The following is a 266,877-nucleotide window of genomic DNA, read 5'->3' as shown; positions in this document are numbered from 1 at the left end:
GAAACCTGGAAGTTTAGACTATTTGAACACACGCCAATGCATACTGCAGACCTACCGTGCGATGATTCGCTTTCATAATGTTCCGTAGGCACGATCGGTTATTACCATGGGTTTTGTTCGTGAATAACGCGTAGTAAATCATAGTTATGAGTGACTGACTGACCATCTTGTTACAGTGATCAACCCATCCTAGCTAGTAAGTGGACATTCTCAAGATCATGTTAGCGTCGATCAAAGGTCGTCCAAAAACTGTAGTTTCACCAATGTAGTTCCAATAGCGACAATCTTAATCTGTTTATACCAGCATTTTAATATCACAGTTAGTTCATCAAAAGTCATTCACTTTTATCGCCTATTGGTATATGTGCATCCTGTACGGATTGCTTCGATATTACTTCAAGTCACAAGCATTCTAAGCTTGGATGGATGATGGCTAGTGGTGGAATCCAGTTTGATGCACGTTTCTTCCTATTTGGGACAGATCAGCTGGATATACCTGCATCCGAGAGTTCACGTTCACTCCGGGACTGATCGATTTCAGTCTTGAACATCAATGGGAAGTTTCAAACAAATAATACAAAATAAATTTATACTTCATGCCATTGCAGAAACAAGTGGTAAATTAGGAGTACATTGTAGCGAAGCTTGAAATGAAACAAATTTAACTTGTTAAATTTATTACTTAACATACTCTCATCATGCTTTTATCTATCATCTTTTGTATCTATACTGAACTATCCCATGAGGGTTTGACGTGGTTGGCATTTACATTATGATTGCGCAACGTGATAAATGGACTCTTAGAATTAAAGCCATTTGCTTCATACTCATTGCCCTTTTCATCATATGGTTGATTAACATCTCACCAAGTTTACTTTATCATGGTATATACAATGAAAGTTACACATTCTTATCAGAGAACATGGAACTGATTGATGGGAATATATTTGCTTCAAACTCATCAGAGTTAAAGCTGGCTATGACACTGCACAGTAAGAATATAAACAAATCGAGGTCAAGGTAAATAGTTTATACGCGTGAAAAGAAGAAAACAACAATATCCACTTAATAATTTATTAACATTAAGAAATACATAAAGAATTGGTCAAGTAAAATAAACTAACGTATCAATTTCTAATTTATTTATATAACAAACATCATTATAAAAGGGAATCTTTCAATTTTATTCTCTGTTTGTATCATGATTATAGGTAAATTTTAAAATAAATTAATACTGATAATTATCATGTGCTCATTAGTGACTAGGTTCGTAAGGGAATTCTCGGAGTTTTAGTGAGAAGCCATGACCAGTGGAGCCAATCGTTGTTGGGTAGAGACAGGTATCTACTTCAGTGAAATGGATGATTGTCGCGAAATTTCGAGGATTGGTTGAGACTAGACATTAACACCATTGGATGCCGGCTCAGTGGTTCAGTAGGTTAAGCGTTCGCGCGTGAAACTGAAAGCCTTGGGTTCGAACCTCCCGAGCGGGATCGTGGATGCACATTGTTGAGGAGTTCCACAATAGAACGAAATGGCAGTTCAGTGCTTCCATGTTTTTAATGGTGGTCTAACATCATTCAGTTCATGATGTTAATCAAAAACTTAATAATCTCCACAAGCCCTATACTGAAAATTAATATAAGTAAAGTAAACTAGCTAGTTGGAATCAGACTAGGCAATATAGAGTTTTCTTATTTTATGTAGATCAATCATCCATCTATTACAAAACGTTAATTTCATACACATAACACCGTTGATTATCTTAAAGAGAGAGCAAGAATGAGGATTTGTGCAGAACAATATGAATTCAATAATTGAACTCATGAGTCAAATGAAGCTAGACAACCAAGGAAAACCTGAAAGCACTGGACAGCCGTTTTGTCCTATTGTGGGACTCCTCAGCAGTGCACATCCACGATCACGCCTAGGACCTATCGGTCTCGCGCGCAAACGCTTAACCTTTAGACTGCTGAGCTGGCTGCCATCCAACGGTGTTAATATCTAGCTTCAAACAATCCACGAAATCGAGCAACACATCGACCATTGTGTTCAGTGAGTTACTTTCTCACAACACACTCGGTTGAACTTCATTGGTCACTGCTTGTCAGTGGAATTCCAGAAAATACCTGTTGAAGCCAGTCACTAGTATATTATGATGTAGTGAAGATTTCAATAGAGTTAATGAGGTCATTAAAAAATTGTTTGTTTCAGATAAATAAACAAAGTTTGAGAGCGAAAGTTTCAAAACATTATAATAGAGATTATAATTCGCAGTTAACAAACATTAGATGATTATGTAATGAAGCAACTGAAAATAGACTAATGGAAATAAAGAAAGATATGAATTGAGGAAAAATGACAATCATGTAACCAAACTTGAGAAAGAGTTGAAATAATGAATGATGCAATAAAAAAGGATGAAATTTTACCAGGCCAAAGAAAGGTTTTTACTATTTCTTTTTGCATAGGTGGATCTAGTTTTAGACGTTTGATCGCTATCGTTGCGGTAAATTTCAGAAGATTGGAGTTTGGTCGTTTATTATTAATCACCTTGAATGACTTTAGTGTATCGACTTGATGTTCTCTATCAAGGAAACGTTTTGAGATGGCATCATTGAATGCTTTTAATCCATTTGACTTTGGACTTTTCGGATTATGTTCTTTGAATATGCAGTAGGCTCTTCTTCCTGTTCTACCAATGTACCCGCTTTGACAGATACATATAAATTTGTATACACAGTTGGTGGTAATATGAAAGGGATATCTATCGAACTTTGATTGTGTTAAAGAACATGTTACTTTGGACAAGACAATCAGTTTAGCTGTAGGATAAATTCTTGTCAATGAAGGTTTTAGTCTCAAACTGATTGACCCTGTGATATCATCACCTTTGTTTACTGTAGTTTCTTTGGGTTTTTATCTTCATGTTTAGCATATTTTTCAACAAGCTTCACTGGGTACCCGTTGTTGTTTAAACATCTACTCACATTCATTGGTTCCTTTTCTGATGTATCAGAATTACATAATAGTTTTTGGTCCTGTGAAATAATGTTTTAACAAGTGCTTTTTGTAACTGATTGGATCAAATGATCATTTATGATATTGTAGTTTACAACATATTGAATGATCTTAGTATAACTTTTGAATTATTTTATTTACAGGTTGATATATATGGTAAGTGTGGGACAAATGTATGTTCTAGGAATTTGATAAATGATCCTTTGTTACCTGATTGTTTTAAATTGATTTGTCAGAACTACAAATTTTATCTGAGTTTTGAAAATAGTTTATGCAGTTGGTATATCACTGAGAAACTTTATAAGAATGCATTGAAGTAAGTCAGTGATTAGATAAAGATGTGATAATTACAATAATAAAGTTTTATATAGTCTTCATATAATAAAATAATTAATTAAATAAAATAATGATACTCTTTCAGTACTGCTAATTCTTCGTGTATATTAAACTATCAATCAGGGTGTTATTACAGTGGATTATTATCAAGAAAAAGACAATATCCTTAAATAACTATGGTTGGATAATGAAGTATTGCTAATAATTAATTGTCAGATTAATTCGATGAGTAATTGTGTGTGTTGCTGGAACCAGGAACTATTAGACAGTTGATTGATGCTAATGTGAGACTTTTAAACAGTGTATATCCACGACCTCACTGCCATAGGTGATCGAACTCAGAACTATCATCTCGCTCCACGAGCGCTTAATCTTTAGAGTATTGTACTAGTATTTAACGGTCAACTTGTCTAATTTCAACCAACTCGTGATATTGCACAGTCATCTTTCATTATCTTCAGCAAGTAACCGGCTCAAACCAAATGTGGTTAAATTTCACTACAACTTAGGGAAATATCTCAATAGATTAGTCACTGATGAGTACGTAATAATGCAATATAACAATATCACTGTTTGAAATTATAAATAAACATAAACTTTTTACTGTTAGGACATTTTATCATGCATTTTCCTCTAGCTAACTTACAAGTGATACTTGATTTCAGTATAACGATTCAGTAAAGAGATAATTGATTTAATCACAGAATCCATTTCTCTTGTGAGTTCATTTCAATAATTTTTACAAGTATGAGCTTGTGAAGATTGTTGAGTTATTTATTGAGATCATGAATCGATCAATGTTAGAATGCCACTGTAATCCAGGCAGCACTAGACAGTCGTTTCGTCCTAGTACGGAACTTTCCACGATTCCGCACATGGGACTCGAACCCAGGAACTTCGGTCTCACGCGCGAACGTTTAACCTGCAAACCATTTAGCCGGTATCCAACTGTGTTGATGTCTAGCTTCAACCGATCCACGAAATTTATCATTAATAAACATGTTTCATTATAGAGCAGAACAAAGTAGAATCACTTTTGTAAATGAATGGATGAAATAATGGGTGAAAACTGAGAAAAATAAATAAACTATAAACTAAGTTTGTACCATAGAGAAGGATGTAACACATTGGTTTATACAAATAATTCAGGCTTCGAGTTATGACTACGTGAATCTCCTGTAATATGGAGTAGTTTTAATTGTAAAACTCCTGTCATCTCCAACTGGATGTTGTAAATGGTGTCAGAAGATGAAAATTCATGTCATATTTCTAATACACGTTACAAAATATACGATGTAATTGTTGCCTTTAGCTAACCTATAGTAATAGATACTTGGGTTCAACAAAGGACCTGATTATACGTTCGTACATTAAACAAATTATCCGCGACCTTCACTTCAATACGATATACAATATTACTTTGATCCATTTTTATCTGCTTCCTGACTATAGTTTGAAGTTCAGTATATCTAAAAGATCTGTGAAGAGAGACCCGAGGAGAATTTATTTTTAATGTCATCAAACGATATTCTTATGTATAAAATACTAACACAGGGTAAATGTGATGAAATATCATAGACGATTAGAGGAAATTATTTTTCAGTTCATCACTATTGAGCCGAAAGAACATTGTTGGCAGGCCTAATCGTATCTCCTTGTGTAAGATACTTATGTGACAACACTGATAAAATGTGATACTTTGAGTTTGTTTCATGAATCCTCAAATTTTATCGAATGTGATACCACTATTTCCTTCTGAAATTTCGACCACGTTACAAACATGAAGTGTAAGATAGTTCGCTTCAACTTCTACCTGCTCTTCAGGTTGAGCATTGGGTCTACGGTGTGATTGATAAAGCCATGTGTATCTGAAGTAATAATGTCCTATAACTGAAATCACCAATGGTTGTTACGAGATAATTTGATGTGCAGATAGTGAGAATTGATTTGGCATATATATCGTAAAGTGATTTGAAAGTCGTTTGACCAAAATTGAAGGTTCTGGTCTTGAAATTGAGGAAATTTTCTCGGAAATTCTGACTGAGTTCGAATTGGCAATGACTTCAATACTGTCCATAGAATTTGTTATGTATATATCGTTGACTTTGACCACACTACATTATTGCATGAGATTGTAGGGTGTGCTAAAATATTTGGGGATTGGTGATTGTTGTTCTTATTTTGTAAGTGTGTGCTCAAGTGATAATGAACAAACATTTTGTCACCTTTAATAATTTTCTAATTGGTCGTAAACTGTTCATCTTTGTAATCTGATTAGTTCAAATCGAAATAGCATCAAGTGTTTTGATCAGATGTGAGAATATGCATTTTTACATTTGAAATTTATTTTGAATGCATAGACATTAACACCATTGGATGCCGGCTCAGTGGTCCAGTAGGTTAATAGTTCGCGCGTGCGGCTGAATGCCTGGGTTCAAATCTCGCGAGCTGGATCATAGATGGGCACTGCTGAAGAGACCCGCAATAGGACGAAACGACCGCGTAGTGCTTTTCGCTTCATATGAGTTTGTCAGAATGCGTCTTAGTCTCATCAATGTGGCACGAACGCCTCGATTGAGGAAAAACATTCAACCAAACACTTCGATGACAGTAATAAAAAAATGATAATTTCAGTATATCTTGAACTAAAGACTGAAACAGTTGCATGCGTCCGTATCACATTTTCGTGTTGTGTTTATACAGATTGTTTAACCATCCGACACTTTTAATATATAAACTATTAGTGGGTGCAGTGAATATTTTGGTCTGTTTAAGTGATCACTTTCACCAGTAAAATGTGATTGTTACCACACACTGATACCGCAAAGTGTTTAATGAATGTACCCCATAATATAAACCTCCGAATCACGTCATCACTTACGAATCCCAATAATGTCTTCTGTGACAAATATTAATGACCAAAACGAGCTGATTGTAAATGGCTAAAATTCACCTGTGATAATGTAGTACTATTTATAAGTCGATCGATGTGAAATTTACCATTTTCAGTTTAAAAAATGGATTAATTAAACTTTGATGTCGTATGTATTGTAACGCATGATGGCGATAATTTTGAGTTTATCAATGTAAGGCCTGATGATGTAGTAGTCTTCCGAAGTAACAACAGAAGAAGGAAATCGTATATTAGGCAGAGAAAATACAACATTACTGAAAAATACTAAGAAAAGCACACACACACACACGCACCAAAGAAAACACAATTTGCAAATTAATTCAAGATTGTTAGTTTATTTTATTTCATTCGATTTTCCAAATTAAATGCGAGAACTTCACGTTGACAAGAACTTTTGGTCTCTAATACAAGTGCGAAACACAAAGTGTTTATATGTGTATACAGCTAATGATAATGTGAAACATATATAGTTCCATTTGTTTTGTATAATGAGACAGTATTGTTTACTTTGCAAATGAAAATCAATAATTCCCTGATTCACATAAAGAAGAAACATTGTGGGTTTGTTATCAAGATGGTCTACACAAGAATGCTTACTTTTATTATACATTATCATTATTGTACATTTCTGTTTAGCATTCACGAGTTTTTAATCCTGATCGGTAGCCCATGTTCTATGAGAGGTAACGGATGTATGTTGGTATGTGAGCTGTGTAGGTGATATTATGAATTGTTAGTCGATTAGTAATAGTGAAATGAACAAGTCAATTTTTGTGGATATGAAATGTTGCTATTCAAAAATGGGTTTCAACCTTGTATTTAAATTTTCAGCGTCAATATTGATGGATAGGTAGGATGGAAAGTTAATATAAAAAGATAATACTTTCCGTCTCTCAAATTTAATCTTCGTTATTTTCCTTACTAATACTTCTCTGTTATGAACATTTATATCTTTCTCATCACCATATTACCCCCAAACGCCCTGGTAGGGCCGGTCGTGGAGGGGCCCTTTCTCCCTCTCGAAATGCTGTCACACGGCCACGCGTATACAGCCTCTGCAAGGAAGTCCTACTCACTGCCTTCTCGTAGCAGGGGTGTTATTTACGAAAATGAGAGGACGAAAAGCGAATGTCCGGCGCTTTAACAGGATCCTAAACCAAATGGTGCACATGGGCTCCAGTATCCTGAGGGAACAAATGGAGTATGAACCAATCGTTGGTCACCGGCTACCATGGGACTCCATCTCCTCACGATGCTCCACTACCTTGTGGGTCAGACCTTTAGGTCAAAGGCTCGAGGTGTGGCCCCTGAGAAAACCACCTGCTTCGGTTTGGGCACCCGGCTAGTATCACAGCCCTCACAAAATTTGAATGATTTACGTGGCGCATATCTACTTGGTGCCTCCTTGTACCAATGCTTATGTGTTTAAATAAATAATCTACTTGGTGCCTCCATCACCATATTACAATCATTTGTGAATAGTGTACAGCATTATGTTGCTCCATAATCATTCCATATGAAATTGTGTTCATGAAAAATATCAGAATTGTTATTATGTGTAAAATATTGTCCATTTTCAAATGTAATTTGTTCTATGCCACAGAAAGCACTATGTACATTACAATTCAATACAATCTACAATAAAACAATGTTTCTGTTCTCAATATTCATGTTTCATGGATTCCAACGCAATTTCCGACCATTACATCCATCATTCCACCATCGTGTCACACGAGGAACCCAATATGGACCAAATGAATGAGATGTATGACCTAGCAGACACATTGCACATTGAGGTTGGGCATCGTAATCATGTATGATTCCATGACCATGCCATGCAAAATACTCATTATATGCAGTATCGTTCTTGTCCAAATACTTCAAATAGTCTGCCAGTTTACCTAGTGATTCGAATTGATCAACGTGAATGAACGAGTATGGAGGAGCGACTCTTTCATATACCTCTATCGATGCACCCATCACAATTGGAAGTATATCATTTCTTGAAATGAATAAAAAGTATGATAATCCGTCAGACATTGATCTAAACATCAATTTACAGTCTATTCAACAACAACAAATTTCATATTCAGTAGAAAATAGAATTCATGATATCAGCACTTTGGTAAAAATAATGTCACATAACAATCATGAAAAATATAACCTTTTCCTCAAAAGGTCTGGAGATTACGCAAACCAACAGGGTCACACTAGTCTGGTTGTCCGTTAAGTGTTGAATCCTATTGCTCAAACTAGCCGAAAAATAAGCTATTAAAACCTACCAGTTTAAATTGCAGATATCATTTGGTACACCTCCTATGAAACCACTCTTATAGGTGATATGATGACGGAAAATTCGGCCTGACAATACGATCGTTATTGGTTGAAGTTTCAGTGGTCCACGGCTTAAGCACATCAGTTCTTATTTTTAAGTATTCCGTCCTTCTGAATAGTGGTATTATCTTTGATATAAAGTCAACTAGTATTTTAGTGAGTAATAATGTGGCCTTTTCGGAAGCCATCGCATCGCTACATCGTTTCACTGCGGTCATCCGGGAATTTACTCACCGATCTCCACAACCAAAGATTCGCTCCTCAAATCATTGGAAACCTTTCCAATATCAGCAACATAGGGATCAAAATTGTCTGTCAAAATATCAATTCCTACAGATCAATGGAATTTATTATGCATGCAGTTATTGATGTTCTAGATAGAAAATATTGAAATACTTTTTAATGAATTAAAAATGTGGACACTACTCACGCGGTATTGAATCACAATGAAATACAGTACAGTGGGAATGATGAGTTATGGATGGAGACCAATGTTCATGCAATAATGTAGTGTGGTCAAAGTCAACGATATATACATAACAAAGTCTATGGAAAGTATTGAAGTCATTGCCAATTCGAACTCAGTCAGAATTTCCGAGAAAATTTCCTCAATTTCAAGACCAGAACCTTCAATTTTGGTCAAACGACTTTCAAATCACTTTACGATATATATGCCAAATCAATTCTCACTATCTGCACATCAAATTATCTCGTAACAACCATTGGTGATTTCAGTTATAGGACATTATTACTTCAGATACACATGGCTTTATCAATCACACCGTAGACCCAATGCTCAACCTAAAGAGAATTAAAGTGAATTCTTTCACATTAATCATTAATTGAATCTTGATTCTTCATCCAATAGGTGCTTAAAATTTACATAGTCAAAATGACTCAATCAGATCACAATAAAACAAAACAGTTCTAATTATTTAAACTTATATATTTTAAGTCAAATGTAAGAAAAGACTTTTGAAAAGCTAAAAGCAATTTTGCCTTAGTATGGGACTCCTCAGCAGTGCACATCCATGATCCAGCACAAGGAACTAGAACCCAAGAACTCCAGCCTCGTGAGCAAATGTCTAACTCTTTCAGAATACTGAGTCGGCATATTTTACATTACAGCTTTTCAGTGCAATCAGGTGTTCTGTCATAGATTATGTCTACTTTGTATGATCATTTACGTTTTATTGTAATAAACATTCTATTCTTAAATAATAATATTTAACACTAATCTGATGAACCGAAACATTGTTGAACAAGATTTGCAGAATACAATGAATTCATTCTATTTCAAACGTGATCATCATGTATGATGTTTAGCACACTTATTAATAAGGCATTAAGTTATTCGGTCGATAATATTAGGAATTGAAATTCGATCAGTTGCTTGGTGAACAATATATTGAGCGTTTGTAGAAAAAGTTACTGGATGAGTCCCGGTGTGATTACTAATGCCGTGAGGGAGGTATGTTCAGCTGGTATGATCTAGATAGGACAAAATCTGTATTCTGGATTGTTCTGTTAGTCACAATACTCATGTTCTCATAAGCAGTTATTGATCGTTTGTGTACATTACTTATAAATCTAGCTTGAAATTGTATGCGTTTGTTTTAATGTTATTCATAACTTTAAAATTATCGATGGATGTCACAAATTCAGAGTATGTGTTTTAATGAAAAGTAATTTCTTTTTATCTAACTAAATCCACCAGATTTCGCCTATGAATACTTAATTGTTTAGAGAATTAACAAAATAAACTCCATCAACTTTGTAATAAGCTAGACTACTCTACCGGTTACCATAGCAATATAGATCTGAACATATTTGTTGGAATGTTAACAATGAAAATAGTAATTCATAAGAATCTTTTATTGAATTCTGTAGAAACATGAACATATATAACGCTCTTATGTGACTTATTTTGTTTATGCATATAATTGATTAAAGCTAGATCACTATAGAAAATCTGGAAGTAATAGATGGCCGTTTCGTTCGAGTATGGGATTCCTCAACAGTAATCATTCACGACCCCGCCTCGTGAGATTTCAACCCAAAACGTATCAGATACACGCGCGAACACAACCTCTACACCACTGAGCCAGCATCCAACGGTATTAACGTCTAACTTTAATTAATCCACGAAGTTATACCATTGTCCACCATTATCATCAGTGATTTACTGTCTCACAATAGACCTGTTTGAAGTCCACTGGTCACAAGTCATAAATTCAACTATTTAATTTATTATAATATCTGCAAACATTCTCTTCACTTATTTATATGTTAAATAATGTTCTCTTGTTGTTTTGTTTCTTTTTTCGTAATATACAAATGACCTTGATATCATGATAACACAGTTTAATAATAAGCATTGAATACTTTAACATGCCTTGAACTTCTCTAATATAAAGTTTTAGTTAATCTAATTAAATGAAACTTCCGGAAATCTAATTATTGGCATCATTTTCACAGGGTAGATTATAATAGAAGAAATGATGATCATTAATTTGCAGTTTTAATTAAATTTTATAACAGTTTTGATTATTTAGCCAATTTTTTTAAAGTAATAAATGTATTACATATATCATTTAATTGGTTAATAAGTTAATGAAATCGATTGGGTCATTATTGATTATAGGTGAAAACTGTAAAATGAGAACGAGAAACTAAATAAAGGTAAGAACAATAAGATATTTTTGATTAAGATCATGAACCGATTGATGTTAGAACACCGTTGAGAACCTGAATGAACTGGACGTCCGTTTCGTCCAAATGTTGTGACAAGTGGAGCTAGTCCTTGTCGGGTAGAGACAGGTATCTACTTCAGTACAATAGATGATTGTCGCGAAATTTCATGGATTGGTCGAGTTTAGACATTTACACCATTGGATGCTGGCTCAGTGGTTCAGTAGGTTAAGCGTTCGCGCGCGAAACTGAAGACCTTGGTTTCGAATCCCGTGAGCGGGATCGTGGGTGCACAGTGCTGAGGAGTCCCATACTAGGACGAAACAGCCTTTTAGTGCTTCCACGTTTTCAATGTTAGTCTAACATTCATTTATTTATGATATCAATTTAAACTTTATATTATCATAACTATGGTTACACTACTATTCATCAGCATGTTTACAAAGGTTGTTGGATTATTCTCATCATTTCTAAAGTCTTAAACCATGTTTCTACTTAATAATCTTGATTATTAAATATAATATACAGTCTTTATTCTAATTTTTCGGTCAATTAGGCTGTTTGTTTATCTTAATGAGGATAGATTCCCGATACCTTGGATATTCGACCATTCTATAAAATAAATAGATAAGCAATTTTCTGATCACAACTTACCATAGTTATGTTCTGACAAATATTTATCTGTTGTTCACATTTTCAGAGTTGAAACTATCCTTCACTTGATCAAAATATAATTGTGGTGTACGCTACTTATATTGACAGATATAAATAGTATGTAACAGCGATCAGAAATGGAAGGACTGTTAAAAGAGCATTGAGAAGACTGAACTGAGAAAAACAGAAAGGACTAGAGTAATGAACGAATCATGAAGGATGTAAAGAACAATTGGTGGAAGATTTGAAAATAAAGTACTTAATGTATGCTTTTTATATTTTACTAAAGAACTCTGTAATTTTGCGTTAGACAATAAATTGGTTGTCCCTTAACTGAGTCTTCACTCAGTACTGTATGACTGTGAGCTACCTAACAAACAGCAAATATGTAGTTCAGTATGGAAATAGTAATATTAATGTTATCCCAGTGGTAGTTGTTTTATCACAAAGGATCATGTTTTTAGATGTATGACCAGAAATCTTCTTATTATAACGATAATAACAACAACAGTAATAATGGTTTTATTCATTACTACAAATCATATGAAAGTTATGAGTTCAAAGAAGTAACTTTGCTGCATTGTAATACATATATGTTAAGCATGTACTTCAAGCACCATCGCATTATCCATCCACTGCTAGCTACCATCCATCTCCTTACAATGCTTGTGAATTAAGGCAATATCGAGGCAATCTTCATGGGATGCACATATGCTAATAAGAGACTGATCAGCTCTTAAACATGAATTGGAATATTCAAACAAACAACACAAAATTCGAAAATAATTCTTATCACAAAACTGTCGATGAATGAAAACAACGAAGCAGTACAATAATATTCCTTGTTATATTTTTAGAACAAACAATCAACAATTCAAACAGAATCTTTGGATGTTGTGGTGAGTCTAAAATCAATCAACTCATGGATCGGAACTTGATGATAAGAATTTCTGACTTGAAGAAATTTGAAATATAGTAAACTTTCCTTCATTTCATTTTGCATTTCGTTGATTACAGAGGTCATGTATTTGCATTAACATCTGTTTCTAAAGAACTAATCAGTCAGCAGGTCAGCTTTTGATGTTTTGCATATCTGACATGATTTTCAACCTTTATAACACAAGTTAATTAGTCAGTGAAAATTAGAAATACTGAACAGACATTGTAATATCTCCTAGTGAATCAAATCTAATCTCCATTTTTTAACTGGTTTTCTATGGTTTAACAGGATGATATTAGTCACTGATATCATCTGTATTGAAATAGGAAATATTGAAACTTATACACTGATTGATAGTTGGGTAGTAAGGGATACAATGTTGGTTGAGTTTTCAATACTGTTTGAATTCTGTTTATGAACCCACACTATGGCTACCAGATTAGGAAACTCAACATCACACCCACTATCATTGGGAGCAGACAGAATGTCTTAGACCTATGTCTAATAATAGTTGCCATTCGTCAGGAAAGAGTCCATTCAGGATAGTCGATTTGTTCTATTCATAACAAGTACCAATTAATATGAAGCTTGAATTCAAGGCTATCTGTTCATTGACTTTATTTATCTAATATATACTCACTAAATAATTACCTGAAATAGAATTCTCGATAGAAAAATCTACAAATGTACATACATTTGTAATGATTCATAATGTTTTCCTTTTTGGCTTCATATTATATATCATTCATTTAGTTTTTACAACATATACACCTAGCAAGTTACACATGTCTATCTGCATAACACTGGTCATCTTGATAAGCGTTCTTATAAATATTCATTTACTTTATGTTAGGTAAAGTGGATAAGTCGGGAGTTATTAGATAACCTGTAGTTAATCATATATATATATATATATATATATATATATATATATATACATTGTTAAGTTTTTGATTGAGATCATGAATCGATCAATGTTAAACTACCATTAAAAACCTACAAGCACTGAATGGCGGTGTTTTTCTAACATGGGATTCCTCAGAACTGCGAATTCACAATCCCGTATATGGAACTCGAAACCAGAACCTTCGGTCTCGTACGTGAACGCTTAATTTCTAGACAACTGAATCGGTATCCGACAGTGTTAATGTCTAACTTCAACCAATCCACAAAAATATGCTAGTATCTGTCTCTACCCGACACGGATTAGCTCTACTGGTCACAACTTTTCACTAGAAATCCAAGGATTCCCTCACGAAGCTAGTCTCTAGTGAGCACATGGTAATTATCAGTATAGAGTTGTGGAGATCGTTAAGTTTTTGATTGAGATCACGAATCGATCAATGTTAGACCGAATACGTACTCGTGTATTTATGATAAAGAGAAGAATACACAAACATTATTTTGACCAAATTCTCGTGTAATCTTTTAACATTAACTTACTAATGAATTACACAAACATGGAAGATTATTAATCATTGATTTAATAAACATGGAAATAAGAACAAAACACTATAACTATCAATATGTATATATGTTTGTTCATTTTCCTGTTGACTACATCCAACCACCATCTTATCTCAACATAGTGCACGCAATGTCGAATCACTTAGACTAGTGGCCACATTGCAACTTAGTTGACAGGATTCGGTCTGCACTAAGATGGACTTGACACACATGACACTGATCCCCACACAGTGACCAATCAATTGTGATCACTTTCTATGTGTATTATTGTTTTCTTAGAGAAGATTTAAATCAAACGATAAACAAATGGTTTTTCACTGATTTTTGTTGTTGTTTTGTTTCATAAAAAGAAAGTAATGAACAAACAATAATTATGTGAACAAGTAAGAAAACGAAAAAGGTTTCTCATTTAACTATAACAAGACTAAAGAACAATTTACTAATGGAGAAAGAAGATAGGAGAATGTGCGAGAGTTCTTTTCTGTTCTGTTTTTTTTTTTCATTAAGGGATTGTCATAAATTTGAAGAGCATTGAATGATGATTTGTTTACAGTTTGAAAACAAATAAACAAACAAACAATTCAACAGGACATATTGTGGTTATTTTGTTTTCGATTAATGGTCAAGTATTACTTAGTTTAAGAATAGGAATACTTATTGTTATATCCTTAACTTATACTATTATCTCAATGGAATATGATTGCCAATTTAGATACGCTGATTTATACACAACGAAACGAATAATGCATACACCAGTACGAGCAGCTTACAGTTCCGATTTAGTTATTTTGTCCGCCTAACTCTACCTGTTAAATTCAGAATACCAATCTTAGACTTCACGAGAAGAATCGTGTATTTCAAATATACTTGGTTTATATACAAGCCAAACAGACCATATCATACCATAAATAGTTGGTAACATTTGCACAAGATCAAGCAAAAATGTGGCTTTGATTGTGGGAGACTGTAATTAATAAACTGGACATAACTTAAGAATGGTAAATCGTATAGCAATAGTCTGTAGTCTAATAGTTGTAATTCATGAGTCGATTGAAGCTAGATCACCATGGAAAACCTGGAAGCACTGGATGTCCGTTTCGCCCTAGTATGAGACTCCTCAGCCGTGCGCAGCCACGATATCCACAAATCCCTCTCCGATAATAGAGTGTAGGTTAAAATAAAGAATATAATAAGAGGAATATATAAATATATATATATATATGTATATATATATATATATAGTTTAGTCTCTTAACAGTTATGTAATAGCAATATATATATATATTATATTGGTCCATAAATAGTTCTCAGAAGTTCCCCATAATTTAATCTTCTCTAGGATTTAACATTTATGATCATAAGTGTTTTTGAGAATCTGAAAAATGTAATGGAACAACTGTTTGGTGCTCATTGATTTTTATCCATATTTTAACTGTGATGAAAATGTGTATATGTTGAAAGACTTATGTTCATTAGATGTAGAGCAACATCTTATTAATAATTACTCCTCGTGGAAAAGCATAGGCAGCCCACCAGCACTTTCCATCCAACCCTGTCCTTGGCAAACCTTTGTAGTTCATTCCAGTTGCTATTCATCCTTTTCATATCTGCTTCCATGTCCTGATGTAGTGTGTTCTTCGGCCTTCCTCTCCCCATTTCCCTTCAGGATTCCAAGTTAGAATTTGCCTCGCGATTCAAGATATAGTCTAGGTGAAAAAATAAACAATTATAATTTTTCCCTGTTCATGTCATAGACTGATTTGAAGTTTTCAATCATTAGAAATCAAAAAGAATACAGTAACTATCTGGTTATGGTATGATACTTCGCAGTAATGCCCATCCACAACTACAATATTCTGTGATCGAGCACAGAAGTAACTATTTTATTGCATTAAGTGAATAACTAAGAACTATGGAAATTCAACCATCTCCACATAACCTTTGTACTATTATGAATCGTTCTCTCACTATTAGGTGACGTAAAGATTCAAATTCAGGGGTTCTGGTGAGAAGCTGTAGCATTGAATCAAATTGGTCATGGAACAGTTATTCACTCCAAGGACTATATATATAAAACATTAGATATCGAATCAGTTGTCTAGAGGACAAGCTTTTACAATGATATGTAAATTTGGTGTCTAAGGAGATATTGTAAGTATAATAGATAATGTGCATTATATTTTTGTATATTTATTGGTGTTAATTTTGTATTACATTGTTGCTACTCGCTCCCTTTCTACTCTTTTGTATATTGTTTTATACTACTTATTTATATTCAGTAAGCAGTTGTATTCCCAACAATTTGCACACGCATGTTGTAACGCAAGTTGTAATGTAATATCCTGAAATGTTCATATATACTCATAACGTTTATTGTACTTATCATTGTATTTATCATTATAATTACTGTACCTTAATCACTGTAGCGGTTATACGCAGTTTTGTGCATTTATTTAAACGCAACAGTTTCCATATTGTTTTGCTCTTGGTTCGGGTTTCGGTTGTTCGCAAACAGTTATCAAATTTAGACACAGCTATTAGCTGTCTTTTGTACTATCGTATGTTATAATTATTCTTTATGTTACTGTTACAGGAAGCCTTTTTATTTTCATACTGGAAGGACGCGTTTACATACCCCAGACACCTCACAAGTTGAGGTTTGTAACTAAATTTTGTGTTTTGTTTAACAAAGAACCGGTATTGTAGACAAATCATAGTTTTGGAAACTTCGGTTTTGCGCGTATCTCAATCGGGTGACTTGGACGCTTCGATAGATCTAACAATCGGTTATGTTTGAACGAAGTGAATATACTACTGAGTAATCACCTGGGTGGTCACTAGAACGAAACGGTCATTCAGGGATTCCAGGTTTTTAATTGTGGTCTAGCTTAGATTGACTTGTGTATTCAACTTTGAAAATGAATAAAAGATACAGGCTTGATAAAAAATTAGTTTCAATGTGATGTTTTTAAGAACTCTGGTTGAACATTATGAGTCAGTCAGTCAGTCAGTCAGTCAGTCAGTCAGTCAGTCAGTCAGTCAGTCAGTCAGTCAACTACAATGTAGGACCAGGCACATATATGCATCGGTTCAAGTTGCCACAACTCATTAACACAACAAGTTAAACACCGAATTCCTAGAAGTAGTTAATTCAATGGTAGTAATATATAAAAGAAAGTTTGTGTATAAGGATATTGTACAAGTAGAAAGAATTAGTTGGTGAAAATATAGATATAAAGCAATTTTAATATCACAGTTTAAAGGAAGACACAGAGTGTATGCACCTACGCCATTGTGATCGATTTTGAGCCATGTCAACCAGAGTCTCTAACTATTGGTTACGATAGTCACGCGGACCCCAACCAAGTAATCTGCAATATGAGTTATACAACCAATCAAGCATGTGATGAAATACTATTACAGATAATCAAATAATGCCTATACAATTTTTGTTTAATAGTTGAATTCATTAGCCAATTGAAGCTAGATCACCATGGAAAACATAGAAGCGCTGGAAGGCCGTTTCGTCCTATTGTGGGACTCCTCAGCAGTGCGCATCCACGATCACGCCTAGGACCTATCGATCTTGCGCGCAAACGTTTAACCTCTGAGCCGGCATCGAACAGTGTTAATGTCTAACTTCAATCAATCTACGGAACTGCGCGACCGTCCACCATTGTCTTCAGTGAGTTACCATTTCACAACAGACAAGGTTGAAATACACTGGCTTTTCACTAGAACTCCGGGAAATACCTCTTGAAGCCGGTCACTACTAGCAAGCACATAATATTTATTATTAGATTGGGTGTTTTTGTGGAGCAGGATGGTTTCGTCATGGAGCTTTTATCGTTTTTCTGAACGATATCATCAGAATAAACTCAGCTCAGAGAACAAAACTCTATCAAAATCATATGTCCTTACGGATCTAATATTTAAAAAATTTCTTTTCAGATATGCATTCATAATTGTACAGTTTGATTATAAATTTGTTAAAGAGGGATCTCCTTGTTGACCTTTGTGTTGTAAATGTTTAAATAGGTATTATATGTCGATTGAAGAAATGCAATGATTCTATGATGATGAAGGAACTCAGTGAGATTTTTTCAATGTAACATAGTCAAACTTACCTTAGTGAAATGTGACATCAACTTTTCTTCGAAAGTTGTATCAAAAGTAATGAGTATTCTCAACGTTCCTGAAAGGCACTAAGGCGAAGTCATATTTATCTCAATGCTAAAACCATTAAACTTTATGCACTTGATTGTATGGTTGCTATTAAATCTCAAGAGAAAGCAACATACCTCTGAGACGTCACTAAGATAAAGGATTATATTTATTTATCACTAAAAACAATCACATATAGCTAAATTGAAATACTTGCAAACACTTAAACCAGTAGACGTTAATAAAAAGTCTCATGAAAACCCGATGTAAATATGTATTTTATAATTCTTCAATCACACTTTCATCAATCCAAATGCAAGCCTTATCATTAAGTCCCAAATCCTGTTGAAATCAATAGACTTCATACGCAAATATAATTTGAAAATTCAGTAAATGAAACTGATGATTTAAATCCAACATCACAAGAATTCTAGCATTTCATAACCATGGTACTTGATCGCTATCATGCATACATCACTACACAATTTAGTCATAATGACATCAATTGAAAAGTATGTAGATCAGCTAACTATCCTGACAAGAAATAAGGACTCAATCTTAAGTGAAACTGAGAATGGATCTATTGTGGTATTCCTTTGTAACCAGTTTTCTTCAAACCAGATACTGTTAATTCAAGAGGATGTTACCAATTTTACAAACCATAATGAGAAGATAAAACAGCACAAATTGAAAAAACATATCTCAGGTAACTAATGTTATTAAAAATCTGAAGAACAAAGGGATAATAAACCCAGACTTATGGCATAACATACGTCTAGTGAGCTCGATCCTTCGGCGTTTATTTGAATTATAGAAAGTATATAAACCTCGGTTACCGTGAAGAACTATTTTGGATAATTCTAGTTAGCCCTTCCACTGAATCACCAAAATATCTGGCTGAAAAATTGGAATCTGTTAGAGGACAAGTATCTAAATATTCTGTTCATGATAATTTTCAATTTCTTGATAGTATTAAGGATAATAGCACTTCCGGAAAGAACATAGACTGAAAACTACTATCCAAATCGTTTCATAGAGAATAACATGAAAAGAAGTCGGAACAAGGAATCCGGTAATTACCTTTCAAAAAATGAATCTGGAATTCAAAGGTGATCAAATTTCTGATCTATCTAAAGTCGGTTAACAATAATGTTTCCTTACATGAGGAAAGTCAGTCAATTCATTTGGTTTCGCACAAATTAAACAATCAACTAAGTAAACAATAATGACAATTCTGTGTATAGACTTCAATCTAATATATTTAACATTTAGGTAAAAGACTACTAATGAGTAGCTAAAATATCCTCACTAACGTCTGTGGGACTCAATTATCCAATCTAATGAAATGGTAGGAAGTGGGATTTTGAGAATCAACACACACTCAGCAAACTCATTATCTTAACCTAAACAATTGTACTTGATTAAATGTCAAATATAAATGTTCATCTAAAAAGAATGTTACATAATTATCGAACCATGATGTAAGAGACATAGCTTTCAATTCAAGAGATCATCACCAAAATCATAGTTATTCAACGTATTTTGTAAGCGTTTAGCTTCTTGACGGAGTTTTGTTCTCGAACGCTTCACTTCCATCTGGAGTTTGTACTGATGATGTCGTCCAGAAGAACGATCAAAGCTCCAACATCAAACCATTCAGCTCAGAGAACAAAACTCCATCAAAATCATCCACCTGAGCTACAAATCTTCTACGCCTTTAGCTTCAGAATCACTCACTTTGAAAATTCTCAAACTATTCACTGTTAAATAGTTAAAACAAAACTAGACGAAATAATGATCGATTACTCAAAGAGTTTATTTACAGGATCAACTATAAATGAAGGTTCATTCAGCAGGTATCAATTACAAAGGTTTGATTTGATAATTTACAATTATTTTATTTACACGTTGATTCAGTTCAAGATTACTAGCGAGTGTAAAACAGAACATGCAGCGAAGTCAATATGGAGAGGAAGCAAAAGATTTGGGTATGTTACACAGTCAAACAAAGTAGAAAGCAACTGCGTTAATATTGTCAATATTCACAATTCATAGATTCAAACGAAATTTCCGACCATTACATCCATCATTCCACCATCGTGCCACACGAGGAACCCAATATGGACCAAATGAATGAGATGTATGAGCTAGCAGACACATTGCACATTGAGGTTGGGCATCGTAATCATGTATGATTCCATGACCGTGCCATGCAAAATACTCATTATATGCAGTATCGTTCTTGTCCAAATACTTCAAATAGTCTGCCAGTTTACCTGGTGATTCGAATTGATCAACGTGAATGAACGAGTATGGAGGAGCGACTCTTTCATATTCCTCTATCGATGCACCCATCACAATTGGAAGTATATCATTTCTTGAAATGAATAAAAAGTATGATAATCCGTCAGACATTGATCTAAACATCAATTTACAGTCTATTCAACAACAACAAATTGCATATTCAGTAGAAAATAGAATTCATGATATCAGCACTTTGGTAAAAATAATGTCACATAACAATCATGAAAAATATAACCTTTTCCTCAAAAGGTCTGGAGATTACGCAAACCAACAGGGTCACACTAGTCTGGTTGTCCGTTAAGTGTTGAATCCTATTGCTCAAACTAGCCGAAAAATAAGCTATTAAAACCTACCAGTTTAAATTGCAGACATCATTTGGTACACCTCCTATGAAACCACTCTTATAGGTGATATGATGACGGAAAATTCGGCCTGACAATACGATCGTTATTGGTTGAAGTTTCAGTGGTCCACGGCTTAAGCACATCAGTTCTTATTTTTAAGTATTCCGTCCTTCTGAATAGTGGTATTATCTTTGATATAAAGTCAACTAGTATTTTAGTGAGTAATAATGTGGCCTTTTCAGAAGCCATCGCATCGCTACATCGTTTCACTGCGGTCATCCGGGAATTTACTCACCGATCTCCACAACCAAAGATTCGCTCCTCAAATCATTGGAAACCTTTCCAATATCAGCAACATAGGGATCAAAATTGTCTGTCAAAATATCAATTCCTACAGATCAATGGAATTTATTATGCATGCAGTTATTGATGTTCTAGATAGAAAATATTGAAATACTTTTTAATGAATTAAAAATGTGGACACTACTCACGCGGTATTGAATCACAATGAAATACAGTACAGTGGGAATGATGAGTTATGGATGGAGACCAATGTTCATGCAATAATGTAGTGGTCAAAGTCAATGATATATACATAACAAATTCTATGGACAGTATTGAAGTCATTGCCAATTCGAACTCAGTCAGAATTTCCGAGAAAATTTCTTCAATTTCAAGACCAGAACCTTCAATTTTGGTCAAACGACTTTCAAATCACTTTACGATATATATGCCGAATCAATTCTCACTATCTGCACATCAAATTATCTCGTAACAACCATTGGTGATTTCAGTTATAGGACATTATTACTTCAGATACACATGGCTTTATCAATCACACCGTAGACCCAATGCTCAACCTGAAGAGCAGGTAGAAGTTGAAGCGAACTATCTTACACTTCATGTTTGTAACGTGGTCGAAATTTCAGAAGGAAATAGTGGTATCACATTCGATAAAATTTGAGGATTCATGAAACAAACTCAAAGTATCACATTTTATCAGTGTTGTCACATAAGTATCTTACACAAGGAGATACGATTAGGCCTGCCAACAATGTTCTTTCGGCTCAATAGTGATGAACTGAAAAATAATTTCCTCTAATCGTCTATGATATTTCATCACATTTACCCTGTGTTAGTATTTTATACATAAGAATATCGTTTGATGACATTAAAAATAAATTCTCCTCGGGTCTCTCTTCACAGATCTTTTAGATATACTGAACTTCAAACTATAGTCAGGAAGCAGATAAAAATGGATCAAAGTAATATTGTATATCGTATTGAAGTGAAGGTCGCGGATAATTTGTTTAATGTACGAACGTATAATCAGGTCCTTTGTTGAACCCAAGTATCTATTACTATAGGTTAGCTAAAGGCAACAATTACATCGTATATTTTGTAACGTGTATTAGAAATATGACATGAATTTTCATCTTCTGACACCATTTACAACATCCAGTTGGAGATGACAGGAGTTTTACAATTAAAACTACTCCATATTACAGGAGATTCACGTAGTCATAACTCGAAGCCTGAATTATTTGTATAAACCAATGTGTTACATCCTTCTCTATGGTACAAACTTAGTTTATAGTTTATTTATTTTTTCTCAGTTTTCACCCATTATTTCATCCATTCATTTACAAAAGTGATTCTACTTTGTTCTGCTCTATAATGAAACATGTTTATTAATGATAAATTTCGTGGATCGGTTGAAGCTAGACATCAACACAGTTGGATACCGGCTAAATGGTTTGCAGGTTAAACGTTCGCGCGTGAGACCGAAGTTCCTGGGTTCGAGTCCCATGTGCGGAATCGTGGAAAGTTCCGTACTAGGACGAAACGACTGTCTAGTGCTGCCTGGATTACAGTGGCATTCTAACATTGATCGATTCATGATCTCAATAAATAACTCAACAATCTTCACAAGCTCATACTTGTAAAAATTATTGAAATGAACTCACAAGAGAAATGGATTCTGTGATTAAATCAATTATCTCTTTACTGAATCGTTATACTGAAATCAAGTATCACTTGTAAGTTAGCTAGAGGAAAATGCATGATAAAATGTCCTAACAGTAAAAAGTTTATGTTTATTTATAATTTCAAACAGTGATATTGTTATATTGCATTATTACGTACTCATCAGTGACTAATCTATTGAGATATTTCCCTAAGTTGTAGTGAAATTTAACCACATTTGGTTTGAGCCGGTTACTTGCTGAAGATAATGAAAGATGACTGTGCAATATCACGAGTTGGTTGAAATTAGACAAGTTGACCGTTAAATACTAGTACAATACTCTAAAGATTAAGCGCTCGTGGAGCGAGATGATAGTTCTGAGTTTGATCACCTATGGCAGTGAGGTCGTGGATATACACTGTTTAAAAGTCTCACATTAGCATCAATCAACTGTCTAATAGTTCCTGGTTCCAGCAACACACACAATTACTCATCGAATTAATCTGACAATTAATTATTAGCAATACTTCATTATCCAACCATAGTTATTTAAGGATATTGTCTTTTTCTTGATAATAATCCACTGTAATAACACCCTGATTGATAGTTTAATATACACGAAGAATTAGCAGTACTGAAAGAGTATCATTATTTTATTTAATTAATTATTTTATTATATGAAGACTATATAAAACTTTATTATTGTAATTATCACATCTTTATCTAATCACTGACTTACTTCAATGCATTCTTATAAAGTTTCTCAGTGATATACCAACTGCATAAACTATTTTCAAAACTCAGATAAAATTTGTAGTTCTGACAAATCAATTTAAAACAATCAGGTAACAAAGGATCATTTATCAAATTCCTAGAACATACATTTGTCCCACACTTACCATATATATCAACCTGTAAATAAAATAATTCAAAAGTTATACTAAGATCATTCAATATGTTGTAAACTACAATATCATAAATGATCATTTGATCCAATCAGTTACAAAAAGCACTTGTTAAAACATTATTTCACAGGACCAAAAACTATTATGTAATTCTGATACATCAGAAAAGGAACCAATGAATGTGAGTAGATGTTTAAACAACAACGGGTACCCAGTGAAGCTTGTTGAAAAATATGCTAAACATGAAGATAAAAACCCAAAGAAACTACAGTAAACAAAGGTGATGATATCACAGGGTCAATCAGTTTGAGACTAAAACCTTCATTGACAAGAATTTATCCTACAGCTAAACTGATTGTCTTGTCCAAAGTAACATGTTCTTTAACACAATCAAAGTTCGATAGATATCCCTTTCATATTACCACCAACTGTGTATACAAATTTATATGTATCTGTCAAAGCGGGTACATTGGTAGAACAGGAAGAAGAGCCTACTGCATATTCAAAGAACATAATCCGAAAAGTCCAAAGTCAAATGGATTAAAAGCATTCAATGATGCCATCTCAAAACGTTTCCTTGATAGAGAACATCAAGTCGATACACTAAAGTCATTCAAGGTGATTAATAATAAACGACCAAACTCCAATCTTCTGAAATTTACCGCAACGATAGCGATCAAACGTCTAAAACTAGATCCACCTATGCAAAAAGAAATAGTAAAAACCTTTCTTTGGCCTGGTAAAATTTCATCCTTTTTTATTGCATCATTCATTATTTCAACTCTTTCTCAAGTTTGGTTACATGATTGTCATTTTTCCTCAATTCATATCTTTCTTTATTTCCATTAGTCTATTTTCAGTTGCTTCATTACATAATCATCTAATGTTTGTTAACTGCGAATTATAATCTCTATTATAATGTTTTGAAACTTTCGCTCTCAAACTTTGTTTATTTATCTGAAACAAACAATTTTTTAATGACCTCATTAACTCTATTGAAATCTTCACTACATCATAATATACTAGTGACTGGCTTCAACAGGTATTTTCTGGAATTCCACTGACAAGCAGTGACCAATGAAGTTCAACCGAGTGTGTTGTGAGAAAGTAACTCACTGAACACAATGGTCGATGTGTTGCTCGATTTCGTGGATTGTTTGAAGCTAGATATTAACACCGTTGGATGGCAGCCAGCTCAGCAGTCTAAAGGTTAAGCGTTTGCGCGCGAGACCGATAGGTCCTAGGCGTGATCGTGGATGTGCACTGCTGAGGAGTCCCACAATAGGACAAAACGGCTGTCCAGTGCTTTCAGGTTTTCCTTGGTTGTCTAGCTTCATTTGACTCATGAGTTCAATTATTGAATTCATATTGTTCTGCACAAATCCTCATTCTTGCTCTCTCTTTAAGATAATCAACGGTGTTATGTGTATGAAATTAACGTTTTGTAATAGATGGATGATTGATCTACATAAAATAAGAAAACTCTATATTGCCTAGTCTGATTCCAACTAGCTAGTTTACTTTACTTATATTAATTTTCAGTATAGGGCTTGTGGAGATTATTAAGTTTTTGATTAACATCATGAACTGAATGATGTTAGACCACCATTAAAAACATGGAAGCACTGAACTGCCATTTCGTTCTATTGTGGAACTCCTCAACAATGTGCATCCACGATCCCGCTCGGGAGGTTCGAACCCAAGGCTTTCAGTTTCACGCGCGAACGCTTAACCTACTGAACCACTGAGCCGGCATCCAATGGTGTTAATGTCAAGTCTCAACCAATCCTCGAAATTTCGCGACAATCATCCATTTCACTGAAGTAAATACCTGTCTCTACCCAACAACGATTGGCTCCACTGGTCATGGCTTCTCACTAAAACTCCGAGAATTCCCTTGCGAACCTAGTCTCTAATGAGCACATGATAATTATCAGTACTAATTTATTTTAAAATTTACCTATAATCATGATACAAACAGAGAATAAAATTGAAAGATTCCCTTTTATAATGATGTTTGTTATATAAATAAATTAGAAATTGATACGTTAGTTTATTTTACTTGACCAATTCTTTATGTATTTCTTAATGTTAATAAATTATTAAGTGGATATTGTTGTTTTCTTCTTTTCACGCGTATAAACTATTTACCTTGACCTTGATTTGTTTATATTGTCAATCACCATGGTATTCAAATGTGCCCAGTTTGATTTCCTATATAATAGGTCGGAATAATCAATAATAAAAATATACACATTGAACATACATCCCAACTATACACCCCACTTGTATGGAACTCTTTATATATTATGACTTTAAATATTCATTCTTTCTTATTGAGTTTACCATTATTATTATTATTATTATTATTATTATTATTATTATTATTATTATTATTATTATTATTATTATTATTATTATTATTATACTGAATAAGTATAAATTCCTTTGATATTATTAGAACGGAGGTTTTATGGAGATTGTAGTAATTTCATCAGTTGAATTCATGAGTCAATCTAAGCTAGGTCATCATTGAATACCTGGAAGTAATAGGACTGGTGAGTAGTTCGCGTCCACGATCCCGCATGTGGGACTCGAACCCAAGACCTAAGGCCCCACGCATCAACGCTCAGCCTCTAGACCATTGAACCGGTATTCAAAGGCATTGATGTATAAGTTCTTTGATCTTAATAAATAGAGGGTCTATTCATGATAACTTTCATTAGCAGAAATGTTCGCTTAATATCTAAACTGTTCATATTTTTAAAAGTGGTTTGGTGGAGGTTTCAGAAATTTCACGAGTTGAAATCATCAGTCAATTGAAGCTAGACCACCATGGAAAACATAGAAGCACTGGACGGCCGTTTCTTCCTGGTAAGAGACTCCTCAGCAGTGCGCATCCACTATTCTAAGTCAATATTTAGTAACTAATATTCAAAAATTGACTAGCGCATTTTCATTTCGCATGTGTTTGAATGCACTGTGTCTATTCGTTATCCTTTTATCATTTTGAATTCACTTCTCAAAAATTCACTGTCTGTGTCAATAAATCATGATTGTTTACGAAACTAAATGGATCTACATCTTTCAATAAACAAACTAGAACGTTCGAGTTATTCCAAGCTAAATTTCAAAACACTTACCGGGATATATTTTGAAAGTTCCTCAGCATATTGTAGTCTAGGACTTTTAGCTGCACAGTTACTCACAAATCATGCTATTTTTTCGATTTGCCAGCAGCAAAATTTCGAGAAGGCAGCGGATATCTTGTTTTTGGTCCATGGTACTTTAAATACGGTTCATAGTAACCGTATGGTGAATAAATCGTTGAATCCAAACGAAAGGATATGGTAAAGTTAACCTGAATATCAGTAACAATGTTTAATGAAAGTGCCTAATGCCATACGTATTAAATAATAGTAATAATAATAATAATAATAATAATAATAATAATAATGTATTCTGAAAATTAGTACAGATTACACACCGATGTAAAAGAATGATCTGGCTGATACAATTCCCTAACACTTTCTAGAAGAAAATGAGGCAGATAGTAATTAATAGACAGGCCATAACTCAAGAATGATAAATCGTATAGTAATAGTCTATGGGTCAAATTAAAGCTTATAACAAGAAGAATATAAATAGACATAATCTAATTATTGAATAATTATATAATAAGAATATTTATGGAATGTTAGTCTATTAATAGTCCTCTGAAGTTACCCGTAATTTAATCCTCACTGGGATATAACATAAGTAGTGTTGATTAGAAATTATTTTGCTGATATTCTATATATTCGCCTGATACATTAATGATTATGACTGAAGTCAACATGAATTAGTGACTCTTTCAGTTATACTCTTAGTAATTGTCTAATTAAATTCAAGCAACAATCATATTAACATGTTGATATTCTTGGCTTGAAGACATTTCATTCAGTAATTGAAACTAATTGGATAACTCAAAGTTAAGAGTTAATTCATTTGAATTTGCTTAATGGTACTTAATCATGGCGCCTAATAAGGGATGGGATGCATTGGTATGAGTGAACGCCATTATATCTTGTTCACATTGATAACTTTCATAACAATATATGTAGTAGATCTTAATTTCCTGAATAGATCTGTTGTCAATTTCATATTTCTTTATCAGATTATTGAAACATTCATTGTAAATCAATGGAATAATATAAACCATCATAGAATGTATACAAGTCAATAGATAAATGTGTATACAAAAAGAATATTGGATGATCAATGAAAGAGTTTTCAATAGAGCTTTTCCTATTTCTATAAACAAATTAAACTAATACAAACTGCTGTTGACGTTTTCCACTATTAGTTTAATTTGTAATAATGAAGTGTTATTAAACTATTTTAAGAATCATTATCTATAAACTGAATCACTATATTATCATTATTACTTTTTAGTTATTCTATATTATAAGTTGTACAATATGTCTCACTTCATTTTCTAGTGTGTTTGCCAATGATATATGTTTAGAAGATTCATGTGTTAGACTAAACCATAATTGTCCATTTGGTCGAATTCCATTTGGTTGTTCATCTTTTGTTAAAATAAGTGCATCAGCTTCACGCCATCTTTCCATCCCAATGGTGTACATGGGCTCCAGTATCCTGAAGGAACAAATGGAGTATGAACCAATCGTTGGTCACCGGCTACCATGGGACTCCATCTCCTCACGATGCTCCACTACCTTGTGGGTCAGACCTTTAGGTCAAAGGCTCGAGGTGTGGCCCCTAAGAAAACCACCTGCTTCGGTTTGGGCATCCGGCCAGTATCACAGCCCTCACAAAATTTGAATGATTTACGTGGCGCATATCTACTTGGTGCCTCCTTGTACCAATGCTTATGTGTTTAAATAAATAATCTACTTGGTGCCTCCATCACCATATTACAATCATTTGTGAATAGTGTACAGCATTATGTTGCTCCATAATCATTCCATATGAAATTGTGTTCATGAAAAATATCAGAATTGTTATTATGTGTAAAATATTGTCCATTTTCAAATGTAATTTGATCCATACCACAGAAAGCTAGGTTGGTTCATCAAGATAAGCAAGCTCGACCACCATATCAAGGTAGCAGCAACGGTGTAGCTGACTGATAATTACGTATTTTTCCCCAAATTATGTTAAGATATCTTGAATTGTGACGTTGAACAATTGGAATAGAAATGGTAGCTTATTGATAATTCTAGATGGAGTGGTACAATCAAGAGATGAAACCGCTGTTAATCAACTTGAGGGTTTCAGTAGTTCGGTAGGTAGTCTCAGTTTGCATAGAAGAGAGAGATCGCTGTAAAATACTCCAAAATGGAGTTACATAGTAAACCTATAAAGACCATTATCATTTAATCTCATTGTTTTTTTAATAAACATTTTTATATATCAGTGTTAGATCCTTATTTCGCATTAGACAATATCTTTATTAGAAACAAATACATTGTGAGAACAAGCAACGTAAAATATGATATCATTAGATTCATTAGAAATTAATGAATCATTACGATCATCAGCATCCCATATAACATCATAAGAAATTTGACCAGAAATTGATTCATTTGAAACATTTGTGCCATAATGATTTTCGATTTCATTTGATGTGATTAGATACTTAGAATGTGTGGAACCTGATAAAAGAACATTTGAACATTGGGTGGAGTTTATCTTATTAAAGAATTTGTTGATCTCTTCTAACACAAAATGGTTTCTTATTGCTGTAGTAAATGTATCAGTTTTCTCGTTAAATAGATCTATAATTTTTGAGTTGGATTCCGGATTTAATTGTTTGAGCATGTATTCCTTCAGTATATTGATAAGCGTTAAACGGGATTTAATAACCACATCTTCATCAAATTGAAGCATTGATTTTATTTCTTACATTTTGTAACTGCAGCATTTATTGTAAACATGATTTAATAAAGAGCGAAAGTTTATTTATAACCAAAAACAAAATTTGAGGGCAAATAGAGTTGACTGAGTTATAACTGGAACTAGATAGTTCAATTGTTATGGCTGTTTGTTATCCGAAATCACCGTCACCACTTGTCATATCCGCATCAGTTATTACTTATACTCAAAAGAAGGAACCACTACAATTTCCACGACGAAAAAGTAAGAACACGGAAGGCTGATACAAGCAAAGATTTACTAACTCTAAAACACGACGACAACTCGAATAGAAAATGAACTCATTTATATATTGATTTGCACAGATATTTGAACATAAGTTAGTAAAAAAGTCACATATATGTAATTATAACAAAGTCGCACATTGCATGTCATGCTGAAAATAGGTTACGTCAATTTAATGCAAGAATATCGTATCTTGAATAAACATCATACTGAAGTCTATATTTTATTTATTCGAACATAAATATTGGTGCAATGGGGCGACGAATACATTTGCACCACACGAGTCACTTGATTTGTGTGTGGGTTATGATACTTCCCGGATGCCCAAACCGAGGCAGGTGTTTTGCTTAGGGAGCCACACTCGGTTTGTAATCAGGGTCTTCCAACTCTCTTATGTGGATCTTCCATATACACCAACCCGGTTAAAAGAAATCTTCTGAACTATGTCGAGATCATTTGCATTCGTCTCAGCAGAATGCATCCAAGACTTAGTGAAAATAAAAAGCAAAATAACGAATTCCATGACATATTCTCGGTTACAACAATGAACTTGAACAACTGTGGACACACATTCGACTGGAAAAACGTTGAGATATTGGAGAGAGAATTCTAAAAGTACCAGAGAGTTTTTAGAAGCTTGACACTCAGTTCAAGCAGCAATCAACAAACACATTGAAATCTATCAAAACTATCGACCAATTAGAATAATCATGGACAAATATAGGATCAAGAATCAAATTAATGGCAGATAAAACCAAATTAAAGAAGTAGGCAATGACAGGATAAGGGTCAATGACAATCAATCAACATCGAGTTCGACAGGATAAGCTGTGAGTCATATGTAGAGAAATTCGAACACTCCACTTATACCTGAAATTTGTACTGATGATATTGTTCAGAAGAACAATGAAAGCTCTGTAACCAAATCATCCAGCTCAGAGAACAAAACTCCACCCAAATCATTCACCTGAGCTACAAATCTTTTTCATCATCTCAAATACAACAGTATATTCAAAAAGCTGAATAAATAGAAATAGTACCTATCTATTTAGAGCCAAAATAAAGTTCTACTTTTTTATTTCAATGGTCAACTTACTGAATTATTTTTACTTAACGAGTCATATAATCTCTTCAGTCTGTTTTCTTCTACATCAAATCTCAGAGGGTGATTTTGAATGGAAGTTTCATTAATAGTAGAATACATTTTGTGCAATTTCATAGCCAGGTTGAACTCTGAAGAGTTTGAAGCAAATATATTCCCATCAATCAGTTCCATGTTCTCTGATAAGAATGTGTAACTTTCATTGTATATACCATGATAGAGTAAACTTAGTGAGATGTTGATCAACCATATGATGAAAAGGGCAATGAGTATGAAGCAAATGGCTTTAATTCTAAGAGTCCATTTATCACGTTGCGCAATCATAATGTAAATGCCAACCACGTCAAACCCTCATGGGATAGTTCAGTATAGATACAAAAGATGATAGATAAAAGCATGATGAGAGTATGTTAAGTAATAAATTTAACAAGTTAAATTTGTTTCATTTCAAGCTTCGCTACAATGTACTCCTAATTTACTATAGGCTTATTGGAACATTGTTTTAAGGTTTTTCATTCTACGCCAATAATATGACAGATAGCATTGATTAATTATTGTTTATTACCAAATGTCAATATTGAATGTTATAGTAACAAGTCAACTGGAACACTACTCGATCTACTCTCGATATCCTGATTTCAGATTAGTGTAAAAGGTACATGAATAAATAGGTGACTAACCCAACAACAACGTACAATAATTAGGAAAAATACAACTATGTCCAAAGCTGGGAATTAGAGTAGAAAATAGGGTGCAAAATATGTTTAAATTACTATTGCTTCGGAACAGATAAGGGTATGGCAATGAATCACACATCAAACGAAAGCTTATGTAACGTAGAATAGATTAGGGACAAAAATAAATGTTAGTGTTTTACAAGCTTTGCATAAAATGAAATAACGTCCCGAAAAATTGCTTTCGTAGTTTGTCAGGGCTTCTTGTTCCCCTGTACACACCAATTACTATTCTAAAGTTTGGACCATAATGTTAAAAATCCAAGACTCACTCCAACTAAGCTATTCGATGTTATCTAATATCAATAACCATAACATACACAAGGTTAGCTGAGCGCATGGATTGTTACCTGAATATTGAGTTGTAGTTGATATTATGTCTGTTATAAAACACTGAAATCGATGCGGTGAAACATAAAGAAGTCTTCTGACCTGTGTATACTATGTAATTAAATAACCGATAATAGGTGTTCTCCAAACTTTCCCATTACATTATACCACATAAAACCAATGCACTTATTATAATAATTGGTTCCATGTATATACAGTCCAATCAGGCGAGACTATAATTATTTATGGACGAACCAATCAGATACAAGGTAAAAAGGCTCGGATTTTGGCGTGAAATTCACTCATCCATTTGAATGAGTGGAGTTTTGGCATTTTAGCTTATGTTAGTTCGTGATGAAAACCGTAAATCTAACTCCTTGCCTTAACCATCAACTGTAAATCATAGTTCTAATTCATCACACTGGTTTACAACCCTCATTTGGTCCTAGTTATTAGGTGGACACTCTCAAGGTTACTCTACCGTCGCTCACAGGTTGTCCATAAATATAGTCTCATCTAAAATGTTTATGTGCAGGTTAAGAACATCAATTGAAATATGATAAAATTTTATAGGCATTGGAGGAAATTAACTTTTAGACTTAATCTTTGGGCATCTTAATAAAAGCTTCACATTTAAGTTTGTATAAATTAAAGATAAAAACGGTGGATGATGGCTAGCAGTTAGATCCAGTTTGATGTGTGTTTCGTCCTATTTGTCACTGGTTAGCTGGATGTACCTGCATCCGAAAGTTGATGTTGACTCAGGGATTCGAACTCAGCACCGTTCGCCATGTCGTTAACCAATTTGCTACTGATTCCTGATAACCACTTGTTTCTGCAATGGCATGAAGTATAAATTTATTTTGTATTATTTGTTTGAAACTTCCCATTGATGTTCAAGACTGAAATCGATCAGTCCCGGAGTGAACGTGAACTCTCGGATGCAGGTATATCCAGCTGATCTGTCCCAAATAGGAAGAAACGTGCATCAAACTGGATTCCACCACTAGCCATCATCCATCCAAGCTTAGAATGCTTGTGACTTGAAGTAATATCGAAGCAATCCGTACAGGATGCACATATACCAATAGGCGATAAAAGTGAATGACTTTTGATGAACTAACTGTGATATTAAAATGCTGGTATAAACAGATTAAGATTGTCGCTATTGGAACTACATTGGTGAAACTACAATTTTTGGACGACCTTTGATCGACGCTAACATGATCTTGAGAATGTCCACTTACTAGCTAGGATGGGTTGATCACTGTAACAAGATGGTCAGTCAGTCACTCATAACCATGATTTACTACGCGTTATTCACGAACAAAACCCATGGTAATAACCGATCGTGCCTACGGAACATTATGAAAGCGAATCATCGCACGGTAGGTCTGCAGTATGCATTGGCGTGTGTTCAAATAGTCTAAACTTCCATGTTTCTTCAATAGTTTTCATAATGTTGACTGAATGGGTAGTTTTGGTCACTTCGCAGTGTACAACATCAAGCTGGGAGACAAAGCACAGACTCTGTAATGCTTTTCCTTTTGTCAATACAATCAGAAGAAAATAACTTGCCGGTTTACAAACATCACAGGAATTGACGGTACTCATAAATCCTTTAAAGAAGGAATCTCAATCTACTAGTTGGTGGCATTGGATACAGTCACTGTGTTAGCATTTGCGTGCATAGTCCATGCAATATAATGACACTGTTAACTGAATAAGTCTCTATGAAATACGGTGGGCATCGTATCACTTTATCATTCTACTAAAGCTTGTTAAGATTTATGTAACATTTTATTTTATTCAGCTGTAATATATTCTTTTCAGTTGATAACATCTCTATTATAGTACCGATTCTTCAAACCAAATTAATTATCCGCGTGTCATGAATTGAATATATTCATTTAAAATATTCATAAAGTGTGAGGTAACCTTCCAAAAGCATTCTTACAATTCAGTGATTATTACATGTTATAAGCCCAAATTATGCTTACTATATATATTTAACGACAAAGGCTTATCCAGTATAAAAATTCACCTTGCGTGTGAAACATTCACACTAGATAGTATTCATATAATCATTAGTTCTAACTGAAAACTATTTCGTTTATTCATATAGATGTACGTATATATTTAAATATATCACCTGCTACAAAAGTAAATCATTAACTTATTATAAGCAAAGATGGATGGTGGCTAGCAGTGGAATCCAGGACGGGCGTTTCGTACTATTTCGGACTCGTCAGCTGGATGTACCTACATCTCGGAGTCGGTGTTTACTCCGGGCCTCGAACCCAGTACCATTCACTTCAAATGCCATCGCGTTATCCGCTTAGCTACTGAGCCCCGATAGCCACTTGCTTGTGCAATGGGGTGAAGTTTTATTCACTTTCTATTGTTTTACTTGAATCTTCCCATTGATGTTTACGACTGAAATTGATCAGTCTCTTATTGGCATATGTGCACACTGTGCGTATTTCCTCGATATTGCATTCATTTCCAAGCATTATAAGCAAAGATAGGACGAAACGCGCGTCCTGGATTCCGCTGCTAGCCACTATCCATCTTTGCATATAATGCTTGTAAATCAATGCAATATCGAGGCAATAAGCACAGTGTGCACATATGCCAACAAGACTGAACAATTTCAGTCGTAAACATCAATGGGAGGATTCAAGTAAAACAATACCAAGTGAATCACACTAGTTTCGATAAGTCGCATTGTAAAGTGTGCTACCTATATTGACATAAGTAGTATATTACGCGAGTCAGGAATAGAATGTCTGACAACAAAAGTTTAAGAAGATTGAGGAGGAAAGAACGGAAACAGAAAGCAATTGGTATGGCAATACAGGGACAATAAAGTCTGAGACAATTAATGAACATTATGTAAATTAATTATTAGATGGAAAGTCCATGGTTCAGCGAGACCTACTGTAGCCTCGGTAGAGAAAAAGCCTGTCTACATCACCTTACCATTCAGAGGTGATTCAAATAGCCTTTTACTGAAACAACGACTTAAAGCAGTCATCAATAAAACCTATTGCGCAGCAAAGGTCATCATCAAAGAAAGAACAAGGTGCATGCTTCATTCAAAACCTAAAGTACATGGAAACGATTGCGTCACATCCCACTGTGTTTACCAATTTAAATGTGTGTGTGGTCACACATACATAGGGAGGAGTAATCGTGATCTCAACATTAGGGTGAGTGAACATGTACCCAAATGGCTTCAGAAACAAATACAATCAAGTGAACCGATAAGAGCAGAGGATAAACATCCATCATCCTCTATTGCTAAACATATAATTGAAACAGGTCACAAGATTGATCTAAATTCAGCTTTTGTAGTGCTGTATAAAAGTGTAAAAGGGCGTATACTAAGGTTCATTGAAGCCTTAGCCATACGAAAATTCAAACCCCTTTATGTGTTCAAAAACAGTTTGTTCTTACCTTAAACCTACCCTGGTAATATTGACTTATTATCCAGAGTGATTAGGTTTCAAATTGTGTTCACATTATTATTATTATTACTCTTATCATTATCCTTATCTCCTCTTACCCCGTTTCCTGTCTAGTTGACCTTTTATTTTTATATATAAATGCTCTTAACAAGTATATGTGTGACCAGATTGTTCGAAATGTATTGCGCTAATATTTCACATAGTTCTGATAATCTTCGTCTTCTCATTGCATTATCGAAATTTATCAAAGGGACTAATTGTTTTAAATTTCTTAAAAGAAGACTCCCTGCACATACTATCAAAAGGTTAGATGAACTTGTCAACCTTAAATGTAAAATTGTATCGGAACGCGTGAAACTGAACTTCTACAAATCTTGTTTGACGAGTCACATATTCCCAAATCAACTATACAAGAATTTACGTTCAAGTAAATTACAACCAAATATTTCAAATCTTATTCGATTGTCGAAATCATATATAGATAAGTGCCAAGACAAACTGATCAATTTAATTGAATTACACACTCAAGCATTGCCTATATTAAATGAAATATCTATAGTCTGCCATATTAAATTCACCAACTTTTGCAGTAATGTCATTTCGAAAACAAAGGAAAGGATTAGTAATAAGCTCGAAAAATCTTGTATTATTACTAATCAAGTTAATTTATTCCCAGTAAATCCTGAAAAGTATGTCACTAATTTATCCTCCATTGTATTATCTGCTAATGAAAAGGAAGCCCTTTCTCTTGGTTTTAATTTCTCCGTCCCTATAACGCAAATGTCTGAATTGGAAATAAATGCCCAGTTTGAAAATCTATATGATCAACTGAGTACTCTAACCCCTACGTCTTCAAATAATCAAAGCTGGTGTAAAGCTAAACTAGTGGATATAGCACACCAATTTCATAGTGTTGGCCCGAAGCAGAGAAGCATATTAACTTCTCAGCACTTTAAATCATTAAAAGAACTACGATCAAACTCTGATATTGTCTTGTTAAAACCTGATAAAGGATCAGGCGTAGTTATCATGAATAAATGTGAATATAAAAGTAAGATGTTATCTATCCTTAGTGATGACAGTAAATTTATGCCTGATGTTGAATTTGGAGGTATCAGCAAACTAGAAAGAAGAGTAAATTCAAACCTAGAAAAATTGCTACTCATGAATATTATTAATAAAGAGGAATTTAACTTTCTAAAACCTATGGGTTCCGAGTACCCTCATTTATATGGACTGCCTAAAATTCACAAACCTGATGTTCCTTTACGTCCAATTCTATCAATGTGCAGATCACCTACACATAATCTGGCTAAATGGTTAGCAAAGTTGTTGGATCCTATTCGAAGACATCTATGTAAGTATTCTCTAAAGGATTCTTTTGAACTGGTTGATCATTTAGATGACATTAATATCAAGGAAAAGACAATGTGTTCATTTGATGTAAATTCCTTGTTTACAAATGTACCTTTAAGAAAACGATTGATATATTATGTGATTACATATCTGAAAACAATTTTCAATCACGTGTACCTGTAAAACTTCTTAAAGATTTACTATTACTATGTACTGACAAAGTTCAGTTCACTTTTGAAGGTGAATACTTTCGTCAGATTGATGGAGTTGCTATGGGTAGTCCGCTAGGACCATTACTAGCAGATGTGTTCATGGCACATGTTGAAAATCAGACTGATGAATTAATCGGGAACATGTCACTTTATAAGAGATATGTGGACGATATCTTAGTTGTTTGTGAGAAAAAGAGGATATGTACGGTTTATTAAATAAACTCAACACTCTCCAAAACCATATTAGTCTCTCATGTGAAGAAGAGAAAACGATCAGCTTCCCTTCCTAGATATACTCCTGAGTAGACGAGAAGATGGTTCAGTAAAGCGATCTATTTTTAGAAAACCAACGTGGACAGGTCAATATCTTAGTTATTATAGTTATTGCCCTGTGCAATACAAACGTGGTTTGATAAGGTGTCTTTTCAACAGACTCGACCGTATTTGTACCAATGACGCCATTGATGATGATGTAAAGTTGTTAAATAAAACGTTAATAGAAAATGGCTATCCTCTGAAATTCATAAATAGATGGAAAGTCCATGGTTCAGCGAGACCTACTGTAGCCTCGGTAGAGAAAAAGCCTGTCTACATCACCTTACCATTCAGAGGTGATTCAAATAGCCTTTTACTGAAACAACGACTTAAAGCAGTCATCAATAAAACCTATTGCGCAGCAAAGGTCATCATCAAAGAAAGAACAAGGTGCATGCTTCATTCAAAACCTAAAGTACATGGAAACGATTGCGTCACATCCCACTGTGTTTACCAATTTAAATGTGTGTGTGGTCACACATACATAGGGAGGAGTAATCGTGATCTCAACATTAGGGTGAGTGAACATGTACCCAAATGGCTTCAGAAACAAATACAATCAAGTGAACCGATAAGAGCAGAGGATAAACATCCATCATCCTCTATTGCTAAACATATAATTGAAACAGGTCACAAGATTGATCTAAATTCAGCTTTTGTAGTGCTGTATAAAAGTGTAAAAGGGCGTATACTAAGGTTCATTGAAGCCTTAGCCATACGAAAATTCAAACCCCCTTTATGTGTTCAAAAACAGTTTGTTCTTACCTTAAACCTACCCTGGTAATATTGACTTATTATCCAGAGTGATTAGGTTTCAAATTGTGTTCACATTATTATTATTATTACTCTTATCATTATCCTTATCTCCTCTTACCCCGTTTCCTGTCTAGTTGACCTTTTATTTTTATATATAAATGCTCTTAACAAGTATATGTGTGACCAGATTGTTCGAAATGTATTGCGCTAATATTTCACATAGTTCTGATAATCTTCGTCTTCTCATTGCATTATCGATATTAAAGTATGGTTTTTCTATTTCATCAAGTAACTCTGTATTCTCGTGCCAAGTATGATTCGTTTGTCCTTACCTGTATTCTCCTTCATTACAATATATTTAGTATATATGTAACATGTCATTAGACTAATTGTATGTACTTAAATTGTTAGTACCATGTTATGAGTAAACATTCTATTAGAAATTCATAAAATACGATTATTTACAACATTATGTTTATTAGTTTTATACTATTGTAGGTCAATTTTTTTAAGATTTCAAGTACCAAGATAAGGGTGACCTTATTAACAAAACAGTTTTCATGAGATAAGTATTGCACAATGAGTCAAATAAACTGAATTCTAAGGGGTAGGAATGTTCAAACTTTTGACACACATATAGCATACATGTGTCAGTCATTCAATCAATCAGTAACAACGTGGAACTTCATATGTACCTATATCAGTTCGAGTTGCCATACAGAGATGCAGTTGTCGATTCAAATCCCAAAGTGGTAGAGGTGGTAAAATTATAAACAGTCATCGGAAAGATTAGGGTTTGAAGATGCTATCCAAGGAGTATAATCCAGTGAAATAAATTTGGAAAGAGAAGAAACGAGACAAGGAGAATTCAGAAGATTAGAATTCGGGAGAACACAAAGAGTGGATGCACTTGAGCCATTGCAAACGATTTTCAGCCATGTCATTCAACGTCTCTAGCCATCGGTTGCTATCGTGTTGTGGATCCCAACCAGTTGGTCTACACTTACCAACACAACTCAGTCCACTTGTCAGTGACCTCATGAATTTGTACCATGTTTTGGTCGTTCTTCCAACCTACTACTACACCATAAAACATCGCACGTCGTGGCAATCGGTGGTTGGGAATACGTAACACGTGTCTCAGCCATCTCAACTGACCAAGTTTCACTGCTTCGTCAATTGATTTGCCATCCTTACCTAGTACCCGTTTCCTAACAAATGCGTTACTAACTCGATGGTCCCAGGATATACGAGCAATATTTCCAAGACACCTACGATCAAATACTAGTAACCTACGGATATCCTCTACTCTTACTGGCCATGTTCCACAGCCATAAAGTAGGACGGAACGAACTGCTGCGCAGTAAACCCGTCCTTTGGTTGATAGACTGATATCTCGCCTACGCCATAAACGACGAAATTTGGGAAAACCCAGGTGCTCCTTCTATATCCGTGCTGAGATTTTGTCACACACCAGACCACAAGGGCTGATAAGACGCTTGTGTACAGTTGTTCAGTTCAAAGAAAGATTAACAACTGAAGTTATGAATATCTTAGTGAATGTGTTCTAATGTTCTAATGTGCTCTAATATGCTGATTAAGGGTAGCGAATTACTGATCGGACCAAAGACGCACAAACGCGAAGAACGGCCTAGGGTTCCGATTGGTCTCGCCTTCCTGTCTAACCCAGCCAGTTGAGTCCAGAACACAAGTCTCAGCCTCGGATATATGAATCATTATATTTCAAACATACTTTGTTTATATACTAATCAAGCAGACCACATCGTGCCATAAAATAGAAAATAACATTGTACAATAATGACCAACAGGAAAATGACACGTTAAACAAATATTGACCAATAAGATGATAGCATTTCATGTCCAACGATAGCATTAGGCTTAACAGGATAATTTTTGGGATATTTTCCTGAATATCCCAACAGAATGGTAATAGTCTGGATCAAAGTTTTTGATGTGAACTGAATGATAACATGACAGTTATTGATTAATAAATGATTTAATCCACCCATAATGTCTATTCCTTTCCAAACCACATATAACATAGATGACAGCAATAAAGGATGTTGAATTAATTAGTCAAATATATTTGTACTAAAGGGCACCGGATACAAATGCACCACATGAATCACTTGATTTGTGTGTGGGTTATGATACTTCCCGGGTGCCCCGACTGAGGCAGGCCTAAAGGCCTGATTCACAAGTCAGTGGAGCAACTTCAGGAGATGCAGTCCCATGGTAGCCAATGGCCAACGACTGATTCGTACTCCATCTGTTCCCTTAGGATCATGGAGCTAATGTGCAATGTTGGTTTGGAATCAGGGTTTTCCAACTCCCTTAGGTGGACTCTCCGTGTCCACCAACCCGGCTAAAGCGCCGGACATTCGCTTATCGTCCTTTGAATTTTGCAAACAAAACCCGTGGTGCGAGAAGGTAGTGTGTAAGTCTTCTGTGTCAATGGCTGTATACGCGTGGTCATGTGAGAGCATTTCGAGAGAGGAGCCAACTCGGCCTACCTTCGGCCTTACTAGAGCATTTAGGGGCGCATTTTGGATAAATTTTAAATCTATTGACTCACGTTCCTGTCAGGCACAAAAATTAACATTTGAGCAAGATTGAGCGTATATTTAGAATAGATTTGTTTTGAGTAATAATTTATCTGTTTGACCATTTCCCTTAAAAATCTAAGATCAGAATCTCATAGAAGACGCTGTAATTATATTTAATTCGTTGAAAATGTTTTAAATCAAGTTTTACATATCATGTCTACGGATTGATTTCGCTAATATTTTGCTGACCATGCTGAGATAACCGGACTAAAGCTGAATATTCAAGTTATAGAAGCGTAGACAAAACTCTATTCTATTCAACCTGTTGATCTTCCTTATCTGTAACAAGATTAATACTTTTGTTAATTAAGGTTTTACAACTGAGACTTTTGTACAAAACGCATGAGGCGAACCATAATCTAAGTATCTGTCAGAGTCTGTTATTTTCCTGAAAACAATTATTTTCAACTTATTATTATGTCTTCGTACAACTAAACAATCGACAAACGCTAGTTTGTGGTCACTGGATTTTATTTCCTTTGTTAGCTTAATGCTCTCCGAAATGCTGTTTATATTTTCAAACATTCCGTTTAATGATAATAAAAATATCATCTAAATACCATTACCGAACTGTTGGCGGACACACACATCTTCTGATTGCATTGGTTTCTAGGGTATGCATGAAAAAATTTCCTACAATCGGAGAAACTGGTGAACGCATTGCTAAACCTTCTTTTTGCCTGTAAAGGTCTTCTCGAAGTGTGAATAAGGTGGATCGTAAACATAAGATTAGTATCAGTGAAAGTTAAGGATAGGTTCCCAGAGGAAGAACAACAGAATGTTGACTATGAGATCGACTGTTATGATTGTAATTCAACTTATATGGGAAAAGCTTCCAGACAATTGAATGTGAGGTTGAAGAAACACAAACAATGTTTGAAACATGTTCCCAAATCCTTGGTTGATCTGAAGAAACTTGAGAATAGATTGGCAATAGCGCAAAAGATTAATTTCTAAGGGACTAAAATACTTCAGTATAGTTTTAACACTCACAAAGTAAGAATAACAGCAGAAGCGCTGTGCATATGGACGAACAAGAAGTGAAAGGATATTATTCAACTAGCAAATATTCGTTAACATGTAACTGAACCCCTTCTCTTTCCAACCTGTTTATTTCACATATATTGTTATTCTGACTGAAATTAATGTAGATTATTTTGGCAACAAAATTATTTATTTGATTTTTGTTCTACATGCACTTCAATGATTCAGAAACTATTTTTTCAACTTTCAATTTGCATTTTTGTTTTATTGATTTATTCCTTCATATAAACACACATTAACACCGAATATCAATCATTAATAATTCGATCTTACACACACACGTACAATCCGTTCAGTCATTTATTTAGACATTGTGGACTTTTCACATGATTCTCATTTAACTTATTCGTGTCATTCTATTTACTAAGGTGAAGATGTAAATATGGTTGGATAGTGGATGTGTCGTTCGATTTCGTAGATTGGTTGAAGTTAGATATTAACACCGTTGGATGCTGGCACAGTGGTCTAGGGGTTAAGCGCTCGCGCGCGAGACTCATAGGTCCTGAGTTCGAATCTCATGAGGCGAGGTTGAGGAGTCCCACAATAGGATGAAACGGCCATACAGTGCCTCCAGGTTTTCCATGGTGGTCTAGCTTCAGTTGACTCATTATCTCAACCATTGAAATTACAATAATATTCACAAACACCCTCAAATATGATTTGATCAGCACAGGATTGTCAAACGGTGTTTATTTCTTTAATGATTTCGATTATTACTTGAAGAACTGCAGACAAGGTTGTTGGGTAGTGAATTTGGATAAGTGTTAAAGGACTAAAAAATTGTATTTATTAAAAATCGTTTAAGTGGAGACAACAAAAGGGGTATCGATTTATTGCGTTGGAGGGTGACCAGTGCAAGAAAACTGATTGTGGAGATTGTTGAATTTTTATTGAAATCATAAGTTAGTATGAATGAAATAACTAATAAAAAGTAGTAAGTACTGGATGGTTATTTATTCTAAATATCGAACTACTCGGTTGTGCATATCCATGGTTCTACCTCCTATGACCGAACCTAAGACGTTCAGCTTCGTTTGCCAACGCTTAACCTATGATCGCAATCTTAGTCAAATTTATTAGTCATTTCATCCCTTGAACTGACACATCATTTTCTCACTAGTGGCTAACTGTGATAAAAAATTTCCGGAATTCTAATAAGAAGCTACGTGGTTTACTGGTATAGAGTGTGAGGAAGGTATATATTAAAGAAAATAAATGATGGTCGTGAGATGTAGTGGATTGATTAAAACCCGAATTTTACAACAATACCTTCCATTTTTATAGTCTAGACGTTAAGCATTCTCATGAGACACCGAAGGTCCTAAATTCGACCACCTGTATCAAGACATTAGGTCCACACGACTGGAAAGTCACACACTCAGTGGAAACAGCTGTCCATTGCTTCTAACTTTTCAGTGATTATCTAATTTAGATCTGTTTTACAACCTCAAGAATATATAAATGTATTTAATTAGCTTAAATTCAAAACTGAAGGAATCGCTATGTATCAGTCAATTACAAAATAGATACCATAACATAAAGCCAATATGCTTTGTCATTGATACATATATATATATATAAAGAGATGTTAATTTTTACAATCACAACCATAGTGTTATTTGGAGTAGAGTAGAAGTATCAAAACTCTTTACAATTTCTTGACGTTTACAACCGCTTACACAACTCAACTCAAGTTAAGAATCCAGTTTTTTGAGAACTCAGAATAAATGTTCTATTTCAGTATAACCTATAAATCCGTATACTTATTTCCATTATAGTTATAATTTAAATTCTTTCTATATATTTCATCTAGTTCATGTTAATTCATAGAGTCGGAAGAGGCTTTGTGGAGATTTTCGAAATTTCAATAGTTGAAACCATGAGTCAATTGAAGCTAGACCACCATGGAAAACCTGGAAGCACTGGACGGTCGTGTCGTCCTGGTACGGACGTCCTCAGCAGTGCGCATCCACGATCCAGCCCCCCACGAGATTCGAACCCAGGACCTATCAGACTCGCGCGCGAGCGCCTAACCTTCAGACCACTGAGTCGACAGCGCGGGGACGGGATCGTGGATGCGCACTGCTGAGGAGTCCGACAATAGGACGGAACGGCCTTCCAGTGCCTCCAGGTTTCCCATGGTGGGCTAGTTTCAATTGACTCATGACTTCAACTAGTGAAATTCATAGTGTCAACATTTGAAATATAACATAATTCATATTCTAACCTGTGAATAACTTTCAAATGAATTCCAATTAATTCAGTTGTAAATTTAGCTATATACTATTGATAGGGATATAAATCACGTTAGTTACTTATTCCAAAATAACATATGTTTAGTTTTCTATTGAATTATAAATATACAACTGAATATAGTTGAGATATCAAATCCAATAATCCTGCTTGTAACAGTATGATTACTACACTGAATAAATTACTGGGGCACGTTAATGTTACGTCCTTGATCTGTCTACCCACTTTTGGTGTTAAGGCTTCTATCACCTGATTGGTTGACAAGCACGTGAATGATAGAAGACAAGACAACTGGAACACTACTCTATCTATTCCCGATATCCTGATTACAGATTAGTGTAAAAGGTACATGAATAATAAATAGATGACTAACCCGACCATGACGTACAATAATTAGGAAAATACAATCATGTCCAAAACTGGGGATTAGAGTAGAAAATAGGGTTCAAAATATTATGTTTAAATGACAATAGCTTTGGAACAAATAGTGCTATGGCAGTGAATCATACATCAAACGAAAGCTTATGTTCTGTAGAATAGACCAGAGAAAAAAATAATAAATGTTAGTGTTTTACAAGCTTTGCATAAAATGAAATAACGTTCCGAAAAGAATAGCTTCCATAGTTTGTCAAACCTTCTTGTTTCTCTGTTCACATCAGTTAAGTATAAGGATCGAAAAGGCAATGGAGCAACTTCAGGAGATGCAGTCCCATGGTAGCCAATGGCCAACGACTGATTCGTACTCCATCTGTTCCCTTAGGATCATGGAGCTAATGTGCAAAATTGGTTTGGAATCAGGGTTTTCCAGCTCCCTTAGGTGGACTTCTCGTGTCTACCGACCCGGTTAAAGCGCCGGACATTCGCTTCTCGTGGTGCGAGAAGGCAGTGCGCAAGACCTCTGTGTCAGTGGCTGTATACGCGTGGTAATGTGAGAGCATTTAGAGGGGAGGGCTAACTCTTTCCACCTTCGGCTATACCAGAGCATTTGGTTGTTCATAATTCTTTTACATCTAGTTATTACAGAGTTGAATACTAGATCTCTCATGATCATAACATACTTAACAGTAAACTCAACAACACCATCTACATGTTGATTCTGCATATTTTATATTACTGTCTTGATGAAGATATTCATGAAAGTTTTCAAAGAGAAAATTATTGACTCTATTCTTTATAAATATAATTAATAAAATCTTATGGTTGTTCCATAGACATAATGATGGAAGTAGTTAATGTTGAACAAATCTATTCTTATTCTACTAGTAAGAACTGTTTTTACTGTTAATTATGTACTATGCATGAACTGATAAATAACATTAGTACACAGTAGAACGAATATATATACATATTGTTAATTGAACGCTATACTCGAACCCTAAGCTGTTATCGTAACCCCCAAGCTAGTACTACACAGCGATCTGAACATGAGAGAAAAGGCGCAAAATATGCGAGAAGCATTCTGGAATGCTACTAAACATGGTAGCAGTATAGTAATCAGCCAATCAGAAACTCTACATGTGACTTTTCACTTTCTTGATGTTTCTGGCTAAGCTTCAAGTGAACGCTGATTGGATAAAATGCTTCTTAGTGTTTTCCCGACCATTACTTGTCTTTTGTGAGAAGTTTTCTGGATCACACCAACAGTATATTACATGGAAAGTGAATGAATACTAAAGTGTATTGGATAGTTTTTTACTTCGAATTGCGTATATTAATGGTTTCAATTGAAGATGGATAAAAGACTATTTTGGAAATTAAGGGACTGAGTCAAAATCCACATAGTGCGATATCACTGAGACAAAAGTTAATAGTTATGGTTCGATCGATCAAATATTGCTTACTTACGATAGTAATATCTATCAATGAAATCCATGTTATGTAATATCTAACACAGACAGTGTAAATCAAAGAGATTAGGTATGTGTATAATCCGAATAAATAAATATGGTCTGTTCAAGTCTAGTCGTTTTGGTTGACCTATAAGTTGTACTGAACAAATTATGTTGTCTATTATTCGCATAAAACATAGTATATTCAATTGTTATACAAAGTTAATAGAGCATATGTAATTACCTTAATACTTATCCAAGATATACACATAAATAACGAAAAGAATTTGAAGAGAGACAGATCAAATATTTGGACTCATTAGTACAGTGGTTAAATGAAGTTAGACTATTATAAATCAGAGACATTTTAACGAGTAATAAATCGATGAATCTACGATTTTTGTCCAGATGCTACCAATATCATATGCTGTACTTTATAGTAAGAACTATATCAGTATTTCATTTTGTCATAAATAAAATCAGATGATAAGCGATAGTTGATCATCGATCAGGTAACTAGGTATTTAGCGACTTGGTATATATGACTTCAGTTAGATCGGATGAATGATTGTTATTGAAATATACATATCGTCTATTCTCATATATAATTAAAGACTTAATCCGCACTAATGAATAACGGAATTAAATAAATCAAATAAGAGAATCTATTTGGAATATGTATATTCCATGTACTCATTGATTTGTAATAGGCAATCAAGGAGACGAAACAAAGACACAAGAGTGAAGCAAATTGGAGAGGGTGTATTGGCCAACTCGATTTATTCAAGTATTAATCGACATTTATAATGAAATAAAATTAAGTTACAGACATGTGATGGGTAAGATAGGAAATATACACAAATACACTTACATAGAATCAGTCAATTTTGATAAGTGAATAATTGAGAAGGTTAAAATGTGACTGAAGAATGGTGAATAAATTGGCTTGTCTGGAGGTCAGAATAAGCTATGTGTGCTTAACATAGCAACCGACACTACAGGTTCCGTGTTACATGTCAGTAATATATATCTGAAATCCTCAGGAGACGATTTTTTGATTACTTTCGATCTTTCTGAGCATACTCTATCAAAATGTACACAGCGAGCTCTTCCCAAACGCATAGCTGAACACAGTCCTTTGTGATTTTTAAAAGGCGAATGAAGAACAATCAATAGTTCAATACTGGAATATCTTGTGAACTTTGGTTACACTGACCCATCAGATATATCTTTCAATATCATCTATACAGTTGGATGATTTGATTTAAGAATAGTGCATACAATAACTTGTCCACTGTAGATGCTGAAGATGCCACAGGTATTCGTTGTTTGACAACGCTTGAACCAGTAACACTTTCTAATATGAATCGTACCCACCAAGTGGAATCAAAAGACAGAGGCTAAAGAGGTTTGAAGATATGTTTGATAGGCTATCAATATATCAAGCATTGTCTGATCTAATCTGGCTAGCGATTGTAGGGGTTGTTAAGCACGGCGATCCCACACGTAATCTGGTGCGGATGCATGACCGAGCGCCTTCAGCTAGGTGAGTCCATTAAAACCAATGTGGTCGGCATCCAATGTCGAAGACTTACAGAGTTATTTATTTTGAGGATTTATTTACCGCTACAAGGCGTTAGAAATTCATCAGGCTGTAGGACAAACTAATAGTTGCCAATCTAATGTATATAATTTTAAAAATGAGTAATATTTAATGCTCAATACTGAATGTAAGAGCACAAAAACAAACAAACGAACAAATAAATAAATAAACAATTTATTCGTGAAATAATACTGAAATGAAATGAATTCATTACTATTGTATTGTTGTTGTTGTTGTTGTCTTTGGATCAATTATACGAATACATGGTATATACTTGAATTCACCAATGATCATTTGAATAAGTAATAATGTATTAAAATTAATGAATGCAATGGCGTAATGTAATACTCTCTCTCTCTCTCTGTATATATATATTTCGACCGAAATGTACACCATTCATTTCAATTTCAACAGAATCATTCTATAGACCAAGGTATGGGTAATGTAAACTGAATATATTCAAAAAAACGATTGTTGATAATTTGTTACATCACTAATTTATATTGGATATTTTCATTGAGATATATGAATTGATCGTGAGTGAGCAGTAATTTTATTAAGACACGAGACTCAATGTACTGGCTTGGATTCCCAGTAGGTGACTGTCGTAGACGCACACTGCCAAATCGTCTCATTTAGCGACAAAACAGTCATCTGTCTCGTGTCCTACATTCGTTGGTTAGTGATCTCATCAAAGGTTTCAATTAGTGACTTCGATTCAAGCTTGTAATGCATAGTAGTCGATTAATTCACAAATCAAACACTGATGACATTAATGTACTTTCACACTACAATCTGGTGTGCATGCAACTGTTATGTCAATAAACAATTTGTCAATAAATAACAATTGTATATCTTACGTGAATATTTTCTCAACTAGATGACATGAATGCGTTAGAATGTGGCTTATGATATTTCACTAATGAAAGACTGTAATCAGGGATTGTTATCAGTGCTTTAATGACTGTTTTACAATTTTCAGATAATATCGCACATTTCTGATTATCAATCTTTCTAACTGACGTCCAATCACTTCTGTAATAAACATCATGCGTGAAAGTTTTGATATAGTTGTACGAAGTGATAAATATACATTGACAGTCAAATTGTTGTACAGTGTTTCAATTATTCTATTGATCATATGGTTGATGAACATTTTACCAAGTCTTTTCAATGGAGAATCAATCAAGTCGATCATGATGTAATACCTAAAACAATAGAATTTTCGTGCAATAATATATCTGTTCCAAACGGGTCAGAATCAGATCTTGCTAGTATATTACACAAAATATATTCCCTATCAGTAAAACATCCGTTCAAAAATACCCACTGAGATATAGTCTGGAAGAAAATAGACTTGAGAAATTATATGATTCATTGGGTGTGAATAAGACGGTAAGTTGACTATTAGAAATATTCTTTGATGTTGAATAGACTGACTGTCTTCTAATTAACTGATCCTTACTAATTATTCATTGATATTTCAAAATGATCGAGATTATGTGTGCAAAATATTTGTGTACATTGTTCAATTTCATAGTAGTTTACGTCACAGTGATCCACTCACCACCAGGTCTGTTGTTGGATCATCACAGAAACTTTGGTTGAGAGATGATGTTTGTAAGTGGAATGTGTATGGTGAGATATATGAGGAGTTGAAGACACGTTCTTCAGATGTTTCTGGATGACAAGTGTGAAATAACGTCAGTTTCAAACTCTCCATCAAATTGATACTCACATCTCGTGATCGTTTCACTCAAATGGCATCAATTGCATGAATGACATCAATAATAAACCTCGCCATCACTACTAACCATCAGGATAAATATCATTGATAGAAAGGTTGTGAATTATCCCATTGTTTATAATCTTGTCTGGATTTTGATGAATCTCCGAAGGAAAGAACCTCGAATCCTAGTTTCCATTGCTGCTCACAACTATATCCATTCCATAAAACATTTGGACATATACCGTTCACTTGGATATCAGATTGACGAAATCATATTTTGTGCGTTTGATTACTGAACTATGTATGAAATAGATGTTAGATATGATGCTCATTAAATTATGAAAATCAACACATGAATTTGTATCAACTCATGTTTCAGGTGAAGACGTTTCTCAACTATGGGCATCGTACAATTTTTAGACCAATGAACTTTTCAAAATGTCATGCTTCGAAATGTGCAGTTATCACTGACATGAACAGATGGCGAGAAGCTGATGCACTTATACTGACAGAAGATAAAGTGCCAAATGGAATTCGACCTCCAGAGCAATTATGGTTTAGTTTAATAGAAGAGTCGCCTGTACATATTGCTATGGCAGGTACACTGGAAAATGAAGTGAGTAATTCTGGCCATAGTAATATTACTAATCTTTATAATTTCATTACGGTTGTATGTAGCCGACGAGGACTCAGCGAATAATGTCACTATTCTTGATTTTGAACCATGAAATGGACTAATTGTGTGAAGTTTATGAATTCCCATGAAACACAAACCTATGAGTCGCTTAAACATCACTCGATGATAACATTCACCTCCAGGATCATCCACTAACCAATTAGCTTGTTTTCGATTAGCAAACATATAATATATTCGCCTTCACTTAGATCAGTAAATACCATTTGAGTGAAAATTTCTTCAGATATTTCATTTTAGTAAAGAACTCTTGAGCATTGTAAATACACCACCACACCAGAGGTCGTGATCAAAACACTCAGGTCTGTACCGTTAATCTATAATCCAAAACGACAAAACTAAACACTACCCACGAACCACTTTACTAAAACATTGTTCTAATATCAAAACTACTAACTTGCTCATTCATTTCAATATCCATGACATCGTTTTACTTGAATTTATCCCTCTGATATCAAGATTAATTACACTATCTCCTTCCGTCTGGATTCAACGATTTACTCACCATACGGTTCCTATGAGCCATACATGAAGCACCATGGTCCAGAAACACGATATCCTTTACCTTCTAGAAACTTCGCTACTGGGAAATCAAAAAAGTTGCATGGTTTGTGAGTAACTGTATACCGAAAAGTCCAAGAATGCAATACGCCAAAGAACTTTCACGATATATCCCGGTGAGTTTGACAAAGCTTAACATTGAGTTTCTACACGTTTTTCAATAGTTTTGAGTAAACGAATAATTGACGAAATACAAAATGTATACAGCACAAGTAAAATAATTGGAAGTATTTGAATTACTGTACGAACCGAGAATTCCCGAAATAGAGCAATCTAGGTTGAGAGAACTAGGTGAGCACTAACGAAAGTTTGGTGTTTGAAACTCGAAATCAGACAGACATTGGGCACAAAGGTATCATTAGTTCATACAAACACCACTATGAAACATGCAATACTTGTCACTTTTAATTGTAATCATTTCATATGAAATGATGACAAATGTGATTGGAAAGTTGATTGGATCCTGTAGGTTCAAATGAAGGAGAAACAAACTAATAATGATTGGAATATAATGAAACAAGGTCTACTGAAATTGTCTTGATTGATTCACAGCAATGCGTGAAGTATATGTCACAAGTGTATTATTCCCACATCTGCACGATTGTGTGTTCTATCATTGTGTTGACAACAGGTCTCCATCTCTGAAACTCCGACTTCTCGATCACGTATGCGTTCTCGATGGATTTCAAGCACTGATTCTTTAGCAATACCTACTTTCCAGTATGTAGCAAAATAGATAAGCACGTATAAGGCCCTCAAGCACTCAATTTTTAGAATTGCTCAACTTCACAGTCTTTTGAGAGAGGTTTCGTACGTACTGACTGGTCATATACTGTTGATGTTTAACGACCAGTGAAGGTGTTTCATTTTATAACGATGTGTGTTCATTACTGGAATTTATAATCAATATCACCAACTATGAATATTTGATTGTCTTTCACTTCATTGAGAATTTATCCTATAAATGTACAAGTTGGTTAGTCTATATATATAAACAAATGAGCATCTCAGAAATGTCAGGGATAGTGCTCAGATTGAAGATGATTTCATCGAATCGTCATTTTGTAGGGAACTGTATCACTGGATTAATATAACTACATGTGACTATTCCTTAAACTGATCTCACAAGATTGCCAATCCAGGTATTCTTACACCATACTCAGTGATCACTCACTTTTATGTCCAAGTGTTATATGCATGTACATGAGTGAGCTCACTGTGTTCATGATGGTTATTTAGAAATGCTGGATACAGAAGTGCTGCTGTTGATGTGTCCATAGTTAGGCCGAAATGGCTGTGCAGTGCTCTCACGTTTTCAATGATGTTCTAGTTTAGATCTGCTTATGAACTCAACTATTAAAATTTTAGGAGGAAACTGATCGTTTTATCAAACATACGCACAATGAATTCGATGCGGTTACCAGCTTCATCATTAAAACATGTAATTTATCTGTTCCATAGTTCACTGATTCATTTTCTATTTTCAGCTTGATATTTATGGTCAGTGTGGCACGTTATCCTGTCCAAAGTATAATCCGACTTTTACCTCATCAGATAGCTGCTTGAAAATGATTCGCGAAAATTACAAGTTTTATTTGAGCTTCGAAAATAGTTTGTGTAGTGAATACATAACAGAGAAGTTGTATAAAAATTCATTGAAGTAAGTGGTTTGGTATTAATCTTGCATTATAGTGTAATCAAAGTCATCAATTTATTTATGTGTGCATAATCATCGTCTCAAATTGTCATATTATTTCAGAAAAACGAAATGAAATTGGCAGAGTGAACTGGAATGAATTACATTGATGTTGGTTTTAGTGATAGGCGGCAACTCATAGTCATCCAGCACTTACTTATTTACTTACTTACTTACACACTTACGCCCGTTACCCTTCGTGGAGGAGCATATGCCAACCACCACCATTCTCCATCCAATTCTGTCGTGGACAATCCTTTCGAGTTCCCAATGTCTAAAGGCGAAGTCGTGCTGCTGACTGTACAGAGCTGTGACAGCAGTAAGGTGTTTCCTTCAGACAACCAGCATGACAGCAATGCTGCCTTCCCACAAGGAGGGGTGGGGTTAGAAAAGGTCGACTCTAAAAATGCACATCTCGCCTTATCCCACGGATATCCGTCTCCGGCGGTAAGGTCTCAACAAGTACGGAGCTAACACAAAAATTACCCATAAAAAGGTCGTGTGTGACCGACCTCATGCAGTTGTCCCTTTGGCACTGTGGTCACGCTCCTAGGTCACTAAGACCGCGTCTAATCCGATTTCCTTTTCAGGTACCTCCGGAACAACCCTTCCACGCTGTGGGCAACCGGGAAGTGATAACCGCCCTCATACCTCTAACAGCACTCAAGACCACTGTATTCATAATCAACCTCCGTCTTCACTTCCTATTATTTCTCCTACATCGACTTTCACCCTTAAACTTCCTTTTTCGGCTTCCCTCTCAAGTGTCACCATAGCCAACGATTCTAGTGCTCAAAACACTGTCCCAAGTCTGCTGAAACCTCGCTCCAAACTACACATTGGAGCCTTCGAAGTACGCACCCTATATCAAATCGGTCAACAGGCTTCCTTGGCTAGAACCCTAGAATCTTGTACCATTGATGTATGCTGTGTCTCTGAAACACGCATACAGGATCCCAGTGTGGTCATTCACTTGACCTCACCTCGGCAAAACGGAGAGCCAACGAGATACATACTCCGTGTATCTGGTGACCTGACGGCCAGCTCTCGCAGACTGGCAGGAGTAGGGATAGCACTAAGTATGAGGGCGGAGCAAGCACTGTTAGAGTGGATCCCCGTTTACAGTCGTTTATGTGCTGTTCGGCTACACGGCTCCGTAAGAACTCGGAAGGATAGGGACACACGTCGTTGCCTCTTTGTCGTTTCTGCCTACGCTCCCACCGACTGCAGCTCAGATGAAGTGAAAGATGAATTTTACAGAAAGCTATCTGAACTTCTTCAGAAAGCTAAACGTTCAGACATAGTACTCGTAGCAGGTGACTTTAATGCTCAGATAGGTAGTTTAAACGAAACAGACAGGCATTTAGGTGGGTATTTTAGTATACCGGCACAGCGAACAGATAATGGTGATCGTCTGCTGCAAACGCGCTCAGACAATCGTTTATTTTTAGCAAACACAAATTTTAAGCATAAAGAGAGACATCGTCTAACATGGCGACCCCTACACCAAACCAACGATGGACTCAAATAGACCATATTGCCATCAGTCATCGTTGGAGAGGGTCAGTAGAAGATTGTCGTTAATTCTGGAGTACCTGCTTGGACTCCGATCATGCGCTAATACGGGCACGCACCTGCTTGCGCCCCACTGGACGCAAAAGAGCCACAGTAAAAAGACCCATTAGAACTGAAATGAGTAGCGAGAAAATCAAAAGTAGGTTCCAGGAACAACTGAGGTCACAATTTGGTGGCTCTGAAAACGAGGTTGAACCAGATGTTGCTTGGAAAGCTATACAAACAGATGTGGAAACAGCAGTGACATCTATCAGTGATTTAAACCACAGGGTTACACAGAAGAAATGGAAATGGCGGCTCTACAGACTAATAAAAGAAACTGGAATTAATAAGTCAAGTGTAAGTCACACTATTTCGGAAAAAGACAACACCCTCATTTGTTCTCAATCCAGACGTTTAGAACGATGGGCGGAACATTCCAGAGAACAGTTCAGCTGGCCCTCAGCTACTCTACAACTACCATAAATTCCCAGACAGTGTGAATGGAACATTGAATTAGGTCCCCCAACTCTAGCAGAAGTTCAAAAGGCTATAGTTAATCTGAAACGAGGAAGGGCAGCTGGTCCAGATGGATTGGCTCCAGAGGTCTTAAATGATGGTGGTCCAATTTTAGCGATTAGGTTGACTACAATTTTAACTGAGATCTGGGAGTTAGACGTCATTCCATCTGACTGGTCACAATCACTTATCGTCCCAATATATAAGAGAGGGTTAAAATCATCCTGTGACAACCATAGAGGGATTAGTTTAACTAATATAGTATCTAAAATACTAGCCTCGATAATTATCAGACGCCTAACTAAGACTCGTGAACTGCAAACACGAGAGAATCAAGCTGGCTTTAGACCTGGTCGTGGCTGCATCGACCACATATTCGCCATTCGTCAGGTTCTAGAACACAGGCATACTTATCGGCGTCCGACAATGGTGGTCTTTCTTGACTTAAAAGCAGCATTTGACTCGGTAGACTGCGAGATTCTGTGGCAGTGTCTGTCATTGAAAGGCGTATCTCAGAAGTACACAAACCTTGTGAAGGCTCTTTACTCGAACACAACCAGTAGAGTCAGAGCTTATGGCGAACTGTCATCTACTTTTGCAACCTCAAGTGGTGTCCGTCAAGGCTGTCCACTATCTCCATTTTTGTTTAACTTCATCATAGACCTACTGATGGAAATAACATTCTTGTCGACTAAATTCTTGGGTATTGACCTCCTTCCAGGAGGTCCACTTATCGACTTTCAATACGCAGATGATATAGTCCTGTTTGGTGAAGACGCTGATAAAATGGAGAGTGTTTTGGTAGCACTAAGCAACAATGCCAGAATGTTTGGAATGCGCTTCTCTCCCTCTAAATGCAAGTTGTTGCTTCAGGACTGGTCTGCGTCAACACCTGAACTAAGGATAGGGAGTGAAGTAGTCGAACGCGTTGACAACTTCACTTATCCTGGAAGTCTGATCAGCCCTAATGGGTTAGTGTCTGACGAAATCTCAGCACGGATTCGAAAAGCTCGTTTGGCTTTTGTCAACTTACGTCACCTATGGCGAAGGCGAGATATCAGTCTATCAATAAAAAGACGAGTATACTGCGCGGCAGTCCGTTCTGTTTTAATTTACGGCAGCGAAACATGGCCTTAAGAGTAGAAGACACTCGTAAGCTACTAGTATTTGACCACAGATGCTTTAGAAATATTGCCGGCGTCTACTGGGATAACCGGGTAAGTGATAGTGAGGTTAGATGCAGAGTATTAGGGAGCAATGGTAAATCAGTTGATGAGATTGTGAATCTTCATCGACTGAGATGGTTGAGCCACGTGTTACGTATGCCCAAACAACGATTACCACGACGTGAATTGCTGACCAGTGTTCGGGATGGTTGGAAGAAAGTTAGGGGCGGCCAAACTAAAACGTGGCATCAGTGCTTGAAGTCACTAATTTCTAGTCTGAGCCATGTTGGTAGATGCAGACTACTTGGTTGGGGTCCGCGTGACTATCGTAACCAATGGTTGGTGACTCTTGGTGACATGGCTCAAAATCTATCACAATGGCGTCGGTCTATACACTCTCTGTCTTCCCTTAAACTAAAAGATTAAAATCGCTTCATATCTTTCTTTCAGCGAACTAATTCTTTCTTCCTGTACTATATCCTTATTGCAATCTTTTATATATTACCATCTGTGAATTAACTAATTTTATGAATCCGGTGTCCATCTTGTTGTGTTAATGAGCTATGGCAACTTGGACCGATGCATATATGTGCCCGGTCCTACGTCGTAGCTGACTGACTGAGATTTCAATGAGGTCTTCTGAAGATGTTTAACAGAATATTGCACATAATATAAAATGAGGGATCTAATGATCAATACTCTGAAGAAACTTCACATTAGAGAAGGGAGAAGATGAGAAGTCCATGACAGATCTTATTTGAGCACGTTGACAGGTATCCTCAAATAATAAACGTGATAGTGCTCGATCAATTTTTTGTATAACTAGTCGCACAAAAATGTTATGTTTTATGGCCTGTCAAGTACCAGGCAACTAAAACGCCAGTTAAAATACTTATTTCTATGACATTGTTTCTGTGCTAAACCAATGATGCTTCATGTAGCACTAGGAGCCCTGAGTCAAATATGAGTCCTTATTGGTCATCTTCATAACAAATTCTCACCGAGACCAGCTCGTCTAGTCCAGAACAAAGATAGCGGCCCCTACTGTGTGTTTAATTGTTGTTGCAATATTATTAGAGGCCAAGTGTTCTCATTAGGGTGAAGTCCTCACATTTAATTTGAAATCCTGAATGAAATGGAATAAACTAGAAATCTTGAATTAATTTGTGAATTATAATTTTTGGTGTGTGTGCGTTCTTTGCTTAGTATTTCTAATTAAGCTTGCACTTTTTCTGCCTAATATATATCAGACATACGTGGTTTATATACAAGCAGAACAAAACGCATCACACTGCAAAAAAGAAAAATAATAATTACACGGGATCAAGCAAAATGTGGCTGTGATTGTGGGATATTGTAACAAATAAATTGCGAATAAGTTAAGAATGGTTAAACGTATTTCAGTAGCCAATACGTCAAACGAAACCTTATGATCAAACTAACATAACAAAGCAAACAGTGGCAGTAGACAACAAGTCAAACGAAACCTTATGATAAAAGAAACCTGAATATACATACTATATATATGATCTAGTTACTTAATAATTATCTAATAAGAATATATGCAAAATTAAATGGATGGTGGTTAGCAGTGGAATCCACGATACGCGATTCGTCCTACTCGGTGATCCTCATCTGAATGTATCTGAATCACCCAGTTGAGGTTCACTCGTGGAATCGAACCCAGTACCGTGCGCCCCTAGATTCCACTACTAGCCTCCATCCATCCCTACTTATAATGCTTGTGACGTAAAGCAATATCGAGACAATCTTCACAGGATACACACATGTCAATTAGAGACTGATCAATGTCAGTCATAAACATCAATGGAACGATTCAAACAAACAATACCAAATTCAATATGTAGTAATAGTCCATAAATAATTCCTAGCAGTTACCATTGTGCATTAAGCAATCATAGTCCATATTTGTCTATATCTGTCACGTCAAAATAAAACGGTGAAACTGGCTAAAACTGAAATCTCATCTCCATCGTTCTGTAAGTTGAAATTTTGACATTTTCAATGTATATACATATTTTTGCTAATGTTCACGGTTCACTTGTATGATGAGATTTCGATAAGTGTTTAACAAATTGCAAACTTATTATTCATTCCAAGAAACGATCTACTTCCAATTGTGATGGGTGCATCGATAGAGGAATATGAAAGAGTCGCTCCTCCATACTCGTTCATTCACGTTGATCAATTCGAATCACCAGGTAAACTGGCAGACTATTTGAAGTATTTGGACAAGAACGATACTGCATATAATGAATATTTTGCATGGCACGGTCATGGAATCATACATGATTACGATGCCCAACCTCAATGTGCAATGTGTCTGCTAGGTCATACATCTCATTCATTTGGTCCATATTGGGTTCCTCGTGTGGCACGATGGTGGAATGATGGATGTAATGGTCGGAAATTGCGTTGGAATCCATGAAACATGAATATTGAGAACAGAAACATTGTTTTATTGTGGACTGTATTGAATTGTAATGTACATAGTGCTTTCTGTGGCATAGAACAAATTACATTTGAAAATGGACAATATTTTACACATAATAACAATTCTAATATTGATGAAAAATTCCCATTATATTAAAAACACAATTGTATGAACGAAGAATATTCTTTTCAATAATTTCTCATTAGGTTCTACAATTATAAATCCAGATTAATAATCCATATAATCGGCCAGATTTAAGGCAAAATACATCATCATTTGGAAACGGTAATATGTGAATCAGGAATTGTTTGTTATATAAAAATAAAATCGTTATTGTTGGGGCTGACTAATATGAAGTGTTAACTTGAAACGGTTTATAAGCGAAATGAAATTGTGAGATAAATTATCAGAATAAATATGGTCAACATGGGGTAAGAGAGAGAGAGAGAGAATATTGTGATTACAAATCGGAAATTGCGTAATATGTAAAATAATCAGGTCAAATATAGTAGGTTCAGGGGTGGATATTAAATAAATTCCTCAAAAAGGGTTTATCAAGTGTAAAGACAATTATAGTAATAATAATAATAATAATAATAATAATAATAATAATAATAAGTTTGTGACATAAAATGAACATTAATCAGATTATGTCACCACATTATAAGATTGATTATTAGCTAGTTGGCCAGGGTAAAAGGAGAGGCTGAACATACTTCTTTTGGATACAAAGCTCTGGCTTTTGATCCGAATAGCAATTGCTTCAGCCGTCTGTAGGATTCGCAGTCTGACGGAATTAGGTAGACTGCTGTTGACACGATAAACTATTGCAAAAGATTGCTCCATGTTGGCTGTATGTCCTGTTTGGACTAAATGGTCTAAGATGGAGCTGTTAACAGTTTTGACAACACCTTTGCTTAACCACACGGGTAGGTGCTCACGAGCCCGAATGTACAAATTCCTAGAACATCTGCCAATATAACTTGCTCCACAGGAGCAGTTGAATTGATAGATACAGAAGGAGGTGGCTAGTCTAGGTAATTTATCTTTCAACCTCGGAGTGATTATTGGTCGTGTGGAGAATACTAGTTGTAGTTTAGCTGCGTTGAAAGTCCTTTGAATTGATCTACCTAATTAAGTCTTAACATTTCACTCGGCGCGTCTCCTCTGAATTGTAAGCGTATATATAGAGGCTTTCTATTTACTGTTGGACATTCTCCACGCTGTCTTTTATTGGCTAAGTTTCTATTTATAAATTTCTCTGGATATCCATTTTCTTTCAGGGTTGTAAATAATCTCTTTGTTTCATCTTCAATCGTATCCATAGTGCATATAGTCTTGATTCTATGATGTAGTGTCTTGATAAGGTTCCTTTTTTGTTGTAGAGGAACGAAACTGAAAAAGTTAGTATATTGACCCGTCCAGGTCATTTTCCTGTTTATGTTTCTTTTTAGCGATCCATCTTTTCTCCTTGTAAGCAGAACATCTAGGAAGGCTATTTTACCCCCATTTTCTTTCTCACATGTGAATTTTATGGACGGGTGAGCTGTATTGAATTGCTCGAGTGTTCTTATCAAGTCCGTACGCTCGTTACAAAGGATAAATGTATCATCCATATATCGACAGTACAATGGAAACTTATCGATCTCTTGTGCCAGTGGGCCGTTTTCTAGTTTAGAAAGGAAAATGTCTGCCAATATGGGACCCAGGGGTGAACCCATCGCGACGCCATCTATTTGTCTGTAGATTTCCCCATTGAATTTGAAATGTACATTCATAGTGCATTTTAGTAATAATTCTTTGATGATCTCTACAGGGATTGTCGTTTCTAGTTCCTGTTCTCTAAGTTGTTCACAAATATATTCTACAGTTTCTCTGACTGGAACATATTCAACTTCTCAAAAGCCTTGAAAATCAACCGGAATTTATTTAATATCCACCCCTGAACCTACTATATTTGACCTGATTATTTTACATATTACGCAATTTCCGATTTGTAATCACAATATTCTCTCTCTCTCTTACCCCATGTTGACCATATTTATTCTGATAATTTATCTCACAATTTCATTTCGCTTATAAACCGTTTCAAGTTAACACTTCATATTAGTCAGCCCCAACAATAACGATTTTATTTTTATATAACAAACAATTCCTGATTCACATATTACCATTTCCAAATGATGATGTATTTTGCCTTAAATCTGGCCGATTATATGGATTATTAATCTGGATTTATAATTGTAGAACCTAATGAGAAATTATTGAAAAGAATATTCTTCGTTCATACAATTCTGATGTTTTTCATGAAAACAATTTCATATGGAATGATTATGGAGCAACATAATGCTGTTCACTATTCACAAATGATTGTAATATGATGATGATAAAGGTATAAATGTTCATAATAGAGAAGTATTGGTAAGGAAAATAACGAAAATTGGATTTGAGGGAGGGAAAGTATTATCTTTTCATATTAACTTTCCATCCTAAACTTCGACCAATTTTAATATCAATACCATGGGATTTAATAATTAACACCGTCTAAATTGTAGTTTCAACTGATTCACGTGAATATAAATGAGTTAATAATTGGACAAATGTAAATATTAGTCAGTTGGTTAATGGCAAAACACAGTCGTGTAAATGAATGGACAATAATATCAAAGGGTTTATTGATTAGACATGTATAGTTTCACAATTGATTGATCACTGTGTGGTGATCAATATCATGTGTGTCAGGTACTTCTTAGTGCAGATCGAATGATATCGACCAAATTACAATGTGGCCACCAGTCTAGGTGACTCAACATTGCGTGCACTATGTTGAGATAAGATGGTCAGATTGAAGAATCTGTGCGAACCTCTTATAGATGTAAATGTGATCATTTAAATGAATGATATAGAAACGGACGAGCCAATCAGAAGCGTTTGAGCAATTTCAAGGTCACGGAGCCAAGTTCAACACGCGATGCTAACATACAATCGGTTCACAGCGGATTTTAGAGAGGAGGTGATTAATGAGAGATTACTGCAGATGGGACGGCGAGACTCTAATTTAGCGACGAGCCAATCAGAAGCGTTTGAGCAATTTCAATTATTGGCCAATCAGAAGACAGTATAAAGTAAAAATATATTACAAGGAAGTAATGAATTACAGTGGATATTCCTCTTTATATGATTTGAAAACGTGTTAAGGTTTGATAAAGGTTCAGAGGTTGTGAATTCATAATGCATGTGGTATAGAAACTCGTCCATAGGGTTAGGAGTTAGGGTTAAGGTTTAGGGTTAGGGTGAGGGTTACGGTTAGGGTTGCAGCCTCTCAATAAACACCTCTTCTCTAAAATCCGTTGTAAACCGATCGTATGTTAGCATCCTAACCCTAACCCTAACCTTCACCCTAAACCCTAACCCTATGGACGAGTTTCTATACCACATGCATTATGAATTCACAACCTCTGAACCTTTATCAAACCTTAACAAGCCTTTAAATCATGCAAAAGAAGAATATCCACTGTAATTCATCACTTCCTTATAATATATTTTCACTTTATACTAACTGTCTTCTGATTGGCTAATAATTGTCAAGGACATTTAAGATTCGTTCAAAGGTCGTCCCTAAATTAGAGTCTTGCCGAAAATGTTTATCACTTGGAAATGACACAATCTGTGATACAAACGTTCTTCAAAACCTCTCCTCCATCTATTTACGAATTATTTTCGAAAATGTCTAATTGCTTGCCAACCCATTAAGTGCGTGTAGTGACATTTCATCTCCAACCTCACAACCCATCAATTGACGGTCATCAGTTACATGACGAGTTCATTTATGACTGATGATTTTATGGTCTCATCATAACTATCTTCGTGGAGTTTTGTTCTCTGAGCTGGATCGTTTGATCGTGGAGCTTTCATCGTTCTTCTGAACGACATCGTCAGCACAAACTTCAGATAGAAGTGAAGTGTTCGAATTTCTCCATATGTGTTTCACAGCTTGTTCTGTGCACCTTGATTTTGATTGGTTCTTATTGACCTTAAATTTATCATTGTTTACTTCTTTGTTTTGGTCGTGTCTGAGAGCGTACCATATGCAAACTTCCTAACATGTTATTCCTAACTCGAGAAACTATCTAATAAGAGTAGTTGTTTGTTAGTTCAACCAGTGCCTGTTAATCAGTAGTTGATGACAATATGACAAATTAAATTCTCAATAGGTTATCAAATAATTCTCCTTATACAAACATAGCCACTCATTTCTCTGGATGAACATTTGAGAAGTTACTATTAATGAGTCAACAATTGGTTAATCCCTGAGTAGTAGCCGACAGCGTATGCTGATCGAATTTCATCGATCGAGTTACAATATTACTACTAGTCTAAGTGACCAAGCATCAGAGTCATTGAAATTAATGTACTGGTTATACGCTACAATGGAAAATAAGTTGAAATACATGATGATCGATTGAATTATGTTTTACACCACGATGTTTGAAATAAGGTAAACTCGCTAACATCATTGAAATTTATTTAGAGTGAATTTATCAAAAGAGGTTTTGTGGAGATGTTAGTAATTTCAATAGTTGAATTCATGAGTCAATTGAAGCTAGATAACCATGAAAAACCTGGAAGCAGCACAGGACGGCCGTTTTGTCCTGATAGATCCTGGGCGAGAAATCGAGACGGACATGAGAAGAATAAACAACAACTGGATAGAACTAGAAAGGTAGGCCCACGACAGAGTGGAATGTAGAATGCTGGTCGGCGGCCAATGCTCCATTGGGAGTAACAGGTGTAAGTAAGCAAGCAAGCGCGCGCGCAAGCAAGCAAGTGCGCAAGCAAGCAAGGGCGGCAAGCAAGGCGCAAGCGCAAGGGCAAGCAAGCAAGCAAGCAAGCAAGCAAGCAAGCAAGCAAGCAAGGCAAGCAAGCAAGCGCAAGGCAAGCAAGCAAGCAAGCAAGCAAGCAAGCAAGCAAGCAAGGCAAGCAAGCAAGCAAGGCAAGCAAGCGCAAGCAAGCAAGGCGCAAGCAAGCAAGCAAGCAAGCAAGCAAGCAAGCAAGCAAGCAAGCAAGCAAGCAAGAGCAAGGCAAGCAAGGCAAAGGCAAGCAAGCAAGCAAGCAAGCAAGCAAGCAAGCAAGCAAGCAAGCAAGCAAGCAAGCAAGCGCAAGCAAGCAAGCAAGCAAGCGCAAGCAAGGCAAGCAAGCAAGCAAGGCAAGGCAAGCAAGCAAGCAAGGCAAGGCAAGGCAAGGCAAGGCAAGGCAAGCAAGCAAGCAAGGGCAAGCAAGCAAGCAAGGCAAGGGCAAGCGGGCAAGCAAGGCAAGCAAGCAAGGCAAGCAAGCAAGCAAGGCAAGCAAGGCAAGGCAAGTGCAAGCAAGCAAGCAAGCAAGCAAGTAAAGCAAGTAAGTAAGTAAGGCAATGCATCATTCAAATCCATGAATTCGCTGATCATTTTGTTGTAGCTTCATCTTCGTACTGCTAAACTCATTCTAGGAATTTTAATGACCTCATTTTCTCATTGTTTGTACGTAATATGAAAGATTGAGGCGTTCTCATTGACATGCACTAAATTGTTGGTTCGTTCGTGTGTTTGCATTAGGTTGTGCTTTATGTGAGAGTGCGAAATACGATTCTTGATGGAAAGCACATATTGGTATTTTGATGTAGCGGATTCATTTGTTGTTGTTATATTTCCATCTGGGTCTAAGATTGGCATATTACACTTAGAGTTGAATACATGCAAACACATGAACAAATGATGAGCACTGAAGAAGAAAGAGAATAAGGAGTACACAAAACTACATTTTGAATTCGAGACAGTTTTCTATTGAACTTTCATTGATAATATTATCCATATTATGACTAGATTATCATCAAACTTCGTGGATTTATTATCATTGTTCATAGTTCACCCATGGTTATCAACTTGAGAGGACGGAGTCCGAGCTTCAAATGGTCGTACAGTTCGAAATCTTATATAATTGGTTCGGTGTTAACTTCCCTAACCTAGTATACCACGACAGTTGAAATAATGTAACGATTGGTCTCCTAATAGATGAAATCCGCAAATATTGTCTGACATCAAAGGCAATGTTGTTTAGTTAAAACTCTAGAACAGAGAAATTCTGACAAATGTAGTAGATAATCTTAATCTTACGATGTAACTTCTTACCTGTACTCTTAGCATTGATAGATTGAATACTTACAGGTTACCTATTTAAACGGATGTCAAATTTGTTTGGAAATCTGTCTTGGGAAAATGACTGTGATATGGATAATAGGAATTTGTGGAGGTTACTGCGTCAATCAATATTCTATACAAAAGCTGAATAAACGGGTGGATTAAAAATGGAATAATTGATATGCGAAACTATGAACTTACATGTGGAACGAAAAATAAAGCTGAATGAAGTCACTCAACAATAGTAAAATGAGTTAAGTTTATTAGTCATGAATAGCATTTGAACAGACCAGTCAATGATATATTTACAAGATGTTATGGATGTTTCTAACCATATCGAAACATGTACAAATGGATGTTGTTGATAAGACAAGCAACTAGAATTTAACAGAGAATCGGTTTTTGATGACGGACGAATAGATAAATTTTACTATTCTTCTCTGAAGCTTGCTCTTAAACTGACAGTACAAATTCATTTTATTTTCAACCCGACGTACTCAATCAAGTATATGTTTTAACACATAAACTACTAGAGGCAGTTGCAGTGAAACCGTATTGTGTGCTCCTATTTAATATGAGGTGATGAAATTCTGAAAATAAAAATTAGTGAGGAAAATTTGAAGACGATTCAGAAAAGAAAGCTTGCTTTCCGACGGTGCCATTTACTTGAGCTGTGTAATCATATTTATAATCGTTTGACAAATTAAGCAATCTACTAAAAATAAGAAGGTGGACTGCATAGTTTAAAATGTTGAAAGACAGTTGAGTGACGATCGACTAGTGGTGGAAAAGCGATCAACTGAAGCTGAATATAAGAAAGATAATTGTCCAATAAATATGTATGAGAAGGACGGAGAATAAATAAGAAACATGTTGGTGATAATAACGAATATTTAAAAAGTTTAACAACAATAGAAGGACATAGTAGAAATCAATGTCAAGTAAAACAACGTAGATGTAGTTCATGAAAAACATAGAAATTTTGTAGAACCTAAAAACAAACTAAAACTACAATAATATACAAAAGTACTGTCACAACTACAATCAAATGATCAACAAAATATGCAGCTGAATGAATCAAGATGATTAAATTGCATAAGTGTATACATAAACAAATTTTGATTCACAATCACACAACACCACCCAGAAAGCAACTTATAGTAGACAGATTTGTAGTTCGAAATAAATAATGCAATGAAAATGATGATATTTACTGGAAACTGTATTCTCGCTTCGATTTACAGTCGAACAATACACATTATCATTATTATCATTATTATTATTATTATTATTATTATTATTATTATTATTATTATTATTTACTACGTCATTTACTCACTCTCTTTCATTCCCAATTTATGTATCCTTATTTCTCGACTTATACAGCAGCTCGCCTATGGTGAAAACTCGGTTCTATCTAAACGTTCTCGAGTCACTGCCTGCTTGAAAATTGTATGCTACCACCAAATACGAATACTGAAACAGTTTTTCTGAAACCACGTGCACCATTCAAACTGACTGCCTTCAGCGTTCGCACACTTATGCAGGTCGGACAACAGATAGGGCTGGCTATGTCTTTTGAAAGTCTTAATATCGACGTTTGTTGTCTATCCGAGACCCGTATTCAATACTCTGATGAAGTACTACAAATTCGCTCTCCATCTGTCGCTTCAAAAGCTTGTTTTACGCGCGTTTATTCAGGGATTTTGTGGTATCTTCGTCTGGTCTTGTTGGCGTTGGTGTCGCACTAAGCGCTTGAGGTGAGGCAGCACTAATCGATTGGATCCCCATTAACAGTCGGTTATGTGCTGTTAGATTAGAAAGTTTCATCAAATTGAGAAGAAATCGGCGTGAGAAACGATGTATTTTCGTCATCTTCGTTTATGCTCCAACAGATTGCAGCCCATATGCAATCAAGGATGCGTTCTACCACCAGTTAGCTGTTATTCTCCAGAAAGTGCGAGATGGCGTTTGAAGCGAATGATAAGGTGCTCGAGTCGATGAGTGAAAATCAACTCTGAGGTGCAGGTACATCTAGCTGACGAGTCCCAAATAGGCGGGAATCACATATCACATTGGATTCCACTACTAGCAATTAATAATTGTGGTGCTGCGGATCATATGTTCTATTTGTGACGAGACGAGAAAATCATCAGTCATAAATGAACTCGTCATGTAACTGATGACCGTCAATTGATGGGTTGTGAGGTTGGAGCTAAAATGTCATTACACGCACTTAATTGGTTGGCAAGCAATTAGACATTTTCGAAAATAATTCGTAAATAGATGGAGGAGAGGTTTTGAAGAACGTTTGTATCACAGATTGTGTCATTTCCAAGTGATAAACATTTTCGGCAAGACTCTAATTTAGGGACGACCTTTGAACGAATCTTAAATGTCCTTGACAATTATTAGCCAATCAGAAGACAGTTAGTATAAAGTGAAAATATATTATAAGGAAGTGATGAATTACAGTGGATATTCTTCTTTGCATGATTTAAAGGCTTGTTAAGGTTTGATAAAGGTTCAGAGGTTGTGAATTCATAATGCATGTGGTATAGAAACTCGTCCATAGGGTTAGGGTTTAGGGTGAAGGTTAGGGTTAGGGTTAGGATGCTAACATACGATCGGTTTACAACGGATTTTAGAGAAGAGGTGTTTATTGAGAGGCTGCAACCCTAACCGTAACCCTCACCCTAACCCTAAACCTTAACCCTAACTCCTAACCCTATGGACGAGTTTCTATACCACATGCATTATGAATTCACAACCTCTGAACCTTTATCAAACCTTAACACGTTTTCAAATCATATAAAAGAGGAATATCCACTGTAATTCATTACTTCCTTGTAATATATTTTTACTTTATACTGTCTTCTGATTGGCCAATAATTGAAATTGCTCAAACGCTTCTGATTGGCTCGTCGCTAAATTAGAGTCTCGCCGTCCCATCTGCAGTAATCTCTCATTAATCACCTCCTCTCTAAAATCCGCTGTGAACCGATTGTATGTTAGCATCGCGTGTTGAACTTGGCTCCGTGACCTTGAAATTGCTCAAACGCTTCTGATTGGCTCGTCCGTTTCTATATCATTCATTTAAATGATCACATTTACATCTATAAGAGGTTCGCACAGATTCTTCAATCTGACCATCTTATCTCAACATAGTGCACGCAATGTTGAGTCACCTAGACTGGTGGCCACATTGTAATTTGGTCGATATCATTCGATCTGCACTAAGAAGTACCTGACACACATGATATTGATCACCACACAGTGATCAATCAATTGTGAAACTATACATGTCTAATCAATAAACCCTTTGATATTATTGTCCATTCATTTACACGACTGTGTTTTGCCATTAACCAACTGACTAATATTTACATTTGTCCAATTATTAACTCATTTATATTCACGTGAATCAGTTGAAACTACAATTTAGACGGTGTTAATTATTAAATCCCATGGTATTGATATTAAAATTGGTCGAAGTTTAGGATGGAAAGTTAATATGAAAAGATAATACTTTCCCTCCCTCAAATCCAATTTTCGTTATTTTCCTTACCAATACTTCTCTATTATGAACATTTATACCTTTATCATCATCATATTACAATCATTTGTGAATAGTGAACAGCATTATGTTGCTCCATAATCATTCCATATGAAATTGTTTTCATGAAAAATACCAGAATTGTTATTATGTGTAAAATATTGTCCATTTTCAAATGTAATTTGTTCTATGCCACAGAAAGCACTATGTACATTACAATTCAATACAGTCCACAATAAAACAATGTTTCTGTTCTCAATATTCATGTTTCATGGATTCCAACGCAATTTCCGACCATTACATCCATCATTCCACCATCGTGCCACACGAGGAACCCAATATGGACCAAATGAATGAGATGTATGACCTAGCAGACACATTGCACATTGAGGTTGGGCATCGTAATCATGTATGATTCCATGACCGTGCCATGCAAAATATTCATTATATGCAGTATCGTTCTTGTCCAAATACTTCAAATAGTCTGCCAGTTTACCTGGTGATTCGAATTGATCAACGTGAATGAACGAGTATGGAGGAGCGACTCTTTCATATTCCTCTATCGATGCACCCATCACAATTGGAAGTAGATCGTTTCTTGGAATGAATAATAAGTTTGCAATTTGTTAAACACTTATCGAAATCTCATCATACAAGTGAACCGTGAACATTAGCAAAAATATGTATATACATTGAAAATGTCAAAATTTCAACTTACAGAACGATGGAGATGAGATTTCAGTTTTAGCCAGTTTCACCGTTTTATTTTGACGTGACAGATATAGACAAATATGGACTATGATTGCTTAATGCACAATGGTAACTGCTAGGAATTATTTATGGACTATTACTACATATTGAATTTGGTATTGTTTGTTTGAATCGTTCCATTGATGTTTATGACTGACATTGATCAGTCTCTAATTGACATGTGTGTATCCTGTGAAGATTGTCTCGATATTGCTTTACGTCACAAGCATTATAAGTAGGGATGGATGGAGGCTAGTAGTGGAATCTAGGGGCGCACGGTACTGGGTTCGATTCCACGAGTGAACCTCAACTGGGTGATTCAGATACATTCAGCTGAGGATCACCGAGTATGATGGAACGCGTATCGTGGATTCCACCGCTAACCACCATCCATTTAATATTGCATATATTCTTATTAGACAATTATTAAGTAGCCAGATTATATATATAGTATGTATATTCAGGTTTCTTTTATCATAAGGTTTCGTTTGACCTGTTGTCTACTGCCACTTTTTGCTTGGTTATGTTAGTTTGATCATAAGGTTTCGTTTGACGTATTGGCTACTGAAATACGTTTAATCATTCTTAACTTATTCGCAATTTATTTGTTACAATATCCCACAATCACAGCCACATTTTGCTTGATCCCGTGTAATTATTATTTTTCTTTTTTTGCAGTGTGATGCGTTTTGTTCTGCTTGTATATAAACCACGTATGTCTGATATATATTAGGCAGAAAAAGTGCAAGCTTAATTAGAAATACTAAGCAAAGAACGCACACACACCAAAAATTATAATTCACAAATTAATTCAAGATTTCTAGTTTATTCCATTTCATTCAGGATTTCAAATTAAATGTGAGGACTTCACCCTAATGAGAACACTTGGCCTCTAATAATATTGCAACAACAATTAAACACACAGTAGGGGCCGCTATCTTTGTTCTGGACTAGACGAGCTGGTCTCGGTGAGAATTTGTTATGAAGATGACCAATAAGGACTCATATTTGACTCAGGGCTCCTAGTGCTACATGAAGCATCATTGGTTTAGCACAGAAACAATGTCATAGAAATAAGTATTTTAACTGGCGTTTTAGTTGCCTGGTACTTGACAGGCCATAAAACATAACATTTTTGTGCGACTAGTTATACAAAAAATTGATCGAGCACTATCACGTTTATTATTTGAGGATACCTGTCAACGTGCTCAAATAAGATCTGTCATGGACTTCTCATCTTCTCCCTTCTCTAATGTGAAGTTTCTTCAGAGTATTGATCATTAGATCCCTCATTTTATATTATGTGCAATATTCTGTTAAACATCTTCAGGTCACCTCACTGAAATCTGTTTCACATTGAAGAATCCTTATTTGTCTGCAACTATGTGAAGATGAAGAACATATAGAACTGAAAACAACTGCCAGACAATATCAAAGTCAGAATCGTCAATACGAACGTCAAGACAGAAACTTCGAGAACTATCACAACCATCATCAAAAGCGTACAGGTATTTGTAAACAATTGTCCATGCAAAATACTCAATGTCCGTTGAGTGTATACAATGAGCAATAACCTACTGTGAGAGAGAACAAACCAGCTCCCATCTGAAGAGGATATTATGAAAAGACGATGAAGGTAGACAGGAAATAAATTGAGGAAATCACCGAACTGCATCACGATACAAGCACTAATTTGGAATCGTGAATGTGAACGCAAAGAAGGAAGACCGAAGAAGTCGCGTCGTATTGTCAATCGTAAGCAGATATGAAAAGGATGAATAGCAAGTGGAAGGAACTGGAAAGAATTGTCCAAGACAGAGTTGGATGGAGAATGGTGGTGGTTGGCATATGCTCCTCCACGAAGGGTAACGGGCGTAAGTGTGTAAGTAAGTAAGTAAATAAGTAAGTGCTGGATGACTATGAGTTGCCGCCTATCACTAAAACCAACATCAATGTAATTCATTCCAGTTCACTCTGCCAATTTCATTTCGTTTTTCTGAAATAATATGACAATTTGAGACGATGATTATGCACACATAAATAAATTGATGACTTTGATTACACTATAATGCAAGATTAATACCAAACCACTTACTTCAATGAATTTTTATACAACTTCTCTGTTATGTATTCACTACACAAACTATTTTCGAAGCTCAAATAAAACTTGTAATTTTCGCGAATCATTTTCAAGCAGCTATCTGATGAGGTAAAAGTCGGATTATACTTTGGACAGGATAACGTGCCACACTGACCATAAATATCAAGCTGAAAATAGAAAATGAATCAGTGAACTATGGAACAGATAAATTACATGTTTTAATGATGAAGCTGGTAACCGCATCGAATTCATTGTGCGTATGTTTGATAAAACGATCAGTTTCCTCCTAAAATTTTAATAGTTGAGTTCATAAGCAGATCTAAACTAGAACATCATTGAAAACGTGAGAGCACTGCACAGCCATTTCGGCCTAACTATGGACACATCAACAGCAGCACTTCTGTATCCAGCATTTCTAAATAACCATCATGAACACAGTGAGCTCACTCATGTACATGCATATAACACTTGGACATAAAAGTGAGTGATCACTGAGTATGGTGTAAGAATACCTGGATTGGCAATCTTGTGAGATCAGTTTAAGGAATAGTCACATGTAGTTATATTAATCCAGTGATACAGTTCCCTACAAAATGACGATTCGATGAAATCATCTTCAATCTGAGCACTATCCCTGACATTTCTGAGATGCTCATTTGTTTATATATATAGACTAACCAGCTTGTACATTTATAGGATAAGTTTTCAATGAAGTGAAAGACAATCAAATATTCATAGTTGATGATATTGATTATAAATTCCAGTAATGAACACACTTCGTTATAAAATGAAACACCTTCACTGGTCGTTAAACATCAACAGTATATGACCAGTCAGTAAGTACGAAACCTCTCACAAAAGACCGTGAAAGTGAGCAATTCTAAAAATTGAGTGCTTGAGGGCCTTATACGTGTTTATCTATTTTGCTACATACTGGAAAGTAGGTATTGCTAAAGAATCAGTGCTTGAAATCCATCGAGAACGCATACGTGATCGAGAAGTCGGAGTTTCAGAGATGGAGACCTGTTGTCAACACAATGATAGAACACACAATCGTGCAGATGTGGGAATAATACACTTGTGACATATACTTCACGCATTGCTGTGAATCAATCAAGACAATTTCAGTAGACCTTGTTTTATTATATTTCAATCATTATTAGTTCGTTTATCCTTCATTTGAACCTACAGGATCCAATCAACTTTCCAATCACTTTTATCATCATGTCATATGAAATGATTAATAACTTGAAGATCACTCTTATCAAGAATTAGTTCCGAGTGACAAAAGTTGCATGCTTCATGCTGTATGCATTTAGTCTTTCATCAATTGTTGGTTTCACTGAGATCATTGAAAAACGTTTAGAAACTCAATGTTAAGCTTTCTCAAACTCACCGGGATATATCGTGAAAGTTCTTTGGCGTATTGCATTCTTGGACTTTTCGGTATACAGTTACTCACAAACCATGCAACTTTTTTTGATTTCCCAGTAGCGAAGTTTCTAGAAGGTAAAGGATATCGTGTTTCTGGTCCATGGTGCTTCATGTATGGCTCATAGGAACCGTATGGTGAGTAAATCGTTGAATCCAGACGGAAGGAGATAGTGTAATTAATCTTGATATCAGAGGGATAAATTCAAGTAAAACGATGTCATGGATATTAAAATGAATGAGCAAGTTAGTAGTTTTGATATTAGAACAATGTTTTAGTAAAGTGGTTCGTGGGTAGTGTTTAGTTTTGTCGTTTTGGATTATAGATTAACGGTACAGACCTGAGTGTTTTGATCACGACCTCTGGTGTGGTGGTGTATTTACAATGCTCAAGAGTTCTTTACTAAGATGAAATATCTGTTCAGTGCTTCCTGTTTTTCAAAGGTAAGAGTTTGTGTATTGTATCCAAAATAAAGGAATATTTACAAGTAGATTAGTCTTGCTCGTGAATAAACATGACATATGTAATTAGTGACATCTATGATTCGTGTGGACAAACCGAAATCTCTAACAGTCTATTTATTATGCAAATCCATTTGTGTCAATTAGTTGCATAGATGCAAACGAAATGATAAAAAATCAACCCGATAATGGTGACATGAATGACACGTCGAAAGTATTTACGACAGGTTTTTACTGATTAGTTTAAGCGGATATTAGGCATATATATAACAATGAATAATGAACAAAGTATAGAGATCACTTGTTCAATGTATCTACGTCAACAGTGAAATCTACTGTTAACAAATAAATGTTAGTATAAGGATTCGAATGAAGTAAACTCCCGAAAATGTCTTGAACGCAACCAAAGAACGATGCTGTCTGAGTTTTTGGGTTTACAACCTGTACCTATTAAATCCTAACTACAGGTAATATGCCTTGTGGCATATTACATAGATATATCAGTATATCCTCTAATAGTGTGGTTAATAATATTTTGGAAACTGTCGGTTTTCTGTAGAATGAAAATATACTTCGAGTATGAATTGACTATCATTCCTTTATATCGATATTCTGAAGATATTGAAGAAATTTTCAATCAAATGTTATTTACTAATGTAAATGAAGTCGTACATATTATATGTTTGCTAATCGAAAACAATCTAATTGGTTAGTGGATGATCCTGGAGGTGAATGAATAATCGAATGATATTTAAGCGATCAACATTTTAGCTAGTGTCTATCATGTGATCTGGTTATCATCACGCTAGAAAGGAATATACGAATTATGGCTGTTCTAATAAGATTGTTTGTTAAGTAAGTTAACAAAAACGCTTAACCAAAATTAACCATAATCGAAATTGGTTGTAAGATAGTTGCGATAATAGTGTAAAGTGGTGAAATGAATTCTATGGAGTTCAGCCAAGAGGTGAACATTATTTTCATTTGAATAATTGAATCTTCAGTTGGAAACTATATAAAATTTCATGAACTAATCAATGAATATGCATTAAATTAATGAATGTCTTAACCTGAATTCGAAGCTAAAATTGCACACGAATTTATTTATTTATCTTCTTGCAAAACGTTTCTTATAAAATCAATCACAGTGTAACATGTGTGCTAAAGCAAACCAGGTATAAACATTTTCGCTGGAACACTTCTACTGTTGTGTGACGCATAGGTATGTGTTTTATGGGAACTCATAAACTTCACACAATTAGTCCATTTCATGGTTCAAAATCAAGAATAGTGACATTATTCGCTGAGTAACACGAATCTATTCACACTTTGTAGTCCTCGTCAGCTACATACAACCGTAATGAAATGATAAAGATTAGTAATATTACTATGGCCAGAATTACTCACTTCATTTTCCAGTGTACCTGCCATAGCAATATGTACAGGCGACTCTTCTATTAAACTAAACCATAATTGCTCTGGAGGTCGAATTCCATTCGGCACTTTATCTTCTGTCAGTATAAGTGCATCAGCTTCTCGCCATCTGTTCATGTCAGTGATAACTGCACATTTCGAAGTGTGACATTTTGAAAAGACCATTGGTCTAAAAATTGTACGATGCCCATATTTGAGAAACGTCCTCACCTGAAACATGAGTTGATACAAATTCATGTGTTGATTTTCATAATTTAATGAGCATCATATCTAACATCTATTTCATACATAGTTCAGTAATCAAACGCACAAAATATGATTTCGTCAATCTGATATCCAAGTGAACGGTATATGTCCAAATGTTTTATGGAATGGATATAGTTGTGAGCAGCAATGGAAACTAGGATTCGAGGTTCTTTCCTTCGGAGATTCATCAAAATCCAGACAAGATTATAAACAATGGGATAATTCACAACCTTTCTATCAATGATATTTATCCTGATGGTTAGTAGTGATGGCGAGGTTTATTATTGATGTCATTCATGCAATTGATGCCATTTGAGTGAAACGATCACGAGATGTGAGTATCAATTTGATGGAGAGTTTGAAACTGACGTTATTTCACACTTGTCATCCAGAAACATCTGAAGAACGTGTCTTCAACTCCTCATATATCTCACCATACACATTCCACTTACAAACATCATCTCTCAACCAAAGTTTCTGTGATGATTCAACAACAGACCTGGTGGTGAGTGGATCACTGTGACGTAAACTACTATGAAATTGAACAATGTACACAAATATTTTGCACACATAATCTCGATCATTTTGAAATATCAATGAATAATTAGTAAGGATCAGTTAATTAAAAGACAGTCAGTCTATTCAACATCAAAGAATATTTCTAATAGTCAACTTACCGTCTTATTCACACCCAATGAATCATATAATTTCTCAAGTCTATTTTCTTCCAGACTATATCTCAGTGGGTATTTTTGAACGGATGTTTTACTGATAGGGAATATATTTTGTGTAATATACTAGCAAGATCTGATTCTGACGCGTTTGGAACAGATATATTATTGCACGAAAATTCTATTGTTTTAGGTATTACATCATGATCGACTTGATTTATTCTCCATTGAAAAAGACTTGGTAAAATGTTCATCAACCATATGATCAATAGAATAATTGAAACACTGTACAACAATTTGACTGTCAATGTATATTTATCACTTCGTACAACTATATCAAAACTTTCACGCATGATGTTCATTACAGAAGTGATTGGACGTCAGTTAGAAAGATTGATAATCAGAAATGTGCGATATTATCTGAAAATTGTAAAACAGTCATTAAAGCACTGATAACAATCCCTGATTACAGTCTTTCATTAGTGAAATATCATAAGCCACATTCTAACGCATTCATGTCATCTAGTTGAGAAAATATTCACGTAACATATACAATTGTTATTCATTGACAAATTGTTTATTGCCATAACAGTTGCATGCATACCAGATTGTAGTGTGAAAGTACATTAATGTCATCAGTGTTTGATTTGTGAATTAATCGACTACTACGCATTACAAGCTTGAATCGAAGTCACTAATTGAAACCTTTGATGAGATCACTAACCAACGAATGTAGGACACGAGACAGATGACTGTTTTGTCGCTAAATGAGACGATTTGGCAGTGTGCGTCTACGACAGTCACCTACTGGGAATCCAAGCCAGTACATTGAGTCTCGTGTCTTAATAAAATTACTGCTCACTCACGATCAATTCATATATCTCAATGAAAATATCCAATATAAATTAGTGATGTAACAAATTATCAACAATCGTTTTTTTGAATATATTCAGTTTACATTACCCATACCTTGGTCTATAGAATGATTCTGTTGAAATTGAAATGAATGGTGTACATTTCGGTCGAAATATATATATATATACACACACACAGAGAGTATTACATTACGCCATTGCATTCATTAATTTTAATACATTATTACTTATTCAAATGATCATTGGTGAATTCAAGTATATACCATGTATTCGTATAATTGATCCAAAGACAACAACAACAACAACAATACAATAGTAATGAATTCATTTCATTTCAGTATTATTTCACGAATAAATTGTTTATTTATTTATTTGTTCGTTTGTTTGTTTTTGTGCTCTTACATTCAGTATTGAGCATTAAATATTACTCATTTTTAAAATTATATACATTTGATTGGCAACTAGTGGCCTGCTTGAATATCTGGGCTACCTGTTTCTGCCATCTAATTATTTCAACGAGTTATCTGTTCTTTCAATTTTTTAACTTATCATTATGTCCATTAATCGCATAACCTATTCAGGCGCTTTTATGAAAAGCCTACGACCTTTCGCTGCACATGTTACAAAAAGTACTATAAAAGACATCGTGGTGGTTAGCAATATGCGTGAAAAAGAATGAACATTAATCGTATGTCGATTCCCGATCTGCTAAATTCTAACTGCCGATCACTAATCAACAAAGTGGACTATCTGCAATTCCTACTAAGTCAAAATATGTATCGTAATTGTGGTGTCATCACAATTCAAGAATCTTGGTTAAATGATTTACATGATGACTACCTAGTATCACTACGTGATTTCGAAATTTATCGTCAGGACCGATCAAACAATAGAAAGAGGTGTGGTGGCGGTGTAGCTACGTTTGTAAACATAAACTGGTGTCGATCTTCGTTTGTGTGTTTTAAGTTTTCAAATGACTTTATCGACTGTCTAACTCTATGATGTCGTCCAAAACATCTGAATAAATACAAATATGTTTACGTTACCAATATCTACGTGACTCCAGACTGCACATCATCTGCGCTATCCGTTTTCGCTGATGAATTCTCTGAGTTCGCGGTTACTGCCTTCAGTGATTCACTTTCAGTTGTATGTGGTGATTTCAATTTATGTGACTGCAGCTTCTTTACGTCACTAGGTCACCAAAATGTAGTAGATTTTCCTACCCGTTTGGATGTTCACTTAGACTTCGTTTTCATTAATGATGTGGGTATATATGCGACTCGTAAACGTGCTCCATTGTCTAGCTCGGATCACTGTATAATTCGTGTTCTACCTAAAATAATATGGGAAGCATGGGAAGAGTACACTCTTACATCAAACGAAGAAAGTCAAATATAGGAATTACTCAGAAGAAAATATTCGGAATCTGAAAAACATGTTTCATACGACTAACTGGGAATTATTTACAGATGACTCACTGGAAATCACTACTGATGTTATCACTTGTTATCTTAAATTCTGTTTTGATATTTGTTGTCCCACTGAAACCATTTTTGTAAGTCTTGATCGACTTACATCTTCACAACTAAAACGACTACGGAGGGTGAAAGAAAGAATGTACAAGGAGAAGAACTCTAATGAAGTTCGTAAGCTCAATGGTCTGATAAACCTAGAGATTAGACGTCTCAACTCTATGCTTACTCAAAAACTCTTGTCTTGCAAAAACTCTCCAAGTATGTGGAAACTCTTTAAAGAACTTACAGGTGACAGACAGTTTAGGAGCGATAACCAGCTGAATGTTTGTGACTTAAATAAGTCTTTTGTACGTCAGTCATCTGAAGTGATGTTCCCTTTATCCACAGGTTTAAATAATAGCTGTGTTCCTAGTTTCACTGAAACTGATGTACGAAGATGTTTCCAGTCACTTAATTCATCTCGATGTTTGGGACCTGATGGCATGCCAAACATCCTTTTTAAAAAGTGTGCTGACGTCCTATGTTATCCGTTCACAACTATCTTTAGCAGATCCTTCTCATCTTATTTCGTACCGAAAATGTGGAGAAACATGAAGATAATTCCTGTACCCAAGAAAGCATCTGGTGATAAGAATGTAAGATTTAGACCTATTGCAATTACTTTACCCTTCCTCAAAACAATGGAAAAATTATTAATACTTCCACTTCAGCCTGCGCTAAAAGAACATATTGATCCGTATCAGTTTGCCTACAGATGCAAAAGAATCACCTTAGATGCTGTTGCTGTTCTGAATCACAACATAGTGTTCAACTTAGAAAAGGGTAAGAAGTATGTTCGATGTGCTTCTCTGGACTATACTTCAGCTTTTGATTCTATACCAAGACAACATTTACTTAACAAGTTAATCAGCGTCAACACTGACAGCTGGATAACCAACTGGCTATGTTCCTACCTCTCTGGAAGGGAACAGTACACTGTATTTGGGGGAAAGTGTTCCGAGTCTCTGCTGTCTCATGAAGGTGTACCACAAGGAGATGTTCTTTCACCTCTTCTTTTCTCATTTTTCTGCATGATCTGCCATCTTCCACAGAAAACATTTTTGTGAAATATGCGGATGATCTCACTGTATGTATGCCTATCTCCAGTATTCAACTCTGTAATAACTAGATGTCAATGAAATATGAACTACCAAATGCTCTGGTGTGGCCGAAAATGGAAAGAGTTAGCCCTCCCTCTATAAATGCTCTCATATGGCCACGTATATAGAGGCATTGACACAGAAATCATACTCACTGCATTCTCGCACCACGGGTTTTGTTTACAAAATTCAAAGGACGAAAAGCCTTTAGCCCTGCCTCAGTCTGGGTACCCGGGAAGTACCATAACCCACACACAAATCAAGTGATTCATGTGGTGCATTTGTATCCGGTGCCCTTTAGTACAAATATATTTGACTAATTAATTCAACATCCTTAATTGCTGTCATCTATGTTATATGTGGTTTGGAAAGGAATAGACATTATGGGTGGATTAAATCATTTATTAATCAATAACTGTCATGTTATCATTCAGTTCACATCAAAAACTTTGATCCAGACTATTACCATTCACTAAGATATTCATAACTTCAGTTCTTAATCGTTCTTCGAACTGAACAACTGTACACAAGCGTCTTATCAGCCCTTGTGGTCTGGTGTGTGACGAAATCTCAGCACGGGTACTAGGTAAGGATGGCAAATCAATTGATGAAGTAGTGAAACTTGAACAGTTGAGATGGCTGGGACACGTGTTACGTATTCCCAACCACCGACTGCCACGACGTGCGATGTTTTATGGTGTAGGAGTAGGTTGGAAGAAAGTTACAGGTGGCCAGACCAAAACATAGTACAAATCCATGAAGTCACTGACAAGTGGACTGAGTTGTGTTGGTAAGTGTAGACTAACTGGTTGGGATCCACGACACGATAGCAACCGATGGCTAGAGACGTTGAATGACATGGCTGAAAATCGTTTGCAATGGCTCAAGTGCATCCACTCTTTGTGTTCTCCCGAATTCTAATCTTCTGAATTCTCCTTGTCTCGTTTCTTCTCTTTCCAAATTTATTTCACTGGATTATACTCCTTGGATAGCATCTTCAAACCCTAATCTTTCCGATGACTGTTTATAATTTTACCACCTCTACCACTTTGGGATTTGAATCGACAACTGCATCTCTGTATGGCAACTCGAACTGATATAGGTACATATGAAGTTCCACGTTGTTACTGATTGATTGAATGACTGACACATGTATGCTATATGTGTGTCAAAAGTTTGAACATTCCTACCCCTTAGAATTCAGTTTATTTGACTCATTGTGCAATACTTATCTCATGAAAACTGTTTTGTTAATAAGGTCACCCTTATCTTGGTACTTGAAATCTTAAAAAAAATTGACCTATAATAGTATAAAACTAATAAACATAATGTTGTAAATAATTGTATTTTATGAATTTCTAATAGAATGTTTACTCATAACATGGTACTAACAATTTAAGTACATACAATTAGTCTAATGACATGTTACATATATACTAAATATATTGTAATGAAGGAGAACACAGGTAAGGACAATCGAATCATACTTGGCACGAGAATACAGAGTTACTTGATGAAATAGAAAAATCATACTTTAATAATTAATTTACATAATGTTCATTAATTGTCTCAGACTTCATTGTCCCTATATTGCCATTATTAATTGTTTTCTGTTTCCGTTCTTTACTCCTCAATCTTCATAAATTTTTGTTGTCAGACATTCTATTCCTGACTCGCGTAATATACTACTTATATCAATATAGGTAGCACACATTACAATGCGACTTATCGAAACTAGTGTGATTCACTTGGTATTGTTTTACTTGAATCTTCCCATTGATGTTTACGACTGAAATTGTTCAGTCTCTTATTGGTATATGTGCACTGTGTGTATTGCCTCGATATTGCATTGATTTACGAGCATTATAAGCAAAGATGGATAGTGGCTACCAATGGAACACAGTTTAACGCACGGACGGTACTTGCTTCGAGTCCCAGAGTGAACATCAACTCAGATGTAGGTACATCCAGCTGACGAGTCCGAAATAGTACGAAACGCCCGTCCTGGATTCCACTGCTAGCCACCATCCATCTTTGCTTATAATAAGTTAATGATTTACTCTTGTAGCAGATGATATATTTAAATATATACGTACATCTATATGAATAAACGAAATAGTTTTCAGTTAGAACTAATGATTATATGAATACTATCTAGTGTGAATGTTTCACACGCAAGATGAATTTTTATACTGGATAAGCCTTTGTCGTTAAATATATATAGTAAGCATAATTTGGGCTTATAACATGTAATAATCACTGAATTGTAAGAATGCTTTTGGAAGGTTACCTCACACTTTATGAATATTTTAAATGAATATATTCAATTCATGACACGCGGATAATTAATTTGGTTTGAAGAATCGGTACTATAATAGAGATGTTATCAACTGAAAAGAATATATTACAGCTGAATAAAATAAAATGTTACATAAATCTTAACAAGCTTTAGTAGAATGATAAAGTGATACGATGCCCACCGTATTTCATAGAGACTTATTCAGTTAACAGTGTCATTATATTGCATGGACTATGCACGCAAATGCTAACACAGTGACTGTATCCAATGCCACCAACTAGTAGATTGAGATTCCTTCTTTAAAGGATTTATGAGTACCGTCAATTCCTGTGATGTTTGTAAACCGGCAAGTTATTTTCTTCTGATTGTATTGACAAAAGGAAAAGCATTACAGAGTCTGTGCTTTGTCTCCCAGCTTGATGTTGTACACTGCGAAGTGACCAAAACTACCCATTCAGTCAACATTATGAAAACTATTGAAGAAACCTGGAAGTTTAGACTATTTGAACACACGCCAATGCATACTGCAGACCTACCGTGCGATGATTCGCTTTCATAATGTTCCGTAGGCACGATCGGTTATTACCATGGGTTTTGTTCGTGAATAACGCGTAGTAAATCATAGTTATGAGTGACTGACTGACCATCTTGTTACAGTGATCAACCCATCCTAGCTAGTAAGTGGACATTCTCAAGATCATGTTAGCGTCGATCAAAGGTCGTCCAAAAACTGTAGTTTCACCAATGTAGTTCCAATAGCGACAATCTTAATCTGTTTATACCAGCATTTTAATATCACAGTTAGTTCATCAAAAGTCATTCACTTTTATCGCCTATTGGTATATGTGCATCCTGTACGGATTGCTTCGATATTACTTCAAGTCACAAGCATTCTAAGCTTGGATGGATGATGGCTAGTGGTGGAATCCAGTTTGATGCACGTTTCTTCCTATTTGGGACAGATCAGCTGGATATACCTGCATCCGAGAGTTCACGTTCACTCCGGGACTGATCGATTTCAGTCTTGAACATCAATGGGAAGTTTCAAACAAATAATACAAAATAAATTTATACTTCATGCCATTGCAGAAACAAGTGGTAAATTAGGAGTACATTGTAGCGAAGCTTGAAATGAAACAAATTTAACTTGTTAAATTTATTACTTAACATACTCTCATCATGCTTTTATCTATCATCTTTTGTATCTATACTGAACTATCCCATGAGGGTTTGACGTGGTTGGCATTTACATTATGATTGCGCAACGTGATAAATGGACTCTTAGAATTAAAGCCATTTGCTTCATACTCATTGCCCTTTTCATCATATGGTTGATTAACATCTCACCAAGTTTACTTTATCATGGTATATACAATGAAAGTTACACATTCTTATCAGAGAACATGGAACTGATTGATGGGAATATATTTGCTTCAAACTCATCAGAGTTAAAGCTGGCTATGACACTGCACAGTAAGAATATAAACAAATCGAGGTCAAGGTAAATAGTTTATACGCGTGAAAAGAAGAAAACAACAATATCCACTTAATAATTTATTAACATTAAGAAATACATAAAGAATTGGTCAAGTAAAATAAACTAACGTATCAATTTCTAATTTATTTATATAACAAACATCATTATAAAAGGGAATCTTTCAATTTTATTCTCTGTTTGTATCATGATTATAGGTAAATTTTAAAATAAATTAATACTGATAATTATCATGTGCTCATTAGTGACTAGGTTCGTAAGGGAATTCTCGGAGTTTTAGTGAGAAGCCATGACCAGTGGAGCCAATCGTTGTTGGGTAGAGACAGGTATCTACTTCAGTGAAATGGATGATTGTCGCGAAATTTCGAGGATTGGTTGAGACTAGACATTAACACCATTGGATGCCGGCTCAGTGGTTCAGTAGGTTAAGCGTTCGCGCGTGAAACTGAAAGCCTTGGGTTCGAACCTCCCGAGCGGGATCGTGGATGCACATTGTTGAGGAGTTCCACAATAGAACGAAATGGCAGTTCAGTGCTTCCATGTTTTTAATGGTGGTCTAACATCATTCAGTTCATGATGTTAATCAAAAACTTAATAATCTCCACAAGCCCTATACTGAAAATTAATATAAGTAAAGTAAACTAGCTAGTTGGAATCAGACTAGGCAATATAGAGTTTTCTTATTTTATGTAGATCAATCATCCATCTATTACAAAACGTTAATTTCATACACATAACACCGTTGATTATCTTAAAGAGAGAGCAAGAATGAAGATTTGTGCAGAACAATATGAATTCAATAATTGAACTCATGAGTCAAATGAAGCTAGACAACCAAGGAAAACCTGAAAGCACTGGACAGCCGTTTTGTCCTATTGTGGGACTCCTCAGCAGTGCACATCCACGATCACGCCTAGGACCTATCGGTCTCGCGCGCAAACGCTTAACCTTTAGACTGCTGAGCTGGCTGCCATCCAACGGTGTTAATATCTAGCTTCAAACAATCCACGAAATCGAGCAACACATCGACCATTGTGTTCAGTGAGTTACTTTCTCACAACACACTCGGTTGAACTTCATTGGTCACTGCTTGTCAGTGGAATTCCAGAAAATACCTGTTGAAGCCAGTCACTAGTATATTATGATGTAGTGAAGATTTCAATAGAGTTAATGAGGTCATTAAAAAATTGTTTGTTTCAGATAAATAAACAAAGTTTGAGAGCGAAAGTTTCAAAACATTATAATAGAGATTATAATTCGCAGTTAACAAACATTAGATGATTATGTAATGAAGCAACTGAAAATAGACTAATGGAAATAAAGAAAGATATGAATTGAGGAAAAATGACAATCATGTAACCAAACTTGAGAAAGAGTTGAAATAATGAATGATGCAATAAAAAAGGATGAAATTTTACCAGGCCAAAGAAAGGTTTTTACTATTTCTTTTTGCATAGGTGGATCTAGTTTTAGACGTTTGATCGCTATCGTTGCGGTAAATTTCAGAAGATTGGAGTTTGGTCGTTTATTATTAATCACCTTGAATGACTTTAGTGTATCGACTTGATGTTCTCTATCAAGGAAACGTTTTGAGATGGCATCATTGAATGCTTTTAATCCATTTGACTTTGGACTTTTCGGATTATGTTCTTTGAATATGCAGTAGGCTCTTCTTCCTGTTCTACCAATGTACCCGCTTTGACAGATACATATAAATTTGTATACACAGTTGGTGGTAATATGAAAGGGATATCTATCGAACTTTGATTGTGTTAAAGAACATGTTACTTTGGACAAGACAATCAGTTTAGCTGTAGGATAAATTCTTGTCAATGAAGGTTTTAGTCTCAAACTGATTGACCCTGTGATATCATCACCTTTGTTTACTGTAGTTTCTTTGGGTTTTTATCTTCATGTTTAGCATATTTTTCAACAAGCTTCACTGGGTACCCGTTGTTGTTTAAACATCTACTCACATTCATTGGTTCCTTTTCTGATGTATCAGAATTACATAATAGTTTTTTGGTCCTGTGAAATAATGTTTTAACAAGTGCTTTTTGTAACTGATTGGATCAAATGATCATTTATGATATTGTAGTTTACAACATATTGAATGATCTTAGTATAACTTTTGAATTATTTTATTTACAGGTTGATATATATGGTAAGTGTGGGACAAATGTATGTTCTAGGAATTTGATAAATGATCCTTTGTTACCTGATTGTTTTAAATTGATTTGTCAGAACTACAAATTTTATCTGAGTTTTGAAAATAGTTTATGCAGTTGGTATATCACTGAGAAACTTTATAAGAATGCATTGAAGTAAGTCAGTGATTAGATAAAGATGTGATAATTACAATAATAAAGTTTTATATAGTCTTCATATAATAAAATAATTAATTAAATAAAATAATGATACTCTTTCAGTACTGCTAATTCTTCGTGTATATTAAACTATCAATCAGGGTGTTATTACAGTGGATTATTATCAAGAAAAAGACAATATCCTTAAATAACTATGGTTGGATAATGAAGTATTGCTAATAATTAATTGTCAGATTAATTCGATGAGTAATTGTGTGTGTTGCTGGAACCAGGAACTATTAGACAGTTGATTGATGCTAATGTGAGACTTTTAAACAGTGTATATCCACGACCTCACTGCCATAGGTGATCGAACTCAGAACTATCATCTCGCTCCACGAGCGCTTAATCTTTAGAGTATTGTACTAGTATTTAACGGTCAACTTGTCTAATTTCAACCAACTCGTGATATTGCACAGTCATCTTTCATTATCTTCAGCAAGTAACCGGCTCAAACCAAATGTGGTTAAATTTCACTACAACTTAGGGAAATATCTCAATAGATTAGTCACTGATGAGTACGTAATAATGCAATATAACAATATCACTGTTTGAAATTATAAATAAACATAAACTTTTTACTGTTAGGACATTTTATCATGCATTTTCCTCTAGCTAACTTACAAGTGATACTTGATTTCAGTATAACGATTCAGTAAAGAGATAATTGATTTAATCACAGAATCCATTTCTCTTGTGAGTTCATTTCAATAATTTTTACAAGTATGAGCTTGTGAAGATTGTTGAGTTATTTATTGAGATCATGAATCGATCAATGTTAGAATGCCACTGTAATCCAGGCAGCACTAGACAGTCGTTTCGTCCTAGTACGGAACTTTCCACGATTCCGCACATGGGACTCGAACCCAGGAACTTCGGTCTCACGCGCGAACGTTTAACCTGCAAACCATTTAGCCGGTATCCAACTGTGTTGATGTCTAGCTTCAACCGATCCACGAAATTTATCATTAATAAACATGTTTCATTATAGAGCAGAACAAAGTAGAATCACTTTTGTAAATGAATGGATGAAATAATGGGTGAAAACTGAGAAAAATAAATAAACTATAAACTAAGTTTGTACCATAGAGAAGGATGTAACACATTGGTTTATACAAATAATTCAGGCTTCGAGTTATGACTACGTGAATCTCCTGTAATATGGAGTAGTTTTAATTGTAAAACTCCTGTCATCTCCAACTGGATGTTGTAAATGGTGTCAGAAGATGAAAATTCATGTCATATTTCTAATACACGTTACAAAATATACGATGTAATTGTTGCCTTTAGCTAACCTATAGTAATAGATACTTGGGTTCAACAAAGGACCTGATTATACGTTCGTACATTAAACAAATTATCCGCGACCTTCACTTCAATACGATATACAATATTACTTTGATCCATTTTTATCTGCTTCCTGACTATAGTTTGAAGTTCAGTATATCTAAAAGATCTGTGAAGAGAGACCCGAGGAGAATTTATTTTTAATGTCATCAAACGATATTCTTATGTATAAAATACTAACACAGGGTAAATGTGATGAAATATCATAGACGATTAGAGGAAATTATTTTTCAGTTCATCACTATTGAGCCGAAAGAACATTGTTGGCAGGCCTAATCGTATCTCCTTGTGTAAGATACTTATGTGACAACACTGATAAAATGTGATACTTTGAGTTTGTTTCATGAATCCTCAAATTTTATCGAATGTGATACCACTATTTCCTTCTGAAATTTCGACCACGTTACAAACATGAAGTGTAAGATAGTTCGCTTCAACTTCTACCTGCTCTTCAGGTTGAGCATTGGGTCTACGGTGTGATTGATAAAGCCATGTGTATCTGAAGTAATAATGTCCTATAACTGAAATCACCAATGGTTGTTACGAGATAATTTGATGTGCAGATAGTGAGAATTGATTTGGCATATATATCGTAAAGTGATTTGAAAGTCGTTTGACCAAAATTGAAGGTTCTGGTCTTGAAATTGAGGAAATTTTCTCGGAAATTCTGACTGAGTTCGAATTGGCAATGACTTCAATACTGTCCATAGAATTTGTTATGTATATATCGTTGACTTTGACCACACTACATTATTGCATGAGATTGTAGGGTGTGCTAAAATATTTGGGGATTGGTGATTGTTGTTCTTATTTTGTAAGTGTGTGCTCAAGTGATAATGAACAAACATTTTGTCACCTTTAATAATTTTCTAATTGGTCGTAAACTGTTCATCTTTGTAATCTGATTAGTTCAAATCGAAATAGCATCAAGTGTTTTGATCAGATGTGAGAATATGCATTTTTACATTTGAAATTTATTTTGAATGCATAGACATTAACACCATTGGATGCCGGCTCAGTGGTCCAGTAGGTTAATAGTTCGCGCGTGCGGCTGAATGCCTGGGTTCAAATCTCGCGAGCTGGATCATAGATGGGCACTGCTGAAGAGACCCGCAATAGGACGAAACGACCGCGTAGTGCTTTTCGCTTCATATGAGTTTGTCAGAATGCGTCTTAGTCTCATCAATGTGGCACGAACGCCTCGATTGAGGAAAAACATTCAACCAAACACTTCGATGACAGTAATAAAAAAATGATAATTTCAGTATATCTTGAACTAAAGACTGAAACAGTTGCATGCGTCCGTATCACATTTTCGTGTTGTGTTTATACAGATTGTTTAACCATCCGACACTTTTAATATATAAACTATTAGTGGGTGCAGTGAATATTTTGGTCTGTTTAAGTGATCACTTTCACCAGTAAAATGTGATTGTTACCACACACTGATACCGCAAAGTGTTTAATGAATGTACCCCATAATATAAACCTCCGAATCACGTCATCACTTACGAATCCCAATAATGTCTTCTGTGACAAATATTAATGACCAAAACGAGCTGATTGTAAATGGCTAAAATTCACCTGTGATAATGTAGTACTATTTATAAGTCGATCGATGTGAAATTTACCATTTTCAGTTTAAAAATGGATTAATTAAACTTTGATGTCGTATGTATTGTAACGCATGATGGCGATAATTTTGAGTTTATCAATGTAAGGCCTGATGATGTAGTAGTCTTCCGAAGTAACAACAGAAGAAGGAAATCGTATATTAGGCAGAGAAAATACAACATTACTGAAAAATACTAAGAAAAGCACACACACACACACGCACCAAAGAAAACACAATTTGCAAATTAATTCAAGATTGTTAGTTTATTTTATTTCATTCGATTTTCCAAATTAAATGCGAGAACTTCACGTTGACAAGAACTTTTGGTCTCTAATACAAGTGCGAAACACAAAGTGTTTATATGTGTATACAGCTAATGATAATGTGAAACATATATAGTTCCATTTGTTTTGTATAATGAGACAGTATTGTTTACTTTGCAAATGAAAATCAATAATTCCCTGATTCACATAAAGAAGAAACATTGTGGGTTTGTTATCAAGATGGTCTACACAAGAATGCTTACTTTTATTATACATTATCATTATTGTACATTTCTGTTTAGCATTCACGAGTTTTTAATCCTGATCGGTAGCCCATGTTCTATGAGAGGTAACGGATGTATGTTGGTATGTGAGCTGTGTAGGTGATATTATGAATTGTTAGTCGATTAGTAATAGTGAAATGAACAAGTCAATTTTTGTGGATATGAAATGTTGCTATTCAAAAATGGGTTTCAACCTTGTATTTAAATTTTCAGCGTCAATATTGATGGATAGGTAGGATGGAAAGTTAATATAAAAAGATAATACTTTCCGTCTCTCAAATTTAATCTTCGTTATTTTCCTTACTAATACTTCTCTGTTATGAACATTTATATCTTTCTCATCACCATATTACCCCCAAACGCCCTGGTAGGGCCGGTCGTGGAGGGGCCCTTTCTCCCTCTCGAAATGCTGTCACACGGCCACGCGTATACAGCCTCTGCAAGGAAGTCCTACTCACTGCCTTCTCGTAGCAGGGGTGTTATTTACGAAAATGAGAGGACGAAAAGCGAATGTCCGGCGCTTTAACAGGATCCTAAACCAAATGGTGCACATGGGCTCCAGTATCCTGAGGGAACAAATGGAGTATGAACCAATCGTTGGTCACCGGCTACCATGGGACTCCATCTCCTCACGATGCTCCACTACCTTGTGGGTCAGACCTTTAGGTCAAAGGCTCGAGGTGTGGCCCCTGAGAAAACCACCTGCTTCGGTTTGGGCACCCGGCTAGTATCACAGCCCTCACAAAATTTGAATGATTTACGTGGCGCATATCTACTTGGTGCCTCCTTGTACCAATGCTTATGTGTTTAAATAAATAATCTACTTGGTGCCTCCATCACCATATTACAATCATTTGTGAATAGTGTACAGCATTATGTTGCTCCATAATCATTCCATATGAAATTGTGTTCATGAAAAATATCAGAATTGTTATTATGTGTAAAATATTGTCCATTTTCAAATGTAATTTGTTCTATGCCACAGAAAGCACTATGTACATTACAATTCAATACAATCTACAATAAAACAATGTTTCTGTTCTCAATATTCATGTTTCATGGATTCCAACGCAATTTCCGACCATTACATCCATCATTCCACCATCGTGTCACACGAGGAACCCAATATGGACCAAATGAATGAGATGTATGACCTAGCAGACACATTGCACATTGAGGTTGGGCATCGTAATCATGTATGATTCCATGACCATGCCATGCAAAATACTCATTATATGCAGTATCGTTCTTGTCCAAATACTTCAAATAGTCTGCCAGTTTACCTAGTGATTCGAATTGATCAACGTGAATGAACGAGTATGGAGGAGCGACTCTTTCATATACCTCTATCGATGCACCCATCACAATTGGAAGTATATCATTTCTTGAAATGAATAAAAAGTATGATAATCCGTCAGACATTGATCTAAACATCAATTTACAGTCTATTCAACAACAACAAATTTCATATTCAGTAGAAAATAGAATTCATGATATCAGCACTTTGGTAAAAATAATGTCACATAACAATCATGAAAAATATAACCTTTTCCTCAAAAGGTCTGGAGATTACGCAAACCAACAGGGTCACACTAGTCTGGTTGTCCGTTAAGTGTTGAATCCTATTGCTCAAACTAGCCGAAAAATAAGCTATTAAAACCTACCAGTTTAAATTGCAGATATCATTTGGTACACCTCCTATGAAACCACTCTTATAGGTGATATGATGACGGAAAATTCGGCCTGACAATACGATCGTTATTGGTTGAAGTTTCAGTGGTCCACGGCTTAAGCACATCAGTTCTTATTTTTAAGTATTCCGTCCTTCTGAATAGTGGTATTATCTTTGATATAAAGTCAACTAGTATTTTAGTGAGTAATAATGTGGCCTTTTCGGAAGCCATCGCATCGCTACATCGTTTCACTGCGGTCATCCGGGAATTTACTCACCGATCTCCACAACCAAAGATTCGCTCCTCAAATCATTGGAAACCTTTCCAATATCAGCAACATAGGGATCAAAATTGTCTGTCAAAATATCAATTCCTACAGATCAATGGAATTTATTATGCATGCAGTTATTGATGTTCTAGATAGAAAATATTGAAATACTTTTTAATGAATTAAAAATGTGGACACTACTCACGCGGTATTGAATCACAATGAAATACAGTACAGTGGGAATGATGAGTTATGGATGGAGACCAATGTTCATGCAATAATGTAGTGTGGTCAAAGTCAACGATATATACATAACAAAGTCTATGGAAAGTATTGAAGTCATTGCCAATTCGAACTCAGTCAGAATTTCCGAGAAAATTTCCTCAATTTCAAGACCAGAACCTTCAATTTTGGTCAAACGACTTTCAAATCACTTTACGATATATATGCCAAATCAATTCTCACTATCTGCACATCAAATTATCTCGTAACAACCATTGGTGATTTCAGTTATAGGACATTATTACTTCAGATACACATGGCTTTATCAATCACACCGTAGACCCAATGCTCAACCTAAAGAGAATTAAAGTGAATTCTTTCACATTAATCATTAATTGAATCTTGATTCTTCATCCAATAGGTGCTTAAAATTTACATAGTCAAAATGACTCAATCAGATCACAATAAAACAAAACAGTTCTAATTATTTAAACTTATATATTTTAAGTCAAATGTAAGAAAAGACTTTTGAAAAGCTAAAAGCAATTTTGCCTTAGTATGGGACTCCTCAGCAGTGCACATCCATGATCCAGCACAAGGAACTAGAACCCAAGAACTCCAGCCTCGTGAGCAAATGTCTAACTCTTTCAGAATACTGAGTCGGCATATTTTACATTACAGCTTTTCAGTGCAATCAGGTGTTCTGTCATAGATTATGTCTACTTTGTATGATCATTTACGTTTTATTGTAATAAACATTCTATTCTTAAATAATAATATTTAACACTAATCTGATGAACCGAAACATTGTTGAACAAGATTTGCAGAATACAATGAATTCATTCTATTTCAAACGTGATCATCATGTATGATGTTTAGCACACTTATTAATAAGGCATTAAGTTATTCGGTCGATAATATTAGGAATTGAAATTCGATCAGTTGCTTGGTGAACAATATATTGAGCGTTTGTAGAAAAAGTTACTGGATGAGTCCCGGTGTGATTACTAATGCCGTGAGGGAGGTATGTTCAGCTGGTATGATCTAGATAGGACAAAATCTGTATTCTGGATTGTTCTGTTAGTCACAATACTCATGTTCTCATAAGCAGTTATTGATCGTTTGTGTACATTACTTATAAATCTAGCTTGAAATTGTATGCGTTTGTTTTAATGTTATTCATAACTTTAAAATTATCGATGGATGTCACAAATTCAGAGTATGTGTTTTAATGAAAAGTAATTTCTTTTTATCTAACTAAATCCACCAGATTTCGCCTATGAATACTTAATTGTTTAGAGAATTAACAAAATAAACTCCATCAACTTTGTAATAAGCTAGACTACTCTACCGGTTACCATAGCAATATAGATCTGAACATATTTGTTGGAATGTTAACAATGAAAATAGTAATTCATAAGAATCTTTTATTGAATTCTGTAGAAACATGAACATATATAACGCTCTTATGTGACTTATTTTGTTTATGCATATAATTGATTAAAGCTAGATCACTATAGAAAATCTGGAAGTAATAGATGGCCGTTTCGTTCGAGTATGGGATTCCTCAACAGTAATCATTCACGACCCCGCCTCGTGAGATTTCAACCCAAAACGTATCAGATACACGCGCGAACACAACCTCTACACCACTGAGCCAGCATCCAACGGTATTAACGTCTAACTTTAATTAATCCACGAAGTTATACCATTGTCCACCATTATCATCAGTGATTTACTGTCTCACAATAGACCTGTTTGAAGTCCACTGGTCACAAGTCATAAATTCAACTATTTAATTTATTATAATATCTGCAAACATTCTCTTCACTTATTTATATGTTAAATAATGTTCTCTTGTTGTTTTGTTTCTTTTTTCGTAATATACAAATGACCTTGATATCATGATAACACAGTTTAATAATAAGCATTGAATACTTTAACATGCCTTGAACTTCTCTAATATAAAGTTTTAGTTAATCTAATTAAATGAAACTTCCGGAAATCTAATTATTGGCATCATTTTCACAGGGTAGATTATAATAGAAGAAATGATGATCATTAATTTGCAGTTTTAATTAAATTTTATAACAGTTTTGATTATTTAGCCAATTTTTTTAAAGTAATAAATGTATTACATATATCATTTAATTGGTTAATAAGTTAATGAAATCGATTGGGTCATTATTGATTATAGGTGAAAACTGTAAAATGAGAACGAGAAACTAAATAAAGGTAAGAACAATAAGATATTTTTGATTAAGATCATGAACCGATTGATGTTAGAACACCGTTGAGAACCTGAATGAACTGGACGTCCGTTTCGTCCAAATGTTGTGACAAGTGGAGCTAGTCCTTGTCGGGTAGAGACAGGTATCTACTTCAGTACAATAGATGATTGTCGCGAAATTTCATGGATTGGTCGAGTTTAGACATTTACACCATTGGATGCTGGCTCAGTGGTTCAGTAGGTTAAGCGTTCGCGCGCGAAACTGAAGACCTTGGTTTCGAATCCCGTGAGCGGGATCGTGGGTGCACAGTGCTGAGGAGTCCCATACTAGGACGAAACAGCCTTTTAGTGCTTCCACGTTTTCAATGTTAGTCTAACATTCATTTATTTATGATATCAATTTAAACTTTATATTATCATAACTATGGTTACACTACTATTCATCAGCATGTTTACAAAGGTTGTTGGATTATTCTCATCATTTCTAAAGTCTTAAACCATGTTTCTACTTAATAATCTTGATTATTAAATATAATATACAGTCTTTATTCTAATTTTTCGGTCAATTAGGCTGTTTGTTTATCTTAATGAGGATAGATTCCCGATACCTTGGATATTCGACCATTCTATAAAATAAATAGATAAGCAATTTTCTGATCACAACTTACCATAGTTATGTTCTGACAAATATTTATCTGTTGTTCACATTTTCAGAGTTGAAACTATCCTTCACTTGATCAAAATATAATTGTGGTGTACGCTACTTATATTGACAGATATAAATAGTATGTAACAGCGATCAGAAATGGAAGGACTGTTAAAAGAGCATTGAGAAGACTGAACTGAGAAAAACAGAAAGGACTAGAGTAATGAACGAATCATGAAGGATGTAAAGAACAATTGGTGGAAGATTTGAAAATAAAGTACTTAATGTATGCTTTTTATATTTTACTAAAGAACTCTGTAATTTTGCGTTAGACAATAAATTGGTTGTCCCTTAACTGAGTCTTCACTCAGTACTGTATGACTGTGAGCTACCTAACAAACAGCAAATATGTAGTTCAGTATGGAAATAGTAATATTAATGTTATCCCAGTGGTAGTTGTTTTATCACAAAGGATCATGTTTTTAGATGTATGACCAGAAATCTTCTTATTATAACGATAATAACAACAACAGTAATAATGGTTTTATTCATTACTACAAATCATATGAAAGTTATGAGTTCAAAGAAGTAACTTTGCTGCATTGTAATACATATATGTTAAGCATGTACTTCAAGCACCATCGCATTATCCATCCACTGCTAGCTACCATCCATCTCCTTACAATGCTTGTGAATTAAGGCAATATCGAGGCAATCTTCATGGGATGCACATATGCTAATAAGAGACTGATCAGCTCTTAAACATGAATTGGAATATTCAAACAAACAACACAAAATTCGAAAATAATTCTTATCACAAAACTGTCGATGAATGAAAACAACGAAGCAGTACAATAATATTCCTTGTTATATTTTTAGAACAAACAATCAACAATTCAAACAGAATCTTTGGATGTTGTGGTGAGTCTAAAATCAATCAACTCATGGATCGGAACTTGATGATAAGAATTTCTGACTTGAAGAAATTTGAAATATAGTAAACTTTCCTTCATTTCATTTTGCATTTCGTTGATTACAGAGGTCATGTATTTGCATTAACATCTGTTTCTAAAGAACTAATCAGTCAGCAGGTCAGCTTTTGATGTTTTGCATATCTGACATGATTTTCAACCTTTATAACACAAGTTAATTAGTCAGTGAAAATTAGAAATACTGAACAGACATTGTAATATCTCCTAGTGAATCAAATCTAATCTCCATTTTTTAACTGGTTTTCTATGGTTTAACAGGATGATATTAGTCACTGATATCATCTGTATTGAAATAGGAAATATTGAAACTTATACACTGATTGATAGTTGGGTAGTAAGGGATACAATGTTGGTTGAGTTTTCAATACTGTTTGAATTCTGTTTATGAACCCACACTATGGCTACCAGATTAGGAAACTCAACATCACACCCACTATCATTGGGAGCAGACAGAATGTCTTAGACCTATGTCTAATAATAGTTGCCATTCGTCAGGAAAGAGTCCATTCAGGATAGTCGATTTGTTCTATTCATAACAAGTACCAATTAATATGAAGCTTGAATTCAAGGCTATCTGTTCATTGACTTTATTTATCTAATATATACTCACTAAATAATTACCTGAAATAGAATTCTCGATAGAAAAATCTACAAATGTACATACATTTGTAATGATTCATAATGTTTTCCTTTTTGGCTTCATATTATATATCATTCATTTAGTTTTTACAACATATACACCTAGCAAGTTACACATGTCTATCTGCATAACACTGGTCATCTTGATAAGCGTTCTTATAAATATTCATTTACTTTATGTTAGGTAAAGTGGATAAGTCGGGAGTTATTAGATAACCTGTAGTTAATCATATATATATATATATATATATATATATATATATATATACATTGTTAAGTTTTTGATTGAGATCATGAATCGATCAATGTTAAACTACCATTAAAAACCTACAAGCACTGAATGGCGGTGTTTTTCTAACATGGGATTCCTCAGAACTGCGAATTCACAATCCCGTATATGGAACTCGAAACCAGAACCTTCGGTCTCGTACGTGAACGCTTAATTTCTAGACAACTGAATCGGTATCCGACAGTGTTAATGTCTAACTTCAACCAATCCACAAAAATATGCTAGTATCTGTCTCTACCCGACACGGATTAGCTCTACTGGTCACAACTTTTCACTAGAAATCCAAGGATTCCCTCACGAAGCTAGTCTCTAGTGAGCACATGGTAATTATCAGTATAGAGTTGTGGAGATCGTTAAGTTTTTGATTGAGATCACGAATCGATCAATGTTAGACCGAATACGTACTCGTGTATTTATGATAAAGAGAAGAATACACAAACATTATTTTGACCAAATTCTCGTGTAATCTTTTAACATTAACTTACTAATGAATTACACAAACATGGAAGATTATTAATCATTGATTTAATAAACATGGAAATAAGAACAAAACACTATAACTATCAATATGTATATATGTTTGTTCATTTTCCTGTTGACTACATCCAACCACCATCTTATCTCAACATAGTGCACGCAATGTCGAATCACTTAGACTAGTGGCCACATTGCAACTTAGTTGACAGGATTCGGTCTGCACTAAGATGGACTTGACACACATGACACTGATCCCCACACAGTGACCAATCAATTGTGATCACTTTCTATGTGTATTATTGTTTTCTTAGAGAAGATTTAAATCAAACGATAAACAAATGGTTTTTCACTGATTTTTGTTGTTGTTTTGTTTCATAAAAAGAAAGTAATGAACAAACAATAATTATGTGAACAAGTAAGAAAACGAAAAAGGTTTCTCATTTAACTATAACAAGACTAAAGAACAATTTACTAATGGAGAAAGAAGATAGGAGAATGTGCGAGAGTTCTTTTCTGTTCTGTTTTTTTTTTCATTAAGGGATTGTCATAAATTTGAAGAGCATTGAATGATGATTTGTTTACAGTTTGAAAACAAATAAACAAACAAACAATTCAACAGGACATATTGTGGTTATTTTGTTTTCGATTAATGGTCAAGTATTACTTAGTTTAAGAATAGGAATACTTATTGTTATATCCTTAACTTATACTATTATCTCAATGGAATATGATTGCCAATTTAGATACGCTGATTTATACACAACGAAACGAATAATGCATACACCAGTACGAGCAGCTTACAGTTCCGATTTAGTTATTTTGTCCGCCTAACTCTACCTGTTAAATTCAGAATACCAATCTTAGACTTCACGAGAAGAATCGTGTATTTCAAATATACTTGGTTTATATACAAGCCAAACAGACCATATCATACCATAAATAGTTGGTAACATTTGCACAAGATCAAGCAAAAATGTGGCTTTGATTGTGGGAGACTGTAATTAATAAACTGGACATAACTTAAGAATGGTAAATCGTATAGCAATAGTCTGTAGTCTAATAGTTGTAATTCATGAGTCGATTGAAGCTAGATCACCATGGAAAACCTGGAAGCACTGGATGTCCGTTTCGCCCTAGTATGAGACTCCTCAGCCGTGCGCAGCCACGATATCCACAAATCCCCTCTCCGATAATAGAGTGTAGGTTAAAATAAAGAATATAATAAGAGGAATATATAAATATATATATATATATGTATATATATATATATATAGTTTAGTCTCTTAACAGTTATGTAATAGCAATATATATATATATTATATTGGTCCATAAATAGTTCTCAGAAGTTCCCCATAATTTAATCTTCTCTAGGATTTAACATTTATGATCATAAGTGTTTTTTGAGAATCTGAAAAATGTAATGGAACAACTGTTTGGTGCTCATTGATTTTTATCCATATTTTAACTGTGATGAAAATGTGTATATGTTGAAAGACTTATGTTCATTAGATGTAGAGCAACATCTTATTAATAATTACTCCTCGTGGAAAAGCATAGGCAGCCCACCAGCACTTTCCATCCAACCCTGTCCTTGGCAAACCTTTGTAGTTCATTCCAGTTGCTATTCATCCTTTTCATATCTGCTTCCATGTCCTGATGTAGTGTGTTCTTCGGCCTTCCTCTCCCCATTTCCCTTCAGGATTCCAAGTTAGAATTTGCCTCGCGATTCAAGATATAGTCTAGGTGAAAAAATAAACAATTATAATTTTTCCCTGTTCATGTCATAGACTGATTTGAAGTTTTCAATCATTAGAAATCAAAAAGAATACAGTAACTATCTGGTTATGGTATGATACTTCGCAGTAATGCCCATCCACAACTACAATATTCTGTGATCGAGCACAGAAGTAACTATTTTATTGCATTAAGTGAATAACTAAGAACTATGGAAATTCAACCATCTCCACATAACCTTTGTACTATTATGAATCGTTCTCTCACTATTAGGTGACGTAAAGATTCAAATTCAGGGGTTCTGGTGAGAAGCTGTAGCATTGAATCAAATTGGTCATGGAACAGTTATTCACTCCAAGGACTATATATATAAAACATTAGATATCGAATCAGTTGTCTAGAGGACAAGCTTTTACAATGATATGTAAATTTGGTGTCTAAGGAGATATTGTAAGTATAATAGATAATGTGCATTATATTTTTGTATATTTATTGGTGTTAATTTTGTATTACATTGTTGCTACTCGCTCCCTTTCTACTCTTTTGTATATTGTTTTATACTACTTATTTATATTCAGTAAGCAGTTGTATTCCCAACAATTTGCACACGCATGTTGTAACGCAAGTTGTAATGTAATATCCTGAAATGTTCATATATACTCATAACGTTTATTGTACTTATCATTGTATTTATCATTATAATTACTGTACCTTAATCACTGTAGCGGTTATACGCAGTTTTGTGCATTTATTTAAACGCAACAGTTTCCATATTGTTTTGCTCTTGGTTCGGGTTTCGGTTGTTCGCAAACAGTTATCAAATTTAGACACAGCTATTAGCTGTCTTTTGTACTATCGTATGTTATAATTATTCTTTATGTTACTGTTACAGGAAGCCTTTTTATTTTCATACTGGAAGGACGCGTTTACATACCCCAGACACCTCACAAGTTGAGGTTTGTAACTAAATTTTGTGTTTTGTTTAACAAAGAACCGGTATTGTAGACAAATCATAGTTTTGGAAACTTCGGTTTTGCGCGTATCTCAATCGGGTGACTTGGACGCTTCGATAGATCTAACAATCGGTTATGTTTGAACGAAGTGAATATACTACTGAGTAATCACCTGGGTGGTCACTAGAACGAAACGGTCATTCAGGGATTCCAGGTTTTTAATTGTGGTCTAGCTTAGATTGACTTGTGTATTCAACTTTGAAAATGAATAAAAGATACAGGCTTGATAAAAAATTAGTTTCAATGTGATGTTTTTAAGAACTCTGGTTGAACATTATGAGTCAGTCAGTCAGTCAGTCAGTCAGTCAGTCAGTCAGTCAGTCAGTCAGTCAGTCAGTCAGTCAACTACAATGTAGGACCAGGCACATATATGCATCGGTTCAAGTTGCCACAACTCATTAACACAACAAGTTAAACACCGAATTCCTAGAAGTAGTTAATTCAATGGTAGTAATATATAAAAGAAAGTTTGTGTATAAGGATATTGTACAAGTAGAAAGAATTAGTTGGTGAAAATATAGATATAAAGCAATTTTAATATCACAGTTTAAAGGAAGACACAGAGTGTATGCACCTACGCCATTGTGATCGATTTTGAGCCATGTCAACCAGAGTCTCTAACTATTGGTTACGATAGTCACGCGGACCCCAACCAAGTAATCTGCAATATGAGTTATACAACCAATCAAGCATGTGATGAAATACTATTACAGATAATCAAATAATGCCTATACAATTTTTGTTTAATAGTTGAATTCATTAGCCAATTGAAGCTAGATCACCATGGAAAACATAGAAGCGCTGGAAGGCCGTTTCGTCCTATTGTGGGACTCCTCAGCAGTGCGCATCCACGATCACGCCTAGGACCTATCGATCTTGCGCGCAAACGTTTAACCTCTGAGCCGGCATCGAACAGTGTTAATGTCTAACTTCAATCAATCTACGGAACTGCGCGACCGTCCACCATTGTCTTCAGTGAGTTACCATTTCACAACAGACAAGGTTGAAATACACTGGCTTTTCACTAGAACTCCGGGAAATACCTCTTGAAGCCGGTCACTACTAGCAAGCACATAATATTTATTATTAGATTGGGTGTTTTTGTGGAGCAGGATGGTTTCGTCATGGAGCTTTTATCGTTTTTCTGAACGATATCATCAGAATAAACTCAGCTCAGAGAACAAAACTCTATCAAAATCATATGTCCTTACGGATCTAATATTTAAAAAATTTCTTTTCAGATATGCATTCATAATTGTACAGTTTGATTATAAATTTGTTAAAGAGGGATCTCCTTGTTGACCTTTGTGTTGTAAATGTTTAAATAGGTATTATATGTCGATTGAAGAAATGCAATGATTCTATGATGATGAAGGAACTCAGTGAGATTTTTTCAATGTAACATAGTCAAACTTACCTTAGTGAAATGTGACATCAACTTTTCTTCGAAAGTTGTATCAAAAGTAATGAGTATTCTCAACGTTCCTGAAAGGCACTAAGGCGAAGTCATATTTATCTCAATGCTAAAACCATTAAACTTTATGCACTTGATTGTATGGTTGCTATTAAATCTCAAGAGAAAGCAACATACCTCTGAGACGTCACTAAGATAAAGGATTATATTTATTTATCACTAAAAAACAATCACATATAGCTAAATTGAAATACTTGCAAACACTTAAACCAGTAGACGTTAATAAAAAGTCTCATGAAAACCCGATGTAAATATGTATTTTATAATTCTTCAATCACACTTTCATCAATCCAAATGCAAGCCTTATCATTAAGTCCCAAATCCTGTTGAAATCAATAGACTTCATACGCAAATATAATTTGAAAATTCAGTAAATGAAACTGATGATTTAAATCCAACATCACAAGAATTCTAGCATTTCATAACCATGGTACTTGATCGCTATCATGCATACATCACTACACAATTTAGTCATAATGACATCAATTGAAAAGTATGTAGATCAGCTAACTATCCTGACAAGAAATAAGGACTCAATCTTAAGTGAAACTGAGAATGGATCTATTGTGGTATTCCTTTGTAACCAGTTTTCTTCAAACCAGATACTGTTAATTCAAGAGGATGTTACCAATTTTACAAACCATAATGAGAAGATAAAACAGCACAAATTGAAAAAACATATCTCAGGTAACTAATGTTATTAAAAATCTGAAGAACAAAGGGATAATAAACCCAGACTTATGGCATAACATACGTCTAGTGAGCTCGATCCTTCGGCGTTTATTTGAATTATAGAAAGTATATAAACCTCGGTTACCGTGAAGAACTATTTTGGATAATTCTAGTTAGCCCTTCCACTGAATCACCAAAATATCTGGCTGAAAAATTGGAATCTGTTAGAGGACAAGTATCTAAATATTCTGTTCATGATAATTTTCAATTTCTTGATAGTATTAAGGATAATAGCACTTCCGGAAAGAACATAGACTGAAAACTACTATCCAAATCGTTTCATAGAGAATAACATGAAAAGAAGTCGGAACAAGGAATCCGGTAATTACCTTTCAAAAAATGAATCTGGAATTCAAAGGTGATCAAATTTCTGATCTATCTAAAGTCGGTTAACAATAATGTTTCCTTACATGAGGAAAGTCAGTCAATTCATTTGGTTTCGCACAAATTAAACAATCAACTAAGTAAACAATAATGACAATTCTGTGTATAGACTTCAATCTAATATATTTAACATTTAGGTAAAAGACTACTAATGAGTAGCTAAAATATCCTCACTAACGTCTGTGGGACTCAATTATCCAATCTAATGAAATGGTAGGAAGTGGGATTTTGAGAATCAACACACACTCAGCAAACTCATTATCTTAACCTAAACAATTGTACTTGATTAAATGTCAAATATAAATGTTCATCTAAAAAGAATGTTACATAATTATCGAACCATGATGTAAGAGACATAGCTTTCAATTCAAGAGATCATCACCAAAATCATAGTTATTCAACGTATTTTGTAAGCGTTTAGCTTCTTGACGGAGTTTTGTTCTCGAACGCTTCACTTCCATCTGGAGTTTGTACTGATGATGTCGTCCAGAAGAACGATCAAAGCTCCAACATCAAACCATTCAGCTCAGAGAACAAAACTCCATCAAAATCATCCACCTGAGCTACAAATCTTCTACGCCTTTAGCTTCAGAATCACTCACTTTGAAAATTCTCAAACTATTCACTGTTAAATAGTTAAAACAAAACTAGACGAAATAATGATCGATTACTCAAAGAGTTTATTTACAGGATCAACTATAAATGAAGGTTCATTCAGCAGGTATCAATTACAAAGGTTTGATTTGATAATTTACAATTATTTTATTTACACGTTGATTCAGTTCAAGATTACTAGCGAGTGTAAAACAGAACATGCAGCGAAGTCAATATGGAGAGGAAGCAAAAGATTTGGGTATGTTACACAGTCAAACAAAGTAGAAAGCAACTGCGTTAATATTGTCAATATTCACAATTCATAGATTCAAACGAAATTTCCGACCATTACATCCATCATTCCACCATCGTGCCACACGAGGAACCCAATATGGACCAAATGAATGAGATGTATGAGCTAGCAGACACATTGCACATTGAGGTTGGGCATCGTAATCATGTATGATTCCATGACCGTGCCATGCAAAATACTCATTATATGCAGTATCGTTCTTGTCCAAATACTTCAAATAGTCTGCCAGTTTACCTGGTGATTCGAATTGATCAACGTGAATGAACGAGTATGGAGGAGCGACTCTTTCATATTCCTCTATCGATGCACCCATCACAATTGGAAGTATATCATTTCTTGAAATGAATAAAAAGTATGATAATCCGTCAGACATTGATCTAAACATCAATTTACAGTCTATTCAACAACAACAAATTGCATATTCAGTAGAAAATAGAATTCATGATATCAGCACTTTGGTAAAAATAATGTCACATAACAATCATGAAAAATATAACCTTTTCCTCAAAAGGTCTGGAGATTACGCAAACCAACAGGGTCACACTAGTCTGGTTGTCCGTTAAGTGTTGAATCCTATTGCTCAAACTAGCCGAAAAATAAGCTATTAAAACCTACCAGTTTAAATTGCAGACATCATTTGGTACACCTCCTATGAAACCACTCTTATAGGTGATATGATGACGGAAAATTCGGCCTGACAATACGATCGTTATTGGTTGAAGTTTCAGTGGTCCACGGCTTAAGCACATCAGTTCTTATTTTTAAGTATTCCGTCCTTCTGAATAGTGGTATTATCTTTGATATAAAGTCAACTAGTATTTTAGTGAGTAATAATGTGGCCTTTTCAGAAGCCATCGCATCGCTACATCGTTTCACTGCGGTCATCCGGGAATTTACTCACCGATCTCCACAACCAAAGATTCGCTCCTCAAATCATTGGAAACCTTTCCAATATCAGCAACATAGGGATCAAAATTGTCTGTCAAAATATCAATTCCTACAGATCAATGGAATTTATTATGCATGCAGTTATTGATGTTCTAGATAGAAAATATTGAAATACTTTTTAATGAATTAAAAATGTGGACACTACTCACGCGGTATTGAATCACAATGAAATACAGTACAGTGGGAATGATGAGTTATGGATGGAGACCAATGTTCATGCAATAATGTAGTGGTCAAAGTCAATGATATATACATAACAAATTCTATGGACAGTATTGAAGTCATTGCCAATTCGAACTCAGTCAGAATTTCCGAGAAAATTTCTTCAATTTCAAGACCAGAACCTTCAATTTTGGTCAAACGACTTTCAAATCACTTTACGATATATATGCCGAATCAATTCTCACTATCTGCACATCAAATTATCTCGTAACAACCATTGGTGATTTCAGTTATAGGACATTATTACTTCAGATACACATGGCTTTATCAATCACACCGTAGACCCAATGCTCAACCTGAAGAGCAGGTAGAAGTTGAAGCGAACTATCTTACACTTCATGTTTGTAACGTGGTCGAAATTTCAGAAGGAAATAGTGGTATCACATTCGATAAAATTTGAGGATTCATGAAACAAACTCAAAGTATCACATTTTATCAGTGTTGTCACATAAGTATCTTACACAAGGAGATACGATTAGGCCTGCCAACAATGTTCTTTCGGCTCAATAGTGATGAACTGAAAAATAATTTCCTCTAATCGTCTATGATATTTCATCACATTTACCCTGTGTTAGTATTTTATACATAAGAATATCGTTTGATGACATTAAAAATAAATTCTCCTCGGGTCTCTCTTCACAGATCTTTTAGATATACTGAACTTCAAACTATAGTCAGGAAGCAGATAAAAATGGATCAAAGTAATATTGTATATCGTATTGAAGTGAAGGTCGCGGATAATTTGTTTAATGTACGAACGTATAATCAGGTCCTTTGTTGAACCCAAGTATCTATTACTATAGGTTAGCTAAAGGCAACAATTACATCGTATATTTTGTAACGTGTATTAGAAATATGACATGAATTTTCATCTTCTGACACCATTTACAACATCCAGTTGGAGATGACAGGAGTTTTACAATTAAAACTACTCCATATTACAGGAGATTCACGTAGTCATAACTCGAAGCCTGAATTATTTGTATAAACCAATGTGTTACATCCTTCTCTATGGTACAAACTTAGTTTATAGTTTATTTATTTTTCTCAGTTTTCACCCATTATTTCATCCATTCATTTACAAAAGTGATTCTACTTTGTTCTGCTCTATAATGAAACATGTTTATTAATGATAAATTTCGTGGATCGGTTGAAGCTAGACATCAACACAGTTGGATACCGGCTAAATGGTTTGCAGGTTAAACGTTCGCGCGTGAGACCGAAGTTCCTGGGTTCGAGTCCCATGTGCGGAATCGTGGAAAGTTCCGTACTAGGACGAAACGACTGTCTAGTGCTGCCTGGATTACAGTGGCATTCTAACATTGATCGATTCATGATCTCAATAAATAACTCAACAATCTTCACAAGCTCATACTTGTAAAAATTATTGGAAATGAACTCACAAGAGAAATGGATTCTGTGATTAAATCAATTATCTCTTTACTGAATCGTTATACTGAAATCAAGTATCACTTGTAAGTTAGCTAGAGGAAAATGCATGATAAAATGTCCTAACAGTAAAAAGTTTATGTTTATTTATAATTTCAAACAGTGATATTGTTATATTGCATTATTACGTACTCATCAGTGACTAATCTATTGAGATATTTCCCTAAGTTGTAGTGAAATTTAACCACATTTGGTTTGAGCCGGTTACTTGCTGAAGATAATGAAAGATGACTGTGCAATATCACGAGTTGGTTGAAATTAGACAAGTTGACCGTTAAATACTAGTACAATACTCTAAAGATTAAGCGCTCGTGGAGCGAGATGATAGTTCTGAGTTCGATCACCTATGGCAGTGAGGTCGTGGATATACACTGTTTAAAAGTCTCACATTAGCATCAATCAACTGTCTAATAGTTCCTGGTTCCAGCAACACACACAATTACTCATCGAATTAATCTGACAATTAATTATTAGCAATACTTCATTATCCAACCATAGTTATTTAAGGATATTGTCTTTTTCTTGATAATAATCCACTGTAATAACACCCTGATTGATAGTTTAATATACACGAAGAATTAGCAGTACTGAAAGAGTATCATTATTTTATTTAATTAATTATTTTATTATATGAAGACTATATAAAACTTTATTATTGTAATTATCACATCTTTATCTAATCACTGACTTACTTCAATGCATTCTTATAAAGTTTCTCAGTGATATACCAACTGCATAAACTATTTTCAAAACTCAGATAAAATTTGTAGTTCTGACAAATCAATTTAAAACAATCAGGTAACAAAGGATCATTTATCAAATTCCTAGAACATACATTTGTCCCACACTTACCATATATATCAACCTGTAAATAAAATAATTCAAAAGTTATACTAAGATCATTCAATATGTTGTAAACTACAATATCATAAATGATCATTTGATCCAATCAGTTACAAAAAGCACTTGTTAAAACATTATTTCACAGGACCAAAAACTATTATGTAATTCTGATACATCAGAAAAGGAACCAATGAATGTGAGTAGATGTTTAAACAACAACGGGTACCCAGTGAAGCTTGTTGAAAAATATGCTAAACATGAAGATAAAAAACCCAAAGAAACTACAGTAAACAAAGGTGATGATATCACAGGGTCAATCAGTTTGAGACTAAAACCTTCATTGACAAGAATTTATCCTACAGCTAAACTGATTGTCTTGTCCAAAGTAACATGTTCTTTAACACAATCAAAGTTCGATAGATATCCCTTTCATATTACCACCAACTGTGTATACAAATTTATATGTATCTGTCAAAGCGGGTACATTGGTAGAACAGGAAGAAGAGCCTACTGCATATTCAAAGAACATAATCCGAAAAGTCCAAAGTCAAATGGATTAAAAGCATTCAATGATGCCATCTCAAAACGTTTCCTTGATAGAGAACATCAAGTCGATACACTAAAGTCATTCAAGGTGATTAATAATAAACGACCAAACTCCAATCTTCTGAAATTTACCGCAACGATAGCGATCAAACGTCTAAAACTAGATCCACCTATGCAAAAAGAAATAGTAAAAAACCTTTCTTTGGCCTGGTAAAATTTCATCCTTTTTTATTGCATCATTCATTATTTCAACTCTTTCTCAAGTTTGGTTACATGATTGTCATTTTTCCTCAATTCATATCTTTCTTTATTTCCATTAGTCTATTTTCAGTTGCTTCATTACATAATCATCTAATGTTTGTTAACTGCGAATTATAATCTCTATTATAATGTTTTGAAACTTTCGCTCTCAAACTTTGTTTATTTATCTGAAACAAACAATTTTTTAATGACCTCATTAACTCTATTGAAATCTTCACTACATCATAATATACTAGTGACTGGCTTCAACAGGTATTTTCTGGAATTCCACTGACAAGCAGTGACCAATGAAGTTCAACCGAGTGTGTTGTGAGAAAGTAACTCACTGAACACAATGGTCGATGTGTTGCTCGATTTCGTGGATTGTTTGAAGCTAGATATTAACACCGTTGGATGGCAGCCAGCTCAGCAGTCTAAAGGTTAAGCGTTTGCGCGCGAGACCGATAGGTCCTAGGCGTGATCGTGGATGTGCACTGCTGAGGAGTCCCACAATAGGACAAAACGGCTGTCCAGTGCTTTCAGGTTTTCCTTGGTTGTCTAGCTTCATTTGACTCATGAGTTCAATTATTGAATTCATATTGTTCTGCACAAATCCTCATTCTTGCTCTCTCTTTAAGATAATCAACGGTGTTATGTGTATGAAATTAACGTTTTGTAATAGATGGATGATTGATCTACATAAAATAAGAAAACTCTATATTGCCTAGTCTGATTCCAACTAGCTAGTTTACTTTACTTATATTAATTTTCAGTATAGGGGTTGTGGAGATTATTAAGTTTTTGATTAACATCATGAACCGAGTGATGTTAGACCACCATTAAAAACATGGAAGCACTGAACTGCCATTTCGTTCTATTGTGGAACTCCTCAACAATGTGCATCCACGATCCCGCTCGGGAGGTTCGAACCCAAGGCTTTCAGTTTCACGCGCGAACGCTTAACCTACTGAACCACTGAGCCGGCATCCAATGGTGTTAATGTCAAGTCTCAACCAATCCTCGAAATTTCGCGACAATCATCCATTTCACTGAAGTAAATACCTGTCTCTACCCAACAACGATTGGCTCCACTGGTCATGGCTTCTCACTAAAACTCCGAGAATTCCCTTGCGAACCTAGTCTCTAATGAGCACATGATAATTATCAGTACTAATTTATTTTAAAATTTACCTATAATCATGATACAAACAGAGAATAAAATTGAAAGATTCCCTTTTATAATGATGTTTGTTTTATAAATACATTAGAAATTGATGCGTTAGTTTATTTTACTTGACCAATTCTTTATGTATTTCTTAATGTTAATAAATTATTAAGTGGATATTGTTATGTTTTCTTCTTTTCACGCGTATAAACTATTCACCTTGACCTTGATTTGTTTATATTCTTATTGTTTTTATTGTTAATCACCATGGTATTCAAATGTGCCCAGTTTAATTTCCTATATAATAAGTTGGAATAATCAATAATAAAAAAATATACACATTAAACTTACATTTCAACTATACACCCTACTTATATGGAACTCTTTATATATTATGACTTTAAATATTCATTCTTTCTTATTGAGTTTACCATTATTATTATTATTATTATTATTATTATTATTATTATTATTATTATTATTATTATTATCATTATTATTATACTGAATTAGTATAAATTCCTTTGATATTATTAGAACGGAGGTTTTATGGAGATTGTAGTAATTTCAACAGTTGAATTCATGAGTCAATCTAAGCTAGGTCATCATTGAACGCCTGGAAGTAATAGGACTAGTGAGTAGTTCGCGTCCACGATCCCGCATGTGGGACTCGAACCCAAGACCTAAGGCCCCACGCATCAACGCTCAGCCTCTAGACCATTGAACCGGTATTCAAAGGCATTGATGTATAAGTTCTTTGATCTTAATAAATAGAGGGTCTATTCATGATAACTTTCATTAGCAGAAATGTTCGCTTAATATCTAAACTGTTCATATTTTTAAAAGTGGTTTGGTGGAGGTTTCAGAAATTTCACGAGTTGAAATCATCAGTCAATTGAAGCTAGACCACCATGGAAAACATAGAAGCACTGGACGGCCGTTTCTTCCTGGTAAGAGACTCCTCAGCAGTGCGCATCCACGATTCTAAGTCAATATTTAGTAACTAATATTCAAAAAATTGACTAGCGCATTTTCATTTCGCATGTGTTTGAATGCACTGTGTCTATTCGTTATCCTTTTATCATTTTGAATTCACTTCTCAAAAATTCACTGTCTGTGTCAATAAATCATGATTGTTTACGAAACTAAATGGATCTACATCTTTCAATAAACAAACTAGAACGTTCGAGTTATTCCAAGCTAAATTTCAAAACACTTACCGGGATATATTTTGAAAGTTCCTCAGCATATTGTAGTCTAGGACTTTTAGCTGCACAGTTACTCACAAATCATGCTATTTTTTCGATTTGCCAGCAGCAAAATTTCGAGAAGGCAGCGGATATCTTGTTTTTGGTCCATGGTACTTTAAATACGGTTCATAGTAACCGTATGGTGAATAAATCGTTGAATCCAAACGAAAGGATATGGTAAAGTTAACCTGAATATCAGTAACAATGTTTAATGAAAGTGCCTAATGCCATACGTATTAAATAATAGTAATAATAATAATAATAATAATAATAATAATAATAATAATATTGTATTCTGAAAATTAGTACAGATTACACACCGATGTAAAAGAATGATCTGGCTGATACAATTCCCTAACACTTTCTAGAAGAAAATGAGGCAGATAGTAATTAATAGACAGGCCATAACTCAAGAATGATAAATCGTATAGTAATAGTCTATGGGTCAAATTAAAGCTTATAACAAGAAGAATATAAATAGACATAATCTAATTATTGAATAATTATATAATAAGAATATTTATGGAATGTTAGTCTATTAATAGTCCTCTGAAGTTACCCGTAATTTAATCCTCACTGGGATATAACATAAGTAGTGTTGATTAGAAATTATTTTGCTGATATTCTATATATTCGCCTGATACATTAATGATTATGACTGAAGTCAACATGAATTAGTGACTCTTTCAGTTATACTCTTAGTAATTGTCTAATTAAATTCAAGCAACAATCATATTAACATGTTGATATTCTTGGCTTGAAGACATTTCATTCAGTAATTGAAACTAATTGGATAACTCAAAGTTAAGAGTTAATTCATTTGAATTTGCTTAATGGTACTTAATCATGGCGCCTAATAAGGGATGGGATGCATTGGTATGAGTGAACGCCATTATATCTTGTTCACATTGATAACTTTCATAACAATATATGTAGTAGATCTTAATTTCCTGAATAGATCTGTTGTCAATTTCATATTTCTTTATCAGATTATTGAAACATTCATTGTAAATCAATGGAATAATATAAACCATCATAGAATGTATACAAGTCAATAGATAAATGTGTATACAAAAAGAATATTGGATGATCAATGAAAGAGTTTTCAATAGAGCTTTTCCTATTTCTATAAACAAATTAAACTAATACAAACTGCTGTTGACGTTTTCCACTATTAGTTTAATTTGTAATAATGAAGTGTTATTAAACTATTTTAAGAATCATTATCTATAAACTGAATCACTATATTATCATTATTACTTTTTAGTTATTCTATATTATAAGTTGTACAATATGTCTCACTTCATTTTCTAGTGTGTTTGCCAATGATATATGTTTAGAAGATTCATGTGTTAGACTAAACCATAATTGTCCATTTGGTCGAATTCCATTTGGTTGTTCATCTTTTGTTAAAATAAGTGCATCAGCTTCACGCCATCTTTCCATCCCAATGGTGTACATGGGCTCCAGTATCCTGAAGGAACAAATGGAGTATGAACCAATCGTTGGTCACCGGCTACCATGGGACTCCATCTCCTCACGATGCTCCACTACCTTGTGGGTCAGACCTTTAGGTCAAAGGCTCGAGTGTGGCCCCTAAGAAAACCACCTGCTTCGGTTTGGGCATCCGGCCAGTATCACAGCCCTCACAAAATTTGAATGATTTACGTGGCGCATATCTACTTGGTGCCTCCTTGTACCAATGCTTATGTGTTTAAATAAATAATCTACTTGGTGCCTCCATCACCATATTACAATCATTTGTGAATAGTGTACAGCATTATGTTGCTCCATAATCATTCCATATGAAATTGTGTTCATGAAAAATATCAGAATTGTTATTATGTGTAAAATATTGTCCATTTTCAAATGTAATTTGATCCATACCACAGAAAGCTAGGTTGGTTCATCAAGATAAGCAAGCTCGACCACCATATCAAGGTAGCAGCAACGGTGTAGCTGACTGATAATTACGTATTTTTCCCCAAATTATGTTAAGATATCTTGAATTGTGACGTTGAACAATTGGAATAGAAATGGTAGCTTATTGATAATTCTAGATGGAGTGATACAATCAAGAGATGAAACCGCTGTTAATCAACTTGAGGGTTTCAGTAGTTCGGTAGGTAGTCTCAGTTTGCATAGAAGAGAGAGATCGCTGTAAAATACTCCAAAATGGAGTTACATAGTAAACCTATAAAGACCATTATCATTTAATCTCATTGTTTTTTTAATAAACATTTTTATATATCAGTGTTAGATCCTTATTTCGCATTAGACAATATCTTTATTAGAAACAAATACATTGTGAGAACAAGCAACGTAAAATATGATATCATTAGATTCATTAGAAATTAATGAATCATTACGATCATCAGCATCCCATATAACATCATAAGAAATTTGACCAGAAATTGATTCATTTGAAACATTTGTGCCATAATGATTTTCGATTTCATTTGATGTGATTAGATACTTAGAATGTGTGGAACCTGATAAAAGAACATTTGAACATTGGGTGGAGTTTATCTTATTAAAGAATTTGTTGATCTCTTCTAACACAAAATGGTTTCTTATTGCTGTAGTAAATGTATCAGTTTTCTCGTTAAATAGATCTATAATTTTTGAGTTGGATTCCGGATTTAATTGTTTGAGCATGTATTCCTTCAGTATATTGATAAGCGTTAAACGGGATTTAATAACCACATCTTCATCAAATTGAAGCATTGATTTTATTTCTTACATTTTGTAACTGCAGCATTTATTGTAAACATGATTTAATAAAGAGCGAAAGTTTATTTATAACCAAAAACAAAATTTGAGGGCAAATAGAGTTGACTGAGTTATAACTGGAACTAGATAGTTCAATTGTTATGGCTGTTTGTTATCCGAAATCACCGTCACCACTTGTCATATCCGCATCAGTTATTACTTATACTCAAAAGAAGGAACCACTACAATTTCCACGACGAAAAAGTAAGAACACGGAAGGCTGATACAAGCAAAGATTTACTAACTCTAAAACACGACGACAACTCGAATAGAAAATGAACTCATTTATATATTGATTTGCACAGATATTTGAACATAAGTTAGTAAAAAAAGTCACATATATGTAATTATAACAAAGTCGCACATTGCATGTCATGCTGAAAATAGGTTACGTCAATTTAATGCAAGAATATCGTATCTTGAATAAACATCATACTGAAGTCTATATTTTATTTATTCGAACATAAATATTGGTGCAATGGGGCGACGAATACATTTGCACCACACGAGTCACTTGATTTGTGTGTGGGTTATGATACTTCCCGGATGCCCAAACCGAGGCAGGTGTTTTGCTTAGGGAGCCACACTCGGTTTGTAATCAGGGTCTTCCAACTCTCTTATGTGGATCTTCCATATACACCAACCCGGTTAAAAGAAATCTTCTGAACTATGTCGAGATCATTTGCATTCGTCTCAGCAGAATGCATCCAAGACTTAGTGAAAATAAAAAGCAAAATAACGAATTCCATGACATATTCTCGGTTACAACAATGAACTTGAACAACTGTGGACACACATTCGACTGGAAAAACGTTGAGATATTGGAGAGAGAATTCTAAAAGTACCAGAGAGTTTTTAGAAGCTTGACACTCAGTTCAAGCAGCAATCAACAAACACATTGAAATCTATCAAAACTATCGACCAATTAGAATAATCATGGACAAATATAGGATCAAGAATCAAATTAATGGCAGATAAAACCAAATTAAAGAAGTAGGCAATGACAGGATAAGGGTCAATGACAATCAATCAACATCGAGTTCGACAGGATAAGCTGTGAGTCATATGTAGAGAAATTCGAACACTCCACTTATACCTGAAATTTGTACTGATGATATTGTTCAGAAGAACAATGAAAGCTCTGTAACCAAATCATCCAGCTCAGAGAACAAAACTCCACCCAAATCATTCACCTGAGCTACAAATCTTTTCATCATCTCAAATACAACAGTATATTCAAAAAGCTGAATAAATAGAAATAGTACCTATCTATTTAGAGCCAAAATAAAGTTCTACTTTTTTATTTCAATGGTCAACTTACTGAATTATTTTTACTTAACGAGTCATATAATCTCTTCAGTCTGTTTTCTTCTACATCAAATCTCAGAGGGTGATTTTGAATGGAAGTTTCATTAATAGTAGAATACATTTTGTGCAATTTCATAGCCAGGTTGAACTCTGAAGAGTTTGAAGCAAATATATTCCCATCAATCAGTTCCATGTTCTCTGATAAGAATGTGTAACTTTCATTGTATATACCATGATAGAGTAAACTTAGTGAGATGTTGATCAACCATATGATGAAAAGGGCAATGAGTATGAAGCAAATGGCTTTAATTCTAAGAGTCCATTTATCACGTTGCGCAATCATAATGTAAATGCCAACCACGTCAAACCCTCATGGGATAGTTCAGTATAGATACAAAAGATGATAGATAAAAGCATGATGAGAGTATGTTAAGTAATAAATTTAACAAGTTAAATTTGTTTCATTTCAAGCTTCGCTACAATGTACTCCTAATTTACTATAGGCTTATTGGAACATTGTTTTAAGGTTTTTCATTCTACGCCAATAATATGACAGATAGCATTGATTAATTATTGTTTATTACCAAATGTCAATATTGAATGTTATAGTAACAAGTCAACTGGAACACTACTCGATCTACTCTCGATATCCTGATTTCAGATTAGTGTAAAAGGTACATGAATAAATAGGTGACTAACCCAACAACAACGTACAATAATTAGGAAAAATACAACTATGTCCAAAGCTGGGAATTAGAGTAGAAAATAGGGTGCAAAATATGTTTAAATTACTATTGCTTCGGAACAGATAAGGGTATGGCAATGAATCACACATCAAACGAAAGCTTATGTAACGTAGAATAGATTAGGGACAAAAATAAATGTTAGTGTTTTACAAGCTTTGCATAAAATGAAATAACGTCCCGAAAAATTGCTTTCGTAGTTTGTCAGGGCTTCTTGTTCCCCTGTACACACCAATTACTATTCTAAAGTTTGGACCATAATGTTAAAAATCCAAGACTCACTCCAACTAAGCTATTCGATGTTATCTAATATCAATAACCATAACATACACAAGGTTAGCTGAGCGCATGGATTGTTACCTGAATATTGAGTTGTAGTTGATATTATGTCTGTTATAAAACACTGAAATCGATGCGGTGAAACATAAAGAAGTCTTCTGACCTGTGTATACTATGTAATTAAATAACCGATAATAGGTGTTCTCCAAACTTTCCCATTACATTATACCACATAAAACCAATGCACTTATTATAATAATTGGTTCCATGTATATACAGTCCAATCAGGCGAGACTATAATTATTTATGGACGAACCAATCAGATACAAGGTAAAAGGCTCGGATTTTGGCGTGAAATTCACTCATCCATTTGAATGAGTGGAGTTTTGGCATTTTAGCTTATGTTAGTTCGTGATGAAAACCGTAAATCTAACTCCTTGCCTTAACCATCAACTGTAAATCATAGTTCTAATTCATCACACTGGTTTACAACCCTCATTTGGTCCTAGTTATTAGGTGGACACTCTCAAGGTTACTCTACCGTCGCTCACAGGTTGTCCATAAATATAGTCTCATCTAAAATGTTTATGTGCAGGTTAAGAACATCAATTGAAATATGATAAAATTTTATAGGCATTGGAGGAAATTAACTTTTAGACTTAATCTTTGGGCATCTTAATAAAAGCTTCACATTTAAGTTTGTATAAATTAAAGATAAAAACGGTGGATGATGGCTAGCAGTTAGATCCAGTTTGATGTGTGTTTCGTCCTATTTGTCACTGGTTAGCTGGATGTACCTGCATCCGAAAGTTGATGTTGACTCAGGGATTCGAACTCAGCACCGTTCGCCATGTCGTTAACCAATTTGCTACTGATTCCTGATAACCACTTGTTTCTGCAATGGCATGAAGTATAAATTTATTTTGTATTATTTGTTTGAAACTTCCCATTGATGTTCAAGACTGAAATCGATCAGTCCCGGAGTGAACGTGAACTCTCGGATGCAGGTATATCCAGCTGATCTGTCCCAAATAGGAAGAAACGTGCATCAAACTGGATTCCACCACTAGCCATCATCCATCCAAGCTTAGAATGCTTGTGACTTGAAGTAATATCGAAGCAATCCGTACAGGATGCACATATACCAATAGGCGATAAAAGTGAATGACTTTTGATGAACTAACTGTGATATTAAAATGCTGGTATAAACAGATTAAGATTGTCGCTATTGGAACTACATTGGTGAAACTACAATTTTTGGACGACCTTTGATCGACGCTAACATGATCTTGAGAATGTCCACTTACTAGCTAGGATGGGTTGATCACTGTAACAAGATGGTCAGTCAGTCACTCATAACCATGATTTACTACGCGTTATTCACGAACAAAACCCATGGTAATAACCGATCGTGCCTACGGAACATTATGAAAGCGAATCATCGCACGGTAGGTCTGCAGTATGCATTGGCGTGTGTTCAAATAGTCTAAACTTCCATGTTTCTTCAATAGTTTTCATAATGTTGACTGAATGGGTAGTTTTGGTCACTTCGCAGTGTACAACATCAAGCTGGGAGACAAAGCACAGACTCTGTAATGCTTTTCCTTTTGTCAATACAATCAGAAGAAAATAACTTGCCGGTTTACAAACATCACAGGAATTGACGGTACTCATAAATCCTTTAAAGAAGGAATCTCAATCTACTAGTTGGTGGCATTGGATACAGTCACTGTGTTAGCATTTGCGTGCATAGTCCATGCAATATAATGACACTGTTAACTGAATAAGTCTCTATGAAATACGGTGGGCATCGTATCACTTTATCATTCTACTAAAGCTTGTTAAGATTTATGTAACATTTTATTTTATTCAGCTGTAATATATTCTTTTCAGTTGATAACATCTCTATTATAGTACCGATTCTTCAAACCAAATTAATTATCCGCGTGTCATGAATTGAATATATTCATTTAAAATATTCATAAAGTGTGAGGTAACCTTCCAAAAGCATTCTTACAATTCAGTGATTATTACATGTTATAAGCCCAAATTATGCTTACTATATATATTTAACGACAAAGGCTTATCCAGTATAAAAATTCACCTTGCGTGTGAAACATTCACACTAGATAGTATTCATATAATCATTAGTTCTAACTGAAAACTATTTCGTTTATTCATATAGATGTACGTATATATTTAAATATATCACCTGCTACAAAAGTAAATCATTAACTTATTATAAGCAAAGATGGATGGTGGCTAGCAGTGGAATCCAGGACGGGCGTTTCGTACTATTTCGGACTCGTCAGCTGGATGTACCTACATCTCGGAGTCGGTGTTTACTCCGGGCCTCGAACCCAGTACCATTCACTTCAAATGCCATCGCGTTATCCGCTTAGCTACTGAGCCCCGATAGCCACTTGCTTGTGCAATGGGGTGAAGTTTTATTCACTTTCTATTGTTTTACTTGAATCTTCCCATTGATGTTTACGACTGAAATTGATCAGTCTCTTATTGGCATATGTGCACACTGTGCGTATTTCCTCGATATTGCATTCATTTCCAAGCATTATAAGCAAAGATAGGACGAAACGCGCGTCCTGGATTCCGCTGCTAGCCACTATCCATCTTTGCATATAATGCTTGTAAATCAATGCAATATCGAGGCAATAAGCACAGTGTGCACATATGCCAACAAGACTGAACAATTTCAGTCGTAAACATCAATGGGAGGATTCAAGTAAAACAATACCAAGTGAATCACACTAGTTTCGATAAGTCGCATTGTAAAGTGTGCTACCTATATTGACATAAGTAGTATATTACGCGAGTCAGGAATAGAATGTCTGACAACAAAAGTTTAAGAAGATTGAGGAGGAAAGAACGGAAACAGAAAGCAATTGGTATGGCAATACAGGGACAATAAAGTCTGAGACAATTAATGAACATTATGTAAATTAATTATTAGATGGAAAGTCCATGGTTCAGCGAGACCTACTGTAGCCTCGGTAGAGAAAAGCCTGTCTACATCACCTTACCATTCAGAGGTGATTCAAATAGCCTTTTACTGAAACAACGACTTAAAGCAGTCATCAATAAAACCTATTGCGCAGCAAAGGTCATCATCAAAGAAAGAACAAGGTGCATGCTTCATTCAAAACCTAAAGTACATGGAAACGATTGCGTCACATCCCACTGTGTTTACCAATTTAAATGTGTGTGTGGTCACACATACATAGGGAGGAGTAATCGTGATCTCAACATTAGGGTGAGTGAACATGTACCCAAATGGCTTCAGAAACAAATACAATCAAGTGAACCGATAAGAGCAGAGGATAAACATCCATCATCCTCTATTGCTAAACATATAATTGAAACAGGTCACAAGATTGATCTAAATTCAGCTTTTGTAGTGCTGTATAAAAGTGTAAAGGGCGTATACTAAGGTTCATTGAAGCCTTAGCCATACGAAAATTCAAACCCCCTTTATGTGTTCAAAAACAGTTTGTTCTTACCTTAAACCTACCCTGGTAATATTGACTTATTATCCAGAGTGATTAGGTTTCAAATTGTGTTCACATTATTATTATTATTACTCTTATCATTATCCTTATCTCCTCTTACCCCGTTTCCTGTCTAGTTGACCTTTTATTTTTATATATAAATGCTCTTAACAAGTATATGTGTGACCAGATTGTTCGAAATGTATTGCGCTAATATTTCACATAGTTCTGATAATCTTCGTCTTCTCATTGCATTATCGAAATTTATCAAAGGGACTAATTGTTTTAAATTTCTTAAAAGAAGACTCCCTGCACATACTATCAAAAGGTTAGATGAACTTGTCAACCTTAAATGTAAAATTGTATCGGAACGCGTGAAACTGAACTTCTACAAATCTTGTTTGACGAGTCAAATATTCCCAAATCAACTATACAAGAATTTACGTTCAAGTAAATTACAACCAAATATTTCAAATCTTATTCGATTGTCGAAATCATATATAGATAAGTGCCAAGACAAACTGATCAATTTAATTGAATTACACACTCAAGCATTGCCTATATTAAATGAAATATCTATAGTCTGCCATATTAAATTCACCAACTTTTGCAGTAATGTCATTTCGAAAACAAAGGAAAGGATTAGTAATAAGCTCGAAAAATCTTGTATTATTACTAATCAAGTTAATTTATTCCCAGTAAATCCTGAAAAGTATGTCACTAATTTATCCTCCATTGTATTATCTGCTAATGAAAAGGAAGCCCTTTCTCTTGGTTTTAATTTCTCCGTCCCTATAACGCAAATGTCTGAATTGGAAATAAATGCCCAGTTTGAAAATCTATATGATCAACTGAGTACTCTAACCCCTACGTCTTCAAATAATCAAAGCTGGTGTAAAGCTAAACTAGTGGATATAGCACACCAATTTCATAGTGTTGGCCCGAAGCAGAGAAGCATATTAACTTCTCAGCACTTTAAATCATTAAAAGAACTACGATCAAACTCTGATATTGTCTTGTTAAAACCTGATAAAGGATCAGGCGTAGTTATCATGAATAAATGTGAATATAAAAGTAAGATGTTATCTATCCTTAGTGATGACAGTAAATTTATGCCTGATGTTGAATTTGGAGGTATCAGCAAACTAGAAAGAAGAGTAAATTCAAACCTAGAAAAATTGCTACTCATGAATATTATTAATAAAGAGGAATTTAACTTTCTAAAACCTATGGGTTCCGAGTACCCTCATTTATATGGACTGCCTAAAATTCACAAACCTGATGTTCCTTTACGTCCAATTCTATCAATGTGCAGATCACCTACACATAATCTGGCTAAATGGTTAGCAAAGTTGTTGGATCCTATTCGAAGACATCTATGTAAGTATTCTCTAAAGGATTCTTTTGAACTGGTTGATCATTTAGATGACATTAATATCAAGGAAAAGACAATGTGTTCATTTGATGTAAATTCCTTGTTTACAAATGTACCTTTAAGAAAAACGATTGATATATTATGTGATTACATATCTGAAAACAATTTTCAATCACGTGTACCTGTAAAACTTCTTAAAGATTTACTATTACTATGTACTGACAAAGTTCAGTTCACTTTTGAAGGTGAATACTTTCGTCAGATTGATGGAGTTGCTATGGGTAGTCCGCTAGGACCATTACTAGCAGATGTGTTCATGGCACATGTTGAAAATCAGACTGATGAATTAATCGGGAACATGTCACTTTATAAGAGATATGTGGACGATATCTTAGTTGTTTGTGAGAAAAAGAGGATATGTACGGTTTATTAAATAAACTCAACACTCTCCAAAACCATATTAGTCTCTCATGTGAAGAAGAGAAAACGATCAGCTTCCCTTCCTAGATATACTCCTGAGTAGACGAGAAGATGGTTCAGTAAAGCGATCTATTTTTAGAAAACCAACGTGGACAGGTCAATATCTTAGTTATTATAGTTATTGCCCTGTGCAATACAAACGTGGTTTGATAAGGTGTCTTTTCAACAGACTCGACCGTATTTGTACCAATGACGCCATTGATGATGATGTAAAGTTGTTAAATAAAACGTTAATAGAAAATGGCTATCCTCTGAAATTCATAAATAGATGGAAAGTCCATGGTTCAGCGAGACCTACTGTAGCCTCGGTAGAGAAAAAGCCTGTCTACATCACCTTACCATTCAGAGGTGATTCAAATAGCCTTTTACTGAAACAACGACTTAAAGCAGTCATCAATAAAACCTATTGCGCAGCAAAGGTCATCATCAAAGAAAGAACAAGGTGCATGCTTCATTCAAAACCTAAAGTACATGGAAACGATTGCGTCACATCCCACTGTGTTTACCAATTTAAATGTGTGTGTGGTCACACATACATAGGGAGGAGTAATCGTGATCTCAACATTAGGGTGAGTGAACATGTACCCAAATGGCTTCAGAAACAAATACAATCAAGTGAACCGATAAGAGCAGAGGATAAACATCCATCATCCTCTATTGCTAAACATATAATTGAAACAGGTCACAAGATTGATCTAAATTCAGCTTTTGTAGTGCTGTATAAAAGTGTAAAAGGGCGTATACTAAGGTTCATTGAAGCCTTAGCCATACGAAAATTCAAACCCCTTTATGTGTTCAAAAACAGTTTGTTCTTACCTTAAACCTACCCTGGTAATATTGACTTATTATCCAGAGTGATTAGGTTTCAAATTGTGTTCACATTATTATTATTATTACTCTTATCATTATCCTTATCTCCTCTTACCCCGTTTCCTGTCTAGTTGACCTTTTATTTTTATATATAAATGCTCTTAACAAGTATATGTGTGACCAGATTGTTCGAAATGTATTGCGCTAATATTTCACATAGTTCTGATAATCTTCGTCTTCTCATTGCATTATCGATATTAAAGTATGGTTTTTCTATTTCATCAAGTAACTCTGTATTCTCGTGCCAAGTATGATTCGTTTGTCCTTACCTGTATTCTCCTTCATTACAATATATTTAGTATATATGTAACATGTCATTAGACTAATTGTATGTACTTAAATTGTTAGTACCATGTTATGAGTAAACATTCTATTAGAAATTCATAAAATACGATTATTTACAACATTATGTTTATTAGTTTTATACTATTGTAGGTCAATTTTTTTAAGATTTCAAGTACCAAGATAAGGGTGACCTTATTAACAAAACAGTTTTCATGAGATAAGTATTGCACAATGAGTCAAATAAACTGAATTCTAAGGGGTAGGAATGTTCAAACTTTTGACACACATATAGCATACATGTGTCAGTCATTCAATCAATCAGTAACAACGTGGAACTTCATATGTACCTATATCAGTTCGAGTTGCCATACAGAGATGCAGTTGTCGATTCAAATCCCAAAGTGGTAGAGGTGGTAAAATTATAAACAGTCATCGGAAAGATTAGGGTTTGAAGATGCTATCCAAGGAGTATAATCCAGTGAAATAAATTTGGAAAGAGAAGAAACGAGACAAGGAGAATTCAGAAGATTAGAATTCGGGAGAACACAAAGAGTGGATGCACTTGAGCCATTGCAAACGATTTTCAGCCATGTCATTCAACGTCTCTAGCCATCGGTTGCTATCGTGTTGTGGATCCCAACCAGTTGGTCTACACTTACCAACACAACTCAGTCCACTTGTCAGTGACCTCATGAATTTGTACCATGTTTTGGTCGTTCTTCCAACCTACTACTACACCATAAAACATCGCACGTCGTGGCAATCGGTGGTTGGGAATACGTAACACGTGTCTCAGCCATCTCAACTGACCAAGTTTCACTGCTTCGTCAATTGATTTGCCATCCTTACCTAGTACCCGTTTCCTAACAAATGCGTTACTAACTCGATGGTCCCAGGATATACGAGCAATATTTCCAAGACACCTACGATCAAATACTAGTAACCTACGGATATCCTCTACTCTTACTGGCCATGTTCCACAGCCATAAAGTAGGACGGAACGAACTGCTGCGCAGTAAACCCGTCCTTTGGTTGATAGACTGATATCTCGCCTACGCCATAAACGACGAAATTTGGGAAAACCCAGGTGCTCCTTCTATATCCGTGCTGAGATTTTGTCACACACCAGACCACAAGGGCTGATAAGACGCTTGTGTACAGTTGTTCAGTTCAAAGAAAGATTAACAACTGAAGTTATGAATATCTTAGTGAATGTGTTCTAATGTTCTAATGTGCTCTAATATGCTGATTAAGGGTAGCGAATTACTGATCGGACCAAAGACGCACAAACGCGAAGAACGGCCTAGGGTTCCGATTGGTCTCGCCTTCCTGTCTAACCCAGCCAGTTGAGTCCAGAACACAAGTCTCAGCCTCGGATATATGAATCATTATATTTCAAACATACTTTGTTTATATACTAATCAAGCAGACCACATCGTGCCATAAAATAGAAAATAACATTGTACAATAATGACCAACAGGAAAATGACACGTTAAACAAATATTGACCAATAAGATGATAGCATTTCATGTCCAACGATAGCATTAGGCTTAACAGGATAATTTTTGGGATATTTTCCTGAATATCCCAACAGAATGGTAATAGTCTGGATCAAAGTTTTTGATGTGAACTGAATGATAACATGACAGTTATTGATTAATAAATGATTTAATCCACCCATAATGTCTATTCCTTTCCAAACCACATATAACATAGATGACAGCAATAAAGGATGTTGAATTAATTAGTCAAATATATTTGTACTAAAGGGCACCGGATACAAATGCACCACATGAATCACTTGATTTGTGTGTGGGTTATGATACTTCCCGGGTGCCCCGACTGAGGCAGGCCTAAAGGCCTGATTCACAAGTCAGTGGAGCAACTTCAGGAGATGCAGTCCCATGGTAGCCAATGGCCAACGACTGATTCGTACTCCATCTGTTCCCTTAGGATCATGGAGCTAATGTGCAATGTTGGTTTGGAATCAGGGTTTTCCAACTCCCTTAGGTGGACTCTCCGTGTCCACCAACCCGGCTAAAGCGCCGGACATTCGCTTATCGTCCTTTGAATTTTGCAAACAAAACCCGTGGTGCGAGAAGGTAGTGTGTAAGTCTTCTGTGTCAATGGCTGTATACGCGTGGTCATGTGAGAGCATTTCGAGAGAGGAGCCAACTCGGCCTACCTTCGGCCTTACTAGAGCATTTAGGGGCGCATTTTGGATAAATTTTAAATCTATTGACTCACGTTCCTGTCAGGCACAAAAATTAACATTTGAGCAAGATTGAGCGTATATTTAGAATAGATTTGTTTTGAGTAATAATTTATCTGTTTGACCATTTCCCTTAAAAATCTAAGATCAGAATCTCATAGAAGACGCTGTAATTATATTTAATTCGTTGAAAATGTTTTAAATCAAGTTTTACATATCATGTCTACGGATTGATTTCGCTAATATTTTGCTGACCATGCTGAGATAACCGGACTAAAGCTGAATATTCAAGTTATAGAAGCGTAGACAAAACTCTATTCTATTCAACCTGTTGATCTTCCTTATCTGTAACAAGATTAATACTTTTGTTAATTAAGGTTTTACAACTGAGACTTTTGTACAAAACGCATGAGGCGAACCATAATCTAAGTATCTGTCAGAGTCTGTTATTTTCCTGAAAACAATTATTTTCAACTTATTATTATGTCTTCGTACAACTAAACAATCGACAAACGCTAGTTTGTGGTCACTGGATTTTATTTCCTTTGTTAGCTTAATGCTCTCCGAAATGCTGTTTATATTTTCAAACATTCCGTTTAATGATAATAAAAATATCATCTAAATACCATTACCGAACTGTTGGCGGACACACATCTTCTGATTGCATTGGTTTCTAGGGTATGCATGAAAAAATTTCCTACAATCGGAGAAACTGGTGAACGCATTGCTAAACCTTCTTTTTGCCTGTAAAGGTCTTCTCGAAGTGTGAATAAGGTGGATCGTAAACATAAGATTAGTATCAGTGAAAGTTAAGGATAGGTTCCCAGAGGAAGAACAACAGAATGTTGACTATGAGATCGACTGTTATGATTGTAATTCAACTTATATGGGAAAAGCTTCCAGACAATTGAATGTGAGGTTGAAGAAACACAAACAATGTTTGAAACATGTTCCCAAATCCTTGGTTGATCTGAAGAAACTTGAGAATAGATTGGCAATAGCGCAAAAGATTAATTTCTAAGGGACTAAAATACTTCAGTATAGTTTTAACACTCACAAAGTAAGAATAACAGCAGAAGCGCTGTGCATATGGACGAACAAGAAGTGAAAGGATATTATTCAACTAGCAAATATTCGTTAACATGTAACTGAACCCCTTCTCTTTCCAACCTGTTTATTTCACATATATTGTTATTCTGACTGAAATTAATGTAGATTATTTTGGCAACAAAATTATTTATTTGATTTTTGTTCTACATGCACTTCAATGATTCAGAAACTATTTTTTCAACTTTCAATTTGCATTTTTGTTTTATTGATTTATTCCTTCATATAAACACACATTAACACCGAATATCAATCATTAATAATTCGATCTTACACACACACGTACAATCCGTTCAGTCATTTATTTAGACATTGTGGACTTTTCACATGATTCTCATTTAACTTATTCGTGTCATTCTATTTACTAAGGTGAAGATGTAAATATGGTTGGATAGTGGATGTGTCGTTCGATTTCGTAGATTGGTTGAAGTTAGATATTAACACCGTTGGATGCTGGCACAGTGGTCTAGGGGTTAAGCGCTCGCGCGCGAGACTCATAGGTCCTGAGTTCGAATCTCATGAGGCGAGGTTGAGGAGTCCCACAATAGGATGAAACGGCCATACAGTGCCTCCAGGTTTTCCATGGTGGTCTAGCTTCAGTTGACTCATTATCTCAACCATTGAAATTACAATAATATTCACAAACACCCCTCAAATATGATTTGATCAGCACAGGATTGTCAAACGGTGTTTATTTCTTTAATGATTTCGATTATTACTTGAAGAACTGCAGACAAGGTTGTTGGGTAGTGAATTTGGATAAGTGTTAAAGGACTAAAAAATTGTATTTATTAAAAATCGTTTAAGTGGAGACAACAAAAGGGGTATCGATTTATTGCGTTGGAGGGTGACCAGTGCAAGAAAACTGATTGTGGAGATTGTTGAATTTTTATTGAAATCATAAGTTAGTATGAATGAAATAACTAATAAAAAGTAGTAAGTACTGGATGGTTATTTATTCTAAATATCGAACTACTCGGTTGTGCATATCCATGGTTCTACCTCCTATGACCGAACCTAAGACGTTCAGCTTCGTTTGCCAACGCTTAACCTATGATCGCAATCTTAGTCAAATTTATTAGTCATTTCATCCCTTGAACTGACACATCATTTTCTCACTAGTGGCTAACTGTGATAAAAAATTTCCGGAATTCTAATAAGAAGCTACGTGGTTTACTGGTATAGAGTGTGAGGAAGGTATATATTAAAGAAAATAAATGATGGTCGTGAGATGTAGTGGATTGATTAAAACCCGAATTTTACAACAATACCTTCCATTTTTATAGTCTAGACGTTAAGCATTCTCATGAGACACCGAAGGTCCTAAATTCGACCACCTGTATCAAGACATTAGGTCCACACGACTGGAAAGTCACACACTCAGTGGAAACAGCTGTCCATTGCTTCTAACTTTTCAGTGATTATCTAATTTAGATCTGTTTTACAACCTCAAGAATATATAAATGTATTTAATTAGCTTAAATTCAAAACTGAAGGAATCGCTATGTATCAGTCAATTACAAAATAGATACCATAACATAAAGCCAATATGCTTTGTCATTGATACATATATATATATATAAAGAGATGTTAATTTTTACAATCACAACCATAGTGTTATTTGGAGTAGAGTAGAAGTATCAAAACTCTTTACAATTTCTTGACGTTTACAACCGCTTACACAACTCAACTCAAGTTAAGAATCCAGTTTTTGAGAACTCAGAATAAATGTTCTATTTCAGTATAACCTATAAATCCGTATACTTATTTCCATTATAGTTATAATTTAAATTCTTTCTATATATTTCATCTAGTTCATGTTAATTCATAGAGTCGGAAGAGGCTTTGTGGAGATTTTCGAAATTTCAATAGTTGAAACCATGAGTCAATTGAAGCTAGACCACCATGGAAAACCTGGAAGCACTGGACGGTCGTGTCGTCCTGGTACGGACGTCCTCAGCAGTGCGCATCCACGATCCAGCCCCCACGAGATTCGAACCCAGGACCTATCAGACTCGCGCGCGAGCGCCTAACCTTCAGACCACTGAGTCGACAGCGCGGGGACGGGATCGTGGATGCGCACTGCTGAGGAGTCCGACAATAGGACGGAACGGCCTTCCAGTGCCTCCAGGTTTCCCATGGTGGGCTAGTTTCAATTGACTCATGACTTCAACTAGTGAAATTCATAGTGTCAACATTTGAAATATAACATAATTCATATTCTAACCTGTGAATAACTTTCAAATGAATTCCAATTAATTCAGTTGTAAATTTAGCTATATACTATTGATAGGGATATAAATCACGTTAGTTACTTATTCCAAAATAACATATGTTTAGTTTTCTATTGAATTATAAATATACAACTGAATATAGTTGAGATATCAAATCCAATAATCCTGCTTGTAACAGTATGATTACTACACTGAATAAATTACTGGGGCACGTTAATGTTACGTCCTTGATCTGTCTACCCACTTTTGGTGTTAAGGCTTCTATCACCTGATTGGTTGACAAGCACGTGAATGATAGAAGACAAGACAACTGGAACACTACTCTATCTATTCCCGATATCCTGATTACAGATTAGTGTAAAAGGTACATGAATAATAAATAGATGACTAACCCGACCATGACGTACAATAATTAGGAAAATACAATCATGTCCAAAACTGGGGATTAGAGTAGAAAATAGGGTTCAAAATATTATGTTTAAATGACAATAGCTTTGGAACAAATAGTGCTATGGCAGTGAATCATACATCAAACGAAAGCTTATGTTCTGTAGAATAGACCAGAGAAAAAATAATAAATGTTAGTGTTTTACAAGCTTTGCATAAAATGAAATAACGTTCCGAAAAGAATAGCTTCCATAGTTTGTCAAACCTTCTTGTTTCTCTGTTCACATCAGTTAAGTATAAGGATCGAAAAGGCAATGGAGCAACTTCAGGAGATGCAGTCCCATGGTAGCCAATGGCCAACGACTGATTCGTACTCCATCTGTTCCCTTAGGATCATGGAGCTAATGTGCAAAATTGGTTTGGAATCAGGGTTTTCCAGCTCCCTTAGGTGGACTTCTCGTGTCTACCGACCCGGTTAAAGCGCCGGACATTCGCTTCTCGTGGTGCGAGAAGGCAGTGCGCAAGACCTCTGTGTCAGTGGCTGTATACGCGTGGTAATGTGAGAGCATTTAGAGGGGAGGGCTAACTCTTTCCACCTTCGGCTATACCAGAGCATTTGGTTGTTCATAATTCTTTTACATCTAGTTATTACAGAGTTGAATACTAGATCTCTCATGATCATAACATACTTAACAGTAAACTCAACAACACCATCTACATGTTGATTCTGCATATTTTATATTACTGTCTTGATGAAGATATTCATGAAAGTTTTCAAAGAGAAAATTATTGACTCTATTCTTTATAAATATAATTAATAAAATCTTATGGTTGTTCCATAGACATAATGATGGAAGTAGTTAATGTTGAACAAATCTATTCTTATTCTACTAGTAAGAACTGTTTTTACTGTTAATTATGTACTATGCATGAACTGATAAATAACATTAGTACACAGTAGAACGAATATATATACATATTGTTAATTGAACGCTATACTCGAACCCTAAGCTGTTATCGTAACCCCCAAGCTAGTACTACACAGCGATCTGAACATGAGAGAAAAGGCGCAAAATATGCGAGAAGCATTCTGGAATGCTACTAAACATGGTAGCAGTATAGTAATCAGCCAATCAGAAACTCTACATGTGACTTTTCACTTTCTTGATGTTTCTGGCTAAGCTTCAAGTGAACGCTGATTGGATAAAATGCTTCTTAGTGTTTTCCCGACCATTACTTGTCTTTTGTGAGAAGTTTTCTGGATCACACCAACAGTATATTACATGGAAAGTGAATGAATACTAAAGTGTATTGGATAGTTTTTACTTCGAATTGCGTATATTAATGGTTTCAATTGAAGATGGATAAAAGACTATTTTGGAAATTAAGGGACTGAGTCAAAATCCACATAGTGCGATATCACTGAGACAAAAGTTAATAGTTATGGTTCGATCGATCAAATATTGCTTACTTACGATAGTAATATCTATCAATGAAATCCATGTTATGTAATATCTAACACAGACAGTGTAAATCAAAGAGATTAGGTATGTGTATAATCCGAATAAATAAATATGGTCTGTTCAAGTCTAGTCGTTTTGGTTGACCTATAAGTTGTACTGAACAAATTATGTTGTCTATTATTCGCATAAAACATAGTATATTCAATTGTTATACAAAGTTAATAGAGCATATGTAATTACCTTAATACTTATCCAAGATATACACATAAATAACGAAAAGAATTTGAAGAGAGACAGATCAAATATTTGGACTCATTAGTACAGTGGTTAAATGAAGTTAGACTATTATAAATCAGAGACATTTTAACGAGTAATAAATCGATGAATCTACGATTTTTGTCCAGATGCTACCAATATCATATGCTGTACTTTATAGTAAGAACTATATCAGTATTTCATTTTGTCATAAATAAAATCAGATGATAAGCGATAGTTGATCATCGATCAGGTAACTAGGTATTTAGCGACTTGGTATATATGACTTCAGTTAGATCGGATGAATGATTGTTATTGAAATATACATATCGTCTATTCTCATATATAATTAAAGACTTAATCCGCACTAATGAATAACGGAATTAAATAAATCAAATAAGAGAATCTATTTGGAATATGTATATTCCATGTACTCATTGATTTGTAATAGGCAATCAAGGAGACGAAACAAAGACACAAGAGTGAAGCAAATTGGAGAGGGTGTATTGGCCAACTCGATTTATTCAAGTATTAATCGACATTTATAATGAAATAAAATTAAGTTACAGACATGTGATGGGTAAGATAGGAAATATACACAAATACACTTACATAGAATCAGTCAATTTTGATAAGTGAATAATTGAGAAGGTTAAAATGTGACTGAAGAATGGTGAATAAATTGGCTTGTCTGGAGGTCAGAATAAGCTATGTGTGCTTAACATAGCAACCGACACTACAGGTTCCGTGTTACATGTCAGTAATATATATCTGAAATCCTCAGGAGACGATTTTTTGATTACTTTCGATCTTTCTGAGCATACTCTATCAAAATGTACACAGCGAGCTCTTCCCAAACGCATAGCTGAACACAGTCCTTTGTGATTTTTAAAAGGCGAATGAAGAACAATCAATAGTTCAATACTGGAATATCTTGTGAACTTTGGTTACACTGACCCATCAGATATATCTTTCAATATCATCTATACAGTTGGATGATTTGATTTAAGAATAGTGCATACAATAACTTGTCCACTGTAGATGCTGAAGATGCCACAGGTATTCGTTGTTTGACAACGCTTGAACCAGTAACACTTTCTAATATGAATCGTACCCACCAAGTGGAATCAAAAGACAGAGGCTAAAGAGGTTTGAAGATATGTTTGATAGGCTATCAATATATCAAGCATTGTCTGATCTAATCTGGCTAGCGATTGTAGGGGTTGTTAAGCACGGCGATCCCACACGTAATCTGGTGCGGATGCATGACCGAGCGCCTTCAGCTAGGTGAGTCCATTAAAACCAATGTGGTCGGCATCCAATGTCGAAGACTTACAGAGTTATTTATTTTGAGGATTTATTTACCGCTACAAGGCGTTAGAAATTCATCAGGCTGTAGGACAAACTAATAGTTGCCAATCTAATGTATATAATTTTAAAAATGAGTAATATTTAATGCTCAATACTGAATGTAAGAGCACAAAAACAAACAAACGAACAAATAAATAAATAAACAATTTATTCGTGAAATAATACTGAAATGAAATGAATTCATTACTATTGTATTGTTGTTGTTGTTGTTGTCTTTGGATCAATTATACGAATACATGGTATATACTTGAATTCACCAATGATCATTTGAATAAGTAATAATGTATTAAAATTAATGAATGCAATGGCGTAATGTAATACTCTCTCTCTCTCTCTCTGTATATATATATTTCGACCGAAATGTACACCATTCATTTCAATTTCAACAGAATCATTCTATAGACCAAGGTATGGGTAATGTAAACTGAATATATTCAAAAAAACGATTGTTGATAATTTGTTACATCACTAATTTATATTGGATATTTTCATTGAGATATATGAATTGATCGTGAGTGAGCAGTAATTTTATTAAGACACGAGACTCAATGTACTGGCTTGGATTCCCAGTAGGTGACTGTCGTAGACGCACACTGCCAAATCGTCTCATTTAGCGACAAAACAGTCATCTGTCTCGTGTCCTACATTCGTTGGTTAGTGATCTCATCAAAGGTTTCAATTAGTGACTTCGATTCAAGCTTGTAATGCATAGTAGTCGATTAATTCACAAATCAAACACTGATGACATTAATGTACTTTCACACTACAATCTGGTGTGCATGCAACTGTTATGTCAATAAACAATTTGTCAATAAATAACAATTGTATATCTTACGTGAATATTTTCTCAACTAGATGACATGAATGCGTTAGAATGTGGCTTATGATATTTCACTAATGAAAGACTGTAATCAGGGATTGTTATCAGTGCTTTAATGACTGTTTTACAATTTTCAGATAATATCGCACATTTCTGATTATCAATCTTTCTAACTGACGTCCAATCACTTCTGTAATAAACATCATGCGTGAAAGTTTTGATATAGTTGTACGAAGTGATAAATATACATTGACAGTCAAATTGTTGTACAGTGTTTCAATTATTCTATTGATCATATGGTTGATGAACATTTTACCAAGTCTTTTTCAATGGAGAATCAATCAAGTCGATCATGATGTAATACCTAAAACAATAGAATTTTCGTGCAATAATATATCTGTTCCAAACGGGTCAGAATCAGATCTTGCTAGTATATTACACAAAATATATTCCCCTATCAGTAAAACATCCGTTCAAAAATACCCACTGAGATATAGTCTGGAAGAAAATAGACTTGAGAAATTATATGATTCATTGGGTGTGAATAAGACGGTAAGTTGACTATTAGAAATATTCTTTGATGTTGAATAGACTGACTGTCTTCTAATTAACTGATCCTTACTAATTATTCATTGATATTTCAAAATGATCGAGATTATGTGTGCAAAATATTTGTGTACATTGTTCAATTTCATAGTAGTTTACGTCACAGTGATCCACTCACCACCAGGTCTGTTGTTGGATCATCACAGAAACTTTGGTTGAGAGATGATGTTTGTAAGTGGAATGTGTATGGTGAGATATATGAGGAGTTGAAGACACGTTCTTCAGATGTTTCTGGATGACAAGTGTGAAATAACGTCAGTTTCAAACTCTCCATCAAATTGATACTCACATCTCGTGATCGTTTCACTCAAATGGCATCAATTGCATGAATGACATCAATAATAAACCTCGCCATCACTACTAACCATCAGGATAAATATCATTGATAGAAAGGTTGTGAATTATCCCATTGTTTATAATCTTGTCTGGATTTTGATGAATCTCCGAAGGAAAGAACCTCGAATCCTAGTTTCCATTGCTGCTCACAACTATATCCATTCCATAAAACATTTGGACATATACCGTTCACTTGGATATCAGATTGACGAAATCATATTTTGTGCGTTTGATTACTGAACTATGTATGAAATAGATGTTAGATATGATGCTCATTAAATTATGAAAATCAACACATGAATTTGTATCAACTCATGTTTCAGGTGAAGACGTTTCTCAACTATGGGCATCGTACAATTTTTAGACCAATGAACTTTTCAAAATGTCATGCTTCGAAATGTGCAGTTATCACTGACATGAACAGATGGCGAGAAGCTGATGCACTTATACTGACAGAAGATAAAGTGCCAAATGGAATTCGACCTCCAGAGCAATTATGGTTTAGTTTAATAGAAGAGTCGCCTGTACATATTGCTATGGCAGGTACACTGGAAAATGAAGTGAGTAATTCTGGCCATAGTAATATTACTAATCTTTATAATTTCATTACGGTTGTATGTAGCCGACGAGGACTCAGCGAATAATGTCACTATTCTTGATTTTGAACCATGAAATGGACTAATTGTGTGAAGTTTATGAATTCCCATGAAACACAAACCTATGAGTCGCTTAAACATCACTCGATGATAACATTCACCTCCAGGATCATCCACTAACCAATTAGCTTGTTTTCGATTAGCAAACATATAATATATTCGCCTTCACTTAGATCAGTAAATACCATTTGAGTGAAAATTTCTTCAGATATTTCATTTTAGTAAAGAACTCTTGAGCATTGTAAATACACCACCACACCAGAGGTCGTGATCAAAACACTCAGGTCTGTACCGTTAATCTATAATCCAAAACGACAAAACTAAACACTACCCACGAACCACTTTACTAAAACATTGTTCTAATATCAAAACTACTAACTTGCTCATTCATTTCAATATCCATGACATCGTTTTACTTGAATTTATCCCTCTGATATCAAGATTAATTACACTATCTCCTTCCGTCTGGATTCAACGATTTACTCACCATACGGTTCCTATGAGCCATACATGAAGCACCATGGTCCAGAAACACGATATCCTTTACCTTCTAGAAACTTCGCTACTGGGAAATCAAAAAAGTTGCATGGTTTGTGAGTAACTGTATACCGAAAAGTCCAAGAATGCAATACGCCAAAGAACTTTCACGATATATCCCGGTGAGTTTGACAAAGCTTAACATTGAGTTTCTACACGTTTTTCAATAGTTTTGAGTAAACGAATAATTGACGAAATACAAAATGTATACAGCACAAGTAAAATAATTGGAAGTATTTGAATTACTGTACGAACCGAGAATTCCCGAAATAGAGCAATCTAGGTTGAGAGAACTAGGTGAGCACTAACGAAAGTTTGGTGTTTGAAACTCGAAATCAGACAGACATTGGGCACAAAGGTATCATTAGTTCATACAAACACCACTATGAAACATGCAATACTTGTCACTTTTAATTGTAATCATTTCATATGAAATGATGACAAATGTGATTGGAAAGTTGATTGGATCCTGTAGGTTCAAATGAAGGAGAAACAAACTAATAATGATTGGAATATAATGAAACAAGGTCTACTGAAATTGTCTTGATTGATTCACAGCAATGCGTGAAGTATATGTCACAAGTGTATTATTCCCACATCTGCACGATTGTGTGTTCTATCATTGTGTTGACAACAGGTCTCCATCTCTGAAACTCCGACTTCTCGATCACGTATGCGTTCTCGATGGATTTCAAGCACTGATTCTTTAGCAATACCTACTTTCCAGTATGTAGCAAAATAGATAAGCACGTATAAGGCCCTCAAGCACTCAATTTTTAGAATTGCTCAACTTCACAGTCTTTTGAGAGAGGTTTCGTACGTACTGACTGGTCATATACTGTTGATGTTTAACGACCAGTGAAGGTGTTTCATTTTATAACGATGTGTGTTCATTACTGGAATTTATAATCAATATCACCAACTATGAATATTTGATTGTCTTTCACTTCATTGAGAATTTATCCTATAAATGTACAAGTTGGTTAGTCTATATATATAAACAAATGAGCATCTCAGAAATGTCAGGGATAGTGCTCAGATTGAAGATGATTTCATCGAATCGTCATTTTGTAGGGAACTGTATCACTGGATTAATATAACTACATGTGACTATTCCTTAAACTGATCTCACAAGATTGCCAATCCAGGTATTCTTACACCATACTCAGTGATCACTCACTTTTATGTCCAAGTGTTATATGCATGTACATGAGTGAGCTCACTGTGTTCATGATGGTTATTTAGAAATGCTGGATACAGAAGTGCTGCTGTTGATGTGTCCATAGTTAGGCCGAAATGGCTGTGCAGTGCTCTCACGTTTTCAATGATGTTCTAGTTTAGATCTGCTTATGAACTCAACTATTAAAATTTTAGGAGGAAACTGATCGTTTTATCAAACATACGCACAATGAATTCGATGCGGTTACCAGCTTCATCATTAAAACATGTAATTTATCTGTTCCATAGTTCACTGATTCATTTTCTATTTTCAGCTTGATATTTATGGTCAGTGTGGCACGTTATCCTGTCCAAAGTATAATCCGACTTTTACCTCATCAGATAGCTGCTTGAAAATGATTCGCGAAAATTACAAGTTTTATTTGAGCTTCGAAAATAGTTTGTGTAGTGAATACATAACAGAGAAGTTGTATAAAAATTCATTGAAGTAAGTGGTTTGGTATTAATCTTGCATTATAGTGTAATCAAAGTCATCAATTTATTTATGTGTGCATAATCATCGTCTCAAATTGTCATATTATTTCAGAAAAACGAAATGAAATTGGCAGAGTGAACTGGAATGAATTACATTGATGTTGGTTTTAGTGATAGGCGGCAACTCATAGTCATCCAGCACTTACTTATTTACTTACTTACTTACACACTTACGCCCGTTACCCTTCGTGGAGGAGCATATGCCAACCACCACCATTCTCCATCCAATTCTGTCGTGGACAATCCTTTCGAGTTCCCAATGTCTAAAGGCGAAGTCGTGCTGCTGACTGTACAGAGCTGTGACAGCAGTAAGGTGTTTCCTTCAGACAACCAGCATGACAGCAATGCTGCCTTCCCACAAGGAGGGGTGGGGTTAGAAAAGGTCGACTCTAAAAATGCACATCTCGCCTTATCCCACGGATATCCGTCTCCGGCGGTAAGGTCTCAACAAGTACGGAGCTAACACAAAAATTACCCATAAAAGGTCGTGTGTGACCGACCTCATGCAGTTGTCCCTTTGGCACTGTGGTCACGCTCCTAGGTCACTAAGACCGCGTCTAATCCGATTTCCTTTTCAGGTACCTCCGGAACAACCCTTCCACGCTGTGGGCAACCGGGAAGTGATAACCGCCCTCATACCTCTAACAGCACTCAAGACCACTGTATTCATAATCAACCTCCGTCTTCACTTCCTATTATTTCTCCTACATCGACTTTCACCCTTAAACTTCCTTTTTCGGCTTCCCTCTCAAGTGTCACCATAGCCAACGATTCTAGTGCTCAAAACACTGTCCCAAGTCTGCTGAAACCTCGCTCCAAACTACACATTGGAGCCTTCGAAGTACGCACCCTATATCAAATCGGTCAACAGGCTTCCTTGGCTAGAACCCTAGAATCTTGTACCATTGATGTATGCTGTGTCTCTGAAACACGCATACAGGATCCCAGTGTGGTCATTCACTTGACCTCACCTCGGCAAAACGGAGAGCCAACGAGATACATACTCCGTGTATCTGGTGACCTGACGGCCAGCTCTCGCAGACTGGCAGGAGTAGGGATAGCACTAAGTATGAGGGCGGAGCAAGCACTGTTAGAGTGGATCCCCGTTTACAGTCGTTTATGTGCTGTTCGGCTACACGGCTCCGTAAGAACTCGGAAGGATAGGGACACACGTCGTTGCCTCTTTGTCGTTTCTGCCTACGCTCCCACCGACTGCAGCTCAGATGAAGTGAAAGATGAATTTTACAGAAAGCTATCTGAACTTCTTCAGAAAGCTAAACGTTCAGACATAGTACTCGTAGCAGGTGACTTTAATGCTCAGATAGGTAGTTTAAACGAAACAGACAGGCATTTAGGTGGGTATTTTAGTATACCGGCACAGCGAACAGATAATGGTGATCGTCTGCTGCAAACGCGCTCAGACAATCGTTTATTTTTAGCAAACACAAATTTTAAGCATAAAGAGAGACATCGTCTAACATGGCGACCCCTACACCAAACCAACGATGGACTCAAATAGACCATATTGCCATCAGTCATCGTTGGAGAGGGTCAGTAGAAGATTGTCGTTAATTCTGGAGTACCTGCTTGGACTCCGATCATGCGCTAATACGGGCACGCACCTGCTTGCGCCCCACTGGACGCAAAAGAGCCACAGTAAAAAGACCCATTAGAACTGAAATGAGTAGCGAGAAAATCAAAAGTAGGTTCCAGGAACAACTGAGGTCACAATTTGGTGGCTCTGAAAACGAGGTTGAACCAGATGTTGCTTGGAAAGCTATACAAACAGATGTGGAAACAGCAGTGACATCTATCAGTGATTTAAACCACAGGGTTACACAGAAGAAATGGAAATGGCGGCTCTACAGACTAATAAAAGAAACTGGAATTAATAAGTCAAGTGTAAGTCACACTATTTCGGAAAAAGACAACACCCTCATTTGTTCTCAATCCAGACGTTTAGAACGATGGGCGGAACATTCCAGAGAACAGTTCAGCTGGCCCTCAGCTACTCTACAACTACCATAAATTCCCAGACAGTGTGAATGGAACATTGAATTAGGTCCCCCAACTCTAGCAGAAGTTCAAAAGGCTATAGTTAATCTGAAACGAGGAAGGGCAGCTGGTCCAGATGGATTGGCTCCAGAGGTCTTAAATGATGGTGGTCCAATTTTAGCGATTAGGTTGACTACAATTTTAACTGAGATCTGGGAGTTAGACGTCATTCCATCTGACTGGTCACAATCACTTATCGTCCCAATATATAAGAGAGGGTTAAAATCATCCTGTGACAACCATAGAGGGATTAGTTTAACTAATATAGTATCTAAAATACTAGCCTCGATAATTATCAGACGCCTAACTAAGACTCGTGAACTGCAAACACGAGAGAATCAAGCTGGCTTTAGACCTGGTCGTGGCTGCATCGACCACATATTCGCCATTCGTCAGGTTCTAGAACACAGGCATACTTATCGGCGTCCGACAATGGTGGTCTTTCTTGACTTAAAAGCAGCATTTGACTCGGTAGACTGCGAGATTCTGTGGCAGTGTCTGTCATTGAAAGGCGTATCTCAGAAGTACACAAACCTTGTGAAGGCTCTTTACTCGAACACAACCAGTAGAGTCAGAGCTTATGGCGAACTGTCATCTACTTTTGCAACCTCAAGTGGTGTCCGTCAAGGCTGTCCACTATCTCCATTTTGTTTAACTTCATCATAGACCTACTGATGGAAATAACATTCTTGTCGACTAAATTCTTGGGTATTGACCTCCTTCCAGGAGGTCCACTTATCGACTTTCAATACGCAGATGATATAGTCCTGTTTGGTGAAGACGCTGATAAAATGGAGAGTGTTTTGGTAGCACTAAGCAACAATGCCAGAATGTTTGGAATGCGCTTCTCTCCCTCTAAATGCAAGTTGTTGCTTCAGGACTGGTCTGCGTCAACACCTGAACTAAGGATAGGGAGTGAAGTAGTCGAACGCGTTGACAACTTCACTTATCCTGGAAGTCTGATCAGCCCTAATGGGTTAGTGTCTGACGAAATCTCAGCACGGATTCGAAAAGCTCGTTTGGCTTTTGTCAACTTACGTCACCTATGGCGAAGGCGAGATATCAGTCTATCAATAAAAAGACGAGTATACTGCGCGGCAGTCCGTTCTGTTTTAATTTACGGCAGCGAAACATGGCCTTAAGAGTAGAAGACACTCGTAAGCTACTAGTATTTGACCACAGATGCTTTAGAAATATTGCCGGCGTCTACTGGGATAACCGGGTAAGTGATAGTGAGGTTAGATGCAGAGTATTAGGGAGCAATGGTAAATCAGTTGATGAGATTGTGAATCTTCATCGACTGAGATGGTTGAGCCACGTGTTACGTATGCCCAAACAACGATTACCACGACGTGAATTGCTGACCAGTGTTCGGGATGGTTGGAAGAAAGTTAGGGGCGGCCAAACTAAAACGTGGCATCAGTGCTTGAAGTCACTAATTTCTAGTCTGAGCCATGTTGGTAGATGCAGACTACTTGGTTGGGGTCCGCGTGACTATCGTAACCAATGGTTGGTGACTCTTGGTGACATGGCTCAAAATCTATCACAATGGCGTCGGTCTATACACTCTCTGTCTTCCCTTAAACTAAAAGATTAAAATCGCTTCATATCTTTCTTTCAGCGAACTAATTCTTTCTTCCTGTACTATATCCTTATTGCAATCTTTTATATATTACCATCTGTGAATTAACTAATTTTATGAATCCGGTGTCCATCTTGTTGTGTTAATGAGCTATGGCAACTTGGACCGATGCATATATGTGCCCGGTCCTACGTCGTAGCTGACTGACTGAGATTTCAATGAGGTCTTCTGAAGATGTTTAACAGAATATTGCACATAATATAAAATGAGGGATCTAATGATCAATACTCTGAAGAAACTTCACATTAGAGAAGGAGAAGATGAGAAGTCCATGACAGATCTTATTTGAGCACGTTGACAGGTATCCTCAAATAATAAACGTGATAGTGCTCGATCAATTTTTTGTATAACTAGTCGCACAAAAATGTTATGTTTTATGGCCTGTCAAGTACCAGGCAACTAAAACGCCAGTTAAAATACTTATTTCTATGACATTGTTTCTGTGCTAAACCAATGATGCTTCATGTAGCACTAGGAGCCCTGAGTCAAATATGAGTCCTTATTGGTCATCTTCATAACAAATTCTCACCGAGACCAGCTCGTCTAGTCCAGAACAAAGATAGCGGCCCCTACTGTGTGTTTAATTGTTGTTGCAATATTATTAGAGGCCAAGTGTTCTCATTAGGGTGAAGTCCTCACATTTAATTTGAAATCCTGAATGAAATGGAATAAACTAGAAATCTTGAATTAATTTGTGAATTATAATTTTTGGTGTGTGTGCGTTCTTTGCTTAGTATTTCTAATTAAGCTTGCACTTTTTCTGCCTAATATATATCAGACATACGTGGTTTATATACAAGCAGAACAAAACGCATCACACTGCAAAAAAAGAAAAATAATAATTACACGGGATCAAGCAAAATGTGGCTGTGATTGTGGGATATTGTAACAAATAAATTGCGAATAAGTTAAGAATGGTTAAACGTATTTCAGTAGCCAATACGTCAAACGAAACCTTATGATCAAACTAACATAACCAAGCAAAAAGTGGCAGTAGACAACAGGTCAAACGAAACCTTATGATAAAAGAAACCTGAATATACATACTATATATATAATCTGGCTACTTAATAATTGTCTAATAAGAATATATGCAATATTAAATGGATGGTGGTTAGCGGTGGAATCCACGATACGCGTTCCATCATACTCGGTGATCCTCAGCTGAATGTATCTGAATCACCCAGTTGAGGTTCACTCGTGGAATCGAACCCAGTACCGTGCGCCCCTAGATTCCACTACTAGCCTCCATCCATCCCTACTTATAATGCTTGTGACGTAAAGCAATATCGAGACAATCTTCACAGGATACACACATGTCAATTAGAGACTGATCAATGTCAGTCATAAACATCAATGGAACGATTCAAACAAACAATACCAAATTCAATATGTAGTAATAGTCCATAAATAATTCCTAGCAGTTACCATTGTGCATTAAGCAATCATAGTCCATATTTGTCTATATCTGTCACGTCAAAATAAAACGGTGAAACTGGCTAAAACTGAAATCTCATCTCCATCGTTCTGTAAGTTGAAATTTTGACATTTTCAATGTATATACATATTTTTGCTAATGTTCACGGTTCACTTGTATGATGAGATTTCGATAAGTGTTTAACAAATTGCAAACTTATTATTCATTCCAAGAAACGATCTACTTCCAATTGTGATGGGTGCATCGATAGAGGAATATGAAAGAGTCGCTCCTCCATACTCGTTCATTCACGTTGATCAATTCGAATCACCAGGTAAACTGGCAGACTATTTGAAGTATTTGGACAAGAACGATACTGCATATAATGAATATTTTGCATGGCACGGTCATGGAATCATACATGATTACGATGCCCAACCTCAATGTGCAATGTGTCTGCTAGGTCATACATCTCATTCATTTGGTCCATATTGGGTTCCTCGTGTGGCACGATGGTGGAATGATGGATGTAATGGTCGGAAATTGCGTTGGAATCCATGAAACATGAATATTGAGAACAGAAACATTGTTTTATTGTGGACTGTATTGAATTGTAATGTACATAGTGCTTTCTGTGGCATAGAACAAATTACATTTGAAAATGGACAATATTTTACACATAATAACAATTCTAATATTGATGAAAAATTCCCATTATATTAAAAACACAATTGTATGAACGAAGAATATTCTTTTCAATAATTTCTCATTAGGTTCTACAATTATAAATCCAGATTAATAATCCATATAATCGGCCAGATTTAAGGCAAAATACATCATCATTTGGAAACGGTAATATGTGAATCAGGAATTGTTTGTTATATAAAAATAAAATCGTTATTGTTGGGGCTGACTAATATGAAGTGTTAACTTGAAACGGTTTATAAGCGAAATGAAATTGTGAGATAAATTATCAGAATAAATATGGTCAACATGGGGTAAGAGAGAGAGAGAGAATATTGTGATTACAAATCGGAAATTGCGTAATATGTAAAATAATCAGGTCAAATATAGTAGGTTCAGGGGTGGATATTAAATAAATTCCTCAAAAGGGTTTATCAAGTGTAAAGACAATTATAGTAATAATAATAATAATAATAATAATAATAATAATAATAATAATAAGTTTGTGACATAAAATGAACATTAATCAGATTATGTCACCACATTATAAGATTGATTATTAGCTAGTTGGCCAGGGTAAAAGGAGAGGCTGAACATACTTCTTTTGGATACAAAGCTCTGGCTTTTGATCCGAATAGCAATTGCTTCAGCCGTCTGTAGGATTCGCAGTCTGACGGAATTAGGTAGACTGCTGTTGACACGATAAACTATTGCAAAAGATTGCTCCATGTTGGCTGTATGTCCTGTTTGGACTAAATGGTCTAAGATGGAGCTGTTAACAGTTTTGACAACACCTTTGCTTAACCACACGGGTAGGTGCTCACGAGCCCGAATGTACAAATTCCTAGAACATCTGCCAATATAACTTGCTCCACAGGAGCAGTTGAATTGATAGATACAGAAGGAGGTGGCTAGTCTAGGTAATTTATCTTTCAACCTCGGAGTGATTATTGGTCGTGTGGAGAATACTAGTTGTAGTTTAGCTGCGTTGAAAGTCCTTTGAATTGATCTACCTAATTAAGTCTTAACATTTCACTCGGCGCGTCTCCTCTGAATTGTAAGCGTATATATAGAGGCTTTCTATTTACTGTTGGACATTCTCCACGCTGTCTTTTATTGGCTAAGTTTCTATTTATAAATTTCTCTGGATATCCATTTTCTTTCAGGGTTGTAAATAATCTCTTTGTTTCATCTTCAATCGTATCCATAGTGCATATAGTCTTGATTCTATGATGTAGTGTCTTGATAAGGTTCCTTTTTTGTTGTAGAGGAACGAAACTGAAAAAGTTAGTATATTGACCCGTCCAGGTCATTTTCCTGTTTATGTTTCTTTTTAGCGATCCATCTTTTCTCCTTGTAAGCAGAACATCTAGGAAGGCTATTTTACCCCCATTTTCTTTCTCACATGTGAATTTTATGGACGGGTGAGCTGTATTGAATTGCTCGAGTGTTCTTATCAAGTCCGTACGCTCGTTACAAAGGATAAATGTATCATCCATATATCGACAGTACAATGGAAACTTATCGATCTCTTGTGCCAGTGGGCCGTTTTCTAGTTTAGAAAGGAAAATGTCTGCCAATATGGGACCCAGGGGTGAACCCATCGCGACGCCATCTATTTGTCTGTAGATTTCCCCATTGAATTTGAAATGTACATTCATAGTGCATTTTAGTAATAATTCTTTGATGATCTCTACAGGGATTGTCGTTTCTAGTTCCTGTTCTCTAAGTTGTTCACAAATATATTCTACAGTTTCTCTGACTGGAACATATTCAACTTCTCAAAAGCCTTGAAAATCAACCGGAATTTATTTAATATCCACCCCTGAACCTACTATATTTGACCTGATTATTTTACATATTACGCAATTTCCGATTTGTAATCACAATATTCTCTCTCTCTCTCTTACCCCATGTTGACCATATTTATTCTGATAATTTATCTCACAATTTCATTTCGCTTATAAACCGTTTCAAGTTAACACTTCATATTAGTCAGCCCCAACAATAACGATTTTATTTTTATATAACAAACAATTCCTGATTCACATATTACCATTTCCAAATGATGATGTATTTTGCCTTAAATCTGGCCGATTATATGGATTATTAATCTGGATTTATAATTGTAGAACCTAATGAGAAATTATTGAAAAGAATATTCTTCGTTCATACAATTCTGATGTTTTTCATGAAAACAATTTCATATGGAATGATTATGGAGCAACATAATGCTGTTCACTATTCACAAATGATTGTAATATGATGATGATAAAGGTATAAATGTTCATAATAGAGAAGTATTGGTAAGGAAAATAACGAAAATTGGATTTGAGGGAGGGAAAGTATTATCTTTTCATATTAACTTTCCATCCTAAACTTCGACCAATTTTAATATCAATACCATGGGATTTAATAATTAACACCGTCTAAATTGTAGTTTCAACTGATTCACGTGAATATAAATGAGTTAATAATTGGACAAATGTAAATATTAGTCAGTTGGTTAATGGCAAAACACAGTCGTGTAAATGAATGGACAATAATATCAAAGGGTTTATTGATTAGACATGTATAGTTTCACAATTGATTGATCACTGTGTGGTGATCAATATCATGTGTGTCAGGTACTTCTTAGTGCAGATCGAATGATATCGACCAAATTACAATGTGGCCACCAGTCTAGGTGACTCAACATTGCGTGCACTATGTTGAGATAAGATGGTCAGATTGAAGAATCTGTGCGAACCTCTTATAGATGTAAATGTGATCATTTAAATGAATGATATAGAAACGGACGAGCCAATCAGAAGCGTTTGAGCAATTTCAAGGTCACGGAGCCAAGTTCAACACGCGATGCTAACATACAATCGGTTCACAGCGGATTTTAGAGAGGAGGTGATTAATGAGAGATTACTGCAGATGGGACGGCGAGACTCTAATTTAGCGACGAGCCAATCAGAAGCGTTTGAGCAATTTCAATTATTGGCCAATCAGAAGACAGTATAAAGTAAAAATATATTACAAGGAAGTAATGAATTACAGTGGATATTCCTCTTTTATATGATTTGAAAACGTGTTAAGGTTTGATAAAGGTTCAGAGGTTGTGAATTCATAATGCATGTGGTATAGAAACTCGTCCATAGGGTTAGGAGTTAGGGTTAAGGTTTAGGGTTAGGGTGAGGGTTACGGTTAGGGTTGCAGCCTCTCAATAAACACCTCTTCTCTAAAATCCGTTGTAAACCGATCGTATGTTAGCATCCTAACCCTAACCCTAACCTTCACCCTAAACCCTAACCCTATGGACGAGTTTCTATACCACATGCATTATGAATTCACAACCTCTGAACCTTTATCAAACCTTAACAAGCCTTTAAATCATGCAAAGAAGAATATCCACTGTAATTCATCACTTCCTTATAATATATTTTCACTTTATACTAACTGTCTTCTGATTGGCTAATAATTGTCAAGGACATTTAAGATTCGTTCAAAGGTCGTCCCTAAATTAGAGTCTTGCCGAAAATGTTTATCACTTGGAAATGACACAATCTGTGATACAAACGTTCTTCAAAACCTCTCCTCCATCTATTTACGAATTATTTTCGAAAATGTCTAATTGCTTGCCAACCAATTAAGTGCGTGTAATGACATTTTAGCTCCAACCTCACAACCCATCAATTGACGGTCATCAGTTACATGACGAGTTCATTTATGACTGATGATTTTATGGTCTCATCATAACTATCTTCGTGGAGTTTTGTTCTCTGAGCTGGATCGTTTGATCGTGGAGCTTTCATCGTTCTTCTGAACGACATCGTCAGCACAAACTTCAGATAGAAGTGAAGTGTTCGAATTTCTCCATATGTGTTTCACAGCTTGTTCTGTGCACCTTGATTTTGATTGGTTCTTATTGACCTTAAATTTATCATTGTTTACTTCTTTGTTTTGGTCGTGTCTGAGAGCGTACCATATGCAAACTTCCTAACATGTTATTCCTAACTCGAGAAACTATCTAATAAGAGTAGTTGTTTGTTAGTTCAACCAGTGCCTGTTAATCAGTAGTTGATGACAATATGACAAATTAAATTCTCAATAGGTTATCAAATAATTCTCCTTATACAAACATAGCCACTCATTTCTCTGGTTGAACATTTGAGAAGTTACTATTAATGAGCCAACAATTGGTTGATCCCTGAGTGGTAGCCGACAGCGTATGCTGATCGAATTTCATCGATCGAGTTACAATATTACTACTAGTCTAATTGGCCAGGCATCAAAGTCATTGAAATTAATGTAATGGTTATACGCTACAATGGGAAATAAGTTGAAATACATGATAATCGAATGAATTATGTTTTACACTACGATGTTTGAAATAAGGTAAACTCGCTAACATCATTGAAATTTATTTAGAGTGAATTTATCAAAAGAGGTTTTGTGGAGATGTTAGTAATTTCAATAGTTGAATTCATGAGTCAATTGAAGCTAGATAACCATGAAAAACCTGGAAGCAGCACAGGACGGCCGTTTTGTCCTGATAGATCCTGGGCGAGAAATCGAGACGGACATGAGAAGAATAAACAACAACTGGATAGAACTAGAAAGGTAGGCCCACGACAGAGTGGAATGTAGAATGCTGGTCGGCGGCCAATGCTCCATTGGGAGTAACAGGTGTAAGTAAGTAAGTAAGTAAGTAAGTAAGTAAGTAAGTAAGTAAGTAAGTAAGTAAGTAAGTAAGTAAGTAAGTAAGTAAGTAAGTAAGTAAGTAAGTAAGTAAGTAAGTAGTAAGTAAGTGAAGTAAGTGAGTGGTAGTGAGTAGGTGAGTGAGTGAAGTGAGTGAAGTGAGTAAGTAAGTAAGTAAGTGAGTGAGTGAGTAGTAAGTGAGTGAGTGAGTAAGTGGTAGTGTGAGTAAGTAAGTGAGTAAGTAAGTGAGGTGAGTGAGTGAGTGAGTAAGTGAGGTGAGTGAGTGGAGTGAGTGAGTGAGTGAGTGGGTAAGTGAGTGAGTAAGGTAAGTGGAGTGAGTGAAGTGAGTAAGTGAGTGAGTGAGTGAGTGAGTGAGTGAGTGGTGAGTAAGTGAGTGAGTGAGTGAGTGAGTGAGTGAAGTGAGTGAGTGAGTGAGTGAGTGAAGTGAGTAAGTGGTAGTGAGTAGGTAGTGAGTGAGTGAGTGAGTGAGTAGTGAGTGAGTAGTGGTAGGTAGTGAAGTGAGAGTAGTGAGTGGTGAGTGAAGTGAGTGAGTAGTGAGTGAGTGAGTGAGTGAAGTAAGTGAGTGAGTGAGTAGTGAGTGAGTGAGTGAGTGAGTGAGTGAGTGAGTGAGTGAGTGAGTGAGTGAGTGAGTGAGTGAGTGAGTGGTGGTAGTGGTGGTGAGTGAGTGAGTGAGTGAGTGAGTGAGTGAGTGAGTGAGTGAGTGAGTGAGTGAGTGAGTGAAGTGGTAAGTAAGTGAGTGAGTAGTGAGTGAGTGGGTGAGTAAGTGAGTGAGTAGTAAGTGAGTGAGTGAGTGAGTGAGTAAGTGGTAGTGAGTGAGTGAAGTAAGTGAGTGAAGTGAGTGAGTAGTGAGTAGTGAGTGAGTGAGTAAGTGGAGTGAAGTGAAGTAAGTGAGTGAGTAGTAGGTAGTGAGTAAGTAAGTGAAGTGAGTAGAGTAAGTAGTAAGTGAGTGAAGTAAGTGAGTGAGTAAGTGAAGTAAGTAAGTAAGTGAGTAAGGTAAGTAGTGGTAAGTAAGTGAGTAAGTAGTGAGTGAAGTGAGTGAGTGAGTAAGAGTGAGTGGGTGGTGAGTGAGTGAGTGAGTGAGTGAGTGGTGAGTGAGTGAGTAAGGTGTGAGTGAGTGGTAGTGAGTGAGTGAAGTAGGTGAGTGAGTGGTAAGTAAGTGAGTAAGTAAGTGAGTGAGTAAGTAAGTAGGTGAGTAAGTGAAGTGAGTGAGTGAAGTGGTGAGTGAGTGAGTGAGTAAGTGAAGTGAAGTGAGTAAGTGAAGTGAGTGAGTGAAGTAAGTAGTGAAGTAAGTAAGTGAAGTAAGTGAAGTGAGTGTAAGTAAGTAAGTGAGAGTGAAGTAAGTGAAGTGAGTGGTGAGTGAGTAAGTGAGTAGTAGGTGAGTAAGTAAGTGAGTAAGTGAGTGAGTGAGTAGGTGAGTGAGTGAAGTGAGTAAGTAGTAGTGAAGTGAGTAGTGAAGTGAGTGAGTGAGTAAGTGAAGTGAGTGAAGTGAAGTAAGTAGAGTGGTGAGTAAGTAAGTGAGTAAGTGAGTGAGTGAGTGAGTAAGTAGTGAGTGAGTAAGTAAGTAAGTGAGTGAAAGTGAGTGAGTAGGTGAGTAGTAAAGTGAGTAAGTGGGTGAGTGAGTAAGTAAGTGAGTAGTGAAGTGAGTGGTGAGTGAGTAAGTAAGTGAGTGAGTGAGTAGGTGGGTAGTGAAGTAAGTAAGTGAGTGAGTGTAAGTAAGAGTGAGTAAGTGAAGTAAGTGAAGTGAGTAAGTAAGTAAGTAAGTAAGTGAGTAAGTAGGGTAAGTGAAGTGAAGTGAAGTGAGTAAGTGAGTAAGTGAGTGAGTGAGTGAGTGAAGTGAGTGAGTGAGTGAGTGTAGTGAGTGAGTGAGTGAGTGAGTGAGTGAGTGAGTGAGTGAAGTGAGTGAAGTGAGTGAGTGAGTGAGTGGTGAGTGGTGAGTGGGTGAGTGAAGTAAGTGAGTAAGTGAGTGAGTGAGTAGTGAGTGAAGTGAGTGAGTGAGTGAGTGGTGAGTGAGTGAGTGAGGTAAGTGAGTGAGTAGTGAGTGGTGAGTGAGTAGTGAAGTGAGTGAGAAGTAGTGAGTGAGTGGTGAGTGAGTGGTGAGTGAGTGAGTGGTGTGAGTGGTGAGAGTGAGTGGGTAGGTGAGTGAGTGAGTGAGTGAGTGAGTGAGTGAGTGGTAGGTGAGTGGGTGAGTGAGTGAGTGGGGTGGTGAGTGAGTGAGTGAGTGAGTGAGTGAGTGAGTGAGTGGTGAGTGGTGAGTGGTGAGTGAGTGGTAAGTGAGTGGTGAGTGAGTGTGAGTGGTGGTGAGTGAGTGAGTGAGTGAGTGAGTGAGTGAGTGAGTGAAGTGAGTGTGGTGAGTGGTGAGGTGAGTGAGTGAGTGAGTGAGTGGTGAGTGAGTGAGGTGAGTGAGTGAGTGAGTGAGTGAGTGAGTGAGTGAGTGAGTGAGTGAGTGAGTGGGTGAGTGAGTGAGTGAGTGAGTGGTGGTGAGTGAGGTGAGTGAGTGAGTGAGGTGAGTGAGTGAGTGAGTGAGTGAGTAGTGAGTGGTGAGTGGTGAGTGAGTGAGTGAGTGAGTGAGTGGGTGAGTGAGTGAGTGAGTGAGTGAGTGGAGTGGTGAGTGAGTGAGTGAGTGAGTGAGTGAGTGAGTGGTAGGTGAGTGAGTGAGTGAGTGAGTAAGTGAGTAGTAAGTGAGTGAGTGAGTGAGTAAGTGAGTAAGTAAGTAAGTAAGTAAGTAAGTAAGTAAGTAAGTAAGTAAGTAAGTAAGTAAGTAAGTAGGTAAGTAAGTAAGTAAGTAAGTAAGTAAGTAAGTAAGTAATGCATCATTCAAATCCATGAATTCGCTGATCATTTTGTTGTAGCTTCATCTTCGTACTGCTAAACTCATTCTAGGAATTTTAATGACCTCATTTTCTCATTGTTTGTACGTAATATGAAAGATTGAGGCGTTCTCATTGACATGCACTAAATTGTTGGTTCGTTCGTGTGTTTGCATTAGGTTGTGCTTTATGTGAGAGTGCGAAATACGATTCTTGATGGAAAGCACATATTGGTATTTTGATGTAGCGGATTCATTTGTTGTTGTTATATTTCCATCTGGGTCTAAGATTGGCATATTACACTTAGAGTTGAATACATGCAAACACATGAACAAATGATGAGCACTGAAGAAGAAAGAGAATAAGGAGTACACAAAACTACATTTTGAATTCGAGACAGTTTTCTATTGAACTTTCATTGATAATATTATCCATATTATGACTAGATTATCATCAAACTTCGTGGATTTATTATCATTGTTCATAGTTCACCCATGGTTATCAACTTGAGAGGACGGAGTCCGAGCTTCAAATGGTCGTACAGTTCGAAATCTTATATAATTGGTTCGGTGTTAACTTCCTAACCTAGTATACCACGACAGTTGAAATAATGTAACGATTGGTCTCTAATAGATGAAATCCGCAAATATTGTCTGACATCAAAGGCAATGTTGTTTAGTTAAAACTCTAGAACAGAGAAATTCTGACAAATGTAGTAGATAATCTTAATCTTACGATGTAACTTCTTACCTGTACTCTTAGCATTGATAGATTGAATACTTACAGGTTACCTATTTAAACGGATGTCAAATTTGTTTGGAAATCTGTCTTGGGAAAATGACTGTGATATGGATAATAGGAATTTGTGGAGGTTACTGCGTCAATCAATATTCTATACAAAAGCTGAATAAACGGGTGGATTAAAAATGGAATAATTGATATGCGAAACTATGAACTTACATGTGGAACGAAAAATAAAGCTGAATGAAGTCACTCAACAATAGTAAAATGAGTTAAGTTTATTAGTCATGAATAGCATTTGAACAGACCAGTCAATGATATATTTACAAGATGTTATGGATGTTTCTAACCATATCGAAACATGTACAAATGGATGTTGTTGATAAGACAAGCAACTAGAATTTAACAGAGAATCGGTTTTTGATGACGGACGAATAGATAAATTTTACTATTCTTCTCTGAAGCTTGCTCTTAAACTGACAGTACAAATTCATTTTATTTTCAACCCGACGTACTCAATCAAGTATATGTTTTAACACATAAACTACTAGAGGCAGTTGCAGTGAAACCGTATTGTGTGCTCCTATTTAATATGAGGTGATGAAATTCTGAAAATAAAAATTAGTGAGGAAAATTTGAAGACGATTCAGAAAAGAAAGCTTGCTTTCCGACGGTGCCATTTACTTGAGCTGTGTAATCATATTTATAATCGTTTGACAAATTAAGCAATCTACTAAAAATAAGAAGGTGGACTGCATAGTTTAAAATGTTGAAAGACAGTTGAGTGACGATCGACTAGTGGTGGAAAAGCGATCAACTGAAGCTGAATATAAGAAAGATAATTGTCCAATAAATATGTATGAGAAGGACGGAGAATAAATAAGAAACATGTTGGTGATAATAACGAATATTTAAAAAGTTTAACAACAATAGAAGGACATAGTAGAAATCAATGTCAAGTAAAACAACGTAGATGTAGTTCATGAAAAACATAGAAATTTTGTAGAACCTAAAAACAAACTAAAACTACAATAATATACAAAAGTACTGTCACAACTACAATCAAATGATCAACAAAATATGCAGCTGAATGAATCAAGATGATTAAATTGCATAAGTGTATACATAAACAAATTTTGATTCACAATCACACAACACCACCCAGAAAGCAACTTATAGTAGACAGATTTGTAGTTCGAAATAAATAATGCAATGAAAATGATGATATTTACTGGAAACTGTATTCTCGCTTCGATTTACAGTCGAACAATACACATTATCATTATTATCATTATTATTATTATTATTATTATTATTATTATTATTATTATTATTATTTACTACGTCATTTACTCACTCTCTTTCATTCCCAATTTATGTATCCTTATTTCTCGACTTATACAGCAGCTCGCCTATGGTGAAAACTCGGTTCTATCTAAACGTTCTCGAGTCACTGCCTGCTTGAAAATTGTATGCTACCACCAAATACGAATACTGAAACAGTTTTTCTGAAACCACGTGCACCATTCAAACTGACTGCCTTCAGCGTTCGCACACTTATGCAGGTCGGACAACAGATAGGGCTGGCTATGTCTTTTGAAAGTCTTAATATCGACGTTTGTTGTCTATCCGAGACCCGTATTCAATACTCTGATGAAGTACTACAAATTCGCTCTCCATCTGTCGCTTCAAAAAGCTTGTTTTACGCGCGTTTATTCAGGGATTTTGTGGTATCTTCGTCTGGTCTTGTTGGCGTTGGTGTCGCACTAAGCGCTTGAGGTGAGGCAGCACTAATCGATTGGATCCCCATTAACAGTCGGTTATGTGCTGTTAGATTAGAAAGTTTCATCAAATTGAGAAGAAATCGGCGTGAGAAACGATGTATTTTCGTCATCTTCGTTTATGCTCCAACAGATTGCAGCCCATATGCAATCAAGGATGCGTTCTACCACCAGTTAGCTGTTATTCTCCAGAAAGTGCGAGATGGCGTTTGAAGCGAATGATAAGGTGCTCGAGTCGATGAGTGAAAATCAACTCTGAGGTGCAGGTACATCTAGCTGACGAGTCCCAAATAGGCGGGAATCACATATCACATTGGATTCCACTACTAGCAATTAATAATTGTGGTGCTGCGGATCATATGTTCTATTTGTGACGAGACGAGAAAATCATCAGTCATAAATGAACTCGTCATGTAACTGATGACCGTCAATTGATGGGTTGTGAGGTTGGAGCTAAAATGTCATTACACGCACTTAATTGGTTGGCAAGCAATTAGACATTTTCGAAAATAATTCGTAAATAGATGGAGGAGAGGTTTTGAAGAACGTTTGTATCACAGATTGTGTCATTTCCAAGTGATAAACATTTTCGGCAAGACTCTAATTTAGGGACGACCTTTGAACGAATCTTAAATGTCCTTGACAATTATTAGCCAATCAGAAGACAGTTAGTATAAAGTGAAAATATATTATAAGGAAGTGATGAATTACAGTGGATATTCTTCTTTTGCATGATTTAAAGGCTTGTTAAGGTTTGATAAAGGTTCAGAGGTTGTGAATTCATAATGCATGTGGTATAGAAACTCGTCCATAGGGTTAGGGTTTAGGGTGAAGGTTAGGGTTAGGGTTAGGATGCTAACATACGATCGGTTTACAACGGATTTTAGAGAAGAGGTGTTTATTGAGAGGCTGCAACCCTAACCGTAACCCTCACCCTAACCCTAAACCTTAACCCTAACTCCTAACCCTATGGACGAGTTTCTATACCACATGCATTATGAATTCACAACCTCTGAACCTTTATCAAACCTTAACACGTTTTCAAATCATATAAAGAGGAATATCCACTGTAATTCATTACTTCCTTGTAATATATTTTTACTTTATACTGTCTTCTGATTGGCCAATAATTGAAATTGCTCAAACGCTTCTGATTGGCTCGTCGCTAAATTAGAGTCTCGCCGTCCCATCTGCAGTAATCTCTCATTAATCACCTCCTCTCTAAAATCCGCTGTGAACCGATTGTATGTTAGCATCGCGTGTTGAACTTGGCTCCGTGACCTTGAAATTGCTCAAACGCTTCTGATTGGCTCGTCCGTTTCTATATCATTCATTTAAATGATCACATTTACATCTATAAGAGGTTCGCACAGATTCTTCAATCTGACCATCTTATCTCAACATAGTGCACGCAATGTTGAGTCACCTAGACTGGTGGCCACATTGTAATTTGGTCGATATCATTCGATCTGCACTAAGAAGTACCTGACACACATGATATTGATCACCACACAGTGATCAATCAATTGTGAAACTATACATGTCTAATCAATAAACCCTTTGATATTATTGTCCATTCATTTACACGACTGTGTTTTGCCATTAACCAACTGACTAATATTTACATTTGTCCAATTATTAACTCATTTATATTCACGTGAATCAGTTGAAACTACAATTTAGACGGTGTTAATTATTAAATCCCATGGTATTGATATTAAAATTGGTCGAAGTTTAGGATGGAAAGTTAATATGAAAAGATAATACTTTCCCTCCCTCAAATCCAATTTTCGTTATTTTCCTTACCAATACTTCTCTATTATGAACATTTATACCTTTATCATCATCATATTACAATCATTTGTGAATAGTGAACAGCATTATGTTGCTCCATAATCATTCCATATGAAATTGTTTTCATGAAAAATACCAGAATTGTTATTATGTGTAAAATATTGTCCATTTTCAAATGTAATTTGTTCTATGCCACAGAAAGCACTATGTACATTACAATTCAATACAGTCCACAATAAAACAATGTTTCTGTTCTCAATATTCATGTTTCATGGATTCCAACGCAATTTCCGACCATTACATCCATCATTCCACCATCGTGCCACACGAGGAACCCAATATGGACCAAATGAATGAGATGTATGACCTAGCAGACACATTGCACATTGAGGTTGGGCATCGTAATCATGTATGATTCCATGACCGTGCCATGCAAAATATTCATTATATGCAGTATCGTTCTTGTCCAAATACTTCAAATAGTCTGCCAGTTTACCTGGTGATTCGAATTGATCAACGTGAATGAACGAGTATGGAGGAGCGACTCTTTCATATTCCTCTATCGATGCACCCATCACAATTGGAAGTAGATCGTTTCTTGGAATGAATAATAAGTTTGCAATTTGTTAAACACTTATCGAAATCTCATCATACAAGTGAACCGTGAACATTAGCAAAAATATGTATATACATTGAAAATGTCAAAATTTCAACTTACAGAACGATGGAGATGAGATTTCAGTTTTAGCCAGTTTCACCGTTTTATTTTGACGTGACAGATATAGACAAATATGGACTATGATTGCTTAATGCACAATGGTAACTGCTAGGAATTATTTATGGACTATTACTACATATTGAATTTGGTATTGTTTGTTTGAATCGTTCCATTGATGTTTATGACTGACATTGATCAGTCTCTAATTGACATGTGTGTATCCTGTGAAGATTGTCTCGATATTGCTTTACGTCACAAGCATTATAAGTAGGGATGGATGGAGGCTAGTAGTGGAATCTAGGGGCGCACGGTACTGGGTTCGATTCCACGAGTGAACCTCAACTGGGTGATTCAGATACATTCAGCTGAGGATCACCGAGTATGATGGAACGCGTATCGTGGATTCCACCGCTAACCACCATCCATTTAATATTGCATATATTCTTATTAGACAATTATTAAGTAGCCAGATTATATATATAGTATGTATATTCAGGTTTCTTTTATCATAAGGTTTCGTTTGACCTGTTGTCTACTGCCACTTTTTGCTTGGTTATGTTAGTTTGATCATAAGGTTTCGTTTGACGTATTGGCTACTGAAATACGTTTAATCATTCTTAACTTATTCGCAATTTATTTGTTACAATATCCCACAATCACAGCCACATTTTGCTTGATCCCGTGTAATTATTATTTTTCTTTTTTGCAGTGTGATGCGTTTTGTTCTGCTTGTATATAAACCACGTATGTCTGATATATATTAGGCAGAAAAAGTGCAAGCTTAATTAGAAATACTAAGCAAAGAACGCACACACACCAAAAAATTATAATTCACAAATTAATTCAAGATTTCTAGTTTATTCCATTTCATTCAGGATTTCAAATTAAATGTGAGGACTTCACCCTAATGAGAACACTTGGCCTCTAATAATATTGCAACAACAATTAAACACACAGTAGGGGCCGCTATCTTTGTTCTGGACTAGACGAGCTGGTCTCGGTGAGAATTTGTTATGAAGATGACCAATAAGGACTCATATTTGACTCAGGGCTCCTAGTGCTACATGAAGCATCATTGGTTTAGCACAGAAACAATGTCATAGAAATAAGTATTTTAACTGGCGTTTTAGTTGCCTGGTACTTGACAGGCCATAAAACATAACATTTTTGTGCGACTAGTTATACAAAAAATTGATCGAGCACTATCACGTTTATTATTTGAGGATACCTGTCAACGTGCTCAAATAAGATCTGTCATGGACTTCTCATCTTCTCCCTTCTCTAATGTGAAGTTTCTTCAGAGTATTGATCATTAGATCCCTCATTTTATATTATGTGCAATATTCTGTTAAACATCTTCAGGTCACCTCACTGAAATCTGTTTCACATTGAAGAATCCTTATTTGTCTGCAACTATGTGAAGATGAAGAACATATAGAACTGAAAACAACTGCCAGACAATATCAAAGTCAGAATCGTCAATACGAACGTCAAGACAGAAACTTCGAGAACTATCACAACCATCATCAAAAGCGTACAGGTATTTGTAAACAATTGTCCATGCAAAATACTCAATGTCCGTTGAGTGTATACAATGAGCAATAACCTACTGTGAGAGAGAACAAACCAGCTCCCATCTGAAGAGGATATTATGAAAAGACGATGAAGGTAGACAGGAAATAAATTGAGGAAATCACCGAACTGCATCACGATACAAGCACTAATTTGGAATCGTGAATGTGAACGCAAAGAAGGAAGACCGAAGAAGTCGCGTCGTATTGTCAATCGTAAGCAGATATGAAAAGGATGAATAGCAAGTGGAAGGAACTGGAAAGAATTGTCCAAGACAGAGTTGGATGGAGAATGGTGGTGGTTGGCATATGCTCCTCCACGAAGGGTAACGGGCGTAAGTGTGTAAGTAAGTAAGTAAATAAGTAAGTGCTGGATGACTATGAGTTGCCGCCTATCACTAAAACCAACATCAATGTAATTCATTCCAGTTCACTCTGCCAATTTCATTTCGTTTTTCTGAAATAATATGACAATTTGAGACGATGATTATGCACACATAAATAAATTGATGACTTTGATTACACTATAATGCAAGATTAATACCAAACCACTTACTTCAATGAATTTTTATACAACTTCTCTGTTATGTATTCACTACACAAACTATTTTCGAAGCTCAAATAAAACTTGTAATTTTCGCGAATCATTTTCAAGCAGCTATCTGATGAGGTAAAAGTCGGATTATACTTTGGACAGGATAACGTGCCACACTGACCATAAATATCAAGCTGAAAATAGAAAATGAATCAGTGAACTATGGAACAGATAAATTACATGTTTTAATGATGAAGCTGGTAACCGCATCGAATTCATTGTGCGTATGTTTGATAAAACGATCAGTTTCCTCCTAAAATTTTAATAGTTGAGTTCATAAGCAGATCTAAACTAGAACATCATTGAAAACGTGAGAGCACTGCACAGCCATTTCGGCCTAACTATGGACACATCAACAGCAGCACTTCTGTATCCAGCATTTCTAAATAACCATCATGAACACAGTGAGCTCACTCATGTACATGCATATAACACTTGGACATAAAAGTGAGTGATCACTGAGTATGGTGTAAGAATACCTGGATTGGCAATCTTGTGAGATCAGTTTAAGGAATAGTCACATGTAGTTATATTAATCCAGTGATACAGTTCCCTACAAAATGACGATTCGATGAAATCATCTTCAATCTGAGCACTATCCCTGACATTTCTGAGATGCTCATTTGTTTATATATATAGACTAACCAGCTTGTACATTTATAGGATAAGTTTTCAATGAAGTGAAAGACAATCAAATATTCATAGTTGATGATATTGATTATAAATTCCAGTAATGAACACACTTCGTTATAAAATGAAACACCTTCACTGGTCGTTAAACATCAACAGTATATGACCAGTCAGTAAGTACGAAACCTCTCACAAAAGACCGTGAAAGTGAGCAATTCTAAAAATTGAGTGCTTGAGGGCCTTATACGTGTTTATCTATTTTGCTACATACTGGAAAGTAGGTATTGCTAAAGAATCAGTGCTTGAAATCCATCGAGAACGCATACGTGATCGAGAAGTCGGAGTTTCAGAGATGGAGACCTGTTGTCAACACAATGATAGAACACACAATCGTGCAGATGTGGGAATAATACACTTGTGACATATACTTCACGCATTGCTGTGAATCAATCAAGACAATTTCAGTAGACCTTGTTTTATTATATTTCAATCATTATTAGTTCGTTTATCCTTCATTTGAACCTACAGGATCCAATCAACTTTCCAATCACTTTTATCATCATGTCATATGAAATGATTAATAACTTGAAGATCACTCTTATCAAGAATTAGTTCCGAGTGACAAAAGTTGCATGCTTCATGCTGTATGCATTTAGTCTTTCATCAATTGTTGGTTTCACTGAGATCATTGAAAAACGTTTAGAAACTCAATGTTAAGCTTTCTCAAACTCACCGGGATATATCGTGAAAGTTCTTTGGCGTATTGCATTCTTGGACTTTTCGGTATACAGTTACTCACAAACCATGCAACTTTTTTTGATTTCCCAGTAGCGAAGTTTCTAGAAGGTAAAGGATATCGTGTTTCTGGTCCATGGTGCTTCATGTATGGCTCATAGGAACCGTATGGTGAGTAAATCGTTGAATCCAGACGGAAGGAGATAGTGTAATTAATCTTGATATCAGAGGGATAAATTCAAGTAAAACGATGTCATGGATATTAAAATGAATGAGCAAGTTAGTAGTTTTGATATTAGAACAATGTTTTAGTAAAGTGGTTCGTGGGTAGTGTTTAGTTTTGTCGTTTTGGATTATAGATTAACGGTACAGACCTGAGTGTTTTGATCACGACCTCTGGTGTGGTGGTGTATTTACAATGCTCAAGAGTTCTTTACTAAGATGAAATATCTGTTCAGTGCTTCCTGTTTTTCAAAGGTAAGAGTTTGTGTATTGTATCCAAAATAAAGGAATATTTACAAGTAGATTAGTCTTGCTCGTGAATAAACATGACATATGTAATTAGTGACATCTATGATTCGTGTGGACAAACCGAAATCTCTAACAGTCTATTTATTATGCAAATCCATTTGTGTCAATTAGTTGCATAGATGCAAACGAAATGATAAAAAATCAACCCGATAATGGTGACATGAATGACACGTCGAAAGTATTTACGACAGGTTTTTACTGATTAGTTTAAGCGGATATTAGGCATATATATAACAATGAATAATGAACAAAGTATAGAGATCACTTGTTCAATGTATCTACGTCAACAGTGAAATCTACTGTTAACAAATAAATGTTAGTATAAGGATTCGAATGAAGTAAACTCCCGAAAATGTCTTGAACGCAGCCAAAGAACGATGCTGTCTGAGTTTTTTTGGGTTTACAACCTGTACCTATTAAATCCTAACTACAGGTAATATGCCTTGTGGCATATTACATAGATATATCAGTATATCCTCTAATAGTGTGGTTAATAATATTTTGGAAACTGTCGGTTTTCTGTAGAATGAAAATATACTTCGAGTATGAATTGACTATCATTCCTTTATATCGATATTCTGAAGATATTGAAGAAATTTTCAATCAAATGTTATTTACTAATGTAAATGAAGTCGTACATATTATATGTTTGCTAATCGAAAACAATCTAATTGGTTAGTGGATGATCCTGGAGGTGAATGAATAATCGAATGATATTTAAGCGATCAACATTTTAGCTAGTGTCTATCATGTGATCTAGTGGTCATCACGCTACAAAGGAATATACGAATTGTGACTGTTCTTATAAGATTGTTTGTTAAGTAAGTTAATAAAAGGGCTTAACCAAAATTAACCATAATCGAAATTGTTTGTAAGATAGTTGCGATAATAGTGTAAAGTGGTGAAATGAATTCTATGGAGTTCAGCCAAGAGGTGAACATTATTTTCATTTGAATAATTGAATCTTCAGTTGGAAACTATATAAAATTTCATGAACTAATCAATGAATATGCATTAAATTAATGAATGTCTTCACCTGAATTCGAACATTGACCACGAATTCGAAGCTAAAATTGCACACGAATTTATTTATTTATCTTCTTGCAAAACGTTTCTTATAAAATCAATCACAGTGTAACATGTGTGCTAAAGCAAACCAGGTTTAAACGTTTTCGCTGGACAACTTTTACTGTTGTGTGACGCATAGGTATGTGTTTCATGGGAATTCATAAACTTCACACAATTAGTCCATTTCATGGTTCAAAATCAAGAATAGTGACATTATTCGCTGAGTCCTCGTCGGCTACATACAACCGTAATGAAATTATAAAGATTAGTAATATTACTATGGCCAGAATTACTCACTTCATTTTCCAGTGTACCTGCCATAGCAATATGTACAGGCGACTCTTCTATTAAACTAAACCATAATTGCTCTGGAGGTCGAATTCCATTTGGCACTTTACCTTCTGTCAGTATAAGTGCATCAGCTTCTCGCCATCTGTTCATGTCAGTGATAACTGCACATTTCGAAGCATGACATTTTGAAAAGTCCATTGGTCTAAAAATTGTACGATGCCCATAGTTGAGAAACGTCTTCACCTGAAACATGAGTTGATACAAATTCATGTGTTGATTTTCATAATTTAATGAGCATCATATCTAACATCTATTTCATACATAGTTCAGTAATCAAACGCACAAAATATGATTTCGTCAATCTGATATCCAAGTGAACGGTATATGTCCAAATGTTTTATGGAATGGATATAGTTGTGAGCAGCAATGGAAACTAGGATTCGAGGTTCTTTCCTTCGGAGATTCATCAAAATCCAGACAAGATTATAAACAATGGGATAATTCACAACCTTTCTATCAATGATATTTATCCTGATGGTTAGTAGTGATGGCGAGGTTTATTATTGATGTCATTCATGCAATTGATGCCATTTGAGTGAAACGATCACGAGATGTGAGTATCAATTTGATGGAGAGTTTGAAACTGACGTTATTTCACACTTGTCATCCAGAAACATCTGAAGAACGTGTCTTCAACTCCTCATATATCTCACCATACACATTCCACTTACAAACATCATCTCTCAACCAAAGTTTCTGTGATGATCCAACAACAGACCTGGTGGTGAGTGGATCACTGTGACGTAAACTACTATGAAATTGAACAATGTACACAAATATTTTGCACACATAATCTCGATCATTTTGAAATATCAATGAATAATTAGTAAGGATCAGTTAATTAGAAGACAGTCAGTCTATTCAACATCAAAGAATATTTCTAATAGTCAACTTACCGTCTTATTCACACCCAATGAATCATATAATTTCTCAAGTCTATTTTCTTCCAGACTATATCTCAGTGGGTATTTTTGAACGGATGTTTTACTGATAGGGAATATATTTTGTGTAATATACTAGCAAGATCTGATTCTGACCCGTTTGGAACAGATATATTATTGCACGAAAATTCTATTGTTTTAGGTATTACATCATGATCGACTTGATTGATTCTCCATTGAAAAGACTTGGTAAAATGTTCATCAACCATATGATCAATAGAATAATTGAAACACTGTACAACAATTTGACTGTCAATGTATATTTATCACTTCGTACAACTATATCAAAACTTTCACGCATGATGTTTATTACAGAAGTGATTGGACGTCAGTTAGAAAGATTGATAATCAGAAATGTGCGATATTATCTGAAAATTGTAAAACAGTCATTAAAGCACTGATAACAATCCCTGATTACAGTCTTTCATTAGTGAAATATCATAAGCCACATTCTAACGCATTCATGTCATCTAGTTGAGAAAATATTCACGTAAGATATACAATTGTTATTTATTGACAAATTGTTTATTGACATAACAGTTGCATGCACACCAGATTGTAGTGTGAAAGTACATTAATGTCATCAGTGTTTGATTTGTGAATTAATCGACTACTATGCATTACAAGCTTGAATCGAAGTCACTAATTGAAACCTTTGATGAGATCACTAACCAACGAATGTAGGACACGAGACAGATGACTGTTTTGTCGCTAAATGAGACGATTTGGCAGTGTGCGTCTACGACAGTCACCTACTGGGAATCCAAGCCAGTACATTGAGTCTCGTGTCTTAATAAAATTACTGCTCACTCACGATCAATTCATATATCTCAATGAAAATATCCAATATAAATTAGTGATGTAACAAATTATCAACAATCGTTTTTTTGAATATATTCAGTTTACATTACCCATACCTTGGTCTATAGAATGATTCTGTTGAAATTGAAATGAATGGTGTACATTTCGGTCGAAATATATATATATATATACACACACAGAGAGAGAGAGTATTACATTACGCCATTGCATTCATTAATTTTAATACATTATTACTTATTCAAATGATCATTGGTGAATTCAAGTATATACCATGTATTCGTATAATTGATCCAAAGACAACAACAACAACAACAATACAATAGTAATGAATTCATTTCATTTCAGTATTATTTCACGAATAAATTGTTTATTTATTTATTTGTTCGTTTGTTTGTTTTTGTGCTCTTACATTCAGTATTGAGCATTAAATATTACTCATTTTTAAAATTATATACATTAGATTGGCAACTATTACTTTGTCCTACAGCCTGATTATTAGAATTATCGAATTTTTTCAGATACAAATATTTTAATATGAATAAGAGAAAGTGAGTAATGATGTTTTACTGTGTACATTTTGATAGGGTATACTCAGAAATATATATATATATAATGTTTCTGTTAAATCGATCGTAAGTCATCAAAAAATCGATTCCTGAGGAATAGCTTAGTGACCGAATATGGCGTTCAATTTGCAATATATATATATATATATATATATATATATATATATATATATTCGTTCTATTGTGTAATAGTGTTATTTATCAGTTCATGCATAGTACATAATTAACAGTAAAAACAGTTCTTACTAGTAGAATAAGAATAGATTTGTTCAACATTAACTACTTCCATCATTATGTCTATGGAACAACCATAAGATTTTATTAATTATATTTATAAAGAATAGAATCAATAATTTTCTCTCTGAAATTTTTCATGAATATCTTCATCAAGACAGTAATATGAAATATACAGAATCAATATGTAGATGGTGTTGTTGAGTTTACTGTTAAGTATGTTATGATCGTGAGAGATCTAGTATTCAACTCTGTAATAACTAGATGTTAGAGAATTATGAACTACCAAATGCTCTGGTATGGCCGAAGGTGGAAAGAGTTAGCCCTCCCTCTCTAAATGCTCTCACATGACCACGCGTATACAGCCATTGACCCAGAAGTCTTACTCACTGCCTCCTCTCACCACGAGAAGCGAATGCCCGGCGCTTTAACCGGGTTGGTGGACACGGAGGGTCCACCTAAGGGAGCTGGAAAACCCTGATTTCAAACCAATCATGAACATAGGCTCCAGTATCTTGAAGGAACAAATGGCGTATGAACCAATCATTGGACACCAACGAATATGGGACTGCATCTCCTGAAGTTGCTCCATTGGTTTGTCAATCAGACCTTTAGGAAAACACCTGTTTCGGTCTGAGCACCCTGGAAGTATCATAACCCATACATAAATCAAATGACTTGTGTAGCGCACATGTAATCAGTGCCCTTTAGTATCATTATTTACATTTTCAAATATAAATAATTGAATTATGAAGTATATCTCACATTACTAATCTCTGAACTGTCCACAGAATTCAATAATAATATTAGACATATCTTATGTTTCAATGATAATATGAAAAAAATGGTTTTAATATTTAATATAGAACTATATACTTACGATGGTTAATAAGATAATCTATCCCCAACGGTTTATGTCTTAAATTACTATTCTCATATCACTATAATTATTTTATATATTGGAAATATAGTGTCCAAACGTTGTTTTAACACAAGTTCAATTGTTGTTTCTATGATGCCTTAGCAACATGTATGGGAATTTATAGATAAAATTGATACACCCAATATATATCGTTCCAACCAATCAAATCATTTAAATTATCTATCTATTCATTACTATATGTATGTTTAGATTAAATTTTAAAAAAGTATTTCATCCTTAACACTATTAAAAGAAAAAATAATGTTAAGTAAGGTTTATTGAAACTTTGGCTATATGGAAATTTATACCCCCTTTTATGTATTCAAAAACAATGTATCCTTATACTTAACTGATGTGAACAGAGAAACAAGAAGGTTTGACAAACTATGGAAGCTATTCTTTTCGGAACGTTATTTCATTTTATGCAAAGCTTGTAAAACACTAACATTTATTATTTTTTTCTCTGGTCTATTCTACAGAACATAAGCTTTCGTTTGATGTATGATTCACTGCCATAGCACTATTTGTTCCAAAGCTATTGTCATTTAAACATAATATTTTGAACCCTATTTTCTACTCTAATCCCCAGTTTTGGACATGATTGTATTTTCCTAATTATTGTACGTCATGGTCGGGTTAGTCATCTATTTATTATTCATGTACCTTTTTACACTAATCTGTAATCAGGATATCGGGAATAGATAGAGTAGTGTTCCAGTTGTCTTGTCTTCTATCATTCACGTGCTTGTCAACCAATCAGGTGATAGAAGCCTTAACACCAAAAGTGGGTAGACAGATCAAGGACGTAACATTAACGTGCCCCAGTAATTTATTCAGTGTAGTAATCATACTGTTACAAGCAGGATTATTGGATTTGATATCTCAACTATATTCAGTTGTATATTTATAATTCAATAGAAAACTAAACATATGTTATTTTGGAATAAGTAACTAACGTGATTTATATCCCTATCAATAGTATATAGCTAAATTTACAACTGAATTAATTGGAATTCATTTGAAAGTTATTCACAGGTTAGAATATGAATTATGTTATATTTCAAATGTTGACACTATGAATTTCACTAGTTGAAGTCATGAGTCAATTGAAACTAGCCCACCATGGGAAACCTGGAGGCACTGGAAGGCCGTTCCGTCCTATTGTCGGACTCCTCAGCAGTGCGCATCCACGATCCCGTCCCCGCGCTGTCGACTCAGTGGTCTGAAGGTTAGGCGCTCGCGCGCGAGTCTGATAGGTCCTGGGTTCGAATCTCGTGGGGGGCTGGATCGTGGATGCGCACTGCTGAGGACTTCCGTACCACGACGACACGACCGTCCAGTGCTTCCAGGTTTTCCATGGTGGTCTAGCTTCAATTGACTCATGGTTTCAACTATTGAAATTTCGAAAATCTCCACAAAGCCTCTTCCGACTCTATGAATTAACATGAACTAGATGAAATATATAGAAAGAATTTAAATTATAACTATAATGGAAATAAGTATACGGATTTATAGGTTATACTGAAATAGAACATTTATTCTGAGTTCTCAAAAACTGGATTCTTAACTTGAGTTGAGTTGTGTAAGCGGTTGTAAACGTCAAGAAATTGTAAAGAGTTTTGATACTTCTACTCTACTCCAAATAACACTATGGTTGTGATTGTAAAAATTAACATCTCTTTATATATATATATATGTATCAATGACAAAGCATATTGGCTTTATGTTATGGTATCTATTTTGTAATTGACTGATACATAGCGATTCCTTCAGTTTTGAATTTAAGCTAATTAAATACATTTATATATTCTTGAGGTTGTAAAACAGATCTAAATTAGATAATCACTGAAAAGTTAGAAGCAATGGACAGCTGTTTCCACTGAGTGTGTGACTTTCCAGTCGTGTGGACCTAATGTCTTGATACAGGTGGTCGAATTTAGGACCTTCGGTGTCTCATGAGAATGCTTAACGTCTAGACTATAAAAATGGAAGGTATTGTTGTAAAATTCGGGTTTTAATCAGTCCACTACATCTCACAACCATTTATTTTCTTTAATATATACCTTCCTCACACTCTATACCAGTAAACCACGTAGCTTCTTATTAGAATTCCGGAAATTTTTATCACAGTTAGCCACTAGTGAGAAAATGATGTGTCAGTTCAAGGGATGAAATGACTAATAAATTTGACTAAGATTGCGATCATAGGTTAAGCGTTGGCAAACGAAGCTGAACGTCTTAGGTTCGGTCATAGGAGGTAGAACCATGGATATGCACAACCGAGTAGTTCGATATTTAGAATAAATAACCATCCAGTACTTACTACTTTTTATTAGTTATTTCATTCATACTAACTTATGATTTCAATAAAAATTCAACAATCTCCACAATCAGTTTTCTTGCACTGGTCACCCTCCAACGCAATAAATCGATACCCCTTTTGTTGTCTCCACTTAAACGATTTTTAATAAATACAATTTTTAGTCCTTTAACACTTATCCAAATTCACTACCCAACAACCTTGTCTGCAGTTCTTCAAGTAATAATCGAAATCATTAAAGAAATAAACACCGTTTGACAATCCTGTGCTGATCAAATCATATTTGAGGGGTGTTTGTGAATATTATTGTAATTTCAATGGTTGAGATAATGAGTCAACTGAAGCTAGACCACCATGGAAAACCTGGAGGCACTGTATGGCCGTTTCATCCTATTGTGGGACTCCTCAACCTCGCCTCATGAGATTCGAACTCAGGACCTATGAGTCTCGCGCGCGAGCGCTTAACCCCTAGACCACTGTGCCAGCATCCAACGGTGTTAATATCTAACTTCAACCAATCTACGAAATCGAACGACACATCCACCATCCAACCATATTTACATCTTCACCTTAGTAAATAGAATGACACGAATAAGTTAAATGAGAATCATGTGAAAAGTCCACAATGTCTAAATAAATGACTGAACGGATTGTACGTGTGTGTGTAAGATCGAATTATTAATGATTGATATTCGGTGTTAATGTGTGTTTATATGAAGGAATAAATCAATAAAACAAAAATGCAAATTGAAAGTTGAAAAAATAGTTTCTGAATCATTGAAGTGCATGTAGAACAAAAATCAAATAAATAATTTTGTTGCCAAAATAATCTACATTAATTTCAGTCAGAATAACAATATATGTGAAATAAACAGGTTGGAAAGAGAAGGGGTTCAGTTACATGTTAACGAATATTTGCTAGTTGAATAATATCCTTTCACTTCTTGTTCGTCCATATGCACAGCGCTTCTGCTGTTATTCTTACTTTGTGAGTGTTAAAACTATACTGAAGTATTTTAGTCCCTTAGAAATTAATCTTTTGCGCTATTGCCAATCTATTCTCAAGTTTCTTCAGATCAACCAAGGATTTGGGAACATGTTTCAAACATTGTTTGTGTTTCTTTAACCTCACATTCAATTGTCTGGAAGCTTTTCCCATATAAGTTGAATTACAATCATAACAGTCGATCTCATAGTCAACATTCTGTTGTTCTTCCTCTGGGAACCTATCCTTAACTTTCACTGATACTAATCTTATGTTTACGATCCACCTTATTCACACTTCGAGAAGACCTTTACAGGCAAAAAGAAGGTTTAGCAATGCGTTCACCAGTTTCTCCGATTGTAGGAAATTTTTTCATGCATACCCTAGAAACCAATGCAATCAGAAGATGTGTGTGTCCGCCAACAGTTCGGTAATGGTATTTAGATGATATTTTTATTATCATTAAACGGAATGTTTGAAAATATAAACAGCATTTCGGAGAGCATTAAGCTAACAAAGGAAATAAAATCCAGTGACCACAAACTAGCGTTTGTCGATTGTTTAGTTGTACGAAGACATAATAATAAGTTGAAAATAATTGTTTTCAGGAAAATAACAGACTCTGACAGATACTTAGATTATGGTTCGCCTCATGCGTTTTGTACAAAAGTCTCAGTTGTAAAACCTTAATTAACAAAAGTATTAATCTTGTTACAGATAAGGAAGATCAACAGGTTGAATAGAATAGAGTTTTGTCTACGCTTCTATAACTTGAATATTCAGCTTTAGTCCGGTTATCTCAGCATGGTCAGCAAAATATTAGCGAAATCAATCCGTAGACATGATATGTAAAACTTGATTTAAAACATTTTCAACGAATTAAATATAATTACAGCGTCTTCTATGAGATTCTGATCTTAGATTTTTAAGGGAAATGGTCAAACAGATAAATTATTACTCAAAACAAATCTATTCTAAATATACGCTCAATCTTGCTCAAATGTTAATTTTTGTGCCTGACAGGAACGTGAGTCAATAGATTTAAAATTTATCCAAAATGCGCCCCTAAATGCTCTAGTAAGGCCGAAGGTAGGCCGAGTTGGCTCCTCTCTCGAAATGCTCTCACATGACCACGCGTATACAGCCATTGACACAGAAGACTTACACACTACCTTCTCGCACCACGGGTTTTGTTTGCAAAATTCAAAGGACGATAAGCGAATGTCCGGCGCTTTAGCCGGGTTGGTGGACACGGAGAGTCCACCTAAGGGAGTTGGAAAACCCTGATTCCAAACCAACATTGCACATTAGCTCCATGATCCTAAGGGAACAGATGGAGTACGAATCAGTCGTTGGCCATTGGCTACCATGGGACTGCATCTCCTGAAGTTGCTCCACTGACTTGTGAATCAGGCCTTTAGGCCTGCCTCAGTCGGGGCACCCGGGAAGTATCATAACCCACACACAAATCAAGTGATTCATGTGGTGCATTTGTATCCGGTGCCCTTTAGTACAAATATATTTGACTAATTAATTCAACATCCTTTATTGCTGTCATCTATGTTATATGTGGTTTGGAAAGGAATAGACATTATGGGTGGATTAAATCATTTATTAATCAATAACTGTCATGTTATCATTCAGTTCACATCAAAAACTTTGATCCAGACTATTACCATTCTGTTGGGATATTCAGGAAAATATCCCAAAAATTATCCTGTTAAGCCTAATGCTATCGTTGGACATGAAATGCTATCATCTTATTGGTCAATATTTGTTTAACGTGTCATTTTCCTGTTGGTCATTATTGTACAATGTTATTTTCTATTTTATGGCACGATGTAGTCTGCTTGATTAGTATATAAACAAAGTATGTTTGAAATATAATGATTCATATATCCGAGGCTGAGACTTGTGTTCTGGACTCAACTGGCTGGGTTAGACAGGAAGGCGAGACCAATCGGAACCCTAGGCCGTTCTTCGCGTTTGTGCGTCTTTGGTCCGATCAGTAATTCGCTACCCTTAATCAGCATATTAGAGCACATTAGAACATTAGAACACATTCACTAAGATATTCATAACTTCAGTTGTTAATCTTTCTTTGAACTGAACAACTGTACACAAGCGTCTTATCAGCCCTTGTGGTCTGGTGTGTGACAAAATCTCAGCACGGATATAGAAGGAGCACCTGGGTTTTCCCAAATTTCGTCGTTTATGGCGTAGGCGAGATATCAGTCTATCAACCAAAGGACGGGTTTACTGCGCAGCAGTTCGTTCCGTCCTACTTTATGGCTGTGGAACATGGCCAGTAAGAGTAGAGGATATCCGTAGGTTACTAGTATTTGATCGTAGGTGTCTTGGAAATATTGCTCGTATATCCTGGGACCATCGAGTTAGTAACGCATTTGTTAGGAAACGGGTACTAGGTAAGGATGGCAAATCAATTGACGAAGCAGTGAAACTTGGTCAGTTGAGATGGCTGAGACACGTGTTACGTATTCCCAACCACCGATTGCCACGACGTGCGATGTTTTATGGTGTAGTAGTAGGTTGGAAGAACGACCAAAACATGGTACAAATTCATGAGGTCACTGACAAGTGGACTGAGTTGTGTTGGTAAGTGTAGACCAACTGGTTGGGATCCACGACACGATAGCAACCGATGGCTAGAGACGTTGAATGACATGGCTGAAAATCGTTTGCAATGGCTCAAGTGCATCCACTCTTTGTGTTCTCCCGAATTCTAATCTTCTGAATTCTCCTTGTCTCGTTTCTTCTCTTTCCAAATTTATTTCACTGGATTATACTCCTTGGATAGCATCTTCAAACCCTAATCTTTCCGATGACTGTTTATAATTTTACCACCTCTACCAGTTTGGGATTTGAATCGACAACTGCATCTCTGTATGGCAACTCGAACTGATATAGGTACATATGAAGTTCCACGTTGTTACTGATTGATTGAATGACTGACACATGTATGCTATATGTGTGTCAAAAGTTTGAACATTCCTACCCCTTAGAATTCAGTTTATTTGACTCATTGTGCAATACTTATCTCATGAAAACTGTTTTGTTAATAAGGTCACCCTTATCTTGGTACTTGAAATCTTAAAAAAAATTGACCTACAATAGTATAAAACTAATAAACATAATGTTGTAAATAATCGTATTTTATGAATTTCTAATAGAATGTTTACTCATAACATGGTACTAACAATTTAAGTACATACAATTAGTCTAATGACATGTTACATATATACTAAATATATTGTAATGAAGGAGAATACAGGTAAGGACAAACGAATCATACTTGGCACGAGAATACAGAGTTACTTGATGAAATAGAAAAATCATACTTTAATAATTAATTTACCTAATGTTCATTAATTGTCTCAGACTTCATTGTCCCTGTATTGCCATACCAATTGCTTTCTGTTTCCGTTCTTTCCTCCTCAATCTTCTTAAACTTTTGTTGTCAGACATTCTATTCCTGACTCGCGTAATATACTACTTATGTCAATATAGGTAGCACACTTTACAATGCGACTTATCGAAACTAGTGTGATTCACTTGGTATTGTTTTACTTGAATCCTCCCATTGATGTTTACGACTGAAATTGTTCAGTCTTGTTGGCATATGTGCACACTGTGCTTATTGCCTCGATATTGCATTGATTTACAAGCATTATATGCAAAGATGGATAGTGGCTAGCAACGGAATCCAGGACGCGCGTTTCGTCCTATCTTTGCTTATAATGCTTGGAAATGAATGCAATATCGAGGAAATACGCACAGTGTGCACATATGCCAATAAGAGACTGATCAATTTCAGTCGTAAACATCAATGGGAAGATTCAAGTAAAACAATAGAAAGTGAATAAAACTTCACCCCATTGCACAAGCAAGTGGCTATCGGGGCTCAGTAGCTAAGCGGATAACGCGATGGCATTTGAAGTGAATGGTACTGGGTTCGAGGCCCGGAGTAAACACCGACTCCGAGATGTAGGTACATCCAGCTGACGAGTCCGAAATAGTACGAAACGCCCGTCCTGGATTCCACTGCTAGCCACCATCCATCTTTGCTTATAATAAGTTAATGATTTACTTTTGTAGCAGGTGATATATTTAAATATATACGTACATCTATATGAATAAACGAAATAGTTTTCAGTTAGAACTAATGATTATATGAATACTATCTAGTGTGAATGTTTCACACGCAAGGTGAATTTTTATACTGGATAAGCCTTTGTCGTTAAATATATATAGTAAGCATAATTTGGGCTTATAACATGTAATAATCACTGAATTGTAAGAATGCTTTTGGAAGGTTACCTCACACTTTATGAATATTTTAAATGAATATATTCAATTCATGACACGCGGATAATTAATTTGGTTTGAAGAATCGGTACTATAATAGAGATGTTATCAACTGAAAAGAATATATTACAGCTGAATAAAATAAAATGTTACATAAATCTTAACAAGCTTTAGTAGAATGATAAAGTGATACGATGCCCACCGTATTTCATAGAGACTTATTCAGTTAACAGTGTCATTATATTGCATGGACTATGCACGCAAATGCTAACACAGTGACTGTATCCAATGCCACCAACTAGTAGATTGAGATTCCTTCTTTAAAGGATTTATGAGTACCGTCAATTCCTGTGATGTTTGTAAACCGGCAAGTTATTTTCTTCTGATTGTATTGACAAAAGGAAAAGCATTACAGAGTCTGTGCTTTGTCTCCCAGCTTGATGTTGTACACTGCGAAGTGACCAAAACTACCCATTCAGTCAACATTATGAAAACTATTGAAGAAACCTGGAAGTTTAGACTATTTGAACACACGCCAATGCATACTGCAGACCTACCGTGCGATGATTCGCTTTCATAATGTTCCGTAGGCACGATCGGTTATTACCATGGGTTTTGTTCGTGAATAACGCGTAGTAAATCATGGTTATGAGTGACTGACTGACCATCTTGTTACAGTGATCAACCCATCCTAGCTAGTAAGTGGACATTCTCAAGATCATGTTAGCGTCGATCAAAGGTCGTCCAAAAATTGTAGTTTCACCAATGTAGTTCCAATAGCGACAATCTTAATCTGTTTATACCAGCATTTTAATATCACAGTTAGTTCATCAAAAGTCATTCACTTTTATCGCCTATTGGTATATGTGCATCCTGTACGGATTGCTTCGATATTACTTCAAGTCACAAGCATTCTAAGCTTGGATGGATGATGGCTAGTGGTGGAATCCAGTTTGATGCACGTTTCTTCCTATTTGGGACAGATCAGCTGGATATACCTGCATCCGAGAGTTCACGTTCACTCCGGGACTGATCGATTTCAGTCTTGAACATCAATGGGAAGTTTCAAACAAATAATACAAAATAAATTTATACTTCATGCCATTGCAGAAACAAGTGGTTATCAGGAATCAGTAGCAAATTGGTTAACGACATGGCGAACGGTGCTGAGTTCGAATCCCTGAGTCAACATCAACTTTCGGATGCAGGTACATCCAGCTAACCAGTGACAAATAGGACGAAACACACATCAAACTGGATCTAACTGCTAGCCACCATCCACCGTTTTTATCTTTAATTTATACAAACTTAAATGTGAAGCTTTTATTAAGATGCCCAAAGATTAAGTCTAAAAGTTAATTTCCTCCAATGCCTATAAAATTTTATCATATTTCAATTGATGTTCTTAACCTGCACATAAACATTTTAGATGAGACTATATTTATGGACAACCTGTGAGCGACGGTAGAGTAACCTTGAGAGTGTCCACCTAATAACTAGGACCAAATGAGGGTTGTAAACCAGTGTGATGAATTAGAACTATGATTTACAGTTGATGGTTAAGGCAAGGAGTTAGATTTACGGTTTTCATCACGAACTAACATAAGCTAAAATGCCAAAACTCCACTCATTCAAATGGATGAGTGAATTTCACGCCAAAATCCGAGCCTTTTTACCTTGTATCTGATTGGTTCGTCCATAAATAATTATAGTCTCGCCTGATTGGACTGTATATACATGGAACCAATTATTATAATAAGTGCATTGGTTTTATGTGGTATAATGTAATGGGAAAGTTTGGAGAACACCTATTATCGGTTATTTAATTACATAGTATACACAGGTCAGAAGACTTCTTTATGTTTCACCGCATCGATTTCAGTGTTTTATAACAGACATAATATCAACTACAACTCAATATTCAGGTAACAATCCATGCGCTCAGCTAACCTTGTGTATGTTATGGTTATTGATATTAGATAACATCGAATAGCTTAGTTGGAGTGAGTCATGGATTTTTAACATTATGGTCCAAACTTTAGAATAGTAATTGGTGTGTACAGGGGAACAAGAAGCCCTGACAAACTACGAAAGCAATTTTTCGGGACGTTATTTCATTTTATGCAAAGCTTGTAAAACACTAACATTTATTTTTGTCCCTAATCTATTCTACGTTACATAAGCTTTCGTTTGATGTGTGATTCATTGCCATACCCTTATCTGTTCCGAAGCAATAGTAATTTAAACATATTTTGCACCCTATTTTCTACTCTAATTCCCAGCTTTGGACATAGTTGTATTTTTCCTAATTATTGTACGTTGTGGTTGGGTTAGTCACCTATTTATTCATGTACCTTTTTACACTAATCTGAAATCAGGATATCGAGAGTAGATCGAGTAGTGTTCCAGTTGACTTGTTACTATAACATTCAATATTGACATTTGGTAATAAACAATAATTAATCAATGCTATCTGTCATATTATTGGCGTAGAATGAAAAACCTTAAACAATGTTCCAATAAGCCTATAGTAAATTAGGAGTACATTGTAGCGAAGCTTGAAATGAAACAAATTTAACTTGTTAAATTTATTACTTAACATACTCTCATCATGCTTTTATCTATCATCTTTTGTATCTATACTGAACTATCCCATGAGGGTTTGACGTGGTTGGCATTTACATTATGATTGCGCAACGTGATAAATGGACTCTTAGAATTAAAGCCATTTGCTTCATACTCATTGCCCTTTTCATCATATGGTTGATCAACATCTCACTAAGTTTACTCTATCATGGTATATACAATGAAAGTTACACATTCTTATCAGAGAACATGGAACTGATTGATGGGAATATATTTGCTTCAAACTCTTCAGAGTTCAACCTGGCTATGAAATTGCACAAAATGTATTCTACTATTAATGAAACTTCCATTCAAAATCACCCTCTGAGATTTGATGTAGAAGAAAACAGACTGAAGAGATTATATGACTCATTAAGTAAAAATAATTCAGTAAGTTGACCATTGAAATAAAAAAGTAGAACTTTGTTTTGGCTCTAAATAGATAGGTACTATTTCTATTTATTCAGCTTTTTGAATATACTGTTGTATTTGAGATGATGAAAAGATTTGTAGCTCAGGTGAATGATTTGGGTGGAGTTTTGTTCTCTGAGCTGGATGATTTGGTTACAGAGCTTTCATTGTTCTTCTGAACAATATCATCAGTACAAATTTCAGGTATAAGTGGAGTGTTCGAATTTCTCTACATATGACTCACAGCTTATCCTGTCGAACTCGATGTTGATTGATTGTCATTGACCCTTATCCTGTCATTGCCTACTTCTTTAATTTGGTTTTATCTGCCATTAATTTGATTCTTGATCCTATATTTGTCCATGATTATTCTAATTGGTCGATAGTTTTGATAGATTTCAATGTGTTTGTTGATTGCTGCTTGAACTGAGTGTCAAGCTTCTAAAAACTCTCTGGTACTTTTAGAATTCTCTCTCCAATATCTCAACGTTTTCCAGTCGAATGTGTGTCCACAGTTGTTCAAGTTCATTGTTGTAACCGAGAATATGTCATGGAATTCGTTATTTTGCTTTTTATTTTCACTAAGTCTTGGATGCATTCTGCTGAGACGAATGCAAATGATCTCGACATAGTTCAGAAGATTTCTTTTAACCGGGTTGGTGTATATGGAAGATCCACATAAGAGAGTTGGAAGACCCTGATTACAAACCGAGTGTGGCTCCCTAAGCAAAACACCTGCCTCGGTTTGGGCATCCGGGAAGTATCATAACCCACACACAAATCAAGTGACTCGTGTGGTGCAAATGTATTCGTCGCCCCATTGCACCAATATTTATGTTCGAATAAATAAAATATAGACTTCAGTATGACGTTTATTCAAGATACGATATTCTTGCATTAAATTGACGTAACCTATTTTCAGCATGACATGCAATGTGCGACTTTGTTATAATTACATATATGTGACTTTTTTACTAACTTATGTTCAAATATCTGTGCAAATCAATATATAAATGAGTTCATTTTCTATTCGAGTTGTCGTCGTGTTTTAGAGTTAGTAAATCTTTGCTTGTATCAGCCTTCCGTGTTCTTACTTTTTCGTCGTGGAAATTGTAGTGGTTCCTTCTTTTGAGTATAAGTAATAACTGATGCGGATATGACAAGTGGTGACGGTGATTTCGGATAACAAACAGCCATAACAATTGAACTATCTAGTTCCAGTTATAACTCAGTCAACTCTATTTGCCCTCAAATTTTGTTTTTGGTTATAAATAAACTTTCGCTCTTTATTAAATCATGTTTACAATAAATGCTGCAGTTACAAAATGTAAGAAATAAAATCAATGCTTCAATTTGATGAAGATGTGGTTATTAAATCCCGTTTAACGCTTATCAATATACTGAAGGAATACATGCTCAAACAATTAAATCCGGAATCCAACTCAAAAATTATAGATCTATTTAACGAGAAAACTGATACATTTACTACAGCAATAAGAAACCATTTTGTGTTAGAAGAGATCAACAAATTCTTTAATAAGATAAACTCCACCCAATGTTCAAATGTTCTTTTATCAGGTTCCACACATTCTAAGTATCTAATCACATCAAATGAAATCGAAAATCATTATGGCACAAATGTTTCAAATGAATCAATTTCTGGTCAAATTTCTTATGATGTTATATGGGATGCTGATGATCGTAATGATTCATTAATTTCTAATGAATCTAATGATATCATATTTTACGTTGCTTGTTCTCACAATGTATTTGTTTCTAATAAAGATATTGTCTAATGCGAAATAAGGATCTAACACTGATATATAAAAATGTTTATTAAAAAAACAATGAGATTAAATGATAATGGTCTTTATAGGTTTACTATGTAACTCCATTTTGGAGTATTTTACAGCGATCTCTCTCTTCTATGCAAACTGAGACTACCTACCGAACTACTGAAACCCTCAAGTTGATTAACAGCGGTTTCATCTCTTGATTGTACCACTCCATCTAGAATTATCAATAAGCTACCATTTCTATTCCAATTGTTCAACGTCACAATTCAAGATATCTTAACATAATTTGGGGAAAATACGTAATTATCAGTCAGCTACACCGTTGCTGCTACCTTGATATGGTGGTCGAGCTTGCTTATCTTGATGAACCAACCTAGCTTTCTGTGGTATGGATCAAATTACATTTGAAAATGGACAATATTTTACACATAATAACAATTCTGATATTTTTCATGAACACAATTTCATATGGAATGATTATGGAGCAACATAATGCTGTACACTATTCACAAATGATTGTAATATGGTGATGGAGGCACCAAGTAGATTATTTATTTAAACACATAAGCATTGGTACAAGGAGGCACCAAGTAGATATGCGCCACGTAAATCATTCAAATTTTGTGAGGGCTGTGATACTGGCCGGATGCCCAAACCGAAGCAGGTGGTTTTCTTAGGGGCCACACCTCGAGCCTTTGACCTAAAGGTCTGACCCACAAGGTAGTGGAGCATCGTGAGGAGATGGAGTCCCATGGTAGCCGGTGACCAACGATTGGTTCATACTCCATTTGTTCCTTCAGGATACTGGAGCCCATGTACACCATTGGGATGGAAAGATGGCGTGAAGCTGATGCACTTATTTTAACAAAAGATGAACAACCAAATGGAATTCGACCAAATGGACAATTATGGTTTAGTCTAACACATGAATCTTCTAAACATATATCATTGGCAAACACACTAGAAAATGAAGTGAGACATATTGTACAACTTATAATATAGAATAACTAACACGTAATCATAGTATAGTGATTCAGTTTATAGATAATGATTCTTAAAATAGTTTAATAACACTTCATTATTACAAATTAAACTAATAGTGGAAAACGTCAACAGCAGTTTGTATTAGTTTAATTTGTTTATAGAAATAGGAAAAGCTCTATTGAAAACTCTTTCATTGATCATCCAATATTCTTTTTGTATACACATTTATCTATTGACTTGTATACATTCTATGATGGTTTATATTATTCCATTGATTTACAATGAATGTTTCAATAATCTGATAAAGAAATATGAAATTGACAACAGATCTATTCAGGAAATTAAGATCTACTACATATATTGTTATGAAAGTTATCAGTGTGAACAAGATATAATGGCGTTCACTCATACCAATGCATCCCATCCCTTATTAGGCGCCATGATTAAGTACCATTAAGCAAATTCAAATGAATTAACTCTTAACTTTGAGTTATCCAATTAGTTTCAATTACTGAATGAAATGTCTTCAAGCCAAGAATATCAACATGTTAATATGATTGTTGCTTGAATTTAATTAGACAATTACTAAGAGTATAACTGAAAGAGTCACTAATTCATGTTGACTTCAGTCATAATCATTAATGTATCAGGCGAATATATAGAATATCAGCAAAATAATTTCTAATCAACACTACTTACGTTATATTCCAGTGAAGATTGAATTACGGGTAACTTCAGAGGACTATTAATAGACTAACATTCCATAAATATTCTTATTATATAATTATTCAATAATTAGATTATGTCTATTTATATTCTTCTTGTTATAAGCTTTAATTTGACCCATAGACTATTACTATACGATTTATCATTCTTGAGTTATGGCCTGTCTATTAATTACTATCTGCCTCATTTTCTTCTAGAAAGTGTTAGGGAATTGTATCAGCCAGATCATTCTTTTACATCGGTGTGTAATCTGTACTAATTTTCAGAATACAATATTATTATTATTATTATTATTATTATTACTATTATTTAATACGTATGGCATTAGGCACTTTCATTAAACATTGTTACTGATATTCAGGTTAACTTTACCATATCCTTTCGTTTGGATTCAACGATTTATTCACCATACGGTTACTATGAACCGTATTTAAAGTACCATGGACCAAAAACAAGATATCCGCTGCCTTCTCGAAATTTTGCTGCTGGCAAATCGAAAAAATAGCATGATTTGTGAGTAACTGTGCAGCTAAAAGTCCTAGACTACAATATGCTGAGGAACTTTCAAAATATATCCCGGTAAGTGTTTTGAAATTTAGCTTGGAATAACTCGAACGTTCTAGTTTGTTTATTGAAAGATGTAGATCCATTTAGTTTCGTAAACAATCATGATTTATTGACACAGACAGTGAATTTTTGAGAAGTGAATTCAAAATGATAAAAGGATAACGAATAGACACAGTGCATTCAAACACATGCGAAATGAAAATGCGCTAGTCAATTTTTGAATATTAGTTACTAAATATTGACTTAGAATAGTGGATGCGCACTGCTGAGGAGTCTCTTACCAGGAAGAAACGGCCGTCCAGTGCCTCTATGTCTTCCATGGTGGTCTAGGTTCAATTGACTGATGATTTCAACTCGTGAAATTTATAAAACCTCCACCAAACCACTTTTAAAAATATGAACAGTTTAGATATTAAGCGAACATTTCTGCTAATGAAAGTTATCATGAATAGACCCTCTATTTATTAAGATCAAAGAACTTATACATCAATGCCTTTGAATACCGGTTCAATGGTCTAGAGGCTGAGCGTTGATGCGTGGGGCCTTAGGTCTTGGGTTCGAGTCCCACATGCGGGATCGTGGACGCGAACTACTCACCAGTCCTATTACTTCCAGGTATTCAATGATGACCTAGCTTAGATTGACTCATGAATTCAACTGATGAAATTACTACAATCTCCATAAAACCTCCGTTCTAATAATATCAAAGGAATTTATACTTATTCAGTATAATAATAATAATAATAATAATAATAATAATAATAATAATAATAATAATAATAATAATAATAATAATAATAATAATGGTAAACTCAATAAGAAAGAATGAATATTTAAAGTCATAATATATAAAGAGTTCCATACAAGTGGGGTGTATAGTTGGGATGTATGTTCAATGTGTATATTTTTATTATTGATTATTCCGACCTATTATATAGGAAATCAAACTGGGCACATTTGAATACCATGGTGATTGACAATATAAACAAATCAAGGTCAAGGTAAATAGTTTATACGCGTGAAAAGAAGAAAACAACAATATCCACTTAATAATTTATTAACATTAAGAAATACATAAAGAATTGGTCAAGTAAAATAAACTAACGTATCAATTTCTAATTTATTTATATAACAAACATCATTATAAAAGGGAATCTTTCAATTTTATTCTCTGTTTGTATCATGATTATAGGTAAATTTTAAAATAAATTAATACTGATAATTATCATGTGCTCATTAGAGACTAGGTTCGCAAGGGAATTCTCGGAGTTTTAGTGAGAAGCCATGACCAGTGGAGCCAATCGTTGTTGGGTAGAGACAGGTATCTACTTCAGTGAAATGGATGATTGTCGCGAAATTTCGAGGATTGGTTGAGACTAGACATTAACACCATTGGATGCCGGCTCAGTGGTTCAGTAGGTTAAGCGTTCGCGCGTGAAACTGAAAGCCTTGGGTTCGAACCTCCCGAGCGGGATCGTGGATGCACATTGTTGAGGAGTTCCACAATAGAACGAAATGGCAGTTCAGTGCTTCCATGTTTTTAATGGTGGTCTAACATCATTCAGTTCATGATGTTAATCAAAAACTTAATAATCTCCACAAGCCCTATACTGAAAATTAATATAAGTAAAGTAAACTAGCTAGTTGGAATCAGACTAGGCAATATAGAGTTTTCTTATTTTATGTAGATCAATCATCCATCTATTACAAAACGTTAATTTCATACACATAACACCGTTGATTATCTTAAAGAGAGAGCAAGAATGAGGATTTGTGCAGAACAATATGAATTCAATAATTGAACTCATGAGTCAAATGAAGCTAGACAACCAAGGAAAACCTGAAAGCACTGGACAGCCGAAATCGAGCAACACATCGACCATTGTGTTCAGTGAGTTACTTTCTCACAACACACTCGGTTGAACTTCATTGGTCACTGCTTGTCAGTGGAATTCCAGAAAATACCTGTTGAAGCCAGTCACTAGTATATTATGATGTAGTGAAGATTTCAATAGAGTTAATGAGGTCATTAAAAAATTGTTTGTTTCAGATAAATAAACAAAGTTTGAGAGCGAAAGTTTCAAAACATTATAATAGAGATTATAATTCGCAGTTAACAAACATTAGATGATTATGTAATGAAGCAACTGAAAATAGACTAATGGAAATAAAGAAAGATATGAATTGAGGAAAAATGACAATCATGTAACCAAACTTGAGAAAGAGTTGAAATAATGAATGATGCAATAAAAAAGGATGAAATTTTACCAGGCCAAAGAAAGGTTTTTTACTATTTCTTTTTGCATAGGTGGATCTAGTTTTAGACGTTTGATCGCTATCGTTGCGGTAAATTTCAGAAGATTGGAGTTTGGTCGTTTATTATTAATCACCTTGAATGACTTTAGTGTATCGACTTGATGTTCTCTATCAAGGAAACGTTTTGAGATGGCATCATTGAATGCTTTTAATCCATTTGACTTTGGACTTTTCGGATTATGTTCTTTGAATATGCAGTAGGCTCTTCTTCCTGTTCTACCAATGTACCCGCTTTGACAGATACATATAAATTTGTATACACAGTTGGTGGTAATATGAAAGGGATATCTATCGAACTTTGATTGTGTTAAAGAACATGTTACTTTGGACAAGACAATCAGTTTAGCTGTAGGATAAATTCTTGTCAATGAAGGTTTTAGTCTCAAACTGATTGACCCTGTGATATCATCACCTTTGTTTACTGTAGTTTCTTTGGGTTTTTATCTTCATGTTTAGCATATTTTTCAACAAGCTTCACTGGGTACCCGTTGTTGTTTAAACATCTACTCACATTCATTGGTTCCTTTTCTGATGTATCAGAATTACATAATAGTTTTTGGTCCTGTGAAATAATGTTTTAACAAGTGCTTTTTGTAACTGATTGGATCAAATGATCATTTATGATATTGTAGTTTACAACATATTGAATGATCTTAGTATAACTTTTGAATTATTTTATTTACAGGTTGATATATATGGTAAGTGTGGGACAAATGTATGTTCTAGGAATTTGATAAATGATCCTTTGTTACCTGATTGTTTTAAATTGATTTGTCAGAACTACAAATTTTATCTGAGTTTTGAAAATAGTTTATGCAGTTGGTATATCACTGAGAAACTTTATAAGAATGCATTGAAGTAAGTCAGTGATTAGATAAAGATGTGATAATTACAATAATAAAGTTTTATATAGTCTTCATATAATAAAATAATTAATTAAATAAAATAATGATACTCTTTCAGTACTGCTAATTCTTCGTGTATATTAAACTATCAATCAGGGTGTTATTACAGTGGATTATTATCAAGAAAAAGACAATATCCTTAAATAACTATGGTTGGATAATGAAGTATTGCTAATAATTAATTGTCAGATTAATTCGATGAGTAATTGTGTGTGTTGCTGGAACCAGGAACTATTAGACAGTTGATTGATGCTAATGTGAGACTTTTAAACAGTGTATATCCACGACCTCACTGCCATAGGTGATCGAACTCAGAACTATCATCTCGCTCCACGAGCGCTTAATCTTTAGAGTATTGTACTAGTATTTAACGGTCAACTTGTCTAATTTCAACCAACTCGTGATATTGCACAGTCATCTCTCATTATCTTCAGCAAGTAACCGGCTCAAACCAAATGTGGTTAAATTTCACTACAACTTAGGGAAATATCTCAATAGATTAGTCACTGATGAGTACATAATAATGCAATATAACAATATCACTGTTTGAAATTATAAATAAACATAAACTTTTTACTGTTAGGACATTTTATCATGCATTTTCCTCTAGCTAACTTACAAGTGATACTTGATTTCAGTATAACGATTCAGTAAAGAGATAATTGATTTAATCACAGAATCCATTTCTCTTGTGAGTTCATTTCAATAATTTTTACAAGTATGAGCTTGTGAAGATTGTTGAGTTATTTATTGAGATCATGAATCGATCAATGTTAGAATGCCACTGTAATCCAGGCAGCACTAGACAGTCGTTTCGTCCTAGTACGGAACTTTCCACGATTCCGCGCATGGGACTCGAACCCAGGAACTTCGGTCTCACGCGCGAACGTTTAACCTGCAAACCATTTAGCCGGTATCCAACTGTGTTGATGTCTAGCTTCAACCGATCCACGAAATTTATCATTAATAAACATGTTTCATTATAGAACAGAACAAAGTAGAATCACTTTTGTAAATGAATGGATGAAATAATGGGTGAAAACTGAGAAAAAATAAATAAACTATAAACTAAGTTTGTACCATAGAGAAGGATGTAACACATTGGTTTATACAAATAATTCAGGCTTCGAGTTATGACTACGTGAATCTCCTGTAATATGGAGTAGTTTTAATTGTAAAACTCCTGTCATCTCCAACTGGATGTTGTAAATGGTGTCAGAAGATGAAAATTCATGTCATATTTCTAATACACGTTACAAAATATACGATGTAATTGTTGCCTTTAGCTAACCTATAGTAATAGATACTTGGGTTCAACAAAGGACCTGATTATACGTTCGTACATTAAACAAATTATCCGCGACCTTCACTTCAATACGATATACAATATTACTTTGATCCATTTTTATCTGCTTCCTGACTATAGTTTGAAGTTCAGTATATCTAAAAGATCTGTGAAGAGAGACCCGAGGAGAATTTATTTTTAATGTCATCAAACGATATTCTTATGTATAAAATACTAACACAGGGTAAATGTGATGAAATATCATAGACGATTAGAGGAAATTATTTTTCAGTTCATCACTATTGAGCCGAAAGAACATTGTTGGCAGGCCTAATCGTATCTCCTTGTGTAAGATACTTATGTGACAACACTGATAAAATGTGATACTTTGAGTTTGTTTCATGAATCCTCAAATTTTATCGAATGTGATACCACTATTTCCTTCTGAAATTTCGACCACGTTACAAACATGAAGTGTAAGATAGTTCGCTTCAACTTCTACCTGCTCTTCAGGTTGAGCATTGGGTCTACGGTGTGATTGATAAAGCCATGTGTATCTGAAGTAATAATGTCCTATAACTGAAATCACCAATGGTTGTTACGAGATAATTTGATGTGCAGATAGTGAGAATTGATTTGGCATATATATCGTAAAGTGATTTGAAAGTCGTTTGACCAAAATTGAAGGTTCTGGTCTTGAAATTGAAGAAATTTTCTCGGAAATTCTGACTGAGTTCGAATTGGCAATGACTTCAATACTTTCCATAGACTTTGTTATGTATATATCGTTGACTTTGACCACACTACATTATTGCATGAACATTGGTCTCCATCCATAACTCATCATTCCCACTGTACTGTATTTCATTGTGATTCAATACCGCGTGAGTAGTGTCCACATTTTTAATTCATTAAAAAGTATTTCAATATTTTCTATCTAGAACATCAATAACTGCATGCATAATAAATTCCATTGATCTGTAGGAATTGATATTTTGACAGACAATTTTGATCCCTATGTTGCTGATATTGGAAAGGTTTCCAATGATTTGAGGAGCGAATCTTTGGTTGTGGAGATCGGTGAGTAAATTCCCGGATGACCGCAGTGAAACGATGTAGCGATGCGATGGCTTCTGAAAAGGCCACATTATTACTCACTAAAATACTAGTTGACTTTATATCAAAGATAATACCACTATTCAGAAGGACGGAATACTTAAAAAATAAGAACTGATGTGCTTAAGCCGTGGACCACTGAAACTTCAACCAATAACGATCGTATTGTCAGGCCGAATTTTCCGTCATCATATCACCTATAAGAGTGGTTTCATAGGAGGTGTACCAAATGATATCTGCAATTTAAACTGGTAGGTTTTAATAGCTTATTTTTCGGCTAGTTTGAGCAATAGGATTCAACACTTAACGGACAACCAGACTAGTGTGACCCTGTTGGTTTGCGTAATCTCCAGACCTTTTGAGGAAAAGGTTATATTTTTCATGATTGTTATGTGACATTATTTTTACCAAAGTGCTGATATCATGAATTCTATTTTCTACTGAATATGCAATTTGTTGTTGTTGAATAGACTGTAAATTGATGTTTAGATCAATGTCTGACGGATTATCATACTTTTTTATTCATTTCAAGAAATGATATACTTCCAATTGTGATGGGTGCATCGATAGAGGTATATGAAAGAGTCGCTCCTCCATACTCGTTCATTCACGTTGATCAATTCGAATCACCAGCTAAACTGGCAGACTATTTGAAGTATTTGGACAAGAACGATACTGCATATAATGAATATTTTGCATGGCATGGTCATGGAATCATACATGATTACGATGCCCAACCTCAATGTGCAATGTGTCCGCTAGGTCATATATCTCATGCATTTGGTCCATATTGGGTTCCTCGTGTGGCACGATGGTGGAATGATGGATGTAATGGTCGGAAATTGCGTTGGAATCTATGAATTGTGAATATTGACAATATTAACGCAGTTGCTTTCTACTTTGTTTGACTGTGTAACATACCCAAATCTTTTGCTTCCTCTCCATATTGACTTCGCTGCATGTTCTGTTTTACACTCGCTAGTAATCTTGAACTGAATCAACGTGTAAATAAAATAATTGGAAATTATCAAATCAAACCTTTGTAATTGATACCTGCTGAATGAACCTTCATTTATAGTTGATCCTGTAAATAAACTCTTTGAGTAATCGATCATTATTTCGTCTAGTTTTGTTTTAACTATTTAACAGTGAATAGTTTGAGAATTTTCAAAGTGAGTGATTCTGAAGCTAAAGGCGTAGAAGATTTGTAGCTCAGGTGGATGATTTTGATGGAGTTTTGTTCTCTGAGCTGAATGGTTTGATGTTGGAGCTTTGATCGTTCTTCTGGACGACATCATCAGTACAAACTCCAGATGGAAGTGAAGCGTTCGAGAACAAAACTCCGTCAAGAAGCTAAACGCTTACAAAATACGTTGAATAACTATGATTTTGGTGATGATCTCTTGAATTGAAAGCTATGTCTCTTACATCATGGTTCGATAATTATGTAACATTCTTTTTAGATGAACATTTATATTTGACATTTAATCAAGTACAATTGTTTAGGTTAAGATAATGAGTTTGCTGAGTGTGTGTTGATTCTCAAAATCCCACTTCCTACCATTTCATTAGATTGGATAATTGAGTCCCACAGACGTTAGTGAGGATATTTTAGCTACTCATTAGTAGTCTTTTACCTAAATGTTAAATATATTAGATTGAAGTCTATACACAGAATTGTCATTATTGTTTACTTAGTTGATTGTTTAATTTGTGCGAAACCAAATGAATTGACTGACTTTCCTCATGTAAGGAAACATTATTGTTAACCGACTTTAGATAGATCAGAAATTTGATCACCTTTGAATTCCAGATTCATTTTTTGAAAGGTAATTACCGGATTCCTTGTTCCGACTTCTTTTCATGTTATTCTCTATGAAACGATTTGGATAGTAGTTTTCAGTCTATGTTCTTTCCGGAAGTGCTATTATCCTTAATACTATCAAGAAATTGAAAATTATCATGAACAGAATATTTAGATACTTGTCCTCTAACAGATTCCAATTTTTCAGCCAGCTATTTTGGTGATTCAGTGGAAGGGCTAACTAGAATTATCCAAAATAGTTCTTCACGGTAACCGAGGTTTATATACTTTCTATAATTCAAATAAACGCCGAAGGATCGAGCTCACTAGACGTATGTTATGCCATAAGTCTGGGTTTATTATCCCTTTGTTCTTCAGATTTTTAATAACATTAGTTACCTGAGATATGTTTTTTCAATTTGTGCTGTTTTATCTTCTCATTATGGTTTGTAAAATTGGTAACATCCTCTTGAATTAACAGTATCTGGTTTGAAGAAAACTGGTTACAAAGGAATACCACAATAGATCCATTCTCAGTTTCACTTAAGATTGAGTCCTTATTTCTTGTCAGGATAGTTAGCTGATCTACATACTTTTCAATTGATGTCATTATGACTAAATTGTGTAGTGATGTATGCATGATAGCGATCAAGTACCATGGTTATGAAATGCTAGAATTCTTGTGATGTTGGATTTAAATCATCAGTTTCATTTACTGAATTTTCAAATTATATTTGCGTATGAAGTCTATTGATTTCAACAGGATTTGGGACTTAATGATAAGGCTTGCATTTGGATTGATGAAAGTGTGATTGAAGAATTATAAAATACATATTTACATCGGGTTTTCATGAAACTTTTTATTAACGTCTACTGGTTTAAGTGTTTGCAAGTATTTCAATTTAGCTATATGTGATTGTTTTTTAGTGATAAATAAATATAATCCTTTATCTTAGTGACGTCTCAGAGGTATGTTGCTTTCTCTTGAGATTTAATAGCAACCATACAATCAAGTGCATAAAGTTTAATGGTTTTAGCATTGAGATAAATATGACTTCGCCTTAGTGCCTTTCAGGAACGTTGAGAATACTCATTACTTTTGATACAACTTTCGAAGAAAAGTTGATGTCACATTTCACTAAGGTAAGTTTGACTATGTTACATTGAAAAAAATCTCACTGAGTTCCTTCATCATCATAGAATCATTGCATTTCTTCAATCGACATATAATACCTATTTAAACATTTACAACACAAAGGTCAACAAGGAGATCCCTCTTTAACAAATTTATAATCAAACTGTACAATTATGAATGCATATCTGAAAAGAAATTTTTTAAATATTAGATCCGTAAGGACATATGATTTTGATAGAGTTTTGTTCTCTGAGCTGAGTTTATTCTGATGATATCGTTCAGAAAAACGATAAAAGCTCCATGACGAAACCATCCTGCTCCACAAAAACACCCAATCTAATAATAAATATTATGTGCTTGCTAGTAGTGACCGGCTTCAAGAGGTATTTCCCGGAGTTCTAGTGAAAAGCCAGTGTATTTCAACCTTGTCTGTTGTGAAATGGTAACTCACTGAAGACAATGGTGGAAGTTCGCGCAATTTCCTAGATTCGTTGAAGTTAGATATTAGCACTGTTAGATGCCTAATCAGAGGTTAAGCGTTCGCGCGCGAGACCGATAGGCCCTGGGTTCGAATCTTGTGTGGCGTGATCTTGTATGCGCACTGCTGAGGAGTTCCATATTAGGACGAATCGGCCGTCCAGTGCTTCCAGTTTTTCCATGGTGATCTAGCTTCAATTGGCTAATGAATTCAACTATTAAACAAAATTTTTATAGGCATTATTTGGTGATCTGTGATTGAATGATGTAGAGAGTTTGAAAATACATATGAATGAGCATTAAACTCAAAACTCATTTAATCAACTGCAGAAAAGAATCCTGTATATCATGTCTTGATAAGTAGAGTAGTACAACTAATCCGTACACATAAACGATTGGCTGCATTTGAGAAATGACAATATGGATTCACAAACACTGAGTTGAAAATTACTCTCTATAGTCTGTTTTAACTAATTATGAAGGAATTTAATAGATGTTCGTATATTACTGATTTCATCCTGGTTCAGTGTAACGGTATAGCATTCATAATCAACAATTAGATTGTCAATGGGTCTTTTGTCATAATCAGTAATTAACATTATGCTAAGACAGATATTTTAATTTACCAATTGATTTAATATTGTGTTTACTATTTCTAATCACATTTCCATTTAGTACATAGGATTACCGTCAATTTGAACATTCATTTTGTGTTATTTGTTTGAATCTTCCCATTGATGTTTAGGACTGAAATTGATCAGTCTCTTACTGGTATATGTACATCTTGTACGGATCGCCTCGATATTGCCTTAAGTCACAAGCATCATAAGTTTGGATGAATGGTGGCTAGCAATGGAATCCAGTTTGATGGGCGTTTCGTCCTACTTGAAACTCGTCGACTGGATGTACCTGCATCCCAGAGTTGATATTTACTCCAGGACTGATATCTTGTGTTTCTTTTGATACTTTAATTCACCCTATGATTGGTTGGTTTTATCTTATAAAAATGACCTAAGCTGTATTCAGATTTTATTTTGTTGAGTCAAGCAATGAAATACCTCTGTTTTCGTTTTATTATCTGTCCTGCCAGTTCTAACTTAGTATTAACTACTCACAAGCTTTTATGAGAACTAATGAATCAACTTATTCAGTTCAAATGCTTTTGCACAGGTATCATTCTAATTCAAAAACATTCGGAACACCCTTGTTCGTATATTTGGTTATAGGTGGAGTAAATATCGATTCATTGTGTTTTATAAATGAATCCAAATACCTAATGTTGATTATGCTGAATGTATTCAATATTGGTTTACTTGGTGTAAACATGGCTACTATTGTTTATCTATTTGAATAACGAAATGACATTAAACATGAAATGTTATAATATCACAAGTGTTTTCGTACTGTTTAGTATTTACTGGATAAAATGGCTAATCTAATATTCTTTGCTTTGTCACTTGTTTATACCAAAATCATATAAAACGTACTGACTAAAAGAAATTAACAGTCCTAACGAAGTCTTCATAATAGCTGTTGACAATACAGAACACAGTAATCCATGTGTTTCATTGGAGTGTTAGTGGTTTTCTGAAGAACTTTTTGATACTTTATTGATTCAGATCTTGAATGATCATTTATTATTCTGAAGAGCAATACATTGGATAGCATTCTAAAGCAAACTATGATGTCGTAAATATAATCAACATATTAGAAACGCATAAATCAGGTAGTTACAAACTTTAAATAATAAACAGATGGATTAAATCTGCTGAACATGAGATATTCTTACATAAAATCGCACAAATTTTCCGATAAGCCTTATAAAGAAATAATATGGTCAAATACCAGGCAGGTTAACAATAGTGAACATAGATCAAAGTTGATAGGACGAGTTGACGATGTCATTCAAAAGAACAACGAAGACTTCACTATTAAACCATTCAACTAAGAGGCGACTTGAACCGATGCACATATGTGCCTGGTCATACGTTGTAGCTGACTGACTGACTGATTCATAATGCTCAACCAGAATTCTCAAAAACATCACATTGAAACTGATTTTTTCATCAAGCTTGTATCTTTTATTCATTTTCAAAGTTGAATACATAAGTCAATCTAAGCTAGACTACTATTAAAAACCTGGAATCCCTGAATGACCGTTTCGTTCTAGTATGGGACTCCTCAGCAGTGACCACTCATGATGCCGTAAGCGGTACTCAAACTCTGGACCTTCGATCTCGTGCGTAAACGCTTAATCTCTAGACCATTGAGCCGGTATCCAACGTTGTTAATGTCTAACTTCAATCGATCCATGATCTTGCGCAATTCTTCATTCATTGTTTCAACTAGGTAACTGCCTCATACCCGACACGGATTGGACTCCACCTATCACTATCTCCCTTGTTCACAACCACATTTGGCTAAATCTTGTACAAATGTTGTTTCTTATTTTATGGTACGATGTAGTCTGTCTGGTTGGTTTATAAACCGACTATGTTTGAAGTAAGTGATTCATATCGCAGAGGCTGAGATTTGTGTTCTTGACTTAACAGGCGGGACCGATAAATACTCAAGACTGTTCGCACGGGTCTTTTGCATTATTAGACCGATCGATAATTCACTGCTCTCTAATTGGCGGTATCCTTACGTTATACATTAGCAGGGCACACAGGCCACAAGTATTAACGTAACCAATATCGTGTAGTCAAGTCTTTGATACTGAACAATATCTAACGACTCAGTGTGGTCGTTTGTTTATCGGTGTCTCAAAGTCGTGATGTACTTTTTTGAATGTTGAGTGTTGTAACGTAATTTGCAGAAAGATCAGTTAAACATAGATGGACTTTCATCAATAAAGCATCATTATTATTTACTATATTCTGTCAAATAAACATAGTATAGAAATTTGAAAAGTCTAATTACAATCAATGTAATTTTAAAATTGTTTAGCTTACAGGACAAAATAATAATTTGATTTGATGTTAGGTTTATTGAAACCATGGATCAGCTGATTAATCAGTAGTATATTCACTTCGGTCAAACATAACCGATTGTTAGATCTATCGAAGCATCCATGTCACCCGATTGAGATACGCGCAAAACCGAAGTTTCCAAAACTACGATTTGTCTACAATACCGGTTCTTTGTTAAATAATACACAAAATTTAGCTACAAACCTCAACTTGTGAGGTGTCTGGGGCGTGCAAACGCGTCCTTCCAGTATGAAAATAAAAAGGCTTCCTGTAACAGTGTTAAGTTTGTATTGCATTGTTGCTACTCGCTCCCTTTCTACTCTTTTGTATATTGTTTTGTACTACTCATTTATATTCAGTAAGCAATTGAATTCTCAACAATTTTCACACTCATGTTGTAACTCAAGTTGTACTGTAATATTCTGAAATGATCACATATACTTATGACGTTTATTTTACCTATCATTGTATTTATCATTATAATCACTGTAATTTATTTACTGTAACAGCTATCCACAGTTTTGTGCATTTGTTTAAACGTAACAGTTTCCATATTGTTTTGCTCTTGCTTCGAGTTTCGGTAGCCCATAAACTGACATAAAATTTAGACACAGCTATTAGCTGTCTTTGTACTATCTTATGTTATAATTATTCTTTATGTTACTCTTACAGGAAGCCTTTGTTATTTTCATTCTCGAAGGACGCGTTTAAACGCCTAGATACCTCACAAGTTGAGGTTTGTAACTAAATTTTGTGTATTATTTAATAAAGAACCAATTTTGTAGACAAATCGTTGTTTTGGAACTTCGATTTTGCGCGTATCTCAATCGGGGTGACTTGGACGCTTCTATAGAATTAACAAACAGTAACGTAAAGAATAATTATAACATACGATAGTACAAAAGACAGCTAATAGCTGTGTCTAAATTTGATAACTGTTTGCGAACAACCGAAACCCGAACCAAGAGCAAAACAATATGGAAACTGTTGCGTTTAAATAAATGCACAAAACTGCGTATAACCGCTACAGTGATTAAGGTACAGTAATTATAATGATAAATACAATGATAAGTACAATAAACGTTATGAGTATATGTGAACATTTCAGGATATTACATTACAACTTGCGTTACAACATGCGTGTGCAAATTGTTGGGAATTCAATTGCTTACTGAATATAAATGAGTAGTATAAAGCAATATACAAAAGTTTTTGATTGAGATCACGAACCGACTGATGCTAGACCACCACAATTGAAAACCTGGAAGCACTGGACGGCCGTTTCGTCCTGTTGTGGGACTCCTCAGCAGTGCGCATCCACGATCCCGCTCGCGGGATTCGGACCCAGGGCCTTCGGTCTCGCGCGCGAACGCTTAACCAACTGGACCACTGAGCCGGCATCCAATGGTGATAGATTCTAACATCAACCAATCCACGAAATTGCGCGACCAACTTCCGTTGTACTGAGGTAGATACCTGTCTCTACCCGACAAGGATTAGCTCCACTGGTCACGGCTTCTCACTAGAACTCCGAGAATTCCCTCACGAAGCTAGTCACTAGTGAGCACATGTTGATTACTAGTATAGGGGTTGTGGAGATTATTAAGTTTTTGATTGAGATCATGAACCGATTGATGTTAGACCACCACAATTGAAAACCTGGAAGCAGAGCGCATCCACGATCCAGCCCGCGGAATTCGATCCCAAGGCCTTCGGTCTAGCGCGCGAACTCTTAACCAACTGGACCACTGAGCCGGTATCCAATGGTAGCAACAATGTAATACAAACTTAACACTAATAAATATACAAAAATATAATGTACATTATCTGTTATACATACAATATCTCCTTAGACATCAAATTTACATGTCATTGTAAAAGCTTGTCCTCTAGACAACTGATTCGATATCTAATGGTTTATATATATAGTCCCTGGAGTGAATAACTGTTCCATGACCAATTTGATTCAATGCTACAGCTTCTCACCAGAACCCCTGAATTTGAATCTTTACGTCACCTACTAGTGAGAGAACGATTCATAATAGTACAAAGGTTATGTGGAGATGGTTGAATTTCCATAGTTCTTAGTTATTCACTTAATGCAATAAAATAGTTACTTCTGTGCTCGATCACAGAATATTGTAGTTGTGGATGGGCATTACTGCGAAGTATCATACCATAACCAGATAGTTACTGTATTCTTTTTGATTTCTAATGATTGAAAACTTCAAATCAGTCTATGACATGAACAGGGAAAAATTATAATTGTTTATTTTTTCACCTAGACTATATCTTGAATCGCGAGGCAAATTCTAACTTGGAATCCTGAAGGGAAATGGGGAGAGGAAGGCCGAAGAACACACTACATCAGGACATGGAAGCAGATATGAAAAGGATGAATAGCAACTGGAATGAACTACAAAGGTTTGCCAAGGACAGGGTTGGATGGAAAGTGCTGGTGGGCTGCCTATGCTTTTCCACGAGGAGTAATTATTAATAAGATGTTGCTCTACATCTAATGAACATAAGTCTTTCAACATATACACTTTTTCATCACAGTTAAAATATGGATAAAAATCAATGAGCACCAAACAGTTGTTCCATTACATTTTTCAGATTCTCAAAAACACTTATGATCATAAATGTTAAATCCTAGAGAAGATTAAATTATGGGGAACTTCTGAGAACTATTTATGGACCAATATAATATATATATATATTGCTATTACATAACTGTTAAGAGACTAAACTATATATATATATATATACATATATATATATATATTTATATATTCCTCTTATTATATTCTTTATTTTAACCTACACTCTATTATCGGAGAGGGGATTTGTGGATATCGTGGCTGCGCACGGCTGAGGAGTCTCATACTAGGGCGTAACGGACATCCAGTGCTTCCAGGTTTTCCATGGTGATCTAGCTTCAATCGACTCATGAATTACAACTATTAGACTACAGACTATTGCTATACGATTTACCATTCTTAAGTTATGTCCAGTTTATTAATTACAGTCTCCCACAATCAAAGCCACATTTTTGCTTGATCTTGTACAAATGTTACCAACTATTTATGGTATGATATGGTCTGTTTGGCTTGTATATAAACCAAGTATATTTGAAATACACGATTCTTCTCGTGAAGTCTAAGATTGGTATTCTGAATTTAACAGGTAGAGTTAGGCGGACAAAATAACTAAATCGGAACTGTAAGCTGCTCGTACTGGTGTATGCATTATTCGTTTCGTTGTGTATAAATCAGCGTATCTAAATTGGCAATCATATTCCATTGAGATAATAGTATAAGTTAAGGATATAACAATAAGTATTCCTATTCTTAAACTAAGTAATACTTGACCATTAATCGAAAACAAAATAACCACAATATGTCCTGTTGAATTGTTTGTTTATTTGTTTTCAAACTGTAAACAAATCATCATTCAATGCTCTTCAAATTTATGACAATCCCTTAATGAAAAAAAAAACAGAACAGAAAAGAACTCTCGCACATTCTCCTATCTTCTTTCTCCATTAGTAAATTGTTCTTTAGTCTTGTTATAGTTAAATGAGAAACCTTTTTCGTTTTCTTACTTGTTCACATAATTATTGTTTGTTCATTACTTTCTTTTTTATGAAACAAAACAACAACAAAAATCAGTGAAAAACCATTTGTTTATCGTTTGATTTAAATCTTCTCTAAGAAAACAATAATACACATAGAAAGTGATCACAATTGATTGGTCACTGTGTGGGGATCAGTGTCATGTGTGTCAAGTCCATCTTAGTGCAGACCGAATCCTGTCAACTAAGTTGCAATGTGGCCACTAGTCTAAGTGATTCGACATTGCGTGCACTATGTTGAGATAAGATGGTGGTTGGATGTAGTCAACAGGAAAATGAACAAACATATATACATATTGATAGTTATAGTGTTTTGTTCTTATTTCCATGTTTATTAAATCAATGATTAATAATCTTCCATGTTTGTGTAATTCATTAGTAAGTTAATGTTAAAAGATTACACGAGAATTTGGTCAAAATAATGTTTGTGTATTCTTCTCTTTATCATAAATACACGAGTACGTATTCGGTCTAACATTGATCGATTCGTGATCTCAATCAAAAACTTAACGATCTCCACAACTCTATACTGATAATTACCATGTGCTCACTAGAGACTAGCTTCGTGAGGGAATCCTTGGATTTCTAGTGAAAAGTTGTGACCAGTAGAGCTAATCCGTGTCGGGTAGAGACAGATACTAGCATATTTTTGTGGATTGGTTGAAGTTAGACATTAACACTGTCGGATACCGATTCAGTTGTCTAGAAATTAAGCGTTCACGTACGAGACCGAAGGTTCTGGTTTCGAGTTCCATATACGGGATTGTGAATTCGCAGTTCTGAGGAATCCCATGTTAGAAAAACACCGCCATTCAGTGCTTCTATGTTTTTAATGGTAGTCTAACACTGATCGATTCATGATCTCAATCAAAAACTTAACAATATATATATATATATATATATGATTAACTACAGGTTATCTAATAACTCCCGACTTATCCACTTTACGTAACATAAAGTAAATGAATATTTATAAGAACGCTTATCAAGATGACCAGTGTTATGCAGATAGACATGTGTAACTTGCTAGGTGTATATGTTGTAAAAACTAAATGAATGATATATAATATGAAGCCAAAAAGGAAAACATTATGAATCATTACAAATGTATGTACATTTGTAGATTTTTCTATCGAGAATTCTATTTCAGGTAATTATTTAGTGAGTATATATTAGATAAATAAAGTCAATAAACAGATAGCCTTGAATTCAAGCTTCATATTAATTGGTACTTGTTATGAATAGAACAAATCGACTATCCTGAATGGACTCTTTCCTGACGAATGGCAACTATTATTAGACATAGGTCTAAGACATTCTGTCTGCTCCCAATGATAGTGGGTGTGATGTTGAGTTTCCTAATCTGGTAGCCATAGTGTGGGTTCATAAACAGAATTCAAACAGTATTGAAAACTCAACCAACATTGTATCCCTTACTACCCAACTATCAATCAGTGTATAAGTTTCAATATTTCCTATTTCAATACAGATGATATCAGTGACTAATATCATCCTGTTAAACCATAGAAAACCAGTTAAAAAATGGAGATTAGATTTGATTCACTAGGAGATATTACAATGTCTGTTCAGTATTTCTAATTTTCACTGACTAATTAACTTGTGTTATAAAGGTTGAAAATCATGTCAGATATGCAAAACATCAAAAGCTGACCTGCTGACTGATTAGTTCTTTAGAAACAGATGTTAATGCAAATACATGACCTCTGTAATCAACGAAATGCAAAATGAAATGAAGGAAAGTTTACTATATTTCAAATTTCTTCAAGTCAGAAATTCTTATCATCAAGTTCCGATCCATGAGTTGATTGATTTTAGACTCACCACAACATCCAAAGATTCTGTTTGAATTGTTGATTGTTTGTTCTAAAAATATAACAAGGAATATTATTGTACTGCTTCGTTGTTTTCATTCATCGACAGTTTTGTGATAAGAATTATTTTCGAATTTTGTGTTGTTTGTTTGAATATTCCAATTCATGTTTAAGAGCTGATCAGTCTCTTATTAGCATATGTGCATCCCATGAAGATTGCCTCGATATTGCCTTAATTCACAAGCATTGTAAGGAGATGGATGGTAGCTAGCAGTGGATGGATAATGCGATGGTGCTTGAAGTACATGCTTAACATATATGTATTACAATGCAGCAAAGTTACTTCTTTGAACTCATAACTTTCATATGATTTGTAGTAATGAATAAAACCATTATTACTGTTGTTGTTATTATCGTTATAATAAGAAGATTTCTGGTCATACATCTAAAAACATGATCCTTTGTGATAAAACAACTACCACTGGGATAACATTAATATTACTGTTTCCATACTGAACTACATATTTGCTGTTTGTTAGGTAGCTCACAGTCATACAGTACTGAGTGAAGACTCAGTTAAGGGACAACCAATTTATTGTCTAACGCAAAATTACAGAGTTCTTTAGTAAAATATAAAAAGCATACATTAAGTACTTTATTTTCAAATCTTCCACCAATTGTTCTTTACATCCTTCATGATTCGTTCATTACTCTAGTCCTTTCTGTTTTTCTCAGTTCAGTCTTCTCAATGCTCTTTTAACAGTCCTTCCATTTCTGATCGCTGTTACATACTATTTATATCTGTCAATATAAGTAGCGTACACCACAATTATATTTTGATCAAGTGAAGGATAGTTTCAACTCTGAAAATGTGAACAACAGATAAATATTTGTCAGAACATAACTATGGTAAGTTGTGATCAGAAAATTGCTTATCTATTTATTTTATAGAATGGTCGAATATCCAAGGTATCGGGAATCTATCCTCATTAAGATAAACAAACAGCCTAATTGACCGAAAAATTAGAATAAAGACTGTATATTATATTTAATAATCAAGATTATTAAGTAGAAACATGGTTTAAGACTTTAGAAATGATGAGAATAATCCAACAACCTTTGTAAACATGCTGATGAATAGTAGTGTAACCATAGTTATGATAATATAAAGTTTAAATTGATATCATAAATAAATGAATGTTAGACTAACATTGAAAACGTGGAAGCACTAAAAGGCTGTTTCGTCCTAGTATGGGACTCCTCAGCACTGTGCACCCACGATCCCGCTCACGGGATTCGAAACCAAGGTCTTCAGTTTCGCGCGCGAACGCTTAACCTACTGAACCACTGAGCCAGCATCCAATGGTGTAAATGTCTAAACTCGACCAATCCATGAAATTTCGCGACAATCATCTATTGTACTGAAGTAGATACCTGTCTCTACCCGACAAGGACTAGCTCCACTTGTCACAACATTTGGACGAAACGGACGTCCAGTTCATTCAGGTTCTCAACGGTGTTCTAACATCAATCGGTTCATGATCTTAATCAAAAATATCTTATTGTTCTTACCTTTATTTAGTTTCTCGTTCTCATTTTACAGTTTTCACCTATAATCAATAATGACCCAATCGATTTCATTAACTTATTAACCAATTAAATGATATATGTAATACATTTATTACTTTAAAAAAATTGGCTAAATAATCAAAACTGTTATAAAATTTAATTAAAACTGTAAATTAATGATCATCATTTCTTCTATTATAATCTACCCTGTGAAAATGATGCCAATAATTAGATTTCCGGAAGTTTCATTTAATTAGATTAACTAAAACTTTATATTAGAGAAGTTCAAGGCATGTTAAAGTATTCAATGCTTATTATTAAACTGTGTTATCATGATATCAAGGTCATTTGTATATTACGAAAAAAGAAACAAAACAACAAGAGAACATTATTTAACATATAAATAAGTGAAGAGAATGTTTGCAGATATTATAATAAATTAAATAGTTGAATTTATGACTTGTGACCAGTGGACTTCAAACAGGTCTATTGTGAGACAGTAAATCACTGATGATAATGGTGGACAATGGTATAACTTCGTGGATTAATTAAAGTTAGACGTTAATACCGTTGGATGCTGGCTCAGTGGTGTAGAGGTTGTGTTCGCGCGTGTATCTGATACGTTTTGGGTTGAAATCTCACGAGGCGGGGTCGTGAATGATTACTGTTGAGGAATCCCATACTCGAACGAAACGGCCATCTATTACTTCCAGATTTTCTATAGTGATCTAGCTTTAATCAATTATATGCATAAACAAAATAAGTCACATAAGAGCGTTATATATGTTCATGTTTCTACAGAATTCAATAAAAGATTCTTATGAATTACTATTTTCATTGTTAACATTCCAACAAATATGTTCAGATCTATATTGCTATGGTAACCGGTAGAGTAGTCTAGCTTATTACAAAGTTGATGGAGTTTATTTTGTTAATTCTCTAAACAATTAAGTATTCATAGGCGAAATCTGGTGGATTTAGTTAGATAAAAAGAAATTACTTTTCATTAAAACACATACTCTGAATTTGTGACATCCATCGATAATTTTAAAGTTATGAATAACATTAAAACAAACGCATACAATTTCAAGCTAGATTTATAAGTAATGTACACAAACGATCAATAACTGCTTATGAGAACATGAGTATTGTGACTAACAGAACAATCCAGAATACAGATTTTGTCCTATCTAGATCATACCAGCTGAACATACCACCCTCACGGCATTAGTAATCACACCGGGACTCATCCAGTAACTTAAAGCGACTCACGTGCAATTGAGTTTATTTTCAATTAACCCAGTTAATCCCTTTTGCTAACTTATTTAGCGGACAGTCATACGCACTATAACAATTTATTGTACCCTTATTATTATTGTGCTTGTATGAAATACGTATGCTTGAACATTGTTTAGCGCCTACGCATATATTCATCCTGCTAGCTTCATTATTAACCGCTTAATATATTCGATGACTCATCCATTTTCTTATATATGTGTACATTTACACTCACTACTATTACTACTACTGTTACTGCTACTACTACGATCATGGTTAGCTTGCTCATCCATTTTGCCTCTCTGCTGTCTGGTCCGAGTTATCTGCTAAATAAACTGTAGTAGCTGCTTCTTTTTACCTTCTGATTTCAAACACCGTTGAAGATTGTACGATAACGGTTCGAGGGTGATTAGTTATCGAAGCACAGCCACTACAAACTTTTTTCTACAAACGCCCAATATATTGTTCACCAAGCAACTGATCGAATTTTAATTCCTAATATTAATGACCGGATAACTTAATGCCTTATTAATAAGTGTGCTAAACATCATACATGATGATCACGTTTGAAATAGAATGAATTCATTGTATTCTGCAAATCTTGTTCAACAATGTTTCAGTTCATCAGATTAGTGTTAAATATTATTATTTAAGAATAGAATGTTTATTACAATAAAACGTAAATGATCATACAAAGTAGACATAATCTATGACAGAACACCTGATTGCACTGAAAAGCTGTAATGTAAAATATGCCGACTCAGTATTCTGAAAGAGTTAGACATTTGCTCACGAGGCTGGAGTTCTTGGGTTCTAGTTCCTTGTGCTGGATCATGGATGTGCACTGCTGAGGAGTCCCATACTAAGGCAAAATTGCTTTTAGCTTTTCAAAAGTCTTTTCTTACATTTGACTTAAAATATATAAGTTTAAATAATTAGAACTGTTTTGTTTTATTGTGATCTGATTGAGTCATTTTGACTATGTAAATTTTAAGCACCTATTGGATGAAGAATCAAGATTCAATTAATGATTAATGTGAAAGAATTCACTGTTATGATTCCACAATGTAATAAATCTTATCAGTATGGGGATTTTTGGTGATAGTTGTATTTTAACAGTTGAATTCACGAGCCAATTATGGATCGATTGGAGCTAGACATAAACATCGTTCGATACTGGTTCAGTGATCCACAGGTTGAGTTCGCCCGAGAAACCAAAGGTTCTTGGTTCTAGTCTTTCATGCGGAGTCGTGGATTCACACTGGTGATACTATTGAGGGAAACACAAAGCTCATAAGTGAAACATTGATGAATAACAGTTATTCATTGAAGTTTATAAACTGTTAGAATTTGGGCAATATTATGAGACCTGTATGTATTTCGTTAGTCTGAACGTTTACAAACTAAAGTGTACTGTATTAAATAGCCATGTAAGCTAATTTGCTTTCTTAGAAAAAAATGCCAATCGACCATTAGTCTGAAATAATTTAGTGACTAGGTTAAATGTGTAACCTCATTTCATAATAAGCGTCTCGAATCAATTTATGATGCAATCTTTTCTATCCTTCTATAGACATATATTTTCCGTATAATGATAAATACGAATCTACAGCTTAAGTAAATAATCTCGTCGAAAAGAAAATTTTCTTCGCCGAACTCTTTTTTTATTTAATGACACAATGAGTTATTTTAATTAATGAAATCTAATTGAGATTATAAACCAATCCATGTTAGACAACCATTGAAAAACTGGAATTCTAGTATGGGACTCCTCAGCAGTTCATATGCCGATCTCGCACGCAGGACTACAACCTAAAACCTTCAATCTTGCGCAAATGTTTAACCCCTAAACCACTGAGCCGGGATCCAACAGTAATAATATATGACTTCAACCAATCCCCGAAGTTGAGTGACCAGCTTCCATTGTCTGAAGTAGATAACTACATCACATCCGACACGGATTACCTCGACTGATCATGGCTTCTCACTAGAACTCCAAGGATGTATTCACGAAGCTAGTCATTAGTGAACATATACTAATTATCAGTATAGGGTTGTGGAGATTGCTAAGATTTTGATTGAGATCATTGAAAACCTAGAATCACTAGTCAACCTAGTATGAGACTCCTCAGCAGCTCGCGTAATTGATTTTATGAATATATTCAATTTAAAGTTGTTTTCCTAAAACAATTTTCTTCAGGAAAAATATCAACTTTGAGACCATGAGTCAATTGAAGCTAAACCACCATGTAAAACCTGGAAACGTTGGTGGATGTGTCGCCCGATTTCGTGGATTAGTTGAAGTTAGAAATGAACACCGTTGGATGCTGGCCAATTTAGTGGTCTAGATATTAAGCGTTCACGCGCGAGACTGATAAGTTCTGGTTTCGAATTTCGTGAGGTGTGATCGTGGATATGCACTGCTGAGGAATCGTATATTAAGTTAAAACGACCGTCCATTGCTTTCAAATCTTCCACAGTGGTCTAGCGTTAAATCGACTCATGATCTCAACTGTTAAAATTATTATAATATTCACAAAAACCCCTTCTGATATGAATCAACATATGCACACTAGTGACTGACTTCAAGAGGTATTTCTTGGAGTTTTAATGAGAAGCAGTGACCAGTGTAGTTCAACCGGGTCTGTTGTGAGATAATTACTTACGGATGAAAATTGTTGATGTGTCGCTCAATTTCGTAGATTAGTTGAAGTTGCACAGTAGCACCGTTAGATGCCGGCTCAATGGTTTAGAGGTAAGGCTTTCACATCTTCAGTTCGAATTTCGTACGACTTGATCGTGGATGCGCACTACTGAAGAGTCCCACACAAAGACGAAACGGTCATCCATTTCTTCTAGGTTTCCTATAGTTATCTAGCTTCAAAATAACTCATGATCTCAACTATATGAATTAATAGATATCAAAATGAAAACAACAAATTTGTCTAGTCAATCTTATTTATTCTTTGAATAAGATAAATATTTTATTAACCAATCAAAAAATTATCTCAAATAAATAATACCTTTTTTTAATATTTTTCAATAGCCTATTAAAAAAGAGATTGAATCAGATTGTACATAAATCTTAACTATTAACAATTTAAATATTTTATATTGATAATAATGATAATAAAAACAATCTATTCAATATACACTTATCATCATCATCATCAACATCATCACTCTCAACATCACCATCACCATCATCAACATCCTCATCAACATCAACCTCAACATTAATTGAAGTGTAATACACATTACACATATTAGAATAACTATTAACTAAAAGTTAATCAAAGTATATTAGTCTACTTATATTTATACAAAACGAGTAGTATCATCTATCAATAAATAAATAATTTGTTTATTTATTATTAAAGTCCATTATTATTATTATTATTATTTACAATAATTATTTTAATTATTCAAATGAATACATCATCAAAATCCGATAATTTTCTTGCACAATTTAAAGATATTAATTCAAATTCATTAAAATATTTTACTGCTGCACAATTTGTTGAAGTATGGAATCATTATGATACTGATGGTAAGTTATATTTTATTACAGTAGTTAAGATCATGAGTGAATTAAAACTAAACTACCATGGAATACCTGGAAGCATTGGACGGCAGTTAGGTTATAGTGTCAGACTCCTCAGCAGTGCGAACCCATGACCCCAGCTCTCCTGATTCGAACCGAGGACTCATCGGTCTCGCACTAGAAGTTAATTATTCAAGGGTGAGACCGATAGGTCCTGGGTTTGAATCTTGTGAAGCGAGATCGTAGATTTGTCTAACAATAGGATGACATAACATTCCAATGCTTCCAGGCTTTTATTGGTGGTCTAGCTTCAATTGATTCGTGATCTCAACTACTGAGATTACTACAATCTCTACAAAATCTCTTCTGATATATTTTATTACTTAAGAAATAATGCATACTACTGAAGTGTCTAATATTAGGATGAAACAGTTGTTTAATACTACTAGGTTTTCTATGGTAGTCAAACTTTAATTGACTCATGAATTCAACTATTAAATTTATAAAAATTGAATTTTGAGTTATTATTATTATTGATTACTTTATTTAAATTTCTCAGAACAAAGTATTTCAACAAGTTTCCGTTTCTTACTTTCTGATTGATCTTGACGATAAATATTGAATGGTCGCTAGTTAGAAGTTACCAGTTCAGTTAACTGACATCTAAATAACATACATTCTTTTCGTTGCATATTACCAGCAACCACAATGTCTCTGATTAGGCACTTTTGTAACTTATACAACGAAAGGTTGTACACTTTTCAGAAACACATCTGAATAGGTTATGCGACTAATTCATATAATGATCTATTGAAACAAATGTAAGACAGATAATTTGTTGAAATATCTAGATGTCAGGGACAGATAGCCCAGATATTCAAGCAACCCACCAATAAAAAAACTATCATTTTTTTCTCTCTAAGATATGAATATTTAGGATATATGAATATAACACAAATATCATATAATGCTGAGTGAATTTAGTCAAAATAAAATTTTTTAGAAAACCTACTTCTCACTCTTGTTACTCCTCATCAAGGAGCACAGGACGCCCATCAGCACTCTCCATTCAACCCTATTCTGGGAAATTGTTTCCAGCTCTTTCCAGTTGTTATTCATCCTTTTCATATCTGCTTCTATTTCGCGATGTAATGTGTTTTTAGGCCTTCCACTTTTCAGGCTTCCCTTCAGGATTGTAAGTTAGGGCTTGTCTTGTGATACAGTTTGATGATTTCCGTAATATATGTCCTATCTATTTCCATCGTCTTTTTCTAATTAACTCCTCAGCTAGAAGCTGGTTTGTTCTCTCCCACAGTAGACTGTTGCTGATGGTACCTGGTCAATAGATGTTGAGTATCTTGCGTTGACAACTATTTACAAATACTTGTACCTTCTTGATGATGGTTGTAGTATTTCAGAAAACAGAAAGCATATAATCGTTATTTCATTTTATCATAGGATTATCCCATAATATACACTGATTGTCTTACAAATGCTTCAGTTTATGATAAGAAAATCATTTGTTACTTCTTATCTTTCTTCGTTCTTAATTGAATATGAACTCATGATTAATACTTTTTTCTTAAAAAATTAAGGAAGTGGTCACTTGTCGCTTCAATAAACTTAACAGTATTACTTAATTACGTAGAGTAATAAGCTAATCGAATAATTAGTAATATGAAAGAATTTAAGAATACGTAATGTTTTAGTATAATAATGTTAAACAGAAGTTTCTGAATCATATATATATATATATATATATATATATATATATATATATATATATATATATATATATATATATATATATACAGGGACAGAATTCGATAGTGAATTCTAATGGGCGACTTTTGCTCCTCCATGAAGGGTAATAGGTGTAAGTATATATAAGTACTTACCACCAGTACCTCAGATTGTGTGTTTTTTTCTCTACCTGATTTGATTGTCATCAAGGAAACCATCAATTTTCATTGATTGATACTCCAATTTTACCTTTATTATTAGAAAAGTAGCTTCTACTTTATAGTTGTACTAATTATTACATTTCGTTATGAATATGTAATTTTTCTTATAAGAACTGTCTGTACGTAAAATATTGAATTAGACTGTACTATTAAATGTATATTATTAGCTCTAACTGTTAAAATACCAAGTGATGTTTTAGTCTTTAACTAAGGTAAATACTTTGAAAACCAATTATTATCTAGTGAGAAGCTGTGATCAGTGGAGTTCGACTAGGTTTTTTGTGAGATAGTAACTCACTGAAAACAATGGTGGATGTGTCGCTCAATTTTGTGGATTAGTTGAAGTTATACAAGACCGATAATTCCTGGGTTCGAAGCACATAGGCAGGATCGTGGATGTGGACTGTTAAGTAGTCTCAATACTAGGACGAAACGGTCGTCCAGTGCTTCCAGGTTTTCTATGATGATCTAGCTCCAATTGACTCATGAATTCAACTATTAAATTACTAAAATCTCGACAAAACCTCCTTCTCATAATAATCTTCTTATGCTCACTAGTGACTGGCTTCAAGAGGTATTTCCCGGAGTTCTGGTGAGAAGCCTTTACCAGTATAGTTCAACCAGGTCTGTTGTGAGGTAATAATGCACTGAAGACATTTGTGGAGGGTGGCTCAGTTTCATGGATTGGTTAAGGTTAGACATTTACACGCCAGTTCAGCGGTCTAGAGATTAAGCGTTCGTGCGCGAGACCGATAGGTTCTGGGTTCGTATCCTGCGGGTGGGTTTGTGGATGTGCGCGGTTCAGGAGTCCCAATACTAGGACGAAACTGTCGTCCAGTGCTTTCAGGTTCTCATGGTGATCTAGTTTTAATTAACTCATGAATTCAACTATTTAAAAAATAATCTGTCTACAAGTTTTTAAACAAACTATTGATTTGATCAGAGTATAAAAGTATAAAGAATAAAACTATTTATATTTTTGATATAGTCCATGTAATCCGATAAGATATGAACTGAGAACATGAAAAAAAATAATCGATCAACTTATATCGGTCATTATATCACTATGATTACAGTTATAAATAGTAGCAGAATTTATGGATATCATATTGTTCTGTTTTGTTTCCATAAAATTTATTCCTATTCACAAATATTAGACAAAACGAAAATAGAACTGTTTAAAGATTAAGATTAGATACTTTGTTGACTTTGATTTCTCGCAGATACATTTAAGAGAGTAATTCTAGTTCGTTTGGAGTATTAATATATATATATATATATATTAATTAAGAAATGAACTGTTGAAGTCGCTGTAGGTATATGTAGTTTGACAACACTTTAACTAATAACACCTGCAATTGAATCATGTCCACCTAGTGAGATCAAAAGTCAGAAGTGAAGAGGTTGGAAGATATATGTGATAGGTTATTAATATATCGAGAAGTGATTGATCTAAACTGGTTACCAGTTGTAGAAGTTGAGCAAGGCGTATTCACTCCTGATCTGATGCGGATGTGTGACTGAGCGCCTTCAGCTAGGCGAATCCATTAAAACTAATGTCGTCATCATCAAATGTAGAGAAATTACAGAACTATTGATTTTGGGGATTTATTTACCGCTACACGTTTTTAAAAGTATAATTAGCATTGCCATTGAAGTTTATCCACTAACTCGTTTTGAATACAAATGATTGTTATAGAAAAAAAATGTGATTAGCAGTGAAATACAGGATTGTTTGGGACATGCCAGCTGGATTAAAAATACGTCCCAAATTCCACTCTTAATTTTACTCCATCTATCCTGCACTACCTTGTGTCATTTTAGCTAATATTGAGGTAACTCCCACAGGATCCCCATATGTCAACAACGAGATAATTCGAAGCACTTCAAATTTAAATGGTTTTGTTGTATTTTTATGGTTTCTATGGCTTATACAAATCTTAATATGATATATTCGTATCGTTTATTCATTTCATGTCCCACCCCGCTGTATTCAGTATATGGTGAGAAATTAAACCAAAGAAACTACTTTGTGTTTTAGGATATGACTTCTTTACAATAAATTCGGCAAACAATGAAGACACTTTTAAGTGGAAAGTTGGAACATTATATTTATACTTGGAAGGAGCCTACAGTTACTCTTGGCTTAACTTGAAAAATAAAGTGTGGTAATGATAATTTGTGTTCCAGTAAATGGGTGTTTCGAAAACAATGTATATCATACCTTTTTTTAGCTTATCTAGTTAAATCTTTCGAAGATACTCTATGTTTATTCAGTAGTAAGCACATTTTTATATTAATACTAGTAACTTCAAAACAATCTATTATAATCTATATTTGAATCGTGCTATTAAACTTATCCAGTTAAATAAACTCAGTTGTCTCAAATGTTTACAATTCAGGGACAACATACGCTATAGCTATTGGAATGTTGGTAGTGTAGTTAATGAACTCTCAGCACACATCACAGAAGTAGTAGACAGAAAACTTTGGAACTAGGTTTCGTGCTAGTTGTCATTTGTCATTAGGGTGTAGCCATAATCTTGGGTGAATTAATGATACCTACAAGATTAAAATCAACTTTATCGAGAATCATTGACTGGACTATTGTTTTCAACTGGTCCAAAGTTTGCTACTGGTTGCCCACAACCATCTAACAAATTACTATGGTGAACCTGATGTCAGGTCACTATGACTAGTATCCAAGTTGTATCTTCATTGATTGGTTTTGAATAACACTTAAGACTGCGAAGCCATTACATCGGTTGCTTTTCAGCGATCAATTATTTGTGTATACTGTAGAAATAGACTAGAAAGTTGAAACTTTTCATTTCAGAAAATTAATATTTAATAGTAAATTTATGTCTATAGTTGAGTTCATGAGTCAATTGAAGCCAGACTACCATGGAAAACCTGGAAGCACTGAACGGCCGCTTCGCCCTATGGTGGGGCTCCTCAGCAGTGCGCATCCACGATCCCTCCTTGCGAGATTCGAACCCAGGATCTATCAGTCTCGAGCGCGAGCGCTTAACCACTAGAGCAGTGAGCCGGCCAGCATCCAACGGTGTTAATGTCTAATTTCAACTCATTCATGAAATCCACGAAATTGAGCGACTACAATTTTCACAAAACCCCTTCTGATACGAATCAACGTATGCTCACTAGGGACTAACTTTAAGAGGTATATCCAGGAGTTCTAGTGAGAACCAGTGACCAGTAGAGTTCAACCGGGTCTGTTGTGAGATATTAACTCCCATTTATTTCTCTTTAACTGAGTTACTGTTTTCGATATAATCTTAAAATTAATTAGATCTTACGAAACTGTATGTTTTACAGATTGTATAATTTCTAATACATGTTAAATTTACTCAGTTCCTTCTAATCAGTAGAACGTAACGATCAACTGTTATTTCTTTTGCAAACGTATACAGTATTGAACTATCAAGAAGTTTAAGTTACTCGGTATTGTCTGTTTAAATCTTCTCATTGATGTTTAGGACTGAAATTGATCAGTCTTTTATTGGCATATGTGCATCTCATGAAGATTACCTGAATATAGCCTTAATTCACAAACATTTTAAGCAAAGACGGATAGTGATTGGCAGTGGAATGCAGAACGTATGTTCCGTTCTATTTAGGATTCGTCAGCTGAATATACCTACATCTAAGAATTGATATTCACTCTTGGACTCGAACTCGATACTGTTCGCTTCAAACGCTACCGCGTTATCTACTTAGAAGTTTATGGTAACATTATACAGGATATTCTGAAATAGTAGTTTGGATACAACAATATTTTAAATTCGTGTAACTATCAAATTATTAACATAATACCACATACTCAGATATCTTATTGTTAAAATGAAATCAAGGTAAACGCGCGCGCGCACACACACACAATTTCACAATTACACATCCATGTAATCACAATAAATTACTGTATAACTTTCTGTGTAACAGTTTCTTTTTTTTTAATACAACAAACAATCCTGTAAAAGAAGGCAATTCATATGAAATGCTCATCAAAAGTAACATAGATAGGAAAAGAAACATTACAGACTAACTCCAGTATAGATAGTAGATACCGACAACTGATACGTTATCTAAATATCTATCGCACGTGTATTTCGTAAAGGAACTAATGAAATAAAGGTTAATAAGGTAATAATAGTAGAAAAAAACATCTAGATTATCCCTAATAAAGAATAGAAATTATAGTTAGATGAAGAATGTTAAAAATAGACCGATTATGTAACATGTGAATATTGTGTGTTAAGTTAAAGGAAGTTATTTCAAAGAAACGAATAAACTAATATTATTCACAATTGAACAATTTCTTTTAATGTGGAATATAGAAAAAAAGGAATAATCATTGTAAAGTATACTTTCACTTTCTAGATTCATTATCATAATACTTGTGTATAAATTGTACATGGTATTGCATGATTGTAATTTACCATTGTTGTTATTGACTGTAATTGATCAATCTATCTTGTTGGTATATATGTATCCTGTGCGGATTGCTTCGATATTTAAACTTTACTCGATTGCATAAGCAAATAGTTATCAGAACTTAATAGTTAAGTGGATAACGTGATGATGTTTGAAGTAAACAGTACTAGGTTCGAGTTCCGGAGTGAAGGCCAACTCTGAGATGCAGGTATATCTGGCTAACCAGTTCCAAATAGCACGAAACGCGCGTCCTGCATTCCGTTGCAAGCCACTATCCGTCTTTGCTTATAAAGCTGACGAATTCCAAATAGGACGAAACGCGAATCAAACTAGGTTCTACTGCTAACCACTATCCATCTATGTATATAATGCTTGTAAATTAAGGCAATATTGAGGCATTACACACAGTATGCACATATACCAATCAGAGACTGATCAATTGCATTTCTAAACATCAATGGAAAGATTCAAGTATACAATACCAAGTGAATTCACAAGTACTTTTATTGTTCAATGTCTAATCAAACCATTTTCGAATAATAAAATCATTGTTAGATAATTGAATTTGAATTCATTACTTTTGATTAGATTCGAAAATGAGGAACGTTTTTTTAGTTATACAGATGTACAACTTAAGTTGTGGTATAACTAAACAATATTGAAAAAAATAGCAAAAGGAAGAAGAAGAAGAAGAAGAAGAAGAAATAAACTTGACATACATACATACAGTCTTACTTACTTACGCCTGTTACCTCTCGTGGAGTAGCACAGGCCGCTCAACAGCATTCTCGAACTTGACATTGTTTAAAATTATTCATTCCAAGCGTGTACATCATTGAAAGCTAACATTTTGATACTTTGATATTGAAATTACAAATTTATCAAAGTACTATTTATTAATAATTAGTCCATTTGTGATGTATGCTACTTATGTTGAGAGATATAAGTAGTATGTAACACCAGTCGGAAGTGAAATGTCTGACAACAGAAGATTGGAAAGGCCAACTTGAAGAGAACAGGAATGTAAACAGTGAGCAATTATAAAAACAATAGGAATGAAGGATCGATGAACTTCTTAAGAGACAACTGATGGAAAATGTGTAAATGAAGTATGTAATGCGTGGTTTTCGTATTTCATGAAGAAACTCTGTAAGTTTGATCTACCTGATTTTACTTTGACGACACACTGAAACGACTTGACAATAGTATTTGGCAATGAAAATTAGCACAAATGAAGCGGCTATCACTCGATTAAAACAATAATAATAATAATAATGTTGCCGAAAATTAAGAAAGAACAAGTTAATGAGATGATTAGCTAGATCGACTGAGTAAGGATAATATAAAAATTTGTTCCTGTAATTTTAGGTTGATAGTTCACAAAGCAAGAAATCAAGTCCAAAGTTTAGAAATTAGTTATTTACTCGAAATGACTGTATAAAGATAAAGATTGTGAAATGTGAGGACGGCTCACGGGTGAACTCGAGGACACTCTAAGAAGCTCAGAAAAAGCCGAAGATATTCCATCCAATCATCTTTCGGAATAATATTCCAGAATCTCTACGTGTAGCTTCCTTATTGCATAAATGCTAAAAACCATCTGTGTGCGGAATGAAGGAATATAATGATGATTTTGTTTTTAAAAAAATCCATAAATACCTGACAGTTTTGCACCATAATTGACACTGTTTGGAATAGAATTCCCTTCTCTTGTCGTTTGTATTCTTCTTTGCAACCTTTTTGGTTCTAGCGTTCGAGTTGCTCAAGTTATACGCGGTATATTAAAAATCATATTTCTAGACATAACAGAAAAGAAAACTTTAACTCAAACTTGGACTAGTAATTTTTTTTTAAATTTGATAAAATGTAAATACCATACGTTCAATAATTCATTTACAAAATAACCATCAACTGTCTCAGACTTTGTTGTTCATTCATCTCCATATCATTCAGTTTTCGTTTCCGTTCTCTTCTATTCGATCTTCTCAACCTTCGGCCTCCATGCATTCCACTTTCGATTGATGTTACAAAGTACCTATACGAGTCAATACAAGTAGCACATACCACAATTCTATTATGAGTAGGAGACAATATTTGGAAAAATATAGTAAGTCGTAAGAAATTTGACGAATGTTACATCTTAATGATGACCCATCTCGATTATGTACACAAAAATAAAGCTTTTTATGGTCTAACTTTCTCCTTTGTTCAACAATGATGTATAATGGGCAGAAAAACGATGATGGGATAACCTGGTTCTACGTCCGAAAAAAACACGCACATCCACCATTGTCACCAGTGAGTTACTATCTCGCAACTTACTTACTTACTTACTTACGCCTGTTACTCCTAATGGAGCATAGGCCGCCAACTAGCATTCTCCAACCCACTCTGTCCTCTACCTTCTTTTCTAGTTCCATCCAATTCTTGTTCATTTTTCTCATGTCTATCTCCATTTCCCGGCGTAATGTGTTCTTTGGTCTTCCTCTCCTCCTTTGACCTTGAGGATTCCATGTGAGGGCTTGTTTTGTGACGCAGTTGGGTGCTTTCCTCAATGTGTGTCCTATCCACTTCCAGCGCTTCTTCCTAATTTCTTCCTCCGCAGGGATCTGGTTTGTTCTCTCCCATAGTAGATTATTGCTAATAGTGTCTGGCCAACGGATCTGAAGTATTTTGCGTAGACAACTGTTAATAAACACCTGTATTTTCTGGATGATGGCTTTCGTAGTTCTTCAGGTTTCTGCCCCATACAATAGATCTGTCTTGATATTTGTATTGAAAATCCTGACCTTGATGTTGGTTGACAGTTGCTTTGAGTTCCTGATGTTCTTCAGTTGTAAATATGCTGCTCTTGCTTAACCGATCCGCACCTTCACATCTGCATCAGATCCACCCTGTTCATCTTCCAAATCGTCTCCGTCAATTGTGATTGGATTGGTGCATTCTGTGTTGTATGGGAGAATCTTGCTTTTCCCTTTGTGTATGTTGAGACCTACTGCTGCTGAGACTGCTGCTACACTGGTCGTCTTCTCCTGTATTTGTTGTTGCGTTAGGGATAGAAGGGCCAGATCATCTGCGAAGTCTAGATCGTCCAACTGCATCCTAGATGTCCATTGTATCCCGTGCTTCCCTTCAGACGTTGACGTCTTCATGATCCAGGAGAAAGAGAAAGGGTGAGAGTAAGCAACCTTGTCTAACACCGGTCTTCACTTCGAACGACTTTGTCAACTGTCCTCCATGCACGATTTTGCAGTGTAATCCATCATATGAACTCTGTATGATATTGACTATCTTCTGAGGCACGCCGTAGTGTCGAACAAGTTTCCATAGTGTTGTTCTGCCCACGCTATCAAATGCTTTTTCGTAGTCAATGAAGTTGATGTAGAGTGATGAATTCCATTCAATTGACTGTTGCGATTTGGTCTGTACACGATCTATCCTTACGGAATCCTGCTTGTTGGTCTCGAAGTTGGGCGTCTACGCAGTCCTTCATCCTGTTTAACAATACCCTGTTGAAGACTTTTCCCGGTATTGAGAGAAGAGTTATGCCCCTGTAGTTATCACACTTGCTGAAATCGCCTTTCTTCGGTATTTGGTCAGAAGTCCTTCTTTCCAGTCTTTTCGTACTTGTTCCTCATCCCAAATCTTATTGAAGAGAATGTGGAGTATCCTTGCAGTTGCCGCTATGTCTGCTTTTAGTGCCTCTGCTGGAATGTTGTCCGGTCCTGCTGATTTGCCACTCTTGATTTGTCTGATGATCATGCTTATCTCTTCAATTGTTGGTGGGCCAACATCGATTGGGAGGTCCGTGGGTGCTGCTTCGATGTTGGGTGGGTTCAGTGGGGCTGGTCGATTCAAGAGTTCTTTGAAGTGTTCTACCCACCTGTTTTGTTGCTCTTCAATATTGGTGATTACCTCACCTTCCTTACTTTTCACTGGTCGTTCTGGTTTGCGGAGATTTCCAGAGAGTTTCTTTGTTATGTCATACAGTTGTCTCATGTTTCCTTCTCTTGCAGCCCTTTCCGCCGTCGTTGCTAAATCTTCCACATATTTACGTTTGTCGGTTCTGATGCTCCTCTTCACTTGTTTGTTTACTTCTGTGTATTCAGCTTGTGCCTTGGCTTTTTCTGCTCTTGTTCGACTGGCATTGATTGCTGCCTTCTTGTTCCTCCTTTCTTGAATCTTATCCAGTGTATCAACAGTGATCCATTCCTTGTGATGTTGCTTCTTGTGGCCCAGGACCTCATGACATGTTGAAGTGATTGCCTCTTTGATCCCCTTCCAGTTGCTCTCCACAGTAGTTCCTTCTCCATTGAGTAGATCATGAAAGGCCTGGAACTTGTTGCTGAGGACTATCTTGAATTTATTGAGTTTGTTAGTATCCTGAAGAAAGGCCGTATTGAACTTTTGTGATATTGTCTGCCCCATTGTCCAGTGCTTCTTGAGTTTCAATTTCATCTTGGCGACCAGTAAGTGATGGTCTGATGCTATGTCAGCTCCTCTCTTGGTTCCCACATCTTCTGTAGTCCTTTTGAACTTTTTGTTGATGCAGATATGGTCGATTTGGTTTTGTGTGGTGTGATCCGGTGAAGTCCATGTGGTTTTGTGTATGCGTTTATGTGGGAATATGGTGCCGCCTATGACCAGCTTATTGAAGGCACATAGATTTGCAAATCTCTCACCATTTTCGTTTCTTTCTCCCAGTCCGTGTCATCCCATGATGTCTTCATATCCAGTGTTGTCCGTTCCAACCTTGGCGTTGGAATCTCCCATCAGAATGGTCAGGTCCTTTGTTGGGCACTTCTCTATGATTGACTGAAGCCTATTGTAGAATTGATCTTTAGCGTCTTCATTGTAGTCGTTGGTAGGCGCATAGCATTGGATGATGTTCATTGAAATGCCCTCTTTCTTTGTTTTGAAGGAGGCTTTGATGATCCTTGGTCCATGAGATTCCCATCCTATAAGTGCATTTTGTGCTTGTTTGGACAGCATCAATGCAACTCCTTGTGTATGTGGGGCATTTTCTTCATCATGGCCGGAGTATAACAGGAACTCTCCTGTAGTTAGTCGTTGTTGTCCAACTTGCGTCCAATGTGTTTCACTGATCCCAAGTACCTCTAGGTTGTATCTTTTCATTTCTACAGCAATTTGGAAGGCTCTCCCGGTGTCGCACATTGTACGAACATTCCATGTACCTAAATAAATGGTTGCTCTGGTTGTCAGAAGGGGAATCGGCCTCGTAACTTCCGAAGGAATTCGGCTTTCATCATGAAGCGTCATAGTTCTTCTAAATGAAGACCTTCTGATTCCCAGAGCAGAGTTTAAAAGGTTTGAAAAATTTTTTCTGGTTAGCGATTTTTTAGCGAGTTAGTTTTCTACGGGAGTGGGGACGCTAACCCCATGCCCAACCCTCCTCCTTTATCTGGGCTTGGGACCGGCAGCAGCCCATGAAGGGACTCCAGGCGAAGTTACTATCTCACAACTGACCCGGTTGAACTTCACTGGTCACTGCTTCCCAGATACTAATCAACATATACTCACCAGTGACTGGCTTCAAGATGTATATCCGTGAATTCTAGTAAGAAGCAGTGACCAGTGGAGTTCAGTCAGGTCAGTTGTGAGATAAATTAGTTTATTAATCAACGAATAAGCTAACCAGAAGTAATTTTTTGTGAATAAAACTGTTTGGGTAGAAACAAAGAAATCACATGGTAAACATTACAGATTTTAGGATTTTTCTGTAGTGAACAAGAACACGAGTGTGGACAACAGAATGTATTACCACACAAAATTACAGAGCATTTCACTAAAATCCGAGAACCCTACAGTAAATAGATGATTTGCAAAATATCAATCAGTTGTCTCAAACTTGACTGTTCCGTTTACAAATATCAGTTAATCGTCTCAGATTTGATTGTTCATGCATTTTCATATCGATTGCTCTTCGCTCTCGTTCTTTCCCTCTCGATCTTCCATGGAAATAGTTTCTATGTCTGACCATCGTTATATACTACTTATGTGGATAGAAGTAGCTCACACCTCAATCAAGTCACTGTTACCCCACAAAACATATAATGATTGGCATTTGACATTAATGATAAACAACTTAGATATCCGAAGTTTATCATACATAAAGCGTACAAGAACCATATACTTATAAACATGGTGACACCATAAATTCAATAGCTAGCTGAAAAGAAATATTGATTTAACCATGTGCTTTTTATACATACATAAGTGAGAGGAAGTCATTTATTTTAAACAGAAAGATTTATTCAGTGCCATAAATCCATGGACTTCTTTATTGTGATTATATCAAAATTCAACCAAATACATTTATCTAAGTATTACAGCTTATGAACAACTGACAAGAACATAACTAAATAGAATCAACGTATATGACTTTGATTGAATCGTAGTCGATAGGATTTGATCTACACTAAAAAAAGGACCTAACACATGTGACATTGATCATCACCCAGTGATCAATCATTTGTTAGTAGATGAAAATCTTTATTTGTGTTCATTTTCCAAAGAAAAATAAACCTGAATACATGAATAATATTTATAATCATAGAAGATGAGTGATCAAATTAGAATTGTGTTAATAATTACTTTTATCTTCACTGAGTTATTATTTCACAACAGACCTGGTCACTGTTTCTCAATAGAATTCTTGGAAATACTTCTTGAAGCTAGTCACTAGTGAGCATAGGTTCTGGGTTCGGATCACGCGAGATGGAACCGTGGATTTACACTTCTGGGGAGTCCAGTACTTTCAGGTTTTCCATGGTGGTTTAGCTTCAGTTGACTCATAATCTTAACTACTAAAATTACTATAATATCCATAAAAACCCCATATGATTTTAATTACTTTTATTACAGTAAATTAATATAGTTTTGTGCATGAAACTAATCTACTTCAGTATTTCCAACTAGCAACATTTTACATGGATAATATCTATATTTAATTAGAATAAGTACTGGTGATCATGTTACCAGTTCTATATGTGATATCATATTTGATTTAGTGCATTATAAAGACAGGTTAACTTGTGATTATTAGAACACATAATGAGGTAGGTATGTATTATAATGAACTAGTGAATAATTGAATCAAAGTAATAAAATAAATAATGTTCAATGATCACACATTGATATCAATAATAATAATAATAATAATAAATTTGTATAAAATTACATTTTCCTATTTAAATACTATAACCCATATATATATGCCTAATTAACTCAACAAATAACTGTATTTTCATTTATAATACTACTCCCTTGTATAAGTACGTAACATGTTATTGTGATAATCCGATAAATTATGCGTATGTTTATACACATATAGAGAATATTTTCTAAGTTTAGATTGACATCATGAATAGGTCAACGTTAGATCAACATTGAAAATGTGGAAGAAATGGACTCATGAGCAATGGATATCCATAATCTCAGAAAAGGCAGTCGAATTTAAGACCCCTGGTCTTGTACACTAACGCTTAACCTGTAGACCATTGACCTAGCATCCAACGGTGTCTGTTGTTAGGTAGTTACTCACTGAAAACAACGGAAGATGGTCGTACAATTTCATTGATTGATTGAAATTAGACATTAAAACCGACTCACTGGACTAGAGGCTAAGTGTTCGCGTGTGACACAAAAGGTTCTAAGTTCAAGTCCTTTGTGCAGGATTGTGGATGCTCACCACTCACGAATTCCACACAAGAACGAAACGACCATCCAGTGTTTCCAGGTTTTCAATGATGGATTACCATTGATCCATTCATGATATCAATCAAAAACTTACTCATCTCGACAAACTTATACTGATATTTTCTAAGTACTTGGAAAACTGCTCTATTACAATTTCGAACAATATGAATACTTACACTTTTAAGTATTCTATTATTATTATTATTCTGTCCTATTAACCTTAAGATTGGAAACGAAAGTAAGATAAATAAATAAATAGAGCAACGAGAAAAAAAACAAGTAAAAGCAGATGTTTAGAAAATGGATAAAATCATTGTTTATATTGATGAAAAATTGTAAACAAATAGAATATTATGTAGTGAACTTATGAACTAGTTGTGAAAAAAAAAAGAAAAAAAAGAAGAAAAAGAAGAAGAAGAAGGATGAGTGATGTAATTTAGTGCAATCAAACAAATATTATCAATGATGAATAAATTGAATTTGAGTTTCGAAATGATCAAGTGAATTAAATTGGCTTAATATGAAAAGAGTTTAGCTTAGATTATTCTATTATTTTTTGTTGTTGTGATTGTTGTTGTTGTTTAAAATGTTACATTGAATGAAAGGGAGGGGGAAGAGGAAACATCATAGTAAATTAATAATAAATATATTTTTTTTTGTGTGTATGTGTATGTATGTGTAATCCTAATGAGTAGTAAAAATTGTATCTTTCCTTTATTTTTCTCGTGGTTTCGAGACTAAATATAAGCCACTTCTTCGGAATAAACAAACAGCTGAAATCAAAATTATAATTGAATCTGAATATGCCAGTAATAAGTTATTCTTGATCAAGAAGAATTTGTATGACATGTTACTGTGTAACGATTGGGCACACAAGCGGAGACAATGGAATGTATTTGAGCACAAAATTACAGAATCTTTTAGTAAAATCTGAGAATCATACAATAAATGCATCATTTGCAAAATATCAATCAAATGTCTCAAACTTGACTGTTCCTTCATTTCCACAGCAATCATTCACTGTTCTCGTTTTATTTTCTTTGAAATTTTTAACCTTTTGCTGCTAGACATTCTATTCCTGACTAGTGTTATATACTACTTATATCTGTCGATATAAGTAGCACACACCACAATTGTATTAAACTGTGCATTTGTGATATGAAGTAATGAGGTTGAAATTGGGTGTGTATGCAGATTGTGTGGAAAATAAATAAAGTCAAATGTCGTTGTATGGATAAATAATCCAGGTTGGATGATTAGTCAGTCCTTCTTTCCTATTGAGGCCACAGGAATTAAGCATTATATGAAACGCTTAGGCTACTCACCACTTTTAATATAATTGAAAAAAACCTTTCTGGATAACATTAAGTCACGAAACGTTTGATACAATACAATTTTTCAACTCATTAGGATATAACAAAAGATATATATTTAACAGTATGGGGTTGTGGAGATTGTTAAGCCTTTGATTGACATCATGAATGCATCAATGTTAAACCACCACCGAAAACCTAGAAACACTGGACGACCGTTTCGTCCTAATATGAGACTCTACATCCGTGAGCATCCACGATCCCGCTGAAGGGACTCGAATCAAAGACCTTTGATCTCACACGCAAACACCTAACCTTTAGACCATTGAACCAGTATCCAGCGGTGTTAATGTCTAACTTCAACCAATCCACGAGATTACACAACCATCATCCATTAACTGCGATAGATATCTGTCTCTACCTGACATGAATTAGCTCTACCAGTCACGGCTTCTTACTAGAACTTTCAACCCAATGCTTAATTTATTTGAAACAATCAAGTACAAATTTAGCATCGATGCTTATAAAATCGTTGTAAACTATAATTTTGAATAGAAGTAAACGTTTGAAAATCAATTCGTTATTAACTATTGTTCATTGTAAAACGGTGTCCTAAATACTCATCACAAACACTTATATTTCTATGAACTGTTTTGTTTAGCTAAATTTTAACTTGATATGAGTTATAAATATATCAATATATGTGTAATATTTCAATGAGTAGAAAAAAAATTAGATTTTCTGACGTTTCGTGACTTAGTGTAAGCTACTTCCTCAGAGAACAAATACCCAAATCCATTTATATGAGTTAATTCGTTTTGAGTTTGTTAAACATAGAACAAATGAACATGTTAATGTGACTATTTGTGTTTAATAAAGATGTACTAAACGCAAGAGAAAATAATGTTTTGAATATTTTAATAAATGAAAATATGCTATTTATTCTTCCTAGCAACATAAATGAACGTAAAAGATAACTCACTTGCATTTAGTAAGTAATATAACCTGTGAATCATTGAACAGATGTTACTTTATAATGTCAATTGATTACAAAAATATTAGTTGAATAGATTTTTATAAGTAGAGATGGATAGTGGCTAACAGTGAAATCAATGACGCGTGTTTCGTCTTATTTGGGACTCATCAGTTGGATGTGCCTGCATCTCAGAGTTGATGTTCACTGTGTGACTTGAACCCAGAATAAAATGTACTTCTTTTGTATGCATAGCTCTGGATTCATCTCAAAAATGGCAAGTGCTTTTACTGTTATTGATTTCGAAGAAATCAATGTAGATTTTTACGAATTTTATAAGCTGCATTAATTGAAGTGATTAAGTTAAATTTTAAAAAAAGTTAATTCATTACAATTTTCTTGTATTTTTCTATTTAAAATTCAATAGGCAATGGTTATATTGAAGGTTCAGAATTGGACAATTTTCTACGTGAATTCATCTATAGTGTATTTTCTGAAGAATTAGGAAATGAGGTAAGTGTGAAGTATTTCTTTAATTAATATAGATTCATGATTTATATTAAAGTGTTTAGGATTGGTCTAATTTAACTGATGAAAGTAAATCACACGTTTTCTATATAAATAATTTGTTTCTTTCTGTAGCTAGGCATTAGTTAACAGTCTATATATTGTATTTAGTGTTATGTACACTGCTGAGGAGTCCCACAATAAGACGGAACGGCCGTCAATTGCTTCCAGGTTTTCTATGGTGGTCTAGCTTTAATTGATCCATGATTTCAACTATTGAAATTGTTATCAATTAATTAATTTATTTTATTTTAATACATAAATATTGGTACAAAGAGGCAATGAATACATATGCGTCACACAAGTCATTTGATTTATGTGGACTGTGATGCTGCCCGGCCGCCCAAACCGAAACGGATGTTTTTCTTGAGGAACCACATCCAGAGCCTTTGACTTAAAGGTCTGATCCATAAGGCAGTGGAGAATCGTAGAGAAATGCATTCCCATGGTAGCCGGTGACCAACGATTGATTCGTACGCCAGTTGTTCCTTCAGAATATTGGAGCCCATTTGCGCCACAGGTTAAACCACCGGACATTCGCTTTTCATCCTCTAAATTTCGTAAACAACATTAATACCGTGAGAAGGCAGTGGGTAGGAATTCCCTGGTACTGGCTGTATACGCGTTACCATGTGAGAGCATTTGGAGAGGGGTAGATAACTGTCCTCACCCTCGGTCGTACCAGGGCATTTAGACGTTAACAAAACGAATCTAATTATAAGTCAGTAAGCTATCGATTATCAGAATATGAAGAGTTATTTTTATTTAGTGAATAGATAATATATAGTCAAGGAGAATATAGAACTGTCTTATGGAAAAAAGATGTTACGTTTATTCGGGATCATACATCTCCCTCTGTATATTATACGAAGAAAACTAAATATTAGTCATATATTCTTGGATAGATTGGAAAAGTATTTCTACGTGAATTCAATGTCTGGTTTCAACTAAATTTACAAAGAAAATGTTCCTTGATGTCATTATTTATCATTTAGTTAATACTGAAGAATAATGTTCCAAAATATAGTGAGTATCTCTAGTAAGCTTACTTACTTAAGTAATCAGAGTAATATAATTGGGTTCATAGAAACATTTGAATTGGTTATAACATTTAGAGACTCCCAAACGTAATAATTTATCATTACTCAGTGAACTCACTAATGAATGACTAGAAATCAACAGGTATAACATTGATACGCTAAACGTTCTTCTTTGACTGATAATGTGAACATTAAACTGTAGTAAGTTTATATGTTATCAGACTTTTCATTTCATTATTTATTTAAATCATCTATATTCCTAGGAAATCTAATAAGTATGGATACTTGTTATATAGGTCGTGGATAACTTAGCAAATAAGTGATCAATTATAAAGCGGAACAATGATGTAAAAGATTTTTAATCTTTCTAGAACACTTAGAAAATACATCCACTTTGTTTATAAATTTTAAAAAAATCAAAGATAACTATTTTGTACTATTGTAAAATCTCTCTACCTTAATGGTCTACAACTTTCAGGTACATGATGAGTATATTACCTTCAAATTATTAGAATTGAGTTATTCACATTTCTAAATTCAGTCTATTCGGTTTATTGTATTAATATCATTCATTGACCACCTTAAGTTCGACCTAGTGAAACTCCAATGTTTTCAGCACCTTTTCAAAAATTCATGAGTTCTTTTCGTGAGAAACTGCAATCAATGAAGTTCAGCTATGTTCGGCGTCAAACAAGTACCACTGATAAGAATGGTTGATGATCACAAAGTTAAATCAAGTTCGTCATTTCAACTAGAAAAATATTCATGATCTCGACAAAAATTCTATACTACCAACTTAGAGATAGAAAGATTCATTAGAAAATTAAACTCATAAATAATAAAAAAACAAAGCTAAATTCAAATAACAACATAGTGATCATTTCTGCCTTCTCTTATGTTGAAGACTATGATGTAGTTCTGTAGATAATGGTGTTAATACATTTAAGTTTTCATTTACTACTTAATTCGATCTACTTAATAAGTACATTTTCAACTTGAATGATAACGTTTTATTCAACGATTGTGTGAGACTAATTAGTGAGAAATCAAAAAATAATAATGGTTGAGGGGGGGGGCTTATCGAGTGAAACGGGAATGGTGCAACCAACATCTTACTTCGGAGTTACACTTAGCAATCGGCACCTAAACCGGTTTACCTCTTCGTCGTATCAAGGTACTATTGCTGCTTTGATGATCGTATAACACAAAGGACGTTATCGCAGAAATATACTAGTTTGAGTAGTTACAAACAAAAATGTGACCACTACCGTATGGGCCAGTTCATGGAGTAAGATTAACTGATGCGCGTTGGTTGTGCTAGACCTTGACGGGGATCGATGAACTGTTCGATATTCAATGGCCCAATAGTGAAATGATTCGTCTAGGGCTCAGTGATATTTCACTGATCCTATAGAAGTATATGTTTGAAATAAAATGAATAGAAATCTGTGGTCAATTTATGGGTTAGTGTGACATAAAATGGAATTCTTATCTGTAGTCCATATGATAGCATGAAAGATTGACTAAATCAATGAATATTTATATTAAATTAACTTCGAGAGAGGACCTGAAATTTACATTATGAGACAATTGCAAAGTACTTTTTTAAGTTATCAGTTTCATTGTTTTTTATGACTTTCGTATGGATAGTAATGTTCTTGTTAAGAAATCAGTTTAAAATAAAAAAGCTTAAGTGATGTGATTATATCGAAATAACTAGTGAGACTATAATTTATGGACGACCATTGAACAACGCTAAACTGATCTTGAGAACATCCCCCTACTCACTAGGGCTAAATAGGGGTTAGAAAACAGTGTAAAGAATAAGGATTATGGTTTACCGTTGATGGTTAAGGTTAGGAATTAGATTTATGGTTTTCATCACAAATTGACATCATCTAGAACTCCAAAACGTTATCTAGTCAAATAGATAAATGGATTTCGCGCCGAAATTCAAAACCCGTTCTCCCAAACTGATTGGTTTGTCCATAAATTATAGTCTCACCAAATACATAACATAATTAACCTTTATAATCCATTTTAGTAGTTTAAAGTTATTACTTAATTGTACACAATGATATTCTTATAAAGATAATAAACGTACTTTAATTAAATACAATATGTGGTAGACAGTTAACAACAACATGACTATCTTTACACAATCAAGAGAATCTGTTACAGAATTATAGTTACTGACGAACTTATTAAAGAGTAATTTTAAAGAAGAAAAAGATATCAGTGAAAAGTGAATTGCTCAGTATACCTGTTATGAATTTCATAGCACAGTTCACTAACCAGACTATAATGGGTGAAACTTAAGTACCTCAAACTACTTGATGTGTATGAACTGAGGCACAATGCATTTAAACAGCTCTATGTGTAATACAGTTGTCATTCTAATAATATTGGTAAGAATTACTTCTCTATATGATTTGTAGGTACTATATTCGTTACTGCATGAAATGATAAGTGTGGACTAGTAGAAATATTTAGACATGAACTAAGCATACTTCTTAGATTTTCCTAGTTTATCCTAGTACATGAAGATTATCTGTCGCACTCTTCGAATCTAAATCAATCAAACATCGATTAGAATTACCCTTAAAACTAAACTTTGAGTGGTAGAAGAATCAAGTTTGTCATATGTAATAATAAACTGTCACATCATTTGCTTATCACTTACTGTATTTGATCATTAAAAAAATAAGAAGATACAATATATCATATGAAATCATTAGGAAAAGACAAATAGAAAGGTTTTCTATGATACGTACATATATAGTACCAATGAATGAATAATTGATTACATCATTCAATCACTAATTAATTTCGTTTGAATAAATATGGTCTAGGGAAACTAATTATTAGTAGCCGTATGAACATATTATAGCATCCGAGTAAAGGAAAAAAGAACTGGTAATACTCTGTTGAGATTATTGATAATAAACCAGTTTATAGTAAGACAATAATAGTAAATGTGTCATTGTTGTTAAATATATATACATTTATGATTACATAAATAGTAATCTGTTTTACTTCATTGAATGTTTCCTATTCAATAATTAGAATGAAAGACGTCATTTGTACAATGAAATGACGATAGGTCATAGCTAAACTTATTAACTTTATTATTCAATTTTGAGACTAATTATAAGATTAATTCATTATTGTATTGGTTATTTAATTACTGCCGTTGATGTTTAGAACTTGTATAGATTGCCTTGATATTACCTTAGGTCACATACATTATAAGCAGAAATGGTTGGTGGCTAATACCGTACTGCACGAACCAGTGGATATCTGGACTCAGTAGCTAAGTCAATAACACGATGGTGATTGAAGTGAATGGTACTGGGTTCGAGTCCTGGAGTGAACCTCAACTCAGAAATAAAGGTATATCTAGATGACGAGTCCCGAACAAGACGAAACGCCCACCAAACTGGATTCCATTGTTATCCACTATTCGTCTTTGTTTATTTATTTTCAATAGTCAAGAAGATGAATTGTTATATTCCATAAAAAGATTAGTACTTTAAGTATCCCTTGTCTTATTTTTATTATCACTGAAGTTAACATTTTAGTTGTTAACTAATGAGTAATAAAACCAAAGAAAAGATTTTAGTTGTGTACAGGTAGTTTTCAACAAAGACTAACAGCATTCAGTGAATAATTAAATTAAATTAAAAACTTGAATTAAATTCAGTTGGTATTGTATACTTGAATCTTTCCATCAATGTTTAGAACTGCAATTGATCAGTCTCTTATTGGTATATGTGTATACTGTGCCTATTGCCTTAATTCACAAGCATCATATGGAGAGATGGATGATGGCTAGGAGTGAAATCCAGGATGCATTTTTCGTCCTATTACATGGATATATCCGTTGCACAAGGTTTTGAATCATTCACATACTTCAACTTCAGTCAGTTTAAAATATAACATAATGGCTAACCGTTAATACCAATAAGAAAATGACTCACAGTTGACTTAAGTGGACATTTGTGTCTTATCCTAGTCAATCTACTTTTATTCTTTTGACACTAACCGAGTCAACCAAGTAAAAGTTATAAATTCTTCAAGATTCCAGTGATATCATCCTAACAAATTATTATTATTATTATTATTAAAGACTATTCAATATTATATTTTTGGTATAATATAGAATTCTCAGCACAGAGTATTCCAATACATTTCCTTTTATTATTTCTTGATCTACCAGTTAAATGTTAGCAGTTCACGAATCGACTTATGAATTAATGTTCATTCTTTTCAATGCATATTGTCAACCGTCACAATGTCTCTGATTGTGCTGTTTCCTAACTTGTACAGTGAAAGGTTGTGAACATTTCAGCTGAATAGGTTGTGCAATTAATTAATATAATGATCTGATGAAGCATACAAAAGACAGATAACTTGATGATATATCTAGATGGTAGGAACAGGTATCCCGGATATTCGAGGAGACCGTCACAAAGCTATCTTATTTCAGAATGGATGATATGTAAATAGTACCAGTTCAAATGATTAAAAGATGTTTATCAAAATTGTTTATTATTTAATGAAAACTGTTTAATTACTTAACTGTCCATTATCCACTATGACGTATAAAGATAAATTTCGTGGGATTTATCTACAACTTATAAAGAAATAAAAATTGAAACTGTTCGTTTTATACCATTGAAATAAGCTTCAATGTATCATTTATTTCTGATGATAGTTTTGTTAAATATGGCTATTATATCTATAAATCAACAAGATTATGCAGAAATTTCAAGGTTAAATTGTATTTTTACTAATTGAATTCATCAATCCACTTAAACTAGACCACCACTGCAAACCTAAAGCCACTAAACGACCATTTTGTCCTAGTATGAGACTCTTCAGTAGTACATACCCACGATCCCGTATGTGGGCGCTGAATCCAGGACTTTTGGTTTGCTTATCAACTATTAACCTTTAGACAACTTAATTGTCATCCATCAGTGTTAATATCTAACTTCAATCGATCCATAATTGACTCGTGAATTCAACTATTACGATACTACTACTACTACTACTACTACTACTACTACTACTACTACTACTATTACTACTACAATACTGCCCCATAAATCCCCATTCTCATAAAATGTATTTATTTAGTTAACTTATCACATGCTATCCATAAAAAAGTGTTTAACTTCAAAAATGAAAATTTATCTTTGTTTGTTAGTTAGTTTTTTTTTCTGATAAATTTAAAACTACCAAAACAACCCCTCCAAACAATAAGTCAAATGAAACATTATGAAATAATCAAAAAAATGTTTTTTTGTTTTTCTTTTCTCTATCCCAGGGACAATAAGAACTTAATTGAGTATAAAATTTAAATTTTGTGTTTTTTTTGTTTTTTGTTTTTTTCACTTATCAAAAACCATTATAATTTATTATTATTCTCATACTCATGAGAAACAATATTCATATGAACATGTGTGATAAAAGAAACACAATTCAGTTATAGGGAATATAAAACTTTAAACAAAGAAAAAAAAGAAAAGAAAAGAAGAAAAAAATTCATCCATTTTTATGTATCTACTATCTATAGAATATTGTATGTGTTATATATACCTTTTATCTATTTAAATAGTGTTATAATAAAATAAGCATATAATAAATAAATAGTGTAATTTTAACGGGTATTTTTTATTATTAAAAGGGAGTTTTGTGAAGATTTTAGGAGTTTTAATAGTTGAATTCATGAATCAGTTGAAACTAGATTACCATGGAGAATCTGGAAAGATTGGATGGCCATTTCATTCTAGTGTGGGACTCATCAGTAGTGAACAACTATGATTTCGCCTCACAAAATCCAAACCTATGAAGTTAGAAATTAACACTGTTGGATACCGGTCGGCTTAGTGGTTTAGAGGTTAAGCATTCACGCGTGAGACTAATAACTTCTAGGTTCGAATATCACGGAATGGGATTGTGGATGCGCATTGCTGAGCAGTCCAGGTTATATATATATATCTTAAATATTGTTTATTTAACACTTAACTAGGTATCTTTCGGTTAGTAATAGTCAGATTCCACGTTATATTCATCAACATGTTTGCATTGATCATATGAATATATAAAATAATGTCGTATAATATGTGTATATAGTTATATTGTGAATCTAGTATTTGGTGAGACTATAATTTATGGACGATTTTTGAGCAACACTAAAGTGACATTGAGAATATTCACATACTAACTAGAATTAAATGAGGGTTATAAGGCAGTGTGAAGAATAAGGATTATGATTTATAGTTAAAGTTAGGAATTAGATTTATGGTTTTCATCACGAACTGACATCAGCTAGAATACCAAAACTCTATTTAGACAAATGGGTGAATGAATTTCACGATGACATCCGAGTCCTGATATCCTAAATCCGATTGGTTCGTCCATAAGTTGTAATCTTGCCTAATATTCTAATACCAACCGTGTACTGGTTAGCCGAAGAACTTAATATGAAATTTAATAAGAATTAATATTTCATTCTGGTCGATAACTGTATAAGCGATATTCAACAGACACAGACAGAATGACTAAATATGATCTTACTGGTAATGAAATCGAAAGATCATATTTCTTCTCCATTCAGATGCCGATAATGGGAACGGCTGCTGAAACTATCATTCATGACACTGTTTTCCACTGTTTCCTCAACAGGCAACGTTTCGCAATATTGAGTACATACCATATATATAGTAATCAGAATGGGGGTTTGTGAAGATTATAGTAATTTAACAGTTGAATTCATGAGTCGTTTTAAGCTAGACCATCATTAGAAACCTGAAAGCACTGGACGACCGTTTCGTCCTAGTATGGGATTTTTCAGCAGTGCGTATCCACAATCCGCATGCGGGATGTAAGTTAGATATTAATACAGTGGGAGCCGGCTCAGTAGTCTACAGGCTAAGCGATCGTGAGCGATGCCGAAGGTCCTGGATTAGAATCCCGTGTGCAGGGTCGTGGATTCACACTGTTCACAAATCCCATACGAAGACGAAACAGCCGTCGTGTGCTTCCGGGTTTCCAACGGTGGTCTAGCGTAGATCGACTCATGAATTCAACTGTTAAAGCACATATATCCATAATGTTATTTAGTACGTGGGACAATGAGATTTTACTGAATTTTACGTAAATGTTCTTTCATATTAAAATATAATCAAAATTATGGTGATAGTACAAAAACTCTGAATATCGGGATCGAGCCCAGAAGTCTCTTCTCCAAAATCTAGTTTAAAACCTTATGACAATTTACTTGGTAATCAACGGTCTACACACTCGTATTTTCATTCAATTTGCAACATTGTGTGATCAGCTCAGTGGGGGACAAAGTCCTCATACGAGACACTATTGAATTTAACTGGTCACAGTTTTTCACTGGAGGTTGAGGAATTACCTCTTGAAATTAGTCACCACTGTATACATGATTAATGATGAAATAAAACATTTCAAACAATTACTGTATGTTATAGTTTACATTTACCAAGAGGTCACATTTTAGGACGAAATAGCTGTCTAGAATAATTCTTCGTTTTTCAAAGATCTAACTTCGATTCATTCATGATGCTGACTACAAAGTTCATCAATCTCCACAAACTATTTACCCCCTGATTGGTTGAAAGTATTCAGTAGGTAGTTTCAGATTTAAGTTATGTAATAATAAAGGATAACAATTTTAAATCAAATACTGCATGCATAATTAGAACACTTCATTATTTATTAATAAACTTTGTGAAGTTACTACTTAGCTTATCTTTGAAAAATGCTACTAGTTTTATTGACTTACATATTACTATAAAATAAAGTGTGGTTAACATTAGATAACATAAAATTGTCAGCTTGAAAATTTGCCTGTTTCCTTTCTTAACTACTCTTCAAACAAGATATAAGAAACACTCCGTTTAACAATCTAATGATAGAGTTATGCAGATTGTTGAGTTTAGATTGATATTATGAATGGATCAATGCTAGATCATCACTGAAAACCTGAAAGCATTGAAAAAGCCATTTCGTTCTGTACTAGGAAGAAATGACCGTCCAATGCTTCTAGGTTTTCAATGGTGGTCTAACATTGATCCACTCACAATATCAATCCAATCTAATGATAATAATAATAATAATAATAATCGTAATTTACTTTGTTCCCCTTTATTTTCAACTTCGCAATTTATTCAATTTGTTCAACTTGATTAAATGTGAAGTGTTTTTATCTTTGTCACTTTTTTCTTTCAATTATCTCTATCTTTCTCCTAGACAATACCTAGCGATGAGTTGGAATTGATGAAAAAAGAATTTATGGAGGCATTCGATGAAAATTCTGACAATCGCATTGAGCTTACTGAAGTACGTTTAGGTAGTAATCATAATAGTTGTAGTAGTAGTAGTGGTGGTGGTGGTGGACATTGTATTCTGTCAGAAATTATCTCAGATTATATTCTTCTTCTCACAGTTAGTTTTAATCCATTAAACATTTGTTTTTCATCTGTCCACTTAAATATGTTTTTATGAGAATAAAAATAGGAAGATGATACAATTATGACAGTCAATTGATTATAACGTTCTAGGTAAATAGACTATGAATTATTCATAAGCGAATCTATTAAATGTATATATGGATGCACCCATTCGAATGTGTGTACATTTTCGAGCAGAACATATATATATATATATATATATATATATATATATATATATATATGACAAATTCTCAAAAGAAAGATCATTTACTATCATTATTATTTTAGATAAGCTCAGTACACAGAGAAAAGTATTTTAGACGATTGACTTAACATTTGGAAGCCGTGTTTAGGTGATATGACAAAGCGATGAATATCAGGGGCAAATATAGAAAACAAGGTGGGAAAAATCAGCGTAGACATGATAATTTTTTAAGTTATTGTAATATTTATTACTGGTCATATTGTTATTAGTATTGGTATTGTTATGATAATGAATTTCGAAAAAGAGAAAAAATGAGCGACATGGAGAAATCAGAAGATTAGAATTTGTGAGAACACAAAGAGTGGATGCACCTGAGCCATTGCAAATGATTTTGAGCCAGGTCATCCAACGTTTCTGACCATCGGTTGCTATCGTGTCGTGGATCCCAACCAGTTAGTCTACACCTACCGACGTGACTCAGTTCACTTGTCAATGACTTCATGGATTTGTGCCATGTCTTGGTCTGACCGCCCCTAAATTTCTTTCAACCTACTCCTACACCATGAAACATCGCACGACGTGGCAGTTGGTGGTTGAGAATACGTAACACGTGTTCCAGCCATCTCAACTGATGAAATTTCACTACTTCATCAATTGATTTGCCATCCTCACCTAGTACCCGTTTCCTAACAACTGCATTAGTTACTCAGTGGTCCCAGGATATACGAGCAATGTTTTGAAGACACTAATGATCAAATACTCGTAACTTACGAATATCCTCTACTCTTACTGGCCATGTTTCACTGCCATATGGTAGGACGGTACGAACTGCTGCGCAGTAAACACGTACTTTGGTTGATAGACGGATATCTCGCCTACGCCAAAAATGACGCAAGTTAGCAAAAGCCAGTCGAGCGTTCTGAATCCGTGCTGAGGTTTCGTCACAAACCAGACCACAAGGGCTGGTGAGAATTCCAAGATAAGTGAAGAGGTCGACACGCTCAATTACTTCACTCCCTATTATTAGTTCAGGGGTCGATGCGACCCAATCCTGAAGCAACATTTTGCATCTCGAAAATGGGGAGAATCTCATCCCAAACGTGCTCGCATTGTTGCTTATAGTAGCCAGAAGACTCTGGATTTTGTCAGCATCTTCACCAAATAGATCTATGTCATCAGCATATTCTAAGTCAGCGAGTGAATCTTCCGGTAGAAGTTCAACCCCTGGAAATTTAACTGAGGTAAGTGTCATCTCTAAAAGCACGTCAACGACAAAATAAAACAAGAATAGAGAGGGTGCACAGCCCTTATCTAAAATGATGAATCCAAGTGAGGCCTCTAATAAATTATTCAAATGATCCTTTGCGTTATCAGCTGTAAATCCAAACACAAGGATTGTAACTTAACGTCAGCAAGACATGTGACACTTTACACATGTAGACTCTAACCCAGTATATGGTCGTAATCAATAACACCTCATTCCTTTCTCATTATGGATAGAGTTCGATCAGAAGATTAATTAGTAAACTACATGTTTCCATGATGACTGGTTGAATACAATCAGATTATTTTAATCAACAGTGTTTAGTGTCTATCTCATCATTGATCAGTCTATGTTTACTAAGATAATATCACTCGATAGTATACAATGACGACTGAACTACATTATGAATAAATGCGTTCATTTTGTTGCATACTAGTCACTTATTCCCATATTCACAATTAGAATTTATATATACATTAAGATGGAACAGTTTTTTTCTAATGTTTAGTGATTCGCTATGTGAAATCAGTTGGGGATGAAATATTCAGTATAGAGTTTTGTGAAAATTGCATAATTTGTCATTGTTTACATCATTAACCTATGTTAACTAGACCATCGTTCGAAATCAGATACAACTCTATCTCCATTTCGTTGTCGTATAGGATTTCTGGTCATTGCAAATGCACGACTGATTCATGGAGGATGGAACCCGTAAAGTTTAGTCCTGTGTGTAAACGCTTAGCCTATAAACCACTGAGCCTTGATTTAATAGTGCATAAATCTTAATGCAATCAAATCACGATATAACGCAACCATCTCTCATTGCCTGTGGTAGATAACTAACTGTCTTACAACTAACATGATTGAACCATGGAATAATTCAATAAACTTAAGTAACTAATTACAATCACCTCATTTTCCAACAAAACCGAAAATAATATCAATCTAATTTCAACAATAAATAAACAAAGTTGTTATGCCCCGATAAGCATAATGAATGGTAACTTTTACGATTCATAACACAGAGGCTGAGATTTGTGTTCTGGACTTAAATGGCTTGGCTATGCAGAAAGCAGGACCAATAAGAACTCTAGATTGCTCGCACGGGTTTTACACGTCAGGTCCGATCGATAATTCACTGTTCTCTAATTGGCGGTATCGTTACGTTATACAATAAACAGGGCACACAGGCCATAAATTATAACAAAAGTCATTAATGATTGTTTATGGAATATTGTTCCTTCTGTAGTATTTACTGATAGTAACAATTAAATGAATAAACAGCTAATTATGACTGAACACTTTCTTATAATAATTTGTTACCATTTCTTTTTCTATCCTCTATAATGTAGATGGCTAAAATTTTACCAACTGAAGAAAATTTTATTCTGTTGTTTCATCGGGATAATCCATTGGATTCAAGTGTTGAATTTATGAGAGTAAGTGCTACATAATCGATAAATTTCCTACATTCTTCCTATTTATCATGATTACAAAAACAAGTGTCAATTAAATATCATAAGATGAATGGTTCGTTTTATTTATAGTTTTAAGTAACCATGAACTGTTGCTGTGTAATTAATAAAAGCTAAATGAAGAGACCTGTGTATGATAGTGATGATGTTTTGTGATTAAAAATTATTTCATTGGATTGACAAAATACTACTTACACTTTATCTTTTAGTAATAGAGGTAACATTGTTAAATAGAATATGAGATATTAAATGGTTGAAGGCAGTGGACAGAAAAACCTAGTTTTAGGTTTCGTGTTAGTTGAGATAGATTTGACAAGCATACCTATTATATGAAGAAACTAATTTTCCCTCGTGAATTCAAACCCTCATCAACCGGTAAATGAACATCTATATTTTTAGAAAAAATTAGTTGTTCCATCAGTAAACATTAAATTCTGGCTTTTACAGTGATGTTAAATATGTAAGTGTCACTATTAGTTATGGACAAACCACTATGTTTTACAAAATGGTCACGCACTTCACTTATGGAAACATCAACACAAACTATTAATGAAATGGTACGATGTAAACAACTAAAGAAATGAATTCAAATGGGAAAATACAAAACTACAGATCGATGAAATTTCTGTCATATCAGTTTCATCAAACATAAATAACCGATATTATATAATACTTGAGTAAATTTTGAAACAAATTACTGTCTAACCATTAAATTCACTCTTTTTCATGTTTGGTAGTGGAAAAAAAACGAAATATTTTTCATTCAACACATGATCGAAATCATTTATTTCATTTTCAGCAATTTGAAAAGTATCAACTTTAATTTGAGATCATGAGGCTGAAGGTCTTGGGTTCAAGTCCCGCATGAAGGATTGTGGGTGTGCACTACTGAGAAGTCTCATACTGAGACGAAACAGTCGCCTAGTGTTTTCAGGTTTTGAATTGTGGTCTGAGATTGATCGGTCCGTAATCTCAACTGAATTATGAAAAGTACCAAATTTTATTTAATTCTATCTAAAGGTTTTTTTAAAAAAAACAACTTACTTGAGCTACATTTCAGACTATTATCTTTATGATATTTTTACGAACTAAAAATACATGACTACAAAGTAGCACAGAACAATAATTGCTTATAAGCTGAAATGATGATGGCTAATAGTGGAATCCAGTGTGATGCGCGTTTCATCCTATTTGAGACCCGCCAGTTAGATGCACCTGCATCTCAGAATTGACGACCACTCTGGAATTTGAACCCACAGAATAATTTGATATCCGACTTGTTTTACTTAATAAATAAATACATTATGTATATTATTTGAGCGGCTACATCAGATGCTTAAAAAATTCAAGGCATAAATTAATTAATAATAATATTAATAGTCACAATAGGATGTGGGTTGTCTGGTGGAAAAAGGTTAGGAAAATCACAAAGAACAGAATGAGAACAGAGTGTGATTAATATGGAAATGAATAACTAACAAAGTCTAAGAGAATTGATAGATATTTTGCAAATGAAATATTTACTCTATGGTTCTCAAATTTTACCATGATATTCTGTAATGTTATTATTAAAGTACATTTGGTTGTTACCGACTTTGTTTTCATTCATCACAACAGTTATAATATAAGTTAATTGACATTTCCTATTCATACATTTATTTCTTTAGAATGACAACAAATGAAATGATACAAGTAGAGACTTTTAATGGAATAAATGAGGAGAAGTATTATCTGATATATGTATATGTGTATATACATATTGACATTATTGTAACTAAATTCAACTTAACAATACACTAGATTAATCAAAATGAAACAGTCATAGGTGTTATTTTGATATTACTTATTCTAATGCAAAACCAAAACAAAAAATCTTGCCTAGTTGACAAGGTAGAATTATTGTTCAATCCCCTTTAGATATTTGTCTATATTTATGGATTACACTGGAGGTTGTTTTTTCAATATTCCTGTTAAATTCTATTGACATTAAGTGAAAATTTTATAGTTTAGATGTTTAGTCATTGAAAAAAACGCTGTGGGAAATGACAATTAAGAACAGGGGTAATATCCTATGATTACAAGAAACAAAACTAGTATGAATGAAAACTACCTGTTTGTTATAATTGATATTTCATTTATTATGTACATAATAATAATAATAATAGTTATAATCATATGCTCATTAGTGACTAATTTCAAGATGGATTTCGTGGAGTTCTAATGAGCAACAGTGACCAGTGGAGTCAAATCCGCGTAGGGTATGAGACAGTTATTCACCGAAGACAATCAATGAAGGAATGAGCAGGATCATGGATCGATTGAGGTTAGACATTAACACTGATGGATATCGTCTCAATATTCTAGAGGTTCAGCGTCTATGAGCGAAACTGATGGTTGTGGATTAGAGTCCCACGTTTTGAATCGTGGATGTGCAATGCTGGTGAGTCTCATACTAGGACGAAACGGTCGTCCGTTGCTTCCAGGTTTTCAATGGTTGTCTAGCTTACATGAACCCACAAATAAAACTAATAAAATTACTACAATCTCCACAAATCCATATTCTGATAATAAATAAACATATTAATTAGTATCTACTTTGCAACTTCTATCAATTATACTTCCATATAGTTATAATATAACACTGTCTTCTAATAAATAACACTTAGGGAAATTGTATACTGTCATGAGTTTATCCTATCAAACTTATTATGTAAAGACTCACCAACTTGAATTATATTTAAATTGAAAATCTCTGAAGTTATTGTTTATTACATAATGATATCAATTTGGATACTATTTAAAACCGGAGAGATAGACAGATAAAAGAGAAAAATAATGCTTATAATTTCACTTAAGACTGTTATTTATTTATTTGTTTATCTATATCAGGAGGGTTTTTTGTGGATATTATAGTAATTACAATCATTGAGATCAAGAGTCAATTCAAGCTGGATCATCACGGAAAAGCTGGAAGCAATGAAATTCAACCGCGTCTGTTGTGAGATAGTAACTCACTGAAGACAATAGCGGGTGATAAAGCAATTGATCCCTTTGATAAATTTCGATAATGTAATAAGAAGTCTTCTTATTACATTGAACATATAAACAAACAAACAAATAAACAAAATTAAATTATTCTTAATTCCTTAACCTTGTATAAATTAATCAAATGAATAATGATTATTATTTGTGAATATGAAACTAGGACAAAATGGTTATTCAATGTTTCTAGGTTTTAGTTTTTCATTTCATTTCAAGTATATCAATATTCTTTCTTTTTATTGTTATTAATTCAATTGATTTTTTCACAATAATGAAATAGTAAAATCAGAAATATAAACAAAGATAGATAATGGTTAGCAGTGAAAATCTAGTTTGATGAGCGTTTTGTTCTATTTGAAACTCATCAACTGGATAAACTTACATCTCGGAGTTGATGTTCACTGTAGAACTGTAAGACTCAGTAGCTGAGTAGATAACGTGATGGTATTTTAAGAGAATAGTACTGGATTCGAGTTTCTGAGTGAACATCAATTTTAAGATGAACGTACATCCAACTAGTGAGTCTCGAATAGGACGAAACTAGCGTCCTGGATTACACTGTTAGCCACTATCGATCTTTGCTTAAAATGCTTGTGACTTAAGGTAATATCGAGACAATACGCACAGTATGCACATATATCAATAAGAGATTGAATAATTGCAGTCCTAAACAACAATAGGTAGATACAACCAAGCATTACTCAGTGAATTATTACGTATTGTTTATGTTATAACTTGTGCTCAGTGTCCTATTAATGTATAACGTGATGATACCGCCAATTAGAGAACAGTGAATTATCGATCGGGTCAATGACATATAATATCCCTACGAGCAGTCTAGGGTCCTTATAGTTTCTGCTTCCAGCCTAGTCCTGCCTGTTACGTCCAGAATACAAATCTCAGCCTATGAGATGCGAATCATTTGTTTCAAACATACTCGGTTTATATACCAACCAGACAAACCACATCGTACTGTAAAATAGGAAACAACATTTGTACAATATTTAGCCAAATGTGTCTGTGAATTTGGAAGACTGTAATTAATATACTGGGAATAACTTAATAATGTTAAATCGTATAATAACACTTCATAGGTCACAATAAAGCTCATAATAAGATAGACACTAATATAGATAGTTTAGTTACTTAACAATTATACAATAAATATATACGTACAGTATTGATCCATAAATGGATTCCAACAGTTACCATTCATTATTCTCATCGGGATATAACAGTTTACGTCATTAATCTATGTTAACTAGACCACCGTTTAAAACACGATATAATTATACCTTTATTTCGTTGTAGTATTGAATTCCTGGTTATTTCAGATGCACAACTCTTGCATGAAGGATGAAACCCATAAAGTTTAATCCCGTGTATGAACACCTAACCTGTATATCACCAAGCCTTGTTCAAATGATGCACATGTTTAAATGCAAGCGCAACCATCTCTTGTTCATAGGATCACTTTATGTAAAAAATGCTAACGGTATAGTTGACTACATGTGATAATCTGTCTATAAAAGAAAATCATTAATCAATAATCCTATTTTATGCAAACCCTATATTTACAGAATAGGTTTTGTGGAGATTTTAGAAACTTCACAGGTCGAAATCATGAGTCAATTGAAGTTAGACATTAACACCGTTGGATGCCGGCTCAGTGGTTTAATGGTTAAGTGCTCTTGCGCGAAACCATTAGGCCCTGGGTTCGAATCCCGCGGGGCTCGGGGTCGTGGATGCGCACTGCTGAGGAGTCCCGTACTGGGACGAAACGGCCGTCCAGTGCTTCCAGGTTTTCCATGGTGGTCTAGCTTCAAATGACTCATAATTTCAACCTGTGAAATCCTATATTTATTTCTCTATAAATCATATCATAAAAGATCACAGTTTAATCTAATCACTGTTTAGATATTAAAAACGATTCTGTTTTTTTCCAATAATAATAAATAGTTAGCAACTTATCACATAACTAAAATGATCAAAACTACAATCTCCCCCCCCCCAATTTTTTTTCGGGGGTGGGGGAGGAAAACCCGAAAATTTCCCCCAAAATTGAGAGATTGGGATTATGATAAAAATCTATACATCATTTTAAATTTACATATTCATAGTCATATTATTTATCCATATAGTTACAATAATGTTATTCTCTTCTCTTTTGTTTTTCTTGAATTCACTAAATCAACTGTGAGCAGTTTTGTTATCTCTTAACAATCTTTAAATATAAAAAAGAGATCAAATTAAAAAATCGGTTCACATAGTTTTCTTTTTTAAGATAAAATAGTTTAATAGGGTTTGTAGGAAAAAAACTTGACCAATAATATATCCTATATGGGAAACTGAAGGCAGTTTACTATGTGGTACATTAGAAATCATGAAATAGAGTGTTTCCAGACTAAAGAAGATTAGCAAAGATTTAAATAGTTTGATGGGGACTTATTCAACATTCTAATTGTTTGTTGTGCGGTTCAAAGTGTATAGAATTGATTGGTCTATTTTAAATTACTGATAATCATTATTGACAACTGTTATGCAGGATTTCCACTGATCACCATTAACTACCTGTCTTTAAATAACTTGTCTAACGACGTCGATTTATTCACGCTAATGATCACAGCACACGTTTATCACTTTGATAGGCAATAAAAGCTGGATAACATAATACTGGTTATTTGCACCGAAGGGATTAAAATGTCTCCGTTTTTAAGAATTGATGATAAATGAGATCATAGATCACGACAAAATACATGGATAATTATCAGAATGGGTTTTGTGGAGATTTTTAGAAATTTCACTTGTTGGAATCATTAGTCAGTTGAAGCTAGACCACCATGGAAAACCTGGAAGCATTAACACCGTTGGATGCCGGCTCAGTGTTCTAGTTGGATAAGCGCCTGGCGCGAGACCGGTAGCTCCTCGGTTCGAATCCAGAGGGGAGCGGTATCGTGGATGTGCACTGCTGAGGAGTCCCATACTAGGAAGAAATGGCCTTTCAGTGCTTCCAGGCTTTCCATGGTGGTCTAGCTTCAAATGACTCATGATTTCAACAAGTGACATGGATAATTATTTTATTTTTTGATTTTGTACAACTCTCATGTAAACCAAATTTTGTCATGAGATCAGTCAGAGTATTGATTAAGTGTAAAGAATGCTAATTCTATGTCTTATACCTAACTTGAGACATCTCATTGACAAAATTCAATACAACAATACAGGATCAAATTAATGTAAGGAGTGAAACAATGAGATAGAGTTGGATTGGATATCTCTCACAAAATATTTTAAACTGAATAAACAGAAAATGTGCAGAATACAAACTGACCACAACAAAAGTACCACACTTAACATAAAACCATAGTGTTCTAAGCTATTCATTGTACCTCATTTTTATTTACATATTACGGATATATCAAGAAATTATTTATCAACTTGTGAATAAGATTTTTACTGACCCGAGATCTGACTCCAGGTAGATCATTTGCTGCATGTCATCGAAATATATATGTAAGCTACCTTCGTATATAATTGTTGACTTAATTCGCGTTAGTGAATAACGGAATCAAATAAGACAAATACTAGAATGAATTTCGAATATGTATATTTCACACAGTCATAGATCCTGATAGACGATCAAGGAAACGAAGCAAAGAAAGCGAAAATGACAATGCGAAAAGATGCGCGATGGAGAAGGAGTGTGAGCCAACTTGATTTAGCCAACAGTGAATCAATACTTATCGTCGAACAAAACGTTACAGACACATAATGAATAAAGTAAGCAGATAGCATGCATACGATCATATAAAACACAATCAGGATTAATAAGCGAATAAGTGACAGTGTAAAAATGTGAATTGAGAAGAATGAACCTAGCAATTAATTATGATTTTCAACCTGTCATATTCAAGAAGAAACATTTTTGAGTGTAATTATCACATTGTTATGCTTACTACATGTGTTATTCTCTGATTTCTCACATCCTTTTTATAGGTGTGGAAACGTTTCGATAAAGATAGAAGTGGATATATTGAAGCTGATGAATTGAAAGTAAGTGATCAATATGTTTTAATAGTTGAATTCATGAGTCGATCTAAGATAGACCACCAGTGAAAACCTGTCAGCACTGGATGGCTGTTTCATCCTAGCAAGTGACACCTCAGCAATACGCGTTCATGACTCCGCACAAAGGATTAAAACCTAGAACTTTCGGTCTCGCGCGTATACGCTTAACTTCTAGCCTACTTAGCCGGCATCCATAAATCCAATATAGTAACCTATTATTCATTTAATTAATTATTAAAGATGAAAATTATTTTCAAAATACTTACTTGGTCAATTTTCAATCATTACAACTAAATATCCTGAATGAATTCATTGAATGGTTACTTGATTCTTTTCATTTGTTTTAAGATACATAAAGTGTGTGAACGAATCAAATGTTTAATGAAATATAACACATAATATAGAATTATTATGGTGTAGGAGTAGGTTGTAAGAAAGTTAGGGGCGGTCAGGCCAAAACGTGGTGCAAATTCATGAAGTCATTGACAAGTGAATTGAGCCACGTCGGTAGGTGTAGACTAACTGGTTGGGATCCACGACACGATAGCAACCGATGGTTAGAAACGTTGGATGACATGGCTCAAAATCATTTGCAATGGCTCAGGTGCATCCACTCTTTGTGTTCTCCCGAATTCTAATCTTTTGAAGTCTCCACGTCGCTCATTTTTTCTCTTTTTCGAAATTCATTTCACTGGATTATACTCCTTGAATAACATCAAACCCTAATGTTTCCGATTACTGCTTATGCTCTTACCACCCCTACCACTATGGGATTTGAATGGACAACTGCACCTCTGTGGCAATATGGTATATCAACTCCAACTGATGTACGTACGTACGAAGGTCTACGTTGTTACTGACTGACTGACTTTAGATAATTCTATTGAAGTTATATTCCTTATCTATGTAACAATTGTACGTAACTTGTGGAAAATTATCTGAAGTGAAGAATTCTGGTTCTCTTCTATATGACAAGAGCATCGAAAATAACACACTTCATTTGTGCAAACAGATGTATTAAATGATCTTATTCAAGATGTATGTGATTTAGTAATGATTTTAAGGTTTCAAGTACTATATCATGTGTTACATGCCTAATCACACGATCATTTTTTTGTGATATCTAAATCAATTACATAGTTTACATCTAGTTCATATTTATAAGTCATTATGTCTTCAACAACTTATGTAATCATTTGTCTTCTATGTGTTTTCAACATTACGAAGGACCTGTACGGATATTAAATTTTAGTTGATACTGATATTGACTTTGACAGACAAACTACTAGCATGAAAGGCCTAGTTGCCTATTACCTTATATTTTTGTCTTCATATCAATCTTTTGTTACTTCTAATGTCATTCAAAGTAGTATATGTTATGTGAATAACTAGAAACTCTATCATTTACTTAGAATTCATAAGAATATAATTTCTTTTTTATAAGCAACTTGACTAGAAAATATTTCATTGCATGCATACAATGGTAGATATCTTTATACATCATGTTATGAGAGTACATTAATCTCTATAAAATAAATATAACTTTTTGAGACTAAAATTTATGGACGACCATTGAGCGACATTAAAGTGACCATGAACATGTCTACCTACTTCCTAGTGTTAAATGAGGGTTATAAACCAGTGTAAGGAATTAGTATTTTGATTTACAATTGATGGTTACGGTTAGGGTTTTCATTGCGAACTAACATAAGCTGTAATATCAAAACGCTATTTAACCGAATGGATGAATGAATTCCATGACCAAAATCTATAACCTGTCATCGTAAATCTGATTGGTTCGTCCATAAATTATAGTCTCGCTACCTTGATCCTATACAATGATGAATCAGTAACTGTTCAACTGTAATTAATTTTAAAAATCTTAAAAATTAGACTATTATCAGAAGGGGTTTTGTGGAGATTTTAGTAATTTCAATAGTTAAAATCGTGGATGCGCACTGCTGAGGAGTTCCATATTAGGACGAAACGGCCGTCCAGTGCTTCTAGGTTTTCCATAGTGGTCTAGCTCTAATTGACGCTCGGATAAAGGAAGGGGGCCGAGCATGGGGTTGGCTATCCCATCTTGTAGAAAACTAATTCACTAGAAAAACGCTAACCAGGAAAAAAATAATTCAAACCATTTTTCAAACCATAGCTTAATAAAATAGTTATATCTAACAAATTAGAAACATTTATCAATTCCATGGATATAGTTTTAAAACTAATACTATGCTACAGACTAAAACAAGGTAACTGTCACTTATCCGTCAGCTAAATCAACTACAATGTTTTTTCTCTTATTCGTAAAGATTGACGTTTCCTAAATGAATTTTTACAAATTTAGATATTGATGTTTTATCCCAGAGTAGGTTAGTGTATCTTCTTCATAAACCTTATTCGACTGATATTGATTTCTAGAGAAAACGAGTTTCATTTACAATAAAATTAGCCTGAAATCATAAATATCTTATTTAGTATAGTAAACGTGAATAGATTAATATTTTCATTATTATTTAAGAAGCAAGATAACCATAACTAAAGGTGGATGGTGGTTAGCAATGGAATCCAGCGTTTCGTCCTGTTTTAGACTCATCAGGTGGATGTACCTTTATACCAAAGTTGATGTTCACTCAGGGATTCAAACCTAGTACCGTTCACTTCAAACATCATCGCGTTATCCATTTAACTACTGAGTCCTGATAGCCACTAGCTTGTGCAATGGGATGAATTATAAACTCATTTTGTATTGTTTGTTTGAATCTCCCTAATGATGTTTAAGACTGCAATTGATCAGTCTCTTGTTGGTATATGTGCATCCAGTGAGGATTACCTCGATATTGACTTAAGCCACAAGCTTTATAAGTAATGAGAAGATATAAGCAAACAATACCAAGTGAATTTAAAATAACCATAAATTAAAAAAAATCGGGTGATCGTAAGAAAACTTTAACACAATTTAGAAAATACTTTTCAACCAGGTGAAAATTGACTAAATTATTTTGTTGACTTATTTAGTTTACAAATCTACAAAAATAATGCCCAAATATAAAGGGAAAAAACACTTTTTGAGTTATTGTAACTATCAACTTCCGTTGTTAGGTTAGTTTATAATAAGAAAGATTGATTTAGCAAAGAATTCTCTTTCCGGCTCCAACATGATTTCCTGGAATTCTAGTTAGAAGCCTTGACTAGTAAAGTCCAATCCATGTCGGGTAGAGACAGGTATCTATCTGAGACAATGGATGAACGAAATTCATGGATCGATGGAATTTAGACATTAACATCTTTAGATCCCGGCTCAGTGGTCTAGAGGCTAAGCATCCACATACGAGGTCAAGGCCCAAGGATACTTACTGCTGACGAGTCCCGTACTAGGACAAAACTGCTGTCCAATACTTCCGGGTTTTCAATGGTGGTCTTACATCAATCGATTTATGATGTCCATCAAAAACTTAACAATCTCCACAACATCATACTGATTATAATTCATTTTCATACTTGTACAATCGCAACTATGCATACTTGTTTTTCAAGATGATAATTACAATAATAATGATAATGAACTTCCGCCTATTTTTTGCCACACCAGGTTAGTTTCTAACGGGAAAATCTTAATGATTTCTTTGGTTTAGCTTATCCAGCAGAAAGTGGAAATCATTCAACTTGAAAGTATATCCAAATGAAAATTTGGAATTATAGTAGTTGAATTCATGAGTCGATCTAAGCTAGACCACTGTGGAGAACCTGGAAGCACTGGACAGCCGTTTCGTCCTAGTATAGGACTCCTCGGCAGCAAAGTTCCGTACTAGAACGAAAAGGCCGCTCAGTGATTCCGCGTTTTCAATAATGGTCCAATACACGAATTCAACTATTGACATTACTACAATCACCACAAATCCCCATTCTGATAATCTGGAGTTGAACAACACACAAATTCGACCTTTCAAGATACATTTCATATTAAAAGCTAAATGTATGATAGAGCCATTCAATCTAATTATTTAATTAAGTATTTTGAAGAGTTTTATACTGTTAATCTGACATAGGCTGGATAATAAACAGCATTAGCTCATAAGCAAAGATGGATGATGACTAGCAGCGGAATCCAAGACGCGCGTTAGCTCATTTTACTAGTAAACACAAAAAAGTTGCATTACACAACTTATTATATCATAAATGAGTATTAATTGAAAATAAAAAATAATAACAAAACAGATGTCGACTTCTTTTTAGCTTTTTTTCGATGAAGTTTTGTTCTCCGAGTTGAATGGTATAGTCATAGATCTTTCATCCTTCTTCTGAACGACATCATCAGAAGCTAAAAATCTTCTTCAGCATCTTACTTCTTCCTAGTTTTAAATGATAAATATTGAACGACTAGTTTGCTACAACACTGTTTCACAGTTTTCGTCAACAGCATAGTAAGTAATATAAGATTTGAAAATGGTGGTCGAAAGCACTTGCTGAGGGTCAAAGAAAAAAGATTATTACAAGATAACTAAACCATAGAAACAAGTATTTCACCAGAATTTATCAAATTTTCAACCGTATATGTGTTATAATGTCTGGCCTGTGTCCTATTAGTGCATAACGTGATGATACCGCCAACTACAGAACAGTGAATTATCGATCGAACCAAATGGCGCATAAAACAAGTACAAGCGGTCTAGAATCCTTATAGTTCCTGCTTCCTACCTAATCCTGCCTGTTAAGTCCCGAACACAAATCTCAGCCTCTGCAATATAAATCATGTATTTCAAACATACTGGGTTTATATGTAAACCAAACAGATCACATCTCACTACAAAATAAAAAACAACACTTGTACAATATTTAGCCAAATGTGGCTGTGAATTTGGGAGACTGTAATTGATAGACTGGGTATAACTCAAGAATGTTAAATCGTAGAATAACAGTTTATGGGTCAAAATAAAGCTCGTAATAAGAGGAACACGAATATGACAAGTTTAGTTACTTAACAACTGTACGATAAAAATACACGCATAGTATTTGTCCATAACTTGGTACCAAAAGTTACCATTCATTATTCTCATCGGGATATCACAATATGTTAGATAGTTCGATGCCAGTTTACTATAAAGTTTATCTATGTTATGCGCCAATGAGAATCATAATTCAGTCAGTCAATTGTAATATGTACTAAATAACTTAAATATATAGACACACTATTGTGAAAAGTACTGATTACATTATTATCATCTTAAAGATATAGAAAATTTCTAAACACATCACTGTACAAAGTTTTATATCGGAAAAGCTTAAAAAACCTTTGATTCTCTAAAGTTAATATTGGTGTTTAAATAAACGTCATATTTACTAACCACTATCATCGTCTTATTATGAATCTATGATCTGAATATCCAATTGTTTTAATTCTTAATACATTCAAATGAAAAGTATTTCGGTAACATTATGCTACGTGCTATTTATGTCGACATAAGTGGTACATAACCCTAGTCAAGAACAGAATGTCTGGTGGTTGAAGGTTGAATATATCAACGAGGGAAAAACATAAACAGAAAGCAATTGGTATGGTACTACAGAAACAATCAAATCTGAGACAATTGATGAACAATTTCTGAATGAATTATTGGAATATGGTTTTTCTATTTTACCAAGTAACTCTGTATATTTTGTGCTAGACATCGATTGTCCTCACCTGTGTTCCCCGTCACTACAACATCACTGTGTAGCAAGTATTAGCTAAACTATAGTATCTCCTGACTTGCTTGACTAGCCTGATACAAATACGCAAACTTCATAGTTTTAAATGCCTTCAATTCATTTCTCAATAATAAACCATGAGTGATGTAGGGTAATGTGCATCATGTGAGAACGAATCCTGATGGTATTAATCAGCGTCTGTCGCATTGTTACAGTGCACCAACACATTTTTAAGTAAGAATCTTCTAGTTTCAAACCCTTAATTCAATCAGCTTATTCAATTATACTTCTAACTTACTAGACTTATCCCTATGATATTCCTTCACGTTCCTTGATCAGTCCTGAAAAAAAAGCTGTATAAACAATGCAACGTAAGAAGACTATCTAGAGTAGATTAAAAAATATGATCAGAGACGATGAAAATGCGAGTGATGTATTTTAACGCTTACGATGTAGTGTATTTATGACAATGAGAATGATTCCATAATGAAATTCTTACAATCACTTGAATATAAAATCTATACAATCCAAATTATGTGTTAACTATAATATGCTATTTAACCTGTAATATATATTGATCTATTTTCTGTAGTCATTTCTTCTACACTTATTGAAAGAAGCGAAACCGGAAACTAATATTGAAGAAGGAAAATTAATTGAGTATACTTCATCCATCGTAAGTTGATTTCTTCTTTTTTTTTTGGGGGGGGGTCCATATTTTCTGTTAATAATATACCACTCTTTGATATTCTATTGGTTATAGTTTTATTCATTTTATATGAAATGAATGTAAAATAAAAGTACAATTATAAAAATATTGTCATACAACTCATATCGTTTTTTTATAAAATTGAGAGAATGAAAAGTGAATGTTTGACGTTTTAATCAGGTTGGTGGATATGGAGGGTCCACCTAGGGGAGTTAGAAAACCCTGATTCCAAACCAATGGTGCACATGGGCCCCAGGGTTAGGGTTAAATCTTCATTCTCTGTACCAACAACCTTCAGGTCACGAGTCGAACAATTAATTTCACGAACATTACGTAATCATCGTAGACGGATTGAATTAAAACATTTTGACTATTAGACTAAACCATGCTTTTAAATATCATCAAATGATCTAGAAGTTTGAAAGGATTTTCCAATTACAAAAAATACCTGAGTAATCACATATGAATTAGCTGAAAGAAATTAAAAAATTCATCATTTATTCAATAAATTTAGGCTTCAATTAGGTCACTGAGATTAATTTAGTTATTCAACATGTTGGTAAACAATTATGGTATTTTAATTCTACACATTTAATGGTAATAAAATTAACCCAAATTAACTTTACATTATTCAGTCGATAAAAAAATTAATGTCTAACCTTAACCAATCCACGAAATCGCGTGAACATCCTCCATTGTACTGAGTTAGATATCTGTCTCTACGCGACACGGATTAGCTCCACTAGTCACGGTTTCTCACTAGAACTTCGAGAATTCCCTCATGAATCTAGTCACTAGTGAGCACATGGTAATTATCAGTATAGAGTTGTGGAAATTATTAAGTTATTGGTTGATATCATGAAACGATCGATGTTAAATCACCATTGAAAACATGGAAGAACTGGACGACCGTTTCGTCCTATTGTGGAACCCCTCAGCAGTGTGCATCCATGGTCCCGTTTGCGGGACTCAAACCCAGGGTTTTCAGTCTCGCGTGAGAACGCCCAATCCCTGTGTTAATGTCTAACCTCAACTATTCCACAATGCACACTGATGAGGAGTCCCACAATAGGATGAAACGGCCGTCCAGTGCTTCCAGGTTTTCAACGGTGACCTGAAATAGATTGTTTCGTGACTTCAATTAATTGCTTAATAATCTCCACGACCCTATACTGATAAAAAAATTATAATGTTCACTCATATATCTAACTAACTAAACATACTGAGACAGAACTACGTTTTTGATAAGTAAACTACTGTAAAGATTTTTATGTGAAAACATTTACATTTGCCTAAAGTATATTTTGTGATTAATATCACGGACTGATTTCAGCAGAACAGCCATTAGAGCCCATGAGTTAGTAGACAGCTGTTTTGATCTAGAATAGGATTACTGGATATTGGCTAAACGGTCTAACTGTCAGGAACTTGAGTGGAACCTAAGGTCATTTGTTCAATCCTTAGTGGTATAGTTATGGATTTACATTACTGAAGTGTTCTGTGGAATGACAAAATAGTTGTTTAATGCTTCGTGATTTTCAACGGTTTTTTCAACAACAATTAAATCACGGCGCTAACGATGATATACAACTACCTCCCTAAACCACTTACAATAGATAAACATTTTAAAAGAAAAATGAAGTATTCATATTTGTTAGGAATATTTTCTACTTAGGCATAAAATAACGAAACTTTAAAATGAAGAACCTAATGAAAGCTTGTGTTAGGTCACATAGAATTTGAATAAAGATATCTGACGTAATTTGAATAACCTTAGGAAAAATCTATTATCTGTTTAACTTATGTTACTTCGGTGAGACTATAATTTATGGACGAACATTGAGCGACGCTAAAGTTACCTTAAGAAGATCCACCTACTAACTAGGACTAAATGAGGGTTATAAAGCAGTTTCGAGAATAAGGATTTACAGTCGATGGTTAGGGTTACGAATTAGATTTATGGTTGTCATCACGAATTGACATAAGTTAAAATCTCAAAACGCTCTTTAACTAAATGTAAGAATGAATTTCCCGCCCAAATCTATGACCTACTATCTTAAATCTGATTGGTTCGTCCATAACTTATAGTCTCGCCAAAATCTGTTAATTAATTTGAAAAATTATAAAATCTTACTCTGAAGATATTCATTTAATGATTCTTACTTCTAACAATTAAATAAATCCATTCTGACAATCAGATGTTCATAGATTTAATTCTATGTAAAAGATTGATCAACCGTCAGTCAGACATCATCACTATAGAGACTGATAAAGATATAAGTTATCTTAGACTACTAGTAAATCACACGACAAGATGAAATTGACGAGACGAATTACTAAAAAAGATCGAAATTAGGTAGTATTAATCATAGTGAGAACCAGTGAACATTTGGAACACGGTTTGAAAAAGTAAAGTGAGAATGTATATATGATCATACTAAATTTTTGACATTCACCTTATAAGCAAATCATTGAATGAAAAGGTTTTCATTTATTTATTGTATTCTAAAAACGTTTACATTGGAATTCAAGATTTGGTCAAGGTTAATGAATGAATGCTCCTGTGCTATTGTGAACGATTGTGAGTTGAAAAAGTATTCATAAAAGTGCATATCGAATTATTTAAAAGAAGAAAACAGGACAGTGAAAAAAACATGAACTAACAATGCACTAATTACAGTATATACATTTAAAAGTCACTTTGTATTGTTTATTTGAATCTTCCCATTGATCTTCATGACTGCAATTGATCAGTCTTTTATTGATATATGTAAATCCTATGTGGATTGCCCCGATATTGCCTTGATTTACATGCATTATAAGCTTGAATAGATGATGACTAGTAGTGGAATCCAGTTTGATGCACGTTTCTTCCTATTTGGGACTGGTCAGCTTGATGTATCTGCATCACAGAGTTGATGTTAACTCAGGGCCTCGAATCCAGTAATTACTCATAAAAGTATTTGATAGTAGTTAATGTTGTGGTAACAGAAATTAAAGACTATTTAGTTATCAAAATTACAAGTTAAAACAGTTTGGTTTTGAATATTTATTTGTATAGTATAGCACAGTTTACTAGATGATATTATAGCAACTTACAATCAATTTTGTTTATGGTTAATTTTGTCGAACACTTTTATTAACTTATTTGACAGACATTGTTATTCGCATAGTAACAATTCACTCATTTCTTTCTTTTATTATCATCATTATTATGTTTGTGTAAACGTGTAGGCTTGATCAGATGTGACAGCCTATGCACATATATCTCTCTAGATTAAATGTTGATATTGACTATAAATTCACCTCTGTATTCGTTCTCTCGCTCACACACGTAGTAGCCTCTCTGCTGCAAATTAGTTCGTTATGCTTGTAACTTTATTATACGTTTTATTCACTAATAAACTGTAGTCACCGCTTCTTATTATTTCCTGAATTCAAACACCGTTTGAGGATTTATATACTACTGATTATCATGGGGATTGATTAACGAAACTAAGCCACTACAATCTAACATGATGATACATAACACATTGTAGAAATTTTTTAAAATTCTTTAATAAAGGCAGAAAAAACTTGTTGGATTTAAATTGTTCTGAAGTTCGTCATTATTCTTTTCATTTCATTTTGTAAAGCTCCAGTTATTCGATCAAAATAAAGATGGTAAACTTCAACTCAGTGAAATGGCAAGGTAAAGTTTGTTTCAAATATATATTAAATATTAATAGGTATGAATACATATATCAATACATATACTTACTGCCTTATAGTGATGGGGGTGTTGTTTACAAAACTCAGAGGACAAAAAGCGAACGTCCAATGCTTTAACCGAATTGGTGGACACGGAGAGTACACCTAGCGGAGTTGGAAAACCTTGATTTCAAGCCAATCGTGCAAATGGGCTCCAGGATCCGAAGGAAACAAATGGCGTATGAACCAATTATTGGTTACCGGCTACCACTGCCTTGTGGATTAGACCTTTAGGTCTAAGGCTCCTTGTATGCCCCCCTCCTAAGGAAACCACGTGCTTTGGTCTGGTCACCAAGGCAGTATAACCGCCCACACACAAATGAAGTGGCATGTGTGGCGCATATGTTTTCGGTGCCCCTTAGTACTAATATTTATGTGTTTAAATAAATAAATAAAATAAATAATAATATGAATTCTGTTTACCGATTCTATTTTCATCTTGTATTTGATATTACTGACAATCCTTGATACAGGGATTCAGTCAAAATAATATATGAATTGTATTGTTTCAAAATATATAACCTTATCTCTCCTAAGTGGTATCATTCCTTTTGTAGTGTAATAATCGATTCAGTTTATCATTGTATATTCTCTAATCATTACTTTGAAGAAAAAAACATAGTTGTTAGTTGTATTTTGTCAGATAAATATTGCTTATTGAACTTTAGTGATCAACTTACGATTAAGTCGCTAGACTACACAACTCGACTTTTTTATATGATATGTTTCATAGTAGACAGACCAAGGTAATGATTAGAAATCTTTGAAAATCCATCTTGTAATGGCTAACCTACGTGAATGATTCATGTAGAGGCCTATCCTGATTATACTTTACAGAATGATATTAAAATCATATTGGACGCTATGGTATGAAAACAGTGAATATTATTATTATTATTATCATCAAAAAATCGGTTTGTGGAGATTGTAGTAATTTCAATAGTTGAGATCATGAGTCAATTGATACTAGACCATCATACAAAACCTAGAAGCACTGGAAGGCCGTTTCGTCCCATTGTTGGGCTCCTCAGTTGAAGTTAGACATTAACACCGTTAGATGCCGGCCCGGTGGTCTGATGGTTAAGAGTTCGCGCGCGAGACTGACAGGTCGTGGGTTTGAATCTCGCGGGGCGGGGTCCTAGACTCGCACTGCTGAGGAGCCCCAAAATAGGACGAAACGGTCGTTCAGTCCTTCCAGGTTTTCCGTGGTGGTCTAGCTTTAATTGGCTCATGGTCCCAACAACTGGAATTACTATTATTATTATTACTATTAAGTAGAGTATGCTTTCCTATTTACTACAGTTAGAAGCAAGATGTTGTTCAAACTGACATTGTTTATTTATAATGTAAATGTTATTTATATCATAATAATAATCATCATCAACCATTATTTTCAATAATTCCAACTCTTTTTAGACTACTTCCTGTTAAAGAGAATTATTTATGCAGACCAATTTTCAAGGTAATCTTAATCAAACTCTTATGATTATATTATAATACTGTAGTAATATACATTTTGAGGTGGATAATGTAAATCAAGATATCTTCTTCTCATTGACACAAGCCAATACAATGCCTAAAAGGAAATGAATAGTATAAAGCACAAATGACAAACTGTAATTTTAATCTATTTAAACTGTTGGATCAATATGGAACATTCTTTCTCTCATGTTATGATACAAAGGATTTATAAGTAGTATAACTGTTATAGCTTGTGCCCTGTGTCCTGTTAACACATAAAGTAATGATACTGCCAATTAGAGAACAGTGATTTATCGACCAGACCAGTGACGCATAAAACCCACACGAGCAGTCTAGAGACCTTATCGGTCCTACTTACTGCCTAGCCCTGCCTGTTAAGTCCAGAACACAAATCTCAGCCTCTGCAATATGAATCATGTATTTCAGACATACTGGGTTTATATATAAACCCAACAGACCACATCGTACCAATAAAATAGGAAACAACATTTGTACAAAACTTAACCAATAGTAGATGTGAATGTGGGAGATAATAATTGATAGACCAGGCATAACTCAAGAATGGTTAATCGTATATCAATAGTTCATAGGTTAAAATAAAGCTCGTAATAAGAGGAACACGAATATGACAAGTTTAGTTACTTAACAATTATACGATAAAAATGTATGTATAATGTTAATCCAGAAATAGATCCCAACAGTTATCATTCATTATTCTCATCAGCATATAACAATAATAAATTAATATTGTATTTTCTTGAGTAGAATAATGGAATGAATATATTACTTAACTAATTTTAGTAAATAACAAGTAACCTATACATCTATAATCTTTGAAGAATTTCTTGAAATATATATTTCAGCTTAAAATGCTATTATAACTTGTGACCGCCGATTAGAGAGTAGTGACTTATCGATCGGATCAATGACGCGTAAACCCGTATAAGCAGCCTAGAGTTCTGATTGGTTCTGCTTCCTGTCTAGCCCAGCCATTTAAGTCCAGAACGCCAATCTCAGCCTCTGCAATATGAATCATTATATTTCAAACATACTGAGTTTATATACCAATCAAACAGACCACAACATACCATAAAATAGAAAATAACATTTGTACAAGATTTGACCAAATGTGGCTGTGAATGTGGGAGGCAGTGACTAATAGACAGGGCATAATTCAAGAGTGGTAAAACGTATAATAATAGTTTATAAATCAAAATAAAGCCTATAATAAGAGGAATATGAATAGTTTAGTTATTTAACAATTATACGGTAAAAACATACGTTTAGTATTGGTCCATAAATGGATCCTAAAGTTACCATTCATCATGCTTATTGGGACATAACAAATACATGTAAAATAATAAACAGAGAATCAAATTAATCATCTTCTAGACCAATTAGAAAGGTAGTAGTTAATGTAAATAACTTTGAAACCAATGAGATTTCACTAAATTAATAATGAATAAATGAGAAAATATTATATGTCATTATATATGATCTATTATTGTTTAATACAAATTGTTCTTGATTGATTTACCATGTGAATTCTCAAAGTGTACTGCTACTACTATTACTGTAGTGTGAGCTACTTATATCCACATAAGTAGTATATAACGATATTCAGACATAGAATGTATTTCAGTGGAAGATCGAGGGGGAAAGAACGAGAACGAAGAGCAGTTGGTATGAAAATGCATAAATAATGAAATCTGAGACTCTAGACTGATATTTACAAAAGGAACAGTCAAGTTTGAGACGATAGATTGATATTTCGCAAATTAACTATTTACTGCAGGGTTGTCAGATTTTAGTGAAATGTGCTGTAATTTTGTGCTAAATTACATCCGATTGTCCTCACTCGTATTCCTTTTTCACTACACTACTACTACTCCACTTTTAAATCGTTTACATAACTTGGTTTCAGAAGAACAGTAATAAAAGCTACAACTGTTAGTCAACCTATAAATTGCATTTAATTGTATGATACTTAATGGAATTCTAGAAAACAAAATTAGCTTTAAAGCAGGAAGAAGCCAGACACAATGTTTCATTTTATAGTAACAGTTTGTAGTGTCAGTTTCTATGTTAAACCCATATTCTAGCATCTGAACAGGCCAATCTATCCATTCTTCCTGAATCACGTCTTGACCTTGCCACTTGTTCGCTTATTAACCCTAACTGTTTTTACATGAGCGTATGTGTGTGTACACTTCTTATCCTATTCATCATATGTCTTTAACTTATTTTTATTTGGCTATAAATATTGATTAACGCTTGATTAAATCAAGTCGGCTAATCCACAACATGACATTTCGTTTCGCTTCCTTCTGTTGGTTGTCTGCCTTGATCAATTATTGTACTTATTTTATTCTGTTGTTCACCAACGCGATTTAAGTCGATAATTATATACGAGGATTGACGATATATATCATCTTCTTTTGTCAAACGCATAGTTGAAACAGGTCATAAAATTGATCTTAACTCGACTTTTATGGTGTTGTACAAACTTGTAAAAGGGTGTATACTAAAGTTTATTATAGCTTTAGCTATACGAAAATTCAAACCCCGTCTGTGTATTCAAAAACAGTTTGTTCTCACCTGAAATCTACTCTGGTAATATTAACTTATTATTATCCAGAGTGATGAGGTTTCAAATTGTTTTCACATTATTTTCTTTATTATCCTTGTCTCTTCTTACCCTCCATTTCTATTCTAATTGACCTCTTATTCTTTATATATAAATGTATTTACAATTGATTGATCACTGGGTGTTGATCAATGTCATGTATGTCAGGTCCTTCTTAGTGCAAATTGAATCCTATCGACCAAGTTACAATATGGTCACTAGTCTAGTTGACTCGACATTACGTGCACTATGTTGAGATAAGATGGCGGTTAACTATCTCCAACCACCATCTTATATATAAATGTTCTTAACAAGTATGTGTGATCAGATTGCTTGAAATGTATTGAGTTAATATTGACATCACATAGTTCTAATAATGTTCGTCTTTTTATTACACTATGGAAATTAATCAAAGGGATTAATTGCTTTATATTTATTTTTGTTATAGAATGCTTCGAAAATTACATCAGCTGATATTGATCGAGCATTTTCACTTTATGATCTTGTAAGTAAAATATTTGTTTTATTCATTTAGTTACACAGTGGTATACGATGAACTCTCCTGATCCATGATAACTATTTTGAATTATAATTTAAAGATATCACAGTGATCGCTATAAATTTCAAGTACTCAGTTCGAAGTAAACGGTCTACATTTCAAGCATTAATCTATTCATGAAATAGAATAATAATTATCCAAGACTGTTGATGACGTTTGTCTTACACTAGACATTGTTGAACTCTGTTTATCATGGCTTTCGACTAGAAATTTAACGCTTCAGTGCTAGTTATTATCAGGTAAGGGTTTGTTGTTAATTAAAATCATCAAATCCATCGTACATTAACTAGTGACCATCATTGTTCTAATTTAAGCTCATAAAAAGTGCAGAATGGTACTATTACATTGAAATGGGTTTAGATAATCGTTACTTATGACGACTGACTTACTAATAATGTCATTGGTGATTATTGTTCTATGATTTCTCAACTCATAATCGCTTTGATCATTAACAGATATGAATATTCTAGAGTTTAATCCTTTATGAGATCGTTTCGACGAACAGCTAAGAATGAAATAACTATCCTTAAAATTTTCATAATCAGTGAATTTATCATCTAATTAGATTGTTTTTTATCTTTTTATGTTTGTTAAAGAAATCTCAACTGATCAATCATTTACTGATGACTTTTAATTTTAAATTATATAACGTTATAAATCAATGTCAAGTGTACAAATAACTGATCATTAAAAAGTGATCCGTGTTATGTTGTTTGTCTAGTAATTTATTACTGGTTGAATTCTGTAGATCAATGTACATTATTACTCTCTAGTCTAAGTGACTCAGAATCGCATGCACTCACTCACTTACGCCAGTTACTTCTCGTGGAGGAGTATGGGCCGCCCACCAGCACTCTCCATCCAACCCTGTTCTGGGCATTCCTTTCCAACTCTTTCCAGTTGTTATTCATCCTTCTCATGTCTGCTTCTATTTCCCGACGTACTGTGTTCTTTGGCCTTCCTCTTTTCCATTTTCCTTCGGGATCCCAAGTTAGGGTTTTCCTCGTGATGCAGTTTGGTGATTTCCATGCATGCACCATAATGAGATAAATAAATGCTTGAACGTAGGAAACATAAGGACCCTAAAAGAAGGTTTCCTGCAATCTAGTACTTGTTAGCTAGATTCACCAATAATCTTGAAAGTCTTGGTGATAGATGAGACTACAATTACCGCAGAGATACCTTCCTAATAAGTACCAACGAACATGATACGTGAATATAAAGCTTTATAGCAACTACAATTGAAGAACATATAGAACTCAAAACAACTTTCAAACAATATCAAAGTCAGAATCTTCAATACGAACGTCAAGACAGTTCTACTGCACGGAGATGAAACTTGGAAAACTACTACAACCATCGTCAAGAAGGTTAGAGTGTTTATAAATAGTTGTCTACGCAAGTTACCTAACATTCATTGGCCGGATACCATTAGCAACAGTCTACTGTGGGAGAGAACAAACCAGCTTCTAGCTGAGGAGTTAATTAGAAAAAGACGATGGAAATAGATAAGACATACATTGTGGAAATCATCAAAATGCATCGCAAGACAAGCCCTAACTTGGAATCCTGAAGGGACGCAGAAAAGAGGAAGGCCAAAGAACACTATACGTCGGAAGATAGAAGCAGATATGAAAAGGATAAGTAACAACTAGGAAGGGCTGGAAAGGATTGCTAAGGACAGGGTTGAATGGAGAATGCTGGTGGGCGGCCTATGGTCCTCCACGAGGAGTAACAGGCGTAGGTAAGTAAGTAATTGAAAACTAGAAAGTACTGAGCGCTCGTCTCGTCCTAGTATGTTACTCTTCATCAGTACACATCTATGACCATTCATGAACGCTTAACTTGTAAACCAACGAGTCAGCATTCATTGATGTTTACACTTAACTTATAAAATTGTAGTTAAGTTAAACATAAAAATATTTCTTAATACAAATCTAAACTGATGAGGATAATTCGTTGGGGATGATCATATTTAAATATAATCCAAGCAATATCTTAATAGTTGTAAGTTAGTCTGAATATTATTTGACCCTCGTGTAATAATAAATCATATATGACAACATTTTGTATAGTAAAAGTAAGTTTTATCTTTACCAAGTAAAGCAATTAACAATATGTGGATTAGTGGAGATTGTAGCATTTTCACAGTTGAATTCACCAATCAATCTAAGCTAGACCACCATTGAAAACCTGTAATCACTGGATAGCCGTTTCGTCCTGATATGGGGCTCGGACTCAAAATCTTCTCTCTTGTGTTTTGATGCCTAACCTATAGACCACTGAGTCTGTATCCAATAGTGTTAATGTTTAACTTCAATTGATTCATGATTTCGCACAATCTTTCATCCGTTATGTCTGGTGAATAACTGTCTCTCACCCATCATGGGTTGGACTCTACTTGTCACCATTTCTCACTAGAACTTCAAGAAATCTATTTTGAAATTAGTCACTAGTAACCATATGATCATTATCAGTGTAGAGATTTGTAGAAATTGTAGTATTTTCACAGTTGAATTCAAAAGTCGATTTAAGCAATTAAGATTTTTGAATACTTTGCTTTTTTTGTTTTAACTATTGGAATAAGTGATATTTATCAACATGTATCAATGAATGATTATTATATACGTGATACAATAAATTATAATTGATATTTCGTTACATTAGGATGCAAATGGTACAATAGAAGATGAAGAATTATCAGGATTCCTTAAAGATTTATTGGAATTAGCTCAAGAAGTAAGTAGACAGAAATAACGATTCTAGATCCTAGATATGTGTATATTATGTATATATAATTTATTTGTTTAGAAAAAAAGAAATGAATCAATTTAAAGTAGAGATTTTATGTTGTCACCTGTGATTAGTAGTATTCTATCTTCTTTCTGATGTTTTATACAATCAAATGTTTATTAAGGTTCCAATTAACCAAATGAATTCATAGACTTGTATTCTTGCTTTATTTACTTACGCCTGTTACTCCCAATAGAGCATTGGCCGCCGACCAACATTCTCCAACCCACTCTGTCCTGGGCCTCCCTTTCCAGTTCTATTCAATTGTTGTTCATTCTTCTCATGTCTGTCTCCATGTCTCGGCATAATATGTTCTTTGGTCTTCCTCTCCTCCTTTGACCTTGACGATTCCATGTGAGGACTTGTCTTGTGATGCAGTTGAATGCTTTCCTCAATGTGTGTGTTCTATCCACTTCCAGCGCTTCTTCCTGATTTCTTTCTGCGCTGGGATCTGGTTTGTTCTCTCGCATAGTAGGTTGTTGCTGAAAGTGTCTGACTAACGGATCCGAAGTATTTTGCGTAGACAACTGTTAATAAACACCTGTATTTTCTGGATGATGGCTCTCGTAGTTCTCCATGTTTCTGCCCCATACAGTAGAACTGTCTTGACATTTGTATTGAAAATCCTGACCTTGATGTTGGTTGACAGACAGTTGTTTTGAGTTCCAGATGTTCCTCAGTTGTAAATATGCTTCTCTTGCTTTGCCGATCCGCGCCTTCACATCTGCATCAGATCCACCCTGTTCATCAATGATGCTGCCCAGATATGTAAAGGTTTTTACATCTTCCAAATCGTCTCCGTCAATTGTGATTGGATTGGTGCATTCTGTGTTGTATGGGAGAATCTTGCTTTTCCCTTTGTGTATGTTGAGACCTACTGCTGCTGAGACTGCTGCTACACTGGTCGTTTTCTCCTGCATTTATTATTGCGTTAGGGATAGAAGGGCCAGATCATCTGCGAAGTCTAGATCGTCCAGCTGACCAGACAAAATATGAATATCAAATTATTTCCATATTGTATAGTGTTACACATTACGGAATGATTTTACCTAGACAACCATTGAAAACCAGGAAATTATAGTCAATTATGCTTATTCCAAGAAGAAAAAACTATTTTCACCCAGATACTATTTTATAACAGTTTTTTAACAGGAAGTAATACATGTATAAACGTGTGTGCAATTTATTTCATTCAAGCACTTGTAACCTTTCATCTTATTAAATTATCGCACACATCAATTGTTGCAATGGCTACTGAGAACTAAAATGGAGACTCTAGAGGCTCTAAAAGAGCCGAAGAGTTTCCATCCAATCAGAATATAATAGAGCTTTCTAGAATAACAACGGGCCATGTTATTATTGGACAGTAGCATAACATTGGATTATAATGTTGATATAACAAACGCTAATATCTATAAATAATCCATCATTTTCTGTATTTCTTGATTCTTACCTAACAAGCACTTCTCCGGTCTTCTATCTTTTGATCTGCGATTGTGGGGATTCTATACGTCCAACTGCCGTAGTTGTATACCGTACTCTGCGTTAATCAAGTAGCGAACTTTACATCAATAAGATGGTAGATACCATTATTTATATTATTGAGTTATTTTTTATAACTCAAGATATGTTAAGGTTGTAGGCTTTTGAAATTCTAATTTCAATCAAAGAAATTTGAAAGATATGAAATCTCGAATCTAAAAATCCATGTAATCCAGGTTATGTTAATTTTTTAGGAAAGTGATATTTATTACAACACTTCTTTGAAACATTATACCTGAAAGTAAAATATCCTGGATTCCACCACTAGCCACCATCTATCTCTGCTTAAAATGTTTGTATCCTAAGACAATATCAAGGCAATCCGAACAGCATGCACATATTGCCAATAACACATTAATCGACTGCAGTCCTAATTATTAATTGAGAGGATTCAAACGATCAATAGAAAATGAGTTTAATCTGGGTTTTTTCAGTTGTTTTTTGGTGAGACTATAATTTATGGACAACCTTTGAGTGACCCTAGACTAACCTTGAAAGTATCCACCAAATAACCAGGACCAATTGAGAGTTATAAACCAGTGTGAGTAATTAGAAATATGATTTACAGTTGATGTTTAAAGCTAGGAGTTAGATTTATGGTTTTCATCACAAACTAATATCAGCTATAATGCCAAAACTCTATTTAGCCAAATAGACAAATGAATTTCGCACCAAAATCCGAGACCTGTCATTTTATATCTGATTGGTTTGTCCATAATTTATAGTTTCGCGGTTGTTTTTTTTAATTTTTTAGTCATCCGATTATATCCATAATTATTTGTTTGTTTTTTTGGTTTTATAGGATTATGATGAAGCTGATTTGGAATTTTTTAAAAAAGTCATATTAAATCAATGGGATGTAAATAATGATGGGAAAATTAATCGTGATGAATTAAAAATGATGCTTATGCAACAATCTCGTCTGTTAGGTGATAGATTATGAAAATTTATCTAATTATTTATTCATTATTATTATTCTGCAGTATTTATGTTATCCATTTTCAAACGAAAGAAACAAATTGAGGAGACAATCTCAACGAAATAAAGAAGTGTATTTCTACCTCGATGATGACTCCTCACTCTTTCCCTCTCTCTCTACCCCCCTAGTTTTTTCATTCAATAATGCAGTCATACCTTCCTTCTAATTTTCTTTTCCTTCTCTATCAATCGATCAATCATTCTCTATAGTTTATTCATGTTAACTTGCATTTTTATTTCATGAAGCCCATTTTATTGCATAATTGTTTCCGCTTATTTTAAATTTAGAAAAAACACACAAAAAATGTATCTGTATTCATAAACCTTTAATTGATTTTTCATTCATGTCATTATTATCTACAACTGTATTTTATCATTAATGAAATAGTAATAAATAACATGGCGATAATAACAATAATAATGATAATAATAATAATAATAATAATAATAATTTGAACCTTAATTCATAGTGAAGTAATGAATTACTATTTATAGTAGTATACTTTAGTTTACTAAAAGAAATCATTTGTCTTTCTGGTTCTGTAAAATTCATTATAACATTGTAACCAATTCAATAGTTATGTTTATGCAAAGATCGATAGTGGCTAGTAGTGAAATCCAGTTTATTGCGTGTGTTCTCCTATTTAGGACTCCTCAGCTGGATGTACCCGCATTGCAGAGTTGGTGTTCACTCTGAGACTTGAACCAAGTACTGTTCGCTTTAAAAGTCATTGTATGATCAACTTAGTTACTGAGTCCTAATAGCTACCAAATCGTGAAATGAGGTGAAGTTTAAATTCACTTGATATTGTTTACTTGTATCTTCCCATTGTTATTTAGGATGGAAATTGATCAGTCTCATGTTGGCATATGTAAATCTCATGCGGACTGCCTCGATATAGCCTTAAGTCATAAGCTTTTTAAGCGAAGATGGATAGTGGCTAGTAGTGGAATCCAGTTTGATGTGCGTTTCGTCCTATTTCGCACTGGTGTGCTGGATAAACCTGCATCTCTGAGTTGATGTTGACTCCGGGACTCGAGTGCAGTCCTAGATAATAATGAGAAGATACAAGTAAAACCAAGGGAGTTATGTTTACATTTCAAAATACAGAAATTATTCAGCTTCATCATATATATATATATATATATATATATATATATATATATATATATATATATATATATATATAATTTGGTTGCATTTCTTTTTGTTCTTTTCTAATTAAGTATTCTCGAAGATTCTAAATTTAGATTTACGTTGACCAATATCGAGTAATAATAGTAATAATAATAATAATAATAATAATAATAATAATAATAACAATAATAGTAACCTTTTTGTATCCATGTGTGTTTTATTCAAAATAAGCAAAGTTGTGTTAGTGGTGAAACATTAAAATACTTTAGTGATCATTGTGTATCTGACTCTACTTCGTGTTGTAACTTGTGGCCTTCTGCCCTATCATTATACGATGTAATGTTACTGCCAATTATAGAACAGTGAATTATCGACCGGACCAATGACGCATAAAACCCACACGAGCAGTCTAGTATCTTTATAGGTCCTTCTTTCCTGCCTAACCCTGCCCGTTGAGTCCAGAATACAAATCTCAGCCTCTGCGATATGAATCATGTATTTCAAACATACTGGGTTCATATACAAACCAAACAGACCACATCAAACCATAAAAGAGAAAACAACATTTGTACTAGAACTAGCCAGAAATGGTTGTAAATGTGGGAGACTGTAATTAATAGATTGGATATAACTCAAGAAAGGTGAACTGCATGGTAATAATCTATGGATCAAAATAAAGCTTATAATAAGAGGAATATAGATATACATAATCTAGTTACTCAATAGTTATAGAATAAGAATATATGTGTAGTATTAGTTCATAAATAGATCCCAATGGTTACCATTCAATATACTCGTCGGGATATAACAGTTCGATCATATGATGATTGTATAAATGATTATTATTGAAATATACATCCGTGCTATCCTCGTTTATAATCATCGACTTAAATCACGTTAGTCAATAACGGAATTAAATAAGTCAAATACGAGAATGAATTTCAAATACGTGTATTTTGTATAATCGTTGATCAGAACAGGCAATCAAAGAAACGGAGCAAGGAATTGAAGATAGCGAAGCGATATGTCGTGCAGTAGGCTCGACATAGGGTTAGCCATTACAGCACTAAATAACTCCGAGTTTTGGCCATTTAGTTAATATAAAACACTGAAAAGCAAGTCACAGAGATATTAACTATACTGTAATTCAGAGTAGTTTGTATATGATACTATACAAATATGATATTGACTAAAGAGGAGACCTTACTTACTTACTTACGCCTGTTACTCCCAATAGAGCATTGGCCGCCGACCAACATTCTCCAACCCACTCTGTCCTGGGCCTCCCTTTCCAGTTCTATTCAATTGTTGTTCATTCTTCTCATGTCTGTCTCCATGTCTCGGCATAATATGTTCTTTGGTCTTCCTCTCCTCCTTTGACCTTGACGATTCCATGTGAGGACTTGTCTTGTGATGCAGTTGAATGCTTTCCTCAATGTGTGTGTTCTATCCACTTCCAGCGCTTCTTCCTGATTTCTTTCTGCGCTGGGATCTGGTTTGTTCTCTCGCATAGTAGGTTGTTGCTGAAAGTGTCTGACTAACGGATCCGAAGTATTTTGCGTAGACAACTGTTAATAAACACCTGTATTTTCTGGATGATGGCTCTCGTAGTTCTCCATGTTTCTGCCCCATACAGTAGAACTGTCTTGACATTTGTATTGAAAATCCTGACCTTGATGTTGGTTGACAGACAGTTGTTTTGAGTTCCAGATGTTCCTCAGTTGTAAATATGCTTCTCTTGCTTTGCCGATCCGCGCCTTCACATCTGCATCAGATCCACCCTGTTCATCAATGATGCTGCCCAGATATGTAAAGGTTTTTACATCTTCCAAATCGTCTCCGTCAATTGTGATTGGATTGGTGCATTCTGTGTTGTATGGGAGAATCTTGCTTTTCCCTTTGTGTATGTTGAGACCTACTGCTGCTGAGACTGCTGCTACACTGGTCGTCTTCTGCATTTGCTGTTGCGTTAGGGATAGAAGGGCCAGATCATCTGCGAAGTCTAGATCGTCCAACTGCATCCTAGATGTCCATTGTATCCCGTGTTTCCCTTCACATGTTGACGTCTTCATGATCCAGTCGATCACCAGGAGAAAGAGAAAGGGGGAAAATAAGCAACCTTGCCTGACACCGGTCTTTATTTCGAACGACTTTGTCAACTGTCCTCCATGCACGATTTTGCAGTGTAATCCATCATATGAATTCTGTATGATATTGACTATCTTCTGAGGCACGCTGTAGTGTCGAAGAAGTTTCCATAATGTTGTTCTGTCCACGCTGTCAAATGCTTTTTCATAGTCAATGAAGTTGATGTAGAGTGATGAATTCCATCCAATCGATTGTTCCACAATGATCCGCAGAGTTGCGATTTGGTCTGTACACGATCTATCCTTACGGAATCCTGCTTGTTGGTCTCGAAGTTGTGTGTCTACGGAGTCCTTCATCCTGTTTAACAATACCCTGTTTAAGACTTTTCCTGGTATTGAGAGAAGTGATGCCCCTGTAGTTATCACACTTGCTGAGATCGCCTTTCTTCGGTATTTTGATCAGAAGTCCTTCTTTCCAGTTTGTTAGTACTTGTTCCTCATCCCAAATCTTATTGAAGAGAATGTGAAGTATCCTTGCAGTTGCCGCTACGTCGGCTTTTAGTGCCTCTGCTGGAATGTTGTCTGGTCCTGCTGCTTTGCCACTCTTGATTTGCCTGATGCCCATGCTTATCTCTTCAATTGTTGGTGAGCCAACATCGATTGGGAGGTCCGTGGGTGCTGCTTCGATGTTGGGTGGGTTCAGTGGGGCTGGTCGATTCAAGAGTTCTTTGAAGTGTTCTACCCACCTGTTACGTTGCTCTTCAATATTGGTGATTACCTCACCTTCCTTGCTTTTCACTGGTCGTTCTGGTTTGCGGAGATTTCCAGAGAGTTTCTTTGTTATGTCATACAGTTGTCTCATATTTCCTTCTCTTGCAGCCCTTTCCCCCGTCGTTGCTAAATCTTCCACATATTTACGTTTGTCGGTTCTGATGCTCCTCTCCACTTGTTTGTTTACTTCTGTGTATTCAGCTTGTGCCTTGGCTTTTTCTGCTCTTGTTCGACTGGTATTGATTGCTGCCTTCTTGTTTCTCCTTTATTGAATCTTATGCAGTGTATCAACAGTTATCCATTCGTTGTGATGTTGCTTCTTGTGGCCCAGGACCTCATGACATGTTGAAGTGATTGCCTCTTTGATCCCCTTCCAGTTGCTCTCCACAGTAGTTCCTTCTCCATTGAGTAGATCCTGAAAGGCATGGAACTGACTGCTGAGGACTATCTTGAATTTATTGAGTTTGTTAGTATCCTGAAGAAAGACCGTATTGAACTTCTGTGATGTTGTCCGCCACGTTGTGCAGTGCTTCTTGAGTTTCAATTTCATCTTGGCGACCAGCAAGTGATGGTCTGATGCTATGTCAGCTCCTCTCTTGGTTCCCACATCTTCTGTAGTCCTTTTGAACTTTTTGTTGATGCAGATATGGTCGATTTGATTTTGTGTGATGTGATCCGGTGAAGTCCATGTGGTTTTGTGTATGCGTTTATGTGGGAATATGGTGCCGCCTATGACCAGCTTATTGAAGGCACATAGATTTGCAAATCTCTCACCACTTTCGTTTCTTTCTCCCAGTCCGTGTCATCCCATGATGTCTTCATATCCAGTGTTGTCCGTTCCAACCTTGGCGTTGGAATCTCCCATCAGAATGGTCAGGTCCTTTGTTGGGCACTTCTCTATGATTGACTGAAGCCTATTGTAGAATTGATCTTTGGCGTCTTCATTGTAGTCGTTGGTAGGAAAGAGGAGACCTACTTTACGTTAAAAAAAATTAATGTTCTTTTTTCAATATCATGGTTCATTCATATACAGGACACCTTACTTTGATAGAGTTTCGTTCACTGAGCTGGAAAGTTTTGTCATGGAGCTTTCATCGTCCTTCTAAAGTTTGTACTGATGATGTCGTTCAGAGGAACGATGAAAGCTCCATGACAAACCATCCAGCTTAGAGAACAAAACTCCATCAAAATCAACCACCTGAGCTACAAATCTTCTCCACCATCTCAGGACAGCTTACTGTTATGTAATACTATTTAAGATGATTAAAACTAAACTAAACGAGGGAGATTAATTTATGTTAACCAAATATAAATTAATGTTATATGCAAATATTATTATAGAACTCCATTCAACTATTATAACGAAATATACTTAAAAGCTTTCAATACTACTTACATTAAACTACAAATGTATGTCTTATTAACATGTGATACTGTTTAAATATTTATTCTCTACGATAATAATGTCAATTAGATGATTTTTTAAAATTTAGTCTAACATGAACATCGATTTCGGTCATTTTACATCCGTTTTACAGTTCATCAGCTGATAGATATATCAAAATAACTTACTGACTTAACTAGATACCAGTCAGTCAGTCAGCTACAACGTAGGACCAGGCACATACATGCATCGGTCCAAGTTTTCATACCTCATTAACACAGCAAGATGAACATCGGATTCATGGGAGTAGTTACTTCACTGATAGTAATATATAAAAGAAAGATTGCATATAAGGATATAGTATAGGAAGAAAGAATTAGTTCGTAGAAAGAAGGATATGAAGCGATTTTGATCTCTTGGTTTAAGGGAAGAAAAAGAGTGCATACACCGACGCCATTGTGATCGATTCTGAGCCATGTCACCAAGAGTCTCCAACCATTGGTTACGATAGTCACGCGGGCCCAAACCAAGTAGTCTGCATCTACCAACATGGCTCAGACTAGAAGTTAGTGACTTCAAGCACTGATGTCACGTTTTGTTTTGGCTGCCCCTAACTTTCTTCCAACTATCTCCAATACCGGATAGCATTGCACGTCGTGGTAATCGGTGTTCAGGCATACGAAACACGTGGCCCAACCATCTCAGTCGATGATGATTCACAAACTCATCACCTGATTTACCATTGTCCCCTAACACCCTGCATCTAACCTCACTATTACTTACCCGATTATCCCAGCAGACGCCAGCAATATTTCTAACGCATCTGTGGTACTAGATACCAGTAATTAACCTAGATATAGTAAAAGGACTTTGAAAGGAAAAAAGATAGAGAGTACTTGTATTAAAAAACCCAACATCATTGTAAACATATATTGGACAGTAAATGTAATTATGTATAGTAAAAATATACTAAGATTAATACAATTCTATGTAAAAAAAATAGTTAAAAATTATTATATCCCGACGAGTATATTGAATGGTAACCATTGGGATCTATTTATGAACTAATACTACACATATATTCTTATTCTATAACTATTGAGTAACTAGATTATGTATATCTATATTCCTCTTATTATAAGCTTTATTTTGATCCATAGATTATTACCATGCAGTTCACCTTTCTTGAGTTATATCCAATCTATTAATTACAGTCTCCCACATTTACAACCATTTCTGGCTAGTTCTAGTACAAATGTTGTTTTCTCTTTTATGGTTTGATGTGGTCTGTTTGGTTTGTATATGAACCCAGTATGTTTGAAATACATGATTCATATCGCAGAGGCTGAGATTTGTATTCTGGACTCAACGGGCAGGGTTAGGCAGGAAAGAAGGACCTATAAAGATACTAGACTGCTCGTGTGGGTTTTATGCGTCATTGGTCCGGTCGATAATTCACTGTTCTTTAATTGGCAGTATCGTTAATAGGGAACATAGCAACAAGTTTTAACAAAAATGCTAATTTAACGAACATGGTTTTTGGTTGAATTATTTAAATAAATGCGATCATTTATTACCGATTAGTAACATAAAATCAAATCTTAATTATTATAATTCTTAGGTAATAAAATCTGATTAAAAGTATACATCAGTTCACAAACTAAACCAACGGTAATATTTTGAATTTTCTTTAATAACTGTAGGCTTTCGTAAGTGTTGTATATACTGAGTACCATCCAAGAACAAGCAGACAACTTTGAAAGTGAAGAAGAAAATGTCATTATCTACACAGTTATAATTGACATGATTGTTACTTATAATAGAAATCATTACATAATTTAATGTTTAAGTGTGCTAAAATGCCGCAGTTAGTGTAATATTCCGAATGTTGGCGCAAATTTTCTTAGATTAGCATTGTTTTTTAGGTTTTTGCTGCTGATACTCAAGTCAATGTATTTCTTCAGGTAAGCTGGCTAGTCTTATGCTATAAACTGTTAGCCAGATGAGTGGATGGATCTCGCGCCAAAACCTATGACTCCTTATCTTAAATCTGATTGGTTCGTTCATAGATTATAGATTATGGAAATGTAACACTTTCATGTAAATTCCTTAAAAAAAACCTCGTTTAAAATCAAACTTATACTGGTATTTGAGTGATTTGAGAAACTTTACTATTCTCGTTCTTATACATTGAACACTAGAATATGCTTAAAAGTATAAAAAGCAAATATTAGGATAATTATTCATGAGATTCAATTTGATGACCTCCAGTTTTTTGACATTAAAACAGTTAATTAAGATCTTCAGATAAATCTAACAGGATTATAAGTTGACAACTTGAATGGATGTTTCAGATATGAAATGTTGACTGTAATCCATATGTTAATGAAGGTGTATATATCTTCACTTTCGGAAGTCAACTTTCCCTTGGGAAATGCACTTATACCAATGAACTTCAATAATCCTGAGTCAAAACTTCAACTGAAAAATATAACATTAAAAAACGTTTTCTTAATTACTACAAGCAAAATGATATCATAAAATTACTTCACTGAAAGTTTGCGTTCAGAGATGGTGGAGAAGATTTGTGGCCCAGGTGGATGATTTTGATGGAGTTTTGTTCTCTAAGCTGGATGGTTTGGTAGTGGAGCTTTCATCGTTCTTCTGAACAATATCATCAGCACAAACTACCTGACCAAACCATCCAATTCACAGAATAAAAGCTCCATCAAAAGTCGGCGTTCAGTTGATAAACTGATCTTGATAACTTCTATGATTATGATATAAATATGCAGCTAGTTTGAGTTCGTCTTTGGTAAAAACGCTCACCTACCTGTGATATAAATAAAACTTTATTTAAAAATATAGTCTAAGGATCGTCCAATTCCCAAAAATATTTTTGATTCGGCTAATTATATGGATAAGATACGTATTTATAACACTTTCTTCACAAACTGATTCAAACTGTTGACTGGTACTACTAATTAATGAAGTGATTGAAAACAAAAATCCAGGTTGACCCACTGACCCAAAGATTGAGCGCTGTTCTTAAGACATGGAAATTCTGACTTTGATCCCTCATTTTTATTTAAATGATAGTTGACGATGTTATTCACATAGAAATGTTCCTTCTATTTAACAAATTCACTTGATTACATTGCAGAATAGAAAATACCAAATAGATTCAAACCTTAAACCTATAATTTCAAACGCCTGATCATTGTCTTCAGACACATGAGTTAGAATTTTCTTCATAATTAGAATTAATCTTATTATTTAAGCCACCAGCACTGCATTCAAATCTCTATGGAAATATCAATACAAATCCACGTTTATCTAGGTGACGAGCTGAAAATGAAACAAACAGTATTTTCTAAAAAACGTTTTTTAAGTGACCAGTAATAAAGACATAATCAACCCGTTTATATGGAGCTACAAATGAACAAGTAGTGATCTATTCGATTTTGAAGAAAGCTGAACATGATTAGATTGAACAAACTGTCAATGATTGTTAAAAATTCCGATTCCCAAAAGTATTCAGATTGTCTTTCTTGGGACAAATAATTTCCATTTACAACCTTAGTATTTCTTCTATAGATTACAGACTGAGCCTTTTATTCCCTTTTTATATAGTATATATCATCCGGTTTATTTTAAGTTAGTCTATGTAAATATCTTTCATTAGTCAGTCAAAAAAACGATGTCAGCTAATTTTCTTTTAATAAAAACCACAGAGGCTAACTACACTTTCACTGGAGAGTGTGATTAACGATTCTGGTGAAGATAGAAGTCAATTCAATAAAAGTATACAGTCTACTCACATTCCATACACTTATATACACATATTACACATTTTTGTCTGAATACATGTGACTATAGTAACGTACTCTTCATTTCTCCCCCCAAAACCGTATAATATGTATAAAGATGCATACATGATATTTTAGTGATATTTTAGTTAGAAATATTTTACTCATTAATTGTTCGGGTTACTCTGAATCATTTAGGGTAATTGATATTAAATATTACTTAATTGATTGGGTATTAGAATATGCCTTTTTGGAATTTAGGATCTATATCTTAATTAGTTTTAAATGCTAGATGAGATTTGAAGCACCCAACTACCTCACAAGGTAAGCCCTCACATGGGATCCTCAAGGCCAAAGGAGAAGAACACATTACGCCGAGAAATGGAGACAGACATGAGAAGAATCAACAACAATTGAATAGAAATAGAAAGGAAGGCCCATGACAGAGTGGGAGTAACAGGCGTAAGTACGTAAGTAAGATGAGATTTCAGAGCTACTTCTCGCAATTATAAGCTGTGGATATGTGTCGATAGTTTTATATAACCAGTCCATTTCTTGTTCAAAATTTATTTCAAATCCACTAGTTTCAGCCAGATTACACATTTGTAGAAGCGCCGAAATCCACCAATAACTCACAAACAATATTTATTGATTTCGGTTTAGTTTGTTTATGCATGCCTCATATTAGATGTGACATACCTTTTCGACACGATGCAACCAATATATGAGCTGAACGTTTTTGAAAAATTTTTGAAACTAGTCAAGATATTCATGTGTCTCGTTGGTTGTTTGTGTACTCATAGTGGGATGTTAGAAGAGATTGTTTTATGCTTAATGAAGATATGTTCATCTTGTGTTTATATGCGGTATGTTTAGAACTTCTACTACGTATATCGAGATTCATCGGAACTTGGATGCGATCTGTCAGTGAAAGCTTTTCTGATCGATCCTTGTAAAATCAACCCCCTGCCAATCTGAGAATCTTTGGCTACTCTGTGTTAGATCATTATCAGCTCTAAAGTATTACTCGCTTCCAGAACCAACCTGATGTGTTGATTAAAAAAAGTACATACCTTATTTTTTCAAAGATAAAACGAATTTAAAAATACCGTCTATTTATGTTCTACTCAAAAGAGCTTGAATTAACACATCAAAATCAAGTTTTCAAATAGGTACGCCGATTCACGACTGGTATACTTTCAATTGCTTTAATTATATAT

At 34.7% G+C, this 266,877-nt stretch overlaps 9 protein-coding genes across 10 annotated transcripts; 4 read left to right on the top strand and 5 right to left on the bottom strand.

Moving 5' to 3' along the window:
* Nucleotides 1-28,517: 28,517 nt before the first annotated feature.
* On the bottom strand, nucleotides 28,518-32,939 carry MS3_00001067 (uncharacterized protein). Its single transcript, XM_051208579.1, has 2 exons — nucleotides 31,302-32,939; nucleotides 28,518-29,960 (listed from the first exon to the last, which is right to left on the bottom strand). The coding sequence occupies exon 2, from the start codon at nucleotides 29,933-29,935 to the stop codon at nucleotides 29,483-29,485; it is 453 nt and encodes a 150-aa protein (XP_051070285.1). The 5' UTR covers nucleotides 29,936-29,960; nucleotides 31,302-32,939; the 3' UTR covers nucleotides 28,518-29,482.
* A 14,226-nt stretch (nucleotides 32,940-47,165) lies between these two features.
* FUT5_1 (4-galactosyl-N-acetylglucosaminide 3-alpha-L-fucosyltransferase fut5) lies at nucleotides 47,166-52,931 on the top strand. The gene is made up of 3 exons (XM_051208578.1): nucleotides 47,166-50,181; nucleotides 50,719-50,936; nucleotides 52,308-52,931. Exons 1-2 carry the CDS (start codon nucleotides 49,918-49,920, stop codon nucleotides 50,872-50,874), a joined length of 420 nt encoding a protein of 139 aa, XP_051070284.1. The 5' UTR covers nucleotides 47,166-49,917; the 3' UTR covers nucleotides 50,875-50,936; nucleotides 52,308-52,931.
* Nucleotides 52,932-67,689: 14,758 nt separating this feature from the next.
* On the bottom strand, nucleotides 67,690-72,649 carry FUT9_1 (Alpha-(1,3)-fucosyltransferase 9). Its single transcript, XM_051208577.1, has 3 exons — nucleotides 72,187-72,649; nucleotides 70,785-70,957; nucleotides 67,690-68,536 (listed from the first exon to the last, which is right to left on the bottom strand). Exons 1-3 carry the CDS (start codon nucleotides 72,334-72,336, stop codon nucleotides 68,209-68,211), a joined length of 651 nt encoding a protein of 216 aa, XP_051070283.1. The 5' UTR covers nucleotides 72,337-72,649; the 3' UTR covers nucleotides 67,690-68,208.
* Nucleotides 72,650-101,882: 29,233 nt separating this feature from the next.
* Nucleotides 101,883-114,268, bottom strand: MS3_00002696 (uncharacterized protein; the record flags this gene model as incomplete). Of its 2 annotated transcripts, XM_035730692.2 has the most annotated exons (5): nucleotides 101,883-102,210; nucleotides 105,187-105,359; nucleotides 108,509-108,569; nucleotides 108,662-108,726; nucleotides 112,632-112,961. In XM_035730692.2, the coding sequence occupies 5 exons, from the start codon at nucleotides 112,959-112,961 to the stop codon at nucleotides 101,883-101,885; spliced, it is 957 nt and encodes a 318-aa protein (XP_035586349.2). The 2 variants fall into 2 exon arrangements, with proteins under 2 accessions (XP_035586349.2, XP_051070282.1); XM_051210303.1 differs by lacking the exons at nucleotides 101,883-102,210; nucleotides 105,187-105,359; nucleotides 108,509-108,569; nucleotides 108,662-108,726 and adding an exon at nucleotides 110,132-111,290 and having other exon boundaries at nucleotides 112,632-114,268.
* Nucleotides 114,269-128,488: 14,220 nt separating this feature from the next.
* FUT5_2 (4-galactosyl-N-acetylglucosaminide 3-alpha-L-fucosyltransferase fut5) lies at nucleotides 128,489-139,730 on the top strand. Its single transcript, XM_051210302.1, has 5 exons — nucleotides 128,489-130,558; nucleotides 131,272-131,508; nucleotides 132,046-132,263; nucleotides 133,635-133,807; nucleotides 139,202-139,730. Exons 1-3 carry the CDS (start codon nucleotides 130,211-130,213, stop codon nucleotides 132,199-132,201), a joined length of 741 nt encoding a protein of 246 aa, XP_051070281.1. The 5' UTR covers nucleotides 128,489-130,210; the 3' UTR covers nucleotides 132,202-132,263; nucleotides 133,635-133,807; nucleotides 139,202-139,730.
* Nucleotides 139,731-151,232: 11,502 nt separating this feature from the next.
* On the bottom strand, nucleotides 151,233-155,026 carry MS3_00001064 (uncharacterized protein). Its single transcript, XM_051208576.1, has 2 exons — nucleotides 154,328-155,026; nucleotides 151,233-152,079 (listed from the first exon to the last, which is right to left on the bottom strand). Exons 1-2 carry the CDS (start codon nucleotides 154,417-154,419, stop codon nucleotides 151,752-151,754), a joined length of 420 nt encoding a protein of 139 aa, XP_051070280.1. The 5' UTR covers nucleotides 154,420-155,026; the 3' UTR covers nucleotides 151,233-151,751.
* A 2,011-nt stretch (nucleotides 155,027-157,037) lies between these two features.
* On the bottom strand, nucleotides 157,038-161,254 carry MS3_00002694 (uncharacterized protein). Its single transcript, XM_051210301.1, has 2 exons — nucleotides 161,125-161,254; nucleotides 157,038-158,990 (listed from the first exon to the last, which is right to left on the bottom strand). The coding sequence occupies exon 2, from the start codon at nucleotides 157,889-157,891 to the stop codon at nucleotides 157,544-157,546; it is 348 nt and encodes a 115-aa protein (XP_051070279.1). The 5' UTR covers nucleotides 157,892-158,990; nucleotides 161,125-161,254; the 3' UTR covers nucleotides 157,038-157,543.
* Nucleotides 161,255-168,593: 7,339 nt separating this feature from the next.
* Nucleotides 168,594-183,171, top strand: MS3_00001063 (uncharacterized protein). The gene is made up of 4 exons (XM_051208575.1): nucleotides 168,594-171,812; nucleotides 175,701-175,918; nucleotides 178,908-179,080; nucleotides 181,397-183,171. The coding sequence occupies exons 1-2, from the start codon at nucleotides 171,483-171,485 to the stop codon at nucleotides 175,842-175,844; spliced, it is 474 nt and encodes a 157-aa protein (XP_051070278.1). The 5' UTR covers nucleotides 168,594-171,482; the 3' UTR covers nucleotides 175,845-175,918; nucleotides 178,908-179,080; nucleotides 181,397-183,171.
* A 16,135-nt stretch (nucleotides 183,172-199,306) lies between these two features.
* On the top strand, nucleotides 199,307-256,433 carry CBP53E_1 (Calbindin-32; the record flags this gene model as incomplete). Its single annotated transcript, XM_012941097.3, has 11 exons — nucleotides 199,307-199,779; nucleotides 216,622-216,707; nucleotides 226,088-226,177; nucleotides 229,112-229,198; nucleotides 236,273-236,329; nucleotides 242,622-242,705; nucleotides 246,374-246,429; nucleotides 247,905-247,950; nucleotides 251,045-251,101; nucleotides 253,823-253,894; nucleotides 256,293-256,433. The coding sequence occupies exons 1-11, from the start codon at nucleotides 199,659-199,661 to the stop codon at nucleotides 256,431-256,433; spliced, it is 897 nt and encodes a 298-aa protein (XP_012796551.2). The 5' UTR covers nucleotides 199,307-199,658.
* Nucleotides 256,434-266,877: the final 10,444 nt, after the last annotated feature.

This window comes from Schistosoma haematobium, chromosome ZW (assembly GCF_000699445.3).
Source record: "Schistosoma haematobium chromosome ZW, whole genome shotgun sequence".
NCBI lineage: Eukaryota > Metazoa > Platyhelminthes > Trematoda > Strigeidida > Schistosomatidae > Schistosoma > Schistosoma haematobium.
This window is presented reverse-complemented; position numbering and strand designations above follow the sequence as displayed.

Coding starts and splice junctions, on each gene's coding strand:
- MS3_00001067 (XM_051208579.1), bottom strand. CDS start 29,935: ATGCTTCAATTTGATGAAGATGTGGTTATTAAATCCCGTTTAACGCTT.
- FUT5_1 (XM_051208578.1), top strand. CDS start 49,918: ATGAATTTGTATCAACTCATGTTTCAGGTGAAGACGTTTCTCAACTAT. Junction 50,182..50,718: donor CAGGTACACTGGAAAATGAA/GTGAGTAATTCT, acceptor TCTGATATCAAG/ATTAATTACACTATCTCCTT.
- FUT9_1 (XM_051208577.1), bottom strand. CDS start 72,336: ATGAAGCACCATGGACCAGAAACACGATATCCTTTACCTTCTAGAAAC. Junction 70,958..72,186: donor AACTTTCACGATATATCCCG/GTGAGTTTGAGA, acceptor TTCTATTTTCAG/CTTGATATTTATGGTCAGTG. Junction 68,537..70,784: donor TTGTATAAAAATTCATTGAA/GTAAGTGGTTTG, acceptor ATTCATTCCAAG/AAACGATCTACTTCCAATTG.
- FUT5_2 (XM_051210302.1), top strand. CDS start 130,211: ATGCGTGAAAGTTTTGATATAGTTGTACGAAGTGATAAATATACATTG. Junction 130,559..131,271: donor CATTGGGTGTGAATAAGACG/GTAAGTTGACTA, acceptor CTCATGTTTCAG/GTGAAGACGTTTCTCAACTA. Junction 131,509..132,045: donor CAGGTACACTGGAAAATGAA/GTGAGTAATTCT, acceptor TCTGATATCAAG/ATTAATTACACTATCTCCTT.
- MS3_00001064 (XM_051208576.1), bottom strand. CDS start 154,419: ATGATTCGCGAAAATTACAAGTTTTATTTGAGCTTCGAAAATAGTTTG. Junction 152,080..154,327: donor TTGTATAAAAATTCATTGAA/GTAAGTGGTTTG, acceptor ATTCATTCCAAG/AAACGATCTACTTCCAATTG.
- MS3_00002694 (XM_051210301.1), bottom strand. CDS start 157,891: ATGAATTTGTATCAACTCATGTTTCAGGTGAAGACGTTTCTCAACTAT.
- MS3_00001063 (XM_051208575.1), top strand. CDS start 171,483: ATGATTGCGCAACGTGATAAATGGACTCTTAGAATTAAAGCCATTTGC. Junction 171,813..175,700: donor CATTAAGTAAAAATAATTCA/GTAAGTTGACCA, acceptor ACTGATATTCAG/GTTAACTTTACCATATCCTT.